This window comes from Equus caballus, chromosome 18, assembly GCF_041296265.1.
Source record: "Equus caballus isolate H_3958 breed thoroughbred chromosome 18, TB-T2T, whole genome shotgun sequence".
NCBI classification, from domain to species: Eukaryota; Metazoa; Chordata; class Mammalia; order Perissodactyla; family Equidae; genus Equus; species Equus caballus.
The window spans coordinates 7950538-8238895 of NC_091701.1; positions in this window are offsets into that span (position 1 = coordinate 7950538).

A 288358-nucleotide genomic window follows, 5' to 3' on the forward strand; every position below is an offset into this window, starting at 1 on the left:
AGTATTTGAAGCATATTTATAACAATATATTCATTAATTCATTACTTATTTATTTATTTTGTGAGGAAGATTGGCCCTGAGCTAACGTTCATTATCAATCCTCTTTTTTTTTTTGCTTGAGGAAGATTAGCCGTGAGCTACCATCTGTACCATTCTTCCTCTACTTTGTATGTGGGATGCCTCCATGGCATGGTTGATGAGCAGAGTCGATTGACTCATCTGGGTCTGAACACCCAAACCCAGGATGCCAAAGTGGAGTGCAAGGAAATTCAACCATTTGGCCATGGGGCCAGCCCCTAATTGGTTAGTTTTAGAGTTAATAAAATAAGAAGCAAAAAATTTTGAAATTATAGTGCTGAAATTTGGGAAAAGTTTTGACAGATGAAGTATTTTTAATGTTTTATTTTATATCATTTTTATATTATTGACTTTTATTTTTATTCACGTATTATTTCTATAATAATGAAAATAATTAAATATGTGTGTATATAATCTGTAAATATTTGTCTGCATAAATACTGATATGAAAATATACATATCAAATTGTTAACACTACATTCTTTTGATAAAAAAATTAACTGATCTTTATGAAGTTAGCAGTTTTATTTTATAAAATTCCATGGTATTATTTCTAAAGTAAAAATTGCATTTAGAATATTAATAATATGTTTATAATTAAATTTTGTGATATATAATCTTTTAAGTGGCAAATTCAATTAATTAAATCAACTGTACAGTAAGACAATGACCATGAAAATGCAAATTGAAAAATTAATTCATACTTTATGTTTCAGCGGTTATTTTTTTTTTTTTAAGATTTTATTTTTTCCTTTTTCTCCCCAAAGCCCCCCGGTACATAGTTGTGTATTCTTCGTTGTGGGTTCTTCTAGTTGTGGCATGTGGGATGCTGCCTCAGCGTGGTCTGATGAGCAGTGCCATGTCCGCGCCCAGGATTCGAACTAACGAAACACTGGGCCGCCTGCAGCGGAGCGCGCGAACTTAACCACTCGGCCACGGGGCCAGCCCCTCAGTGGCTATTTTTGAAAGTAACTTTCTCTAGGGAAAGGAAACATAAAATTCTGCTAATACTTCTATATGCTCATCATCATATTTTCCACTTAATTTTCAAAACAGTTGCAAGATTTGGCTATTATTATCTACATTTTATAAATTAAAGGGTGAGAAGAGAAAAGGTTTAATAATTTTCTAGCAATCACAAACAGAATTGCTGGTTGAATAAAATTTGAAAGCATGTAATTCTATTATGTAAACCCACAGTATCTGCAATATATCAGCCTATCCTAGTTTATTTATTTTTCATCTATTCATTTGTTGGAAAGAGGTTTGTTCTGTGTCTACAAAGACATACAATCAAGAGCAGAATTAAACAGCATTTGGATATTTAAAACAAATAAACCATTGTTTAAAATATTGTTTTCAGTAAAAATTTCCTATAGATTAAATGGGTAAGAAATTGTCCCTGTTTCTAAATCCTATATTGTTAAAAAAAAAATCTGATGTTCCCTATCATTATAGAACAAAGTCTAACATCCTCATCCTGATATTCAATGCCCTTCAACATTATGCCTTTCTTTCTCACTCTAATGTCATGAGCCTTTTGATCTCTACTCTTGCCTGAAAGACTCTTAGTTGCTTGGAATCATATCTGCATCTTGCCTTGGCTTGTTATTTACCAAATAGCAATTACCCAGTTTCTCCTTTTAACTGTGTCATATTCCTCCCATACTTAAAGCCCAAGTAACCAGAACAACACTTGTTATATTCAACACAGTTATGCTTAGTTTTACTTGTTTAAATTTTTTTCTTTTCAAATAAACCAAAAATTTTTGAGAGTAGAGTCATTGACTTTCTTAATCCATCCCAGTACCCAGCCAGTACCTAACATAACACATAGTTCCCAGTCTATAACTATATGTCTAATATAAAAATGGAATTCCCATCACTGCATGAAGTTTTGAAGCTCTGTTCATCTCTCTCTTCCTCATTATCTTATTTCTCTTAAGATCTGTATCACAGAGTTTAGTCCTTTGTGAAATAAACTTCAATCTAGCCTTCTGAAATCTTATCTACTTGAATCTTCTTGGTTAGATTAAGAGTTGTTTGGGGAGCAAATCAATTTGCATCACAAAACTAATTGAAATCTAAACCATATGTGGAAAAACAAAACTGAGCAAAAGCTAATTTTTATTGTTTGAAGAGTTCATACAAATTGATTTCAATAAATAATATATTAGAAAATATATTCACCAGTCCTCTGATTATAATCTGTGTTCCAAAGTAGAGACACTTATAGAAAGAGTATCTATAGTTTATGTTTTAGTTCTTTGATACATTATCTCATATAAATGATTGCCATTTGGGGTTTATTTGTCATTGTTTATGAACTAAATGAATATGAAAAGTCCCTGAAAAATATATTTTTCTGACAGGCTGACAAAAAAGGTTTTTGAGTTTACAAAGAAGTCCCTGTAATTTTGTAAATTCACCAATGTAAGTGCCCTTTAAGAAGACTCTAAAGCCAGCCAGTTATTACTTTGCAGAGCATCCTTCTTCATTCAAATTTCCCGATGTAATGTAACAAGATCATCAATTGCGTAGGCTCTGGAGATCCGCTCTGGGTTTGTACCTGGACACTTTACTTACCATAAGCAAGTTACTTAACTTCTTTTCAGCTCAGTTTTTTACTGTGTAAAATGGAGGCAATAATTTTGCCTAAATCACAGTGTTTTGGAAAGAATAAAAGTTAATATGTATAAGGTTCCTAGTACAAAAATTAATACACAAATGTAGAATAGACACAGGTTGTTTTTACTATCATTCTTATTTTATTCTCCCTATCTCAAATTACTTTTTTGTTCTTTTTGGTAATATTTGTGTATATTTCGGTTTCTTTCACTAGTGTTTACTGTTTTTCAGTGTAGAACTATGGCTTTTTTATTTCTTCATACTGATTTCTTGATCCCTTACTTACCACAATGATTTGCATATGCAAGGAACTTCATGAATATCTGTAACGTAATGTACAAGTATCCAATTTCATTGGCTAAATACTTAAATAATGCATATGACAAGCCCTTGATAAATAATTATTTAAAAATTAGACAGCAATGCATATTTCATTGAATATAGCTTTAACACTGAGTAGCTTGTATTAAAGTCTTTTCAATTCAATTGTTGTATGTTCATGAAGATCTAGTATTCCTAGCGTTATTATTTTTTTTGTTTGTGTAATTGGTGAACTATATTTTTCTCTTTTCATTAGGAAATTTTCAAAAGGGTGGTTATTTATGCATCTAATGATTATACAGTCAAGTTTGTGTAATTATAAAATCTCATGGATCAGAAATCAGCCAGATGAGAGGAACTTATAGTTAAGGAGAGTTACTTAAAATGAGAGCAGGTATTTTATTTAAGAGATATGGTGGGGAAAATGAAACTTTTGGAAGACTAACTTGTAGTCTGCCAAACAGAATTTTTATTCTTGAACACTACACCTGTGCAATGTAACCTTATGGCTTATTTGTACGAATAATTCTAAACCACTGAAAGGTGCCAAAATTTCTGGATCCCAAAAGAAATACCCAAAGTTGTTAAATAGATTGCTTTGATTCTTAGCAGTTCAGAGTCTAAGATAACTAGCAATCTTGAAAGGCATAGTACTAGATTAAATAAACTGTTTCATTAACCAAAAATTATTGATACATTAGTCATATTGGTAACAGAGAGTTGACTAAGTACAATCTAATGGCTGCGCAGACCAACTGTGATTACAGATTTACATTTTCAAATGCAGCAAAAGGGCAATCTACCACCAGCGAGCAACTCAACTACATAAAAAAGAAGAGAAAGGGAAATATAAATTACCCTGAACAATTTGAACCACCAGAAAATAGTATTACCATGCAAAACATTCTAATTATCTCACTCAAGGCAAATTTCTTTTCGAGTATGTGCTAAGCGTGAAATGCTAACAGTTGCTTTTTTTTTTTGTGCCGATTATATTAGACCATTTTCTAGCCAGTATAGTTCATTACTTTCAATTCTTAGCTTTTCTTTCTCCTTTAGATTGAGGATTACTACTTTTTCTTGAATATATTTCTGTCGTTTGCACTATAATCATGTTTTTCTGAAGTATCCTCATACTATATAAGACGTATTACTCAGCTTGATAGTTTTTAATTATTATGTAGCCATTAACTCCTTCCATGGTGACCTAGAAATAGCATTGAGAAGTAAGCTAATGCCATACTTTTCCAAAATTGTGTTTCATGGTACTATAATTCTGTACTATATTAATAGCCATTCTAAAGAATAAAATATCCCATAATTAAGTAATTTTGAAATATTGTAAGCTAAACAAAAAATACAAATTTCTTTACCAGGTGTTGGTTCAGATTATGGCATTTGGAATCCACTGGAAATATAGAGTGTACTTGTATACTACGCAATGTTTTCAGTCATTTTGGCCATGGGATGATATGTTTTGTAAGGATAGTTTACATCGAAAGATATTTGGGGAAATGCTGAACTAGAGGGATTTTGGTTTGAGGATGAAGAAATTTTGCTTTAGTCCTTCCTGGGATATAATACACTGTAGAACATTTTTGGATAAAGACTTGGAGTTGGGGGCTCTTGTTTTGGTTCTTCCTCCTCTTTCCTCCACCTGCCAAGACATTGTATATTCTTTCACCCTAACTTTTCTCCCTTTTGGTTTCAGCCTTGATACTAACACCTGTTTTTCCCACATTTTCCTCTCTGAAAAGAAACTTGAATTTATTTCACATGTCTAAATTGCCCTCACCAGGAACCTCCGATCTTGCAATTACTTTAGCAGAAAAAATGGAAAATGTGGAATTTAGAGTCAGGCAAATCTGAGTTTAAGTTCTTGTGCTGCCATGTCCTGGCTATGTCTTCCTCAGTTCAGGGCCCAGCTTTTGCCTCTTGGAGCCTGCCTACTTCCAGCGAGTTCTGTGTGTGGAGTGCCGTGAATTACTCCTACAACCACCAGCAAGTAAGGAGGTGTTTAGTTCATGAAAAAAGCAAGGTCACCAATAAATAAATACATCAATAATAGTTTGAAATTATTTATTTTACTATTAGCAAGAATGGCTATTTTAAAATAGTAATCATAGACAAATTAAAATTTTATTCAAGTTCCTTATTTATTTTAGAGATTCATGTAGTTATTCTATTTTTATTACATACGAGTAAGTGCTCCATCACTTTTAAGTTACCCAGAACACTACACATCTAAATCTGTTTTTTTCTGGCATCCTTTTTTCCAAATTGCACCACATCTCTCCTTTCTTCATGGCCTCTACATTTCTTCTCCTCTGCCTGATCCCTTGGTTTGGGAGAAAGCATCTGTTTTCAATCTTGATATATCTTAATCTTTTTCACAAAAGTTCTCCAAAACATTTATTACAAATTTGGAATCATCTAAATCCCCTTCGGCCACGGGGGTGAGAGTGAGTGCTGAGGGAAAAAAAAATAAAAGGAACTACTAGGATGAAAATAAGTTTACACACAGATTAATGAATATTTGAAATCTGTATTCTGTCCTTAGTTTTGTTTAACTGGGCTAATGATTCATTGTAAACCCCCTGCCTATATTTCTGCCTGAGAGTCTGTCTTCATGTATAACTGCCCTCAAGTCAGTTTCAGCAGGTGCAGTATATGCAGAATTAATTGTATGATTTCTAAAAGATCATGACACTCAAGAGAAGTTAATTAAGTTATGATGGAATGGGTATGATAAATACAGAATAATTAAGTTAAATGCATGTTTAGGTTTCAAATGTCTCTGATATTACGAGTAGATCTCAGCAGATGAAAAAAATTATATTTTAAGAATATCAAGAACTGTGTGAGTTTCTAGAAGGCACAGACAAGTAATTAGAAGTATTTATCATTAGTATAATGTTTAATAATGCCATAAAAGGCACTCTTGACAAAAGTTTTTAGAGTCAGAATGTTTGTTTGATTAATAGAATCTCAGAATTGGAGGGATGATTTTAGGTAGGATAGCCCAATTCCTTCAGTTTTTATAAAGATTTTTCTAACATTGCGTATTAAGTTAAGATGCATGATTGAAGCAAATTATATTAGTTAACATTGTGTTTCGCTGTAAGTATACAAACCCAACTACAGTGGCTTAATCAAATGAAGGGTTATTTTTTTTATTATGTAGCAAATAACCTAAAAGTAGTCAGTCTTATACCACTCATGAGTAGTTACTTGAGGATGTTATCCAGGATCTGGGCTATTTTTATCTTCCTCCCTGAGTGCCACTCTTAGCATGTGACTTTCATCCTTGTCAAACTTGTGGACATGTATGATCTTGTCTTGGGTCTTGCTATCTCATCTATAATTAAGTGATTTGTCCTAAGGAAGGGCAGTGGTAGGAACATTAGATAGGTGTCTCAGTCATACCACTGTCACGGTATTGCACACAGCATTTCTTCTGATGAAGCAACTCACTTCACAGCAAAAGAAGTGCAGCAATGGGCCCATGCTCATGGAATTCACTGGTCTTATGTTCCTCACCATCTTGAAGCAGCCAATTTGATAGAACAATGGAGTTGTCTTTTGAAGACTCGGTTACGGTGCCAGCTATGTGGCAATATTTTGCAGGGCTAGGGCAAAATTCTTCAGAAGGCTGTGCATGCTCTGAATCAGGGTGCAATAAATGATACTGTTTCTTTCATAGCCAAGATTCATAGGTCTAGGAATTAAGGGGAGGAAATGAGAATAACACCACTTACTATTTTGCCCAGTAATATACTAGCAAAATTTTTGCTTCCTGTGCCCACTACTTTCTGGTCTGCTAGGCTTGAAGTCTTAGTTCCAAAAAATGAAATGCTTCCAACAGGAAACACGGCAATGATTCTATTGAACTAGAATAAGACTACCATCTTGTCACTTTGGATTCCTCATTCCTTTGAATCAACAGGAAAAGGGGGGAATTGCTCTGTTGACTGGAGTGATTGATCTACTAAGTGGAGATTGGACTCCTACTTCACAATGCAGTTATGGAAGAATATATCTAAAATAGAAGAGATCTGTTGAGGCATATCTAGTATTAGTATGCCCTATGATGAAGCTCAATGGAAAACTATAAGAATCCAATCCAGGGACCACTTCTCATGGCTCAGACCCTTCAGAAATGTGTCATCCCCCCACCAGGTAAAGAACCATGACCAGCTGAGGTGCTTGTTGAAGGCAAAGGTAATACAGAATGGGTAGTAGAAGAAAGTAATCATAAATACCGACTATAACCATGTGACCAGTTACAAAAATGAAGTCTATAATTGTCCTGAGTATTCCTTCCTTATTTTGTTATAAATACCTTTCTACACATGTATAAAGACATATGTATTTTTTCCTTTCTTATTCCCTTATCATGTAAAATAAAATGTATTGGCTTTATATCTTAGTAACTAAGTATTGTTAAATTTACATTATAATATTTAAGGTATGGTATATCCAGGAGAAGAGTACATATCACTCATGCACTTTACCTCATCTTCTGGGGAAGGAGCCAGGTGGTTTCAGTTATACACAGGATAGTTGTATCATGTTAGGTGGAAATATTACCCTCTTATTGACTTTATCTGGAGATTAAATATGGTTTAAAGATACATGTGTGCCAAGTTGACAAGGAATAGACTGGTGATGGTTAATTTCACATGTCAACTTGACTGAATCACAGGGTACCCAGATATTTAGCTAAACGTCATTTCCGAGTGTGTCCAAGAGGGTGTTTCCACATGAGATTAGCATTTGAATTGGTGGACTCAGCAAAGCATATTGCCTTCCCCAATGTGGGTAGGCATTATTCAATCCTTTGAAGCCCTGATTAGATCAAAAGGCAAATAAAGAGAGAAATCACCCCTCCTGCATGATTGCCTGAGCTGGGACATTGGTCTCTTGCCCTCAGGCTGAGACTTACTTTATAGGCTCCTCTGGTTCTCAGTTCTGTGGACTTAGGTTGAACTAAACCACTGGCTTTCCTGGGTCTATAGTTTGCAAATGGCAGATGATGGGACTTTGCAGCCTCCATAATTGTGTAAGCCAACATCTCATAATAAATCCCTTATTTAATTATAAATATATATAATGATCATTATTATAAATTATAAATACATATATAGTCTTCTATTGGTTCTGTTTCTCTAGAGAACTCTGACTAATGCAAGAGGCAAATAGCATCATCTGTTCTCCAGATATATGGAGTTTTTGTCAAGGACCATTTTTTCAATCTCATTAATTAATAACTGCATTGAATAAATTGCCTTAGTAGACATAAAATATCAGCATGAATACCATAAAGGTACTCTAGGTCAGAATGCTTGTATACAGCCTAATACTAAGAGACCTGTCCATAAGGAACCAGACAGAGAGACCCACGGCATGATGACAGAATGAGGGAGACCAATGAAGTTCACAGTAGAAATAGATGAAAGTCAATCCAAAGTATTCTTGTATACAAAAATGTGATTTTATTGTTTATCTTGTTACTTTTGTTGATAGTTTTTATTGTTGGTGGTATTTTGTTTTGTTTTATTTTGTTCTTCCTATTATTGTAGTTTTTATAATGGAAGTATTTATCCCATTGACTACCCGGCCAAGTATAAAAATGCTTTGAAGTGCTTATCTATCAAGACTGTCAGAAGTATATTTGTAGACACAACTGTAGCAATATGCAATATTACTAAGAGATGTTCTTTCTACTTCCCTGGAATCAACATTTAATTTTTATCCTAAATTCTACCTACAAGCTGATGCTTAAGTGGAAGAAGAAAATGTTCCAGACTATGGGTCAGCTAACTACGTATTGCAGATCACCCACCATTGTCATTATTATTATTATTTTTTAAGATTTTATTTTTTCCTTTTTCTCCCCAAAACCCCCCGGTACATGGTTGTATATTCTTCATTGTGGGTCCTTCTAGTTGTGGCATGTGGGATGCTGCCTCAGCGTGGTTTGATGAGTAGTGCCATGTCTGCACCCAGCATTCAAACCAAGAAACACTGGGCCGCCTGCAGCAGAGCGCGCAAACTTAACCACTCGGCCACGGGGCCAGCCCCTCATTATTATTTTTTTTAGATAAAGTTTTGTTGTAACATAGCCACATCAATTCTTGATATGTAATAGCTATGAGTGATTTCCAGCTACCAGGGCAAACTTAAGTAATTGCGATAAGACAACATAGCTGGTAATACTGAAATATTTACTATCTGCTCTTTAAGAAAAAGTTTGCAAATCCATTCTCTAGACAGGTCTAGAAAATGAAGGTTTTAAAATCCTGAATTAAGTCAAGGAAATATAAAACATCATAGTTCGAGACATTTGATCAAAAGACTTTTAAAGAGAGAACTATCGTATCAATCACCTTCCTAAGTGGCGGAAAATATTTTACCCTATCACATATTGGGGTATGATAAGTGATTCACACATATAATGTGGAAATTTCCTTGAAAAAAGAGAAATAGGAAGGTTTCTTTCCAACTATACACTTACTACTGATGTGTGTGAGAAAATGTTAGGAATAAGACAGGGACCACTCTTCCCAACCTCAGGAGGCTATGGAGGAGGTACCAACTTGGCTCCATCTTCCACTTCACTGTGAATATCTTCTGGAAGCCAGCAAAGTCTAGGCTGTTAGAGAAGGAAGTCCTAAGATTAAGAAGATTTTCTTCACTAGTATAATTTTTAAACTGACAAAGAGTTGTTAGATATAGAATCAGGATGGGAGATCATGAAGATACTCGTTACCACAGGGAGAGTAGATAACCAAACAAATTGGCAGCATTATTCAAAAAATAAATAAAATATTTTATGTTTGGGATTCACTGTGTTGAGGATTCTCAATAAAACCCAATGTTTTGGTCAAAGAAAGCGATCTAAGTGGCAGTCCAATCAAATGGTTATGGGATTAGTATAGCCACTTGTAGTCTAGGGTATGGGAGTGAAAGAAAAGATTTCAGGAAGGAAATGTAATGAATCTAGATAATGATTAGGATTTGAAACAGGGCAGTAAATTCTTAAAAGGTCACTGGTAGAAGTAAATACTTTTTGGATTTCAAAGATGAGAAAGAGTTTCTATCAGGGATTTTATAGAATAAATATGTAATAATAATATTAATAATAAGTCATTTTAGGCATAGATTAATCACCTTATCCTTTATCTTTATAATCATCATCAATAACTTACAGAAAAAACACTTTTATTACTCCCATTTCACAGCTAATATAAGACTTTAAGAGACTAAATGACAGATATGATGTGCAGTGATATTGAAAAATTAACCCTTGTCAATCTGCATATCTCAGCCATTGACGAGTGGAAAAGCTGAGACTTTGTCTCTCTCATTCTCAGTTTTGTCCTATCCTGAGACTGATATTAAATTGTTAGTATGTTCACGCAAAAGTTTCTTTATGAGGTACGTTGACACCCATAAATTATTCATAGAAAATAAAGCTTTTAAACACCTTATGACTATCATATTCTCATTTAATTTCTAATAATGAATAACTCATAAATTTAGATCAAACACATAGATGAAATAATGATAAGGTATAGACAGTTCAATTATGTTACAAGATGATTTGTTATGTTGAATAAGCATTTGAAAATAAATATAGTCCAGACACACGCACTCTTAAAATCACAAGTTTTTTGCAAAAATGTAAGTAGTGTATTTTGTTTCCACTATTTAAAAAGATTAAGTGCAGTTTTTATTTTAAAATACCAGATTAATTGACAAAACATTATCTGTCATTTTCTTCATTTACTTCCCTTGAAACAGAAGATGGTATATGAGCAATGAGATTCTGGTCCACTGTGAAATTTGTTTATAATGAAAATAATTTCAAATATATTTGAAATTAGGACTGTTTAAAGCTGCCCATGAATATTTTTTTTCATACATTTTCAAAGAATACAAAAGTATAAGAAGAGTTTTTTTGCAGAGCAATTAAAAGTTAGTTTGGGGGTTATGATTTCCTTATTTTTATTTTTTTGGTGAGGAAGATTCTCCCTGAGATAACATCTATGCCAATCTTCCTCTATTTTTTATGCGTAACGCCTCCACAGCATGGCTGAAGAGTGGAGTAGGTCTGCACCCGGGAGCTAAGTCCGTGAACCCAGGCTGCCAAAGCGAGGCACTAGAACTTTAACCACTCTTCCACTGGGCTGGCCCCCAAGATTTCCTTATATTTTTAATTGTGAATTCACATTTACTCAACATTACAGCAAATGTATATTCAAGATCTAGGTTTAAAAAACATTAATATTTTACTACATTTAATTTAAACCCTTTAAATTTTAAACATGGAAGAAACAGATAAGGAAAGCATCTCTCCCAATCCCTTTCTAAACTTCTCTTCCCAGAATTAAATAGCAAAGTTAATTAGTTGTATTACTCCCACTTATATTTAAATATATTCATTAAAAATAGAAACGATTTATAGTATAATTTAAGATTAAACTATATCATCATTTTAACATTATAGTTACTAGAATCATATTGTACCAATTTTTAAATAAATTGCTTAATATTATCTTGTCAAGATTCACGTGGATGTGGTTTGTTCAATTCAACTGCTGAATATTATTTTATTGTTTTGGAATTTATTAATTTAAAATGCATTTAATTCTCTTTTAATGGACATTCCTGCTAATCCATGTTTTTGTTATTATTATTTTTTATTATTGAATAAGTCTGACATGTAACATTTTATAAGTTTAAGGTATGCAGTGTGTTATTTGATACATTTATATGTTGTCATCTGATTGCTGATATAGTGATATTTATCATGACATAATTATAGTACAATCTTATTGTTTATACTCATTATACTGTGCATTAGATCTTTATGGCTTATTTACTACTTGTTACAAGCTTGTACCTTTAAACCTTATTACTGTCATTTCTCCCCCATCCTCTAGTAACCACCATTTCACTCTGTTTTTTACAGGTTTAACTTTTTAAAATTTCACGTGTAAGCAATATCATACACTGTTTGTCGTTCTTTGTCTGACTTACTTTGCTTAGCATAATGTGCTCAAGATCCATCATTGTTGTCACTAATGGAAGCATATCCTCCTTTCTCATGTCTGAATAATATTCTGTTGTGTATACATACCAAATCTTTTTTATTCATTCATCTTCTGGTGGGCATTTGTGTCGTTTCCATATCCTGGCTATTGTGAATAACTCTATGATAAACACGGGAGTGTGTATATCCCATCGAAATCCTGTTTTCATTTCCTTTGCATATACCAAGAAGTTGAATTGCTGGATTGTATGGTAGGTCTATTTTTAATCTTTTGAGGAACCTCCATATTGTTCTCGATAGTGGTTGGATCAATTTATAATCCCACCAACAATGGCTAAGTGTTCCCTTTGCACCACATCCTCACCAGCATCTATTGTCTCCTGTCTTATTTATGATAGTCATTCTAACAGGTGTATAAGCAAGACTGGAGCATTATTACACACACCGCTATATGAATGCAAATGTAAGTGCTGGGTTCCAATTCTACACTTCTATTTGATTAAAATAGTAACACACAATTAGTCTTTAAAATGATTGTAATAGTTTACAATCTCATGATATATGAGTATTCTTGTGTTGTATCTTTAATAATGTTTGGCATTATCAGAGATATTTAATCTGTTGAATTTATGGCTGAGAAATGGCATTTCCCTGATTTGTACTGATATAAACTTTTTGAATATTTATTGGAAATTCAGGGGTATTTTTTAACTGAGTATTCATGATTTTACATGTACTTTTCTATTGGATTCTCCTCCTACTTTCTTTTTCTTCTTACAGCTTTTTATCACATATAAGTATATTCTTTATATATAATCTAGATACGCGTTTTTGAGTGTTGCAAATATTTACTCCTATTCTATGCCTTAAATTTAAGCTTGTTTGTCTTTAATACAGTCAAATGTATCTGTATTTTCCTTTTCATGTGCATAAAATGAAACTTTTTTACTTTTTCTCTTTGTTAAAAAGAACCTTCTCATCCCTTCTCACACATATATAGTGTAACACCTTGCCATTTACTATATGCATTTAACATTCTTAGAGTTATGAATACATCCATCAAAGTTTTACATATATTAAAAAGAACTAATATGTTTTCTTTTTGAATAGAGGCCTACATCTAATCATATTCTACAATTCTAATTATTAATAACATCTTAATAACACGACAAAAAGATATCCATACACTGGGGCAAATAGCAGTTGTCAACATTATTTATTATCATTTACCCTCTTATAGTAGTAGTAGAAAATAGGCTGTATGTTTTGTCAGATCCTCACATTATGACAACTGGAAATTTAAAACCCTTAAAATTAATTAAGTGAACAGAGGGAAACTTGTTGCTTCATTAACTTTTTTTATAGGCTACTGAAATCTCACGTTGTAATAAAGTCCTGGGCTAATTGCTGAATAGGTATTTCAAATTTGAAAGAATTTCACTTTTTCTTTTCACTTACCAGTCTGAGTTACTGAGTATTCTGTGTTTCAGTTGTTGAAAGCATTCTGTCTTCTGTAATTCCTAAGATGTTTAGAAACTCCCTTTGAAAACAATTTTTATTCTGTTATGACCTTCTAGAATTCTTTAAAGCCATATTTACCTCTGCAAGGAAATTATTAAATTCCAAATAAATTTAATATTCAGATGTCTTCCTAACTGGCAATTCTTTCTTCCCCATTTTTTTGGAAAACATTTAGAGAAAATAAAAAATAGAATTATTGGCTGTCTGTTGCTTGAATTTAATATTTTGCCAGATAAATATCTGATAACATTTAATTTACATATTTATATTTTATTTTCTGTCTCTCTTTCCATAGCTTAGATACAGCTACCAACACAGTCTCTCCCTTTTTAGTGCCTTTAGTGCCCATGACGGCCATTAATAATTTAAACTTAATAATGTTGTCTATTCATATGTATACAGAAACATATCTCTTAAAATAATAAAAACTGTATCACATGGTACTTTTTTTTGCAAAAGTTTATATTCCTTCAATATCATTGTTTTAGGATTTATTCATTTTGATATATTTATATCTTTCATTCATCTGAAGTGCTTTGTAATATTTTTGTCCCATGTGTAAAAGTCAGTACATGTTCCCAATGTCCTATTTTCAGCAAATTAAGTTATTTCTATTTTTCTGTGTTATAAAAATTAGTCATATACACTAGTTACTCTCAAGAGTAAACACCCTAAGTGAATTTCTGGTTATATATATCAACACGTGGCTATAGATATTTATTTTCCTACTAGAGAGGCTTGGTTTATATCATTTTCGTACATCTCCGCCAACAGTTTGTGTCATTAGAATTTGAGAAAAATATGACTGTCAGTCTTACAGGTTTGAAATTGTAACTTAGGGTTTTGTTTTTTAAATAGCATTTCCATAATTACTATTTAATTTGAGCATATTTTTCTATATTTTATTGATTCCTGGATGTTCATATCTCTGGCACACGTCTGGGGCACCTGGTGAAAGCAAATACAATCTAATGTTGAGGATTACACTTTTAACCCAGGATACACATCAATAAAGGTGCTGTTACTATGAATGAAACAGAAATTCAAAAAACATGTGAACAAATAATTTACTATGAGTGAAGATCATCAGAAAGAAAGGAAGGAAGGAAGAATTCAGCCACAAATTAAACAATATGAAATACTGAGCACAAAACGAGTAGATTTCAAGTATTAAGAACAGAATTTAGAGGAATAAGAAAAATTAACATAATTAAAAATTAAAAACAAATTGTTAAAGAACCAAATGGAAATTTTTAATACCATTATCGAAATATAGTTTATGTACCATATAATGAACCCATTGAATGTGTGTAATTTAACGGTTTTTAATATATTCATAGATGTGTACACCCATCCCCACAGTCAAATTTAGAACATTTTCATCACCTCAGGAAAAAACTCTGCACATTTTAGCTATCTCCTCTCTTACCCCATATCCCTGCAATGCTAGCAACCACACACTTCTTTCTGTCTGTATAGATTCCCCTATTCTGGACACTTTATATGAATGGAATTCAATAATATGAGGCCATAATGACTGACTTCTTTTACTGAGCACAATGTCTCAATGTTTATACATCTTGCAGCACGTATCAGTATTTCATTACTTTTTTATGGCTGGAAAACATTCTATTGTGTGAAAATGCCACATTAACTTTACTCATGTATTTGTTAGGAGGCATTTGAGTTATTTCCACCTTTTGACTATAATGAATAATGTTGGTATAATCATTTGAGTACAAGTTTTTGTATTGACATACATTTTAATTTGTTTTGGGAATATACCGAAGAATGAAATTGCTGAGTCATACGCTTACTCTATACTCCTTTTTATTTCTATAAAGTTAGTAATATTTCCTTTTGTAATTGATTCCAGTAAGTTGAGTCGATTTTCTTATCTTGATCAATTTATCAAACTTTTGTCAATTTGTTGATCTTTTCAAAGAACAAGTTTTGAGTTTCATTGATGTTCTCTATTGTTTCTTTATTCTCTATATCATTCTTTGCCACTCTAATGTTTATTATATCTTTCCTTCTGCTTGCTTTAGGTTTATTTTGCTCTTCTTTTTTCCAGTGTTATAATTGAGATCTTTCTTCTTTCTCATTATAGATATTGATAGCTATAAACTTTCTGCTAAGCACTCCTTTAGATGTGTCCCATAAGTTTTGGCATGCGTGTCTTCATTTTCACTCATCCCAAAATATTTTCTGGTTTTCCCTTTGAGCTCTTCTTTAGCCCATTGGTTACATAGAAGTGTGTGGTTTAATTTCCACATATTTGTGAGTTTCCCAATTTTTTTCCTGCCATTGATTTCTAATTTAATTCCATTGTGGTCAGAGAACATACTTTTAATTATTTCTTAAATTTATTGAAGTTTGTTTTATTATGTAGCACATGGTCTATCCTGGAGAATATTGCATGTTCACTTGAAAAGAGTGCATATTCTGTTGTTGTTGGGTAGAGAGTTTTATAGATGTCTGTTAGATCTAGGTGATTTATTGTATTGTTCAAGTCTCTTTCCTTATCGATCTTTCTAATTTTTCTATCCTCTACTGAAAGTGGGGTATTGAAGTCTCCAAGTATTACTATTAAATTGTCTATTTTCCCCTTATTTCTGTCATTTCTTGCTTAATGTATTTTGGAGCTCTGCTATTAGATGCATATGTGTTTATAATGGTTACAGCTACCTCACACATTAGCTATTTTATCATTATAAAATGCTCCTCTTTATCTCTAATAACATTTGTTTTAAATATTTGTATTGGTTTGCTAGGACTGTTCTAAAAATATACCACAGACTGGGTGACTTAAACGGGGAAATTTATTTTCTCATTGCTCAAGAGGCAAGTTCAAGGTGTCAGCAGATTTGGTTTCTTCTGGGACCTTTTTCATTGGCTTGCAGATGGCTTCCTTCTAGCTGCATCCTCACATAGTCTCTTCTCTGTTCATGCGCATCCCTCATGTCTCTCTGTGTGTCCAATTTTCTCTTCTTATAAGACCAGTCATGTTGGATTAGGGCCCACCCTAAAGGCCTCATTTTAACTTAATTATCTCTTTAGAGGCCTCATCTCCAAATACAGTCAGATTCGGAGGTACTGGGGTTAGATCCTCAACATATGAATTTTGGGGGGGATATAATTCTGCTCATAACAAGTCTATTTTGTCTGATATTAGTATAGACACACCAGCTCTCTTGTATTTGCTGTTTGCATGGTATATCTTTTTCTATCCAAGTATTTGTTACTTTGAATCTAAAGAGTGTCTCTCACAGATAGTATGTAGTTGGATCAAGTTTGTCTTTCCTTAATTCAGTCTGATGATTTCTGCCTTTTAATGAGATTGATTAATCCATTCATATTTGATATTATTGTTGATATAGTTGAATTTACATCTACCATTTGACTCTGTTTTTTTATATGACTTAATTCTTCTCTTCCTCCTTATTACTTTATTTCGCATTAAATAAATGTTTTCTAATGTAGATTTTCATTTTATTACTGACTTTTTTCACTATTATTTTTGTTTTAGTGGTGTTGTAAGGTTTACCACATATGTTGTATCTTATCAGAATAAGTGTCAGATTCACAATAGCTAAATCCAGTGATACATGGAAACATTACTCCAGTATAATTCCATTCTTTCTATCCTTTTTATTTTATGTATTATTATTATATATATTACATTTCTATATGTTACAGGCCCATCAATAAATTATGTAGATATTATTTTATACAATTTTTAATAAATAAGTGAAGAAAGGATAAAAATGCATTTAAACTTTTTAAATTATATGATAACATTTACTGATGGTCTTTTTTAAAATGTAGATTTGAATTATTGTCTGGGGTCTCTTGCTTTCAACCTGTAGAACTTTCTTTAGTAGTATTTCTTGTAAGGCAGGTGAGTTAGCCACAAATTTTCTCAGTTGTTTCTCATCTGAGAAAGTCTTTATTTTACTTTTATTTTTGAAACATGGCTTTCCTGGATATAAGATTCTTCATTGACAGCTCTTTCTTTGAGCTGTCTGAATATGTTATGCCAGGGCTTTTTGGGATCCATTGTTTCTGCTGAGATGAGTGTTTATCTTAGTGGAGCTCCCTTGCGAGAAAGGCGTTGTTTTTCTCTTGTTTCATTCAAGATTTTTTCCTGGTCTTTAACCTTCAACATTTTTACTATAGTGGGCCTGTTGTGAATCTCTGTGTTCTTATCCTACTTGCAATTCATTGAGCTTTCTGGCTATGTAGGTTATTGTTTTTCAGTAAATTTGGGAAGTGCTCAGTATTATTGATTGAAGATTTCTCTTCTGCTTTCCCTCTCCTCCTTTTCCTCTAATTATGCAGATATTGGTGCACATAATGGCATCCTACGTTTGTCTGAGACTTTCTTCCTTCGTCTTCACTCTTGTTTCTCTGTTCTTCAGCTTTTATAATCTCTACCAATATATCTTTAATTTTATTTATTCTTTCTTCTTCTGGCTGAAATTTATGATTGATTCCCAATAGTACTTTTCTTAAATTTCAATTATTGAAATTTTCAACTCATTGGATGCATTTAACAGCAGACTGAACACCGCAGAAGATGTGGTTAGTAAACTCAAGGAAATATCCAATACAAATCATACAGAGAGAGAAAAAAATTAAAACATATAAATATGGTATGTTGAATGGACACATTGATTGCAGTCTCAAAAACAGAGGAGAAAAAAAGGATGCAGAGTCAATATTTGCAAAGATAATGGTCAAGAATTTTTAAAAATTGATGGAACATATCTACCCACACATTCAAGAAGCCCAGGGAAAGAAAAGCAGGATAATTATCAAACAAAATAAAACAACACCACCAAATAAAAGGAAGAGAAACCTCAAATATACAATGAAAAAAAAAACACTATAGTAAAATTGCTGGAACCAAAACAAGAAAAAAAAATCTTTAAAACATCCAGTAAAAAATACCATAATAACAAGTGGTCAATTCAATAGAAAGACTTAATAATGCTTAGTAAGTGTTCACCTAAAAATACAGCTTAAAGTACATAAGACATAAGATGGTGAACTGAAAAGAGAAATAGACAAATCCACACTCATGAGTGAAGATTTTTCTGTATATCTCTTTGTAGGTGACGGAATAAATAAGTAAAAATTCAGTGGGTTTATATGAATTGATTGAGAATATTAATCAACATAGATTATTGACTAATCAATGACGACAGAAGTCATAATAGTGGATACCTCAGGGTTATAAATAGGGAAAAGACACACAACACATTATGAGATCTATAAATGTTCTATATGTTATCTGGGTGCTTGCCACATGGATGTAAACATATGATAACATCATTGAACTGCACCTTTAAGGATATTATACGTTATAGTTTGCTTTTCCTCATTTTAACAAAGAAGAATTATGTAACTAAGTAAGAAACAAAAATCGAATCCAGAATGAGTGAGATGGTAGAAAGAATGATAACCAAATCATTTGCTTTTATTTATAATTGTATCATAAATGTAAGGAATCATTGATTGGTAAAGATTTGGGGAGTGAAAATAACAATGTAGCAATAAAAGAGTAAACAACATGGAAAGGATTATTACATTTAAAGCATCCTAAATCCCTTCTTTTTGTGGTTGAGCTTGACTAAAATAGTAACTTCAAGCCTTCTAAAATCATATATGTCTGTTAAAATTTAAAGATACATCTACACTTTCAGGAATGATAGACATGGTAATTCAAGTCAACTCTACCAATGAGGACCCTAGAAAACTGACAACATCTACAGGATTTATTTAAAGGGAGCTTGAGCGACCAAAGCAAAAAAAAATTATGGGAACTTGATTCAGGAGAATCAGTTACTCAGGGGACTTATATTTAGGTCCCCTTTTAACCTAAAAGAACATGTAGATTTCCATAAGAGAGGCCGAGAAGACATTTGGCAACTCAGGATTGCAGGAGGAGCATGAGGGCGGCTGGAATCCAGTCCATCAAAAAGGATGGCAAATGTGCTTTGTCCTAAAACCTCCAAAAATAATACCCTTTGTATACTTGAGCATATGTAAGACAGCATTTTTAAAGCTTTTGTCTGCTAATTCTGTCATCTCTAAGTCTGTTCCTATTGATCGATCTCTTTTCTCGTCATATGTCAAATTGTTTAGCTTCCTTGTATGTCTAGTCATGTGTGACTGGATGATGGATATTATTAATAATGTGCTGCTTGACATTTTATTTTATTTTTTATTTTTTGAGAGACAGACTTTCTTCTGGTGGGCAGTTACATTACTTACAGAGCAGCTTGATGTTTTTCAGGTATTTTTAAACTTTGTTACAGCAGGTAGAGAGTAGTCTTTTCTGTAGGAATGATTTAACCCTGTAAACCCTGCTTCTTTACTCATCTGCAAACTGAGGGTAAGATAGCAGTAGTACCTACTTTATAGAGCTATTCTGATAACTAAATTATTTAATCCATGTAAATAGAATGGCCCTTGGTGTGTAGTATGATCCACTGTTGCTTATTATTGACACTACTGTTAATATTATCATATTAAGTCCGTCATGTGAAGAAAGGGGAAGGACTAAAGAAAACACCATCAATACAATCAAAGCAGCACAGAAGGAAAAAGGACTATTGGAAAAGTTGAATAAAAGTAAAAATAGACAATGTTTTATATAAATCCAAATATTTTCAATATTCATTGAACTAAATAGGACGTGGTAGGACATTAAAAGAAAAATATTTTTCTAATTGGATTAAATAATAAATTGCAAATATATGTTACTAATAGGTAGCACTCTTAAGAGCATAGAAACAAGAGTTGCCAAAGTTAATATAGATGAAATAGTCTTTAAGAAAATGCATTAAATGGGTAAAAAATGTTCCCTTCTACCTGCCATCTAGCTTAACACATACGGTACTCCAAAGTTTTAGTACCTTCTTCAGATATAATTTTCAAACATCACTGTTCACCTCTTGATCATTGTGGCCCAATGTTAGAGATCAATAAATGTCTACTTATTTGAAATACGGAAGAAACTTAGAGGTATAAGTGGTTTATGACTTTCAGTCTAAAATATTTAGAGAGTTTGGAGATTAAACTTTTAATGATAACAGTATTCTTGATAACAACTTAACTAATAATTTACTATTACTATTTACTACTACTATTTACCATTAGATGATTTGCAATATTATAGGGAAATAGATAATATCTGATTCAGTATTCAAACAGTATGATCATTTTCAATTCATAACTATGTCTGATTATATTTTTATATTATCATTTATATCTCATATGTAGATAATTTTATTGTTCAAATGTGGGTTAACCATTTAGTTTCTTCACATTAATCTTAAACTCAGGGATATATAAGTACTTAAAATGTAAACGGTCTATTCTAGAGAAGTGCTAATGAAATCTTTAATTAGTTGATTTTCAAATATCTGTTTGTAGCGATAGCTATTAACTGCCTACTATGCCTTATTCACAACATACAAAGTTTAAGTCAACCAAGTTTAATGCCTAATGAACTTCAATGATTAAGTTTCTCACACAATGAAAAAATTGCAAAAAATGAGAGAAAGTTAAAGGTGAATTGAGTAAACTGAGCATTTGAATCTATTAATGTATCAGTGCAGCAGAGTTAATTTCTTTGAATTTTGGGGAAAAATGAGAAAAAAACATGTAGGTATAGAATGTCTCTCATTTTAGTCTTTAATTTTTTTTTCTTTTGAGGAAGATTAGCCCTGAGCTAACTACTGCCAATCCTCCTCTTTTTGCTGAGGGATACTGGCCCTGACCTAACATCCATGCCCATCTTCCTCTACTTTATACTTGGGATGACTACCACAGTGTGGCATGCCAAGCGGTGCCATGTCCGCACCTGGGATCTGAACCGGTGAACCCTGGGCAGCTGAGAAGCAGAATGTGCACACTTAACCACCGCGGCACCGGGCTGGCTCCTGAAAATTTTTTTTAAATATATAACTCAGCTACTTTTAGACTCTAATTATAATTACCCTTTAGGCTTCATTTTGCAAAATACAGATTTAAAAGAAGAGTTTTTGATTACTTTTGGAGAGATTAAGGTTTTTGGAAAAGTCTGAAAAGTCAGAATAAGGCATGGCCTACGGATAGCGGTGTGACCAGACTATGCAAATCATGTGTTTAAACTTTTAATAGCCTGTTTTCCAATGGTTCAATCCCTGTCTAATCTCACTGTCTTTATAGGATTTGTATGGTACAGAAAGCCTGAAAGGTATACTATACTATCTAATAATTGGTTTAAAATTGAGATGTAGAATGTCCAAGTAGACATGTGTATTATGAGTTGAGTCATCATTTTATCTCACTGATGAAATTTGAGTGACTTTTCTGTATACAATCAGTCAGCTTCATGGGTTTACCCATTCCATAAGGGTAGAGCCAAGTCTTCCTGGGCCTGAACCCACAGCATTTTTAGGAGCTCTCTTTCAAAAAAAAAGATCTAATTAGTTATATAAGTGGATACTTATTCAGAAATAAAATAGAAATTACAAACAAATACAATATTTAAAAGGTGGTAAATAAAAATTGTGTTGCTTTTGCAGTGTACAGAAAGACAAGATAGTTATTTTTAAATTAACCCCCTTAAATATCTCTATGGCATGTTTTTCCTACAATTTCAGGTTTTCATTCTTTGATTGCCCTCTACATGACAAAGATTTGGTAGTATAATTTTCTCTAGCTGGAATAGAAGATTTTATCCTCTTTTTTTCTATCCTTTCTCTAGAATGATTGATTTTTTAATAAATATTCCTTTCAGTGTGACAACTTATTATTGGAAATTTCACAAACAATTCTCAGGTTAAATTAAAACATCTATATGAGGAAATTTGCAAAACTTTGAGGAATAAAACCAAAGAACTAAATAAATGGAGAGATGCTCTGTGTTCATGGATAGGATAACTTAATATAGTCAAGATGTCAGTTCTTCCCAAGTTGATCTATAGATTCAGTGCAATCCTAAACAAAATCCCAGCAAGTTATTTTGTGATCAAAATCCACAAAATAACATGCTGGGATTTCAAACTTTATATGGAGAGGCAAAAGACCTAAAATAGTCAACACAATGTTGAAGGAGAAGAACAAACTTTGAGGACTTTGAGCATTACTATAAAGCCACAGTAATCAAGATTATGTAGTACCAGAGAAAGAATAGACAAATAAATCAATGGAACAGAATAGAGAGCCTAGAAATAGATATACACAAATTTAGTCAACTAATCTTCGACAAAGGAGGAAAAGCAATATAATAGACAAATAATAAGTCTTTTCAACAAATCGTATTTGAGTGACTGGACATCCACATGCAAAAAAAAAAAAGTGAAGTTAGACACAGACCTTTCTCCTTTCACAAAAAATAACACAAAATGGATTACAGACTTAAATGTGGAACACAAAGTATAAAATTCTTAGAAGATAACATAGGAGCAAATCTAGATGACTTTGGATTTGGTGATGACTTTTTAGATGCAACACCAAAGACATGACCCATGAATGAAAGAAAGAATTGATAAACTGAACTTCACTAAAATTTTTTTAAAAATGCTTGGTGAGAGATAGTCAAGAGCATGAGAAGACAAGAGACAGACTAGAGGAAAATATTTGCAAAGGCTTATCTGATAAAGGACTGTTATCCAAAATATACAGAGAACTCTTGAAACTCAACAATAGGAAAACAAACAGCCTAATTAAAAACTGGGACAAAGGCCTAAACCAACACCTCTTCAAAGAAGATATATGGACGGCAAATAAGCTTATGAAAGATGCTCCACATCACCAGGGAAATGCAGATTAAAACAACAATGAGATACCACTACACATCTATTAGAATGGCCAAAATCCAGAACACTGAAACCAAATGCTGATGAGGATGTGAGGCAATAGGATTTCTCATCCATTGCTGTAGGAGTGCAAAATGGTACTGCCAATTTAGAGGTCAGTTTGGCAATTTCTTACAAAATTAAACATCCTCTTACAATAAGACCCAGCAATCACACTCTTTGATTTTACTAAAATGAGTTGAAAACTTGTGTCCACACAAAATCTGCCTATAGGTGTTTCTAGCAGCTTTATTCATTATTGCCAAAACTTGGAAACAACCAAGGTACCTTTCAGTGAGTGAACTTTGATACATCTAGACAACGGAATATTATTCAGTGCCAAAAATAAATGAGCTATCAAGTCATGAAAAGACATGGAGGAAACTTACATGTATATTACTAAGAGAAAGAAGTCAAATTGAAAACGCTACTTACTGTATGATTCCAAATATATGACATTCTGGAAAAAGGCAAAACTATGGAGACTAATAACGTCACTGGTTGCCAGGTTAAGGGGGGAGAGAGGGATAAATAGACAGACAACAGAGAATTTTTAGGTTAGTAAAACTACTCTGTATGATACTATAATGGTTGATGCATGTCATTATACATTTTTCCAATACCAAGAGTGATTCCTAATGTAAGCTATGGACTTTGAATGATGGTAATGTGTCAATAGAGGTTCATCAATTGTAACAAGTGTGCCGTTCTGATGGGGGATGTTGATAATGGAGAAGCTATGCATGTGTGGGGGCAGGAGGTGTATGCAAAATCTCTGTACCTTCCCCTCAGTTTTGCTGTGAACCTAAAACTCTTCTATAAAAAAAAGAAAGATAAAAATTCTCACAGTACTGTAAAATTTGAGAAGTCTATCAATTTTCTTTTATCATGAGCTGTAATATTTCAGGATGTTTTAATTACTTGTACAATAACTATTCTTACATACTCTAAATTAAGGCTACTCACTAAACACATTGCCAAACTCCAGGGGTTCTTGATCCACCTTGATTACTAATTGCCTCTGTCATTTCTTCCTCTTCTGCATTTCCACTGTAGAAGAGGCCTAACTTAGAACCTTCATTATTTCTCCTGCTGTTTTCTTAGATAAAAGCTAAAGCTATTACAATCCAACCTTCACAGCAAAATAAGAAGAATCTACCCAACTCTTCAAGGAAGCTCTTCAAGGCTTCCCCAGAACTTTTACGTGTAGGTTCGAAATCTCTGAATTTAGCTCACAAGTCTTTTCAGACATGGTCACAGTGTTCCACTACAGACCGATAATTCTCATCACTTGATGAATAGCAGAATTACTTTGAGAGCTTTTTAAAACAAAGCAATGGCTCACCCAAGTCTAAACAAATGCATACACCCATTCCTGAGCATAAGAAATATTTTAAAGCACCCTATGTGTTTGCAATTGTGCAGCCACAATTTTAAATTGCTATATGAACTCATCTTACACTCTCTTTTTCCCTGGGATCCTTCACTTTATCTATACCAAAGAGCTTGCAATTCCTGACCTAATATTGATATTTTGAGACTTGAAAAATGTTTTGCTGCTAGGAATGTGTGCCCCTTCTCTGACTGGCTTTTGTCTTAGAGATACCTCTGGTTAAGCCTGTCAAAAGGCATATGCTAATCTCCCTGGTACACCACCCCTTTAGTTCTGCAGAAGTCCCACTATTCCCTTAGGTATGGGGTTTCGATAAGTCTTGTGATGCCACATATTATTTATTTGTGGTTAATTTTCCTGTTCACCTTTTCATCCCCAAATGGTAATGGCTTGAGATCATATCATTTAACGGTTTACTAACAATTTACATTTATGTTTATATTGCTACAGTGATTTCTTATTTCTCCAGTACAACATCGTTAATAATAGCAAAAGTCTGCAGTGTCATACTGCAGCATATATGCTTCACTTCATTCCTAGAATGCATTTTCCATATTTAATCTTTCCTAGTCTTTGTTACCTTCAAAACTCACATAAGCATCATCTCCTCTAGGACACTTTTGAAATGGGGTTATACCTACAGGTTCGCAGAGATCTGTGGGAGCATCTCCTTCATTGGCAGGGAACAGAGATCCTCATATAAAACAACCCACAGTCTCACATCTTCTATTTGTATAGACTAGGAATCTAGGAAAGAGTAAAGTACTGAAGGTATCTCAAGACAATTTCTTCTGGTTTCTTCTCTGCTGCTGCGATATAACTTTTTTCTACACAATTTGCTTATTTATCATCCAAAATGATTCTGGAACCAGACTAAAACTGTACTATCTTTAGAGAACAGTGGGAAGTGCAGCTGGAGAGGACCACGCAGTACCAGGGAAAGATGGGGAAAGCTCCTAAGATAATGAATACCTTTTATCACGTGTACAAGAAAAGAAACATGCCTGGAATAGGGTCAGATACATTTGAGAATGATTTGATTTTTAAACATTAAATACATTTCTCACCAGAGTAGTTTTAAAATCTCTAATTTTACTGAGGACATTATGCATCTCTGAGAAGAGAATATGATAACAGTTCTTTCTAAATATATTTAACTTTGCTTTTCTCTTTGTATTACTGTTTCAATACTTTTGCCTTCACTCTCCTCCTACTACTTGCTCCTTTTATCTCCTGCCTTCCTTGTTTTTGACATATGTCAGACATGAGCCTGCCTCAGAATCTTCACATAAGCTATTCTCTCTGCTTGTAAGAGGATAATCCTCATAACTCTTCAAGCATTGACTCAAATATCACCTACTAAACAAGACTCACCCTGATTTGAGTATATAAAATTCAAATTCACTTTATTCTCTCAAAACTCCAGATATCCTTTACCCTGCTATGTATTTTTATTTTTTTCTTGTACATGTGACACTTGTCACATATTATAAAATCCAAAGTACCGTGTCTCTGTTTTGTTCTCTGGTATCTAGCACACTAGCCAGTATTTAGTAGAAACTCCATTGAGAATTCCTGAGTGAATTAGTTTATAGCCTATACACCTGGAAATATACACTGAGGTTATACTTTTTTAAAGGGATACAAAATAAGCATACAGAAATTAAGGATTAACTTTGAGATAAATGTGGAGACATGAAGACAATCTATCATTTTCTCAGGCTTAGCAAATTGCCTTTCACAGAAACAGGAGTTATCAATGATACAAATAAACCACTACATCTGGAAAAGAAGGGTCAATAGAGTACAGAAACTCCAATTTTGCTGATACTTGATGAGAATTAGCTGATTGGCAGACTTAGGTAATGACATGTAAACCGCAGCAAAATTCATCAGTTAAAAATCAAAGTTTGTCAACACATGAAGGTATTTTATTTGACATGAAGGGCATGATTTAGTGCAAATATTTTTCATTTTTCTTCTTGTTTGAAACCACCTCCTCCTTATACCATCTGTCACTTACTCAATAACTTATTTGAGTTTGCTTTGACTGACCTCTCAGCCTTTTGTATATCGTAAAGGTTAATTGTCTCTAAATGTCTGGAATAAGAATAACCTTTCGTATCATTGTACTCTATGTCCTGATTCTATGAAAATACTAAGAAGAAAAGGTATGTATTTATTTCTACATTTTCATTTAGAACTCTCACTGAACACTTTTTCCTTAGTTCATGTAACCGAGAAACTTTTTTATATAGTCTAACAGCATACTCTTCATAATAGATCTACTCCGCTATTTTAAAGAAAACTTAGATTCTTCAATTTGAAATGGCAATATTTCATACAAGTGAAAATAAAATTTAATGTACATGAACTTCTTAGTCCTCATGAACTCTTAAATATGGTGTGATTATTTATAAACAGACTGGCTCACTTACCAGATAATTATCAATTCATAAGGCAAACAAACCTCTAATGCCATGTTTCTCACCCTGAAGCACTATTCTCAAAGATAATCTTCGTTATAGAAAGGCTATGATAGCTATTCTCTTTGGTGCTAGCCCAATGTGGCAATAGCAGAGAGCAAAAACTGAGCCCTCATTAATTCACCATCCCCTTAGGAATCCAGCCAGAAATTTTGAGAGGTTATTACTTATTTTTTTATCAGAATTAATATCTACCCTTGATGTAGATTTGTCTGTCCTGTTTGTACTGTGTCTGCTGGTAAAAATATCTGAAGGCTTACAGGCTGTCCAATATAACAACATGGGATCTTGAAAGAAATAGTCCTAGCCCAAGAGACAATTTTATGGCAAAGTGCAACTATAGGTACAAGGCCACAGGGACCACTTGTCCTCTCAGCAACTATATCACTGAAAACAGCTAAACTAATAGAATGATGGAATATCCTATTAAAATTAGCCTAAAGCACTTACTTGGTGCACTCTCTGAAGTTTGGAGTGCTGTCCTCTTAGATGTAATATTTGCACTGCACCAACAAATTATATGTGGAGCTGTGTCCAAAATAGTAAAAACGTATCAGTCTAACAAACAAAGGGTGCAAACTTTACATCATCCTGCCCACAATTCTTGCAGAATTTATGCATCCTGTACTGATAATTTAGGCTATACAAAATTACAAGAACTTGTTTCAAGAGGAGAATCTCTTTCCTAGGGGAACACAATAAGAGCTCCACTGAATCTGAAGCTATGACTGTCATATAGCCATTTGAGCTGTATGATTTGCCAATAGACTAAAAAGCAAAGAAATAGGTTAAGATATGGATGGTGTAACTGATTATAAGTAACCTAAAAAGCAAAGGTTGCTACAAAATAGGAGCAGTAAACAGTACATATAGAAATCCAGGGATTAATCTTTTGATGTTCCTTGCGTAGTGATTACTGTAAACAGACAAGTGCAGGAACCACAGATTGAAAAGGGTAAAGGGACTAATGACTTCCAATCTCTTGGGGATAAGATCTGGGGCACTCCGTCAGGCAAGAAAACTAGATCTTTTGAAGTCCTGACTCAATGTGAGGGAAATCTAGACTGGGTGGTGGTGAAGGGAAATGATGAAAATCAATGACTGACCTGCACCTCTTTTATGAGAGGAAACTGTAATTTGTTCTACTCTCTCTCTTATGTTAAGTATTTTGTAGATTTTGTGGTTGACTGCCACCTTGACGAATCTATAATGGGTTGGGCTTTATGTAAGACAGAAGGGATCTGAATGGTGTAACATACACAGTGTAGAATAGGATGCCTATTGTATTCTATCTCATAAACTCTTCTCCACAGTGTTACTGTCATAATCAACTATGCATTAGTATAACCAGAAAATGCATCACTTCAGTAATACTGCATTTTTCTTTCAGCTCAGGACTTATCTGACACTGCCTAGTGGAAACCTGCTCATCCAATTGGACTCATGTCACTAAAAGAATAATGCATCATGTAAAAGAATAACGCATCGTGATCTGGGTTTGTCCCAGGATTACAAATTAGTTTAACATTCAAAAACAACAATGTATGAATTAATTAATTAATGTTTAATCTTTTATAAATTTAATTTTCTCCACCTCAATTAAAATAGGATTTCAGGAATGATTGGCATCAAGACTTCAGTGTTGACTTATACGTTGGTATTTTAATATTGATTTTAATAAGGTGATTTTAATGTCTGAATACAATCCCTGAATTTTGACCATATTCTAGTGATATTCTGGTAAAATAAAGTTTAAACCATAAGCCATGGCCACTCTGCTATGGATCCCTTGTGCAAGCCCCTCAGGTCACTGAGGGAACAGATTGACTGACATCACATAACGAGTCATTCTAGCCAATTTGTTGCTGAATGCCTCTCTGTAGTAGAAGCTAACATGAGACACAGAAATATGCATATTTTGTGCCCATTCACAATGTGAGGACTCTGTCAGCTGCTAAGTATATTGATTTCTATTATTCATTTAAGGACCAGGTAACAACATTGGACTAATTATGAGATGGACTCCATTACAGATGGCCAGGGCTCCACTACCACCTAGTATCCATTAGATCTCACTCTAATGGTGAGGTATTTGCATGCCCTTGATTCAGTGTCAGCTCAGTCTCTGTATTCAACAACCTTAAAACAATCTGGATATCCCATTTCCTCATATCCAGGTATTTTTGAAAACGGCAAGTCTCTTTGGAGAAGGATTAGGGGAGTATTTATAATATATGTATTATTTGACATTGAAATCTCCTTTCTGAACACTACTTGAGCTCCCCTTCAATCATTTCGTTCTGAGAACTAACTTAGATCTAGAAATTAAGTGAGGAATTATGATATTTCCATTGTGGCAGCTGAAGTCAGCTTTTGGCTCTCCAGATTTTACTTGTCCCAGTTACAACTCAGTAATTTCAAGTAACATAATACTCAAACTACTCAATTCATCTCATTCCTAAAACATTGCAATCTATTACCAAGAATCGCAGAACTCTTCAGGTCAGGATACTGTGATTGCTCCTTTAGCACTGCTGCCTGTAATGATACTTATTTCTATCTTATTTTTTGATTCAAAGGCACTACTTAACTTGGGTTATTCTGAAACTCCCTAATCCCCTTTCATATCAAGAACCCAAGTTGTACTGAAGCATATCTATTGTCAACCCTGACCTACAGAGGACAGTCACCATTGAGCTTCTTGAAGGTGCCAGAATTGCCTCATAATCAATTTCTTATTGCCTTAATGTAGTAAATATTCTCTGGTCACCTCCAGGAATAAATCAGGTAGTAGATTCTTTGGTTTATAAATCCATTCCAGAAGCTCTCACTCCTTATGTCTTCTAATTCCTTTCTGAATATTCTCTAAAGTCAGTTCTGGCATTTCCACTTAGTTTACTGAGGTCAAATATCAAGAGGTCATCCTAGAGCATGTTATAACCAGTTTCGATATCCTTGAATTATGTTAAACTCAGCCATGAAGGAGTGTTCCCAATCATTAAAACCTTCCCTATCTAACCTAATATTTTGTCCTCTCTGGTTTACCAACCTCAAGGCCCACTTACACACATTTGCTTAGTTCCTGCCATTGTACTTTCACCATGATTCAAAATTCCTTGGATGTATACACTTCTCCTAACAGGTTCCTGGACTGAGTCAAAGAGAAAGATAAGGTGGATATTGATGAATATAGGCATCATCTTTGGGGAACAATGGCTCAAGTTATACTCTGACATAATCAGTAGGTGAAGGGAGACTGCTTTCCTATATTAGCAAGTTCAGAAGGTTCCACAACTTCCAGGAAGTATAAGAATCTCAGAAGTACAAATTCAGATGATTCAAACCTCGGATATAAATTTCATTTCTTTCCCTTTTATGTTCCTATATTTAGCAAAGGAGGTCTATGGAAGTTGCACATTAGGAAATAGATTTTAAAAATATACAAAAATAATACATCAAGGCATTGGTTTACCTCAATATTAAATTATAGAACCAATATTCAAAAAATATCAAGCAATTAAATTTACAGCATTAATAAAATATAAAAAGTCATATGCTACCTTTATTACACACAGGAAAACAAATGACAAAATTCAACACCAAAGCATTATGAAACAAACAAAATAACATTCTCAGTAACTGCAAATGAGAATGGAACTCTCTCAATATAATAAATGGGATCTTCAACTAATATCATACTCATTGGTAAAAGCTTGAATGACTCTCGTCTAAGATCTACAGTAAGGCAATAATGTCTGTTTTCATAACTAGAGGATCTAGACAGTGCAATGTGGCAAGAAAAAGACATACAGATCAGAAAAGGAAAACGAAGTTAATTTTATTCTCACATGGGATGATATATTTAGAAATTTCTAAGAATTTTACAAAAATAGAGAATAAGTGAATTTAGTAAGTTTGCAGTGCATAAGGTCAATATAAAAATTAATTACATCTCTATAAAACAGAAACAAATATATTTAAAGAGAAAAATTTATTTATAAAAGAAACAATAACATTTAGCAATAAAATAAATGAAATATATGACATACCTCTACAAAACACTGTGGAGAATACTTAAGGAAGTTTTAAATAAATGGAGGGGGATATTCTGTTCATACATCGGAAGACTAGCTATTGCTAAGACATCATTGTCCTAAATTGCCATACATACTCAATGTCACACTGAACATATTCCAGCAGGATGTTTTTCTTGTAAAATATGACAAGCAAATTCAAAATGTATTTCAAAATTCAAATGACCTGGTAGAGTCCATCTTGAAAAAATACAAACAAAGTTGGCAGGCCTATCCTACTAATACTGAGAATAAACTGTAGTAATCAAGAAAGCATAGTAACGACAAAAAGATAGGCAAGTAGAACTATAGGACAGAATAAGAAGTCTAGAAATAGACTGATGCATATATTGTCAAATGATTTTTGAGTGAAGTGGTAGAATTATTAAAGGGAAAAAGGACAATAATTTTAAAAATGGGACTGGGCAAACTGGATATCACTATGTGGAAAAGCCAACCATGATTTCTACTTCATATTATATACAAAATATAATTTCATATGAGTATCAGACATAAACAAAAAAAGTCTTCTCTAGAGTATCAGAAAATACATTTTTTTTAATAAAGATTTTATTTTTTTCCTTTTTCTCCCCAAAGCCCCCCGGTACATAGTTGTATATTCTTCGTTGTGGGTCCTTCTAGTTGTGGCATGTGGGATGCTGCCTCAGCGTGGTTTGATGAGCAGTGCCATGTCCGCACCCAGGATTCGAACCAACGAAACACTGGGCCGCCTGCAGCGGAGCGCGCGAACTTAACCACTCGGCCACGGGGCCAACCCCCCGAAAATACATTTTTTAAAATTTTGGAGCACTTCTTAAACAGGACAAAAAAAGCACAAGCCAATTAAAAATAAATTATGTTGGTCTTTATAACAATTCAAAGCATTTGTTACCGAAAGGAGCTATAAAGCAACTAAAAAGGAAATCTATATATAAGAACACACACTTGAACTAAAATGTTTAGAGCAGCTTTACAAATCGCCCTTCAAAATTATAAATACCCATCAAGAAATGAATGGATAAATAACGTCTGGTAAATTTCTACAATACAATGTTAGTAATCACTAAAAGAGGATAAACTTCGGATATATGCAGCAACATGGATAAATCTCAAAAAACCTTTATAATGAGTAATAGAAGTCAGACAAAGAAGAGCATGAACTCTACATTTCTATTTTTATAAAGGTCAAATTCAGGTAGAACGAAACTATGGTGATAAAAATAAGAATAATGTTTTTCCTGAAGTAAGGGAAAGGATGAAACCAGCTGGAATGAAAAAATGTTCTGTGACTTGACTGGGGTTGTGATTATGCAAATATATTCTATCTATAAAAATTGTTAAAGTTGTTTTAAAATCTCTACATTTTACTGTATGTAAATTATACCTCAGTTGAAAAACATATAATTTAGGATTTTAAGGAAAGACTAATAATATGAAAGTGAAAAGAAGATTTTTAGACAAAATTTTATAATAAATAAGTAAATATAGAATGTTTACTTGATATAATAACAATAAAACATGTTTTCTATGTGCCAGAAACAAAATAATATAAATGAAAATTTAAAAAATGATACACAAGAGTAATGTCATGTAGGATGGCAGAGTACAAAACTTCAGGAATCAATCTCTCTTCTGAAATGCCTATTGAGCTAGCAAGAACTGTGAGAGTCAACTATTTAAAACTTTGGAGTCTTGCTGAACAATTGCAGCATTCAGGGTTGAGTCTGATGAAGAAACAGGCAGGTAAATTTTGATGCATTTTGGCATTTCACATGGAAACGATGTGACAGCCCACATTTTTGGTGCAGCTTCCTGACGACAGGAGAGTAACAAAACCTCGTCCTCCAAAAATGGAGGCTGTACGCTTTTATCTTCCTGGTGTTTCACTGAGGGATCTCCCCGGAGGCTGGCCATTATTTTAAGCTCATCAGACTGAGCTGTCTTCCTTGGCATGGGGTCTGTTGAAAGAATTTACAGGCAAAATGTCTTTCTTTATTTTTCTTTTCTTTTCTTATTGGAACTAGGCATTTCAAGAAATCTCTCTCAGGTCACTGACTGAGTATGAAGATAACAGAATAGAGACTTCAATGATCACAAGACAAAGATTATTGTCATGGCAAAAGTAGTTTGGGAAAGTCACTAAACAAATGGGTGACTGCATTCTTCAAAAATCAACAGTAATTCATGGGGAAATGGGAGAATCCAATTTCCAGAGTTACCACATTAAAATATTAAAAGGGTCCAGTTTCACAAATAATTATAAACCATACCAAAAAAAACAAGAAAATTATGGTTTATTCCTCCAAAAATGAAAGAAAGGAAAAAGAGAAATTGACAAAAACTATTCCTGAGGAAAGCCAGACGTTGGATTTACTAGAAAAAGACTTTATCTTTAATATGCTCAAAAAGCCAAAAAACATAATGGAGAGCAAATTAAAGACAATCAAGAGGGTAGTGTTCAAACAAGTAAGGGATATTATTAAGAGATAGAACTATAAAAAAGAATCAAATAGAAATTCTAAAGCCTAAAAGTGTAATTGTGAGTATGAAAACTTGATTACAGGTGTTCAATAAAGCTTTGTGCAGGCAGAAGAAAGAATTAATTACTTGAAGATAAGGCAAATTGAAATTATCCAATCTGAGGAACAGGAATAAAAGAGAATTAAGAAATATGAGCAGAACTAGTGAGACCTAATAAACTCCATAAAGCATACTAACATTTGCATTCTGGGAGTCTAGAAAAAAAAGAGAGACAGAGAGATAGAGGAGTAGAAATATCATTTGAAAAAATAATTGTCAAAAACTCCCAAAATTTGATGAAATGCTTGAATCTACACATCTAAGAAGCTCAATAAACTCCAACTTTGGAAAACCAAAGCTATCCACACCAAGACACATTATAAGCAAATTGTCCCAAGACAAAGTTAAATTCTTAAAAGTAGCAAGAGAGAAATGACTTGTCCTGTACAAAGTATCCTGAAAATGATTAACAGGTGATTTCTCCTCTACAACCATAGAGGCTAGAAAGAAATGGGATAACATATTTAATGTGCTGAAAGAAAAAAAATAAATAAACCAAGTTGAATATGCAGCAAATCTATCCTTCAAAAAATGAAAGGAAAATTAAGATATTCTCAGATAAGCAAAAGCTAAGGAAGTTCATTGCTATTAGATCTGCAATACAAGAAATGCTAAACTAAGTCCTTCAGGATGAAACATATACTATACACTAACTTGAAGCCATACAAAGAAATAAATATCTCTTAAAAGAGGCAACCACATAGAAAAATATAAATAGTAGTATTACTGTACCCTTGTTTGTAGCTCCTCTTTTTGTTATCCATATGATTTAAAATACAACTGCATAAAATAATAATTTTCATCTCTGTTAATGGGCATAAAATGTGTAAAGATGTTATGTATGATAATGAAAACTTGCTGAGTTGAACAAAAGCAGAGTTAATTTGTGCTACTGAGGCTAGGTTGGTATCAATTCAAACTAGATTGTATAAATTTAGAATGGTAACAGTATCCTCATGGTAATGACTAAAGAAGGTAACTAAAATATATACACAGTTAAATTAAAGAGGGAATAAAAATTGCACGCTAGAAAAAAAAAATTAGCAAACAATAAAGAAGGCAATTTGGAGGAATTGAGGAAAAAACACATGCAAGAAATATAGAAACCAAATTAAAATGGCAGAAATAAGCTACTCATTAACAGTAATTACTTTTAATGTAAGTGAATTAAACTCTTCAATTAAAAGAAATTGGCATAGTGCACTAAAAATACATGATCCAAAGACATGCTGCTTATAATTGACACACTTTAGTCTCAATAACACAAATTGATTAAAAATAAAAGGATGGAAAAAATATTCTATGAAAATAGTCAAAAGTTATAGGATGCAATGAAAGCAGTGTTCAGAGGAAAATTTAAATCTGTAAATACTGACATTAAAAAATAAGACCTAAAATCAGAAACCTAAAATTAGACCTTAAGGAACTAGAAAAGGGAAAACTAAACACAAAGCCGGCATAAGGAGGAAAATAATAAAGTTTAAAACAGAGATAAATAAAATGAAGACTATAAAAACAATAGATAGAAGCAACATAAACAAAATTTGTTTCTTTAGAAGGTTAACAAAATTGGCAAACCTTTCGCTAAACTACCAAAAATGACAGAAGATGTAAATAACTAATCAAAAGTAAAAATGAGGCATTATTACCAACCTTCCTATAATTAAAAGAATTATGAGAATACTATGAATAATCATATGCTAAAATAATTAGACAATCTAGATGAAACAGCCAAATTTCAAGAAAAACACAAATTGCTGAAATTAAATCAAAAGGAAACAGAAAAATCTCAATAATTCTATAAAAAGTAAATAGTTTGAATTAATAATCACAAACTAGTAACTAAGAAAAGTTCAGAGCAGATGTCTTCACTGATGAATTCTGCCAAAATCATTTAAAGAATTAATAACATTCTATTCAAACTTTTCCAGTAAATAGAAGAGAGCACTTCTTAACTTATTTTATGCGATCTCGATTACCCTAATAGGGAAAACTGACAAGAGTACCACAAGAAAAGAAAACTACAGACCAATATCTATATTAATATAGACACAAAACTCCTCAACCAAATACGAACTGAATCAACAGCACAGTGTGGCAATTTCACAAAAAGTTAAACACAGAATTATCAGGTGACCCAGCAATTGCACTCCTAGGTATATATTCAAGAGAAATGAAAAAATGTGTACACACATAAACTTGTGTATGATCATTTATAGTAGCATTATTCTTGAGACAAAAGTTGGAAACAATCCAAGTGTCCATTAATGGGTAGATAGGTAAAGTGTGGTATATACATACAATCAAATATCATTCAACCCTAGAGAGAATGAGATACTGATACATACTGCAACTCGGGTAAATCTTGAAAATATTATACTAATTGAAAACTACTAGACACAAAATGTTACATATGATAGGATTCCTTTTGTATGAAATATCCAAAATAGGCAAATTCAAAGACACAGATAGTAGGGTAGTGGTTGTCAGAGAATGGAGGGATGGAGCATTTAGGAGGATAAATATGAAGTTCTCTTGTAGGGTGACGAAAAAGATTTTAAACTAAGGAGAGTTAGTGGTTGTGCATCATTGTGAATGCACTAGGTGCCACTGAATGGCAAACTTTAAAATGGTTGACTGTGTGTTATATGAATTTCACCTGAATAAACAAGAATATACTCACAACAATATCATCAAAAAGGCAAATATCAAGGAATAAATCAAACAAATCTTATGTAAGATGAATTTCCAGGAAACACACACATACAAACACAGACACATAACGTTATCGAAATAAAATTAAGAGAATTGAGAGAACATATACCAAATTCATGAGTTGGGAGGTTGGTATTGTAAAAATGTCCATTTTCCCACAATTGATCTATAAATTGGATATGGTCACAATCAAAATCCCAGTACGTTATTGTGTTGCAAAATTGAAAGGCAAATATCAAATTTATATGCAAATACAAATGTGCAAGTATAATCAAGCTAATCCTGAATAAGGAAATAAAAACTGGAGGATTTAGTAAGACATCAAGACCTGTTTTGAAACAATAGTTAAAGCTATACAGATTAGCATAAGAATTACCAAATACAATGATGAAAAAGAATGGATTCCAGAAATGGACATATGCATGTAAGACTAATTGATAGATGAAAAAAATGACAAAGCTATGCAACAGATTATTTTTTCAATAAAGATTTAAATCAATCAGTTTCCATATGGGAAAAAAACCAAACACATTCTGAATGGATCACTGTGGTATGTAAGGCCCCAAATTAGAACCCAATATTATGTGCTGCTTTGACATCGGTGAAAACAAGAGGGCTTCAAACAGCCTAATCACAAGTTTCCTTCCATAATTTCCTCCATCAGGAAAGATCCCCCAGCCAAAAAATCCTTCCTTATCAAGGGGACCAGGCACAGTTGCGCCTTATTCCTGAATAGAGGGATTCAGTTGCCTGCCAGCCCACAGAATTTTTCACAAAAGCTAATGACATCTTACCATAGCAGTGAGAGGTCGCCCCACCTTTTGATACAAAGCCTGTCTCCTACAGTCCCTGGTTGTTCACTCTGTTCCTGAATAAAATCCCCACGTGGCACTCTGTGGTAAGTCCTCCTCTCTCATGCTATGAGTGTATGTGACTAATAAACTTCTGTCATCCTCATCAGTCCATTGTTAAGTGGCATGTGTCTTGCCATCTCCATAACCCTCAGGAATAATCCCTCTCTGAGCAACGGCATGGTTAGAGGGTGATGAAAACAGTAGTAGGTCTAAATGTGGATGATAATGTATAGTACCTAGTCATTTGAAATAACATAGATCTCCACTAACATCAGAAAGGATAAATAATGTTTGGCATATGCATGCAATGAAATAATATGAATCAAAAGAATAAATGAATTACATTATATGCAAGAATATAGACAGAACTCACAAACAAAATATTGAGGTAAAAAAGCCAGATACAGAAGTTTGCATAGAGTAATATGATTTCATTTACGCAAATTTCAAGAACAGATGAATTAATATACATCACTGTCATGGTCATTCTAGTATGCAGGGTCAGGCGTGTCTTGTTGGGAACATCTTCTGCATGCTCTAATTGCTGATTACATGGGTATTTTCATTATGAGAAATTTCATCTAGTTGTACACTTTTAGTGTACTTTTCTGTATATATGATATATCTAATAAAACTTTCCTCTTTATTCAGATTATTTGAATATTGAAACTTTTAGCAAAATTTTTCAGACAGCGGAATAAGGGCTGGCTTCAGGTAAATGGTATGGAATACATTAAATACTGGATATTTTTAAAGTCTTCATTGAAAACCTTGTTTAAATAAAATTATACCTGAAGATACTTATTAATTCTCTATAAAATGTAAACTCTTTCAGAAAGAGGAAGAGAGAGAGATATTTTCTTATCTTTTAAATGATAAAATTAAGGCTTAGGAAATTGTCCATTGTAAAATAGTTAAAGACACAGTTTTATCCCAGGTCTATTTCACTCTTTCCACTGTATTAATATGGTTCCATTTACAAGTTCACTTCAACTACTTTTCATGAGAGAAAGGAAAACAGAGCTTAAGTGTCAACACATTTAATAAATTCATTCTATTTCACACAGCTTTATATATCAGTTTGTGTTCCATGTTGTCATTAAATACAAAAATATTTGCCATGTCACAATTTGTCTTCTTTTGGAATATTTTTCTGTAAAAAAAAGCATGCATATATATTTTTCTAACTATAGAATCATTTCACAATTTAAATGATACAATTCAAGAGGAAATTACATCCACGCTGGAAATTAGTAATTTATTTTTAAGGATTTCTGGGTATAATTATTTCCAAGTTTCTATGAATAAAATAAAATATATTTAGTTACAAGTATTTAGACTTAGTTGGCAGGGCTCATTAATTTAAATAGCTGATTTGTGTGTATTGGTTGATTCGTTTTTAAAACAGAGAGAGCTTAGAATTAAATGGGCATGAAAAAGATTATTTTCTTCCCCAAGGGCTTTCTTTTCTGTTACCAACAGCAATCACTTTCACAAAACGTGAATTGAATTGAAGAATTGTGAAGGCAAATAGTCCATAAGCATGTTTAACTGCAAGTATTGAGTAATCATGATATATTTAACACTTGTAATATTTTCCTCTTTAGAAAGGGTTTGTGATTGCTGAGAAAGTCTGTAGTGATATTTCACCAAAATTCTCTCCTTTTACATTATCAATAGTAATAATAATAAAAGAAAAATTGTGAAAAAACAATGACTACTGTCTCTCCTCCAACTGCCAGACTATCACCTACTAAATTTTTTCTTCACTGCCTTTACTAACAAGCATTAAATCGTTCACTCACCCGTACTGAACTAACAATCCACTGATATCACTAATTTTCACTGTCTTTGACATCTTTAGGTGTCTCCTGTCTACTTACTCAGGTTAGATTCCATCACTCTCTAGCATACACCTTCCCTCGATCCCTCCGCTCTTCATAATATATAATAGTACACCAACCCTGGCTACGTTTATCTCTCTGTCCACTCTGCATGTGTATAGCAGAATTTGGATTACAAAAAAACATGCAACTATGATGACCAGTCTGACTTTAACTCCTGATCACTGACTTTAAAGTTCTGCCTGGCTTTCTGATTTCATTTCCTTTATCCTTTCATACTCCCACATTTTTAGATTGCTCTTTCAATCTTCTCACCCAAATCTCCAGCATCCTTGCTTTAAGTTTATTATATTGCTTCCTATCTTAAGTGAGAAAGAGAAGCAATCAGAAGTAGACATCCGCGTACACTCACCTTTGCATATACCCACCTACTTGCATCTGTCCCTATATGTTTCTGAGAATCTGTGGCTACTCTGTACTCACCTACTCTGAATTACCTCCGTTTACTAGGGATGAAGTGTGCATGCATTAAAATAAGCCAAATTCTCTATTTGTATATTAAATAGTAACCATTTTTGTCTACTGGATGACATTGATAGCACAATTGTTCCCTCTCTCCTGCATTATCAATATTTGTCTTTCTGCTAGATCATTTCCAACTGCTTCAAATGCATAATATCCTTCATGATAAAAATACTCTTTTCAGTTATATTTGATTTCAGATACTGCTTCCATTTGTATGGTAACATTTAGAGCAAAATTCTTCCTCCAAAGTGCTAAAACTTCCTATCTCCAATCACTCTTCTGCTCTCCCTGGAAACTACTTCAACTAGATTTTTTTTTTTTTTTGTCAAGAAACATAGAGTAAATTCCTCTCCTGTATCAAGCAGAGGAAAGATATTCTTTTTTTTTAAGCTATGCTTTTTTTTGGTGAGGAAGATTGGCCCTGAGCTCACATTTGTTGCCAATTTTCCTCTTTTTTTCCCCCAAAGCTTCAGTACATAGTTGTATATGCTAGTTGTAAGTCCTTCCAGTTCTTCTATGTGGGATGCCTCCACAGCATGGCTTAATGAACAGTGTGTAGAGTCATCATTGACTTCTTTCTCTCTCTTTCAAATCATAACCACAATTTGTTGAAAGTCTTCTGGCAAAGTTTCTTGGCTCTACTTTCAAAATACATCCAGAATCTGTCCATATCATCTCCTCCACTGTCACTACCCTGGTGTAAGCCATCATCATGTTTCACCTCTCTTCCTGCAAAACTCTCATCATTGCTCTTTCTCCTCCTGCCTTTACTTTATAATTTGTTCTTCACACTCAGTGTATTGATACTTTGAAATTTGTTCACCTTATTCCTCTGCTCAAACTCTCTAATATCTTTTCACATACTTCAGAGTGAAATCCTTTTACTCCGGCCAACAAAATCTATAACATAAAGATCCTTGCTACTTTTCTGATCTCATTTTTAATTACTTCCCACTTCCTCATTCTGCTCCAGTGCATTAGCTGCTTACTATAGCATGAATTCTGAGAGTATGTTTCCACCTAGGGACCTTTGCACTTGCTGGTCTCTCTATAGAGAATGTTGTTTCCTAGGATATCTGCATGGCTCTTTGGCTCCCATCCTTTAGGCAGTCTTTATTCAAATGCCACCTTTTCAATGAGACCTTCCCTGAAAACCTTATACAACATTCCTGTCTTGCCATTCTTTATCGCCCTTACCCTCATCTATAACATTACCATGTAGCATATATTTACTTGTGTGTGTATTTCTTACCTCCATTCTTTAATGTATAGGTTTCACAAGGCACAATTTGCCTTACTCACTAATATATCCCTAGCTCCTAAGGTGTTGTTTGTGTAGAGCAGATTCTCCAAACCGTAGTCTCAGACCCAACAAATGAGTGGAAAAATATCTGTATATTTATGCACCAAGGTATTTAAACTTCATATTCTAGATGCTGTGCTAGGCATAGGTGTGCAATAAAATGTAATACAGTATTTAATCTTGCTTTCAGGTGAGGAGAATGAGAGTGCAGAAGACAATTACAAAAACTCCAATAGTTCAACCTATAGCTATGAAAGAACAGAAGGTACATTTAATTCTGGGCAATAACATATAAGGATAAGTAATGTGGGACTCTTCCAGGAATCTATGATTCCTCCACACTTTCTCTTCTCCGCTACTAGCTGGATGCAGATAATAGTTGAATGGAAATTTGGTTCGTGAAGACCAGAGAGAGTAAAGTTGTATTTTATCCAGGGGTATCAGGGAAATGATTTTTTTCAGTTGGAGTCATTGTATATCTTCTGTATGTGTCATATTATAGCCTAGTCTCAAGAGGCGACATTTTCTTTCTTGGAATTAGAGTTATTAAGGGAGCTTAGAAGAAAGATCAAATTTGGGAAAGTAGGGTAGGGAATTACAAGCTCGTTTGTTTGACTTATGATTTTGAAAGCATGTGAGATACTCGAGAACATATATCTATAGAAGTGTCTGGAACTCAGAAGAAAGACCTTTGATAGATATTTTTGACCACCCTCAAATATATTTAAGTTAAAACTAATAGTGGGTAGTATAACATAAGGGAGTGAGTAAACAGTGAGGATGAGTTTAAGGACTAACTATAAGAAATACTAACATTTAAGGAACAAAGGAATTGTCCACATATCACATTTAATATTCCACTCAAGCCTGCAAGGACAGCATTGTCACCTCCATATTAGAGGTAATGGAGCAGACAGTATATCTTTCCAGACTACAAAGACTACTTTATATTGTGTAGAGAGTTGTTTGAATTTCCTAAGACACGAGTATCTGACAAGCAGTTTTATGTCTCAGAATCTCTCTAACGTGCACATAAAAAGTTTTATTTAGAGTGAAGCACATTTAATTAAATTCACTTTTGTAAACTGTTAAATATTCCAGTTAGACTTGGTATTTAATTTGAAAACCTCTGAAATATACTTGTCAGCTGACGGTGAGAAGTGGTCCTTTACTCTCTGTATTCCAAATATTACTTCATCTTCCTACAGGCTAGCTTAAGTCCTTGATGCACTGGTTAAGGTCCAATAATACACACTATACTTTTAAAATTTACTCATTGGAATCCAATACTATATTATAATTCCACTGGATATAGTGACTTTGTCTATATTCATTGTAGTACCCCAAGTTCACAGTCCTTAGAATGTATTTGGGTACATAAAATAAGTACTAAATAAACCAATGCATCAATAACAGCATTAATTAATTTTAATTCTATCTGCACTAACCAACATTTAACTACTATTTATAATAGAAAAATTTTTGCCCCATTGTAGTCTGTGATTTACTTATTTTGAATATTGACTGATGACTCTACCCTAAGTGTTCCTCACTCCTATATACGTGGAAAGTATTTGCTGTGTGTATGGACATTATACTTTTTGTAATGGATCTGTGTCAAAACTACTCTAGGTTCTGCTCTCTTCCTTTATTCTTTTACCTCATTTTAATTGGCGTTTTACAAGAGACACTTAAATATCCTGTAGCAATTTTAACTTCACAGACAAGACAATTACTTCTATATGAATCAAAGTACTTCTTTTAGAGATACAGACCATTAATGCTTCTATTTTTGTAAAATGATTCAACAATACAAAACAGGTTAAATAATGCTAAATTGAGTTATTCACAATCACACAACTCAAAAATAGAATGTTAATTTTCGCAGGTTGACACTGTATAGAGAAGACAATCATGTAACTATATTTTATCCATTAGTCATCTTTTATTGAAATTAGAAAGTATTCTATGCAGCTCATGTTGTTTCTCTCTCTCATTGAATTCAATCAACACATCACTTAATAAGTGAAAAACTAGTTATAATGGGAGCCAATATATTACATTTCTTAGTTTTGTTGTTTCCTTTAAATATAACATATATGTTCCCCCTAGATTAATTGTTGATATTGAAATGTTATATTGTGGCTTTCCAGTTTTGCTTTTAAAAACGTTATCACAGATAACGCAAAACTGGAAAGCCACAATATAACATTTCAATCTCAAGCTCAGTTCCTGTTTGAATTATATCTCTAGGATCAAAGTGTAAACTTTTGCAATTTTTGTTACTGCTCTAAGTTATCAAGGTTTAGTGGCAGAAGAAACTATATTAGTCAGTGTATGCTAATAACTCTATCAAGTAGGGTACCTGTCCCAGCATTGTTGCTAGCCAAAGATGCACATCTAGATTCTGTAGTAGAAATGCAGACAAGAAATATCAAGTGCAACTTTGACACCAGCCGCACCCAAGTGGTCTGTAGTAATTTGCCAGGCTGCCATAAGAGAGAAAAGGGTTGTGTTAATTTTTCATTATATCCTGCATGCCATATCCCTCACGAAGGAGTTGGCCTCATATAAAAGTGCATGTAAACCAGTTATGACCTAGTACTTAAATCAATAACACAGCTTAACTTAAAAGATAAGGCTGTATCCATGTTACTACCACATTATGCTGTCATTGCACCCCAGCCCCTGATCAAAGAATGGAAAGAGCAGGTGTTTCCACAATTGTACAGATTAGAAACTTCATAGCCAAATGGTTGTGGTTTCTCCCCTGCAGTCTGCCCTGAAATCTTTCTAGAACTCTGGGCACTTGGCGAGGGGACCAGCATACATGCCATTACTCTTTTATTTATTTATTATTTTATTTTCTCCAGTGTATGCTAATCCCTTAGTTCTCCCTTAGTTCTGGTAAGTATTTTCCTTGGTAATGGTCTCACCATTTGTCATGACAGATTCTTTAGCATTAATGTCAGGAATGCTAAAAAAATCTCTAAATTCCAGTTGATGATGTTTGGAAGGAGCAGAGACAAAGGGTAGGAATAGATAATTAACAAATACACAGAATATAATCATAGAAAAAAATGTAAATCAAACCAGAACTGAATCTTGTCCATCCAAATTTTTTAAAAAGATTCTCAAAAATTCATAATTCCCCAAAGTTTCTTAGGCATAATTAAACTGTTATGTATATCAGTAGGGGATAGAGGAAAAAATTTTTGGCGATTTTCAGAAGGCAATTAGACAAAATGTAGCAAACACTATACATATGCTTTTCCATTTTTACACAGTGTTCCATTTGAAGGAATATGTCAAACTGAAATTGTCATGAAAAGTAGAATATTCATATAAAAGTCTATTTTTCTATGTTGTTTAAGACAGGATTATTGGAAACAAACTAAAATTTTAGCAAGAGCATTATAAGAAAAGTTTGAAAATTTCATTTAATAGAACAGTATGCATATATTAGAAATGTTATTCACATGACTATATAATAATTGGCATTTCTTGAAACATAATGGCATATGAAAAATTAGAACACAACCAAAATATGCTGTAGGATATTAAATGTAGAAACAGAACAGAGGGAACTGTTCTAATGTGATTTGGGGTGACGCGGTGAATTTGGTGATATGGGTGAATTTGAAAACAATTTTTCTTCAATTTATTTTATATGTTAAACTTTGTTTAAAAGTCATATATTCATATTTATTATGTTTATTTTGAAAAGTATTTTTTTAAAAACAAAAGCCGGTGATTCCTTTTATCCAACTTAAATGCATTCATATTGAAGGGGATGAGAAATTTTACCTTCATCTTCTTAGACTTTTTTAACTGGGCCTGAAAATTAAACTGGCATAAGAGAAAGTAACAGAGAAAAGCACAGAAATTTATATAAATTTTTTAGCTGACACATGAGCCCTCATAAGGAATGAACACCCAAAGAAATGATGAAACCTACATGCTGTTACAGAGGTTGAACAAAGAGAGCTAACTGTGGAAAAGTAATGGAACTACATAGGAGGCTAAAGGAAGATTAGAATTATTTTAAAATGGTCTGTTTGTGTGGAATTCTCTTGGTGTCAATTTCTCATCCTTGATGATAAGAATGTTACTTTCCTTCTGGTATAGGAAGGAGAGCTTTCATATAGGAATTTTATCTCTTTCTTCCAGGAATAAAAGAAGGGTCAGACACATGATCCATGGTAAAATTAAAAAATCTTACAGTTTGTAAAAATCTTCTGATATGGTCATACATCACCAACCTCATTCTTCTATTTCAATAATATTCAGTCAAAGATGCATTTTATATTCTTCCTCCTTTAAAAAAATATATCCTCAGAGAGAGTATAGATTATACATCTAACATCTGCTGAATAATTAGTTCCCTTGGTTTTAAGTCTAGCTGTTCTAAAATTTGGGAGGAGGGATTCTTAAAAGTCCACTACCTAGAAATTATATTAAATATCTATGGCCTAACTATTTCAGGAGCAAAGTAGACACAGTAAAACCTGAAATCCCTAATGTCACTATAAGTGAGAAATTGTTTACACATCAGTATGGTTGGGATGTCCATTGTATGGTGGTTTCTTGATCCTCCACTGACCTTACTTGAGAACACTAATGGTACATCAAGTGGGTACATATTTGCTAGCTAACACAGAGGATAAGTAAAGCAGCAGAGGCATCTTAATCAAGATTCCCTTGGTCACTTACAGCAGAAGAACATGCAGCTAGCATAAGCCAAAAGGGAGTTATATTATAGAGAAAAGGTTACCTCATGGAAAGCAGAGTGTAGCAAGGCCTCAGTGGGAACTCACACCAGGAACCGGTTGCTGGTAGCAATCACAGTCACCATTTCCTCATCTCATCCTCTTTTCTTTCTCTATCTCTGTCCAAATATCTATCTTCTCTCTCTCATCTCTCACCTCTACTTCTGCCTGAGTGTCTGATACATCCTTCAATTTCTGCCTATTCAATTTCTATTCTTGTTTTTGTGTCTCCTCACTTGTATCTCCAAACTTGAAGACATTTGTATTACCATTATACTAGTCATTCATAAAAAATTGAGATAAGTAAATTTCCAATCAAGTTTCTAGGAAGTAGAATCTTATTGGCCCAGTGAGAAGCTAATCAACTATTGTCAAAAATCTTTCATGGTCCGTTTCAGAGATGAAGGAAAGCATTTCATATAGAGGAGATCAATATACTGTTATCAGTATCATGGTAGATATTCCAAAGAAGATCTGTTTCAAGTGAAAAGAGCTCAGAGATGACAAAAATATAAGTCTTATAGAGGCCTGCCAATAACTCACTGTAGAATGTAGGAAAGATCATCTCTCATCCATTAAGAACCAGTACTAATTAAACTAACTTGACAGCTAAGTGGAGGTTCTTTCTCTTTCTTTATTTTCTTTGTGTTTTTCTCTGACTTTGGGCATAACTTTCTGAAATTTGTGAACATCATTAAAGAAGGCAGCCTCTAAAGAGAAGAGAATGACTCTTTATTCAAGGACATACACGACACGGCTATTCACATTTGTTAGAAGCTCTAAAGAAGCTATCAAACTTCGCTAAATATTTGGGGATCTCTGGCAAGTAATTCTTATATAAAATTAAGGAACATATGAATCCCTTTACCTAGTTAGATCTGAAGGATAACTCTTTAATCTGATTCAATGATACTGTATTGAAAAGTATTACATTTTACTTAAGGTCATAAAAGATATTAAAATCTGTTAAAAAAATATGGACCAGTCACTCTGAAATGTATATATTTTGGGAAAGAAAGATGCCCCCAAAATTATTCAAAACAGTTGTAAAGTAGGATGCATAAGGAATAAAATTGGTGAAATAGGGAAGGATAAGAAAAGCCAGTATAGGATAAACATAATGTGGTCTGAATACTTTTTTGAAAAAAGAGTGCCAGTGTTTGAGAGTGACTTCAAAATTCCAGAGGCTGCGAGATTCTCCAAGGGACAGTCATATTTCAAGTGACAGAAATGGAAAGTAAAGTAAATAAGACTAGTTGATCCCTTGGATAAACTCGAATCTATTATTCAATACTTGTTAAGTCAACAAATGTCTGTGGTATATGATGGATGGAGGAGGGTGAGGCAGGGTAAAATATAAAAGACTAATATTAAAAAATAGAATTATGAGGACTTACAGATTTAGCTTCAACATATCAAGAGCTTGGCAGTCGTCGGTCCTGTGCTTATAACAAGAAAGAGCTGGACAAACTGAAAATCAGTATTTTTTCTTGAGTCCATAAGAGAACTGAGGTTGTAAGGAAACCATCAACTTAAACAGAAGACGATTATTCAAGAATCTGAAGATACAGGCACAACCAGATGGACACAACAGCTGAGTTCTGCTTACCTGAAACTGAAGCCACTGGAGGCATAATCTACTCAGAATATTTAATTTATAATTTTGATGATTTACTGGAAGCTGGGTGTTAGCGTGAGAATGAGACAGTCTTTGGGGGCTGCTGTCTTAGGGAGTTCACTAAACTTTCATGGCTTTACTTCCAGGAACCTCACCTGGTTCTCATTATGAAGATTGAAAAAGATTCTCTCGTGGCTAACAAAGGTTAGAGGGAAAGAAAGACTAATCATTATGAAACACACTCAGAGTCTTCTTCATAACTAAAGCAGAGACTCTAGGGCAAGGATTTTGCAAGCTTTATCTCAGCCAGGGGGAGAACATTCCTCCTACTCCATCCCCCTTTAGCCTTTAGTTTCACCTAAGGAGGGGGGAATGAAATAACAAGGGTCAGGGACTGATAATCAAAATATTATAGAATGTTCCTCCCAGACAGCATCACACCTACAGGGATCCAGTAAAATAAATAAGAGTGATATTCAACTGGAAAAAAAAAAGCTTTAAAACTCATGCTTTCTCTGAGAAGTACTTAGGAAAGTCCAAAGTCAAGAGGTGAGATGTAAACAAGGACACTGCAGAAATTCAAAGCATCTAACACTTATGGCTACCTAACAAACTAAACACAGACAATTCTAGCCAGTTAACGTAAATCATATCTATGTCAATTCCTAGAATGCTAAAAGTGTCTCCATCTTCAACAACAACAAAAAAACATAAGGCATGCAAAAAGACAATAATTATAGTCTGTAGAGAAAAAATAAAGCATCAGAACCAGAGTAAGATATGACTCAGCAGATGGAATTATAAGCTAGGGAATTTAAATTAATTATAATTAATATGTTAAGGGCTTTAATGGAAAACATTATCCAAAACAGATGGACAAAGTAAGTAGAGAAATAGAAAGTCTAAGAAAGAACAAACAATTTTAGATATAAAAAACATTGTAAGAGAAATTTAAAGAAATACTTTTAATAGACTCAATAGTAAATGATGCAGCTGAGGAAACAATCAGTGAGCTTAAAGATAATCAGTAGAGATTTCCTAAACTCAAATAAAAACAGAAAAAGAATAAAAATCAAACAATCAAATTTCAAAATGTATAACATATGGGTATTTGTAATACCAGAAGGAAAGCTGACAGATCTATTAGAAGAAATATTTTGCAGTTATCATGGATGAGAATTTTCCAAAATTAATGACAGACACCAACTACAGTTCCAGAAAGCATAGAGCACCAATCAACAAAGTATAGAAAAAAAAATAGAAAACCCTACATACATCTAGGCTTATTTTATTCAAACTAGAGAGAAGAAAGTCCTGAAAGGTAAAAAAAAAAAATTAAAACCTTACAAATAGATGAACAAGGGTAAGAATTATAGGATGCTTCTCAACAGAAACCATGCATGCAAAAAAAGAGTGAAGTGAACTATTTAAAGTTGAAAGAAAAAAAAATTCACCAACCCGGAGTTTGACATATATATATATATATATATATATATATATACACACACACACACACACCCATTATATATAAAAAGACATATACTTGCAAAGTGAAGAAGAAATATTTTATCAGACAATCAAAGCTGAGGGAATTTATCACTATCAGACAAGTTCTGAAAAAAATGTGAAAAGAATTTCTTCTGGCAGAAGGGAAATAACATAAATCAGAAACTTGGATCTACATATATAAAATAAAAGTGTTATAAAAGGAATACATGAAATCAAATTTAAGTATAAAGAATGAAATTAAAAGTAAAGAGATGGAGAATGATAAACCATGCTATCAATAATCAAAACAAAGCTGAAGTAGCTATATCAGTTTCAGACAAAGTAGAATTCAGAGCAAGAAAAATTATTAGTGATAAAAATGGGCATTGCATAATGATAAAAGTTCAATTCTCTGAAAAGGCACAGCAATTCTAAATTTGTATGCACGTAAAAAAAGAATATTAAATAAAGGAAGAATGTAAAATACACATTGTGAGCCATAAGACACACTTTAACCAGTCAAAAGAATAGAAATCATACAAAGTATTTTTTCAGACCAAAATAAGATTAATCTCTATATTACTAACAGAAAGAAAATTCCCAAATATCTGGAAAGGACACATATACTTCTAAATAATCCAGGAGTCAAACAAGAAGTTTAAAAATAAATTTTAAAAGTATTTTGAACGTAATGAAAGTAAAAATAAAACATCAAAATTTATGACATGCAGCAAAAGCAGTAACCTGAGGAAAGAGCATAGCAACAAATACATATGCTATGAAAGAAGCAATATAGAAAATTGAAAACATAAGATTCTCTCTAGGTACCTAGAGAAAGAAAAATAAGTTAAGTGTAAAGCAAGTAGAGGGAAATAAATAATAAAAATCAGAGCAGAACTCAATGAAATTGAAAACAGGAAAATATAGAAAAGTAATGAAAACAAAATCTGGTTCTTTGAAAAAGTCAATAAAACTGAAAAACCTTTACCATGTTTAATCAGGAAAAAAGGAAAAGAGATACAAATTACCAAAACTACAAAAAAAAGGAATCATCACTCCTCGGTCCATAAATATTAAAAGGATGATAAAAGAAAACTACCAACAACAGATATTAATCTAACTATATCAATAATAACATTAAATGTTAATGAATTAAACTATGCAGTTTATCAGTGAGATTAAAATAAATTGTGCAACTATATGCTTGAACAAGACTTGAACAAGACTATAAATCAACTAAATCTAACAGGCATGTATAGAGGACTTCACCCAACAACAACAGCATATATATATTCTTCTCAAGTGCACATGAGGCATTATCCAGGAAAGACTATATGCTAGGCCATAGATAAACCCCAATAAAGTTAAAGAACAAAAATAATACAAGTGTGTTCTCTGAATATGATGAAATAGAACTAGAATAAAAAGCAGAAAAAATGTGAGAAAGTCATAAATATGTGGAAATTAAATAACTCATTCTTAATAATAAGTGGACCAAGGAAAAAATGAAAAAGAAAATCATAAGATACTGTGAAATGAATAAAAATAATGACACGATATATTGAAACTTAAGAGAAGGAGCCAAAGCAGTGCTTACAGGGAAATTTATAGCTGCAAGTGCCAATATTAAACAGTATGATGATCTCAAATCAATAACCTAAACTTCTGCCTTAGGAAACTGGACAAAGAAGAGCAAATGAACCCTAAAGCAAGAAGAATAGAAGAAATAATAAATACATAAAGACAAATAATAAAATATGAATAAAAAATATAGAAAATCAGTGAAATTGAAAGATGATTCCAAAAAGATCAACAAATTTGACAAATATTTAGCTAGATTAACCAACAAAAAAGAGAGAAGTCTCAAATTCTTATGGTAGAAGTGAAAGAGAAGACATTACTACTGACTTTACAGAAATAAAAGGTTTATATAGGAATATTATGAATACTTGTATGACAATAAATTAGTTAACCTAGATTAAATGAACAATTTCCTTGGAAAACAAGAACTACTAAAACTGAATTTAAAAGTAATAGACAGTCTGAATTTACCTAAAAACAGAGATTAAATCAGTTATACAGAAACTACCCCCCACACAAAAAATCCAGCTCATATAACTTTAATGCTCAAAGTTACCAAACATTTAGAGAAGATTTGATAGCATTTATTTTCAAATTCTAGATAGAAGAGAAAACACTTCCCAACTGATTTTAAGAGCCCGGTATTATCCTGATACCAAAACTAAACAAAGATACAATAAGAAAACTACAGACCAATAATGTTTATGTTATAAATGCAAAAATCCCCAACAAAGTACTAGCAAACATAACACGTAGACATATAAAAAGAATCACATACAATGACCAAGTAGAATTTATCCTATTAATGCAAGGTTGGTTTGATTTCTGAAAATCAATTAATGTAACATATCAAGAAAATAAAAAACAAAAATCACATGATCATCTCAATTGATAGAGAAAAACTATTTGGCATAATAAAATACCCTTTCATGAAAGAATCAATAAACCAGAAATGGAAGAGAAGTTTCACAACCTGATAAAGGGAATCTTATAAAAACACCATAGTTAACTTAATATTTAATGGTGAAACTGAATGTTTCCCCTTAAAATCAGGAACAAGACAAAATATTTGCTCTAGCCTCTTGTATTAAATATTTTGTTGGAGATTATAGCCAGGGATATGAGGCAAGAAATATAAAGACATCCAAATCGGAAATAAATAAATAAAAGTTTTTGTTTACATATGATATAATCTTATACATAGAAAATCAGAATTAATCTGCTATAAAACTGTTTAAAGTGTAAATGAGTACAGTAAAATGGAAGATTACAAGATCAATATGCAAAAATAAATTTTAATTCTGTACATCGGCAATAAACAAACATGAAATTAAGAAAACAATTCCATTTACAATAGCATGAAAAAGAGTAAGATATATAGGAAAAAATTTAATTAAAGAAGTTCAAACTTGCATACTGAAAACTACAAAATATTGCTGAATACGTTAAAGAAGATCTAAATAAATGGAATAAATCTCCTGTGTTCATATATCATAAGACTTAACATTGTTAAAATGGCAATATCCCCTAAATTGATCTATATATTCAATGCAATTCCAATCAGAATTCCTTCCTTCCTTGTAGCTGACTTCCTTGTAGAGACGTAGAAGATGAATCTAAAATCCATATAGAATTTCAAGGCACCAAGAATAGGCAAAGCAATCTTTGAAAAAGAAACTCAAAGTAGGACTTACATTTCCCATTTTCAACACTTACTACAAAGCAATACTAATCAACACAATGTGGTACTGGCAGAAGGATACACATATAGATCAATGGGATACAGTTAAGAACCCAGAAACAGAGACATAGATCTGTAGTCAACTGATTTTGACAAGGGTGGCAAACCCATTTAATGGAGAAGAGTCTTTTCTACAAATAGTGCTAGGACAATTAATATCCACATGTTGGATCATATCTCATAACATATACAAAAATTAGCTCAAAATGGACCAAAGGCCTAAATATAAGAGGCAAAACTATAAATCTCTTTATATTTTTATTGTGGTAAAATACATAAAACATAAAATTTGCCATCTTACCATTTTAAGGTATATTGTTCAGTAGTGTTAAGTACATCCATTTTGTTGTGTAATTATTACAACCATCCATCTGCAGAACTATTTTCATCTTGCAAAACTAAATCTCTGTACCCATTAAACAATGATGCCCAATTCTTATATCCCTCATTCCATGGCAAGCATCATTCTACTTTCTGTCTGTATGAATTGGACTACTTTAAGTACCTCAAATAAGTGGACCCATCCAGTATTTGGTCATTTGTGACTAGATTTTTAATTTAGCATAATATCTTCAAGTTTCATCCATTTTGTAGTATGTGCCAGAATTTCATTCCTTTTTAAGCGTGAGTAATATTTATGCATGTGCATGCCACATTTTGTTCATCCACTCATTTGTTGAACACTACAGTTGCTTCCAACTTTTGGCTATTGTGAATAATGCTGCTATGAACACACAAACAACCCTTCAAGAGTCTGGTTTCAATTCCTCTGGGTATTAGACAGAAGTAGACTAACTGAATAAAATGGAAATTCTCTTTTTAATTTTTTGGAGAACTGTCATGTTGTTTTCCATGGCAGTTGAGCCATTTTACATTCACACCACAGTGGAAAGGGTTTCATTTTATCCACATCTTCACCTACACATGCTATTTTGTGGGACTTATTTATGTGTTTTTTAACCATACTAATAGGTGTGAGATGATACCCCATTGTGTTTTTGATTTGCATTTTCCTAAATACTAATGATGTTAAGCTTCTTTTCACATACTTATTGACTGTTTGTATATCTTCTTTGGAGAAATATCTATTCAAGTCCTTTGTTCATTGTATAATTGGGTTGCTTGTTTTTGTTGTTGCTATCATTGATGAATTGTAGATATTAATCCCTTACTAGATAAATAGTTCTCAAATATCTTCTCTCATTCCAGAGGTTGGTTTCATTCTGTTAATTATGTCCTTTGATGCACAGAGGTTTTACTTTTGATGTAGTTTAATTTATCTACATTTTGTAAATTGGCTTTGCTCTTAGTGTCTTATCCAAGAAATCATTGTCAAAGTAGATGTCATGAACCTTTTCTCCCATATTTTTTTCTAGGAGTTTCATAGTTTTTGCTCTTATGTTTTAGTCTTTGATCCATTTTGGTTAATTTTGCATGCGATGTAATTTAAGAGTACAACTTCAGTGTTTGCATGCGAATATCCAGTTTTACCAGTACCATTTGCTGAAAAGAAGGTTCTTTCCCCCATTGAATAGTCTTGGCACCCTTGTTGACAATTATTTGACCATATATGTAAGGGTTTATTTCTAGGCTCTCTATTCTGTCCCATGGGTTATGTATATTTCCTTATGTCAGAATTATGTTGTACTAATTCCTGTAGCTTTGTAATAAGTTTTGAAGTCACAAAGTGTGAGACTTCCAACTTTGGTTTTCTTTTCGAAAATTATTTTGGCTACTCAGGATCCCTTGAGATTTCATATGAAGTTTAGAGTGATTTTTTTCATTTTTGCAAAAATTGTTATTGGGAATTTGATAAGGATTGCACTGACTCTGTAGATTGTTTTGAGTAGTATTGGCATCTTAACAATATTAAATCTTCCAAATGAAACTGGTAAACATTTAGCCTTTGATGATTTGGTAGCTAGTAACTAAAGATTTTTTCGTTTTTTCAACTACTGATAATAACTTCTAGTTGTTCCCCTGCCCACTGTTAACTGTGCTGCTTAGGCAAGAGGTTGTCTGACTCTCAATTGGTTCCTACAGATAACATCTCCCTTGTGGCTGAGTCACCATGGTGATGGGTGTTTGAGCTCTTTTTCAGGAATTAGGACCACCATCTCCAGTTCAGGCTGGTTGAGACCACCAGCCCATCAACTGGGCCCATTCTGGTGGCTGGTCAGTGACCTTTTGATGTCAAGAGGCTAAAAATTCCACCATCAGATCATGTTAATACTACCATTTTGTGAACATGCATTCTATGAAGAGGCATGAAATTTGACCACGCTTATGCAGATCATCCATTACCTCACTTCTTCTCACCTCCAATCACCTATCTCCACACTTCAGGCCACCTTGAGCCCCTACCCTATAAATATCCCTGAGTCCCCATGTTTTTTGAAGTGCTTTTGAGACTCATTCTCTTGCTTCCTCATATGGCTGCCTTGTGATTAAAACCCTCTCTCTGCTGCAATCTCATCATCTCAGTGTTTGGCTTTCTGGGTGATAGGCAAAAACAAACCTGATTCGGTAACACAAATTACAAACACAGAATGTCTTTCTATTTATTTGTGTCTACTTAATTTCTTCAATCAGTCTGTTGTTGTTTACTTGGTATTTCTCTGGGGAATGAGGGCCTGGAACTTCGTCATCTGATATTTTGCTGATGTTACATCTCCAAAACTATACAACTACTGGAAGAAAACGTAGGAATAAACTTTCATGACATTGAACTTAGCACAGAGATGACATCAAAGCACAAGTGGCAATAAATAAATAAATTGAATCAAATTTTTCAAATTCATTCAAAGAACACTAAACAGAAAATGAAACAACAAATAACATTTGGCAAAAACACTTGCAAATCATATAGCTGATAAGAGACTTATATTCAAAATAGAAAACTAACTCATGACTCAATTAAGAAAAAGACAAATAACTCAATTAAAAATTGGCAAAGTTTCTGAATAGATATTTCCAAGGAAGGGTGCGAAAGGCCAATAAACACATTAAAAGTTAATTCAAATCATTAGTAATCAGGGAAGTGCAAATCAAAATGAAAATGAGATACCACTTCACACCCACCAGGATGCCTAGTATCACAAAGTAAGAAAATAACAAGTGTTGGTAAGGATATGAAGGAATTTGATCTCTCATACACAGCTACTGGAAATGTAAAATGGTGAAATTGCTTTGGAAAACATTTTGACATTTCCTTAAATGATTAAATCTATAGTAACCATATAATCCAGAAATTCCACTGCTTCACACATACCCAAGAGAATTGAAAACATTGGTCCACATAAATACTTGTAAATGAATATTTATAGCAACATTATCATAATAGCTAAAGGAGAAACAACCCAATGTCCATCAGCTGATAAATGTATAAATAAGAAATTGTTATAACCATGCAACTAAATATTATTCAAACATCAAAAGGGATGAAGTACTGAATTATGCTACAACATGAATGAAACTTGAAAACTTTATGCTAACTGAAAAAAGCTAGACACAAAAGGCCCAATATTATATGATTCTATTCATATTAATGTCCACAATTAAGAAAGTCCACAGAGACAAAAAATATATTATTTGTTGCTTATGGCTCAGTGGGAGATTATAGGGTGGTAATGGTTTCTAAGGGATATGAGGTTTCTTTTTGAGTTGATGAAAATCTTCTAAAATTGACTGTCATGATAGTTACACATATCCATGAATATACTAAAAACATTAAATTTTACATTTAAAATGAGTGAAACATATGGAATGGGAAATATATTTCAATAAAGCTGTTTTTAAAAGATAGATCTATCAAAATACAACATCCACTCATGATTTTAAAAACTCTCCAAAAGGAGGAATAAAGAGTAACTTTTTCATTTTGATAAAGCATCTACACAAAAAATCTACAGCTATGCTTCTCAATAAGTTAAACATAGAAGTACTACTTGACTCCAAATTTCCACTACAATTATATACCCAAATAATTGAAATTAGGTGTTAAAAATTAAAAAAAAAACTTACACATAAATATTCAAAGTAGCACTAGTCGCAGTAGGCAAAAGGTGCAAAGAACTCAAATGTCCATGGATGGACAAATAGATAATCAAGAAGTGGACTATCCCCACAATGTAACATTATTCAGCCATAAAAAGGAATTTAATAGTGTTACAGGGTACAACATAAAAAGACCTCGAAAATATTATGCTAAGTGAAACAAGCCAGACACAAAGGCCACACACTGTATGATTCTATTTATATGAAATGTCCATAATAGGCAAATCCATAGAGAGAAAAAGCAAATTTGTGGTTGTAAGGAATGGGACCAAGGAAAGGAAAGGAATAAGGATTGAATTCTTACTGGCTATAGGTTTTCCATTTAAGGTGATGAAAAAGTTTTGGAACCAGATAAAGGTGATAGTTGTGCTATATTATGAACAGAGTTAATGCCACTTTAAAATGGTGAATGTCATGCTATGTGTAGTTTACTTTAATTTTTATACTTCTAAAACAAACATCATACTTCCTGATGAGAAATTGGATGCTTTCCCCCTAATATCAGGATCAAGGCAAGGATGTCTTCTTTCACCATTCCTATTGAACAACGTACTGGATAGTCCTACCTAATGCAATAAGACAAGAAAATAAAAAAGACAGAGAAATTGAAAAGGAATAAATAAATTTCTATTTATATATGACATGATTGTCTGTGTAGAAAATCCCCAAATAGCTACAAAGAACTCCTTACACTAATAAATTCCTTACTAATAGTGTAAGCAACTTTTCACCCTAATAAGCAGTATACTTACACTAATAAGTATAGCAATGTTGAAAGATACAAGGTCAATATATAAGGCGCGATTGTTTCTCTACATGCTAGCAATTGGGGTTTAAAATTTAAAAAATAGATACCATTCACAGTCACACCAAGAAATCTGACATATTTAAGTACAAATCTAATAAATAATGCCAAAGATCTACATGTAGAAAATCAACAAAATACAGATTAAAAAATCAAAGAAGATATAAATTGAGAGATTTGCCCTATCCAATCTAATTTTTTTTTTGAGGAAGATTAGCCCTGAGCTAACTGCTGCCAATCCTCCTCTTTTTTGCTGAGGAAGACTGACCCTGAGCTAACATCCATGCCCATCTTCATCTACTTTATATGTGGGACGCCTACCACAGCATGGCTTACCAAGAGGTGCCATGTCCACACCTGGGATCTGAACTGGTGAACCCGACTGAAGCAGAACGTGAGCACTTAACCACTCCAACACCGGGCCAGCCCCTGCTCTATCCAATCTATTGATTCTCTTTATACTCTCTCTAAACCAGAAGTTTAGATAAAAATTTGACCATTTAAAGTTTCTCATTTCTATTAGTCTTCTATTCCTGTCTGATTAATGTTCTAAAGACGGAATATAGAATAACTGTAGTATTCAATACTCCTAATTCAATATAATAATCATCTTTATATCTCCTTTTCCTCTGTTTATTTCTGAATGAAAAGATTTTCTGGCTGAATTTTTATTTTATTATCCTATGTTAGATTAAATAATATGTGTGTTATGTTTCTTATTATACTACTATTAAAATGTAAACATGTAGCTATCAAATTGTTCTTGAAATTCAGCCCAAATATCTGAATTACTCCTTTTAAATGGAAAAAAGAAACAAAACAAGAAAACCAAAACAATGTCTTTTGACAACAGAAATACGTTACTTTTTTTTATCACCTCTAAAATGTCATGAAAGTGTAAGAGAAGTAGCTCCTTCAGTTTAGAAAATAGATCAAAATGAGTTCAGGTAATTGAAATGTGTGTGAGTTCAAGAAAAAAATGAGTAAACTGTGAATTTAAAACTAGTGATAACATTTTTCCAGGAAAATCAAATATCCAGTCATTCCTCACACAGGGAAAGACAACTATGATTATAAAATTATGCTATCTTCTGAGAGCAAGGTTAAAATACGTGTCAAGTGTTTGGGGGTAAAAAAAAATTTTTCTTAATTTTTTTTACTAAATACATGGAAAAAAATCTTAAATATACAAATGTCACAAGGACTTCCAGTCCAGTCAAGATGGCATAGACTCATCTCTTCCTGCTCCTTCCCAACTATAAATTCTGAATATAATACAAGAGATACCAAAGGGGAAGTCCAATAGGTGAGAAGAAGGAGGCATGCTGGTGAGGGACCTTCAGACTGAATGAAGAGCATAGTCTTACTTTGTGTTATAAGCTCCACATCCAACAGGAAAAGGTAACCAGGCCTGAGGTTTAGTCATTCCCAAGGATGTTGTATTGGAAACCACACTGACAATATCTGGAATAAGTGAGAAGTCTCTCCCTCACTGCCAGGCCTGAGATTCCCTTCCTTCACCCAGGGAAACCACATTGTTGGAAAGAATAAGCAATGAGGATGTCACTGGAACAAGCACCCAGGCCAGGCGGTCTCTGTCACTGCAGGCTTAACCTCTTCTACCCCACAAAGAAACACCAGGAAGCCAGGTGGCTCCAAGAATGGAGATTCCACTACAACAACAACAACAAAAACTGCTTACGAAGCTCTCCTTGGCAATTTGGGCCAGAGACTCCGTTCCACACTTAGAGGCCACCAGACAGCATCCCTTCAAGCAGCATCAGTAGGGATCAGTAGGAGCACCAGTAGCATGAAATAAACTAAGCATACCAAATTGCATGGAAAATGTTCTGAAAATTAAAATGCCATAGGAAACACAGCCTACAAAAATTGGCCATAACTTGTGTTCAAAACCTCAGCAGAGTGATTGCACAGTAAAATAAACAATTTAAATAAGACCTGAGGTTTCGTAAAATAAGAGCCAAAATACCCTGTATAGCATAAGCAATCACCTATCACACACACACACACACACACACAAATGAAAATCACAACATTAATGAGAAAATACAATCATCTAACATGAAAACCAAGATGAATTAAATGTTTGTGTCTTCTAACAAGAATTTGAAGTAACCATCCTGAAAAGTAATTCAACAGACAAATACAAATTCTATCAAGAAAAACAAAAAATATTTAAAATATCTCAGCAAAACATGCAAGTTATAAAAGAAAGAACCAAGTGGAAATTGTAGAACTCAAAAATTAAATATAGAAAATTAAAATAATGAAAGCTTACTGGATATGGTCAGTATTAGAGTGGAGATAACAGAGGATAGAATCAGTGAACCTAAAAATGGATCAATAGAATTTACCCAATTTGAAAACCAGAGGTAAAATAGACTGAAAATAAAAATAAACACTGTTCGGGAGCTGTGGTACAATTAGAAAATATCGAAAATTTTTATCATTTGAGTCTCATAAGAAGAAGAGAAATACAGTAGTATTGAAAAAGTGTTTGAAGAAATATGGATTAAAACTCACTAAATTTTGTGAAAAATACAAAAGTACAGATTCAAGAAGCTGAGCAATGCTTAATAGAATAACCCTCCCAAAAATCCATGCCAAGACATGTCAAAATTAAAATTATGAAAACTGTGTACAAAAAAGAAATCTTAAAAATAGAGATAAATGATGCATTACCTGCTGAGAAACATCAATTCAATGGATGATGTATTTCTCATCTGAAACCATGGAGGTCAGAATAAAGTGGCGTAATATTTTTAAGTGCTGAGAATAAAGAAATATAAACAGCATATATTACATGTAGCAAAACTTTCCTTTTGGAAAGAAGAGGAAATAAAGACAGCACCAGATGAAATATAACCAAAATAATCTGTCACTAACAGACAAGCCATTAGAAAATTACCAAAAGATGTTCTTTGGAATGAAGGAAAATATTTAAAAAAAGAAATATTGAAGTAACAGCAAAGAAAGAACAACAGAAAGCAGAAATTGAATAACTATTTTAGATGACCTTTCTCCTAGTGAGTTTTCTAAATCACATGTGACCATTAAAACAAAATTTATAACACAATCTGATATACAAGGCAATGATACTTAAAACCGTGAAGTGTAAACAGACCTAGAGAGAAGAAATGTTTCCACACTGCAGTCAAAGTGGACTGTGATGTCAGATGGGCATATGGTATCACTGAGAGCAAACTTTAAGAAACTATGTGACACACTCATAAACATAAATAGGGCAAGAGGAAATCCTAAAATAAATTCAAGTAACTCACAAAAAAAAGGAGAAAGAAACAGGAAATAAAATAAATTTAAAGTTATCAGATATAATATTAGAATATCAATAATTACCTTGTATTTAAGGGGTCTAAATATACCATTTAAAAGGAAGAGATTGGAAACGTGAATAAAAAATAACCTCAATACCTGCTGTTTACAAGAAAATTACTTCAAATTCAGCAAAATAATTAGAAGTAAAGGGATGAAGAAAGACAAATTATGCTAAAATTAATTTTTAAAACTGCAGGAGTGTTTATATTAATATCTTATAAAGTACCATTTGCAATAAGAAATTTCTAGACACAAAGACTGATAGTATAGAATAATAAAATATTACTCCATCTCAAACATAATGATCCTAAATATGTATTCTCCAAACAAAATAGCCTCTAACTATAGAAGTGATAAAATGATAAACGTGAAAAGAGAAATAGAAAAGTCCATAATTATAATTGGTGACATCAAACTCCTCTAAAAGAAATTATTAACAGATAGAAAGAATATAAAATATCTGAATAATAAAATCAACTAATAGTATCTAATTGACATATACAGAGCACTCCATCGAACTATAGTATAATATATAACTTCTAGTACATATGGAACATTTACAAAGGTAGAACATATACAGGGACATAAAATAAAACTCAACATAATTAAAATAATGAAAATAGTAAAGAGTAAGTACTTTGCCCATCATGAAATAAAACTGTAAATGAATAACAGAAAAAGAAAATCTCTAAATACATCAAAATTAAATAATATGCTCATAAATAATCCATAAATCAAAGACTAAATCTAGAAGTAAATAAAAAAATTAAGTAGAGATGAATGAAATAAAAATGCAATATATCAATATATGTGAGACAGTCAAAAGATTAATAATTTATGGGAAATTTATGGTCATATATGCTTACATTAAAAATAAAAGAAAGGTCTTAAGTCAATAATCTAAGTGCCTACCTAGAAAAATGAAAAAATAAAATAAAGCAAAATGAACTCAAAGAAAACATAAGAAAGAATGAAATAAAAAATAGAAAATGTCAATGAAGCAAACTCAGGTACTTGAAAATTTTAATAACTTAATAAATCTCTAGTAAGACTGACAAGAACAAAAAGAAGATGCAAATTACCAATATTAAGAATAAAATAGGAAATATCACTAGAGATTATGCAGCCATTTAAAAAAGATAATAAAGGAATATTACAAATAAATTTATTCTCATGAATTTGATCACCAAGAAAAAATATACAAGTTCTTCAAAAACCATAAATCACCAAAATTCACCCAAGATGAGACAATAAAGTTGAATTCATAATTTAAAACTTCCAAAAAACGAATCTCCAGGCTGAGGTAATTTTACCAGAGAATTTTACCAAACATTTAAAATAGAATTAATATCAAAATTACACCTTCTCTTTCAGAAAGTAGAAGAGAGAACTTAACATATTTTACGAGATCATGAGTATCCTGATAACAAACTCAGAAACAGACAGTGCAAAGAAAAAGAATAATACAGACAAAATTCTTGTGAATTTAGATGCAAAAATAACATAATATTTTAAATAATGAATCCAAAGATGAATAAAAATTGTAAGGTATACCTGAGTGGGATTTACTCTAGGTGTTGAACGTTGGTTCAATATTTGAAAGTAAGTCAATATAATGCACAACATCAACAAGTTAAAGAAGAAAAATGATATGACAATACCAATTGATGCATAAATGCATTTGTCAAAATTCAATGTTGAATCATGATAAAATAACTCATAAAAATAGGATTGGAGGGAAATTACAATTTAGTAAAATGCAAATATGCAAAGAAAGCTACAGATAATACTATACTTAAGATGAAAGACTGAATGCTAGCCTCCTAAGATTTAAAACAGGAGAGATGTTCATTCCCACCACTCCTATTCAACATAGTACTGTAATTTTTACCCATTGCAATAAGGTAAGAAAAATAAGTAAAAGTCATACAGACAGGAACAGAAAAAATAAAAGTATTTTTATTTACAGAAAATTTAATTGTCCAGATAGAAAATTCCAACGAATACATAAAAAAATTCTAGAGCTAATAAGTGAGTCCAATAAGGTCACGGGATACAAGATCAACATGTAAAATTTAATTACATTTCTATATACTAATGATGACCTTTTAGAAACCAAAATTAAAGGGACAATAACACCAAAGAAAATGAAATACTTTGATATACATTTAAGAAAACATGTACAGGATTTTGTAGTTTTAAAAATGAAAACTAGAAAAATGAAAATTAATTTTCTTCTTTGATGAAAAATTCAAATAAGACTTAAAAGAAATGGAGAGACATGGACTGAAAGATTTCAGTTCTCCTTAGACTGATGCATAGGTTTAATTCAATTCCTATCAAAATGTCAGATTTTTTTGTAGTCACAATTGGGTTTATTCTGAAATTGATATAGAAAGGCACAAGCCTTTGAAGAGTTAAAACCACCTTTAAAAAAAATAAAGTGTTAGGAATCACTATACCCCAATATTAACATTTACTATACAGCTACAGTAACCAAGATAGTATGTTATTTGTAGAGATAGAAATACTAAATAATGATAAACAAACCAGGGTATCCTGACACAGACCCACAGAAATATGCTCAAATGACCTTTTGCAAAGTTCTGAAAGCAACTCAATGGAGGAAAGATAGCTTTTTCAACAAATAGTGCTAGGGTAATTAGACATCCATAAGCAATAAATAAATAAATAAATAAACCTCAACCTAAACCTTATAGCTTATAATAAAAATTAATTCAAATTGATCACAGTTAAATGTACTACATAAAACTATAAAACCTTTAGAAAAAATAGAACATAATCTTTGATGTCTAGAGCTAGGCAAAGAAATGTTAGACTTGAAACAAAAAACATAATCTATACAAGGAAAATTTGATAAATTTCACCTCATAAGAACTAAAATATTTTTCTCTGCAAAAGATAATGTCAAGAGGTGACATCAGCAAAATGGCAGAGTGAGCAGTTTTCTTTGTCTCTGTCCCTTCAAATGTACAACTAATTGGACATTCCTCAGTCAACTAAGGCTATCCACATAGCATCTCAGGATGCCATAGAAACTTGTGCTGCTGCTATACATAGGAAGGCGGACGGATTTCCACCCAGGAGGAGGTGGAGATAGGTGAAAACTCTCTGACTCCCGACCCCCGGACAGCCTAGTACCTGCAAGTGACTTTCTTCCAGCAGACTGGCTCACAGCATCACCATGCACAAAGGGCAGGTGTGTGAGGGTGTCGGCGGAGCAATGGTGGAAACAGGTGTCTACTGCCCTACATAAAACCCCTGCAATTGCCCCTAAGCCCATGGGGAAAATCCATGGTCCCACACCCAGCGGCAGGGAAAGCCTCTACTCGCCATTAGCGGAGAGGCCCTGCTCAGCATTCAGAATGGAGGGAGGCTCCAGGAGAGGAGGATCCTGGGCAGGGCAGCAGTCCGCCAGCTGCCTCTGACTCATGGACTCTGGCTGTGTCCCAGAGGGGGCAAGGGACACCCAATGTGACTGTGTGTGAGGGTGGGGGCACTTTGGAGTCCCAGCCGCCCTCCTTTGTGGTCCAGGGGGAAAATCCACAGTTCCACAGCAGCCACAGTGAAAGCCTCTGGGCAGCATTAGTGGAGAGGCCTTGCCCAGTAATCACAAGGCTGGAATACACTGAGGCAGAAGTAGCTTAGCTGGGTGAGCTAACCACAGACCGCAGTAGATACCCATAGCTCTACTGTGGCCCATAGTGGACAAGCGAGACCTTGTGGGCCCTGATGGTGACAGAGCTGCAAATCCAGGTGATCCTGCTACTGGCCACTGGGAAAGCCTATAACACTGCTGCAGATCCTAAGGAGGGAGCATGTCTATGTGGTCTGCAACAGTAAGCACCAGTAAACTGAGACCCCCTTGCGATTGTCCCCACAGCTGACGAGGGACCCCACAAGACCACTGTGACTATGAGGTGGGCCCAGGTCCGGGCAGCAACAGCTGACAGGGATCCTGGTCAGTGCAGATTAATAAACAGATCCCCCCCCCCCAACTACAGTAAAAGCAAGTGGAAGCAGTAACTAAACTTTTTCTCTATGTGGAGGCACAAATCCACACCATCAAGCAGTATGAAAAAATATATTAAATCTCCAGAACAGAAGGAAAATAACAAGTACCCAGAAAACAGTCCCAAAGACAATGAAATCTATAACTTAAATGACAATGAACTCAAAACAGGCATTGCTTAAAAACTCAAGGAGTTAAAAGAGAATAAATATAGACAACCAACGAGTTCAGGAGCTATGTCACAAAAGAGCTTGATACCAAAAAGAAGTACCAATCAGAGATACTGGAGATGAAGAACACAATGGAGGAGATTAAGAAAAATCTGGACTCTCTGAACAGTAGGGTTGATAACATGGAGGACAGAATTAGCAATTTGGAGGATAGGAATATAGAAATGAAGTAGATAGAGGAGGAGAGAGAACTAAGATTAAAAATAAATGAAGAAAGTCTCTGAGAATTATCCAACTCAATTAGGAGATGCAACATAAGGATTATAGATATCTCAGAAGGAGAAGAGAAGGAGAAGGGGGCAGAATGCCTATTCAAAGAAATAATGGCTGAGAACTTTCCAAACCTGGGGAGAGAGATGAAACTCCATGTGACAGCAGGGAATAGATATCCAAACTTTATCAATGTTAAAAGACTGACCCCAAGGCATATAGTAGTGAAGCTTCCAAAAGTCAATGACAAAGAGAAAATACTAAGGGCAGAAAGGCAGAAGAAAATAACCTACAAAGGAACCCCCATAAGGCTGTCAGCAGATTTATCAGCAGATACCTTACAGGCTAGAAGAGAGTGGAATGATATATTCAAAACTCTGAAGGACAAAAACTTGCAGCCAAGAATACTCTGTCCAGTGAAAAAATCCTTGAAATATGATGGAGAAATAAAAACCTTCCCAGATAAACAAAAAATAAGCGAGTTCCTTGCCACAAGACCTCCTCTACAAGAAATGCTCAGGAAGACCTTCACACCTGAAAAATCAAAAAAAGGAAATGGGCTACAAAACCCATAGCATAGGAGATCATTAGAAAGACAAAATCAGAAAGTTGCAGCTCTCCATCAGAACAGGTTAGCAAAAGTTAAGTATAACATTAAAGACAAAAGGAACAGAAACACCAACAATAAATGTAATCTTGTCATTTTAACCACAAACTCACAATACAAGAAGGAAGGAAAAAAAATCTGACACTAACAACCTAGAAGGGGAAGAGGAAAAGGATGGAACGTCTTAATCTAAGGAAATAAGAGGCCATCTGAAAATGGACTATCTCATCTATGAGATGTTTTATACAAACCACTTGGTAACCACTAAACAAATAACAAGAATAAAAATATAAATTACACATAAGAAGAAAACCAATAAAGAAATCTACCTACCTGAATTAGTAGTCCAAAAATCATGGGACGGGAAACAAAGGAAATGCAAAAGAACCAGAAAACAAATGATAAAATGGCAAGGTTAGGCCCCCACATTTCAATAATCACTCTAAATGTAAATGGATTGAACTCTCTAATCAAAAGACGCAGAGTGGCAGGACGGACTGAAGAACAAGACCCAACAATATGCTGCCTCCAGGAAACACACCTCAGCACCAAAGACAAACACAGACTCAGAGTGAAGGGATGGAAGACGATACTCCAACCTAATAAAGAACATAAGAAAGCAGGTGTCACCGTACTTATATCAGACAAAGTAGACTTCAAAGCAAAACAGATAAGGAAAGACAAAGAGGGGCAGTTTATAATGATAAAAGAGACACAACCAAGATGACATAACACTCATAAATATATATGCACCCAACATAAGAGCATCAAAATTTGTAAAGCAACTATTAACAAAACTAAAGGGAGACATCAACAACAATACAATAATAGTAGGGGACCTCAACACCCCATTAACACCAATGGATAGATCATCCAGACAGAAAGTCAACAAGGAAATTATAAAATTAAATGAAAACCTAGACCAGATAGACCTAGTAGATAGATATAGAACACTCCATCCAAAAACAACAGGTGGCACATTCTCCTCAAGTGCTCATGGAACATTCTCAAGGATAGACCATATCTTGGGAAACAAAGCAAGCCTCAACAAATTCAAGAGGGTTGAAATAATATCAAGCATCTTTTCTGATCATAATTCTATGAAACTAGAAATCAACTACCATAATAAAGCTGGGAAAGGGGAAAAAATTTGGAGACTAAACACATGCTACTGAACAAACAATGGATCATTGAAGAAATTACAGAAGAAATCAAATATTATCTTGAGAGAAATGAAAATGAAAACATGCCATACAAACTCATTTGGGATGCAGCAAAAGCATTCCTAAGAGGGAAATTGATTGCAATACAGGCTCACCTCAAAAAACAAGAAAAATGTCGGATAAGCAATCTCAAATGACACCTAACAGAATTAGAAAAAGAAGAACAAACCAAGCCCAAAGTCAGTAGAAGGATAGAAATAATAAAAATTCAAGCAGAAATAAACAATATGGAAACAAAAAAGACAGTAGAAATGATCAATGAAACAAAGCATTGGTTCTTTGAAAAAATAAACAAAATCGACAAACCCTTAGCCAGACTCACCAAGAAAAACAGAGAGAAGACTCAAATAAATAAAATTAGAAATGAGACAGGAGAAATCCCAACAGATACCACAGAAATAACAAGGATGATAAGAGACTACTATGAAAAACCACATGCCAACAAATTTGACAACCTAGAAGAAATGGACACATTCTTAGACTCTTACAACCTCCCCAAACTGAAGCAGGAAGAAATAGAGAATCTGAATAAACCAATCACAAGTAAACAAATCGAAAAGGTAATCCAAAACCTCCCCAAAAATAAAAGTCCAGGATCAGATGGCTTCTCTGGAGAATTCTACCAAACATTCAAAGAAGATTTAATACCTATCCTTCTCAAACTAGTCCAGAAAATTGAGGAAGATGGAGCACTCCCTAACACATTCTATGAAGCCAACATCACCCTGATCCCAAAACCTGACAAGGACAACACAAAGAAGGAAAACTACAGGCCAATATTACTGATGAAGATAGATGCAAAAATCCTCAACAAAATTTTGTCAAACCTAATCCAGCAATACATCAGAAAGATTATACACCATGATCAAGTGGGATTTATACCAGGGACACAGGGATGGTTCAACATCCTCAAGACAATCAACGTGATGCACTATATTAACAAAATGAGAAACAAAACCACATGATTATCTCAATAGATGCAGACAAAGCATTCGACAGGATCAAAAATCCATTTATGATAAAAACTCTCAATAAAATGGGTATAGAAGGAAAGTACCTCAACATAATAAATGCCATATATGACAAACCCACAGCCAACATCACTCTCAACAGACAAAAACTTAAAGCCATCCCTCTGAGAACAGGAACAAGACAAGGGTGCCCACTTTCACCACTCTTATTCAACATAGTACTGGATGTATTGGCCAGAGCAATTCGGCAGGAAAAAGAAAAAAAGGGAATCCAAATAGGCAATGAAGAAGTAAAACTCTCGCTATTTGCAGACGACATGATCTTATATATAGAAAACTCCAAAGAATCCATAGGAAAACTATTAGAAACAATCAACAGCTACAGCAAAGTTGCAGGGTATAAAATCAGCATACATAAATCAGTAGCATTTCTATATGCTAACAATGAACTAACAGAAAAAGAACTCAAGAACCCAATCCCATTCACAATCACAAAAAATGGAATAAAATATCTTGGGATAAACTTAACCAAGGAAGTGAAAGATCTATACAACAAAAACTACAAGACTTTCCTGAAAGAAATTGATGACGACATAAAGAGATGGAAAGACATTCCATGCACATGGATTGAAAGAATAATCATAGTTAAAATGTTCATACTACCTAAAGCAATCTACAGATTCAATGCTATCCCAATCAGAATCCCAAGGACATTCTTTACAGAAATTGAACAAAGAATCCTAAAATTCATATGGGGCATCAAAAGACCGTGAGTTGCTAAAGCAATCCTGAGAAAGAAGAACAAAGCCGGAGGCATCACAATCCATGATTTCAAAGCATGCTAAAAAGCTCGAGTAATCAAAACAGCATGGTACTGGTGCAAAAACAGATGCACAGATCAATGGAACAGAATGGAAAGCCCAGAAATAAAACCACACATCTATGGACAGATAATCTTCGACAAAGGAGCTGAGGGCCTACAATGGAGAAAAGAAAGTCTCTTCAACAAATGGTGCTGGGAAAACTGGACAGCTACATGTAAAAGAATGAAAATTGACCATTCTTTTTCACCATTCACAAAAATAAACTCAAAATGGATCAAAGACCTAAAGATCAGGCCTGAAACAATAAGTCTTTTAGAAGAGAATATAGGCAGTACACTCTTTGACATCAGTTTCAAACGAATCTTTTCGGACACCGTAACTCCTCAGATGAGGGAAACAATAGAAAGAATAAACAAAGGGGACTTCATCAGAGTAAAGAGCTTCTTCAAGGCAAGGGATAACAGGATTGAAACAAAAAAACAACCCACTAATTGGGAAATAATATTTACAACTTATTTATCTGACAAAGGGTTAATCTCCATAATATATAAAGAACTCACACAGCTCAACAACAAAAAATCAAACAACCCGATCAAAAAATGGGCAGAGGACATGAACAGACATTTCTCCAAAGAAGATGTATGGATGGCCATTAGACACATGAAAAGATGCTCTCCATCATTAATCATCAGAGAAATGCAAATCAAACTCCACTAAGATATCACTTTACACCTGTTAGAATGGCAAAATAACCAAAACAAAAAGTGACAAATGTTGGAGAACTTGTGGAGAAAAAGGAACCCTCATACACTGTTGGTGGGAATGCAAACTGGTGCAGCCACTATGGAAAACCGTATGGAGATTTCTCAAAAAATTCAAAATAGAAATACCTTATGACCCAGCCATCCCACTACTGGGTATATATCCAAAGAACTTGAAATCAGCAATTCCAAAAGTCTCAGGCACCCCTATGTTCATTGCAGCATTATACACAATAGTCAAGTCATGGAACCAACCTAAGTGCCCAGCAACTGATGATTGGATAAAGAAGATATGGTATATATATACAATAGAATACTACTAAGCCATGAAAAAGACAAAATCCTCCCATTCATAACAACATGGATGGATCTTGAAGGAATTATGTTAAGTGAAATAAACCAGACAGAGAAAGACAAACTCTGTATGACTCCACTGATAGGTGGAATTTAAACATAGAGACAAAGAGAATTGATTGGTGGTTACCAGGGGAAAGGGGGGGTGGGGGGAGGGCACAAAGGGTGAAGTGGTGCACCTACAACATGACTAACAATAATGTACAACCGAAATTTCACAAGGTTGTAAACTATCATAATCTTAATTAAAAGTTAAAAAAAAAGTCATACTGTAAAGAGTTGGAAATATAAGCTATACACTGGAAGAAAATATTTACAAATCACATACCCAGCAATGGAATCTTCTGTAAAACATATAACATAGTCCCAAAATTCAGTAAAAATTCAAACAATCTAATTTAAAAATGGGCAAAAGGCATGAAGATACATTTCACTGAATAGGATGTACACATGGCAAATAATCTCATGAAAAGGTGTTCAACATATTAACCATTAGGGAAATGCAAATTAAAATCAAATTGAGGTATCATCACCTATTCTTCAGAATTGCTAAACCAAAAAGTAGTGATACCACCCAAAACTGGTGAAGGATGTTGAGAAACTGAATCATGTATACAGTGCAGGTGGAAATTTTAAATGGTGTAGTCACATGAGAAAATGATTTTCTAGTTTCTTAGAAAACTAAACATGCAACTATAACATGTCCAAGTAATTTTACCCTTGGTCATTTATCCCAGAGACATGAAAATGCATGTTCACACAAAATTTATACTTTAATATTTATATATGTAATAGCCAAAACCTGCTTACAATTCAGATGTTTTCCACTGAGGGAATGTTTAAACAAATTGTGGTACATCCTACTGAATAATTTTAAAAACATAATGAAGTATTAATGCATACCACAACTCGAATGACTACCCAGAGAGTCATGTTGAATTTTAAAAAGCCAATTTCAAAGGTTAGCTACTTTATCATTCCATTTACTTAATATTCTTAAATTGACAATTTTTTTTAAAAAAATGAAGAATGTATGAGTGTTTGCCTTGGTTTAGGAATGGATGTTAAGATTGGGCTTGGGAATAACTGGAGGGATCATGAGGATAATGTGGGTTATGGTTATAAATGGGCAACGCAAAGAATCCCGTTGATATTCTGGAGCTATTGGTATTTGGTATTATGGAATTATTCTGCATATTGAAATTATCATTATCAATGTTCTAGTTGTGAAATTGTACTATAGTTTTAAAAGATATTACCAGTAGAGGAAACTTAGTAATGGATTCCTGGAATCTATACTGTTTCTTAAAATTGTATGTGAATGTAAAAATTATTTAAAAAAATGTTTCCTTAAACACATATCTATGTTTGTAAGATAACAGTGAATACTATTAGTAAACTTATCTAGACTTGCGTAGGTGGGCTAATAATGTTGGAGGTCATAATACAATCGGGATGGTTTTTCAGGTTGATATTTAAAATCTTTTTTTAATCATTTGTCAAGGAACATTGAACCTGCAAAGGATTTAATTAGAATTGTAAACAAGCATATTCTGGTCTTCAGAAAGTTAGCTTATCCAGTGTAGATTAAAGACTAAATCTGCTTTACAAGAACTGCAGTAGTAATTTGGTCTGGTATAAATAAATCTTCCAAAACACCAAGAACATAAATGGATATCATGGGTTGTAAACTTAATCTTATTTTACAATGATAAAAAAATGATACTAATCCAGGAATTATTGAGAAAGTTACGTCCAGTGCAGCTTCTTGTCTTCCAGTGTAGTGTTCTTCATATTGTTGTATATTGCTGAAATTGGAGGAATTGATGAAATAACCTCTGAAACTTTCCAGCTGATATCAGTTCATAAACCCAAAGGAATCCATTCTACATCTTCACCTCCCACATCTCCTCCACTCCCTAAGTGTATGAAGCTCCTCTTGAGAATCTATTCATAAAACAGCTCATCACAACTTTTTGAAGGTGAGAATCTTGTCCTAGAGAAGTAAGGTGACAATAAAATTTACAATCCAATCTCTCTCATACTTGTAATTTGGGAAATATCTATTGAAAATATACATCAGTATACAGCCTTGAAGTAAAGTATAACATACTATAGAACAGTCATCATAGATTTGTGAAATGTATTTTATAAGCATTTTTATTTTCTTCTATGATAGAAGGCTAACAATTTAGCAAATGGAGGAATAGTAAAATAAATTTATTTACCTTCAGAAAGATTTTGATTCTATCCAACATAACAATTTCTCTTGATGAACTGGAATCATAAAATCCTTAGAGAGATGATATTATTATTTTCATTTACTTTACTTTTCTTATTCTCTTTTCTTCTTGATAGGAGGAATCTAGGCAAAGAGAGAAGAGAGCAACTGTGTCACTCTCCATGCTCCTCTTATAACTCATGCAGAGTCACAAATTATTTCCCCAAAACTAGGAAACTGGTAAAATTTAGTCAGTTTCTCTTAGGATCTCTAAAGCTGTCAAAACAAAAATCGATAGTAAAATATAAGATAAGAGGGGAAGAGAAAAAGAAAATGATGGAGTGAGACTGTTGGAGATCATTACATAATTTGTTACTATGAAATAAACTAAAATTAACTATGGCTAAAAAATGAATATTAAAAGGAATAGTGATATTATATAGATATGAATATGCATATGTAGACATTCAGATTTGAGAAATGCCAAACCAAATAAGTTTATGTGAGAGAGTAGTGATATATTAGGGCAGGAAATGTAATTAACGTCTAGTCAGTTGAGTTCTACCACAAGTCTCATAATTTTTCTTAATCTTTGTTTATGATAAATATGAGAAATCTATATCATTTCATAACAAATGCAACTGATATTTTTGAATCAAGATCTGTGAAGGAAATTTCTTCCCTTTGGTCTAGTTTCCAGCTCCCTTCTTTCCATAAACTTAGCGGGACTGTTTTATGTATCCTCTTCTGCATTTTGTAAAAAGTGATAGAATCTATGGATGGGGAGGAAAAAAAACAGTTTCTAGAATGAAGTAGATTATGGCTAGAGAGCATAACAGCATTGAAAACATTATATAAGGAGGACTTCTGGCTGCATGACCATGGCACATTAAGAGATATTGGATTTAACCTCCTGTTGTAAACAACTCTAATTTTGTACAAAACTTGTGGAACAACTGTTTACAGACATTGGTAAAAAGACAATGAAGGACAGTGTTCCTGAGACAAGAGGATAACACAAGTTAAGTGGCACATTCTTCCAGTGCATGTGTCTAGGGGCACTTTCCATAACATATGCTGGAGAAATAAAACATAAAGACCAATAAGCTTGCAGGGTAGAAGAAATAGAGGTTAGAGTTTAGGTCCACTAACTCAGCTATAATTTATTGGATAGGGACAAAAGTCTAGAAGTCTATACGGAGTCAACCGAATCTTTGCCCAAATGCAAAAATGTGCATTCCTAGGTTAAGTTTCATTGAGACCTGGTATAAAAGAGATAGTGAAAGACTCTTAGATGTGTAGATATTCTGGGGAACAAACAGTGCTGAAAGTCACTGGAGTTATATTCAGTCAGAGAAGACAGATCTCACCAAATATCTAAGACATTTAATGGAAGATCCCAGAAAAATCTCACTTTAACAGTAGCCAGTGCTGGGGCCGGCCCAGTGGCACAGCGGTTAAGTTGGCACATTCTGCTTCTCAGTGACCTGGGGTTCACTGGTTTGGATCCTAGCTGCAGACATGATACTGCTTGGCAAAAGCCATGCTGTGGTAGGCATCCCAAGTATAAAGTAGAGCAAGATGGGCATGGATGTTAGCTCAGGGCCAGACTTCCTCAGCAAAAAGAGGAGGATTGGCAGTAGTTAGCTCAGGGCAAGTCTTCCTCAAAGAAAAGAGAAAAAAGAAAAAGAGTAGCCAATGCTAATAATGCCTAAAAGCCAGACTTGACACATTAAAGTTTATTTTCCAATAATTTATTGCCAATCAGAATCAATCTTAACACTCATTAAAGGAAGAAAACAATTCAAAGTTTTAGCTATATGGTGTAAGGATGCCCAGCATAACATTAAAAAAAAAAAAAAAACTAGATATGAGAAGACATTAAAAAAATTACAATAACCAGGGTAAAAAGAAAAGTCAGAGGAGACAAACCAAGAAATGACACAATAGCTGGGATTAGCAGGCAAGAACTTTAAAACAGTTATTATAAATGTTTAAGGATATAAAAAAAAAGATGTACTCCATGAGTGAATAGATGGATAGGTTCTAGCAGACAAATGAAGATTATAAGAAGCAAGTAAAAACATGAATTTGAAAACAAAATGCCTATATTAAAAATGCACTACATGAGATAAATAACTGATGATATTGCAGAAGAAATGAGAAAACCAATACAAATGATCCACTTTTAAACACAGAAAAAAATGTTGAAAAAATGAACAGAGCATGAGTGTCTTCTGGGTCAATATGAAGCAGTTGGAAAATATGAGTTAGTGGACTTACAAAAGGAGAGGAGAGACAGATGTTGGGACAGAACATTCATGAAGAAATAATAGCTCATTTTTCCCCTAAATATAATAAAAATATCAAACCACAGATACAAGAATGTCAACCTTCCTCAAGGAAACACAATTAGGTACCTGATAATCACATTTCTAAAATCAAAGGTAAATACTAAACCCTAAAGTTAACCAGAAAACAAAACATATCTATATAGAATAACAACACTAAAAAAGTCCAGCGGTTTCTCAAAAAACGTTACACAAAACAGAAGACAATGGAATAACATCTTTAAATGCTGAAGAATAATTTTAATCCAATATTATGTAGCCAATTAATATCTTTCAAAATTAAAGATAAAATAAAGTCACCGTCAGATAAATAAAACTGAGAGAATGTGTTGCTAGCAGCCCTAAACTAGAAAATCTTATTTACAAAATTCCTAGCTTCACTGAAAATGATACAAGATAGAAGTCTAGACTCAAATAAAAGAACAAAGACATGTGGGATGGTAACTGTAAATGTAATTATGTATGCATTTTATGCAGTTTTATTGTGATATAATTGACACATGTCACTGTATAAGTCTAAGGTTACAACATAATTATTTGACTTACATATATTGTGTAATGATTATTGCAATAAGTTAACATTCATCATCTCATATAGATACAATAAAAACAAAAAGCAAAAGAAACCAAAAAATTGTCTTTTCATGTGAACTCTTAGGGTTCACTCTCTTAATAACTTTAAAATGTATCACACTGTTGTATTAACCATGGTCGTTATTTTGTACATTATATCCCTAGTACTTATTTATCTTATAACTGGAAGTTTGTAACTTTTGACAACTAAATTATACTCAATTAATACAAAAGATTGCTGGAAAGGAGGAAAATGGGAGCAAAGAACAGACGGGTAATTGAAAAACTAATCACAGATTAGTTAACTTATAATCCATCATAACTATAGTTATATTAAATAAATGAATTGAAGAATTCAATTAATAAACTGAGATTACCACTCTGAGGAAATAAGCCCTAATAATAATGCATTTATAACCTATTCATTTTAAATATAAAGACACAGATAGATCAAAAGTAAATGCATTAAAAAGATAGACTATGCAAACAGTAACCACAAAAAAAGTTGATATAACTATATTAAAATCAGACTTGTTCCAGTCCAAGATGGCAACAGAAGAGGTTCCTGAACTCACCTCCTCCCTTGGACACACTGAATCTGTAGCTACACATGGAACAATTTCCTCTGAAAAAAACCCAGACACCAGCTGAGCATCCTACACATTAGGCAAACAAGAGAAAAACATAATTAAAACAGGAAGCAATGAGACACACTCTTGCCACAAACCCCACTTCTGGCACAGCCACATACAATCAGGAAGAAAATCACAAGCCCCAGCTTCTCAGTTTCAACCCAATATCTAGGACCACAACTTTGAAGGTTTCCACCTAAGGAACAAACTCTCAAAACACATAGCTCTGAAAGCCAATGGGGCTTGCATCCGTGAGATTCAGAAGACTAACAGCAAACAAAGAAACAGTTCTCAACGGTCTCATGAGTAGTCATGATGGCTATTCCCTCAAGGTTCAGCATAGATGCAAGACAGAACTGCACCCTCTCATTTTTTCTCTGAAAGAGGGCTTTCTATTTACTTTGAAAGCTGCTGAGAGTTGGACTCCCAATTTAGCACACTTCTAGGATAAACTGTGATCCTCCCTGTAGACTAGAGAGGTCAGCAGGAGCCATCTCCGTGACCCCCCTCTGCCCTACACTAGGTCACTGATATCTCCCTGCATTGAGTTTGAGCACACATTTGCTTCCCATGGCCTTTGCATCTGTCACCCAGAGAACGCACCATTTGATAGCCTGGCTCTGGTGGCCAGGAGGCTTGTGTTTGTGGGTACAATGGAATGTAGCAAATAAATAGTTCTTAACTGGCTATGCCCCCAGGGTTCAGCACAAACTGAGAAAATAGAAACACTCATCTTCTAGTCTTTCCCTGAAAGAGACAAATATGCATACTTTAAAAGCTGCCACCTGAGGGTCCAGCTTCCAATCATCCTGCATTTAGGGGCTGACTGAAATGCTTCCCCATTAGACACTGACAGGTTTTGGCACACCCTCAACTACTGGAAGCCACTAAGATCAAAGAAGGTAGTTTGGCCAATCACAAAATTTTGAGAGGCAACCAAGAGCTATGGCCAGGCTGTATGGAAGAAAGAATGAGAAAGAGTGAAGATAGTTTACAGACCTATGGTACACCATCTAGAGGACCAATATATGCGTTATAGGAGTCCCAGAAGGAGAAGAGAGGGAGAAAATGTCAGAAAGCTTATTACATAATATAACGACAATAATGGCTGACAACAACCCTTACCTGGGGTAAGAAAGAGATATTCAGATTGAGGAAGCTTGTAAAATTCCAAATAAGATGAACCCAAAGAGACCCACATAGATATACACATAATTAAATTGTCAAAATTTAAAGACAAGAAGAGAATCTTAAAACCAGCAAGAGAAAAACAACTAGTTACATTAAGGGAACTCCCGTAAGACTATCACCAAATTTTTCAGCTGAAGCTTTACAGGACAGAAGGGAGTGGCATGATATATTCAAAGTGCCAAAAGATTAACAACTGCCAAACAAAAATACTCTACCCACAAAGTTGTCCTTCAGAGTTGAAGGAGAGATAGAGTTTTCCAGACAAGCAAAAGCTGAAGAAGTTCAACACCCCTAGACTAACCTTACAAAAAATGTTAAAGAGACATCTTTAAGCTGAAACAAAAAGGTACTAATTAGTAAGAGAAAAATATATGAGTGTAAATCTCACTGGTTCAGTTAAATATATAGTTAAATTTAGAAAAATCCAATGTTGTGATGTGTATTAATCACTTATAAATCTAGTATGAATGTTAAAAGACAATAGTAGTAAAAATAACTGTAATTTGTTAATGGATATACAAGCTAAAGATATATATACTTTGTAACATCAAAAATATTAAAGGGAGGGAGAGTAGAAGTATAGAATTTATGCATTTGAATGTAAGCTGTTACTAGTGTAAAATACACTGTTACAAATATAAGTTGTTTTATATAAGCTATATGGTAATCACCATTCAGAAATCTATAATAGATACAGAAAAGAGAAAGAGAAAGGAATATTGAATACCACTACAGAAAATCATCACATCACAAAGGAAAAGACATATAGAAGAAAAAAAATGAATAGTCAGAAAACAACCAACAAAATGGCAATGGTATTTCCATACCTATCAATAATTACTTTAAATGAAAATGGACTAAATTATTCTACTAAAAGTCATAGAGTAGCTGGATGGATTTAAAAAAACACAACAAGACCCATCTATAATCTGCCTAGAGGAAACTCACTTCAGCCTTAAGGACACACCCCTACTAAAAGTGAAGAGATGGAAAAAGATGTTCCATGCAAATGGAAGCCAAAAGAAAGCAAAAGTAGCCATACTTATATCAGACAAAGTAGGATTTAAGACAAAAACTCTAATAAGAGACAAAGAAGGTCACTATATAATGTTAAGGGGTAAATCCAACAGGAGGATAAAACATTTGCAAATATTTATGCACACAACATAAGAGTATCTAAATATATAAAGGGACTATTAACAGACTTAGGGAGAAATAAACAGTAATACAATAACAGGAGATTTTCATACCTCAATTTCAACAATGGATAGATCATCCAGACAGCACATCAATAAGGAAATATTGGATATAAACTATGTTTTAGACCAGATAATCCTGACAGATATTTACAGAACATTTCATCCAACAGCAGAAAACGTATTCTTCACAAGCACACATGGAACATTCTCCAGGATAGATTATGTATTAGGCTTGAAAACATGTCTCAATAAATTTGAGAAGATTGAAATTATATGAATCATATTTTCTGACCATAATGTTACAAAATAGAAAATAAGAAAAAACTGGAAAATTCACAGATATATGGAGATTAAATGACACTCTACAGAAAAACCATGGATAAAACAAAAAATCAAAAGAGAAATCAAAAAACATCTTGAGACAAATGAAAATCGAAATACAACATACCAAAATTTATGAAAAGACCAATTCGAAAAAAGACCAAAAACTATTATGTTTAGAGTTTTTATCATGAATGGATGTTGAATTTGTGAATGGATCTCAACATAATAAAGCCCACATATGACAAGTTCACAGTTAACATCATACTTAATGGTGAAAAGCTGAAAGGTTTTCCTCTAAGATCAAGAAGAAGCCCACTCTCACGCCTCTTATACAACATAGTACTGGAAATCTAGCCAGAGCAATTCAGCAACATAAACAAAAAAGGCATCCAAATCTGAAAGGAAGAAGTAAACTTTTCTCCATTTGCAGATGACATGATATCATACATAGAAAATCCTAAAGACTACACCAAAAAACTGTTAGAAAGAGAAGTTAAGAAAATAATTTTATTTACAGTTGCATCAAAAAGCATAAAATACCTAGGGATAAATTTACCCAAGGATGTGAAAGATCTGTATAATGAAAACTATAGGATATTGAGGAAAGAAATAGAAGAACACAAATTAATGGAAAGACACTGTGTGCTAACGGATTGGAAGAATTAATACTGTTAAAAAGTCCACACTACCCAAAAAATCTACAGATTCAAAGCAATCTTTATCAAAATTCCAGTGTCATTTTTCACAGAAATAGACCAAACTGTTCTAAAATTTGTACAGAATCACAAAAGACCCTGAACAGCCACAGCAATCTTGAGAAAGAACAAAGCTGGAGGCATCACACTTCCTGACTTCTTTAAATTATATCAGAAAGCTATAGTAATCAAAACAATATGGCTGTGGCATAAAAACAGATACATAGATCAATGGAATAGAAGAGAAAGCCCAGAAAAAAAGATCACACATACATGGTCAATTAATTTATGACAAAGGAACCAAGAATATACAATGGGGAAAAGACAGCCTCTTCCATAAACGGTGTTGGGGATACTGGACAGCAACGTGCAAAATAATGACACTGGACCCCTATCTTACACCATACTGAAAGTCAACTGAAAATGGATGAAAGACTTGAATGTTAGACCTGAAACCATAAAACTCCTAGAAGAAAACATAGGGGTAAACTCCTTGACATTGTTCTTGGCAATGATTTATTGGATTTGATACCAAAAACAAAGGGAAAAAAGCAAAAATAAAAAAAACTGGACTACATCAAACTCAAAAGCTTATGCACAGTTAAGGAAATTACAAATTCCTTGGAAATCCCAAATTATCAAGGAAATGCAAATCAAAATCACAATGACATATCATATCACATCTGTTAGACTGGCTATCAATAAAAGGTAAGAGAAGTTTCTGTGAAGATGTGGAGAAAATGGAACCCTTTTGTACCATTGGATGGAATGTAAATTGGAGCAGTCACTATGGAAAACAGTATGGAGTTTCCTTAAAAAATTAAAAATACAACTAACATGTGATCCAGCAATTTCATTGCTGAGTATATACGGAAGAAAATGAAATCATTTCACTATCTCAAAGAGATATATGCTCCCTTCTGTTCATTGCAGCATTATTTACTACAGCTAAGACATGGAAACACACTGTTTTTCAAAGAACGAATGAGTAAATAAAATGTGTATATATATATATACAATGGGATATAATTCAGCCATTAAGAAAATCCTGCAATTTACGGCAACATGGATGGACCCTGAGGGCATTATGTAAAGCGAAATAAGTCAGACAGAGAAAGACAAATACTGTATGATCTCACTTACATGTGGAACCTGAGAAAACCGAACTCATAGAGATGGAGAACAAATTAGTAGTTGCCAGAGGTGAGGGGCAGAGGTGGGGGAAATCAGTGGTCACTGAAATGTACAAAGTTCAAGTTATAAAGTCAATAATTTCTGGAGATGTAATATACAGCATGGTGACTATATTTAACAATACTGTATTGTATATTTGAAAGTTGCTAAGAGAGTAGATCTTAAAAGTTCTCATTAAAAGAAAAAGAATGTAAGTGTGAGATGGATGTTAACTAAACTGTGGTAATCATTTTACAATATATACATATATCAAATCAGTATGTTGTACACTTTAATACAATGTTATGTGTCAATTACATCTCAACAAAGCTGGAAAAAATCAGATAATGACATTAAGAAATAAAATAAAATCAGACAAAGATTATCACCAGAGACAATAAAGAAAGTTTCTCTTTGCATCTATTACTTTTCTTTGTTATTCTATCTATGCACGTTGAGAATATTTACATGCTCCTAATTAATTATCTGAATGACTGAAGTGCTGTTTTGCTTCTCAGCCTCTCAGTCACTGATTTGACAGTTGCCTCCAAGGGAAAAGCAGCAAAAAATGTCTTGTTTACCACTCTAAACTACACTCATTTCATCTGAATTCAGATCCACAAATCCTTGCTGTCTTGGAATTTCTCTGAGGGCTTCAATCATAAATGTTGTTTAAAAAAATTGTCCTACATTTCATCTACTTCTTGGTAATATGATTGCCTTTGAAACAGTGCAATCCATTGTTGCTAGCAGTGGCACTCTTGTATAATATTTTTATATGATACTTAAAACTCTGTAATCCTACTTACCAAGTTACCTTCCGGTCCATTGTGGAGCAACTTGTATAAGGAAGAGTTAACTACTTTGGCTCCTAATTTTTATCAAACCTGTCTCCTTTTTTATTATTCATATCTTTGCATCCCAGCAGTCAGCATATTGAGTTCATACAGTAGGTGCTCAATATATGCTTGTTGAATTAATGTACAAAGAAATGGCCATATTTTGCTCTTAAATACGTCTCTTCAGTTAATCTAGAAAAAGATTAACTTTTCTCTGCAACGGTCTTTCTAATTATTATTTGAAAGTAGGTGGTGTTTCCTCTAATTATTTTTCTAATTAATTTCTCTTCAGGTGAGATGTCTCTGGTGCTTTCCATTATGTTCCACAAAATATTCTTGCACTTCCTACTGAATGAGTTCCAATTTTTCGTTTTCTTCTTAATACATTTCGATGTCAATTGCCAATCTACATCTATCATATCCCATTACAATCTCAAGTATAGTCTGTGAATAAACCTGTTCATTCAAATATTAATAACTCTTTCTCAGTGTTATATTTTACTCTTGTTCTGATTATTCAACCATTCACTGGGAAATTTTTACACTAACTCTTTTCATAGCATGTATGACTTAGACACGATACCTGGAGAAGTGGAATTTTGTCCAAAGCTGAGCTATCAAATACAGTATCTAGTAGCCACAGGTGGCTATTGAGCATTTGAAATGCCTGAATCAAGATGTACTGCTAAGTGTAAAATACACTCTGAATTTCAAAGAATTTGTTAAAAATTATAAAATATCTAATAATTTTTATATTGATCACATATTAAAATGATATCGTAGATACCTTGAGTTAAATAAATACATTATTGAAATTAATTTTACCTATTACTACTACTTGCTTTTTAAATCTGTTGATTAGAAAATTTAAAATTATGTATGTGGCTTGTATTTGTGGCTCACAGTTTTTTTCTGTTTGACAACACTGGCCCAAAGCCACATAGCTCTCCAGTAACAGAGAACTAGAACTCAATTTCTCTGACTATAGATCCATGTTGACTAGATATGTACATTGCAGCTTAAGGAGAAACCAGATTTTAGGCAATCAAGTGATCACAAAGTCTATCTTTACTGCAGAGTTTCTATAGTACAATCACCATCTTCTGCTTTGAATTATTTCACAAATTGAGTTCTGATGAAGGACAGCAGCAGGCACCAATTGGAAATACTCTTCTCTTTGGGATTCTGGAGGTAGGATCTGCACATATGAAGATCACACTGATTTCTATTTAGAACCTGTACTAAGAAATCCCCTTAAGACAGACCAAATGAAAGAACCATGTCCTCAGTGACACTCTCCCTTTTAAACCTTAGTACAATGGCATGCGATACATTAAAGTATAATTTGTCACTCCATGGAAAGTCACCCTGCAGCAAAGTTCTGATTATAGTAGTCTCTCTTTAGATCATTTCCCAGGCACATTTTGCAACACACAAATGAAATGAAGGTACGATTTGTTCTCCCATTCTGCCGGATTCAGTCTTGTAGCTGACAGGAGTTTATTTTCATCTTAACATTGGAGGTTGTCGCTAGGGCTGCTGAATAATTAAGGAGCAAGTTCCTTGTAGTTCCTTAGTAACAAAATATCGGGGACTTTTTCTATCATTAGTTAATAACAGAACACAAAGTTAAGGTTGCTGCTTAGAAAAATAGTAACTTTTTACTGATTCTACTTGCACCTTCTTTTCCTTAAATTTGCAAATTATTTGATACCCCATCATCAATGAAGATAAGTGATGTTTACCTAACAGTTTACTAGAGCATCTAAGTGAAAATCATACTTGGTTTCATCTGTTCTTGTGGTAAATAACTTGCCAATTTACATTAATCTAAGCACAGACACTTCATGCAGGGATCTTAGTTAAAAACTTTATACACTGTACCCAGAGTTAAGGAAAAAACTTCCTTTGGTCTAATTGCTCCTATTCTACTCCATTTTTAATTCTTTGTGGCCCACCTGAACTTTTTAGTCTGCGATAACTTGTGGTCTTCAGTGTGGTGTCTCAACTGACACACCTGTCTGGAATCAGACACTTATCTGGAATCCTCTCAAAGAGTGACAGCTGGAAAAGAAGTCCTTGGTATACACACAGAGCAACTACACAAATCTGGTTAGATTAGTGTGTCATCCCTAGGTTATCAAAAGAGGCAAGGCAAAGGACACACAGGTTCAGGGTCAGATGGGTCAACTAAATATTATCAAAAGGGCATACTTTTCAATATACGTGCAATAACATTTCTTTTCTTTAATTCCTCACTATCTAGCTCTCTTTTCTTCATATTTCTCATTTTGTAGTTCACATCAGAAAACATTTTAATTACGTTGCTCCAACGTAGTGCTAATTACACACAATGTCTACCTCCAAGTAATCTCCTGTCATTCTGTTATAGAGTCGCATCCATTCTCTTCATAGCAACTATGATATTTTGAAAGCATAAATTTGTTTAGTTAACTAATTTCTATCTCCCATTCGACTGTAATCCAAAAAGTATGGATCTCATCTGTTTTTTCTCTGTTTTATCTTCAACGTCTAGCACAGGGTCTATACTAGAAAGGGTGCCCCATAACTGTCTGATAATATTATTGAATCCAGGGGACCCTGTTTCATCTAGAAACATGAGTGATGCCACAGCAGGCTGATCAGTAGGGACCTGGATAAGGTCTAGTCGGGCAATAGAAGGCATGCAGACTAGGAGGTAGAATTGCAAGGGAAGAGCCAAAGACTAGATAAACTGAGGAATTTCTATAGTTGGGTCACTCAGGAGCACTGCCAATAAATTATAATATATAAATCTGTAACACCTCCATCTATAATATATATATTCATACTTTCACTTAATTTTTTAACCCTTAAACATGCTCTATTTTCTGGACTAGTCCAGGTTCCTCTTCTTTTATTCTTTTCCATATTTTGCATATTGTATCCTTGAATTTACTGTGCTATTCTGTTGAGACTGTTTGCTTCTTTTAGTTAATCATTATTATCTGCTGATTTTTTTTAAAATCGCATATTCAAATGATTAAAGCTACATGTAAGTACTAAGTCTTTATCATAACATTAAAAGAGATTTGTTTCCTCCAATGATATCTACAATGTTCTAACTACTTGATTTAATTTTCTGAAATAATATTTGCATGTTGCTTTATCTTATGGATCTTTTTAGATCTGTGTCTTTGCCTACAGCGATGGCTCCGCTCCTTTTCAGGCTTTGGGAGGAGAAGAATAACACGGAGAAGCAATTTCAAATATCTCTTAATGGAAATAATATCTTACTCATTTCATGAATAAAGTCAAAGCTGAAAAGCAGCATCTATTGTCCTTCCCTAACTCATTGCCCTTCCCTAAGTAATCCCAATTAAACATTCACCAATACACACAATAGTAAACAGCACTGCTGTTAATTACTTGTAGCCTTCAGGATGCAGAACAGTTGGGAAACAAGCCTATGAACCAAGTTTTTTCTGGTCTTCAAATTCCAGGAACAGGCAATCTGAATTAAAATGGAATCTTTCCTAAAAGTTTTAGACAAAAATGTAATTCTTATGTATGGCCAAGTAGCTAATAAAGAAAGAGATATCTCTAAATGCCAGAAACAAAGTATATATAAGTATTCTATATAATTGCTTACATTTTTTTGAATGTATACATTGAGGGGAAACATATTAAAATGTTTAATTATGCAGCAATATACTCAGGCTTAGATGTTAATGTTTATACAGTGATTAGAGAAGAAATGTTTAACAGCATGCTTAGAAAAGACAATTAAAATCATGGTACATTATGGGCTGGCCCCGTGGTCGAGTGGTTAAGTTCGCACGCTCTGCTGCAGGCGGCCCAGTGTTTCGTTAGTTCGAATCCTGGGCGCGGACATGGCACTGCTCATCAGACCACGCTGAGGCAGCATCCCACATGCCACAACTAGAAGAACCCACAACGAAGAATACACAACTATGTACCGGGGGGCTTTGGGGACAATAAGGAAAAAAATAAAATCTTTAAAAAAAAAAATCATGGTACTTTAAGGGGTTATATACACCTAGTGAAACTAACTCACCAAAAAAGCACCAAGGAAACTGTCTTGGATACCTTCTCTTACCCCAAAAGATCCACCCCCTCATCCTTCTTTACCCCTCTGTGCTCCAGAACCCTGACCTGTGGGAACCATATCAACTGGCTCACTTGCTTTCTGGATTATGGTTGAGGTACACCCATGAGGAGTACAAGCAAGAAAATGAAGGGATGGAAGTGAGATGTGGGTATTTATTTCCCTAGTCTCTTATTTTGAGTTTTACCACATGCACGTACTTCCCCGACCTAGGGTCAGGAGGCCATCGAGCATGGTTTATCAGCCTCAAGGTTCTAATGAATGGCTCTGTATTCTCATTCCTTCAACTTGATGTCAGTCACTGAGACTTCTTGTTACCCTCCTGGAGGTGTTATATACATCTGATTTTCCTACAGCTTGTCTCTGTCTTCTAACATTCTTTATTAATTCTTTTCAAATGCTCCAATATGAATGTACCATATATTCTTTGCCAGGACATTGGCTGATATGAAGACTAAAAAAAATGTACCATTTATTTTGTGTTTAAATGTGGAACAATGCTTCTTGTTTTTCATGGTCAAGGAAACTATACAAGAAACTTCAAGTTGAAATTGACCTTACTTATATACGACAGAAATCATAAAATTTAAATATTAACATAAAAATTGTTCCAGGCCAGGTATAGCAATGGCTCATTTGAAAGAAACTAAATTTTAAAAATGCTGTGAAAGATGTGTCCATAACTCAAGGATATGATTTTAGCATCAGAAGTATAAGGGATTTAATCCTCACTGAATATAAGCTCACATTCAAAAGTGATAAAACATATGATGAAATGATTCATCCTGAAGCAGTCAAGAGCCATATCACAGAGGATGATTATTATGTTAAAAACAGAAGACAATACAGTAACCTGAAATAATCAAACTAACATGTTTACAATAAGTATACACAAGAAAAATACTATAAAAACTAGGCATATTTGAAAAATAATTTAATAAAATAAAATAATTTAATATATTTTACACTGACTATATATATAGAATATATTTATAGAGAGAGAAGTTCAAAGATATGGATGACAGCATGAGGTTTTCAACTTCAGTCTAAAGTAAATTCTAGAAGAAAGAATACAAAAGATAATATATCCTATTACTAAATATTAAAAGCAATATTTGATAAGATGACTAAAATTTTTCAGGATTCATTAAAGACCTAAATTTGAATACATTGTTAAAAACAATGTCAAAATGACATCACCAAGATGGCAGCGTGAGTAGTCCTCTTTGTCTCTCCCCCTTTGAATCTACAACTAATTGGACATTCATTGCTTAACAAAGGATATCCATATAGCATCTCAGGATGCCTGAGAGACCCGTGCTGCTATACATCAGAAGGTGGATGGACTTCCCCCCGTGAGGAGGTGGAGATAGGTGAAAACTCTCCGACCCTGACCCCCGAACAGCCTAGTACCTGCAAGCGGCTTTCTTTTAGCAGATGCCCCCAGAATATCGCCACACACCAAGGGCAGGAGGGTGCACACACCAGTGGAGTGATGGTGGAAACAGGTGACCACAGGCCTACCTAAGCCCCCCCACAATTACACCAAAGCCCGGGGGGAAACTCCAGAATCCCACACCGGAGGTGGCAGGGAAAACCTCTACCCGCCATTAGCAGAGAGGCTCTGCCCAGCATCCACAACACCGGGAGGCTTCCGAAGAGAATCCCCAACAGGGCAGCAGCCCTCCAGCTGCCACTGCCAATCTCACGGACTGTGGCTGTCACCCGGTCAGGGCATGGGGCTACCGGAGATCTCCTGGGAGAGGACTGGTGCTGGGTGGAGTTCCAGCAGCCAGCTCTGCAGCCCCTGGGGAAACTCCAGGGTCCTATTCTGGCAGCAGGGAAGCCTTTAGTCGCCATTAGTGGAGAGGCGCCGCACAGCATTCAGAAAGCCGGGAGGGTCCCGAAGAGGAGAATCCCAGGCAGGGCAGCAGCTGGCCAGCCACCACTGAACTCACGGTCTCTGGCTGTCCACGAGACAGGGCAGGGGCTCCCCGACATCCTGGGGGACAGGACTGGGGCTGGGTGGAGTTCCAGCAGCCTGGCTCTGTGGCCCAGGGGGAAAATCTACAGTCTCACAGCAGCCTCAGTGAAAGCCTCTGCACAGCACTAGTAGAGAGACCCTGCCCAGCAACCACAAGGCTGGAAGACCCTGGGACAAAAGTAGCATAGCTAGGTGAGCTAACCACAGACTGCAGAAGATGCCCATAGCTCTGGTGTGACCTACAGTGGACAAGTGAGATTTTGTGGCTGCCAACAGTGACAGAGCTGCAAATATAGGTGATCCTGCCCCTGGCCGCTGGGAAAGCCCATAACACCACTGCAGACCCTAAGGAGGGAGCACGTCTAGGTGGTCTGCAACAGTAGCCACCAGCAGCCTGAACCCCCTTGTGACTGCCCCCACAGCTGAAGAGGGAGCCCACAGGACCATTGTGACTATGAGGAGGGCCCCAGGCCCAGTTAGCAACAGCTGATAGGGTTCCTGGTAGGTGCAGTATAAACAGCTGTTCCCCCACCACACCAGTAGAAACAAGTGGAAGCAGTAACTAAACTCTATCTCTATGTGGAGACACAAATCTACACCATCAAGCAATATGAAAAAATATATTAAATCTCCAGAACAGAAGGAAAATGACAAATACCCAGAAAACAATCCCAAAGACAATGAAATATATAACCTAAATGACGATGAATTCAAAACAGCCATCATTAAAAAACTCAATGAGTTAAAAGAGAATTCAGATAGACAACTCAATGAGTTCGGGAGCTACGTAACAAGAGTTTGATACTATAAAGAAGAACCAAACAGAAATACTGGAAATGAAGAACACAATAGAGGAGATTAAGAAAAATCTAGATGCACTGAACTGTAGGGCCGATAATATGGAGGACAGAATTAGCAATTTGGAAGATAGGAATATAGAAATGCTGCAGGCAGAGGAGGAGAGAGAACTAAGACTAAAAAGAAATGAAGAAACTCTCCAAGAATTATCTGACTCAATTAGGAGATGCAACATAAGTACTATAGGTATACCAGAGGGAGAAGAGAAGAAGAAGGGGGCAGAAAGCCTGTTCAAAGAAATAATGGCTGAGAACTTCCAAAACCTGGGGAGAGAGATGGAACTTTATGTGACAGAAGCCAATAGATCTCCAAACTTTATCAATGTTAAAAGACTGACCCCAAGGCATATAGTAATGAAGCAAAAGTCGATGACAAGGAGAAAATACTAAGGGCAGCCAGGCAGAAGAAAATAACCTACAAAGGAACCCCCATAAGGCTATCAGCAGATTTCTCAGCAGAAAGTTTACAGGCTAGAAGAGAGTGGAATGATATATTCAAAACTCTGAAGGACAAAAACCTGCAGCCAAGAATACTCTACCCAGCGAAAATATCCTTCAAATACGATGGAGAAATAAAAACTTTCCCAGATAAACAAAAATTAAGGGAGTTCATTGCCACAAAACCTCCTCTTCAAGAAACGCTCAAGAAAACCCTCATACCTGAAAAATCAAAACAAGGAACGGGGCTACAAAACCAAAAGCAAAGGAGATAAGTAAAAGGACAATAACAGAAAGTAGCAGCTCTCCATCAGAACAGGTTAGCAAAAGTTAAATAAAACATTAAAGATAAAAGGAAGGGAAACACCAAGTATAAATATAACCCTGCCATTTTAACCACAAACTCACAACACAAGAAAGAAGGGGGGGGGAATCTGACAATAACAACATAGAAGGGGAAGAGAAAAGGGATAGAAGGTTTTAATTTAAGGAAATAAGAGGCTATCAGAAAATGGACTGTCTCATCTATGAGATGTTTTATACTAACCATATGGTAACCACTAAACAAATAACAAGAATAAAGACACAAATTACAAATAAGAAGACACCCAATACAGAAATTTAGATACCTGAATTAGTAATCCAAAAACCATGGGACGAGAAGCAAAGGAAATGCAAGAGAACTGGAAAACAAGAGATAAAATGGCAGTGGTAGACCCCCACATTTCACTAATCACTCTAAATGTAAATGAATTGAACTCTCTAATCAAAAGACACAGAGTGGTGGGATGGGTCAAAGAACAAGACCCAACAATATGCTGCCTCCAGGAAACACACCTCAGCCCAAAAGACAAACACAGACTCAGAGTAAGAGGATGGAAGACAATTCTCCAAGCTAATAATGAACAAAAGAAAGGAGGTGTTGCTATCCTAATATCAGACAAAGTAGACTTCAAAGCAAAACAGATAAAGAAAGACAAAGAGGGACAGTATATAATGATAGAAGGGACACTCCACCAAGATGACATAACACTTATAAATATTTATGCACCCAACACAGGAGTACCAAAATTTGTAAAGCAACTCTCAACAGAACTAAAAGGTGACATCAACAACTATACAATAATAGTAGTGGACCTCAACACACCATTAAGACCAATGGATAGATCATCCAGACAGAAAATCAACAAGGAAATTAGAGAATTAAATGAAAAATTAGACCAGATGGACTTAATAGATATATATAGAACACTTCATCCAAAAACAGAAGGTTACAAATTCTTCTCAAGTGTGCACGGAACATTCTCAAGGATAGACCATATCTTGGGAAACAAAGCAATCCTCAACAAATTCAAGAGAGTTGAAATAATATCAAGCATCTTTTCTGATCATAATGGTATGGAACTAGAAATCAACTACAAGAATAAAGCAGGGAAAGGCGCAAAAATGTGAAGACTAAACAACACACTACTAAACAAATAATGGATTATTGAAGAAATTAAAGAAGAAATCAAATACTACTGGAGACAAATGGAAATGAAAACACGCCATACCAACTCATTTGGGATGCAGCAAAAGTAGTCCTAAGAGGGAAATTCATTTCAATACAGGCTCACCTCACTAAACAAGAAAAAGCTCACATAAGCAAACTCAAATGACACCTAACAGAATTAGAAAAAGAAGAATGAACAGAGCCCAAAGTCAGCAGGAGGAGGGAAATAATAAAAATTAGAGCAGAAATAAATGATATTGAAACAAAAAAGACAGTAGAAAGGATCAATGAAACAAAGAGTTGATTCTTAGAAAAAATTAACAAAATCGACAAACCCTTAGCCAGAGTCACTAAGAAGAGAAGAGAGAAATCTCAAATAAATAAGATTAGGAATGAGAGAGGAGAAATCACAATGGATACCAAAGAAATACAAGGGATCATAAGAGAACACTATGAAAAACTATATGCCAACAAATTGGACAACCTAGAAGAAATGGACAAATTCCTAGACTCTTACAACCTCCCCAAACTGAATCAGGAAGAAATAGAGAATCTGAATAGACCAATCACAAGTAAAGAAATAAAAACAGTAATCAAACACCTCCCCAAAATAAGAGTCCAGGACCAGATGGTTTCTCTGGAGAATTCTACCAAAAATTCAAAGAAGATTTAACACCTATCCTTCTCAAACTATTCCAGGAAATTGAGGAAGATGGAGCACTCCCTAACACATTCTATGAAGCCAACATCACCCTGATCCCAAAACCTGACAAGGACAACACAAAGAAGAAAAACTACAGGCCGATATCACTGAGGAACATAGATGTAAAAATCCTCAACAAAATTCTGGCAAACTGAATACAGCAAAACATCAGAAAGATTATACACCATGATCAAGTGGGATTTATACCAGGGACACAGGGATGGTTCAACATCCGCAAGTCAATCAACGTGATACACTACATTAACAAAATGAGAAGGAAAAACCACATCATCATCTCAATAGATGCAGAGAAAGCATTCAACAAGATCCAACATCCATTTATGATAAAAACCCTCAATAAAATGGGTATAGAAGAAAAGTACCTCAACATAATAAATGCCATATATGACAAACCCACAGCCAACATCATACTCAATGGACAAAAACTTAAAGCCATCCCTCTGAGAACAGGAACAAGACAAGGGTGCCCACTTTCACCACTCTTATTCAACATAGTACTGGAGGTGTTGGCCAGAGCAATTCGGCAGGAAAAGGAAATAAAAGGAATTCAAACAGGCAATGAAGAAGTAAAACTCTCGCTATTTGCAGACGACATGATCTTATATATAGAAAACTCCAAAGAATCCATAGGAAAACTATTAGAAACAATCAACAGCTACAGCAAAGTTGCAGGGTATAAAATCAGCATACATAAATCAGTAGCATTTCTATATGCTAACAATGAACTAACAGAAAAAGAACTCAAGAACCCAATCCCATTCACAATCGCAACGAAAAGAATAAAATATCTTGGGATAAACTTAACCAAGGAAGTGAAAGATTTATACAATTAAAACTACAAGACTTGAAAGAAATTGATGACGACATAAAGAGATGGAAAGACATTCCATGCACATGGATTGGAAGAATAAACATAGTTAAAATGTCCATACTACCTAAAGCAATCTACAGATTCAATGCTATCCCAATCAGAATCCCAAGGACATTCTTTACAGAAATTGAACAAAGAATCCTAAAATTCATATGGGGCATCAAAAGACCGTGAATTGCTAAAGCAATCCTGAGTAAGAAAAACAAAGTCGGTGGAATCACAATCCCCGATTTCAAAACATACTACAAAGCTACAGTGATCAAAACAGCATGGTACTGGTACAAAAACAGGTGTACAGATCAATGGAACAGAATGGAAAGCCCAGAAATAAAACCACACATCTATGGACAGATAATCTTCGACAAAGGAGCTGAGGGCCTACAATGGAGAACAGAATGTCTCTTCAACAAATGGTGCTGGGAAAACTGGACAGCTACATGTAAAAGAATGAAAATTGACCATTCTTTTTCACCATTCACAAAAATAAACTCAAAATGGATCAAAGACCTAAAGATTAAGCCTGAAACAATAAGTCTTTTAGAAGAGAATGTAGGCAGTATACTCTTTGACATCAGTTTCAAAAGAATCTTTTTGGACACCATTAACTCCTCAGATGAGGGAAACAATAGAAAGAATAAACAAATGGGACTCCATCAGACTAAAGAGCTTCTTCAAGGCAAGGGAAAACAGGATTGAAACAAAAAAACAGCTCACTAAGTGGGAAAAAATATTTACAAGCTACTTATCTGACAAAGGGCTAATCTCCATAATATATAAAGAACTCACACAGCTCAACAACAAAGAAAACAAACAACCCGATCAAAAAATGGGCAGAGGACATGAACAGACATTTCTCCAAAGAAGATATAAGGATGGCCAATAGACACATGAAAAGATGCTCATCATCACTAATCATCAGGGAAATCCAAATCAAAACTACGCTAAGATATCACCTTACACCTGTTAGACTGGCAAAAATATCCAAAACCAAGAGTGACAAATGTTGGAGAAGTTGTGGAGAAAAAGGAACCCTCATACACTGTTGGTGGGAATGCAAACTGGTGCAGCCACTATGGAAAACAGTATGGAGATTTCTCAAAAAGTTAAAAATAGAAATACCTTATGACCCAGCCATCCTACTACTGGGTATCTAGCCTAAGAACCTGAAATCAGCAATTCCAAGAGTCCCATGCACCCCTATGTTAATCGCAGCATTATTTACAATAGCCAAGATGTGGAACCAACCTAAGTGCCCAGCCACTGATGACTGGATAAAGAAGATATGGTATATATACACAATGGAATACTACTCAGCCGTAAAAAGGGACAAAATTGTCCCATTCGCATCAACATGGATGGACCTTGAGGGTATTATGGTAAGCAAAATAAGCCAGACAGAGAAAGACGAACTCTATATGACTCCACTTATAGGTGGAAGCTAACATATAGACAAGGAGAACTGATCGATGGTTACCAGGGAAAAGGGGAGGGGGGTAGGGCACAAAGGGTTAAGTGGTGTGCCCACAACATGACTAACAATAATGTACAACTGAAATCTCACAAGGTTGTAAACTATCATAATCTTAATAAAAAAAAAAAAAAACAATGTCAAAGAATGTAAAAAAAGAAACTAACGAAAGAGGAAAGGTATATTTTCCTCAAAAGTACAATAAATAGGCTGCTCTTTCAACAGCTCCAATGTACTCAATGACAATGGGAAAATATCTTTAAACAGCTCGGAAAATTTACCCAGCTAAACTATCAGTAGAGGACGAGAATGATCCCTTGGAAAAAGAAAGCATGAGAGCTTGTTGCTCAAACATGTGCTGTAAGATTTGCTGAAAGACCTGTATGAGCTGGAAAAACATTAAATCTAAAAACATCATGACAAGTGCAAGAAATATTCTGACAAAGAAACTAGGTGAGTTACTTTGAATGAACTTTTGTATTCTTCCTCTGGTGTAGAACTTTTCATTTTCTCTGAAATATCTAGCTTATGAACATTCCTCGTAGTGGTTTTATGCAATGGCATTTGCTGCTGTTTCATGGTAAAAAAAAACATGAACTTATTTTATTTTGATGATGAGGCTCAATCTCCATTGGGAAGAAAAATAAATGTCATGCTATGTGACATATACGTCACATCATAGTGCAGGAGGGATAATCATTTAACCATTTTGCAATATGTATTATATTATAGTGCAAAAAAAAAAAAAAGATGAAGAAGAAATGGAGCTGAGAGTAGTAGTCCATCAAATGTTAATATGAGTGCAAATCGTCTTATGAAAATCTAGAATTGATTATTTCTAAGTGGAGCTTAGAACCTGAATCTCCTTCAGCCTCCAGGTAGCAATGCTTCTATGTTGCCCTGGCATGCTCAGTGTGGCAAGTGTATCCGTACTTTCGGAGAGAGTGATATTTATTTACAGGTTTTACAAATGACACAAAACAATTACTGTAAATTGCTTCTTCACTAAATTTTGATCAGTTTTGTATTCCTGTGTTGGATTATTACTTCCTTCTCAAATCTTACTTTATATTTACTTTCCATACTTAGTTCCTGAAAAGTTAGAGTGCCAGCCACCTCACCTGCTAATTCAGATGACCCATATGTCATTAACTCATGCTTTAGAATTCCAGGACTGTTTTTTAATCCACTATTTAAACTAAAATCAGATTTTTGTTTCTCTCTCATGTAACTAAACTGCTTGCTTGGCATTAAATGATCACACTAAAAGATCTCATAAAAAGGGGGGGATATTTCACTAAACATCCTCATCTTCTGTTTTTCTCTCTGTCTTGATGCCAACTAACTACTGCCGTTCTCCATTCTCTAATTAGGTAATTAAACACATGTTTTGGAATCATAATATGTAGAGTGCTTTTATCATTACAGGTAAAACCATAAGAATGAGGTTAATTGTATTTTTTCTGCCGTGGAAGAAAATAGAGCCATATGGGCCTGAGCCGTTTGCTCCTAAGACTGAGTCAGTGCATTGTGCCAGCTTTGTGATGAATGCCAAAGCCATCGGAGTCGACTGTCCTTAATGTAATATTTAATATTGGGGTAATTGCTCTATTGATACCATAGGGTGGGAATAGTAAGGTCTTTAAGGAGAAGTGTTCCAGATTTTTTGATTTGAGATTGCTTTGAAATAGCTAATAAAATTTTATTTCAATAATTTTGACTTACATTACTGTACCAGTGAGAGGGGAATGGAATAAGACAAAATATATTGAAGAGGAAGGCTAGGCTTGGGTTTCATTCCAAGAGAAATAAGATGGCAACATTCCTAATGTTTCCAAAGTTTGTAATTGTACTTTTTCTCTTCTTCCATTCCCTCACCCTGCCCCTGTCCCCATTCTCTCTTACGTATACTGATACCTGAAATTCTTTTGGGGGTGGGGGTTACCTGCTTTTCTTTACATGGTGGAAGACATTTGGAGTAATAATTTCACAAGAAAAAGAAGCTCAGCAATATTCACCTTAAGGAAAAAATGAGTGACATTTTTCCTAAGATTATTTTTGATGGATGGAAAATGTGCTAAGAGTATTTAACAGAGTTGGAAGACTGGAGAAGTGAAACTGGTTCAGTCAACAAGCTCAAACTTGGTTTGACTAGAACCAATAAACCCACAGTTTGACTAGATATGGTGAATGCCCTAAACTCCTAATACATTTTGTTATTTAGTAAAAGCAAATCCAAATTTTTCTTTTTTTTTTTAAAGATTGGCATCTGAGCTAATATCTGTTGCCAATCTTCTTTTCTTTTTTCCTTCTTCTCCCAAAGGCCCCAAGTACATAGTTGTATATTCCATATATTCTAGTTGTGAGTGCCTCTGGTTGTGCTATGCTGGATGCCACCTCAGGATGGCCTGTTGAGTGGTGTCATGTCTGCACTCAGGATCGGAACTGGTGAGACTCTGGGCTTCCGACGCGGAGCATGTGAACCTAACCACTTGGCCACCGGGCTGGCCCCAAGCAACTCCAAAATTTTGAGGCTTTTCTTGGATTTTTCTTGTTGTCAAAGCCCAAGATTTTGTCAATTCTAATCAATAAATTTCCTCAGTTGGAATAATTGGAAACATCTCCTTCTAGTTTTTGGCTTGTTGACTACTAGACAGAATACAATCTCTTTGAAGTCAACGACTGTTTATTTTAGTTTTCCACTTACTGTGTCTGGGATGAGGTCTTACATATGTGCAGTATTCTAGGCAGTTACTAAATGCATAGGTGGAATGAACATGAATCTTTTCTACTGTCACTTTAAGATGCATATTAGTGACTATTTGCCACAGAATAGTAATTTAAAATGACAAAATTTGGGACCAAAACAAATCTAGTTTAAAACCCTGGCTCTACCAAAGTTTAGATATAGTGGTCTTGGGATAAATAATTCCTTTGAGCCTCTGCTTCTTCATCTGTAAAATGGGGATAACTTCCATCAGAGATCTTTTTGAGTATTAAGAGTTGTCAAAGATAAATAAAGCCAGGAATTAGTTAAGGCATTAAAAAATAGACTTCATTTAGTAACTACTGACAATAGGGGAAAGGACTTAATTCCATTCTGATTTGTACAGAGGTGACAGCGTTTTAAGGAGACAAGGAAGGAGTAGGGAGTGGGGTGAGTGGGACTCATTGGAGTCAGGGAAGCAAAGAGTTACAAAGGGTCAGTCAGTGTAAATGCAGTTAAATCAGCTGTGCTTACTGGCTGGCAAATATGGAAGCTAGGATTCTATATTCCCACAGAGACTAGGAGACAGAAGACCTATCTCTCCTGATGATTACTTTTCAAAAGAAAGGCATTCAGGTCCTTGAGAAAGATACTCCTGAATTGTAGGACATACATATTCACAAATGTAAACCGTTTTTAGTAAATACTTTAAAGAAGGGAGGCCAGGGGTCTATCATCCTGTATTGACGAGAACAAACCTTAAATTCTCCTGGCAATGTTGAGCTTTCCAAGGCAGACATTTAAGCAGGGGGTTCTGAGGTCATCCCAAGAATATAGTCCCATTTCTAGAAGGCAAGCTAGAGTTTGGTCCTCCCTTATTGCAGAGGTTTAGGTGGAGTTGTTAAGTGCTGAGATTTCTGCAGCTCTGAGCCAAAATGAATGTAAAATCCTTAACATAATACCTGACATATTGTAGACAGTTAGCTCAATCTTTCAAAATCCATTAGGAAGAGCACCTTAATCATTTAAAGACCCTGTGCTGTTTTAAGTTAATCAAGATGGTATAGAAAAATAAAGTTCTTTGAAGGTGGAATGGATGGAAAATAGATTTAGGATTAAGTAAAATATAAATTATCATGATGAATACTTGGATAAGAATAGTAACAATTTTATACTTGCTTGCTTATAAATTGCTGTCAGGATGTAAACATAAGCTGTAACAGTTACAAATTATCCAGCAAAAATCAAGTCATAGAGTTTTTTTAGTCATGTTAACTTTCAAAGATGTCACATGAGAGAATACGAAGGCAGTAATCTCCATTCAAGGCACCGGGCGTGCAGAGTGATTCCACGCCTGAACTCACATCTCACGTGACAGCAGCGCACTGCTGAGGTCAGCCAAATAAGACCAAAGGAGCAGACGCCGTTTCCAACTCTGACATTCTCCCTCTGCCTTTGTCTTCTCCTCCACTCTCACGCTATGCTCAGTCATTCAGACTCCTCCTTCCCTAGAGTTTGACTTTTTACTGTCTTTCAGTGCTTCATTTCTCTCCACTGGCCTCAACCTGATCTGAACACATATATGACTTGGGCACTGGGAATCAGAATCAGTTCAGTTTTCCTGGTCAAAGCTGATGGGTCATTTCCAATCTTCATCCATGGCCAAGTGCAGTCCCAGATTTTATGAAATACACTTTAGGTAGACTTAAATCCTGAATTTTCTTCATTTAAGAAATATAAAGGTGGAATCTCTTTAAATATAGGGATTATAATCTGTAAACTGGCCCTAGATTATAGCCACTTCCAAAGTAGTCGCCATCATTAATCATCACCTAAAATTTATCATCATCATCAACACCACGAAATTTGGTTGAGCACTGACTTGAGTGTCAGACACTGCAAAGATCCCTGAAGGGTTATCTCACTTCATTTTAACCTCAACACCACATGATGAAGCTGAAGGGAAAACTGAAGCTTAAAGAACACTCACTAGGTAAAGGGCCTGGGTTTAAACTAAGGCCTGTAAAAAACCCAGGTCTGGGTTCTTAGAGCTTCTGCTTCATTATATCTCAACCTAATTTGCAGTACACATCAAAGGCTAAATCTAGAACTGAAATACACCAGACAAGTGGCCCAGTTAGCATTTTTGAGAAGATTAGTAAAATGGTAGTTTTCTTTTCCTTTTCCACTATCTTAACACTTTTTTGTGATTAGGTAAAAAATGCTGAGAAGCTGAAATTTTAGTAAGATCTGTTGTGAAACAATGAGAATTAGTGACTGCCATAAACCCTTATATTGACAAACTGTGTTACCTGGAATCATTGTCTTCTGGGGAATAATTGGAAACTCTGGTTGCATCTGTCCAGCTGCGTATTCTTTGAGTACTGCTTAAATTTTCTTTCTTTTTTTTGTTTTTGTTTTTGTTTTTGTTTTTTTGGAGGAAGATTAGCCCTCAGCTAACTACTGCCAGTCCTCCTCTTTTTGCTGAGGAAGCCTGGCTCTGAGCTATCATCCGTGCCCATCTTCCTCTAGTTTATACGTGGGACGCCTACCACAGCATGGCTGCCAAGCAGTGCCATGTCCGCACCCGGGATCCAAACCAACGAACCCCGGGCCGCCGAGAGGCGGAACGTGCGAACTTAACTGCTGCGCCACCGGGCCGGCCCCCTTCTTTCTCTTTTTTTAATGAAAAAGTAAAAACAGTAATTTTCTATGGCTCATAAACAGTGGAAGAGCTGCAAATAGAGACAGCTTGGATGCATAAACCTAAAATTTCATTTAAAGGAAACATTCAATAAAATTATTTCATAGGTATAATGTAGCTTATCATGCAGTGTCAAAGCATTTCAAGGCAAAAATCTTTTTGAGTTGTGAGATTACAAACAGCATCTGGAAATAATAAACTTCTGTGGCCTGCTCCCTTCTTTCTTATCTTTTAAAGCTTGGGAGGATACTCCCACGCCTGTGTTTTTTTAAATGCCTGTTCTTTTTCTTTCTCTCTTTTATAAGAACAGTGGTCGTACATATCAAGTATCAAAACTATGGAGAAATTTCCTTAAAAAAAAAGGGATTTTCAAATGCCAAGCCCGGGTTTTGTAACCAAATAGAACTGAGATGGAATCTACCCTCTTTATTCTGATCACTTGTTATGTAACATGGGACAAGTTATCTCCCTGTATACTCATTATGATGATACGTAGATGGATAGATGAGAGGCAAATAGATATTATGCTTAGAATATATAATTTATATTATATATCGACCTACATGGATATATAATTATATATGCATATATATAAAATATATATACTATATATAAATATGAGTTGCACATACATAAAAGCCAGGGCCCAAGGTACAAATCTCTCTCTTCTCTACACCAAAACCATCTGTTTCAAATAAACTTCCTTATTTTGAATAAATGAATTCATGTGAAGAAAAAAATAATTGCTATCAGTTTAATTCCTATTTCCTCCAGAAATATTGGCATTTTTAAAAATGACATAAATAAAAACATTCATATTTAGGAATACCATTGGGGCAGATATTATGGGCAATTCCTGGTGAGAAAATGTCTATTTTGCCAATGCCAAAATGAAACCTATCTCACAAGTCCAGTTGCAGAAGGTGAAAATGAGGCCAGAAGTAGTTGCAATAGCTATTGTTTTAGGCCCTTTAACAGTTGGGGGCAGATGGACTGTGGGTTTGTATGACAGGAGATTGAGTGGAGATAAGTAAAAATGAAATATGCAGATATTTACCAAACATACAATCATGATATATCCTAAACAATTATGCCCTAAAGCTGGAAATGTAATATTTGAGTTGATTTAAATCTTTTTTCTACCTGCACTGACTGTTTAATAATAGGGTAGCTTCACACTTCTCTATAATACAACCCTTATACTATGAAGCAGTATCTATACAAGCTTGGACTTTTTTGACTCTCATAGCAGTTTCATGAAGACAATAATTTCAAATCCATTTGAATCATAATGGGAAAAATTTAAAAGAAATGAAAGAAAAAAGAAAGGGACAGCAAAGGAAAATAATATCTGTTAGAGCCTATTCAGTGAGTATCCTAGCTTATTAGCTCATTTACTCTTCACAATAACTCCATGCTGTAGGATTATTTCCCCATTTACTTTTCACAAATAAAAAAAAAATGAGCCTCAGAGAGTTTAGGCATCTTGTCCAATGTCATATGTGAAAGAGTCTGTAGTTATGCTGGGATTTGAATCCATCTTTAGGTAGCTTCAAAATTAACTAATATGTACTATTAGACCCTGGCACATGTCTGACTTCAAGTTTGTACCCTTGCCATGTCATCAGATATGTTTGCTGCATGATAACCCCACATCACAAGTCACCAAGCAAATAACCGTCTCTAAAATGAATCTCCTCAGGAACCTTGAGACACTTTGTTTCAGAACAGGTTCTTTTCCACTTTCATCTTTTGGCGCAATGTGGCATTATAAAGCAAAGAAGAATTTGCTGGGATCTCTTTAAGTGTTGCATCATCATCATCATTTTACAATTTAGATGGCATCTTATTCATGCATTTCCGAAGAGGAACAAAATGATTGACTTGAGTTAAACTCTGGTCTCATCAATAAAGTCCCTAGATCATGAATTTTGAAGCTAGAGGCACATACTGCCTTCTGGGCACAGTCCTGTGAAGTCAATGCCTACTCTTTTGAAAAAAAAAAAAGGATATAATATATTTAAACATACTTATTGAATACTGTGATTTCAATAATTTGAATGTCCACATGGTAAAAATCTCTTTTTTGAAGCTAAGAGAAACAAACAAAGAAAAATGTTAAGTCACCTAGTTCAGGCAGCTTGGGAATTGATTTTTAATGAAATATGTAAGACAAAAAACAGTACACATGCTTTGTGGATTTGTTTTTTACTTCTCTACTCCAAATACACCTTTCAAGGCCTATTCATAAACAGCTGTCAGCATCTGTCTTTAAAGATGAAATAAGGAAAAGAAATGACAATAGAATGTGTCTATCATATCTCTGGAGAAGGACATTTTTAATTTCCTTTAACTTACTCTGCTTAATTTGACAGTTGGAAACTTTTGTCTCATTTGGTCCCCAGAACTCAGTGATATACATAGCTCAGTGAGCTTAATTTTATCACAGATATTATCCAAGTGCTTTTTAATCATCCAAGATCATGATGAGCACCAGAGAGGCAATGTTATTTAACAGAGACACTTAACAGTGAATTAAACAGAGATGGTACTGATTAATAAAGTTCTTTGAGCTTCCTGCTGCAATCTCTTTCTGTTTACATGCTTGCTATTTTTGAGATGAGACTGCCATGGCTCAACCCTTGAGATTCAAGCCTTCTTTGATTATGCACTAAAATTGCACCAATTGTAACTTATTATCACAATATGTGTGATAATTCCCATAGGGCCTGAGATTGAATTCAATTCAGTATTGGTATCACATGAAAGGAAATGGTAATAAACAATGCTGGTGTGGAAATTTCTTTTCAAATTACAGCGAATCTCTAATTTCGGGCAAGAAAGTTGGCTTGTTTTGGAAAGGAGAGGTCAAATTGAAAGGATTTTAATCAAATCATCAGTTTTTCAAACATTCGCATAGAAATCTGCCAACAAAGCCACCTTGAATGTGCCACATTCTTAGCTGACAATGGAAGATACTCATGTTTGGAACATATTTGAGCACATTCCAGTACTCACTACCACCAAATAAAGTATGACTGAGACAAATACATAAATATGTTAGAAAATAATTTAAAAGTGAAAAAATACAATCTTTACAGGGATAACTAAGTCCAAAAATAAGGAAAGCATAAGACTTCTGGACACTTTGTTTGGCTATTATGTAAAATTTGCCACCCTAGTGAATATAGAAATTAAACAAACTAAATATCAAAGAAAGGCAACCCAACCTTTTTTTTGTTAAAATCACATTTATTAAAACCATTGTATATGACAAAAATGCACTTATTCATACCTTCCTCTATCAGTAAAAGGGAAACTCAACTCATGATCTCATACATTTGTCATTTGATTAGAACTTGAATCAAAAGAGAAAAAAGAGCAGGCAAGCAGAGCTTATGAGTAAACGACCATGTAAATACAGGACTATGAACAAGACCTGCATTTCTGCAGCCATCAATTTAAGTCATAATGAATAAACATAGCTTTATGACTATGACAGAATGAACATAGTTCTGTCATAGTGTTTGGATTCTTCTTGGCAGTCTTGTCAGTCAATATTAAACTTGAGCTGATTGAGGAACCAATCAGTAGACAAGGTAGGGACAGGGACAGGCTCATTTCTTGGACATCCATAAAATAAACAGTTTCACCAAAATAACAACCACCAAAGTAATGGTTCTACTATTTTTGGCATGGATAAGATCAAATTATTTATTATTTTGTAAAAAAAAAAAAGTAAATTATTTATTTTATTACCAAAAGCTCTTTTATTTGAATAATCAGGCTGTTTATAGCCTCAAATGCAAACCTCAATTAGTATTTATCACCTTATATTAAGATTTTTTTTATATACTTCACTATTTCCTCTCCTAGTACATGACCACATGAAAGTAGGAACTAGGACTATCATTCTCGGACTTTCAAGTCAGAAAAAAGACAAAGATGGCTCTTGGTTTTTGTTATGTATTTTTTTCTTGCTATTGTTATTTTTATCATTTTTTCCCCTCAAACTGCAAATTAGCATATAATCAAAGATGAGCTGGGGAAAAGAGCTCAAAAAAAAAGAATCAGATAATCCCACAAACCAGAAATAATCTCTGCTAATATTTTTGGGTATTCCTTCTCATCTGTGATTTCACAGGTCTAATTTCACAAATAATTTTACCACCACTCACTTAAATTATCAATGATAGTCTTTCTCTTCCATATTATCAGATCTTTATGTCTCAACTACATCCTTTTCAACAAATGTAAATACCTAAATTATCTCCAATCTTTAAAATGTTGTCTATTTCAACACTTTCATCATTTGCTTTCCCACTAATCCATTAACCATTTAAAACTAGCCAACACCTACATTACTGAAATAATTCCAATATTACCAACAGCTACTATGCTACTAATCAAAGGGATGTGTACTTTAGTCCTCATCTGATTTGCCTCATCTGGAAACACTCTTCTTGGTGTTATCACCAAGTTCTATATTTCCTCTTAAAGCTCTTGATACTGTAGGACTTCTACTGGTTAATCTTCTACTTGACTATTAAGTGTTGACATTTATCCTGGTTCTTAATCCTATAGTTTCCCCCAAGGCAATCTCATCCATGTCATTAAGTTTAATTACCACCCTAATACAAGGGACATGCATACATATCATTAATCAAGATTTCTTCATAAAGTTCCAAATCTATGTATCTTACTAAGTCTCTACATTCTCATTTAAAAGTTTGAAAAGCCCCTGAACATTTCCAGTTTAAGTTCCAACATGTAAAGAGGGTTGGAAGTCTTCATTCCCATCCTTACAAGAAGATAAAGTTGAACAAACTAAAAATCAACAACTTTGTTTGGAACCATGAGAAAACTAAAGTTTCAGAGTAAACTGCGACCCCAAAATGTGGAATGCTAGGCAAATCCAGAGAGTCATATGGAGAACTACCTACCTGGAGTTGAAGCTGCTGCTGCCACAAACTAACAGGAATACTTTGATGGCAAACTTGGCAAATTGTTGGAGGTTGCATTCAGACTACCTTGAGAGCAAGAAGTTCCTGAAGACTGCAGTCTTGAGTGGCACCAAGACTTTCAAGGATTTTACTTCCAGAAATCCCATCAGGTTATGACATTCTGGAAAAGGCAAAACTTTAGAGATGGTAAAAATATCAGTGGTTTCTAGGGTTTTGGGTGGACGAGGGAGGATTGAATAGATGAAATACAGGGGATTCTATAGTGTGGTGAAAGTATTCTATGCAATATTGTAATGATGGATCCATGACACCAAGCATATTTCAAAATCCATAGAACTTTACAGTACAGAGAGTGAATCTTAATGTAAGCAAATTAAAAATACATGTATCTAGGAGGTCAGAGGATTCCAGGATGGAATGCAGAATGAGACAAAACAATCTAACAATATTACAGATGTGCAAAACCATCTCACTGAGGGGGTGGTGGAAAAAATGCTGACCTAAGTAACTTTGTAAATGAATGGAGTCTGTGAGCCTAAAGCCTACATAGCTACCTTAACCTAATCGATAAAAATGTTTGTCATGAAGGTGCTGGTTAATATTGTGATACCACTGTTTACGTATACTAGAATTGACCAATTGGGTAAATGGGTGCTGGATGGAGGGAGACAGTTTTCTCACTTTTGGAGGTGGAGCTTACAGATAAGCACAGGGAAGAGGCTAGAATGACACATATGGTAATGGATTAGTGTTAGAAATATCAGCATGAACTCATTTTTCATTAAATAAAGATGCATATGTGCAAAAATATTTATAGATATGGTTATATAGACGGATTAGGATGCACACACATATTTGTTCTGCCAGCCAGGAGAACCAAGAAGCAATGATACCTCAGTAGCAACATCCAGATCTTGGTTTCTCCTATCATTCTTCAATGAAAAGAAACAAGCCTCCTTTGGGAAATGGCTGATTCTAGGACTAAGCAGGAAATATATATCATGACCATGGAGCATCTTGAAGTGTCAGTAAGTAAAGAAGTGTGAAAGAAAAGAAAAGAAACCTATGTTGACGGGAATATGTCAAAAGACATAAAAAACAACCAACGCCAAAGCTGTAACAATTGGAGTAATATAATAAATGACATTTTATTATATTAGAATCCAAAATATAAAATAAATACCCATGAGTTCATACTAACATAAATAAATGATTGAATAAATAAATGGGATAGAAGAGATATGACCATCATTCTTTAAGTAAAGGATATCACATAGTGACTTCCTTCCAAAAAGTACAGCATGGAACAGAAGAAAACTTATATTCTTAACAGTACATAACAAACACTGCCTCAGTCAGGTGATGTTAGTCAGCATCAACAGTCATAAATCATGTAGCTAGTGTGTACCTTGATATGATGTGATGAAAATGGCACTTTACCTTCGTGATCTTCCCCAAAACTCACAACACCATTGAATCATGAGAAAAAAAAACATCAGACAAATCCCAATTCAGTCGCGTCCTACAAAATACCTGACAATTGGTCCTCAAAACTGTCAAGGTCATCAAAAACAAGACATCAGGAACGGTTACAGCCTAGAGGTGCCTACGGAGACATGAAAATCAAACATAAGGTGGTGCCCAGGATGGAATCCTGGAACAGAAAAAAAAGGTGTTAGGTAAAAACTAACAAAATCTTAATAAACTTTAGACCTGAGTAAATAATAATGTATAAATACTGGTTTATTAATCAGAACTAACGTATCTTACCTATTGTAAGTCATCAATAATAGGAGAAACTGGGTGTGGGGTACATTTGAACTCTCTGCTATCTTTACACTTTTCCTATAAATCTAAAACTATTTTAAAATAAAAGTGTATTTTAAAAAACCCATGAGGGGCTTGCCCCGTGGCCGAGTGGTTAAGTTGACGCGCTCCACTGTTTCGTTGGTTCGAATCCTGCGGGCGGACATGGCACTGCTTATCAAACCAGGCTGAGGCAGCATCCCACATGCCACAACTAGAAGGACCCACAACTGAAATATACAACTGTGTACTGGGGGGATTTGGGGAGAAAAAGGAAAAAATAAAATCTTAAAAAAAAAAGCAACATGAAATCCTTATTAAAATATTATGTTTTTCTTTGTCAAAGATAGAATTGATCTTTTCTATCCCGACTTCCCCAAGCTCCATTAAGTCTAGCACCTTAACGGGCCATACTGTATATGACATTTGTGACTGCCATTTTTTTTAATTAGCAATATATTGAAAACATTTCAACTTGCCAATAAATATCCCTTTGCACGCAAGTTTAACAATCTAGTAATGTGTATATACCACAATTTACATAACCAATCTTCTGCTGCTGGAAATGTGGGGATGTTTTTTCAAGTTGTCATTATCTTAAGTAAAAAAGTATATTTATAATTTTAAATATTTCTGTGCATATCTATGATTATTTCTTTAGAATAATTATCAAACATATAAACACTAAGTCAAGGGGCATGCAAAGTTTAGATTTCTGACTCATGTTTTCTAAATGCTACCAGTCATGTATGAAATTTAATTTCCAGGACTCTCAATGAAATTCTGATGTCATCCTTGCATTATGAGAGTATCTCACTTTATTTTTATTTATATAATTATCAGTGAGATTGAAAATAATGCAAATAAATTTAGTGGACATTTGCATTACTCTTTTATGAATGAATTGCTTATATCCTCTGCCCGGTTTTTAGAGGTCTTTTTCTGCTATTACTTCTGATGAGGTTTTTTTATGTTACATAACTCTTCTTTTTGTTATGAAAATACTTTTAAAAAAATGTTCTTGTGACACTAGTTTTACCTCCAGGCCAGCATGAATTGAGAAAAACAGGCTTTTTACATAATTAAGATGAATATACTAAGACTAATTTTCTATTTGATAGGTGGTCAAAGTAACTTAGGCAGTTTATTGCTCTTGTTATTTCATTGTTTTCATGAGTCATTTACCTCTCAGAGCCAATTTCAACTGTCTCATGTCAGCTGTTCCCATACTCAGCCCTCAGCCATAACAATCAGATCCTTTACTTAGAGAAAATGTAATATATGCTGAGCTGTCAGGATAAATTAAGAAATGCTAAACAAGTAGTATCATAAGGGTTGTTAAATGTACAGACATTATAAATATAAAATTTGTGTTTATTTTCATTATCAGAATAGTTTTTGTAAGAAAATAGTCAACATTATGACAACTTTCTTGGAATTATTTTTCTCAATTTGTAATTTTTATTTCTAAAACTGAATAAAAATAGGAAAATAGCAATATCTAAACAAATGCACCTGCCACTGAACTTTAAAAGGCAAGTCACTACTAACTGACATTTTTCCAAAGTACGTATCTTTTTTTTGGGTGGGGATGTTGGTGAATTTCAAAATTATTAACAGAGAAAATTCAAATATATTGACAAACTGTGATGGCAGTTTTCAAACATTTTCTTGTTTCCTCCAGGTCATATCTATTCATATCTACCATTTTGAAAATATGCTATTCTTATTTAAAGTGTATTTATTATGTTCCTTTAACAGATGAGAAACTTAAAATTTTATAAAGTAAGTAAATGAGTGGAGTGATTACTGGTCAGTAGCAAACCTATGAATGTTTCATTTTTCTATAATGTTCATTAAATAAATAAATCAAGATAACATCATATAGAGAATTTCATAGACATTTACATATCTTGGATTAGTAATAAGGAATAGTGCAAATTACTTTGCATTTACTATCCTTTACTTGATAACTTCACTATTTCCCAAGATGCTTGTAATTATGTTTTGCTTTGTTGAAGATAATATGCATGAGAACAAGCACATTTTCTTCTATCTTGTTCTTAATTTGAATTCTAAATTAATTATTGATTTGAAGAGTTTATGAAACCTTGATTATTAGATTTTGGTATAATAAAAAGTGATTTATTATTATTATATAACACTTGATTCCAGTTTTCAAAATATAGAAGCAAATTCAAATATATACAATGTTTCAAAGGATAGTGTAAGTGTTAGGAATATTATTAATGCTTTTTCTAAAACTTTACTTTAAAATAGCTGAATAAGAAAGATGATGTAATTCAGAATGAGAAAACAGTTCTACCAATTCTTGTTATTGGCTATTGACAATATTTTCATTTGTAAAAAGATAATAATTTGCATTCTCAAAATAATTATCTCAAAATTTCTATGTGCATAAGAAATTGTAGAGATAAAAACACTCTGAAAAGCAAAAAGTGATATACTAATTTGGGGTATATAACTAATAGATGAAAAATTCTCACTATTGCACAATTTCTGTAGAATTGCATATACTTTGAAGTTTCTCTAAAGGGAAAGTTGGGATAAAAATCGACAGGCTGCTATATTGGAAATCCAAACATTAATTATATCTAATATTTTTGAGAACCTATTGTCTAGCAACACTGTGACTCATTACTTTGTGAGATGTTGTAAGACAGCTCTTCTGGCCACACATGATCATAACCATCACATTGTTTAATACAGTAATATTCAAACTACTATTTCAAATTATCAATAAAAGATTACACAGAAAACTACTCATAGGTGATATATTGTCATTTAATATCTCCCAATTATGAATAGCTGGTTCTCCTTGGCTCCAAGTTGCATGGGGTCCACAGCCAGCCTAGTCTGTTTGAAGTGGTCTGACCAAGCCCAAGAAAAAAGAGTGAATTTTACCAAGACTGTTTATACATATCTTCACATGTGCCACTGAAGCCAATGATGTCCTACCACTTATAAGTTAAAACAGCCAATTCTTCTTACCCTGGTCTCTTTCCAACCTACGTTTCTCTCTCTGGAAGAGTTGTTTTTGTTTTCTTTCATTACAGCTGGTGTAATAACCTTTCTTCCAAATACAAATTTCTTCACTTTCCATGAAAAGGGACAAGCAAGAATTATCTGAGATCTCTCTGGTACACTTTGGGCTTTGGAGTTGAACCAGGTGATATAGAATCAAATATATTAGCCCTTGACTATTTGATATTCAAAAAAGTTATCTCAACGGCTCATACATGACCCCTGCCTGCCAGAGCCTGATAACATAAACAGGGAAGGAGAACAATGATATATACTAGTAGTTATACCCCAATGTAGATTTTTTTTAAAAAGATTTTATTTTTTCCTTTTTCTCCCCAAAGTCCCCCAGTACATAGTTGCATATTCTTCGTTGTGGGTCCTTCTAGTTGTGGCATATGGGACGCTGCCTCAGCATGGTTTGATGAGCAGTGCAATGTCTGCACCCAGGATTCGAACCAACGAAACACTGGGCCGCCTGCAGCGGAGCGCGCGAACTTAACCACTCGGCCAAGGGGCCAGCTCCCCCAGTGTAGATTTTAACAACTATTATAATCAAGATGCAAATAGAAATGACAGAATGGGTAGGCAAAGATAATTTAAAACTGAGAAAAAGTCTTTTGGAAGGTTTCTGATTTGAGCTAGACCTTGAATTCAAGTTCATACAAGACTTAGATCAGCAGAAGTATTAGGAAAAAATATATACTTTCAATTTCAGCAATGAGAATCTTTAAAAGTGTGATATGAACCCCTGAACTAATAAAAATTTCCTCTACGTTAGCTAATTAAATGCCAGGCAAAATGGAACTGATCTCTAAATTAACATTTGAGGATATTTTTTTCAGGCAGTGGAAACATGAGAGGCCTTTGGCATGAGACTGTCAGTTTGAAGACAGGGTTTAAAGAAGATGACTTTTGTTAACTTTATATAATATGGTCAGAAATTCTAAATGACTAGAGGCAGGGACATGTGCTAAACTAAAATGCAGCAGAAATAGAATTAAAATGTTCTCTGTGCCTTTCAAAGTCTAGAAAGAGGGAGTAGAGACCTATGTATTGTATGTATATCATGCCTTATTCTCCTGAATATACCCAGTCAAATAATAATGTACACAGAATAAGGTTATACTTTAAAAAAATCTTGCAACAAAAATCCAAATAATTAAACAAAAACAAATCTTATCCTCCCAAATTTCCTTTTAGAGAGTTTAAGAGTATAAAGTAAAAAACCCTCATTTGCTGATCAGATAAAAATTTATATTTTATAGTAGGAATGCATCACTTTTCAATTGTGTAGAAACAGATGAAATTTAGGATGCAGAAGAATAGATTCATAGGATTAAAGTTAATAGTATAGATTCAACTGTTCAAAATATGAATAAAAAGTTATGTTATAAAAAAGTTATAATAAGTAGCCAAGAATTAGAATATTGTAAAAGTTGCCTGAATTCACTAATGAGGAACTTCAAACCCTAGAATAGAGTTTAGTTCCTTACACACCTGCATTAACTAACACACACGTGCATACACACAGTATATGCATTTGGATTTGGTCTCTGGGACTGTTATGGCTTTCTCCTTGGGGTTGCATGCCATGTTTTTGTTATCTGATGTTGTTAGAATTATGTCTTTATTTTTATGGGGTGTTCATGTGTGTGTGTTCCCAGTGAAAAATTCTTCCTTGTTTTGTCAGCATTTCAGTTTGGTACTCATAGCAGGCATACTGAGCAGATTTCTCAAAATATAGATGCTATGTGTAATCATTCATATGTTAAAAGAAGAATTCTTCATAACCCAGTAGTCATAACCACGTATTCCTCAGTTTGGTGCTAATATGGCAACCAGCAATATATGTGAGTGAACACACAGCTATGCACCAATGTAAGTCTTGGATAAAATACCTGGATGCAATTGTTAACCAATCGCACTCACACACAGACACAGACACACACACATACATATAATTAATAATTCTATAGTGCTAATACTCCATGAGCAATCTTCAAATCTTCACAAACTTTCTGCCCTTTCACCGTAAATAGGAGCATGAAAGAAAACACTAGCTGTTACTTCCACCAACTTTATCCTCTGCATAACCAGGATAGCTGTTTCTCTGAGCTCTGTATTTCCATAAAACTGAATATGATAGCCAACATTAATTGATTCTGGATGGTACTTTTTTTGCATAATTATGTTTAAGAAGGGCCTGTCGATACAAGTTGCTTTCAATTGTTACAGTAATGTCAAATAAAATAGGTTCAGGTGCAAATATGATAATTGATTTCTTCAATTATTTAAAATGATCACCCAAAGACACATAGCTAATAAATGAATAAATAAGAAGATATAAGAAATATATACTGAAAAATTTTGAAGTTTATAACACATCACATTGTTTTAATGCTTTAATGATCTCTACACTTAAAAGTCATCTACATCAATAATTTTATCTTTTACTTCAATAATTATTTAATATTTAAGGTAATTTCACTTTTCATTATGAAGGGTTTTGTTGTGGTTCCAATTTGACATGTGAAATACATTAGAGTTTCAGAGTTAAAGTTCAGGCTTACACCGTTTCTCTCTTCTCCCTGCTGAGGGTTCTTGAAGATGCAATCTCATGGCAGCTGTCATACAAGAGCTCAATTTTTTAATTCATTTAGGTCTAGTGAGAAAAATGTGAAAAAATTGCTTTCTCTATGTTCTTGCCATAGTAAATGAAGATTTCATTTGGTGAAGATGTATTGATTAACTGCACTCAACTTGGGATAAATTTCAATATGTTTGCGTTCATTTGCATTTGAGAATATGGGGATATGATGATTCTTCTCTGTTTTCATAATGTGTTTCTCAGAATTCTTGTTTCTACCAATTATGTCACCCCCTCAGGCTCTGTTGGTGCAGAGATCATCTAAATTCATCAGCTATTTTGGTCTGTTTTGTTTTTTGTACTTTTTTTTATGGTTTTGGTATCAAGATAACAGCAGCATTATAAAATGAATTGGGAGTGTACTCTCCTCTTCTATTTTCTGGAAAATGTGCAGAATTGGTGTTAATTCTTTACATACTTCCTAGAATTCTATGGTGAAACCATCTGGATCAGTATATTGTTTTTTGGAGGAGTTTAATTTACTCATTCAACTTCCTCAGTAATAATATGGATACTCAAGTGATCTATTTTATATTGGATTACCTGTGGTATTTTGTGTATTTTAAGTCCATTTCATCTTAGGTATCAAATTAGGTGTGTAGAGTTAACGTTAGTCTCTTACTTTCTTATGTCTGCAGGGTCTGTAGTAATATCATCTGATTCATTTCTGATATTCTTAATGTGTGTCTTCTCTTTTTTCTTTGTCAGCTATGCCAGAGGTTCATCTGTTTTATTGATCTTTTCCAAGAACTATTTGTTTTGTTGATTTTACCTATTATTTTCTGTTTTAGTTTTTATTGATTTCTGCTCTTATTTTTTACTTACTTCATTTTTTGGTTTTAGGTATAGTCTGCTCTTCACTTTCTATGTCCTTGTGGTGCTTTATGAGACTATTGATTTTAGACTTTTCATCTTGTCTGGTTAGTGCTGTAAATTTCCCTTTTAACGCTGCTTTATATGTTTTCCACAAATGTAGATACATTATATTTTCTTTTTCATTCAGTTCAATGTATTTGTTTTATTTCTCTTGAGACTTCATCTTTGATCCATGGATTATTAAGAAATGTGTTGTTTAGATTGCGAGAGTCTGAAATTTTTTTTCGTTCTATCATTGATTTCCACTTCGATTCCATTGTGTTCACTAATGACACATTATACGATTTGATTTATTTTTTTATTTCTTGAGGTTGTTTTATGACCTAGCATTTGGTCTATTTTGGTGGATGTTCTGTGGGTACTTGAAAAGAATATGTGTTTTACAGTTCTTGTGTGGAATGCTTTATAAATACTGATGAGATCTTATTGGTGGATGGTGCTGTTGAGTTCTTATAATCTTTGGTGAATTTTTGTCTAGTTGTCTATCTTTTGTTGAGAGAGGGATATTGAAGGCTCCAATTATAATTATGGATTTTTCCATTTTCCTTCCTATTCCCTATTTGTTCTTTTACATTTCACAGTTTTTGTTTCACATATTTTGGAGTTCTGTTGGGTGGTGCATACACTATTAGGATTGTTATGTTTTCTTGGAGGATTGACCCTCATATCATTATATAGTGTCCCTCTCTGTCCCTCATAATTTTCTTTGCTCTGAAGTCTACTTTATTTGATACTAATATAGTCAATCTACTTTTCTTTGATTAGTAATTTCTTGATACTATTGGAATATTGGAAGGCTAAGATTATCTTTTTGCTCTACATCTTCCAATCTGTGTGAACTTGACTATGTAATTAGCTTTCTCAAGTTTTAGTTTCCTCAGGTATAAAATGAATATAAGATTACACACCTTTAAATGTTTCTTTTAATATTGAAATAATCTCATGTACAACACATGGCATATAGTACTATTTGCTCCTGAAATAGTAATTTTAATAATATTAAAATTTGTCATTAAAATTAATAGACATAACAAGTTGTTCTCTCCCAAATAGTACATACTTCACTTTTTTCACATTTTTAATATTCACTTTTTCTGTGTAACATTAATAGTTGTGGTGTGATATCTGTTGATTCTTTTCTTTCATCAAAATATATAAATGGATCTCATCCTCTATTTTTAAAAGTAGCGTGATTCAGTTAATTCTCTTAGTGATTCAAAGGAGAATTATAAAATGCAATTATCATTTTATATTAATTTTTAATTGCATTAAATAATATATGCCCAAATTGAATTTCTTTGAGAAGTTGTAAACTGTTGGTAATTTTTATTTACTTTGGGGTAGACTTTCTGTAGAATGTGTTCAACAAACAGAAATCTGTTACACCAACAAAATCCTAACTGGGAGTAGCAGATATCGAAGATCTGTGATAATATTTTATACTCCTTCAAAAAATTATTTTAGAAACCCCACTTAATCACCACCCTCTTGAATTCATTATTGAAAATAACATTTTGGTAAAGATGAAGCGATGTCGCAAAGACACATAATTTATAAAGTGATTTGAAAAGTATCATTCAGTCGTGAGTGCTTATCTTACACAGTAATATGTGAAGAAAAAAATGAAAAAACTAACATTTATTTAACATCTTCTACATAAATATGATATTATGTGCTTTCTATATATTATCTCATATTCCCAGCTAATAGAGTAAAAAATAACCATTTTAACTAGAGGATTTGGAAGCCTATAAATTACAAGTATGTTAAACATTAGAGTTACTTTGAAAAGTGCAGTTTGGAATTAGGAAATGTAATGTCTCCAGGTTTGTTCTTCTTTCTCAAGATTTCTTTGGCTATTTGGGGTCTTTTGTATACCATACAAATTTTAGGATTGTTTGTTCTATTTCTGTGAAAAAGCCATTGGAATTTTGATAGGAATTGTATTGCATCTGTAGATTGCTTTGGGTAGTATGGACGTTTTAACAATATTAATCCTTCCCATTCATGAGCATGGAATATCTTTTCATTTACTTGTATCTTCAATTTCTTTCATCAATGTCTTATAGTTTTCAGTGTACAAATCTTTCACCTCCTTGGTTAAATTTATTCCTATGTACTTTATTTTTTTTGATTCAATTGTAAGTGGGATTGTTTTCTTAATTCCTCTTCTGATAGTTTGTTATTAATGTATAGAAAAACGACAAATTTTGTGTGTTGATTTTGCATCCTGCATCTTTACTGAGTTCATTTATTAGTTCTAACTATTTTTTTGATAAAGTCTTTAGAGTTTATCATGTTATCTGCAAATGGTGATAGTTTTACTTCTTCCTTTCCAATTTGGATGACTTTTATTTCTTTTTCTTGCCTAATTGCTCCAATATTATGTTAAAAGTGGTGAGTGTGGGCATTCTTGTCTTGTTTCTGATCTTAGAGGGCAAACTTTCAGCTTTTCACCATTGAGTATGATGTTAGTTGTGAGCTTTTCATATATGGCCGTTATTATGTAGAGGTACATTCTCTTTATACCTATTTTGTTGAGAGTTTTTATCACAAATGGAATATCATTCAGCCATAAGAAGGAAAGACATTCTGCTGTTTGCAACAACTTGGATGGACCTTGAAGGCATTATGTTAAATGAAATAAGCCAGAAAAAGAAAGACAAATCACTTATATGTGGAATCTTAAACAGACACATTGTACCCACTAAGCAATTACTCTCTATTCTGTCCAACTCCTGGCACCTCTAATTTACTTTTTGTCTCTATGAGATTACTATTCTAGATATTTCATACAAGTAGGATCATACAATATTTGTTGTTTTATGTCTGGGTTATTTCAGTTAACATAATATTTTCAAGGTCAAGCATGTTGCAGCATGTATAAGAATTTCATGCTCTTTTGCAGCTGAAGAAATATAAATTATTTCCACCTTTGGCTATTGTGAATCAGGCTGCAATGAACATTGGTGTACAAATATCTATTTGAGTTCCCGTTTTAAGTTCTTTTGAGTATATACTTAGGAGTGGATTTACTGTGTCATATGGTAATTGTATGTGAAACAGCAAGTTAAAAGAAGCTTTTTTTAAATCTTAAATTTAAATACATTTGTAAACTCAAAAGGGTTCTTAAAAATTCACTACTTTGATCTCTTCGCAAGAATCCATCAAAAATGGCTCAATTAGTTTTTCTACAGGTCTTGATTATTATCACTCGGTCATCTGAGTGTCTAGATGAACTTCGCAATATCAACCTTTGTTGGTAACTATTGTTGATATTTCTTAATCAAGTCTCTAAATGCAGACAGAATAAGATTAATCACAACATCAATCTAAACACCATCACCTAGAGTCACATAGTATTTTCCAACCAACTTTTTAGTGAGAGCTCAACAACTAATAATTAGTCAGCCAATAATAACAAGCACTAGACAGAATCAGATAACCATATGAACCAGTGGTGACAGCCAAAAATCTCTCTAGATTCTCTTCCTGAAAATTCTCTCTATTTTATCCATATAATTAAAAGAAAGGCTCCATTCAGCAGACTCGTGTTCAGTTAGTAAAAATGTCTTCAGTTAATTTAAGGAAGGAGGGCAGACTGAGAACCAGATACTATTTTTTATATACTATGCCAAAAAGATGATAAACACATTTATTTGTCAGTGATATGCTGATAGTCTTGGACAGTTCCCTCTTTGAAACTATTTTCTTCATTTGTAAATGCTGCAGACCTGGTGAGGAGCTGACAAAATGTTCTAGCATATAATTTAAGACTCAGTGACAAGTAAAATGAGCAGAGAGGCAAGTGAGCAATTTCCATGAGATCATTCTGGCTCAAGTTAATTTACTTCATATATATGAAGTTAATTCACATACATCAGAAAACAAAGTTATAAGGCTATTTCAAGGACATGAATAACAAAATTAACTTAATTGGATTATTTATGGAACTATATAATCAACAATAGCAGAACGCATATTTCTTTTAAGTTACCATGAAATATTTACCAAAATTTTCCATATGCTGGCTCATAAAGCAAGTCTCAACAATTACAAATATGAAATAATTAATGGCATATTCTTTACCACTAAAGAAATAATCAAGTCATCAAGAAAAATAACCGGAAATTCTCAAATATTTTAAAATTAAAATTTATAACTAATTGGTCAAAGAATAAATCACAAACTAAAAAATATTTTGTTCTGAGTGATAATAATACATATGGCATAAAATTGATAAGATGCAACTGAGGCTTTGATGAAAGGAAAAGTTATAGCCTCAAATTTGTGTATGAACAGAGAAAACTGATGGAAATAACAAAGATCAATAATCTTATCTCAAGGAGTTAGGAAAAGAATAGCCAATTAAATCAAAATAAACAAGATGGCAATATTAAAATAGAGGATGAAAATTAAGACTAGAGAACAAAGATATAATCAAGATGTTAAAGAAAGCCAAGTTATTTATTTTATAAAATAATAAAATGAATATACCCCATCAAGACTGATCAATAGAGAAGGAAATAAAAGAAAGGAGAAGAAAAGGCACAAAGAACCAATACTACAAATGTAACAGTATACCCTTTTACACTTCCTACATACAATAAACAGAAAATTGGAATACATAATGTACAAATTTATGCCAAGAATTTAAAAGTTCATGTAAATATTCATCAAAAGACATGTACAACAGTGACAAGGAAAAAGCCAACTAAAAGAACAAAGAGGAAGTAGAAAATCTGAAATGGTGTTAACTTTATTAAAGGAATTAAAACTATGGGTAAAAACTTCTGGGTAAAGAAATCTCAAGTTATTCAACACTGTACTTACAAACATGTATAAAACCAAAGGAAATACATCCAGACAAATAAGGTTACTTGATTTGTGACAAGATTCCACTCCAGTTAAGTACACAAATATTTGATTCTTTAGAAAATAGTACTGGAACTAAGAGATATTTACCATGCAGAGAAAAAAAATCCCTATTTTACACCATACACAAAAATTCTTTCTAGATGTATTGAAGATCTAAATGTGACTGAAAGGTAGGAAAATAAAACTCTCAGATGTAAACAGGAGAATATCCTCACGGCCATAGATAGGTAAATAAATTTTTCTTAAAAGGACACTAACCAAGAGGAAAAAAAGAATGTATATGTTAAGTTTATTAAAATTAAGAACATATGATTATTACAAAAATGTCATTAAGATTGTAAAAAAACAAAGCCATAGACTGGCAAGCTACAGATTGTTGAACTACATATATTTTCATGTGTATGGAAAATAAATATATCTATGATAAATATGTTTCACTATTTTGTATATAGAAGACATAAAAACTCGTATAATAAAAGAAATCAGACAACCAAACAAAAAAAGATTAAAAGTTGCAAACAGCTACTTCAAAAAGAGAAAAACAAAATAAGAAAATGTATGAAAATGTGCTCAAAGACTTTAATCATCAGGGAGATGCAAAGGAAAACTTGAATGAGGCATTACTGATGCAACTGCCAAAATGGTCAGTATGAAAAGACAGAAAAATATCAAGTTGGAGCAAGCAGACCTCTCATGAGCCCCCGGTGGAAGGGCACGTTGGTCAAAGTCTTGTGGAAGAGTGTTTGGGAGGATCTTCTGTGACCCAGAAATTCCACTCTAAGTGTATCCCAGTAGAAATGGGTACACACGTTCATCAAAAGAAATGTACAAGAATAATAGCAGCACTATTCATAACACCCTAAAACTTGAAATGACCTAAATATCCATAAATAATAAACCACATAAAAAATTATTGTGTAACCATATAACTGTTACTATACAGCAAAGGAAATGAAATAAATTAATGCTACAAAACCGTCAATGAATCTTACAAACATGGTGTTGAGCAAAAGAACCTAGAAATAAAAGAATGTATACTGTACGACTCCAATTATATAAAACTCAAAACAGGCAAAATTAATCTTTGAGGATAGAAACCAAAATAGTCCGTAGTTCACTTTAGCGGGGGTAATGATGGGGGGAGGAACTCCTCACACTGGTGCTCTGCTTCCAGACCCATGAGCTCTTTGCTCACACATTTCTTTGAGTTTCTTGAAAATGTTTTTCTAGTGTTTTCTCACTTTATGATGCTCTTACAAAATCTGCTTCTAGCTTGTTTTCTAGCACTCATATGTAACTTCTTTTTGTGTGGGGTCAGAGAGATTTTTAAAAGATATCTTTGAAGTCTATTAGTGCTACTAAGATGTATTGCATAGTTGTCCAGTCCATAGTTGCATAGTTTTCTTAGGTAAATTGTGGACCCCTTTCATATGGAGAGCTTCGTCCTCCTCTTTTCAGAGTGTTTTCTCACTTTATGATGCTCTTACAAAATCTGCTTCTAGCTTGTTTTCTTGCACTCATATGTAACTTCTTTTTGTGTGGGGTCAGAGAGATTTTTAAAAGATATCTTTGAAGTCTATTAGTGCTACTAAGATGTATTGCATAGTTGTCCAGTCCATAGTTGCATAGTTTTCTTAGGTAAATTGTGGACCCCTTTCATATGGAGAACTTCGTCCTCCTCTTTTCAGAGAGTTTATTTTTATATCATAATTTTAGATAGTAGTTTACTTATATGTTATTTGTTGCCACATATTGCTATTCTTCTCTAGGTACTTTTTCTATGTTTGTGGACCTATTTTTGCTGTCTTTTACATTCCCTTGGATCCTTATTATTCCTTCTTTATTTTTGTTTTTAAATCTTTATCGTTCTCACTTATCCTCTCAATCTCAATTTATACTCTAAGTCAAATCTCTTCTTTCATTAGCACCTTGTAATTCAACCTTCATGTCTCAGATTTAGCCTTTTCCTTCAATTTTTCTTAGTTCCTTCAACTTTTATTTATATTTTCCTTCTATATGTTCATTTCTATTTTGAGGTTTTGAGTTTCTAAATTTAAATATTCTTAAATGTCCTCATTTTGCTATTTAATGACATTTAATTTCCATTTTATTATGTTTTTGTCTGTTTTGTAGTTGATATTTAGGGGTAGTATTTTCAGTGGTGAAAACTTTGGTACTTATTTTCTTTTTTTCTCCTTAGCATGGGCTATTTATGGATTTTGCCTGTCTTTTCTACTTGTTTTCTTAGGTGTTTGGGATTTTCTGGAGTTGGAACATTTGGTGTATTCATGAGACTTGGTAAAAATATGACTTGGTTTATCATTTTCTTAGCCAAAATCCAGTCTTTTGTGTTAGAACTGTGAAATTCAGTTTATTTATTGAATTACCTTTTTTTTTTTTTTTTGGAGGGATGAGAGGCTTTGTGATTTTTTCTTTTTCATAGATAAGGGGCTTATATTTGTTTTTTTGGCAGATCCTTTAATTTTTACCTCTCGTGTTCTTCTTTCCCTTTCCTGCCAAGACTGTAGACATAGCTGTCTCCTTTAGTTTCCATCTCTTTTCCCCAGAAGCTCTGCCTTCCAAGAGGACCTCCTCCACCTCCCACACTCTTTAAGCATCAGTACGTGGTGTTCTGATCCATTAGGTCTCAGAGATGTTTTCAATTATTCTTCCACTCTGAGTGGACCCTTTCTGTGTATGAGGTTATCAGAATCAGGGCCACCTCCCAGACCCCATGGCATGTTCCTTTTTCAGTGTAAACTTGTCTCGACTTTCCTGTGGAAATGTTCCAGAATTGGCTCTAGTAATTTCATATTTGTATTTTCCCATTTGCAAGTGAATTAAAGTTTGCAACATTCTTTGTCTCCCATTTACTCTAGGCATGGGTTATACACAGTTTTATTTTCTGTCTTTTCTGATATGTTTGGTTTGTACAGAATGTGTTTAAAGATTTGAATTTAGGTAGGTGCCTTGGACTGAGGTCTCTCTGTCATGAGGCCTCGTTACCTCAAAATGGTCTGCACTGTTCCTGTTGTGTTGACCATGTCAGTTTGGGTAAGCAGTGGAGAATTTGCTGAGGTATCAAAGAAACCATTTCATCTCGGCATGCGACGTATGTTCTGAGTGGCCATCTACTATCTCCTTCCTCTTACGGTACAGTTCATGTACTATATGTGACAGTCTGTGGTCTTGTTTTCCACACCACCATTCAAGTTGTTGATATTTTCCTTTCTTCAGGGAATTAGCTGTTTAATAGCACCATTTTTCTGAAAAGGTAGATCTGTGTTTTTTTATTGATTAGTCAGAAATAATTGCTTAGTAAATTTCTCTTGTATTTGTTGCACATATCTGCATAATAGTGCATATTATTAAATTTGATCTAAAGTTTTGATGAATCAGGTATTAAAAGTGAGGCAGTGATATATACTATTAATTATATGCACATTATTAAGACATTTTTAGATAGTATGACAAATCTTTAAATAAAAAGATATCATGTAATCTTTAAAAAAAATGCTGTAGGGTATTTTAGTGCATAACTGCCCATAGTATTCTGATGAGGAAACTAAAGATGAAGATTTAATAAGCATTTGCTCATGATGCCAATTTTAATAATAATGAGTGCTATTCATTCTTTTTTTTTTTTTTTTTTTTTTTTGCTGAGGAAGATTTGCCCTGAGCTAACATTCATGCCAATATTCCTCTATTTTGTATGTGGGTCACCACTACAGCCTGGCATAAATGAGTGGTGTAGATCTGTGCCCCAGAACTGAACCCAGGCTGCCAAAACAGCAAGCACTACTTCACCACTGGGCCACCGAGCCAGCCCCTATTCAGTCTTTCTTTATAATGTTCCATACATCTGTTAGATATTGTGTAAACAGGATGCTACTATTAACGAAAAGCAGTTAAGAACATATTATTTTGTATGTTTTATACTTTGAAACTCAATGAGATTAAAGACTTTACCAGAATTGCACAGCCAGTAAGTGGCAGTTAGAATTTGAGCACAAGTCTCCTAGTGTCAAAAGCTTTTGGTCTAAACAGGCATGTTATATTCTCCTGATTAATGGAAAAAGAAGCTTCAGAGTTTAAAAATGCTTTTAATGTGAAATGAGGCTTATCTTAATTTACTAGAAGCACAATGTATTTGTTTTTCTTTTATTGCTATCTTCTGTAAACCCATCCTTTTCACTTTCTAAGTGGACCTCTTGTTACCTGTGAACTGTTCTGCCAAAATCAACAATAAATTAAAACTCCCTTCAAATCTTAATTGCCTCAGAAGTTTAGTCTATACAATAAGGCCAATAACCCTGACACACTTCACAGGGCTGCAGAAAGAGAAAGCAAATAAAAACATACATACAAACACAATTCTAAAGCTCTTATAAATAAAATACAGCTATTTAAATGCAAAATAACAATAATAATTGCAATTGCTTTTGAACACTAGAATTTCAGAATGCAAGTATTGGTAAATACCTCTCCTCTTTATGAATTCACATTAGTAATAGAATAGATAATTGTGTTTTCCCTGGTCGGACGCCAACAGTCGATCAGAAGAGTGGGGAGCTAGCTCTTTATTACAGTACACATGTTGTTTGAAGAAAACCAACCAAAATGAGTTTCCAAACCCTGAGACCTTACTTACATGACTTCACATTTCTACTATTGCTTCTTTCTTCTCTTTGCTGCTATAACTCTAAGATAACATCCCAAATCATTCTCTTGAATAAACAAAGTTCACCAAGACCGAGAGTCACTCACTATACATTCACTCAGGCTCCAGACTAGAGGGTCCTTACTGTCCCCAAGCTATTTGTTGCTCTTTCCCTCCTCGAAGCTTGCATTTGCCCTTCTTCCTCCTAGACTCCTTTTTCCATAATTTCCTCTCTCATGAAATTTCTTATATACCACCATGAAGTCTTTGGTGATATATCCATTTATCAACAATATATTCTTTTTGCCAATGTAAAGCACTCTTTGTTTCTATCAGAACCTTCACCAAAGTGTATCTCCTATTATAGTTGATCATCTGAAACACTTCTTCTTCCTGAAAAACTGAGGGGATAATGCTGCCCCATTGTTCTTATCTTCATAGTATTGCTCAGTACAGTGATATGAACAGAGAGATGCCCAATATATGCTCAATAATAGAGAAGAACCCTAGACTCTATCTTGAGAAAATAGGAGAGGGAATTTGCCTTTGCTTTAAATGTGATTGACTAGAGATAGCATTTTCCCTAGGCCTTTAAACATGACAGAAAGAAAAATGAAGATTTCATTCTTGATTTTCAAAGAAAAATTTCAGGTATGTGCACATGCATGCACACTCACAGAGTTAAGTCAGTCTTAATGATGTAAGTACTTAGTATATAGTAAATATCTAATAATACTTGGCTGGAATTAAATTGAATAAGCTCTAGTGCCTTATACATTCTCACGATTAGACTAAGAAAGCTAACAAAATATATATAACTCTAGGAGAAAACATGGGAATGCTGGATAATATATTTTAAAAATTTACTTTATTGCTGAGTTTAAAAGAATGAAGAGATCTCCAGGTATCAGACAAAAAGAAAATTGAATACAGAACAATCAGATTCCACACTAATGTAAAGAAAGGCTGGGAGTGAACTGAAACTGTTTATTTGCCTAATGAATTAATGCTCATACAAGGAGAGAAAATTTGTCCTGAGATACATGCAAAGTAGGGATTTTAAACTGTAATCCCAGTAAAAAGCTGAAGGTAGAAAGAGTTGTCCTCTGAGGTAGAGAAAACCTAAAAGACACCATGAGGAAACTTTTCCCTGCCTCAGGTAATGGGTAGTGAAAGAAATCTCTGTAGACAAATGTAAACTCCAAGTGAATGAAATCAAACTTTGCATTACTCACATGCTTTGGAACCCCCAACCTGAGATATTATTCTAAAACTGGACCCAGACCTAATTCTTCAGGACACCCAGCAGAGACATAGCACATCCATGCTGTAGAAACACTTTTACATCCAAAGAGGAGGAGCGCTGAAGAAGAAACCACTGGTAAATATGACTTTATAACCATGTACAGAAATTACAGACTGGATGACCAGCTGGTTCATTAATCAATCAGTAATGAGAGTCATAAAACACACCAAACTTGAGGGTAGACACTATCAAAATTAAAAATAACACATTTAAAACACAAAGCACTATACAATAAACATAGCTTGACAAAAGGAAATAGAGAAATAAAGGAATATAAAACATAATGAAACACAGAATGTCATGGAAAATTAGGTGGATTTGCAAAGGAAAGCAATAGAAGGTGGGAAAAACCAATAATTGAACTTTTAAAAGTCAATGAGACTGAGAAATCTGGGTGAAAAGTACACCGTGTCTCTATACTATTTTTTTAAAGCTTCTTGTGAGTTTTAAATTTAAAATAGAAAGTTATAAAAAAATCAATGAGATTCATGATGTGATGTAACAACATAGTAATAGCAAAATTCGATGAAATTTCACACAAAACAAACAACAGAACAGTTTCACTTATTACTGCAGATGCAAATACCAAGAAAGTATGTTTAGCACCTAAAGCCACATAATAGTACGAAGCTATTAAGAGTTCTGAATCTTATTGGAAACCCGTAAGACAAGTAGCTATGATGGAAAGGCCGCCCAACAGGAATTACAGGAATTGAGAAATGTGGCCACAGATTCGCAGAGAAAGAGCTGGGTGAATAATGCCATCCTCTGATTTCCTATGGGTGTGGAAGCCAGAAGACAAGAAGCCCAGAATAGATAGTAGTTGGTTTCCCAGGGTACAAAACTGAGCAAAGAAGGAGTGTGGATCTGTAAGCACAAATGGAACATAAACACTACAGTCTACCTTTTTTGTCCTGCAGCATTGATCTTGTTCTTTAGATGTAAAAATACAACTTCAAAGCACATAAAGCAGATCCTATCAAACCCATCAATTAATGTGCCATATCAGGATGTTAATTCCATCATATTCCTTCCTTCTTATTGAAGTCTGCATGGCAATACTATCACCAGTGCTTTTCACATAAGGTAGCAGAAAAGTAAGGGAGAAGGAAATATTTAAGTAACACAAACATAATCACTAAACTCCTGCTTGTGTAACTGACCATGAAGCCCAGTTGATGATCACAGCTCCCTTGTCTCTCTCTGGCCAGTCCAAGGATCAAGTCCTTTAGGAGATTTTTTGAGGGAAGGCTAAGGAGGCAGCCACAATTGACCTTTATCGTTTGTTTAACATTATTACTGAATATGAGAGCGCTCAAACGTGCTCCAATAAATCCCTAAGGACATTCACGTATTCCTTTTTGTACCCATATGTAGCACCCATCCAATTGGGATGATCAATTGTCATGTTAGATTCTCCCTTATCTGCCTCTTAATTCAGTGGCATGAAGAACCCCAGTTGGTCAGATCTCATTCTCAAAGTTCAATTTACTGAAACTAAGACTGATTTCAATGGTGGCAGGAATCCCCCTTAGTCATCAGGACCTTTGAACTCATCAAGGCCATGGTGGAGGGGACAGGAAGCAAAAAAGTTTCTAACGTGTATCAGATATAATAGTGAGAGGTAGAGCTCCCACCTACACTCCCTGGTATTCTAGCTATGGGGAAACACTACCAGATACTGATTGCTGCTTTAAGATTTATGTTGTATCTTGGAAGGAAGCCTCTTACCATCTCAGGGTGTAATCTTGCAATTGGCTTCCTTTTCACTGATCTGTTCATGGCAAGGAAATATCAAAGAATTCCATAAGGTTGAGCCCATGGTTAAGCCTCCTTATCCATAAAATGAATATCTTAGTAAGAGTAACTAAGTGTGAAATTCCATGGCATTTCATGAGACAGAATGTTGAAGCTGGCAGAAGACCTGTGTATTGAAGACATAATCAGCTTCAAAATAAGTTCACATTTCCCTAAACAGAAATCAATGAATGCTCTATAAATAAAGGAACCAAAATAATCAACTTTCTACCAAGGGGCTTGTATGTCTCCTTGTAGAACCATACCAATCAGTGGCTCAGGGTTGGCCTTTGTTATTAAGAGTTGAACACTCAGCAGTGGTGTCTACCAAATCAGCTTCAGCTTAGGGAATTACAAGCTGTTGAGCTCATGCAAGACTACATTTTAGATGCCTTGGTCAATTTTCCCATGGACCTTGTCAGCAAGCACCAGGGTGTTTGATTACTGTGAATAAAACTGTATTATATGCTTGAAAGTTGCTAAAAGAGTAGATCCTAAATGTGTTGGAGTTGTCAGCTAATGCCATAATGTGAATCATTTCGCAATATACAAGTGTATCAAATCAACATGCTGTGCAGCTTAAACTTACACAATATTATATGTCAATTACATCTCAATAAAGCTTGAAAAAATAAAATATAAATAAAGAAAGAATGAACGAGCAATGACATTCACAAGATGGATCATCTTCTCCAACTGATTATTGAGACCCTCAGCTATAGGGGATGCCCTCTGATGGACATTTACAGAACATGCAAATTTTCATGAGCAATGAGCTATGTCCATTCTAAGTAGTCTGTCCACATATTAGTCCCTGAGATCTCCTTGTCAGCTATTTTACAATTTTGTCTTTTCTGAGTCACTAGACAAGTATGGATCAGAGTAGGTCCATTAAGCGAGACCATATTTCTTTCCATGGAAAGTAAAAAAACAAATGTATTTCCTGAAGTTCTGTTCACTTGGTGGATGTTCTTTCATTACTATCTTTGAGGGCCATCGATGAGTGGAGCTGTAGAAGGGCAGAGGATGTGCACTTCTAGCTGCTGATCTTTGGGCAGAATATCTACAAACCAAGCTCACAGATATTTTAAATTCTCTAACTAGTGTATTAGTCAGATTTTCTGTAGTAAAAGTACACAAAAGTGCACAAAATAAGAATGCCCTAAGCTTGGTTAAAAAATATGTTCCTTACTCAAGAAATCAGTGATCTGACTGAGGTGGTGGGGCTGGTTACATTGGTTTGTTCACTTAGAGAAAATTCATTGATATTTATAATTATGATGTGTACAAATTTCTGAATGAAAGTTAAATTTCAAAAAGAAAAGTTCTGCTCTAAATATCATGAAGAAGCATAATAAACAGAAGAAACATAACAAAACGTTGTTAGCTCCACAAAGAAGCTCATCCATGTAATTTGAATATTTGCATATGTTCATTGCATTACACTTATGAAAAAACATCAGAAATGACATTAATTGGAAATTGATTTTCCACAAATCTGACAATTGTTTCATTGTATTATACTCTAGCTAGATTAATGCAAAAACATCAAAGGAAGGGGGAATATAATCAAATAGGTGATTTCTTAGTGAAACAGTAAAACAAAACGAGATTCTTTCATAGTGCTTCCTCAAACGATTAGACACTCTGTGCTCTGCACCATGGTGCCAGATCGCGCACACAAAGGTGGTAAAATCTGCCTGGGGTCTGCTCACTAAGTCACATGCCTTGGTGTAGATCTGATTCTGTCCACTGTGGGGAAAGGTGTCCTTTTTCTAATTCATGCTATATCTTAAATTCTTGCAGAACCGATGATCTTGACTCACCATTCTGTGAGTCTAGTAGAAGACTCTGTATAATGAACTGTTCCATTTTCATCAGCAAGAACAGAAACTTTTGAATGATAAAATTATACAGTGGAGAGATTTTTACAGCTGATTCATCTGTGGTTTGGAAATGTCTTTGCCTTTTTGTAAACAGTGCTAAAGTGCTACGGAAGTAGTAGTAGCAAGGAGCAAGGGGAATTTAACAGAGTTACCCAGTCAGTTGCCCAAAGCATGGATTGATCAGGAACTTGAAAAACTGTAAACGATATAAAATTTATTCCTTTGTGGAATAATTAGTCTCTAGGAGGTTAAAGTTAAAAGTGGGACCATTTTCATAGTTCTGGGGAAATCCTACACACTTGTGCTATTCTTTTTCCTATAAATAACATATTTATTTCCAGGAAATGAAGTTGGAATGGACATGAAAACTGCTATAAAAAGCAACTGATTGGAGAATATATGTGGAAAAAATAAGGAAGGGGTTGCATTTATTTTGACCAGTCAACTTTTTGGAAAAGTAAGCATTTTGTAATAATGTTATGTTCTTATGAGCTGGATTTCCTTATTTTTTCATCTCCCCCTGAGAAGTCAGTGCTGATCAGGCACTGAGGAAAGGAAAAGGAATTGGATTTTTATTTGGGAAAAATTTAAGAGAGACTACGTGGCACATGAAAGACTGTAGGGATAAACTGAACCAGATTAAGTGAAGAATCAGGATGGTAGTACTGTAAAGATACCATATGTGTGACAAGACAGAAATTCACAGAGAAAGTTAAGCTTAAGTCAAAGAGCCAAGGGTATGCATAGGATAAGAATGACCTGAAAACATATTGGAACAAAGAAAATGATTTATAGATCAATGTGGTTGTCATACGGTGAGTAGATCTGCTGTAAAACATCCAAAACCAAGTCTACCCTGCCTTTTTGCATATACAAAACCATGGAATTTGCATGATGGGGCATACTCCAATGGGCCGTATTCCATTTAGATTCCCAACCCCTCTTGTAACACTCAGCTTACAAATTTTCCTTAAAACCAAAACTTATCCATCTGAGGTCATGGATTTTAGAAACTACAGCTGTTATAGAGAAGACTTAATGGTGGTGCTTCTGGAAACATTTCTGTTCTAGATAAGTCAAGTATGCCATCAACACAGAGAGACTCATTACTCCCTAATGAAATATTTCCTCGTTGAATGTGTCTCAAGGCAGAATTAGATGTTTTAGATAGTCAAACATCTTGGGAGACCTCTTTCAAGGAGCAAATCTTCAACAAAAGACTACAGTAAGCTCTATGCTAATTATCAGGGAACAATAATGTGGATTAATTAAGATTAATTACTAGGGAACACTAACATAGATTAACAAAAGGAAACTAACATCAACTAGCCATACACTACGTGTCAGGAACCACGATTTTGCATCCATTATCTCATTGAATCATGTCAACACTGCAGCTCTGGTTTAGTCCCAACAGCATCCCTGAAAGATTCTGTAGTATTATTCACATTTTACAGATGAGAAAACTGAGCCTGGATAGTTTAAAGAGTTCTCCAAGGTAGAATAGAGCATATAGGACAGCCCGATAGTATAAAATATAGTCTGTCTCCTTCAAAATCTCATTCACTTTTTAAAAAATGATCTCTTACAGCACTTTCTTGATTGGAGTATTTTCAATAATGTGTGCTCTCACTCCTACACATATATACAAGCTTGACCACAGCTTACCTTCCTAATAGCTCTTGTATCAATATTAGAGTAGGCATTTCTTGCACACACACCAGCTGGCAGTAAAAGGAGGAAGCTTAGGAGCATGCTGGGTGGTAAATGAAAACCATTTTAGGTTTAAAAATTCTCCAAGCATGGCAGTGACAGTCTGTATGAATGATGTTTGGTCTTTTCTTTTTCATTCTGCCTCTCTTCCTGGCCATAATCTTTTGTAGCCTGGGTCAAAAACTATTTATTTGAACTCTGCTCCACTTTGATTAGCACTGATCTTAAGAGTGTTCATCATCAGTTAATCACAGGCATGGCTACTGGCCCTGGGTCACTCATTCTTTACTTGCTTTGCAAAAAGGCAAAATGGAAAAAAGAGGGGCGGGATTCAATTAGCATTTCCAATTATTTTATTAATATTAACTCTGGGAGGTAATAAGACAAGTCAAATTCATTCAACTGCTAATTGGTCCAGGCAGAGAGTCCGCATTTCTTACTTGAGGACACTTGGTTATGCAGAAAAAGTTCGTATTTCAGCAGGACTATAATCAATATATCACCTATATTAGCCTCATGTCAACACACAAGAGTTCATTATTAAGCAGATTCTGAAGGGTTCACTGAATATTGCACTTTGAAATGTGTGTCTTGTGGCTGGGAGCAATTTCCAACCTGTCTTCTGGGAACTAGGACACACTTAAAAGGATTTAGGCGTAGAAATCTTTCACTTAAGAAAATCCACTTTAGCAATTCACACATTAGGGAAACAGGAAATGTTTCTTGATCAATTTCACTGTATTTGATGGCGGAATCCTCCAGTTAAATACAATCTTACTCTTGTTATTATAGTAATAGATGAATAAGTAGGTGCTTTCTCCTTTCCCAACCCCTTGCAATTAAGACTCTGTGCAATCCATCATGGTCATTGTTTATTATGTCAACATTCCAAGAACTGTAACAGTAGCCAAGGCCCATTGAGCACTTTGTGGGTGTCAGACTTTTGCCAAGAACTTTAAAATGCTTTATGTTATTTAGTCCTCACAACAAAGGAGGTAGTTGCTATCACTATATGTAGTATATAGCCATGAGATCTGTCCAAAATCCCATAATTAAGACTCAAACGATGGATTTTAATTCAACATATCTCACTCTAAAATCCAGACCCTTAATCCCTAAATTATATTACCAAGAGTATAATACTAATAGCTAACATTTTTGTGTGTCAAGCATTGTCATAGTGTTCTGCATATATTAACTCATAATTTTAAAATACTTAGAGGGGCTGGCCCCATGGCACTGTGGTTAAGTTAAACTCACTCTGCTTTGGGGGCCAGGGTTTGTGGGTTAGTATCCTGAGCGCAGTCCTATACTACTCATTAGCCATGCAGTGCTGGTGATCCACATATAAAGTGGAGGAAGATTGGCACAGATGTTAGCTCAGGGCTAATCTTCCTCATAAAAAAAAAAAAAAAGAAAACAAAAACTTAGAAACATGAGTTTCAACAATAGCAAAAAAATGCACAGATCAACGATTTATTCAAATTATCAGGGAAGGAGCCAGTAAGAATAATAAGTAAGAATGATAAGAGTAAGAATGATAGAGCTAGTTCCAAGAGCATTTGAGGAAGAACTGGGGAATTGCAGCATTAAAGAAAAAAAGAATGTTAGGACAATAAAATTAGTTAATCCTATATAAGGCAATGAAAATATAATCTTGAGTTAAACACAAATATAAGCTGAAAATAAATTTGTAAGTTAACATGCAACTTCACAATTTTGGGCTCTAATCAAATAGTAAATTATAAAATGAAACCCAAGTACACTCTCCTAGAGGAACAAATCTTTTATTGGGCTGCAAAACAATACTATGATCTGATATTAAAGGGAATATGTCTCTATCTACCACCACCTTATTTTCAAATTTGGGATAATTTTTCTTAGGAACTTTCAGAAGTCATAATAATGGGATGCATTTTTGTTACTTACAAAATTCTCCAAAAGGTATATTCTTCTGTAAAATTGAAAGACTGCAGAACTAGGATGGAACCTGTGCTCAACTGTTAAATAAATCAACATAATGTCTGACCATGTGATTTATTTTTCTCATATGAATTCACTAGTATAATGATTAAAATTCCACGTATTCTTTTTTTAATTTTAGTATATAAGTTTGTAGGAAACTTCTTTAATAAGCAAATATTCATTAATATATTAGAATAATCATTCATTCTTTTAAATTATGAATAATAGTGATGTAGAAGTTGGAGGCTACAAATGCACTTATTGGAATTCACTAATTATAATGTCTTAGGTAAAATTTTAGAACCAGCGAGAATAATAATTCATTTATACATTACTTTGCAATTTAGTTGTCTCTCATATCAATCAGATAAAATAATGAACACAGAAGTAATTGCTCCTGAAATATGAAAGAAACCAAGTATACAGTCTCTGAGGCAAACCTGCCACCAAGATAATTCACCACAAAATTTATGTGCTTCATTTACCAAGAATCATCTAGTCTTCACGAACAGGCACAAAGATTTGGTCATGTTAGTATAGCAAGATGAGATCAGTTTTTCAACGATAGACTCAAAGAACAGCACACATAACTAGGCTTATAAGGGGCCGTGACTTAAGTTCAGACTGCCAGGTTTGTATCTCTTCATTAAAAATGCAGTTGTTGGGGAATTTAAAAGTCTATCCTTTGGCTCATACTTTCTGTCTCCATGTGGAGAAAGAGAGCTGTGAAGTCACATTACCATTCAAAGGTGCTGGGTAACAGAGACTTCAGAACAAAAGCTAATGACTATATACTTAATAGCTATATACAAATGTTTAAAATACTTGCCTGCTTCAGGGTGTGAAGCCCTAATGCCTCCACTCGCACTGGGACCTCATTTCCCTGACTCTTCTCAGCGATGCGCTAGCCAACTTGGCTACTAAAGATCTACTTACCCTTTGCTTGCCTGTGACTTTTTGAAATGGTTTTCTTTTAGCTAAACAGCCAACTGTGATCCATAAGTTAAAGCCTCTTCTTGCTCTGCTGGAGCACGTTCTCTTTTGCACGTGTGTAGCCATTAAAGCTTAACTTTCAAGGGCAAATATGTGGGATTTTGAAGGATGTTCTCCATTTACTGTTCTTAAGTTCCACTTCATTGATAAAGAAACTGACATCCAGAAGAGATGAAATGATTCATCTAAAGTGATTAAGTGTGTAGTAGAATCCAGTTTTCCTAGAACAATGTTTTTTTAACAACTACCCCCACATTGTCACACAGCAACCCCTTGGCAGCATGTAATACTAATTTTCAACTCTTAAGGGCATAAAATGAATACATTTTTGAGCTCAATTTTTAAACTGCTCATCAGCTTATGGCAATAATGAAGATTATTACTGATAAAAATTTGTGGGAAGGTAGAAGGAGCCAAGCTAATAACATTGGCAATAACCTGAATGTCAGAGGTCAATTAGGGAATGGAAATAAGTACTGTTACCTCTCCGTTCTTCCTGGCCAATGGCAAATAGGTTTGTCATTGATAGAGTACAAGATATTTTGTGTGATTTAGAAGATCTTCATTATTATGCCCTCTGAGAATTTCTCTTGGCCTTCCTTTTCTTCATTCTCCATCTCACACTCAGAACCACATCCATTTCCCCAAACAGATAATACTGTTTATAATCCCACACCTGTCTACACTGCCGGGTCCAACTGGCATGCTTTTCTCCACCTCATCCACTTGGGAAACGTTTTCTAATCTTTCAAGATATAGAACTCAAGTGCCCCCTCCCGTGTGAACACTTTCCTAACACGTGCCCAGGAAGATTTATTCACCTTCTACTGTGTGTCACACTGAAACCTTACTGAATTCTGTTATGTTACCTCTATATCTCATTAGGTTTCTCTCTCTCTCTAATATAAATAAAATTAATAAGGACACATATTAAGAACTCAGATTGGTATCTATTTCCCAAACACAAAGTAGATATACAATAAATTGTTGATAAAACAACAGAAATCTGAAATACAGAATTCTATACATTACTTCAACTTTTCTTCCTTGTTCTCCCTGCATTATCTTCTGGGGCTTTATGTTAGATTTTATTTCCTTCTTTTTTTGTCTATTGTGCTTACATTTCTGTACATACGATAGAGCTCTTGGCTCTCAATGAGCACACCATCAAATCTGATGACTGATATAAGAAAACAATTGCACGTCGCATTTCTTTCTCTGTTTGTCCCAAGAATATGTGCTACTGAATATCTTTTGTGACTTTGATGATTCAGATAACAGCCCCTGAGGGAAACAGACAAAGCACTGATCATTAGTGGTTCTCGTTGTGCCATACTGTGCATCGGCATCTTAGATTAGGTCAATTTTGTTCCTACATTTTATCTTCATTATGAACTGAGCTGAAAATAATGCATTTCACAGTCTTAGGAAAAATCATTTATAACTTGGAAATTGGACTAAAGGTGATCAACATGGGCACAGGTGCACCTAAGAATTATCATTTACTGGAATGTACTTTGTTCAAATCACTTTTTATTTTTTGTTAGAGGTCCCAGACTAAGTGTAGGTGATGTTAATTTGTTATCTTTATTCTAGTGGAAATGCAAGTGCCAGGAACAGAAGAGAATCCTAAGAAATACGGTTTATTGCCCTCTAGGACATGTAACCAAGTTATCTTAAATCATCCTCTCACTCTTTATGAAATTGCCTACAAATACTCAGCTCCTTAATTGTTATTTGAACCATCTTTCCCTTTTTACTATTTATACCATTAATTAATGAGTTGAATAACATCTTTGACAAGCGTTTACTTTTTGTAGAAGAGTCTTTTGTTTTTTTTACTTTTGAAATTATGCTTCAAAATCTCTCACTTTGGGATCTATTAGTCAGAAGGACAAAGGGCAAAGTGTTCAGAATAGTGTCCTCATTCATTTATCTACTTTCAGTATATTGCAAAGTATTGCAGCTTTTATGTGCCTGGTTAAATTAATTTACAAATTATAGAGTATAATTTCAACTAAAATAGCTCTTACAAAATAGATATGTAACTTCAAAAGATACCTGCAGGGAAATTGTAAATTAAAGATCATTTTAATAACATAAGCTAAATCAACAATAAAAATTGGCAGAAATGACACTTCTAATTCTAATGTGAATTCTTCAGTTGAAACACAGAGGTTAAAAAAAATGAGGATCTGTGGCTGGCCCCGTGGCCTAGTGGTTAAGTTATTTGTGTTCTGCTTTGGCAGACTGAGTTCAGTTCCCAGGTGAGGCCCTACACCATTCGTCAGTGGCCATGCTGTGGTGGAAACCAACATACAAAATAGAGCAAGATTGGCACAGATGTTAGCTTGGGAGAATCTTCCATGGGAAAAAAATATGAGGATCAAATCTCATATAACAAAAAGTCAACAAAAGTACTTAAAATTCTAAAATCAACTTGAAATGTGGATACAAATCTATAGCAAGAACCTTGTCTAAGTGGATACTGTGTAAACTATTCTTTGGTGAGGAATATTTTTCATATATGCCAATCATTAAAAACAACATAAAAATAAACTGAACTTCCAATCAGTTCTTTGAAATGGTATATGGAAAATGTTAAACCAATATTTTCAAAAATAATTAAGCAAAAACAATCATACATATGTATATATGTATGTGTCACACATATGAAGTAATCAAATATATGAAATCAATATATATACAAACACACATTCAAGCTAAAAGAATTTTTTAACTAAAAGGCATTAATTGTTTTAAAACATCTTATTTTAGCTTTATTATATCGCTTTAAAACTTATCTTGTACATATTTTGTAAGATTTATTGCATATTAGTGCAACAGTCCATGCATATAATATATAAGTAATTATACTTCCATTGGGTTAGTCTAAAGCTGTGTCTGTTGGTTTGCTTGACTGACAGGGTGTGCTTCCAAGAGTTTGTAGACAATTTCTCTGGGGGATTAGTGTCTATTCTCAAAACAGGGCAAGACCATGGAGACTGAAAACCAATATAGACTGGGCCTTGGATGATGAGTTGTAAAAGACTCAGAAGACAACACCATGATCCTCACAGGGGAGGTTGATGGACAGAAAATGGTAGCACTGGAGGCAAAGAACCTTCCAACTGTTTCTGGGCTCCCTCATATTTGTCTTATTTCTATCTGTCACACACCTCACCTCATTGTCTACATAGCTACCAGAGCAGATTGTATTCGTCATCATCTTCCTAAAACTCTGCATTCACACACTGTATCTCATACAGGATAAAAAGAAAATCCAAACTCTTAAGGATGCTGTACACATTTTGCTTTAATTTTAATTTTGATTCTCCTTACCTTTATGACATTTTTTCCTACCATGTTGTTCTCCCCAAGAAGAATGTCATTTCATGCTTCCAGGCTTGACTCTATTTTCATACACTGTTTGTTTGTTAAATGTATTTCTCTATTACCATTCCATTAGCCAACTTCTCTTTTACCTTTCAAATCTTGGCTCCATCAAAAGTGTCTGTGTATATGTGCATGTTTTTCAAAACCTTTTCCAAAGTAAATCTGGAGATCAGTGGAGAGGCTTATGTCCAAGATACACTTTGGGAAGCACAGGGATAGTAGTTTAAGTTGAGAATGTGAGGACTGAGAAGGGTTAAGACCAAAGTGTTCTAACATTCAGGATGAGACAGAAAGAAAAATCATTAGGAGAAAACGAGAGGAATTTCTCAGAGACATAGAAAATTGAGGAGAAAGTAAAAGAAGGGAGTCTTTTAGGTAGGAGGGATGATCCAGCACTAGCAAAGCACCAGAGAGGTTCAGGAAATGAAGACAAATCTCAAAATGGTTGGAAAATGAAATTTATTGCTGACCTTAGGAAAAGCTACATCTCTACAGTGGGCTAAGAAATAAAGGAATGGTGCAGATGTAGAAACTAAGTATGCAGACTAATTTTCAACTTCTTGAATAAGACAGAATCAAATAGAGCAAAGGATGGAGTCAACAGTGGAAATAAGAAAGTGCTTTGCTATTGCTGTTGTTTTAAAGATATGAAAGAACTGAGAGTTTTCTGAATTAAGGGAAAAAAGAGCATCTGTAAAGAAAGAGGCAGATATAAAAGGAACTGTACAATTGAAGAAAGGCAGAGACACTAAAGAATATGGGGAGAACACAAAAAAATCCTTTTCTACTAGGACAGAAAGAAAAGAAGGATGGAAAGGCTGAGTAGAGTGTTCTCTCATAAAAACTTTGATTTTCTCAAAAAGGTTCTCTGATTTCCACACCTACCCATAAGTATTCCTATAAAGTTATTCACTTCCTCCTCTCTGTCATCTCTTCATGCATATAATTTTTTCTAGTGCACTCTAAATGCTAATTCTTAATTAATGCAACTTCACACACAGCCCCCTCCTTCAATTAGCTATGAATTACCTGGGGTATCCCACTGAGTCATGTTTGTTGCTACATGTTAAGCACCATCACAGTGCCTGCCATATTTTGGGTTCTCAATTTGAGCTTTCTTTTTGGAAGAATAAATTGTAGAGTATGTAATACATCTTACAATATATGATATATGTTATAAATGCCACTGAAATTCTGAAAAATCAGTTATTTGCAACTGGGCCTCTCAGCAAGTAAGTGGTTTAATTTTATCTATCTATCCATCTATCTATCTATCTGTCTATCTATCGATCTATGTAATCTATCTATCTCTACCTATCTATCTATCTACCTATCTATTCATCCATCCATCCACCCATCTCTTCATTCATTTGTAGATGAAGAAATCTAGACATCTAGGTTCCCGGGCTCCAGAGAGGTATTTCCAGGACAGCTCATCTGACTTATGGGTAAAGTCTACTTCCCTATCAGGTGTGGAACCATGTTGGGATTCAAAGCAGGCTACCCCAAAATATTTCACAATAACAAATTGATTATTTTGAATTAAAGTTACTTGAGAAGCAAAAAGGACATTCTGCCCCTCCCCTTGAAAGCAGGAAACAAATCTCCCATGTGAAAGATGTCTCTCTGCGTCCTTATCACCAGGGCTGGGGAATTCAGGGCCAAGAAGCTGGGTAAACAAGTCCTATTGTTTTTACTGATTTACTACCTCAAGCTTAAACTCTGTTTAAATTCCTCTCTTATTACTTACCCCAAACCTAAGCTTATTTGTCTTACGGTTCCTCAAAAATGTATTGTTTCTTTGTGTAAAAAGATAAAAAGCAGCCTGCTTTCGGACCTCAAAGAGAATGATTTTTATGATCTCCAATACATATGCATTAAATTGGATCTTTCTCCTGTTAATATGGTCTTATGTCAATTTTATTATTAGTCCAGCCATAAAAATACAAGAAGGACACAAGGGGGAATTTCTCCCTCCTCAACAACCTCAAAACTTGACTTCATTACTACACACTACAGTCAGCTAAGCTAACTGGACAGTCCTTAGATAGTCAAAACTCAATGCCCATTGACTTAAAAGAAAAAAAAAAATACTTTCCTAAATCAAAAGATAATGTAATGAGAAAGGGTGAATGAATAACATATTTGGTTGAAATTGGAGCTCTCTGGTCTGTGAGAATGAATATCATTATCTGCACATCAAAATCATTAAAATACAGTTAAAGATATTGGTGAGAAAATAAAAGGAATAATTTAAAATTAGCTTCCTAAATATAACCATTTTCCCTAAATGCATAGCTATTTAAAGGAAACTGTAAAACAGTGCTTGCTTCAAAGACTTTTGTGCACATCATGTCTGACAAACCAAGAATACAAAATAATGTGCATGAAAGTCAATGTTTTCACAAGTGGTCATAAAGGATTTCATGTTTTTATTTCTGTAAAATTAAGAAAACCAGCCCACATGCAACACTAATTATACCTAGATAGTCCTATTTTATCAGTATTATTGTTTGGGTGTAATTGTAGATTAGGAACCCTTTCCAGGTAGAGGAGACCTATATTAACTAAAATAACTCGATAGTAATTTTCTAGTAAAGACAATGGTGAATGTATATTTTTGTTCAGTAGGGCAACTATTGGAGTGAAATGTAAAAAGAGCTCATTGTTATGAATCTGCATAAAAATTGGTTTCAGATTTACTATTGGCTATCTATTGTAATTCACAGAGAAGCTGTAAACTGTTCTACTAGTCACTACAGAGCTCGTCATGGGAAACAAACCAGGCCACTCAGGATTGTCCATTCACAAGCTTTTAAAAACATCTAATTAGGACAAAATCTGTGCAATTTTTCTCTCAAATATAAAATTGTGAAATCAGAAGATCTGATTGCATTGTTTTTCATAAGTATCCAATTAATGAAGTAACATGCACAAATCCTAAGTGTACAGCATTTGAATTTTTACAAATATACACAGTATGGAGATCAATAAAGGGAGTATTTCTGGGAGTCCAGACATTGGGTCTTATCCCTTACCAGTTAATATTTTCAAAGCTTCCGAAAAACACTTTCTAACTTCTAATGCTATAGGTAAAGTTTGTCTGTTCTTTAACTTTATATAAATAAATCATGTATATGCCCTCTTTTGTGTTTGACTTGTTTGCACAGTATCATGTCTGTAAGATCCATCTTTATTTTTCTGTTCTGTTATTGGTCATTTGTTTTGTTTCAAAATCTTAGGATACGTTATAAATATTATTTCCATACACATTTTTTCACGTTTTTAGAGTATACGCACTTATTTTTGTAGAGATACATTCACATATTTTAGGAAGAAATGATGGATCATAAAATAACTTATGTTCAGCCTTACTAGGTAATGTATGTAATGTCCACTAGGACCTTGATTCACACAATCCCTTAGAACTCACAATTTAATATGTAATTTTTTTCTTTTATTACTTGCATTTCAATTTTATATACATATATTTATAAAACACAAAATATATACATTCAAAATGTTTCTAGGCATTCAACAAATATCTACTATAAAAACTTTTAAGAGGAAGGGGATTTTCTTAATTTGCAATCACATGGAAACCCAGAAAATCAGATCATATTTTGACAGTGCATTTCATCAGTGACCCCCATAAAATAGAGCCAAAATAATTTTATTTGAAGCCCTCATTTTTGACCTTTTCAAAGAATGATTTGGCTTTTAATCAGAAATCTGTGTTTCATTTTGAACAAGGAACACACCATCCCAATTCAGCTATTTCCATACAAATGAACTACTTTCCATATAATAAGATTAATAATGAACAGACTTGCATTCCTACAAACATATGGAGGAGTTCATGCAGAAGACCACTCTGATCTTGCTGAATAGGAAATGTGTCCAATGTGTTTTAAGTTCTAATCCATCCCTGCTTTTGAGGGATAAAGAAGTAAACACTTGTTGTCTGTGATTAACCTCCATTGGGTCAACCGCTCTTGAATTTAGCAAGAGATAGGTTGAAATAAACTCTAGAGGTCAATCTCTACCCGAATGTAAGTGGAAAAAATGGACAACAATTTAAGACAAGCCCAATGTAGATGGAGGATAAAAGAAAGATGATTTCCTCACTAAGTTTGTATATATATGAAATTGTGGGTTAGAAACAGTTCTCCCATTGATTAGCTATGTACGTTTAGATAAATAAGAATTTCTCTAAGCTTCAGTTTTCTGTCTTAAAAATGATATCCATATATTTTCTATGCAGGAATATAAGTTTCAAATGTGATGAACTAAGTAAGTATTCCATAAATGGAATATATTTTTGCCATAACGATGTCATTATGATGATGATTTAATTTATGATTTTCAAAGCATTTTCCTATTAATTATTTTATTTTAATATCAATGACACTTCAAGGATGACTAGAAATTTCATTATTATCCCAATGTGCAGAGAGGAAGCTCTGTCTTCACATTTTATATTTGCCTAAGAGAAACAAGACAAAGGTCAATCACTTCTTCCTCCTAGTTTGGTTCTTTTTCTCACCCCATCTTTCTTTCTTCTAACAAATTGATTCATAAGTGAATCATGCTTTCGTCTCATTGGATGTGCTTTTGTGTGTTCTTCAAAAATTCCCTTGTCTCCCATGTCAGTAAACACAAATCCCATATAAAAGGAGTTCTTTTCATCCAGACTCTACTTTGACTCCGTTGCTGCTCAGCCAATGGCTAACATTTTTTTTCCTCCCTCATAGGTTAGCATCATCTTTCTTCCATACCCTCTTGATTAAAAAACATACTTTGGACTGGATGAGCTCAAGGAGAATATTCACATTTCTTGCTATACCACTTACCTACCACTAAAAGGATGAACAGAAAGAAAGAGGCAAGAAAGAAGGAGAAAAAGACGGAAAGAAAAAATTTAGCTCATTTTCCCGTTAGCTCTATTTACCACAGCCATGTGTCAGACTCAGCATTTAGTGCAGTTCTTTTCTCAGTTTGGAGGTCCAGTGGTTCCCAGCGTAGTTAATTCATAAACCTGCAAGTATGGTCTCATATTTCCACACTGCCTACTTGACTTGCTGGCATGGTTTTCAGGTTTGTGTTCTTATTGTTGTACGATGGCTACTACTCTTCTAGGCGTCACAGCTTCATAAAACCAAGTCCAGGGGAGAGATAAGGAAAAGAAACTATCTCCCTCAACTGGCTTTTGAGAGGGATAGAAATGTTTCCAAGAGATTGTACTTTTTGTCTTATTGACCAGGACTTCACTTCAAGCCCATCCCAAATCCTTCCACTGTCGTGGAAGGTAGAATGACCATTGTTGTCTTAGACTAATCTAAATTTATTTCTGAGCTGTAGATGAGTAAGCCTCACCTGAAGCATAGGCCTTCTCCCCCTAAGACGTGAAAATAAGTAAGATTGTATTTCAAAGAAAGAAGGGGAAATACCTATTGCTCAGGGAGCCAACTGTGTCTGCCGTGGTCCTTTCAAGTCTGTAGTGGGATATGTCACAAAGTGATAAGTTGACCTCAAATTTCCCATTGATACAATTTCTATTCTTATTCTTTCTTCATCACAAATTGCTGAGAGCAATCATTATGAAGTAGCTTACCTTGGGCTTGCTGGGAAGAGTGTTTTCGATACTCTTTCTGTATCTATGTAGCAGAGGGATCTTGGACAATTTATTTACTTTCTATGATTTTCTTTGTCAGCCAATGCTGCATATCAGCTATGAACTCCTGTAATGTGTAGCAATATTTCTCTTCTCCTCCCCCTTCCTCCACCTCCACCCCAATATGAATGTTGCACATTTCCCGTTTTGGTGAGTGCCTTCTGGGGCACTAGCTCCAATTAGCAGCGTTTCCCAGGCTATTGCTTCAAGTATTTTTTTTTTTTTCTTGGTCTTATTATTAAATTATAAGTCTATTCCTATTGGTGTTTTTGAAATTCATCTGCCAGATCATCTATTATAATACTTTGCAAGTTTATGTTGTGTCCCAGCAGAGATGCTAAAGAGAAATGAGTTTTGATTGTCATAGAAATTCAGTTTCAACTGTAGTAAAAACTGACTAGAAAGGTCATTAGCCTCTGAATTCGCTACTGAGAAAGCTTTGAAGTCATCTTCCCCAGAGAGCTTTTATTAAAGGCTAAGTGTGTCTGTGACAATTTAGAAATGTGTCTGGAGAGGAGAGAGGAGATAACTCTTAAGTTGTATACCCAATTATATCCAAGTTGTTCCAAGCATCTAAATCTTCAATAAAACACACAAATAGACCAGCTTATGAGAGCAGCCAAAAATCTAGAGGCCTGTGAAGACACGAGGGGTAATATTAGGATATGCCCCACCAGCAGGACAATGCTTAAGCATATAAAGCTGTATAAAGGGGCCTGTGCTGCCCCATTGTCCTCTAGGAAAGAAACTCATTCAAGAGGCCTGCCTCACTGAGAGAATGTAAGAACTATATGCCCCCAAAATGCTGTCCATGACAATGTGCCAGTAAGAAGAGGAATTTTTATCTTTTCAATCATGGAAGTTCTGTTTGCAATGAAATATGTCAAGGAAGAGTGAGTTTTGGATTCAAATAATGGTACTTTGAGGAAATCCCTTTAACTCTCTGAGACTTATTTTCCTATCTATGAAAGGCAGTAACATCTTAGAGAACTACTGCAAATGTTAAATTCTGTAAATGAGTGAAACAACTTGTGATGCTGTCAATTATCTATTAAAGTTATTTCTGTTAGTTTCTCCATTTGATGTCCCAGTAATGCTGGTAATAGACTAGAAAGTCAAAGAGCAGGACCCTAGAAAATAGAGCTCGAGGCATGTCCTTCATGCTGAGGCTTTCAGGACACTGCAATCTCAGGGTGGCAAGAGGAGGGGAAATGAAGCAGGGAAGGAAAAAAAGCAAATACAATGTGGTTTACAATGTGGGTACACAGTCTCGAGAAAACACAGATCATTGCTTGATTCCATGACATATCCTCCAGACAGCCCCCATGAAGCCACTGTGACTAGACAGAGTCCTTTAAAGAAAGGAATAGAGATATATCTGCTGGCTCCTTCACATCTCCTGTGTTTCATCTCACAATATTCATTCCTAAGTGATTGATTCCCCACCCTTTCAGGTTGGGTTACCCAGTCCCTCCAGATAGCTTCCAGAATGTCAGATCCCAGTCAAAAATGAGCCTCCTGCCTTATCTGATTTCAGAAGTAGAAAGAAGTCAGATCCTTCCTATTTCTGCAATTCCTGAGGCTCCTGCCTCAATGGGGGTGATGGAGGCCATACTGGAGTGTAGCTTTGGGGAATTTCCTTGGGGAAAATTGGGAAGGTATGCTTGTGAGAGTTTGTCGAATATCTTCAGATTGCTTCCATTGGAAAATAAGAATGAGGACATCAGCTGAGGATGAGAATGGAGGAGTTTGGGCTGGATGTCTGAAGAAGAAGGGGACAGTGTGAAATCATCATCCAGCAAAAAGGAAGAGTGACCTGACTGATGTGTGGTAGAAGAGCAGAATCAGGAGAACACGGAATATCAACAGCGGATGAAGCTTTTTGTGGAACCTGCAGCTGAGGCCTAGGGAAATGAAGGAATCTGGGGCAGTGCATAGACTAGACTTCTATACAGAATTTTATTTTTTTTCTGTCATATGCATAAATTTTCTAAGTCATGTCAGGAAATATCATATGATCACTAAGGTGTATCAATAAATATTAGTAGAAGTGCAATATGAGAAATACAAAAATGATTCATTTTCTACTTAAATGCCTAAAAATCCAGCTTTGGGGATGAAAATAAAAAGATAGAAAATTCAAAGCATAATATTTAGAAATTTACTAGTGCAGATCACAAGTATTATAAAACCTCAGCACTGTCATCTAGAGAGATCTGTAAAAGTTTGGACCTTTCCCCAGCCTGGGAACAGTAACTAAGAATTAATAAGCAGCATTGAAGGAAACAGGGCAACAGAGGCAAGGACAATAACATAGCAAAAGTCAGGCTGTGAGGAAGGGTACTATGCATTTCTGGTTTCTTATAAACAAATATGGCTGATGAGATGAATTCTTGTAATTAAACTGTTAAAAATAATTTAGAAAAACGGGATGGAGTTAGATATTAGAATGTTTTGAATGACAGATTCAGCAAGTGGGCCGTTTTCTTACTGAGCATGGAGCACGGGATAATAATTCAAAGTTAATATTAAATTGCTAACATTTGTTGAGTACATATTTTATGCTCTTACTATTCTTAATGTTTCATACATTTTAATGTATTTAATTATTTCAACAACCCCTACTCCCAAACAAGGTGCAACAGTTTAGAAGATCTCAAGATCTACTGATAAACTTACCTGTGGGGATAAGTGAGGGATACAGAGAGTACATCTTTTCCAAAGACACAGAGGTAAAGCAAGAAAGCAAGGTATGAAAAAATAGACATCCTTCCTGACTGGACACGCTTCAAAATATAGCCAAAAAAATCAGTTCCCTTTAGATGGTTCCTGACCTGATGGCGCTCGCTGCAATGGTAACGCAGCCCTCTCATTTCCTTTGCTTTTCATTCTGATTCGCTAGCTTTGATTCGATATGGAAATCCATTCTCTCATCCCAGAAGATGTTCCCTTGGTAGTTCTGATCTCTGGTGCATTATACGTAGATGAGAACTTTTGATCTCTAAACATTGAAGTGCTTACTGGCGTAATGAGTTTCTAACTAGAGAGGGATTAATATGATTGCTACAGCTATTCTTTCTACTATTTCAACACAAAAAAGATCATTTGTTAATTGAGGTAAATTTTCTTCCTCTTTTAAGAAAATATGAAAAACTTCGTATTTCAAAATTTGGAATTATTTTCCCATTCACCCAGAAATTTTTGTTTAATTACTCAAAAACAAATATGATAATTGCATCAAATTGTCCTAAGTTTACCTGCTTCTGATTTATATCCACTTGTTGAGGTTGGGTGCATGGAATACCAAATATCCAGAAGAATAATATTATCCAAGAGTAGTGTGCTGGGTTAGAAGTCTAGAATCCTGTGCTCTTGACCACATCTACCATTGGAATTAGGAGAGGCCATCCCCATCTCTGAAGATCTCTTTTCTTAGCTGCAAATGAAGCTAGCAGTGAGTCCTGGCCCACTGCAAATGTTGGCTGTCAGAATAAAAAGAGATAAAAAGCCCTTGAAAGGAACCAAGTGAATCAAAATAGATATGTCCAAGTTTATTCCCCTAGACTAAATCTTTAAGTTGTCTAATATTCATCGATAATCAGCATGAATTCATATGTATAATTTCTTGAACTGAAGCAAACATAGATATTTCCCTCAATTTGTTATGTGATTTTAAGCTCTGTCAAATAATATGATTCATTTTTAAAAAGCTTTCACTAAAACACCTAGAATGATCATTTATCACATGCTACAAAGACAGCCAATGGCAGGCAGTGAATCTATGGTATATCAGAGTCTGACCTATTCAATCAAAAAGTAGACTTGGAATTTGATAGCTCTATATTTACAAGTGATATCTTTCTCTAGATATTGATTAAAGCTAAATATTTAATATCTTCTAGCATTCATATAAATATTTTTTTTAAAAAAACAGAAGAATGCTTTTAGATATGGCTCATTTGAAAAATAGAAAAAACAGTATGAAAACACAGGAAGACGAAGAAACAGAGTTGGTCAAGAGAAAACTCATACATGCATGAATAAGTCATCTACCCACCAGCTTTTGTTTGTGATTTGCTTATTCTCCTTTAACTCTTTATAATTCTATGTGAAACCAACCGCTTCACTTTTATTGAAGTGAAATTCATAAAACGCAAAAATAATTGTTTCAAAATAAACAATTCACTGATACTTACTACATTCATATCATTGTGCAAATACCACCTCTGTCTAGTTCAAACTCTTTTCATCACCCAAAATAAAACTTTGTCCCCATTAAGCAGTTACTCCTCATTTCTCCCTCCTCTCAGCTGTTGGCACCCACCAAACAGGCTTTTGTCTCTATACATTTACCTATTCTGGATATTTTATATAAATGGAATCATGTAACATAGGGCCTTTGTTATCTGGTTTCTTTCACTTAGCATCATGTTTTTGAGGCTCATCCACATTATAACATATCAGTAATTCATTCCTTTTTATGGTTCAATAGTAGATCATTGTTTGTCTATTACTATCTCAGGACTGCCATAAAAAAAAAATACCACAAACTGTGTGGCTTAAAACAGCGGAAATTTATTCTTTCACATTTCTGGAGGCTAGAAGTTCAAAATCAAGGTGTCAGCAGGGCCACACTTCCTCTGAAGACTCTAGGGAAGAATCCTTCCTTGCCTTTTTCTAGTTTTCGATGGTTGCTGGCAATCCTTGGCGTTCTTTGACTTTAGCTGCATCACTACAATCTCTGTCTCTGCCATCATACGGCCTGCATTGTACATCCTGTCTGTGTCTTTATATGGCCTTCTTATAAGGACACAGGTCATTGGATTTAGGGACGACCCTAATACAGTATGACCTCATCTTCACTTAACTAATTACATCTCCTAAGACTCTATTTCCAAATAAGGTCACATTCATAGGTATCTGGGGTTAGGACATCTTTTCTTAGATTTCTGAGCATTGGATTTTGTTAAATACTTTCCTGTGTCAATTGAGCCAATGACATGTTGGTTTTTTCACCCTTCATTCTGTTGAGGTGGTATGTTTCGTTGATTGATTTTCTTATATTGCACCTGCCCATTGCCATTCTCTGCAGCCTAATTTACCACACATACCTCTCTCCACGTCTTAGCCTAAATTCAATGGTTTTCTGTGTCTCTTTAACACACTTTGCATAACCTTATGACTTCATTTATCACATTGACTTATAATTGACTCTTGACTCTTTTGTCTCTGTCTCTGTGCTGTGAAGTAAGATTCCACAGAGATCACATTGGATCCATGCTATATTCCTAGTGCCTGGCGCAGTGTCTAGAATATAGTACGTGTTTATTAGTAAAGGTCGAATGTCTGAGCAGGGATGCTGAACACAAATTTGTGTAAGAGTAAGTCTCTGTTTTCAGAGACTTAGTGCAACTTCAAGTCTCAAATATAAGAGCCTCTACTTGCATCAAACCTTCCTTTATGGCCCTCACTCATCTCATCTTAATACCTCTAAGACATTTAGAGTCTAAAACACTTAGTTAACACTTACAAGTGTAAGTGGAGACTATCTTCTTCTCACTCATCTTCCCAAAACATAGGTTTTAACAATAAATTTGTCCTTGGAACTTTAAATGTTAAAATATACACTGATAGAAAAGTAGACAGAGGATGTGATTTCTTAAAGAGACTGAATAGTTTCCATTCTAATTTGATTGATTAAATGTGTAAAAATAGCTCAACAGTAGAGGATTGGTTAACCATAAAAACTGTGAAAAAAGAGTCACATATGTGAACACTGATAAAACCTATCCAACGAGCTCCTAGAATTATGGTCCCATTGGAAAAGTTAGCCTTATTAGGTAAATAGATTCCTTAGACTGTTTTATCTGGAAATCATTAAACATTCTGTCTCACTATAATTTATTTTATTCTAATTCTATGGTCAACATGAATCATCTGATTACTATTTGATTGTGTATCTTCAAGCTCATGTAAAATAATACTTTTATCATTGTAAATTAGAGTATTGGCAACATGATTTTATACATTAATCACAGAACATAAGATACTATTAGCATAACAGACAGAGATGGATCTGCTGTTGGTAAATAAGCAAAAACAGATTTGTTAGGCTACATAAATAAGGGAAGACACTGGACTGGAGTAAATTTACCAAGATAATGCCTCACTTGGAATGCTTCATGGAAGACAGACAGACATCACGCTCACCCAACACTATTTTGCCATGCACTGTGTGAAACGTATAAAATATTCAGATGGAACAACTATTAAATAATGTAGTGCTCAGAGGTTCTGTAATCAAAAAGAATGAGTCAAAATCCAGATCCACGACCGTCGATTTGAGCTTAACCATTTACTTAATTTTTTGGAGATTTAGTCTCTCCATATGGAAAATGAACACAATAATGTTCACATCCTAGGGCTATTACAAGGAATAAGTGAAATGCCTCCTGTAAGTTCTCAAAAAGGGGAGTGACACTTGGTTGGTCTTCATTAAACATCAGGTATCTTTCCTTTTTTTATTTCTAAGTGCAGCACAGGGCCCAGCTTGGCAGATGGAACTTACCATGATGATAATGCACAGCTTTAGTACAGATTTCAGAATGCTCATGTGTGTTAGCAAAGGGGTCCATCTTTATTCTACAAGACTGATGTCATCTTTTCTCTCCTAATATTTCTTTTCCTGCAGACCTGCTAGGATCATTCCTCTTCTTTATGGTGTTGCCAAAAGCAAATATCACTATCTCAATCACTACCCCATTAAGAAGAGGATATATGTTACCCCTCACAACAGGCAAAGTATCTGGCCAGTGGAAATGGATCCTGGGTTGTGGCTTTGGCAAATTCTTGGGGTCTCATCAAGTCAATGGTCATTCTTTTTTCATTTATTAATGTTTTAAATTAATTTATTTTTATTATGGTAACATTGGTTTATAACATTATGTAAATTTCAGGTCTACATCATTAAATTTCGATTTCTGTGTAGATTACATCATGTTCGCCCTCCAAAGACTAATTACCTATGCCTAATTACATATGTCTAATTACCTCTTTTGCCCACCTCCTTCCCCTTTTCCCCACTGGTAACCACCGATTCAATCTCTGTCTCTATGTGTTTGTTTGTTATTGTTTTTATCCTCTATTTATGAGTGAGATCATACAGTATATGACTTTCTCCCTCTCACTTATTCGTTTAGCCTAATACCCTCCCGGTCCATCCATGTTGTCACAAATGGCCAGATTTCAACCTTTTTCATGGCTGAGTAGCATTCCATTGTGTATATAGACCACATCTTCTTTATCCATTTGCCCCTCAATGGGAACCTAGATTGCTTCTAAGTCTTGGCTATTGTGAATAATGCTGAAATGAACATAGGGGTGCATGTATCTTTAAGCATTCATGTTTTTATATTCTTTGGAAAAATCACACTAGTGGAATAGCTGGTTCATATGGTAGAACTATTCTTAATTTTTTGAGGAATCTCCATACTCTTTTCCATAGTTGCTGCACCAGTTTGCTCTCCCACTGGTGTATGAGAGTTCCCTTTTTCCACATCCTCTCCAACACTTGTTATTTCCTGTCTTGTTAGTTACAGCCATTCTGACATTCATGAGGTGATATCTCATTGTAGTTTTGATTTGCATTTCCCTGATAATTAGTTAAGTTGAATATCTTTTCATGTTCTTGTTTGATTCTCTCTGCACTTCTTGTATTTGGATGTCTGTTTCCTTAGGTTAGGAAAGTTTTCAGCTATTATTTCTTCAAGTAGATTCTCTGCCCCTTTGCCTGTCTCTTCTCCTTCTGGGATGTCTATAATATGTATGTTGGTGTGCTTGATGCTGCCTCAGAGGTCCCTTACACTGTACTTGTTCTTTTTAATTCTTTTTTCTTTTATCTCTTCAGCTTGGGTGATTTTCTCTAATCTTTCATCCAGCTTGCTGACTCATTCATCTGTATCATCTACTCTACTATTGAGTCTCTCTAGTGGATTTGTCATTTCCAACATTGTCTTCTTCATTTCTGATTTTTTTTTTTTGTATTTTCCAATTCATTGTTGAAATTCTCACTGAATTCATCTATCCTTCTCCCATGACCAGTGAGCATCCTTATGAAGCTTAGTCTGTATTCTGTGTCAGGGTAGATTGTTTATCTTTTTTTTGTTTAGTTCTTTTTCTGTGGTTTTGTCCTGTTCCCTTACTTGGAACATATTCCTTTGTCTCCTCATTTTTCCTCTTCCTCCGTGCTTATATCTATGTATTAGGTAGGTCAGCTACATCTTCCAATCTTGGAGAGGTGGCCTTATATAAGAGATGTCTTATAAGGCCCAACAGTGTGCTCCCCTCTCATCACTCGTTCTAAATATTCCAGAAGTATCCCCTCTGTAGGATACATGTGTCCTTCTGTTGTGGCAGGGTTGTTCTTGCTGCAGGTGCAGAGGGAGGCTTGGCTGTCCCCCTAGCCAATTGGTTGTAATCGTCAGCTGTGTATTGCTGCTACAGACCCTTCACATACTTTATCAGGTGTGGGGAGCCCCAGCACAGTTGGCTGCAAGGTCTAATACCACATTCCTGTTGCAGTTTTTCTGTTAAGTGAATAGGCTCCCAATGTATCTGGTTTCCTGACTCAGGGGCTTACAATTGATGTAGGCCTATGGCCTGCAGGGCTATTGTCAGCTCTCTCAGGATTTCAGCTGAGTGGGGCCAGCCTCGGTCATGGAAGCACTCAACTGTTTCAGACTTTGAAATGTGCAGCCAATATCCTACTTGGCTGTTTGGGAAGCACAGGTCTGCTGCAGTTGACAAGCCCTACTACCCAAAGTGTCACACTCCTCGTCAACATGGTGTAGCCTCATGTATGCACCTTGATCCACCGAAGCAGACCCAATCCTCCTAGGGCAGAGGTCCCACGCATTCCACCAATGCAGGCTCACGCCTCACACATGCCCCTTCCCTGAAAAGGTGAACCCACTGGCCTGGCTACAGAGGTTCCAGCCACCCTGCCTACATGGACCCACAAGTTGCCTGAAGGATTGCTGTTGGGTGGGGCCAGTCCTTAGGGTGGGCTTCCAGCCCTGGCTGAGCTGAATTAAATTAGTGCTCTGGTGGGTGGGGCAGACCCCTTAGCTAACAGGTGAGAAGAAGAACTCCAATGGCCTCTGCCAGTATCTGTGTCAGCACACCTTTACTAGGTCACAGCAATGGCTGCTCTCAATGTCTCAGTCCCTGGGGATGGGGTTACAGCCTGGGGAGATCTCACCTCTCACTGAGATGCACCCAGAGCCTATTAAGTTAGTCTCTTTTCACCAAAGGACTGTGCACCTTTCTTTCTGGTGATTTTAGGCTGCTTTCCAAAATGATGAATTTGAATTTGTGCATGGGCCCTTTAAGATCAAGCTTGTTTTTTCTTAATCTGATAGCATTTCTAGGGTTATTCTTCATTGTTGTTAATGTCCAGGAAAGCCAGATCTTATGATGATTGTCTTGGTTGTGCTGAGTCCAAAAGCTGCTTATTGTGATAATGCTCCCAGACTCAGATCCCCCACTCTTCCAGGGAAGGCTTCATATCTAAAGATTGCTGCCAGCCAGCTGTGAAGCTCTATGGCTTGAAGGTAGCTTTTTTCTATGCAGAAAGGAACTTTTGCTTCTTCCACCTCAGTTAGCACTGTCCCTTGTTGTGGGAGATTTTTTATCCAGTTTTCAGTTCTCTCTCATGGGCAATTGTTCCAAGAATAATTGTAAATTTATTGTGTCCATGGGAAGAAGTTGGTTCAGAGTCTGCCAACACGGCCATCCTTAATCGTTATTCTTGCTACTACTGTAGTCAGAAGTGAAGTTTCTGGCCATGCAAGCATAGCCAAGATGGAAACTCGGAATTTGTTCTCTCCAGGTGTGAAAACAGAATTCATCAAGGCTCTCTTGCTTGTTTACATTTCCTGCACTTCTGATATACTACAACTCAAAATGACCTCTGACCACCTATTAATCAGCTAATTTAGATATTAGCTTTTCTAATAGTTGAAGGAAAAAAGAGAGTAATGTCACCTCTTGGCTGGACTTCAGGCACGTGGAAAACTTTGAAATCCATTGTTTTCATCGAATCTTTGGCATTATAAACAGATATAGTAGTAGGTAGAAAAGAATTACCTCTCTTTTATTTATTTGTTTGCTTATTTATTTATAAAGCCCTAATGACAAACCATAATTTGAAACATTTATATTTACTGGATCCTTATTAGAGTGCAAGTTGCAGATTACAGTTTCATAATGACAGATCTCAATCCTGTGTGTGCCCATGTGCATGGTATGTATCTCTGGGCACATGAATACTAAGCATTTGAAACAGGCCCTGTAGCTTGAAGCACTCACATCTTTCCCAGTAATTTTTTTTGCCTCTTAGTAAAGCTTAATTATTGTGACTACTTGATTTCTCCAAGTAGTAGAAAAGTATGTATCCTTGATATCATGGTCATCTTTTGTTTCATATGCTGTCCCTGTTTTCTTGTGTAAAATATCTACCTTCTTTTGAGAATTGCTTTTCCCACTTTTTCAATCATTAAGTCTGGGAAAAGCTGCCAAATTTGTATATCTTGAACCCCTGTCAAAGTTGGTTAATCAAGGAAGGTATAGGGGTCACCTCAAGCTAGGCTACTCAGTATTTTTCAGAATGGAGCTCAGCAATAGAGCCATTCACATTAGTTAAGGAAGATGTGGGACTTTGGGACCCCAGGGTTAACATTGGATTTTTTCTCACCTTCTGGAGGAAGCTAGACTTTAAGCTCTTTTCAGTGAGAAAGAATTAACCCTGAACTACATAGAAAAATATATACACCATAAAGAAATAACTCTTGGTAGGTTTTAGTCTCTGTCTCTAGTTATCACAAAGCACAACTATATTCTTGATCTTCCATAGATTGGGTTGTTGGTTCTTACTTGAAGATAATATCAATGAAGATCTAAACAGGTAAGACATACTTCCTTCAAGCTGGGTGTTTGAGGAAATTTTATTCAAGAGACTATTTACAGAGATGAGAGCAGGGGAAACAGAAGGCATAGGGCAGTAAGAATGGAGAGCCGTTGCCACTCCTGAGCCTGAAGGAGCAAGGGGAGGGAAAGATGACGAGAGGTTGAGAGAAAACTCTATAAAGAAAGTTTTATGACAGTAACTACAACCTCTGATAGAGAACTGTAGACAAAACCAGGTGATCCAAGAAGAAGTACCCTGACCTCACTCTCCTCACCTTTGTAATCTCCTACCAGTGCCAAAACAGGAGCCAAAGAAACAAGGGATACTATTGATATAATTCATATGGGTCGGCCTCCAGAAGACAGAGCAGGTAGAAAATGACAGGAATGGATCAAGAGGGGCAAATGTAAGATGACCAGCACAAAGCCAAAGAGCCGGTAAATTTCCTTTTTGCCTATGCTAGCTCAAGTTGGGTTTCTACTATTTGCAAACTAGAACAGTCCTGACTAATGCACTTGAAATTCCCCTTTCTAGTTTTCATCAAGTGCCTGCTTTGCCGTCTTCAATCATCCCTAACATAGGATTTATGCAAATAAAGGTGATGATGAAAGAGGTAGGATTAGCAGCTGATAAATTAGCCAATTAACCCATGAGATCCACTATACTTTTTCCAGAAAATAGGCAGTAAAGACAATATGACTTAAAACACTAAGCCAGTGAGACACTTGCTCATTTCTGTTCTTTCCCTTAAGCCTGACAGCAATTAAATCTCTCCAAACTAGTTTTCTCTCTTGACAGGTCTGCCTACCTAAATCACAAATGTTTTATTTGACTCCATCACAGCAAATCAACCCACTGCTCTACCATATCAATTTCTAGTGGAAGTCAATCATGCAGCTTTTCTACTCTGAGCTTGATTATACACTTGCATATGCTTGTCAGAGAGATTTGCTCTTGGCCCACTCCATTCCACATCAGTCTTGTAGCCTGGCATAGTGGGAAGGTGAAGTTATCCAGTACAACTTTTTTTAATGGACTAAATAAAAAATTTGGCTCAAGAACTTCTGGTTCTTGAACTCTGAAATTCAACCAAAGTAAAAATAGAATGAAAACAGGATCTATTGTCAGAGAAATCCCTGCCCATCTGTTCCTGCTATTTATTTCCTGGAGTATCCCCAGCCCCTGCTTTTTTTGTTGCTGAGGAAGACTGAGAATTAGCAAGTTTGTGAAGGAAAACTGTATCTCTTAAAAGCAGTTGGGTGCTGGCAGGTATTCAGAAAAATCCAGCCATGCTGTTTAGCATAGTCATTTCCTGAACTCTGCCTCATTTCTTAAATACACAGGATAGATATCAATATCTGCTATTGAACATGGTAAAAAACAAGTAATAGAAAAACAGGCCAGGACCAGCCCCCGTGGCCAGGTGGTTGAGTTCAGCATGCTCTGCTTCGGAGGCCCAGATTCAGTTCCTGGGTGTGGACCTACACCAATCATCTGTTAACACCCATGCTCTAATGGTGGCTCACATTTAAAAAAAAAAGAAAAATAGAGAGAAAGATTGGCAACAGATGTTAGCTCAGGGTAAACCTACCTTAGTGAAAAAAAGGAAAGAAAGAAAGAAAAAATCAGACCAACATTCAGTAGTGAAGCCATGCCAGGCTTATGGAAAAATATGGAAAGGAATAGTGACTTGAGGGAATAGGTTTTCTATTCTTTCCTTCCTTTTATTGGTATATTCCTTATCTGTAAAGCCCTGTTATCTGCAGCAAATAACATGCTTTCATTATATCTTGAGAACACACAGATAAAGCATATATTCTTTACTTTTGGTGAAGGTTGCTTGCACCTTGCCCAAACAAAATCAGAGCAGGGCCAAGCAAAGGCTGTAAGAATTGTAGATGTTTAAAATGCATCTGAGGATCATTCTGAAACATTTACGGTAAGAACACAATGAGGTGTCATTAGAAACTAATGAGCATTTGCTTATGTGTCAGACACTATTCTCATCATTCTATATTTACCTCTTACAACATCCTATGATTTAGCTGTTTGCTGTCATTACCTAAGTTTACAGAGAGGGAAAGTAAAGGAACAGAGACTGAATGACTTGCTTTGCATCACACAACTAATAGTAAACAGCAGTAATTCAAACTTGGCCAGACTGTATCCAGAACCTATTCAAAATTTTTTAGAACTTATAATCACTGTTGTTTTTCATGAAGGAGAAATTAACTCAGTACCAGATACTTTAACAATCATGTTCTACTAAAAATGCTTTCTAATAGTAATAAAAGTCATCAGTTATGGCCATTGTGTATTTCAAAGGTGTGTAAGGAACTGATATTGTGGTATTTCATGAAAACAAAATTATAGAAAGAGATTTGGTTCCTGGATAGTTATTCCATGACATATTCCACAGTATGGCTTAAATATAAGACTAATATAGTCTTCTAATTACATATTTTAGAGTTTCAAGGGATCTCACAGTTATTTCTATGAGTCTATCACAGAATTAAGAGTAAAGTAGCATGTCAGAGATTAGTACACAAGTTTATATTTTCTGTGAAGTCTTGGCCTGACTGAAATCCAAAGCTGAGGACACCCTTAGCCTAATTCAATTGATGAAGCATTATTTTCATTTTTATACATAAAAAGCAGAAGCTGTTTGGTTGCATCCTGTGCCTAAGATCACAAAGTCAAGATCAGAATCATAATTCACATCCAAGTCTGTCTTACTTTAAATTCTACATTCTAAGGACTATATCAGAAAAAGGGATTGGGAAGCTTAAATGTTCACTAATCAGGAAATTTCCCTGAAATCACAATGACATGCAATTATTCCTTTCAAAACTAGAGAAGGTTTTGAAAGTCTATTGGTTAAGATACAGGTTACTCTATGGAAACTAAACTAATAGTATCCCATTCAAGTATCTATTGACCTCATGAGTGTGAAAGTTTCTTCAACACAGTAGTAGTCAATCACACAAGATGGAACCAAATCTATCTCTCCCCTTGTCCCTGACATATGGTAAAAAAACTTGTGAGTCTCAAACTGCTGGAAATGTCTGAGGGTTGGTTTAGCACAGCGAGATTGAAAGATGGATTTTATTAGATGAAAAAATTTAGTGATGAAGTTCTGCTAAAAGCAGTGAAATTCCATGACAGGCTGATGCAAGAGCTGCTGTAGGCACAAAATGGTGAGGCATTTACCTAAAACCTGAATAATTAGAGAAGATTTCATTGTACAGTGAAGCTCCAGCAGTATATTGAAGTAATATTTGGCTCTTCAAGGTGCCCAGGAATCAAACAGCAGGCATAAAAATCCATCTCACATGGTGTCTGCTTTACCGTTGATACTCTCAGGCACTTATGAGAAGTGCCTATCTCAGAATTAGTTCTCAATAGGCTTTTCTGAGTGTAAGGTACTAAGTGCATACATTCTTAAATAGATCTTCCTTTCATCTGGAAGCGCTATATACATATATATATATATATATATATATATATATATATATATATATATATGTGTGTGTGTGTGTGTGTATATATATGTAGTACTTTTGCCTTGACTCTTTGTACAACCCCCCAAAAAATAGCTATACATAGCTGAATGTACTTACTCAAAAAAAGAGTTGAATTCAAGGATAAGCACCTTGTACTTGCAGAGTTAAGTGTAGAGACACCTAGCACACTATGAAGGGGTTGGGTAAAGTTCCAGGAAGTTCCTTCATTCACTTGTTCATTCTACAAGCATTTAGTGAAACTCTACTATATGCTAGGAACTAGGGCATATCAGGATGAATCCATTTTGATGTCTTAGCCCCGAAAGGTCTGATAGATGGCTGATCATTCTATGTGGAATGGCTTCCCCCAGTTTCTCAGGGGTTTTCAAAGGCATACCAGAAACACTCTGGATGGGACATTTCTTGGATGTATAGGACAGTCATTTAGTAACTCTGCCTCATTCTTACCAAATGGTAGTAGCATTTCCCACTCATTGGGTCAACCAATAATGTACCCTTGAAGTTTGAAATGCCTCATTAGAGAGGCTGAACTGCTTCCAGTTGAGAATCACATTGCCAAAAATAAAATCTATGTCTTAGCTTAATGTAAAGATTAGAGCAACAGTTATCCAATAGAAGCAGAGAGTGGAGAGGTATATGAAGAAACAATATTACTGCTTCAGCTTCTACGGCTGCTCCTACTAAAAGCCACTTCATGCCAAAGCCAGAATACATAGAACACTTTACACATTCAAAAACTACGTGATATTCAGCTCATCTGAAGCCTAGGTTTAGAGGTCAACAGGGGCCAGGGGAATAACAGTAGGTGTGGACGTGAAATTGGCAGTCAGAATTTGACAAGGGCAGATGATGCTACTCAGGGCTGATGCTACTCTCTCTCCTTTTCTCTCTTTTTCTCTCTTTGTGTGTGTGTGTATGTGTATATGCATATATATTTTTATATATTATTTTGCATGCTTGTGTAAAATACCATTTATATACTTGACAGATGTTATGTATGTGTAGTGAAGGACAGAGCAACAGAAGACACACATTTCCCTCTGAGTTCACAATTTCTCTATAAACGTAACATTCGCAGGGCCTGTGTTGTAAGCTTCCCCTGTCCCAAAACTTGCATGGTTCATCCCCATGGTAGATATTAACAACAGTGCATTGAAGTGAATATATTTGTGTGTTTTAAGAGCAATAGTTAGGATCTTCTAAATTAAGAAAGCTTTATTGACTATTCTGTCCAAGCTGGTGCTATAACAAGGCTCTATCAGCGATGGTGTCTGCACATGTTTTTATCATCCACTTTATCTGTGATCCAGGGACCATCAGATCATCTACTGAATAAATACCTGTTATTTATTAGGTAAATATAGGGTAAGCATCAAATTTAAAGGCAGTTGAGAATACTGTATCCATATACCTTACCTTTTGAAAAATTATTAGCTTCTGAAATAGAGAAATAAATTGTTCTCTGTTGAGTAATAATAATTTTCAAAATTAGATCTGTCAGTTAACTTAAGAGTGAAAAATGCAGGTATTTAGAGGATTCGTATGATCGGATGGAGAGGCCGCCTGAGAAGAGAGCCAGCCAGACACTGAATTGGGAAATGCGGGAGAAATTCAGTGGCACCAGGTCTATGAAATTTAATTTTTTTCATGAGTGCTCAAATTAGCATACAGAGAAGAGCGTCATGTATTTACATTCATTCAGGGTATTATTTGTAGAAAAAGGAGAGTGTATTCAGAGGAAAGCTATGGAACCGTGTTGCTTTTTTGCATTTCACAAATAAAATTTATCTGTACAAAACAGTGTGAATTTCCAGGAATCATTTTTAATTAAATAGTTATTTCCAAACATTCATATTTGTAAATCAGTAAATTTGAAATATATTTTTGTATCTTAGTTAATGGAATGTTCTCTGATTTCCCTTCGTTTCTTAATAGCCATTTCAAATATAACCTCAGGGTTGGAGGGTTCTAGCCCATCTCAGATTATGTCTCATCCTTGAGGCCTATATTTTACCCTCTGGCCAGGAATATACACTTGTTTCTGCTCTTCCAAGTCAATTCTTTTTTCCTTCCTCATTTGGCAATATTTTATACAGCTTGTGAAATGTGTCTCTTGACCACATAGCAGAAGTCTTGACAGTAAATATTGTCATATATATTAACATTTTAAAATATGCACTGATTGTCTACTAAGAAAGATTTAAGGAAAAACATATTAATGAAGCTGGATTTCTAAACTGTATATTTATTAATTACAATGCTTTATGATTCTCCAATAAAATTAAATTATTAAGATAATCCAGGCTCTGTTTATTTAAATTAATTTTCTTCAGCAAAAATATTGCTTTAATAATGACAATGTATAGGAAAAGTATTGCATTTGCTTCTATTTTTGTTTATCATATTCAATCTTAAAGATTTCATTAATATGATAAATTAATGAGGCATTGATTTGAATAAATAAAGAAGCACTCATAAAAAGTTAAAAATTTATTCAGATGAGCTTTTTGATCACTTTCTCCTGTTAATACAATATTTTCTGAAACTCACCTTTTAGATGAAGCCTGCTGTAATATGGGTCTTTTGGAGCGAAAATGGAGAGGGGTTAGAATTGGTCCTTAGTAACTCTGGGTTGTCTTAATGTCTTCATTGTCAAGACCTATAATAAAAGCATAAATAATAACTGGAATATACGTCCTGTTAGAATAAACAATGTAGTTTTGTAATCATCGCACCAAATTGACTTATTCATTTCAGCATTACTTTTTTTCAAATAGATCTTGGATGATAAAATCAGATTAAATTTTAACTAAGAACAGATGATTATTAGTCTTTGCTTGCTACAAATTGGTGTGGATACATGTTTTCAGTGTAGTGAATTATAATTTTAAAATCTCCCAATATAATGATTTTCAAAGTACTAAAGATCCACCTGTCAGATCTAGCACAGCTTGAAGTAGATCTGGTTGAGTCGCATTATATCACAATGGAGCTGTTGATGATCAAAATAAAACTTCTTTCTGTCTAAATCCTTCCTTCCATCCTGTGAAAGAAAAGTGACAATCACCAAACACACCACTTCTGTGTCAGCGTTGTGTAACAAGACCCCTGCCCATTCTCATCTGGGATAACATTTTCTCAAGTCATTCTAAAGAAATGTAAGTGGATACAAAGGAATGATATGGAATTAATACATATAATTTTATGATAATATTTGTCTTCTTATAAATTGACATTCTTAAGACTTTTTATTATATTTCTTTAATCTTTGCACTTTTTTCTGAGGACAGTTTTTAGATTTATCAACCCAGGAAAAAGATATGAATATTTTTAATGCCTGGAATTCATCATGATTCCTGTCTAGTTCAGTTTCTTTAGCTGCCTAATTCACTCAGAGTAGCAGTCCCAATAGCTAATGAATCATTCATCTATCTATCTATTTCTTGGGTGGCTGTCATCTAAGGACCTAAGAAATCAGACAGAAGGGTATGTCTAGAAAACAAAACTGTGAGATAAGTTCTTCAATTCTCTTTGGAAATATAACAATTCTTAAAGAGGAAGACCTTCTAAAATATTGAAATAGGCAATGGTCAAGACTGTTTCTGTGTGGGCATGGGGTGGGTAACTATGTGTTACAGATTGAAGGAAGCTGAAATGGCAATTTGCTGAAACATCTATGCACAGTTAATTTGTAACAATGCTTATCATTTCTTTAATTGAGCTTTTAAATTATTTTAATTCTGAGATTTTATCTGGATTTCTTTTTAAGTCAGGGAAAGTGAATTCTTTGCTGGAATTTTTGATCTGAGGCATTTTATTTCTACTCAGCATGATAAAACATCAAGCAGAGGCATGAGGGTTCATGATGATTGTAATTGTGGGGGGAGGTTAAATATGAATAAGAGGACCAGAATGTCCTCACTGTTTGATCTAAGAGAATTATCTTTTTATGGAAGAATAGAATACATTTAAAAGAAAAACGTACAATTGCTCGTTGTCTTTCTGATAAGTTATGACAGTGAGCTTTTCTGTTATTTGCCAATTATACCTCAATAAAGTCAGAAATTTAAAAAAACATGTAAGAGATGATTTAGGGAAAGACAATTGTTTTAGTTCAGTGTCCTCTTCAGCTTGATAGCTTGGAAACTTTTAAAATTCAGGAAACATCTCTGAACATCACTTTTTAATGAGGGAGTCAAATTTAATGATGTTTAGTGTCCTTTCAAGCATCACAATTTAAGCATTTTATAAACCCTACTCAAGAAAATTCTGAGTGAGAGTAGCGTGTAGGAAGGCTGATGTGGAAGGGAAGTGAACCCACATTAGACTTTTAACACATGTTAACATGTTTATTTGCATTTATTTGAAGATAAATTCTGATGATCTAAAGTGATTGGTCCTGTGTAATTGAGTAAGAGGCAAGGAAATTCTCATAGGAAGAGGAGCTCAGAATTTCCCTTAACCTCGTTTCAGCCTGTAGTGGACATCCCTCTGGTGGGATCCTTGAATTTTCCTGCCCTGTGACTCCAGAAAGTAGTGGGTTTTGGAAGGTGTTGAGAAGAATCAATAAGGCTAAGGAAGATTTCCCCAATTTACCAACAATTTAGGGGGAGGCCTAAGAAGAGGAATCTGATATTCTGATATATCTGAAGGGTTGAGATATTTAAGAGAGCCATGAAAGAGTAAGTCTCAAAAAATATTTGGAAAGCCAATCTCATAATTAAGTAGAGGATATAAATATAGGTACAAATTCTTATTTAAATATTTATGAATTTCCCTACACAACTAGACTCATGGCTGTGAACTTCTTTTTTTCTAGCACTCTTCAAAATATTTAAAATAAAAAGCAAGCATTCTTGACAAAAGGTTAGATTACAAAGTCTAGCAGAAAATATTAAGTATGTGTTGTCCATTAATGACGTATTTCCTGCTGAAAGGAAGTCTTGAGGCCTCAACAATTTCAAAATTACTGAACAATTGTCTTATATGCCTTATATTAGTCAGGGTTCTCCAGAGAAACAGAAATTCAAAATCTAGATGTCCAATACCTGCAGAGTAGGCTGACAAGCTAAGAGGCTGTAGACCCAGGGAAGAGTCAATGTTGTAGTCCAAGTTCAAAGACTGTCTGCTGACAGAATTCCTTCTTGCTCTAGGAAGGTCATTCTTTTGTCCTATTCATCCCTTTAACTGATCGAATGGGCCCCCCCGCCCACATTGTGGAAGGCAATCTGTTTTACTCAGAGTCCTCTAATTAAAATCTTAATCCCAATCTAAAGCATCCTCACAGAAACATCCAGAATAATGTTTAACCACATATTTGGGCACCAACCAAGTAGACACCTAAAATTAACCATCACAGGCCCTAAATGTTTTCAGTTCCACAGATGATTCTAGTGCCTCTAGCGCAGAGAGCACCCCAGATCCTGGAGGTCATTAGAAAATTCCCTGCATAGAACAGTAGAAGTTACAAGGAGAGAGACTGAGCAAAATTACCCTCTCTCTTAGGTAGACACATCCAGAAGCAGAACCTGAGAAGATGATCCTGTGCAAGTGATTTATGGAAGAAATTTTTGAAGGGGAAACACTTTTAAGGGAGTGGGAAAGCAGGACAGGGGAGGGAAAGAAGTCAAGCCAGGGTGAATGCCACAGAGGCAGCTTCAGCTGTGTCCTGTGTGACCTGACATGAGGCATGGTTGCTGGGCTTTCTTTCTTGCTACTGAGCTGTCAACAATTTGCTAAGGACTGCTCTCAGGGGAAATACACTCTTAGTCACTTTGTGATCTCTGCACACATTCAATGAGGTTTCCTGAGCCTGAAGTCTTCCTCTAAAGAAGAATTTCAAATGTGGGCCTTTGGAAGTGTTGAAATACATTTTTAGGCTCAAGATGGAACTGCTCCTGCAGTGGGTGCCACATCAGCAAAGTGAAATTTAGATAATTTCATGTCCCTGTAAATGCTCTACTTGACCAGAAATGCAGTACATGCTGTCAGCCGATCCTCAAACACCAAGCCAACTCTGGGCTCCATACTTATTTCCTTATTCCTTATTCATTTTCTATTTTCTTCTTCCTTATTTCTTTTTTTCCCCTCCATAAAAGCTTGCCACTTTCTCCCCTGCCTTGAAGTTCTCCTAGTGGAAGATGTCCACTTCATGAAGTGTTAAAGTCTGTTGGTATCACCTAAACTGTCTTCTTTAATCATTTTAACAGAAACAAAAACTTGCTTGAACCACAGGGAGCACAGATATGGTTTTGTGGGATTCTAGGGCCCTGACTATATCAGTGACAATGTCCTGTCCAGCTCTTTGACCTCCCTTACCCCACACATACAATCTCTATCTTTGAGATGTATCTTTTTTTTTTTTTGAGATGTAGATAGTTGATATTTTCTAAATCCTATGCAAAATTTGAAGGAAAAGCATTTTAACCTCTTATTCCCAAAGCCCTACTCCACAACTACATTTCCCCCAACCCAAACCTATACCCCCAGAAATTCTGCATCCACCACTGCTCACTGCTGGGGTCAGCTTTTTAAGTGTTTATACTACGATCTGCTACAGGTGCATTGTTTTCTAAAGCTTTCAAGGCCAAGAATAATTCAGGATAGGATGATTTTTCTGGCTTTTGAGTCATGACTTCTGATTTACAAGACTTTGCTCATTTTGGAGTGAGGGAGCCATGCAGTTCCTTACTCGATACTTTAGCTTTTATGTGTCTCTTTCCCTGTGACTTTTTTCTGCTTTTTACTGACTTATTTTCCAATTCTTCCTTTTCCCATTTGATTTGTCAAAGAAATTTGTACCTTTTCATGTTTCTAAACACTAACTCTCTACAAAGCAAATCAGGAGAAGAGTCAAGCAGGGAGGTAAGGGTGTGAATGTATGTGTACTTTCCTGTGTGTGTTTGTGTGTGAGCACTTGTGCAAGAGATTCGGAAACTTTCAATAAAAATCAGATAACAACAAATGATGGTTGGCACAGCCACTTAACCACTGGAAAACTTGAATACTTCCAAGACATATTAACTAACAGAATAATGATGATGATGATGATGACATTTATACGATACTTTGTACTTTCAAAGTGCTTCATTTTAATTACTAATGGGCCTCTCAATTCATGATATGGAATGGCTAAGGAAGCTATTATTATTCATTCATGACACATAAGAAGAATGATTTTAAATAAATTGTGAGGGGACGCTTACATAGTTAATACTGGAGCCAGAACTAATCTTGCCCCCAAAGAGCTACATTTGAACACCCCCTGCACTTTTTCTCGTCTTACTTTTTCCCACGTTTTTATTTCTGATATTTTTTCCCAGATCTTTAAAAGATAATTTATAGTTTTGCATTAAGTCTGAAGATAAATCTTGGTAATGTGTACTTACAATGCCCAAATTGGCTTAAAATACATTAGATTAAAAGCAAATCTCTAGCCCATGAGCATATGACAATTTTCAGGCCAGAGTTGATTTTGCAGTAACCCCTGGGAAATGGACATTTATAAGAGTACCTGTGACAGCATCATCCTTAGGGAAGTGCTAGAGGGGATTGGAAAACTATTTTATAACCTGCCATGCGTTTTCTGCCTCCTAGATGCCCTCATGGCTGCAGAGCAATTCATTTGCTGTGCTGTATAGTAATTAAAAAACTTTAAATGTGTGCTGCTCTACCCATATGCATGAACATCTGTGAAGAAGCCTCCTTATGGCTACCTTCTGTTTATTCTAGACATGTCTTTTGTTGTGCCAAAGAGAATGAGTCACCACGCTGCCCTTTTGACCCAAGTTGAGTATGTTATCTGCTATATCAGTAGGCCCAGATAATCAAGGCCTATTGCTAGTTTGTCACATTTAGCCAGTAATGATAGAAATTGCAGTCATGATATGACACTATCCATGAAAGAACCTGCATATTTGAGTGATATTTTTCCCTGTAACATATCATCCTGTTCTGGATTAAATCAAATGTAATGGATTCATCACAAGAAGAGACACTAGTAGTAGCAGTTATAAAACTTCTCAAATAAAATGCTCTGAGTGGTTTCTACTTTGCACAGAAGTTTAAAATAAACTTGGTAGTATCTAATGATGTAGGCAATTGAAACGTATTAGTCAAGTTTTTATATTCACATATCCAAAGACTAACAAATTCCAGAAATATGAAATTTGGGGTTGCTATTTATTTTAATGATGAAATACTGGTTTTATTACTCTGAAAAGACAAAAAATAATGACTCCTGTGACTGGCCTGGTGGCACAGCGGTTAAGTTTGCACGTTCACCTTTGGCAACCCAGGGTTTGCCGGTTTGGATCCTGGGTGGGGACATGGCACTGCTTGACAAACCCTGCTGTAGCAGGTGTCCCACATATAAAGTAGAGTAAGATGGGCACAGACGTTAGCTCAGGGCCAGTCTTCCTCAGCAAAAAGAGGAGAATTGACAGCAGATTTTAGTTCAGGGCTAATCTTCCTCCACAAAAAAAAAATAAAAAAAGACTCCTGCTATTATGTCGAGAAAACAAGTTTGAGACATTGAAGATTTCAATTTGGAGAGTTTCTAATATTTAGGTGCATTGCTCCTTGCATCTCACTCCTGCCTTCTGGATTCAATTTACTTCTGATTAAAATATATCCTTTAGTAATTCTTTCAGAAAGGGTATATGTTTGGTAAACCCACAGTCTTTTGCAGAATGGCTTGACCCTGCATGGCTTGACAAGCAGTGCATAGGTCTGCACCCAGGATCCGAACCGGTGACCCCAGGTCGCTGAAGCAGAATGTGAACTTAACTGTTGCACCACCCAGCTGGTCCCCCTGAACAACATCAAGTTGTCATTTCAGTCTATTATGGTTCCTACTGAGGCTGAAGAGCAGTCTGATGTCAGCCTAATTTTTATCTAAGTTATATTTTCTTTCTGAGGATTGATTTTGTTTTATTTTTAAAATTAATAGATTTTATTTTTTAGAGCAGGTGTATGTTTACAGAAAGATTGGGAAGAAAGTACACTTGGACCTATATTCTATTCCCCATCCCCACAATTTCCACTATTAATATCTTGCATTAGTGTTGTGCATTTGTTATAATTAGTCAATTAATATTGATACATTATTATTAACTGAAGTCCATAGTTTATTTAAGACTTTACTCATTGTGTGGTACAGTTCTATGGGTTTTGACAAATGCATAATTTTATGTATCCACCATTACAGTATCACACAAAATAGTTTCATTTCTCTAAAAATTCCCTGTGTGCCACTTATTCATCCCTTACTCCTTCCCACTTGAACACCAGGCAACCACTGATCTTTTCACTGTCTCTAGAGTTTTTCCTTTTCCAGAATGCCAAATAGTTGGAAAGATACAGTACATTGCCATTTTGACTGGTTTCTTTCCCATAGAAATATGCATTTAAATTTCCTCCATTGCACATGGAGCACTCTCAAAGATAGACCATATGTTGGGAAACAAGGCAAGCCTTAATAAATTTAAGAAGATTGAAATTATGTCAAGCATCTTTTCCAACCACAGTGTGGTGAAACTAGAAAAAAAACTACAAGAAAAAAGCTGGGGAAGTTGCAAATATATGGAGACTAAACAACATGCTACTGAACAACCTTGGGATCAATGAAGAAAGCAAAGGAGAGATCAAAAAATATCTGGAGACAAATGAAAATGAAAATGCAACATATCAACTCATGTGGGATGCAGCACAAGCAACTATAAGGGAGAAATTCATAGCAATAAAGGCCCATCTCACCAAAAAAGAAAAGTCTCAAGTAAGTAATCTTGAACTACACCTAAAAGAACTAGAAAGAGAAGCACAAATGAAGCCCAGAGTCAGTAAAAGGAGGGAAATAATAAAAATTAGAGCAAAAATAAATGAAACAGAGACTAAAAAACACAATAGAAAGGATCATTCTGCATATACACCACATCTCCTTTATCCATTCAATCCTTGGTGGGGACCTAGATTGCTTCCAAGTCCTGGCTGTCTTGAATAAAACTGCAGTGAACATAGGGGTGAATGCATCCTTACACATTCAAGTTTTCATGTTATTTGGATAAATACCCAGCAGTGGAATAGTTGGATCATATGGTAGTTCTATTTTTAATTTTTTGAGGAATCTCCATAGTGTTTTCCACAGTGGCTGCAACAGTTAGCACTCCCACCAGCAGTGTATGAGAGTTCCCTTCCCTCCAATCCTATCAAACACTTGTTTCCTGTCTTGTTAATTATAGCCATTCTGACCAGAGTGTGGTGATATCTCATTGTAGTTTTGATTTGCATTTCCCTGATAGTTAATGATGTTGAACATCTTTCATGAGCCTGTTGGCCATCTGCATATCTTCCTTGGAGAAACGTCTGTTCAGACCTTTTGCCCACTGTTTAACTGGATTCTTACCTCTTTTGTTGTTGAGATATATGAGGTCTTTATGTAATTTGGGTATTAACCCCTTATCAGATAGATGGTCTGCAAATATCTTCTCCAAGTTGTCAGATTGCCTTTTCATTTTGTTGATGGTTGCCTTTGGTGTGCAGAAGGGTTTTGGCTTGGTGTAGTCCCATTTGTTTATTTTTTCTGTTATTTCCTTTGCCTGGTCAGACATGGTACTTGATAATATGCTGCTAAGACTAATGTCAAAGAGTATACTGCCTATGTTTTCTTCTAGATTTTTCACGGTTTCAGGTCTTGATATTCAAGTATTTATCCATTTTAAGTTAAGTGTTGTGTATGGTGTAAGATAATGGTCTACTTTCATTCTTTTGCATGTGTCTCCAGTTTTCCCAAGAGCATTTATTGAAGAGACTTTCCTTTCTCCATTATATGTTCTTGGCTCCCTTATCAAAATTTATCTGTCCATAGATGAGTGGGTTTATTTCTGGGCTCTCAGTTCTGCTACATTGATCTGTATGCCTGTTTTTGTGCCAGTACCATGCTGCTTTGATTACTATAACTTTGTAGTACATTTTGAAATCAGGTAGTGTGATGTCTCCAGCTTTGTTCTTTTTCCTTAGGATTCCTTTGGCTATTTGGGGTTTTATACTGTACCATATAAATTTTAGGATTCTTTATTGTATTCTGTGAAAAGTGTTGTTGGAACATTGAAAGGGATTGATTGAATCTATAGATTGCTTTAGGAAGTATGGACATCTTAGCTATGTTGTTTTATTCAATCCAAGATCATGGGATATCTTTCCATTTCTTTATCTTTTTTTTTTTTGAGAAAGATTAGCCCTGAGCTGACATCTGCTGCCAATCCTTCACTTTTTGCTGAGGAAGACTGGCCCTGAGCTAACACGTGTGTCCATCTTCCTCTACTTTATATGTGGGATGCCTACCACAACATGGCTTTCCAAGCAGTGCCATGTCCGCACCTGGGATCCCAGCCAGCAAACCCCAGGCAGCCAAAGCAGAATGTACACACTGAACCACTGTGCCACCTGGCTGGCCCTATCTTTCCATTTCTTTGTGACTTCAATTTTTTTCAACAATATTTTATAGTTTTCAATGCACAGGTCTTTCACCTCTTTGGTCAAGTTTATTCCTGGCTATTTTATTGTTTTTATTGCAATTCTAGATAGGATTCTATTCTTACTTTCTCTTTCTGCTACTTCATTATTAGTGTATAGAAACACAAACAATTTTTGTATAATGATTTTGTATCCTGAAACTAGACTATATTCATTTATTATTTCTAAAAGGGTTTTTTTAGTGGATTCTTTAGGGTTTTCTATAGAAAAGATCATGTCATCTGCAAATAGTGACAGTTGCACTCCCTCCTTTCCAACTTGGATCCTTTGTATTTCTTTTTCTTGCCTGATTGCTCTGCAAGGACTTCAATAGTATGTTAAACAAGAATGGTGAAAATGGGCATCCTTGTCTGGTTCCTGTTCTTAGAAGGATAGCTTCCAATTTTCCTCCATTGAAAATAATATTAGCTGTGGGTTTGTCATATATGCCTTTTATTATGTTGAGGTAATTTCCTCTATATCCATGTTATTCATAATTTTTATCATAAATGGATGCTATATCTTGTCAAATGCTTTCTGTGAATCTATTGAGATGATCATATGATTTTTATTCCTCAATTTTTTAATGTCTATCATGTTGATTGATTTATGGATGTTGAACCATCCTTGCATGCCTGTAATAAATCACACTTGATCATGTTGTGTGATCTTTTAAATATATTGTTGTATTCCATTTGCTAGTATTTTGTTGATGAATTTTGCATCCATGTTCATCAGTGATGTTGCCTCTAATTTTCTTTTTTTGGGTTATCCTAGTGTGGTTTGGGTATCAGATTAATGCTAAGAATACTGCTCAGACATAAGAAGTGATGAAATCTGGCCATCTGTGATAGTATGGATGGACTTCAGGGTATTATGCTAAGTGAAATAAGTCAGAAGGAAAAAATCAAATACTGTATGATCTCATAAGTAGAAGATAAAAACAACAACAAACAATCACATAGAGACAGAGATTGGGTTGGTGGTTACCAGAGGGGAAGCAGGGAGGGAGGAGAGTAAAAAGGGTGATTACACACATGAAAGTGGTAATGGATTGTAATTAGTTTTGGTTAGTGATTATGACATAATCTACACAGAAAATAAATAAATAAATAAAATACAAACCACATCTTCCTTTCCTAAAGAAAATTAAATTAAAAATAAAAATAAACAATTATAACAGTTCCGTAGGCACAAATATTGTTGGATTGGATATTTTGTGATGCAAATATTTTCCAAATTTTGGGGGTATTTATGAGGTAATGTAGTATACTTGTTAAGCAATTAAATTTTGGAATTAAAGTTTGTTTATAAATCTAGGCTTCATCACTTTCTAATTGGATAACTCTAGTGAAATTATCTAACTATGCCCCCAAACATAAGTTTTCATGACTATGAGTTATATAAATTAACAATTATTCTCATAATGGGATGATTGTAACTATTAAATGTTGCACATAAAAATATAAACACCTAACCATTATCTGTGATTCAAAAATGCCTATTATTGTTACTGTAGTTACTTGTCTTATAGCTTTTTATATGATTTCTTAAGCAGTTGAGAAGTCTTAATTTTTATAGTAAATCAATCAATCTTATTCATGACCACTAGGTCTTATGTCACTTCATCATCTCTCCAAGATAATAGAATACTGCTCTTTGGTTAAAAAAAACAAAAAAAAAAGGAGAAATCATCAGGGAATCTAAGAGACGGTTCTTTGAGAGGATAAACAAAATTGACAAGCCATTAGCCACACTCACCAAGAAAAAGAGAGAGACGGCTCAAAAAATAAAATTAGAAATTAAAGAGGAGAAATTACAACAGATACGACAGAAATATAAAGGCTTGTAAAAGAATACTATGAAAAACTATATCCCAACAAATTGGATAACATAGAAGAAATAGATAAATTTTCAGGCTCTTACAGCCCCCCAAAACTAATCAAGAAGAAATAGATCATCTGAATAGACCAATCACAAATAAAGAGATTGAAACAGTAATCAAAAACCTCCTCAAAAACAAAAGTCCACCACCAGATGGCTTCTCTGGAGAATTTCTATGAAACAACCAAACAAAGTTTAATTCCTATCCTTCTCAAACTATTAGAAAAAATTGAAGAAGATTAAACACTTCCTAACTCATTCTATAAAGCCAAAATTATCCTGATACCACAACCAGGCAAGGACAGCAAAAACAAGGAAAATTACAGAGCAATATTGCTGATGAACATAGATGCAAAAATTCTCAACAAAATATTGGAAAACCAAATACAGAAATATGTTAAAAGGATCATACACCATGATCAAGTGATATTTATACCAGGGATGCAGGGATAGTTCAACATCTGCAAATCAATCAATGTGATACTCCACATTAAGAAAATGACAAATAAAAACCACCTGATTTTCTCAATAGCTGCAGAGAAAGCATTTGATAAGATCCAACATCCATTTATGATAAAAACTCTCAATACAATGGCTATAGAAGGAAAGTACAGCAACATAATAAAGGCCGTATATGACCAAGCCACAACCAACATCATACTTAACAGGGAAAAACTAAAAGTTATCTCTCTGAGAAAAGGAACAAGACACCACTCCTATTCAACATAGTACTGGAGACTTTGGCCAAAGCAATTCGGTAAAAAAATAAAAAATAAATGGAATCCAAATCGGAAAAGAAGAAATGAAACTCTCAGTGTTTTCTGGTGAAATGATTCTACATATAGAATACCCTAAACAATCCATCAGAAAATTATTAGAAATAATCAACAACTATAGCAAAGTTGCAGGGTACAAAATCAACTTGCAAAAATCAGTTGTATTTCTTTCTCTCTTTTGTTGGTGAGGAATATTAGCCCTGAGATAACATCTGTTGCCAATCTTCCCCTTTTTGCTTAAGGAAAATTGTTGCTGAGCTAACATCTATGGCAGTCTTCCTCTAGTTTGTATGTGGGATGCCCACCACAGCATGGCATGATGAGTGGTGCATAGGTACACACCCAGGAAATGAACCTGTGAACCCCAGGCCACAAAAGCAGAACACGGAATTAAGCACTATACCACTGGGCCAGTCTGGTCAGTTGCATATCTATACAGTAATAATGAACTAGCAATAGGGAAGCCAAGAATACAATCCAATTTACAACCACAACAAAAAGAATAAAATATCTGGGAATAAATTTAACCAAAGAGGTGAAAGACCTATGCACTGAAAACTGTAAGGCATTATTGAAGGCAATCAAAGAGGATATAAAGAAATGGAAAGACATTCCATGCTTATGGATTGGAAGAATAAATAGAGCTCGTGGCCATATTACATAAAGCAATCTACAGATTCAATGCAATCCCTATGAGAATCCCAATGGTGTGCTTCACAGAAATAAAACAAAGAACCCTAAAATGTATATGGAACAAGAGAAGACCTTGAATGGCCAAAGAAATCCTCAGAAAAAAAGAACAAAGCTGAAGGCATCACAATCCCTACTTCAAAATATACTACAAAGCCATACTAATCAAAAAGCATGGTACTAGCACAACAACACACACACAGATCAATGGAATAGAATTGAAAGCCCAGAAATAAAACCACACATCTATAACCAGTTAGTCTTCAACAAGGGAGTCAAGAAGATACAATCAAGAAAGGAAATTCTCTTCAACAAAATATATTGGGAAAACTGGATGGCCACATGCAAAAGAATGAAAGTAGACCATTATATTGAACCATACACAAAAATTAACTCAAAATGGATTAAAGGCTTGAAGGTGAGACCCAAAAGTATAACACTCCCGGTAGAAAACATAGGCAGTACACTCTTTAACATTAGTCTTAGCAGGATCTGTTGGAATACCATGGCTACTCAGGGAAGGAAATCAAAATAAAAAATAAACAAATGGGACTACATCAGACTAAAAAGCTTTTGCAAGGCAAAGGAAACCATTCACAAAATAAAAATACAATCCACTAATTAGGAGAAGATATTTGCAAATTATATATCTGACAAGGGGTTAATTTCCCGAATATATGAAGAACTCATACATCTCAAAAACAACAACAAAAAACATGCTCAAAAAACAGGCCAAGGATATGAACAGATACTTCTCTAAAGAATATATGCAGACAGCCAACAGACATATGAAAAGATTTTTAATATCATTAAGTATTAGGGAAATGCAAATCAAAACTAAAACGAGATATCACCTTATACCTGTCACAATGGCTATAATTTCCATGACAGAAAATAACAAGATTGGAAAGGATGTGGAGAAAAGGGAACCCTCATATAGTGCTGGTGGGAATGTAAACTTGTGCAACCACTATGGAAAACAGTATGGAGATTTCTAAAAATATTAAAAGCAGAAATATCATACAAATCATCTATCTCACTCTTGAGTATTTATCTAAAGAACTTGAGATCAACAATTCAAAGAGGTTTATGCATCCCTATGTTCATTGTAGCATTATTTATAATAGCCAAAGAGTGGAAGCAACCCCAGTGCACTGTAGCAGATGAATGGATAAAGAAGATGTGGTATATACATATAAATATATATATGCACACACATATACATATATGTTTATATGTATGCATATATGTATATGTGTGTGTGTGTATATATATATATACATATGGTCACCATGGAATACTACTCAGCCATGTAAAAGACAAAACTGTCCCGTTTGCAACAACATGGATGGACCTTGAGGCTATGATGTTTTGTGAAATAAGTCATACAGAGAAAGATAAATACTGTATGTTTTCACTCATATGTGGAAGATAAACACAGCGATAAAGAGAATAGATTAGTGGTTACCAGAGGGGAAGAGGTTTATGGGGTGGGCAAAAGTGGTAAAGGGGTATATACGTATGTTGACAGATAAAAAATAGACTAATGGTGGTGAGTACAATGTAATCTATACAGAAACTGATAAATAATGATGTTCACCTGAAATTATACAATATTGTCAACAATTATGACCTCAACAAAATAATTGAAAAAAAATTTCCTTCATGTCTTTTCATGGCTTGATAGCTCATTTCTTTTTATCACTGAATAGTATTCCATTGTATGGAATAGTTTATTTATCCATTCACCTATTGAAAAGTATTGATACCTTCCAACTTTTGACAATCACAAATAAACCAGCTGTAAATATTCATGTGGAGGTTTTGTGTGAACATATATTTTCAACTCATTTTGAGAACTGCTGAAGAGTGTGATTGTTTGAACTTATGGTGTGTTACTTTGCTAGGGCTGCTATAACAAAGTACAACAAACTGGCTGATTTAGAACAATAGACATTTATTGTCACACAATTCTGGGGGCTTCAAGTCTGAAGTCATGGTGTTAGCAGGGACATGCTCTCTCTGAAACCTGTAGGGGGCGGATCCTTTGTTGCCTCTTGAGAATTTCTGGTAGTTTACTGGCAATCTTTGGTGTTCCTTGTGGCCTGCAAATTTGTCACTCCAATTCTCCATGACCATCTTCCATATATATGTGCTGCCTCTGTGTCCAAATTCCTCTTTTTATAAAGACACTACTTATATTGGATTAGGTCCCAATTTGATGATGTCATTTTAACTTTATTACCTCTGTAAAGATCCATTTCATAACAAGGCCACATTTTCAGGTACCAAGTGTTGGGATTTCAACATATCTTTGCGGATAGAGCACAATTTAACACATAACATATACTGAGACTATGTGTAGCTTTACATAAAACTACCAAACCCTCTTCCAAAGTGACTATACCTTTTTGCAGTTCCACCAGCAATGATGAGTGTTCCTGTGGCTCCATATCTTCTCAGAAGTTTGATGTTGTCAGTGTTTTGGATTTAGCCATACTAATGGTGGTGTAGTGGTATCACATTTTGTTACAATTTGCACTTCTCTATTGGCATATGAAATCTGGCCACTTTTTATATGTTTACTTACAGTCTATCTGTCTTCTTTGGTGAGATGTCTGTTTCAATATTTTGTCCACTTTTCAATTGGGTTGTTTCTTTCTTATTGTTGAACTTTAATAGTGTTTACCTATTTGGGATATAAATCCTTTATCAGATGTGTACTTTGCATATATTTTTACTATGTCTGCGGTTTGTCATTTCATTTCATTCGCAGTGACATTTGCAGAGTAGAAAATTTTAGTTATAGTGAAATCCAATTTATTGCTTTTTCCTGTCATATGTAATGTTTTTGTTGTTATATCTAAAAATCAATGCCGAACCCAAGTTCACCCAGATCTTCCCATATATTAACTTCAAGAATTTTCATAGTTTTGCATTTTCCATTTAGGTCTATGAGCCATTTCCAATTAACTTTTGTGAAAGTTATAAGGTTAGTGCTTAGATTAATTTTTTGTTTCTTGATGTCCAGTTGTTCTAGCATTGTTTGTTACAAGACTGTCACTTCTCCATTGAAATGTTTTTGTTCCTTTGTCAAACATCCATTGAGTGTTTTTGTGTGAGTCTACTTTTGAGATCTTCATTCTGTTCTATTGATCTATTTGCTGATTGTTTTACTAGTGACATAGTGTCTTGATTACTGTCGCTTTATGGAAAGGCTTTAAATTACGTCCTCCAGTGTTGTTTTTCTCCAGTATTGTGCTGGCTATTCAGAGTTTTTGCATTTCTATGTTAAGTTTAGAATCAGTTTGTCAATATTCACAAAATAACTTTCTGGAATTTTGATTGGGATTGTGTTGAATCTATAGTTCAATTTGGGAAGAACTGACAACTAAACAATTTTGGGTCTCCTCATCCTTGAACAGGGACTCTCTCTCCACTTATTTAGTTCCTCTTTGATTTCTTTCATCAGAGTTTTATAGTTTTCCTTATACAGATCTTGTGCATACTTTGTTAGATTTATACTAAGTATTTCATATTTGGTGCTAATGAAAATGCTGTTCTGTTTTTAATTTCAAATTCTAGTTGTACATTACTAGTATATAGGAGAGCAATTGACTTTTGTGTATTAATCTTTTATCCTTTAACCTTACTGTAATTGGTATTAGTTCTAGGAGTTTTTGCTGTTGACAATTCTTTGAGATTTTCTACATAGAAAATCATGACATCTGTGAACAAAGGCCATTTTATTTCTTCCTTCTAAATTTGGCTAACTTGTATTCTCTTTCTTTGTCTTATTCCACTAGGGCAGAATGTAATCAACCTTGGCGAGCATGAGAAGAATGTGTACTCCCTGTTGTTGGATGAAATATTCCATGAATATCAATTAGATCCAATTGACTAAGGATGCGGCTCAGTTCAACTATATCCTTACTGATTTTCTCCCTCCTGCCTATTAGCGATAGAAGAGTGTTGAAGTCTCTAACCATAATAGCAGATTTGTCCATTTCATCTTGAAATTCTCTCAGTTTTTGCTTCATATATTTTGACATTATTATTTGGCACACACACATTAAGGATGCATGTCTTCATGGAGAATTAATCTCATCATTAAGTAATGCTGCTCTTTATCTCTGATAATTTTGTTTTTGCTCAGAAGTCTGCTTTGCCTAAAATAAATATAGCGATTCCAACTTTCTTTTAGTTAGTGTTAGGATTTTATATCTTTCTCTATCCCTTTATTTTTAATTTTTCTGTGTGTTTAACTTTAAAGTGGATTTCTTGTAGAAAACATATAGTTGATTCTCTTTTTTGTATCTACTCTCACCACTTCTGTCATTTAATTTATATGTTTAGACGAGCCATATTAAAGTGATTATTGATATAGTTGAATTAATGTCTATCAGGTTTGTAACTATTTTTTGTTTGTTTTCCTTGTTGTTTATTTCTTTTCATTTCTTTACTCTCTTTTTCTGCCATGTATAGTTTTAACTTGTTAGTTTATATAATTCAATATTTTACCCTTTCCTGCCATATAAATTACTGTTCTTTTAAAAGATTTATTTAGGGATTGGCCTAATTTTTACAAGATACATTTACAAATAATGTAAAGTCAGTTTCAAATAACAATATACTACTTCGTAGGAAGTAGTATATACCTTATAACGTGGTATTTCCAACTCCTCCCTCTCATCCTTTGTAACATTGGTATCAATCACTACATTTACCCACAAGCTATAATCACCAAATATATTGTTGCTATTACTATTTGAGCAAGCTTCATCTTTAGATTATAAAAAAGAAATAAGAAAAATGAAAGGTTTTGTTTTACCTCTGTGTGTTCCTTCTCTAATGTTCTCCCTTTCTTTACATAAATACAATGTTTTAACATATCATATTCCTTTTCTGAAAAGAATTTCTTTTAATATTTCTTTCAAGAAAGGTCTACTGGCAACAAATTCTTTCAATTTTTGTTGCTTTTGAGGATAGCTTTATTTTTCTTTCACAGTTGAGGACAACTTGCCAGATACAAAATTCTAGACTGGTTTTTTGTTTTGTTGTGTTTCAACATTTTAAATATTTCCCTCCACTCTATTTCAGCTTGCACTTTTTTTATTGAATAAATTTTATGCATAACATTGTGTAACTTTAAGATGTACAACATGTTACTTTGATACATTTATATATTGTAATATGATTGCTGAAGCAATATTTATCACATTACATACTATAGTACAAAGTATTGTCCATATTTATTATATGTTCATTCAATCTCTGTGGCTTATTCACTACTTGTTACAAGTTCGTACCCTTAAACACAATCAATTTTATCTATCCCAGCCAATCCACTGGTATCCATCATTTTACTCTGTTTTTTACAAGTTTAACTTTTTTAGATTCCAAATGTACAGGGTAACATATAATACTTGTCTTTTTCTGTCTGACTTATCTCACCTAGCATAACATGATCAAGGTCCATCGATGTTGTCACAAGTGACAGGATAAACTCTTCTCTCATGGCTGCATAATATTTCATTGTGTTTATGTAGCACATCTTTTTTATCCTTCCATCTATTAATGAGCATTCAGGTTGTTTCCATATCTTGGCTATTGTGAGTAATGCTTCAATAAACACAGGAATGCATATATCTCATCAAACTCCTGTTTTTACTTCCTTTGGATATATACCCAGAAGTGGAATTGCTGGATCATATGATAGATCTATTTTTAATTTTTGAGGAAACTGCACATTGGTTTCTACAGCAGTTGGACCAATTTCCACTCCTACAAACAATGTATAAGTGTTCCCTTTTCACCACATCCTCATCAGCATCTGTCATCTCTTGTCTTCTTGACGATAGCCATTCTAATAGGTGTGGGGTGATATCTCCTTGTGATTTTGAATTGCATTTTCTTGATGATTAGTGATTTTAAGCACCTTTTCATGTGCCTATTGGCTGTTTAGATTTCCTCTTTGGAAAAATGTCTATTTAGTTATTTTTCTCATTTTTTAATCAGACTACTTGTTTTTTGTTATTAAGTTAACTGAGCTCTCTACATTTTTTGAATATTAACCTCTTGTCTGATATACAGTTTGCAAAATTTTCTCCCATTTTGTAGGTCGTCTTTTCATTTTGTTAATTGTTTGTTTTGCTGTGCAGAAGTTTTTGAGCTTGATGCTCCATTTTTGTTTTGAGTCCCATTTGAGTTTTGATTTTTGCTTTTGTTATTTGTGCTTGTGATGTCATATTCAAAAACATCATCGCCAAGACCAGTAACGATGAGCTTCTTCCCCATGTTTTTTTGAAGGAATTTTTTTGTATCAGCTTTTATGTTTAAGTTTTTGATCCATTTCAAGTTAATATTTGTGAGTGGTATGAAACAGGGGTCCAATTTCATTATTCTGCATGTGTTTCTCCAGTTGTCCCACACTGTCTGTTGAAGAGACTATCTTTTCCCCATTGAACATTCTTGACTCTGTTGTCAAATATTAGTTGATTGGACATGCTGAGATTTAATTCTGAGCTCTCTATTCTGTTCTGTTGGTCAATGTTTCTATTTTTGTGCCAGTACTGCACTGTTTTTATTGCTATAGCTTTGTAATATAGTTTGAAATCTGGAAGAGTGATATCTCTGACTTCATTCTTTCTTTTCAGGATTGTTTTGGATATTCAGGGTCTTTTGTGGTTCCACAGAAATTTTAGGTTTGTTTCTTTTATTTCTATAAAGAATCCCTTTGATATTTTTATGGGGATTGCATTAATTATATAGATGTAGATAGCTAGAAAGTTCATTTTAACAATATTAATTCTTCTGACCCATGAACATGAGATGTCTTTTCATTTGTTTGTGTCGTCTTTGGTTTTTTTCAGCAAAGTCTTATAGTTTTCATTGTGCAGATCTTTCACTTTCTTGGTTAGATTTATTTCTAAATATTTTATTTTATTGTAAAAAAAAGTTACAGTTTTCTGATTCTATTTATCACCTTAATCAGAGGTTTGTGTACTTTTATCTTTTTGTTTTATCTTGAAGACTTCCTTTCAACTCTTCTTGTAAGGCAGATCTATTGGACATCAACTCCCTCAGATTTTGTTTTACTGAGAAAGACCTTATTTCTCCTTTAAATCTGAAGGATAACTTTGCCAGATAGAGTATTCTTGGCTGGTAGGTCTTATCTTTCAACATTTTGAATATATCTTTCCACTCCCTCCTGGCCTGTGGAGTTTCTGCTGAGAAAACAGCTGATAAACTATGGAGAGGTCCCTTTTAAGTTATTGTCTTTTTTTCCCTGACTGCCTTTAAAATCCTTTCCTTATTATTGATTTTTGACATTTTTAATATAATATGTCTTGGAGAAGGTCTTTCGTGTCAAGATAATAACGCAGTCTCTTAGCTTTGTAGACTTGTGTATTAAGTTTCTTCCCCATGTTTGAGAAGTTCTCAGGTATTATTTCTTAAAACATACTCTCTGCTCCCTTCTCTCTTTTCCTTCTGGTATACCCATTAGTCTTATGTTGCCTGTCATAACGGAGTCCAGTAGAGCTCTAGAGTTTCTTCACTTTTTGAAAATGTTAGTTTTCTCTTCTTTTCCACATGAATCATTTCTGTGTTCCTATTCTTAAGCTCGCTTATTGTCTCTTCTATATGATCTGCTCTATTTCCACTGCTTTCTAATACATTCTCTCATTTATTGCATTCTTCAGCTCCAAAATTTATGTTTGGTTCTATTTATTTGTTATATTTTTTAATTAATTAAATTATTTGTTGAGGAAGATTAGCCCTGAGCTAACATCTGTGGCCAATCCTCCTCTTTTGGCTGTGGAAGACAGGCCCTGAGCTAACACCTGAGCCGATCTTCCTCTACTTTATGTGTAGGATGTCTGCCACAGCATTGCTTGACAAGCGGTGTGTAGATATGCACCCAGGATCCAGATTGGCAAACCCCATGCTGCCAAAGCGGAATGTGCAGACTTAACTGCCGCACTACTAGGCTAGCCCTAAGTTTGGTTCTTTTTTAGAATTTTAATCTCTTTGGTAAAATACTCTTATTGTTAATTTTATTCCTGAGATTGTATTGTTTTTCTAAGTTTTCTTGTAGCTCATTGAATTTCTTCATAAGAGCTATTTTTAATTCTTTATCAGATCACACTACTTTGTGTCTTTGGGTTTGGTTGCTAGAAAATTATCATTTTCTTTTTGTGATATCATATTATTGTGATTTTTCATAATGTTGAATGAAAAGACCCTCTGCTGTTGCATTTGAGGGGGTTTGACTTGCCATTAAAGTTGGGAGTACTCACATAAAAAAGATGATAGTGGAGGAAAAATAAAAAGGGTCGTGGCAGAGTCCAGGGATGTTTGTACTTAGCACGTGGGTCTTTGGTTATGCCCACAGCCCAGTAGGGGGATCTTCAAGTAGGGGGAGTTCCCAGAGGTCTGTGGGTAGTCCTTTTTCCAGAATCCAGAAGCAGACAGCAGGAAACACTTTCCTTCAGTTATCTTTGTCGGCATTCTTCCCTTCCCTTTTCCACCCTCCAGTCACTGTAGTCTTTCCACAGAGAGAGCAGTGGGTCCCAACAGTTGTAGCACACGTGGCTAGACAGATCACCAGTCACTGCCGTCACCTTCCACCTCCTCTGCGGGAAAATTTGTGCTGGTCTATAGCCACCTCTACCAGCACCACCTCTGCCACCACCGCCATCTCTACTGACACTCCTCCACCACCACTGCCCTCGCTCAGCAGCCTCCTCCGTGCACAAGTGGAGGGATCTCTTGAGTGTCCAGGCGTGTTGTGCAGAGGCACTACTTTTTTGTTATGAATGTCCTATTTGTCCTCATCCAACATACTGATAAGCCCATCAAAGACATTCTTTACTTCTGTTAAAATGTTTTTTTATTTCCAGAATTCTTTTTCAGAGTTTTCATTACCCATGTGCTTACATTACTCATCTGTTTTTGCACATTTTTCTACTTTTTCTATTAAAGCTTATAGCATATTAATCAAAATTATTTTAAATTCTTCATCTGACAATTCCAAAATCCCTGGCATATCTGAGTCTGATGCTTGCTCTGTTTCTTCAAACATTTTTTTATTTTCTTGCAAAAAGCAAGATATTTTTCACATTGTGTATGCCTAGGAATTTTTTTAATTGGAGATAATATATCAAGTAAAAGAAACTGAAGTAAGTCAATTTTCAGCGTGAGATTTATGTTTATCTGACTAGGAACCTGGCAATGTTTACTGTTTGCTGTAGCTGTTGCGTCAGAGGCTAAAATTTCCTCTAATGTCCTTTTTTGTCTCTTTTATTGTCTTTAGGCATCCCTAGAGACTCTCTTAAATAAGGTCTAAGGCTGGCAATTCTTTTAGCTGCCATCTCGCATTATTGTACAGGAGCCCTATCAATGTAGTGGTAAGATGAGAGGGAAGGAGAAGTATTTTCTAGTCCTATGATTAGGTATAAATCTTTGTGAACCGGGTCCATGGGCTGTGGCTTTCAAAAGTGCTTCTTAGAATTCTGCTCATCCCCTCTTCACGTGAGACAGGAAAGCTAGAAGGGGCTAGAGTAGGGTACATCTGTTCTCTCAGGTCAGTCAGGCTCTAGTAAAATAATTTCATTTGAAGGCAAAACTTGGTTAAGAAAAACAGTGTTCTGAGTGTATTTCAATTTTTTTTCCTCCTGCTGCTGGAAGCAGGAAATGATCTTTCTCTGATTTTTGCCCTGAGAACCTAGTAGTGCTGCTGGAGGTAAAACTCACTATAGTGTGGGGGTTCTCTTAAGGCTGGGTCTCAGGAGTTTCTCTCTCTCAAACTAGTCCATGCTCAATCTCTAGCAGTTAGTCAGCTACCCTTTAAGTGTCCCCACTGTGCTCCAGCACCAGATTCTGCTCCCAGTAAGCTGGGATTCTCTATTTTACCTGTCTCTCTCTCCAGATTTTGGAGTAGTGATTTGCCTTGCGACTCCAATTCTCTGATAAATCTAAAAGTTGTTGATCTTAATTTTTTTCAGCTTGTTTCTTGTTTTGAGTATGGGAGTGATGCCTTCTAAGCTCTTTGCAAGTCTCACTGGAAAACAGAATCTGACAATATTATTTTAATATTTTATCTTTGTCTATGATGCTCTGAAGTTTCAGTGAGACGTATTTAAGTTTGTATTTGATTTTATTTATTCTGCCTCAGATATGGTGTACATCTTTAATCTAAATATTCATCTCTTTCTTAAATTCTGGATTATCCTTATCTTTTAACTCTTTACATATTGCACTTGTTTTATTTTATTCTCCTTATCCCCTCCTCTGTAACTCTGATTGAATTGGCCCTGTTACTTCCATCCATCATGTCTCTTAACCCTTTTTCTCATAATTGACATTTGTTTAACTATCTGCAAAAATTCTTTTGAATCAATTAGTCAATTCTTGAATTCTTTCTTCAGCTGAATGTAATAAACTGTTACTTCATTTAAAGTAAATTTTATATATTCAATTGTTAGATTTTCATTTTGCCATTGTTGTAGTTGATTTATTTTCAATTCCACTTTTCTTCATCATAATATCCTATACCTTCTTTATGGATGCTTTGTTTTTTTACCTATTTAATTATTTAAGCCATGAATTTGTAACCTCCTGCAGATAATTTCATTACTTCTCATTCTTGGTGCATTAATTCTGATGTTTATTATGCCCACTGACTCTTCCAAATTGAATTTCATTTCCCTTTATGATTTTCTTTTTATTGTGAACTTACTTCACTAGAGTTTGATCATTCATTGAAGTCTTGCAAAGCCTAGAGAATGAGCAATTTATTTTAAAGCAGTTTCAAGTTTATTCCAACCCAAGCCTCCAGAGATTGTAATGATCCAGGATCAATTTTCATTTAACTTGGATCCAGGATCAATTTTCATTTAACTTGGAGGCTTGGAGATTCATGTATGATAAAATTATTCCAAATTAGGATTACAAAGCTTAATGAAGAAATTCTTGGGGTTTAAGATTCTCATTGGTGACATGTTAGTTTTCTATGCAAAGTCCTAGATAAGTGTCAAGGTTTGTGGCTATTTCCCTCTGTTTAGTTGACAATTTTCTATTCTATGAGAACTAAATACCTTTTGAGGCTCTGAATTCTGAGAAGCCACCTAATGTACAGCTTCCTCATTCAGGCAGTCCAGTCTCCCATCCCAGCATTTGGACCCTGGTCTCCTTCCCTGGTCTCGATATGTAGTCTGACAACATCTTGAGCCTGGGCAGCATCAGACGGCACTTACTTCTATAGCTCTTAGTTCTTTCTTATTGTCTAGCAGAGGAAGACTTTTCCTGCCTATCTTTCAGGCTCAACAATGTAATAATTTTTGTCATTTTAATTTATTCAGCGTTTCAGTGTGGTAGGGTTGGGATACCATCTGTGTGTACTCTATCATATGACCAAAGTCATGGTTCCTTGTTATGTGTTATTTTGATTTGCCTATGTTTCCAAAGAGTCGCTTTCTTAATTCTACAAGGTTTTATTCTTAGGACAGCATTATGGTAAAGTGGAAAGTGCAAGGCCTATAGAATAAAGCAGTGTGGCTTGAATTTCACTTATGATTTTGTGATCATTGGGAAACTATTTTAACTTTTTGGATTTGACTTAAAAAGGCATAGTAGAATACTGCTGTTCCTTTTACCTCTATAATCATCCAAAGGAAACAAGAAAAGGGAAAAACATATTCCTAGCACTGATGAACAGAGATAAGAGTACCCGTGAGACACAATATGCAGGGCCAGTTCGTAATTTGTGGGGCCCAGTGCAAAATGAAAATGTGAGAGTTCTTACTGAAAATTATTATGTTTCAAGGCAGCTGTGTCATAGCATTAAACCGAGCACCAGGTCCCTTAGGCTTGGGCCCCTGTCCTCTTGTATAGGCACCATGCCCATAAAACCAGTACTGAAAAGATGTGTGGAAGAGCTTCTACATGTAGTGTCCCGACAGGGCACAGGAAAGCTCTGCAGGAGGACCCTGCAGCTACAGATCACAGGTAAAGTCTACAACACAGGTTCCAAAGTAAGCGGCATATCTGTGTGAGAAAAAAGCATTAGCAAATTCACAGGGAGATTCTTCCAGTGAGTAGCCTGTGGTATAAAGCACGTGGACTCCAAGCTTAGACTGCCTTCATTTTCATCCCAACATCATCCCTATTGGTTGTATGAACTTGGACACATTACATAACCACTCTGTGCCTTAGTTTCCTCATTTGTAAAACAGGGAAAGTAACAGAGCTTATGATTCTGGGCAATTAGACGACAGGTCTTGGAAGAGTGTATGGCACATAGCAAGTGATATATAAGGGTTGGCTATTGCTTTTTTTTTTCTGAACAGATCATTATAACACTGTTTAAATTATTGGACAATATTGAAAGAGTGGGAAATCTTCCAAAACTTTTTGTGAAAATCTGGAAAAATGTAAATAAGATATCACACCTTTCACTAAAATACATTCCAAATAGGTAAAATGTTTATAGGTAAAAAATAAATCATAAAAATCCTGGATAGAAACACTTGAATTATTTTTTCTAAGTAAACTTGGCACGTAGAAGGTCTTTCCATTATACCATAAAATCTTGCATAAAGATGACAGAACTTACTATACAATAGAAAATTTTTTTGTATGACAAAGTCACCACACAAAAAAGTAAAAGAGATATATTTAATACTGGCAATATTTTGCAAAGGGCAAAATTTATGTAATAAATATAATGCTTCCTCAAACAAACATTTCTATTTTTATGAAGAATGTTCACTATGCTTTTATGGTATGAGCTCCATGTCAATTTCCTTTATTGTAAACTATTCATATTTTTTTGCGCATTTTATGTTGGATTAAAATTACAGTTACAGCAAAATACCATTTTTCACCTATTACTTAGGCAAAGATAAAAACATTGGATAATACAACATGGCTAGAGTGAAGAGAAATAGGGATGACCACGTTGCTTGAATAATGTCAACATATATTGAGAAAAATTTGGCAACATCTATCAAAATTTAAAATACTCTACTTGATCTGGCATTTTGCTTTAGCTTCTACATACAGATTCACAAACTTTGCAATGGTTTGTGAACAAATATATCCTTTCAGCATTTTCTGTTATAGCTAAAAACTCCTTAATTTTCCATCAGTATATGACTAAGTAAATTATATAATATCTGCATATCATGGAATGCTAAGTAGTCATTAAAAAGATTGTGGCATTTATCTTAGCTAATGTAGATTTCCAAAAGTCATTCCCACTAAAGTCAAGAAACTGATAAGGATGCACCCATCTTCATTACTATTTAATATTTTCCTGGAAGTATTAGACAATGCAATTAAACCAGAGAAAACAACTAGTGACATTAAAATGTGGAAGGGAAAAATAAAATGATTTCCATTTGCAAATGATATCAATGATGAAACAAATTCAGTTCAATAGCAGAACATAAAATTAACTAACAAAATCAATAGCATTCATATATACAGTCAGTTAAAGGACATAATAAAACATTAAATCCAATTTAAAATGGCTATATAAAAAAATATAGTACTCCGGAATCAGTTACTGAGAAGTTTTCTAAACTTATAAGGAAAACTTTAAAATATTCCCTACTGAAAGACACAAAATGAGACCTGAACAAATCAAAAGACATCATTTTATTCTTGGATATAAGGTACAAAAATGATAGAGATGTTATTTATCCCTAAATGAAAATATGGTTTTAATGAGGGCTTTTTTGTTTGTTTCTGGAGAAAAGTTGACTCTACTGTCATTTGGAAGAATAAGCTTTTAAAAATAGCTGGAAACCCCTTGAAAGTAGAACAAACCTGCGTTACCAGTAAATAAACATATTAAAGAGTTTCTCCCATTAAAACAGTGTGGTACTGGCCCACAGAGAGAAAAACTGTTGAAACAGAACAGAAAATCTAGAATTGGAAGAAAAACACGTGAAAAATTTCTGATGTGACAAATTTTACATTTTAAAGCACTGGAGTAAAGATAGATTTTTAATAAATGATGTTAGTACATTTGGATATCCACTTAGAAAAAGGTAAAATGGGATCCATAACTCATATCATACATCATAATAAAGTCCAAATATATGAGATATAAATGTGAAAAAAGGAAATGATACAACAAAAATAATAGAAGAAAAGATAAGCAAATTCCGTTATTATTTCACTATAGAAAAGTATCTCTATTTCTGACTCAAAATTCAAATGCAAGAAAAAGTAAACATTGATAAATTTAAGTATGTTTTTTTTTGAGCCCCCTTCTTTTTTTTTTTTTCTTGACAAAGATTAGCCCTGAGTTAATATTCCTATTCTTTTTTCCTCACCACAACTCCAGTATGTAGTTGTATATCCTAGATGTACTCATTCTAATTCTTGTATGTGAGATGCCTCCATACCATGGCTTGATGACAGGTGCTAGGTCCACGCCCAGAAGCCAAACAGGCAAACCACGGGCCTCCAAAATGGAGGATACAAACTTAACCACTCGGCCATGGGGCCAACCCCTAAGTAGATATTTTTTTTTTTTGGTTGGCACCTGAGCTAAAATCTGTTGCCAATCTTCTTGTTTTTCTTGTTCTCCCAAAAACTCCCCAGTTCATAGCTGTATACTTTAGTTGTAGATCCTCCTGATTGTGCTATGTGGGATGCCACCTCAATATGGCTTGATGAATGGTGCCATGTCCACTCCCAGGATCTCAACTGTCAACCATGGGCTGCCAAAGTGGAGCACACAAATCCGACCACTTGGCCATGGGGCCTATCTCTCAAGTAGATTGTTAATGCATTACATAAAGAAAACACATAAGCAAAATCAAAACCCAAAGAAAAGTCGGAAATGAGTATTTGCTACAGTTATATTACAAATAAAAGACTAAAATTTTAATATATAATAAATTTTTAACCACCAGAGAAAAAGCCCAAGCACTCAGTAGAAAACTGGACAAAATACATGAAGAGATGTTCCTTAAAAAAAATTGCACTTTAAAAGAATTGAACTTTAAACATATGAAAAATTGCTTAACTTTATTGATAATAAGAGAACTGTAAACTACAATTAGATACCGTTTCTTGCCTCTCAAAATCCTGACCACAAACTCTTGGCAAGTCTGTGCAGAGACAAAGAGCCTTACACATTGCTGGTGGGAGCACAAAGTGATACAATATACTTGAGAGGAATTTGGCAACATCTAACAATGCTTCACCTACAAAGGACATTTTGGCCCAGCATGTCCACTTCTTTGAATTTCCCATGGGTATATACCCATAAAAATACAGAAAAAAATTCCAAAATACTGGAAACAACCTAAATAGCTTCATGGAGGAGACTGATTGAATAAACTATGGTGCAGTTATATAATGAGTACTATGCTGATGTAAAATAAAAAAATGGGAAGATCTTTAACATAGAAATGGAGTAATTTTCAGGGTATTTTACATGAAAAAAATAAGCGTAAAGAAAATATTATCCATAGTTGGCATACTTTTGTCTAATAAAGAATGGAAATAGTTTTTTATCTTTTCCTACTAATACTAAAAGAAGGAACTAAAAGAAAGTAGAATATACAAACATATATATTTTTAGTAAAATATTTATGTACAGTCGTATTTCACTTAATGACAGGGATACATTCTGAAAAACACATCATTAGGTGATTTCATTGTCATGTGAACATCATGGAGTGTACTCACACAAATCTTGATGGTATAGCCCACTGCACACCTAGGCTATATGATACTAATGTTATGGGACTCCTGTTGTTTATGCAGTCTGTTGTTAAGAGAAATGTCTTTGTGCCGTGCATGACTGTATATTTATTATTATATATAAAATTTTTACACATATATCTTTATTAAAAGATATTAAAGGTGTATATGTATATATTGTATATGTGTGTGTGTATATATATATATATATCCCCAAAAGAAAAAGAACACAAGAAGGATAAACCAGAAATGAACGAAATATAAAACTGGTTACCTACAATGGAGAATATGATAGAAGATATAAGACGTATCTCTGGGAATCCTTTTTGGATAATTTTTACTTTTTTAAGCCATAGTAATGTTTTACATATTCAAAAGATTATATTAAATCAAGAAAGATTGATTAATATAGATTGGACACAAATACGATTAATGATTCTAACTGTATCAAACTAATACAATAACCACTTACAAAAAATAATTAACCCAAGTAATTTGAAAATCGTTCTCTGACTCTTCGAAGTGAATATAGAGTTCCCACTTCAAGCCACTTAAAGAAATCATGAACTGTATTTAATAATTTTCTTGTAGATTGTGGTATTAGAGTAAATGTTCTTATAATTTTTATATTTGTTGTAGGATAGATCAAATAGGTAAACACATTGCTATTGTTGAGAATATTATTTTTATTGTGGAAGATGAGAGATACAAATATCTAATTTGGGAAGGTGAATCCAGTAATGTTGCATTGAGAGAAGAGGTGTACGTATAAACTCCTTGCTTTTTTTAAGTTATATACATTTGGTATAGAAACTTTTCTTTTCTAAAAATGAAATTTTTGATTAAGTTTTGGTGCAGTGAACATATGAGTTGAAGTACGAGTGCAAGAAAGAAAGAAATACTCCCCAAATGATGAGAACATGTCAAAAGGACACAAGCTAGCTGAGGACAATTTGAACATCAACAATAATATTGATAATAATTGATTATTGTTATTATTGTGATTGGTAGATTGAATAAAAAAGATAATCTATAAACTCTCAATGATATTGGAAGAAAGGAAGGAAAAGAGAGAGAGAGAAACAGAAAATGGAAAAAACATCAAAGTTTTCTTTAATGAACAACGCTATCTACATGTAGTAGAGATCCTAAAATTAGAAAATCATCTTTTGACAACTATCTAATAATTATAATTGTGAACAAAAAATCTAAAATCCCAGGAACCTAAATAGTTATTAGAGAATATTCACACAATCTAAACATAGTGACTCACAGCTCTACTTATTAAACATGTCATTAAACATAGAGGAAAAGTTTCTTTCCAAGGGAGGAACCTGGCTACAGCACCTCAACCACGTGGTCAAGTTTAACAGCATCACTAATGAGGGACACTAACTCCATATGAAGCATTAAGAGGAGGACAGAACTGTGTAGGAAATAGTGCTGCCAAAAAGATTTAACCTAAATCTAACACAAAACCACCAAACAAGTCCAAACTGTGATGCATTCTGCAAAACAATTGGCCTTCACTCCTCAAAACTCAATGTCAATGAAATACATTCCTCCCCACCATAAAAGCAGAGAAACCCTTCCGGATTAAAGGCGACTCAAAAGATATGATGACAGAAAACAATGTGGGAAGCTCGATTGGATTTTGGATCTACAATAAATTAGCTGTAAAGGACAGTACTGGGAAATTAGGTATTTTTAATATAGATGTTATGCATAAATCATATTTTATTTAAATATAGGTAAATTAATTTTAGTATCATGATGGTACTATTGGAGATATTATGTAGGAGAATATTCCTATCTTTAGTAGATATATAAAGGCGTGTTTCATTTGTAAGCATTCTGATGTCTGCAAGTTACTTCTAAGTGTTCAGCAAAAGGGAATGAATGAATGATGATAGTGTATGTGTATACTTGTGTGTGTGTGAGAGAGAGAGACAGATAGACAAACAGAAAGAGAGAATATGAGCAAATGTTAACAACTGATGTCTAATTTTTTAGAATATTTTATATTTTTCAAATAGCAAAAGTTTGGAGAACAATTGATTTAAAATATGTTTCATATAGTAAAATTTAAAAATGTGTTGGTTTACTCTGCTTTTCAAAGAATCAGATTTTGATTTCACTGATTTTCTCTATTGTCTCTTTCAATTTCATTACTATCTATTCTTACTTTAATACTTTTCTTTCCTATGTTCTTTGTATTTTGGTTTTTTTCTCTTTTCCTAGTTTCTTAAAGTGGGAGCTTATATCATTGATTTAACACTCTTCTTTTCTAAGTTAAGCATTTAACACCATAAGTTTCCTTTTAACGACTGCTTTTGCTGTATTCCATATTTTTGAAATACAGAGTTTTCATTTTCATTCAATTTAAAACATTTTATAATTTCCCTTGTGACTTCCTTTTTAACCCTCACTGGTTTAGAAGTGAGTAGTTTAATTTCCAAATGTTTTGGGATTTCGTAGATATCATTTTTATATCATTTATTTTTATATGTAATATATATTAATATAATATTATATATTATTTATTTTATATTATTTACTTTTATGATTTTTATATTAATATAATATGGTCTTATAAAAGAATTTGTGTAGTTTCTAGTCTTTGAAATTCATTACTGTTGTTTTATGGCCCAGAATATGATTTGCCTTGGTGGATGTCCCATGCGCATTTGAAAAGAATTTTTATGTTGTTGTCATTGTCATGTTACACCAATGTCAATGTCAGTTTAGTTCAGGTGGTTGATAGTGTTGATTAGATCTTCTGTACCTTCACGTGTTTTCTGTCTCCTTGTTCTCTTGATTATGGAAAGAGGAGTCAAAGTTTCCAGTTATGATTGTGGAATTCTTTATTTCTCATTTTAGTTCTATCACTTTTTCCTTCATTTATTTTGAAGCTCTGTATTAGGTATTTATATATTTAGCAATGATAAGACTTAGTGGACAATTGATTCTTTCATCATTGTGTAGTGTCTTTTGTTATCCCTGGTAATAGTCATTGTTCTAAAGTTTACTGTGTCTCATATTAATTTAACCATTCCAGCTTTCTTTTGATTATTGTTTGCATCATATATACTTTTACAGTGTTTTTACTTTTAGCCTATCTATGTCTTTATATTATAACTGAGTTTCTTTTATATAGTATATGGTTGAATCATTTTTATTCTTTGCCACTCAGATAAAATCTGTCTTTAGATTGCTGTTTAGATCATTTACATTTAATACAATTATTTGTAATTGTATTTAGACCTACCGTTTATCATTCATTCATTTTCTATTTGTGCTGTCTTCTTTTTGTTCCTCTGGTCCCTCTTTCTTTTAGACTATATAAATTAGTGTTCCATTTTAATTTATATACTGGCTTTTGGGCTATATTTCTTTATATTATTGTTTTAGTGGTTGTGCTAGGGATTACAACATGTATATACCTAACATTTACAGCCTGTCTGGTTTAATATTTTAGTACTTCACATTGAATTTAGATGTCTTAAAAACATTTAAGACTCTTTACCAGCACCACTCTCTTTTATTTCACAGCTGTCATATATTTTACATCTATATACAATAAAAACCATACTAACAATGTGGTCATTTTTGTATATATATATATATATATTTAAAGAACCTAAGAAGCCAATAGCTTTTTATATTTACCCAAATTTTTACCACCAAAATCATGGAGCTCCTTGGTTGAGTCTTACCACTGGAAACGCCACAAGAGGAAAGATACCCATCGCCTTCTTTGAACAGGCATCCCCTTTCCTGATCCTGTAGCTAGGAAAATGGGATTTCAATATGAGTTTTAGCTGACAGCCTATCTGCAGCTACATAGACTCACGACCTGAGTTTTTTCTCAAGGTAAAGCTGCAAGAGAAACAAAAAATGAGAACCTCACCCACATACAGATTAGTTCTCTCAGTTTTGACTCATCTACAATTTAATTTTAAGGGTCCTCAGGTATTTGATTTTTTGCATCTTGTCCGGAGTTTCAGCAGAAGAGATAGGCTAAAGAGGGCATACTTGACTTACAGAAACGTAATTCTGTACTTTCCCTGTGGTGATAAGGAGAACTGTGAGAAAATGAAAAACTGAAATTGGGTGCATGGCATAAGCGATTCCATACAAGACTTTGGATTTATGCAGTGAACTACATACACAAGCTTTACGTAAATTTAACGTAAAACATCAGATTGAAATTGAAATCTTTCATGTGAGAAAATGGGCATCTTTTGTGAATTGATAGTATTAGGAACCAGACAAACTGGATATTATGTAAGTGTATTTAAAAAATTCTATTTAAACTTTCTGAGTAAATTTCACTACTAAAATATTTAGCACATATTTAGGTTTTTAAAAAATAATCTTTACTACAAAATACATATGAGAAATGAAAACACATGTTTCAAATGGAGTTTTCATGATTTGATAGCAGCTGATTCTGGCCCTTCACCAGTTTATTAATTTGTTTTTTAAATGATGCAGGAAATACATACAGTGTAATTACAGAGAAATAAGAATTTAGGATTAAACTTTTGAAGGAAAGAGATGCAACATATATAAATGCTCATCACTTATACAAAGAGTTATCTGACCTCTGTAAACTTTGTTTTCATTATCTCTAAAAATAAGATAATAACTTTGCCTCTCTGCCTGATATATTCAGCAGGTTATATAAGATATTCACAAAGCATATAGCCATGTTTCTAGTGCGTGACGCTCAATAAATGGCAATTGCTGTCATTATTATATTCTGGGTATTATGTCAGATGTGAGGGAAATGAACCACAGAAAAAGTACAGTACCAAATCTCAAGGAACTGAGCAAGAAAATAGTCTAGTGGGAAAATGGTGTGTAAACAGATTATAACCAGTTTGTTGAATTATAATGCAACAACTGTAAAAACATTAATATGATAATACATGCAACTAACAGTGGAGATAGAAAAGAAAGGCAATTTCCCTATATATGTTGTCTTAAACTATCTACATAAAGTTTTTTCTAAATATGTAAAAAAACCCAAGACCTCACCATTGTTGTAGTAAGGAACAATCTCCAAGATATATTGTTTATGAAGTTATAGAGATACAAATGATCACAGGCTGATTATGCTGCCATTTGAGTACATACATACTTATGCACACATATATGATTATTTCTGGAATGTTATGTAAAAATATATAAATAATGATTAACTTTGAGGAAAGATACTGGGTTACCAGGATACAGGAATGAAAGGAAGATTTACTTTTCAGTTCAAATCTTTTCAAATATTTTCCATCATTTATATGTATTTAGTAAATATTTAGAATTTATTATTTTATTTAGAATTTTAGATAACATACTTAGAGATTGAAAGTACACTATGGGAAAATGTTATTTAGATAGAATTTTGATGTACAATATGATATAGAGTAGTTAATCAATAAAGACTAAATTGTTTTTTTAAAGTGACATAATCAATTGTTAGTATCATTTAGTTAAGGAGCTTGTTTAAAGATCAGTCAATCAATCTTTCTGTTTATTACCACCACCCTTTCAAAATTCTTGGTGGATTTCCAGAACTTCCTTAAGTATTTCAGAAATATTCATTGACCTACATAACAAGCCAAATATATTTATCAAATGTCCTCCACCTTTCCAACATTTTTAACATTCTTTGAATTTTCCCCACAGTTTGCCAAGTTCAGAATGGCATTCTATGCTTCCTTTATGATTGTTCTCCACCTGAGTGAAGTGAGGATGTCTGAGGCTCATGAGACCAAGGCCTTTGCCACAGTTAACCTTGCACAGAGCACATGCGTGTCTCCATCTGGGTCATCTGGACTCTGAAACTGGCACATCCCTCTCACTCCTGCTGCTGTAATAAATATGTATCTGGTCTTTTGCACTTTTCCAGTGTTTTAGTTTGGTTTCTTCTACATTACAACATGGCATTAACCTGTTTTATATATGTATATTTTCTCACAAATATGCACGTTTTTTAAACTTCAACTGAGAGCTCGTTGGGTCTTCCTATATCACTTGCTATTTAAAAATAAGTTGTTAAACAATAAGGATGTGTAGCAGACACAGCAGGTTGCCTATTGAATACCCATTTTCTCTTTGTACTTACTAAGAGATCTCCAGTTCTAGTGGGGGTGATATGCTTTGCTAAAAATACATTTTCTTCCAGCCCATCTGGCTCCTAGGTATGGCGATGTTACAGTTCTGAACAGGACCATCCCTCACTTTGTTCGTGGCTGCAGGCAAATATTTTTCTGGGATCTCTAACTAAATAAATAGTTTGATTAAAAGCATATTACAGAGAATTCTGTTCCTGGTGAGATACATTAGACATACTTTTTCTTATTCCTCCTTGGAAGTGCAAAGTGCAACTGAAAATCCTGGATATTATATATAACACAAACATATAAAAACTCTAAATGGTGAAGAAAAGTAGACAGCCTGGCTAGGGACATTGGTAACTGAACACTAGCACAGTAGTTAAGTTCCCGGGTTTTCTTTTTGTCTCATATATCTCAGACTAAATATGAAGAAGCCAGCAACCCGGAGATACCAATGTGCACAGATTTAAAAAAAACCAAAAGAGAAGGGGGTGATTAGGCTCACATGTGAGGGCATGCACTATAATTAGTGTTCGAGTGGTGAACATGGTGTAATGTATACAGAATTCAAAATATGATGTACATCCAAAATAAAAATAAAAATAAATAAAAGAGAAAAGCCTGCTTTCTCAACCATGGACCAAGCAGCAGTGTTTCAGGACAGAATATTTTGGAAATAACCACTCTACTCCAGGTAAACACCAAAAAAAAAAAAAAGAAAAACAAAATCCTGAGGCCCTACTCTCACCCCATCAACAAAGACTTAGAGGAAAACCAGAACTGCACTCTTACCAGAGTGCAACAAGGTACCCCAAACTCATAGTCAGGGTGATGTCAGAGAAGGCATAGTTGGGAGCCAGCACTTTCATCCCGAAGAGTAGTAGTGAGACCACCCCTCTGTTCAGATTAGGTGATTACCGCAAAGAAACCCTGCACTTTACTCCCACCCGTAGGTAACAAGAAGTCTCTTTTCCTGTGTGTTTGGAGAGAGTAACAGGAGATATAGTGCAGAGTCACAACTCTCATTAGTGCTTAGTGGGCACAAGGCTAATTTCTCCAATGTCTCAGTGGAGACCACTTGAGGAGAAGAGATGATGAGCCATCTCTGCCCTTCCTAGCCAGGTTGGTATAAGTGGCTGCCTAAATGGGAACCTGGTCTACATAAGAATCTCTAAGGAATCTATTTTTTTAAAAAGACTTCAAGTATTAATAAAGTCCAGGAACGCCCCAGGATATAAGGTCAACATACAAAAATTAATTGTGTTTCTATATACTAACAGTAAACTTATGGAATCCAAAATTTAAAATGCAATACCATTTACAGCCATTCGGGAAAAAAAAGAAAGAGAAGTTTAAATCTAACAAAACATGTACAGTGCCTGTATGCTAAAAATTATAAAATGTTGATGAAGGAAAGAAAAGAGAATTTAAATGATGAGACAGCTGTCTCAAAATGGATCTAAATAAATAGTGAGACATACCATGGATTAAAGAACTCAATATAGTAAAAATGTCAATTCTCTGCAAATTGATATACAAGATTAATACATTCCTATCAAAATCTGAGCAAGGTTTTGTGTGTTTGTGTGTGTAGATATATACTTTAGTTTATTCTAAAATATCTATGGAAAGTCAAAGGAACTAGAATGGCCAGCATTCTAAAAGAGAAGCTTAACAAGGGATAAGTCTAGACAACTTAGAGACATTACATAGCTGCAATAGTTATGACAGAGTAGTATTTGCAGTGAGATAAAGAGACAGATCAATTGAGCAGAAGAAAATTCAGAGATAGCTCCATGCAAATATGGCTGACTGATTTTGACAAAGGTGAAAAGCCTTTTCAACAAATAGTGCTGGAGCAATGGCTCTCCATAAGCAAAAATTAAACCTTGACCTAAACGCCGAAACTGATACAAAAAATTAACTAAAAATGGATTATAGATTTAAATTTAAAGTAGATATCTTTAGAAGATAACAGAGGAGAAAATTTTCTGAACCTAGGGTTTGGTGAAGAGGTCCTAGACATGACATCAAAAACACAGTCAATTAAAATAGACAGCTGACTTTATGAAAATTACAAACTTAATTTGTAATGGAAAATGGAAAAAACATGAAGCAACTTTAAGAGTATTTGTAGATGGTAAATAAGCATAGGAAAACATGTTCTATGTCACTAGCCATTGAGAGTTGCAAAGTTATACTCCAATGAGATAATATTACACACCTAAAATTGAAAACAGTGACTATACGAAATGCTGGCAAATATACAAAGAAACTGGACTTCTCATATTTTGCTAGTAGGAATGTGAAATAGTATAACCATTCTGGAAAATAGTTTCAGTTTCTTCCAAAAATTAAGCATACGCATAACATATGCACTAACAATTATACTACTGGGCAATTATCCCACAGAAATGAAATCTCATGTCCATAGATAAACTTCTGTGTGGTTGTTCATAGAATGTTTATTTGGAATAGCTGAAGCGGGAAACAACAAATAAGTGAATGGTTAAACCATGTGGTACAGCCATACCATGGAATTCTATTTAGAAATAAAATGGACTGAACTATTGACGTACCCACCAACTTGGAAACATCTCACAGGCATTGTGCTGAGTGAAAAAAGCCAGTCTCGAAATTGTCACACACTGTATAATTCCATTTACGTAACATTCTCAAAACAACAAAAGTATAGAGATTGAAAATAGATCACTGGTTGCCAGGAGCTATGGGATGGTTTTGGGAGGGGTATGAGTATGACAGTAAAGAGATATCATGGGGAAGACATTTGTGGTGATAGAATAGCTCTGTATGTTAACATAGTGTGGTAGTGGCTACATAAATATACACACATAATAAAAAGATGGAATTAACCATATACAATGTACTGAAGTCAAATTCCTGGATTTGGTATTGCACTATAATTATGTAGGATGTAACCCTTGGAGGAAATTGGGTGAAGCATACATGAGACCTCTCTGCACTGTCTTTGCAACTTTCTATTAATCTGTTATTTCATAATAAAAAATTATATGAATGTATATACATAATATATATGTTAGATTTAATGGGCCTGTATAAAGTATAACTTACCAATTAAGATGCAATACAGTATGTAAAGAGAGGCAGTCCAATCAGTGCATGAGAAGATTTTTCTTGGTGTCCACATGCCTGCTTGAGGTATGGTAACACATGGTATCTACTTTCCATACACATGCTCTTACTGCAGTGCCCCAGTTCTTTCCTTCTGAGTTCTCTTATTTGCTGCATTTTTTTTTTTGTAGAGGAGTATGCATGGGAACTTAACTTATAGTCCTACCTCTAAAATGCTCTGCTTTCAATGCTAACTTCACCTTGTTCCATTGTTGAGCTGTGTTGCTTGTCTACATGATGGGAAGGTTTGTGTGTGTGGGTGTGGGTGTGAGGAAGAATGGGCCTGAGCTAACATCTGTTGCCAATCCTCCTCTTTTTGCTTGAGGAAGATTGTCCCTGAGCTAACAGCTGTGTCAATCTTGCTCTGTTTTTCGTATGTGGGATGCCACCACAGCATGGCTCGATGAGCAGCATGTAAATCTGTGCCCAGGATCCAAACCTGCGAACGCTTGGGTCACTGAAGCAGAGCCCAGGAACCCAACCATTATGCCACAGGCCACCCCAAGAAGGTTTTTCTTTTCTTTTTTTTTTTCACTGCCATAACCCCTGGATCTAGAACATATTAAGAGATCAAAACAAAATTTTCATTGACTGGATGAATAAATATGCATCAACTAATTAAGGGATTAAACAGACATTTTTGATAGATACCAGCAAAGCGTAAGATGGTCTCTATTGGGTCTCTGTGTAGAATACCCACATGTTAAAAGAAAAACCAAGGTGAATGATTTCACCATCACCTTGGTTTTTTATTAAGTAATTCAGAATGATTAACTGAGTCATTGTACATTTGCTTGATTCCTATAGTAAATACTTATAGGACAACTAATATTGTTTAGTCAAACACCGTCATATGTTCAGCATTACATTTCACAAAAGCCGATGGTGAGATAAATTTCTAATCCTGGTGTTTGGGAGGAAAAAGTGAGAATGATACAAAAGGAATGTGGCAAAATGAGGACAAAGAAGGAAAAATGAAAAACAAAGATAAGAGGCAGAATAGAGGTCACATGGTACCATGCTTAACCTCATCTTGGCATAATGTGATCCTCTTATATAACAACATAAGACATCCATCCTGTAGTACGTGATTCAATGTAACAAAAATGAAATACAGGCAATTAATTCAATGATTTTCAAGGAGATTGCTCTGCATTGTGCCACATTGTGATATGCCTGTTGGCGGGACAATGTATTAGAAACGAGGAAGAAAAAATGAATAAGAAATGAAGTTAATTAAAAATACACATCATATTCAGACAAACTGATTGAAATAATACAGATTGCAGAAAAACAATTTTAAACATGCAAAAAGTTATGGAATATTATACTTAACCCACTCTGAGAAATCTAACAGAAGATAGCCTTTCCAATCAAGACAACGCCAGGGGAAACTTTAGTTTGAAAAAAGGTTTTAGCATAAAATTAAAGATGTATATAAAAGTAAATTTTCTAAATACCAGAAAAAAAATTAAATTAAATTATAAAGATGAAAAAACTGAACCTTCAATTGGAAAATGAGACAAATGACCTCTTGTGTATGTAGAACTGATGATATGACTACAAAATGGAAAAAAAAATTCAACAAAATTTTTTCCTAGTTTTATAAAAATGTGATTTTAAAATCATTTTATATTTACAGAAGAGATGGAAAGATAGTACTAATTGTCTCCCATTTTCCCAAATGTTATTTCACATAATGATGGCATATTTATGAAAACTGTGAAATTAACATTGGCACAGTATTATTAACAGGTTTATTCAAATTTCATGGGTTTTTCTGCAAATATTCTTTTTCTGTCAGGATCTAATTCATAACACCCACTGCATTTAGTCTTTATGACTCCATAGCCAACATTAATGTGTGACAGTTTCTTGGTTTTTCCCCCTGTCTTTCATAACCTTGTCAGTTTTGAAAGGTACCAGTCAAGCTATTTTTCACAATATCGCTCAATTTGGGTTTGTCTGAGGTTTTGTCATGATTTAACGGAGGATATGGATTTGGAGGAAGAACCCCACAAATGGGAAGTTCCCTTCTCATTGTATCAAAAGGGATATATGATAGCAGTGCGAGTTGCTGCTGGTGATGTTAACATGAATCACTTGGTTAAGGGGGTGTGTGCTAGTATCTCTCCTGAAAAATTACTATATTCCTCTTGCAAGAAGTGACTTCTTAGAAGTGAGATCCTAAGTCCATTCCACACTCAAGAAGAAGGAATTAAACTCCACTCCCCCAAGGGAAAGTTATCAAACGATGTGTGGACATATGTTAAAACCAACACATTAATTAATACATAATTTGAGGGGGAATTTTGATTCTATTAAAACGGAATTTTGTTCACAAGATTTCCAACACACTGGTTATAGCATTCATCAACGTGTTTGCCTGCGGCTGTTATTACACTGATGTTTTAATGGTGACTTTCTGGGACTAGAAAGGAATCTCTCATTCCTTCAATGTTTATAATTGGATATTTTCTGTAAGCAGCAGGTGGCTCTTCTCCCCATTCATTCATCTATCTATTTATGCTACCATTTATTTATATCAGTAGGAACTCACTGGTACTTATTTTATTATTTTGGTTGTAATTCATTATAGTTTTATCATTGTTTATATTGTTACTCAGATTGTTCCCATTTTGGCTATTAAGAGTTCTTCAGCTTGGTTCCTGTGTCCTTTCCACATGCTCTTATTTTTGTTTTCCTTACTTTGTGGAAATACAAGATGCATCAGATTCATATTTTCCTTTCTCTATTGCTAGGATCAGCCATTTCTTCAATAAGCCTGTTTTTTTCATTGGTGAATGGTGTTTAGAAACCAAATCTGTGTCCTAGGTTTTGCTCATTGTTACTGTGGTACCCTGTTTCTAGATCATCTGAGCAGAGAAATCTAAGAAATATATGTATGTATAATAACCCAGGTAGACATTCATCTGTATTTATTTTCTTATCTGTATGTATGATAAAATCAACTGGAGTGCATAATGATGTCCAACAAATTGAATATCACAGTCATTATTCTAGCCTCTTCCCCCCATGCTTATTTATAATTTCCTTCTGTGTAGCAAGAAACCTGGTTTCTATTTTCCATGATTTATTTGATTATTTGTTCAAATCTAGTCTACATGCAAAAGATTTTCAAAATTTCTAACTTGTATCTCCGTGAGAAACAAAGTTATAAACTAAGCAGAAAGTTCAAGTACAGTTATTTTTATTGTTAGCCTTATAGAATACAGTCAAATCACGCTTTTCCAAAGTTATTAGGGCATCTCCTTTTACTTACCTCTTTTGGTGCAGATATCAAATACATTTGCAAAAGAGTTTATCCGTTTGTCACAAGTTCACATTTCGTCTTGGTAATCCACAACATCCTGGTTGATCTTTTAAAATTTGCATACGGTAAAGTTCGCCCTTTGTGATATACATTTGTATCAGTTTGAAAAGTGCGCAGACACATGTATCCACCACCACGGTATCATAAACATGGTTCAATCACAATAAAAATCTCCTTATGTGGCCTCTTTGTTGTTAATCTTTTCCCATTCCCCCTACTCTTGGTAAAAACTAGTCTTTGTTTCTATTGCTTATGGCTGTACCTTTCAAGAAAACCAGATAAAAGAAACGACACAATAAATAGCCTTTGGGTCTTGCTCTTTCACTTATCAAAATGTGTTTACAATCCATCCATGCTGATAATAAAAATTGATAATGTATTCCTTTTTATTGCTGAGTAGTGTGCCATTGCATGGGTGTGCCACAGATTGTTGATACGTTCAGCTGTAAAAGACATCTAGGTTGTTTCCAGTTTTTGGTCACTATGAATAAAGTGCTATAAATATTTCCGTATATGTTTTGGTGTGCATATAGTTTTAAGTTTACTTGCATAAAAATCTAGAGGTGGTATTACTGGGTCCTATGGTAAGAATATATATAACATTATAGGTAACTGTCAAATGGTTTTCTAAAAAGACGGTGACATTTTCCCCTGGAACCAGTAATGAATGAAAAATTATGTTGCTCTGCATCCTTATCAGCTTTTGATATTGTCAGTGGTTTTTATGTTGGTTTTCTTTTCCTTCGGTTTGCCATTTTAGCGGGTGACTATGGTCATCTTATTGTGGTTTAAATTTTTGCTTCCCTAGTGACAAAAGTGTTGCTGAGAATCATCTAACATACTTATTTTCCACACAAATACCATTGTTGGTGAAGTGTTTGTTCAGGTATTCTGCCCTTTCTTATTGGGTTGTGTATTTTCTTATTGTTGGGAATTAAGGGACTTTTTAGATTTAATATCCTGCATAAGTCTTTGATAAGATATGCAATTTGCAAATATTTTCTTACAGTCTGTGGCTTGTCTTTTCAATTGTAACAATTTCTTTTAAAGAGTAAAACCTCCTAAGTTTGATAAATTCAGCTTATCATTTTTTTCTCTTATGGATAATGCTTTTGGTGTAATAACATTATCAAATTCAAGATTATCAGACTATCATAGTTGGTTGGAGAACTTTTATAGCTATATCTTTTGCATTTATGTCTATAATCAATTAGGAGTTAAGTTTTGCAAAAAGTGTGAGATAGAAGCTAACGGTGTTTGTTTTATTTATATTTACTCACTTATTGAACAAAGAAGTCCAATTATTCTAGTACCAGTTGTTGAAAATAGTATCTCTTCTCTGTTAAATTGTCTTTACATTTTCATCATAAATCACTTCTCTATATTGTGTAGGTCAATTTCTGGCCTTTTTGTTCTGTTCTATTTGATGTATAGATATATCCTTTCACCAAAACCATAATCTTGATTATGGTAGTTTATATTAAGTCTTGTGGAAGGATATCATGGGATTTGAATATTTGTTTTTCTCTAAAGAAATATTTGTCTATTCTAGTTTCTCTGCCTTGCCATGTATATTTTAGAATTAGTTGTTGAAATTAACTAAAATTTTGTAGAAATTTGATTAGAAGTTTATTAATCCTCCAGATCAAATTAGGGATAATTGATATCTTAATAATATTGTATCTTCCATTCATAAAAATGATACGTTTCTCCATTTGTAAAACTTTTCTTTGAGATTTTTTCAATTATGGCATGAATTGTTATTGTTTTCTTACAAATTCAGTAGAATTGATAAATGGAAACATATAGGCTTGGGCATGTTTTAAACTACAAATTTGGATTTTTTTTTTAATAACTACAGAACAGTTCAGGTTACCTATTTCTTCCTGAGTAAGTTTTATTGGGTATTTTAAAGATTTGTCCATTTCATTGAATTCATGGGCATAAAGTTGTTTGTAGTATTCACTTATCCTTTGAAGTCTGAATATCTCTTCTTTTCTTCCTGATATTTGATATTTGTGTCTTTATTTATTTATTTATTTTTTGGTCATCCTTGGTAGAAGTTCATATACTGTATTGGTGCTTTCAGAAAACAAACTCTTTTTTCATTAATTTTGTCTATTGTTTTGTTTTGAATTTTACTTATTTCCGCTCTTGTCTTTATTTTTATTCGCTTGCCCTGAGTTTAATTTGCTCCTCTTTCTCTTGTTTCTTAAGGTAAAAGCTTAGATTATTTATTTTAAATTATCTTTATTTCTAATATAATAACTTAGTGCCATTATTTTTCCTCCAAGCACTATTTATCTAAAGGGCAAGAAGTTTCATATGTTGTATTTTCGTTTTCATTTAGTTAAAACTACTTTTTCCCCTTGAGACATTCTCTTTGACCTATGAGTTATTTCGAGGTGTGTAACTTAATTTCCAACTCTTTGGGGATCTCCAGATATGTTTCTCTTATGATTTCTATTTTAATTTTGTTATGGACTGAAAATTAATTCATACGATTTAGTTTGTTTAAAATTTTATAAGATTTGTTTTATGGATCACCATATAGAGTATTTAGGTCAACGTTCCTGTACACTTAAGAAGATTATGTATATTTCTGCTCTTTGTGGAGTATTCTATAAATGCCACCTTTGTCCACATTGTTAATGATTTTCTTTAGGTCTCTATAACCTATCGTATTTCTCTCTACTTGTTCTATCAATTACAGAGAGAAGAGTATAGAAATCTCCAACTAAAACTGTATGTATGTCTATATCACCTTTCAGATCGATTATATACCTCATATACAAAGCTCTGTTGGTAGGTGTATAGATCAATTTAGTATCGTCATATAAATGGAAAATTGAAACCTTTATCAATATGTCCATTTCATTCCATTGTATGGATCCAAATTTCTGATCTAGATCATTTTCCTTCTCACAGTAGAACTTCCTTTCGCGTTCTTTGTAGAGTAGTCTGTTGGACAATTTTTTCAGGCTTTTTTCCTTTTTTTTCTTTTTCCTTTTTCGTCTTAGAAAATCATTATTTTCCCTTCAATCTGAAGGCTATTTTCTTTGGATATATAATTATGGATTGACACTAATTTTTTTCTTTTAGCGTTTAATTTTTTAAAAAAATTTTCTTCCTGCTTGTGTGGATTATGACTATAAGTCACTTGTAGTTCTTACTCCTTTCTGCTGTAGATAGTGGTTCCACTCTCATTCCTTTCAAGATTTTTTCATTGTTTTCTAGTAGTTTGAATGTGATAATATGCCATTGCAAATTATTTTTATGTTTGTGCTACTTGGTGTTCTATTAGTTTTTCGAATTTGTGGTTTGGAATCTGTCATTAATTTTGGAAAAAGTTTGGCCATAATTTATTTAAATATTTCTTCTGCTCCATTTTATTTTCTCCTTTCTTTATTTCTTCCTTTTGGATTTCTGACTACATGTATTTTAGAATGGTTTACATTGTCCCATAGCTCTTCTATGTTGTTTTCTGCCTAATCTATCTTTATTTTTGGATTGGGTAATTTCTACAGACCTATCTTTTAAGTTCAATGATTCTTTTCTTGCCTGTATTGAGTCCACTGATGATCTTGCCAAAAGACCATCACATTACAGGTTTTTAAGTTCTTTTGAATATTCTTTATTTGACTTTCTATCCCTCTTATAAATTTATGCTTTAGTTGGATTCCGATGATTGTGCTATTCATTCTTTCATACTCTCTTTTATCTTGTTGGTTTTTTCCTATGTTTCTGTATTTTTTCCTCATTGGAAACTGGACAGGTTGTATAAGACATTAGATACTGTTATGACTGAAGACGACCAAGCCTTTCTTTCTCCTAGGGCTTTAATGGGAATTTTTGTTAACGTAATCAGTAGTTGAGCTGAGTATGAAGTTTGGTTTTGATAACCTTATCCTGAGTACACCGCAAGCTTTATATTCTACTTGTTTACTTTGTGTTACCTATAATACCTTGCATTTAGTGTGTGCACTAATTTGTCATAAAATTTTTGTCAAAGTTTTCTTCCTTCTTGCCTTTGAGCATCTCTGCTTTGCTTTGGATTTTTGTTTTGTATTGCTTCTCAATTAGACTCTACCTCTTGTTACTTTTTAAGCTGCATTCACTGTAAATTTTTCTTGTAATTCCCCTTGTTCTTTGTCAGCATAGTGATGTAGCACAGGGAAATGTTCTTTGATATTTTGATCAAGTCTTGTAATGACTCAGACACTGTGAAACTTTGGGGTTGTGGTCTTCAAGTGTCTTCTGTCCCTCCTTCAGTTTGGACAACTGATCATAGCATATATTCCTGCCTCTCCATATAGGTAGAGCTTTTAATTTTTCTCTTCCAATTCACCTCCACTTAGCTGCATTGTATTTCCACCAGATCCCACAGTTATGGTTATTTTTACTTTCCCTTTCTTCTGCAGAGTCAGGCTTTTGGTTCACAGATAAAAGAGATAGAAGAGAGAAGATGGATCTGGACTGATATCCACTCCTAGCCATCATTGTGGGAGAAACTTTCTCAAAATTTTCACCAAACTAACCTATGAGGGAAAGCCTACAAGAAGGTCAAATCCCTCTGTGTCCAAGATTTCCATGCTAGCCAACAATTGACCTCTAGCAATTCATTAAAAAATTCTAGATTAATCTTCTTACTAGCTTACGTGGTTCTGGCAGCATCTGCCCAAGCAAGCAAATCTTCAGCCCTTTATCTCTCTGAAGGTTCTTGTCTCTCCCCAGATTTCCTGTTACTTATTTACCCTTCATCTTAGTTTTCTGATGGATTTCAGAAAGATTTGCATTTTGTCCAGCTTTTTTCTTATTGTAAGAGTGAAGCAATGCTTTTCCTTATTCTCTCTACATTTCAAGTGAAAACCTCCTCTCAAGTGAATTTTTTAAATAGTAAAAGGATTTCATATCCTTAGTGGGATATACTCTAATGGCAAACATAACTAACAGGAAATCTTAAACTTTAATTAGTCAGTTTATACTTAGCAGTACTACTGGTATTGTAATTATGAAATTATTTCATGAACATTGTAATGTGAAATAAATAAGCAAACATAATAATGTTAATAAGAACCAAGATTTCCTCTCTAAGAGAAAATTAGTACAAATACATTTAAAAAGTAAGAAAGGAAAAACTTTTCATTCTTAAATATGAGTTGGAAATGTCAACATGAACTCAAATATTTATAAGTATATATATAAACATAAATTTTTTTCTAATTTTATCCAATGAAACTTCCTAGAACAATCATCTAATACAGATATTTTTTCTAAATGCCATTATCTTTTAAAAGTTAGAGTCACATTATAAACTTTGCTGATTTTGAGTCTGGGGCAGGAAAAATATAATATCAAGTTGAAGTACCTTGTTTCTGCCAGAAGGCAAGGGGGCACTCAAAGACTATTGAGGCCACGTCTCAAAGGAAAATATGCTGTAACTAGGAAACCATCATTTTGTGACCACCAAAGTAATACGTAGGCAAGAATCTTCATGTAATCAAAATCATTTGGTGAAAATAGGGAATAAAACAATTATATTGTCTCAAAATATCACCTCACGTGTAGCTTACAAATTGTACTTATAAAGGGACAATATATCTTTAAAATGGAGCTATCTGGTGCTTACCACCTTAACCAATTTATCAAATGTTAGCATCTCCAATGTTTTGACAATCTGAAATTATATGCCTCCTGACAATGCAAAAATAGTGCTCTATATCATCTATATAGTATTCTCGCCAAAAAATGTTTAGTGTGAAACTGATCATGAGTAAATAAACTGGCAAATTCAGAATATGGTTGATTATACAAAAGAGTGGTCTTTGATACCTCGAAAAGGTCAATATTATGGAAAGAAGCTTGAAGAACTTTCTAGATTTAAAGAGATTAAAGAGACACTAATCAAATACAATATGTAAGCTTATTTATTCATATTTTTTGAGGAAGATTAGCCCTGTGCTAACATCTGCTGCCAATCCTCCTCTTTTTGCTGACGAAGACTGGCCCTGAGCTAACATCCGTGCCCATCTTCCTCTACTTTATATGTGGGACGCCTACCACAGCATGGCTTGCCAAGCAGTGCCATGTCTGCACTGGGGATCTGAACTGGCGGATCCCTGGCTGCCAAAGCAGAATGTGTCCTCTTAACTGCTGAGCTACCCGGCTGGCCCCTGATATGTAAACTTTTATTGGATCCTGAATTTAAAAAAAAAAGACAATAAAAGCCACTTTCAGAGTAATTGAGGAAATTTGAATGTGGATTTCATATTTAGTGACAACAGAATTTAATTGAAATGTTAGAGGTGTGATGACATTACTGTGGTTGTGCAGGAAGTTATTCTCAGAAGGCACATGCTGAAGTGTGAAAAGTGGAATGTAATGTCTATAACTTACAAAATAACACTACAGACACACATGCACATATGCTTGTGTGCATGTAAATTATATACATATAGAGTAGGGAGAAAATTAAATGTGGTAAAAGTTTACAGTTGGTAAATCTAGGTTAAAGATAAATGGATACTCATTGTATTCTTTAGATTTGCTGTATTAATAAAAATTTCCAAAACACTTCGGGAGACAAAAATCTTAAAAATGTACGTTAGGGGGAATAAATGAAAAGATAATTGTGATTAAATGATAAATAGGTGATAAAGAACATATCAATTTTTCCACAAAGAAAGTGACTATGGAACCCCAAAATTAGATGAAAATTAGCATAATTATTTACATGTGTTCTATGTGTTTGGCTATATCTATTTTTGTATTTTTATCATCAAAATAATAAATGCACATCTTTACAAAACAAACATTTAGAATGTCTTCTGATGAATACTCATATGCTCTACCCCCATTTCTCCTCACTTTGTCCTCACTCTCCAAAAAGAATTATTTTTTCCTATTTCTGTTTTAATATTTCTTCCTGCTATTTCTACAGTGATCCCCAAGCACATGTATTGTTATATTTCTGTTTAATGCTCAGCTAATGTATAAATCCGAGGCCATTTAAAAATACCCTTAGTTTCTTCTACACTACAACTCCCATGTGTCAGCCAAATTTTAAAATATGATTATTTTTGTTTGCAGTGGTATATAACCAGAAAACTCAATGTTTAAGATGCCAGCAGTTAACATGCAAGAAAAACAATACAAAAGCTGTCTAATACAAAATTAGCCCATAACCTTTAATGAGTGCACTACTAGTGACTTAGAGCAGGTGATCAATAAATATATTTACTGATCCATTGGTAAAAATGCAGCACAGGGGCTGGTATGGTGGCATGATAGTTAATTGTAGGATTTCTGCTCAGTGGCCAGGGCTTCACAGGTTTGGATCCTGGGTTTGGACAAAGACACTACTCATTAAGCCATGCTGTGGCAGCATCCCACATACAAAATAGAGGAAGACTGTCACAGATGTTAGCTCAGAGCCAATCTTCCACACCAAAAAAAAAAAAAGAAAGAAAGAAAAAGTGAAGCCCAAACTTAAGGTATTTGTAGAATTAATAATCATATTATTAACTTTTAAAATATTTTTATCAATGACTGCTTCAATCTTTAGCCAATTTCCTCTCCCTCTCCCCATTCTATTCAAGCTCCATCAGCTAAATGTTCGTAAGCTCTCTACTTAATAACTCAAGTTGAGCTTGGTTTTTGAGCCTAGCTCCAAAGAAAGCGTTATCAAGAATGCCATTTCTCTGTGCATTCATTAAGAATTTAATCTCTGCCTTACTAATTGCCAAGCATTGTGCTAGGGCAGTATTTCTCAATGTGGTTGCTGAGATGATCCAGGAAATTTTCAGAAAAGTAAATTCCACAGCCCCATCCCAGACACACTGGATTAGAAACTCTGGAGGTGTGACACAGCAGCGTATGCTTTCACAAGCCAATCATGTGACTTTTTTGTACAATAAAATTGTGTCAACAGAAAGCTATGTATATATCCTTCTATGTGTGCATGTGCATGTTTGTGTGTGTAAAGTAGCTTTGGTTTTTTGTGGCTCCTAGTAAAGTGTAAGAAAACAAATGCAAAATAAAAATAAAATATTCCGAGATCCAGAACCATGAGACATGTGATAGGGTACATAACAATGTTATAACATACACAATTACACTTTATAATATCCGTGTATATGGATTTCAAGATAAATATATATATCTTAACTAAAAATTAAATTAATTGAAATGTTTTTTAATGTTCTTAAATAAATGTAAAAGGACAGAAGTAGTCAATTCTAGCCAGAAGAAAAGAATTCTTCATGAAAAAGATGATACTTATGAACCAAATTATGACCTAGAATTCACCACCTCAGGAATCCAGTGACCCAAGCAATTTTTGAATATATTCCCAATTAGTCGAGCATTTACACCAAGTGTCAGGAATGGTCTTCTTCCTAGGATGCAAAATAAAGTTATGAAAACCTTTCTAGTTTTCTTGGTTTCCTCAGAAATCAAAGCTTTATTCTGACCTCAGTGGGTGATGGTGAGACCCTGGACTCTTGTTTCTTTTGTGCCTTCCTTCTTCCTTTTGTAGGCTCCCATCTGGGTCTTACTACCTAGGGAAAATGGTGACTAATGTGGACTCCCCAAGATTTTCTCACTACTCATTTTCTCAATGCTGGCACTACTCAACCACTTGAATTCCTCTAAATGTCCTAAACTTTGATATAGAACTGAAAGGGATGGCTGCACACCCTTCCCACCCTCTCTAAACATACCTGAGATTGGATTACTAGTAAATTTTAAACTAAGAGAGGAAACTAGAGCTTTGACTTTACAAAGTACATACTCCTTTTCTACTTTTTTTGGTAACTTCTGATGACTTTCTAGTCATCACCTTACCTCTTCCTGTGTTCATTGCTCTGTCCTCTCTATATAATATATAATGTGATTTCAAATATTTATTACAGTACACATAATACATTGCATATACAAATGTGTGTAAATAAATATCAGAATGCATTTAAACACATATATTTCAAGTGAGTCCACACATGTATTAGTCAGGGCTCTCAAGAGAAACACAACCAATTACATATATAAAGTGATTTATTATAAGGAATTGATTCACGCAATTACGGAGGCTGAGAAGTCTCAAGATTTGCAGTCACCAAGTTGGAGAATCAGGAAGCTGATAGTGTAAGTTCTAGTCTGAAAGTCTGCAGGCTGGAGATCCAACAAGAAAAGGACCAATGTTTCAATTCTAGTCCAAAGGCAGGAGAGGACTGATTTCCCAGTTCAAGGCAGTCAGGCAGGGGTTTGTTCTTACTTGCAACTTTTTTGTCCTACTCAGGCCTTAAGTTGATTGGATTCACTCACTTTAGAAGGGCAAACCTGCTTTCCTCAGTCTACTGATTCAAATATAAATCTCATACAGAAACACCCTCACAAACACATTCAGAATGATTTTTGACCAAATGTCTGGGCACTCTGTGGCCCAATCAAGTTGACATATAAAATTAAGCATCACAACACATAATCTAACACAATTCATCTTTGTATCAAGAATATCATACCTTTATTTAAAGAAAATCTTTATAAGCAACTATTACCATTTGAACTATAAACCTGCATCCATCGTAGAGAAGAAAATCCTCTAATTCCTGTTTGTGTTCCAGGCTGTCTGAGATGCTTATTTTACATTATTGGAACTTGAAAAAAATATTTTGGAAGTAGGTCAGTGGAAAATCAGAAAGCATCTTAAAAGTAACCTCATTAAAAGAGTGGGCTCATGATTGTCTGATGGGTCCTCCATCCGCTCCAAATAACAAGGTTTACAACTGTAATGAGTTTGCACATTTTCCTCATCTTCATTTTTTTGTCAAGAAGAAAAATATTTTATCTTCAGGTGTTTTCTCAGTGTTGATTTATTTCATGCTCTATTTTAATTATCCACAAGTACACAAAAGTATATTTTATATTAAAATAAAAACAAAATGAAGTCCCTTTTAAATCAATACGTGGAACAACTCCAGAAAAGATTTACATTCATTCTGGGACTACTTTGCCACATATGGATCTGCCCAATGGGAATTTTTTCCCTAAAACTATCAACTTTATTAGTAAACTACTGAGGCTACAGTATTTCTTTGAGCTCAAAGTTTGTATCTTTTTTTCTTTTTTGCAGAACTCTCACTGGCTTCAAAGAGGAGATGCAAGGAAGAAACATTTTCTTTAGTTCTTCGGAAACGGGGGCAGAGGTGCTTTTTCAGCATTTAACAATATGAATAAGGAGAAAAAATGATGATCGTCACTAACTTCAAGTAGCAACTGATTGCAAGGGGAAAATTGCTCCATCAAATAGGGGCTGGGTGCTTTCAGGCATTGCCTTGTACTGTTCCCCTTTCTCCAGCACAGATAAGAGAAAAGAGATATATTATTGTCATTTTATTCTCTGCCATTATTTAATAGAGACATTCATCCAAGACAAGTGGTACTTTATTAGGTAAAAATAAGTACAAATATGAATCATCTACTCTGTTCTTATGGAAAGCTTCCTTTTATACTTACACTGAATTAATGCAACAATCATTTTCTTCTGAGTACTGTCAAAATACCATTAGAGTCACAAATTTACTTATGGATCTTATCTTCTGAGAAGCTCTAAGTAATGAACCCAATCACTAGTGAGGAGAATATGAAAAGGAAGTGATTTTCTGTCTTCTTGCACATGGGAAATTTTCAAGGAATATTCGCTGTTATCATTGTTATTACTAATATTTTTTACTGTTTTCCCTCTCATACCCCTTTGAGATCTGTGGACCACACCACTGCCACCACCAAAACACACTGGCAAAACTATAACAACAATATAAAACCATCCTCACACTTACACCCAGAGAAATTCAACTTGAAATATTCCATATTGACCCATTCACAAGAATATTAACGCATCCTACCATTCCTGAAGAGAAGTAGAATGCCATTCTCATCTACCCTCTGCTAAGAGTGGAAGACTAAGAAAACAAAAAAGGTAAGCTTTCTATTTTGTTTCATACTCCGAAGAGGTATCTGTATGTTATAATGGAATACGCAAAGATTTTAAAATCAAAGGGAGCTGGGTTTGAATCTCACTTTTCTGCTTTGCTAGATCTGTGATCTGAGTTTAATATACTTACCTGTAAAACTGAGCCAGTGAGAGCCTACAACTTAAAAATGTCTCCTGTCCCAATTCATGTCTCAGGGAATTAAAGTCACTAACTGTGGATTTGAGTCCAGGCTCTGCTAAAAATTTTCATCAATTTCCTTGAAATTTAAGGTCAGAGGATTTGGCTAGAAAATCCTTCTCCATCGTATCTTATGGCACTATGAAATTATGTTATACAGAGATTCCTGAAGTTTCTAGTAATATGAGAGTACTTAGTTGGCCCTTGGGAATTTCCACCAACCTGTCACAAATCTTGTTTTTTCTTAACTTCCCCAGTCATGTGATTTTGCTTTTAATATATTTCTAGGCTGCCAGAGCTCTGTAGGCTTGAACTTGGCACTTATGAATTTAAGTACGCTCACCCCATGAGTTAAAATGCCAACGTAAGGAGTCTGCTGGATGCTGACTACATTTATTCCAACTATATGCTTAAGAATTGGGAAATAAACAGAATGGGTTTGTAGACCCATTCTGCACTATCTCAATTCAAAACTCTATTGATCTTGAGCAGTGAGCCATGGTGCCCTTATGGTTTCTTGAGGTTAATGTTAGCTTTGAAAGAGAAGATGGGCATACTTTGAAAAGTAAAACTAGTATCAGCCTTTCTCTTATAGTACTAAGCATGTAGATATGACTATCTTAAACCAAACACCCTGATAATATCTCCTTAAATTTCTGAAATTAGGTATTTTTATATTCATTAAATTGTATCTGAGTTTAAAGAAACAAGAAAGCAACTGAAGACAGGAAGAAACAGACTGTGCATTTTAACTCCCAGGTAGAAAATAAATTGTACTCCATCAGGATATTTAGTCAAGGATTTCACAATTTACCACATGAGAAAAGCAAGATACTTCCTTCAAAAACACAATGCTGTGCTGTGCCCACCTCATTTTACTTCCCGATTCATGATAGCTGCTGTTGCAACATAAGTAGGCAGCATGGAACATAATGTATGCAGCATCTCCAGCCTCCATTTCCCACTCCCTAGTCTTCTCAAAGGCCGCATCGAAGGTCTCTACCAGTGGATATTCAGGATAGTTCAATCTAGCACTTTCCCTATGTTCAATAATGTAGCCTTTGGTTGTGTTAGAAACACAAACCAGGAAGGCAGTTCTAGGATTACCTGCCTTACATAGCATACAAGAGTGGATTGTCTTTCTCAGCTGGTAGGACAAGAAAGTGTGGTGAGCTAAAGTCTATGGTGTTTAAGTTAATATAAGTGTGTTTAAGAGGAGAAGGAACTAGGAAGTGGTGGTGTATCAACCACCAGTCATAAAGTTCTGGCAGCTTCCAGAAGCTGGAAAAAGCAAGGAATAGATACTCTTCTAGCACCTCCAGAAGGACCAAGCCCTGCTGACAGTTTCACTGTAGCTGATGAGACTTATTTTGGACTTCTGACCTCTGGAACTGTAAGGTAATAAAACTGTGCTATTTTAAAACATTAAGGTAAAGAACAATAAAATATATAAGATACCGAACAAAAAACCACATTTAAATAGAGCCACAAAAACTATAGATAAAGTGTGTAATCTGTTTAACAAAAACTTACTTTAGATGAACTGAAAATAGAGAAAAATGTCTCCTGAGAGTTTCACTGGAGTACACCAAATATTTAACTGCGTGTGTGTGTGTCTAGATCTTGGAAAAGTAGTGTGAAATTAACAAGAACTGAAGAAAAAATGGAATTGATAGAGAAGAAAAAATATATATAATTGAAAAGGCAGCAATTTCTTTCAACTAAAGAGAGACATGGGTCTGTGGTTATAAGAAAATCATGAATTTCAAGGTAGGCTTGATGACAAAAGACATATACTTAGAAATTCCCATATATTAATCCTGAACTCTGAGGAAAAAGAAAATTTTACTATTTTCCAGGCAGAAAGGACTAATTTTTTATAAATGAAAAAAGCATTGAACTGACAAGAATTCTCATGTTAACACTGGAAGGTAGACATTGTTGGGATAATTTCTATGGACTACAAAGGGAATTAGGGGACAATACTATAATCCTCTTTCTAGTCAAGACATTATTTATTTGTCAACATAAAAGAAAATATTTTTAACTACCAATATTTCAGAGACATTAACACCTAAATAACTCTACTGAGGAAAATACTCAAGGAAAGACTCAAATACAAATTACATATGAGTGATAGAGGTATACAGAAGTTATGATGGAGATTGAAGAGCAAAACCAAAGTCCTCTACTTCTCTCATGTTTGGTGCATCTGTAGAAGGAATGGGGAGCTTGAAACCTTCTCATGGTCTCATGTATTTGGAAAGAAGTCTTAGGGAGGAAAGAGCAGAGTATAGTAGGGAAAATAGTTGATCTCTTAATTCCATTATTCAGTATATAAATTTGGTTAGATGCATGAGGAAGAGAAGGTAGTTAATTTCAGAAACATATAGAAAAACTCCCAATTTAACAAGAGCAAAAAGGCAACAAAGCTTACAAAATCAAACCAATGACAACAAGAATACCTACAAAAAAGAAACAATGAAATAATTAGAGTGGTAAAGAAAAAATAAAGAATAAAATCACACGTTATCAGGCAGTTTCACTAAATACGAAGGGCCTATATTCTCCAAATAGAACACAAATATTTTCAAATTTTGTCAATGAACAAGATTGATCTATATGTTGTTTATCAAAAAATATGTGTAAGAAAAAATGTTAAATAAAGATTAAAAATAAAGGGACATTTAAAGAGATACTAGACATATATATGTATACAAGAGAAAAACAGGAATGACACAATAAACAACAGACAAAATAAAATTTAAGATTAAAAGAACTGAACAAGAAGGATATAATATGCTATAACATAAACACTGATATAGTCAGAAAAGTTTATACGGACAACAAAGCATGCAAATTTCTTTGATCAGAGTTCTTGGATTCAGAGAGCATCCACTTCACACAGAATGAGCAAATGAGGATTTGTTAAAGGTTATTTGGTGATTTTAATAATCTCTGAGAGCCAGGGAGTTCAAGTTAGATGCCACATAGGAACAAGCAGTCAGTAGAAACACTCAACCACAAGACCAGATTTATCTAGCAGAAGCTATTCAGCTGTTGCTACCAACAGTTTCACCTTTGTTGATGAAAACCAAACTCTAGGATCTAAGTTACAGTTGCTGTGGAAGAGATAAATGCGTGCGTCAGTGAGTATACCAGAAAATCTCAGCGTTCAAAGTGTGAATATCAGCTTATCTTTCTTGATATATATGGCAAATATTGCATAGAGGGTAACTTCTAAAACAGTAAAGGAACAAAAAATAATGAGAACCATAAACATGCAGAAAGAGCAAGAAAAGAGAAAAAAATGAAAAATTGTGATAAATAGCACACAAGCACACAACTGACATATAAACAAATCCAAATAATTCAAATCTAGTATTTATGATAAATTTGTGACCTAAATGATCCAACTAAAAGAAAAACGTCTAAGAGAAGATAAAATAGCTGCCCATATGCTGTTTATAAGAGACAGATCTAAATTCTAATGATACTGAAAGGTTGGAAGTAGGAGACAGAAAACTATGTCAGTAAAGTTCTAGCCAAAGGAGAGAGTGGCCACAATGAACAACTCTGAGGTTCCACTTCACATCACCGCAGCCTCACTTTTCTTGGGTGCCACCGCCATGTGTTCTTCTCTAACCACTGCCCATAATGTCTACCTCTGCTAGTCTCACAAAATATACGTCTTACAAAGGCTCAAATGACAATTCCTCACCTCACACCTGTACGATGGACCTCTTAATTTTCTGCCCCAAGCCTTCCCTGTTAAAGTGTGAGACACCACACAACTCGCTCAGTGAGGGTCTAGAGTGTGAAAAAGGATATTCTCCATAGTATGAAACTTCAAACAATAAAAGAAAGGAATTGGGTCTTCCCACAGACAGACTTTAAGTTATGGGTGTTTATATGGTTTTTGGAAACAGGATTCTGTGTCTTTGAGAACCAATCTTGTTGATAGTAAGTGATGACCACATTGGCTGTCACTCTTCTCCTATCACAATCCACTCTTCCTTCAGGTTTTTGTTTCCTCCTCTAGAATGGCCCTCCATAATAAAATACCAGCAGATAAATTTTTGTCTCACACCCTCAAGAACCTTGGGAACCCAGGCTAAGACAGTAACATATCCTGATTCAACAGGATCATATATATATTTTATATGTTATATATTCTGATATAGCAATTGAACTGCTAGCTATGGAGACAAAAAAAGTTCACCAAACCCTTTCCATAAAAACAATATAAAATTTGGCACAATTGCCAAAATCAACTATTTAAGAACTCTGAAAACTGACCAAAGGTAGAGAACCAATAAATATGCTAAAATAACTAAATTAAACTACATTTAAAAACTTAAATAAAAATAAAATGGTAATTAAGCACAAATATGGGACCTCTCAAGAAAGAACCTGTAAAAAGACCCAAATGGAATTTCTAGTTGAAGTGCACAATACAAAAAAATGAAAAAAATAGCTAACTGCTTTCCTCTAAGATCAGCATTAGGGCAAGGATGTGTGCTTTCACCACTGCTATTCAACATTATACTGGAGGCTGAAACCAGTGCAATTGGCGGGGAAAAGAAGCAGAGGACATCCAGATTGGAAAGAAGGAAGTAAAGTTGTCTATTCAGAGGCAACGTGTTCTTGAATGAAGGTTCCAAGGAATGTATTTTTTAAAGAGTAAAAATCATAATAAAACACTACTAGAACTAGTGAGTTTACCAAAGACACAGGATACAAAATTAATATGTAAATATCAACTGTATTTCTATAAACTAGCAATGAACCATTCAGAAATAAAATAAGGAAAATAATTCCATTAAAATGCCATCAAAAATAATAGAATAGTTAGAAAAAATTAACAAAAGATGTGCTAACCTGTACACCACAAACTACAAAACTTTGTTGAAAGAAATCAAAGAGCTAACTAAATAGAGACATAGATAATGTTAATGAATTGGAAGACTCTGTATTGTGAATATTCTTCCAAAATTTATTTATAAACAGTGTAAATCTTGTAAAAATTATGGCAGGCTTTTCCATATAAATTGATAAACAGATTCTAAATTTTAAACAGAAATGCAAAGGAACTAGATTCTCCAAAACAGTTTTGAAAATGAAGACAGTAGTTTCAGGACATAGAATGCTTGATATAAAAACTAAGAATAATGTTACAGTAAACATGAGAGTTTGGTGTTTGTGTAAGAATAAACTAAGTCAATAGAAGAGAATAGAATAGAAGGCCCAAAGTTAATTCTTCCCATTCATGTTCGGGTGATTTTCAAGAAAGTTTCGAAGGTAACGAAATATGAGAATTGATAGCATTTTTAACACACTGCGCTAGAACAATGAGATATTGATATTTAAAAGAATAAATAACTAAAGTTATATCTTGACCTAATACCATATATAAATAATAACTAAAAATATACAGTAGAGCCACTAGTAAGAACTGAAATTCTAAAACAACTTCAAGGAAGACATATGAGAAATTAATTTTGGCCTTGACTTCAGTAAATATTCTTAGCTATGACTCTAAAGCATGACATATAACAAAAGGAGAAAATTTGATAAACTAGACTTCATCAAAATTAGAATAGTTTTCTATTCAAAAAATAGAAATAAAATGTAAAAAGAAGCCACAGATTTCAAGGAAATATTTGTAACACATATAGCAGAAAGAGAGCTTTTTCACGGAAAATATACAGAACTCCTACAACTCAATATTAAGTGGCATAATAACCCAACAAAAAATGGACAAATATTTGAATATACAGGTCACCAAAGAAGACACAAATGTTTAATAAACATATAAAAAGATGCTTAATATCATTAATCAATAGAAAAATGCAAATTAACATCAAAATGAAATATGACTACCTTTCCATGGTAATGGCTATATCAAAAAGAATGACAATACGAAATGTTGGTATGCATTGTGACCTTGAGGTAGGCAAAGATTTCTTAAAGGGAATGCGAAAGCACAAGCCGTGTTATACAAGAAAAAAAAATAGTGAGTTGAGTTTACCAAAATTAATAACTTTAGCTCATTAGAATATACTGGTAAGAAAATAAATAGCAGGTCTCATCCTGGGAAAACTTTTGTTGGCAACTCCTATGACTGAAAAATGAAAAGACGACTCAATAAAAATCGAGAATAGTTTGAATAGATATTTTAGCCCAGCAAATTTCCTAAAATAACAAGAAACATTAGTGTACATTCCATTAGTTGCTATAGATTAACACCACACCTACTAAAATGTCTAAAATCAAAGAGAGTGAAAATGTTTGAAAGGATGTGGACCAACGGGACTTCACAGGAATTGCAGGTGGTATCACAAAGTGGTGAAATTATTTTGGAAAATTTCTTGTTTATTTTTAAAATGGTGAACTTATATATATACTCTGGATCTAATGATTTCACTGTTAGGTATTTATTCCAGACAAATAAAATCTATGCCCACAAAATATCCTATGTACATAGCTTCATTACTAACCACTACAACAACAACAATCATCTCTCTGGAAATAGCCCACATGTCTATCAATAAAAGAATGAAGAAATACATTTTAGTACATTCACACAATATTGTGAATTTTAAAATAATTTTCTGAGTGAAAAAAGCCAGACAAAATGTATATGTTATGGTTACATTTAGATGAAATACTAGAATAGGAAAATCTAACCTATGATAATAGAGACCAAATGAGTAGTCTCTTCCAGGTAGAGTGAGGTTAAATGGGAACCTGAACAAGGAAACTTTCTGGAGTAATAGAAATTTTCTGTGTCTTGAGATGGGTATCGTTTGACTGTATGCATTTATCAAAATGTATTGACCAGTATAATTAACATGTGAGCATTTTACTCTACAAGTTATATCTAATGGATAACATGAAAGGAATAGCAAGGAAAATATAATAATAAAATGCACCTTGTTATAATCTCTCATGAATATAGATTAAAAAATCCCATAGAGCAAAAAAAAAAAAAAAAAAGAATTAGCAATGTATTAAAAAAAGAATACAATATACTCGTATTGAATTTATTTCAGCAATGCAGAACACAAACTTTACTTAAATTAGAAAACTAATTCAAAAACATTTACCTTGGGGTTGGCCCCGTGGCTGAGTGGTTAAGTTGCGTGCTCTGTTGCAGGCGGCCCAGTGTTTTGTCGGTTCGAATCCTGGGTGCGGACATGGCACTGCTCATCAAACCATGCCGAGGCAGCGTCCCACATGTCACAACTAGAAGGACACACAAGGAAGAATATACAACTATGTACCAGGGGGCTTTGGGGAGAAAAAGGAAAAAAAAAAACAACTATGATCTTTACAAAAACATTCACCTTAATGGTAGATTAATAGAAAACCATCTTAATTATCTCAACAAAAACCAAAACTACTATGTGATATAAGTAAACATTCATTCTCGATTAAAAAAAAAAAACATTTAGCAAACAGGAATGGAAAGACACTTCTTCAACATTAAAAAGAGCAGTTTAAAAATATTAGAAGAAAGCGAAAGCATTTTCTTTGATACAAGGAATAAGAGCCTAATGTCCATTATTACTGTAGTATGTAGAATGACCCTCCAAAAACCTCAGTTTCTTAATTTTCTGACCCTTTGAATATTTTACCATAAGGGGAAAATGAACTTTGCAAGGTTGATTTAATGTAAGGACTTTGAGATGGGGAGATTATTCTGGATTATATGCATAAACCCAAACTCATCACGAGTCCTTAAAACTAGAAGAGGAAGGCAAAAGAAAGAGCCAGGAGATGCAACATGAGGACTAGATGCATCCTTGCTGGCTATAAAGATGGAGGAAATGAGTCCTTAGTCAAGGAATGCAAAAGTCTCTAGAAGCTGGGAATAACTCTCATTTTACAGCCTAAAATGAAGTGGGAACTTCGTTCTACAACCACAAGAAACTGAATTTTCTCAATAGCCCAAATGAACAAAGATATTGGTTCTTCCCTAGAAATCTCAGAAAGAAACAAAGTCTGTACTAGACCTTTGACCTACAGAAGTGTAAGATAATAAATTTGTGCTGTTTTAAGCAACTAAATTTGTGATAATTTGTTACAGTAGCAATAGAAAACTAATGTAATCATCAATTTTATTCACCATCATTTGCAAGTTATAAGACCATACATAAAGAAACTTCAAATGAGTTTAAAGATAAATTATTTTAGTATGACAACTAAACATTTTGCAAGATTCAAATCAATATCAGCAATTACTAATCCCTGACATGTCAAGAGCCTGCAAGATATCTCTTACAACCTCAACAAAAAAAAAGAGCAAACTGAGGATTAACAACTTTTATTAGCTCTACCAGAGAACTGGGTTACAGGGAATGTCATCATCCCAAGATCTGAAAAGAAAGACAAATACAGAGAATCTTAGCTGAGATTAACGAACCTGAAAGCAGAGACCACTGGAGCCATAAACTGGTAGGAAGACTTAAGCATTAATTTTGATGAATTGCTGGAGCCTGAGTGTAGGCTACCTTGAGAGTAAAACATTCCAGGGGTCTAGTCTTAGCAGGGTCCTCACTCTTCCAGGAGCCACACCAGGTAAAATTCTGAGAAAATTCATTAGCACAGAATATTAATACAGTAATTAATTATAGTAAAATAACTAAAAAAATAATTATAGTTAAATACTGAGAAAAATCTCCTTTTATTTCATGCAGGCAAAAGGAAAAAATAACCCATGTAAATTATGCCCAAAGTGCTTTCCATAATAATAGTCTGTTCTGCAAAGGAAACTACTTTACCAGAGCCTTTTATATCTGGGAAAGGGCAATTAGCCAACTCTACCCCCTCGCACCAGCCATTTTCTCTCACATAAAGGAGAAATGAAGGCTAAGGACCACATCTGAAGGACATATTTGAAGGACTCAGGCTCACTAACAACTTGCTACCACGTCAGTGGGGCACCAGTATAACAGTGAATTATAACTAGAAGAATAACAAAACACAGACACCATTTAAGAAAGTTAGGAAAACACAAAAATAATAGAAGAGAGAGAAAAGAAAGGATGCTACAAGAAATTGATGTCTCTTCTACTTATAACTGCAGAAAACATTAAACACAGTCCAGTTCCTAGCCAGATTAATGTAAAACCTCCTGCTAAAGGTCTGTTAATGTCAGATCCAGTTACCCAGTTCATCATGTCCCTCTCTCTCAACAAAAGTTACAAGACATGCCATAAAGGCAAGAAAACATAGTCTGAAGAGCCAAAGTGGAGATCAAAACCATACTCAGATACAACACAGACATTGGAATTATCAGACAGGAAATTTAAAAAACTACAATTAATGTTAAGTACTGTAATGGAAAAAGTAAACAAGGGGCAAGAACAGATGCATAGCGTAAGTACAGAAATGTATATGCTAGAAATCAAACTAATCAAAATAAAGACCATTCATAGACTCATCAGTAAACTGCACACATGCAAGGAAAAAATCAGTAAGCTTAAAGATATGTAAATAGAAAATATGCAAACTGAAATTCAAAGAGAAAAAGGAATGAAAACCAAAGCAGAACAAAACACCCAAGAACTGTGGGATAATTATAAAAGAGTCGTACGTATATATTGGGAATACCAGACGGAGAAGAGAGAAAGGACATATTTGAAGTAACAATGGCCAAGAATTTCTAAAATTAATGACAGACACAACCACAGATGCAGGAAGTTCAGTGAAAACTAAGCAGAATAAATTCTAAAAAGTTACCACTAGGTATATCTTCTTCAAATTGCAGAAAACGAAAGACAAACAAAAAATTGTAAAAAAATCCAGAGGGAGGGGGGATGGGGAAAACATTATACACACAGAGGAATAAGATAAGAGCTAAATAAGACTTCTTATCAGTAACCATGCAAGCAAGGATGGTGAGTAAAATATTACAGTGTTGAGAGAAAAAAAACCCTCAGAATTCTATATCCAGGAAAATTATCTTTCAAAATTCAAAGAGAAATAAAGACTTTCATAGCAAATCAGAAGAGAATTTGTCCCCAGACCAAAGAAACACCATCAAAAATCTTGTAACTAATAAGCTATTATAATAAATTTGCAGATACAAGATTAATATACAGAAGTCAACTACTTTACAGGTAACCACCATTGACAATTTGGAATTTAAAATTAAAAATACAATATCATACCAGAAAAGAAAGAAACACTTAGCTAAAAATCAAGCTACAAATACACAGGTTCTGTATGCAAACTCAGAACAGCCAACACAATATTGGCCAAGAAAGACAAAGTGGGAGGACTAAGAACACTTGATTCAAGACTTATTATAAAGCTACAGTCATCAAAAAGCATTGTATTGGTAAAAAATACTATATAGAAAGTTCAGAAATAGACTCAGACATATATTATTAACTGATCTTTGACAAGGGAGCAAAGGTAATTCAATGGAGAAATGATAGACTTTTTTACAAATGGTGCTGGAAAAAATGGGCATCCATATACAAAAGAATAAATTTACACATAGAACTTACACTTTTCACAAAAATTAACTAAAAATGGATTGTAGACCTAAATGCAAAACTTAAAACTTCTAGAAAATAAAATAAAGAAAATTTAATTGACCTTCAGTTTGACAATGAGTTTTTAGATGCAATACCAAAGCAAGATCCATGAATGAAGAAATCGATGTTGGACTTTATTACAATAAAAACTTCTTCTTTGAAAACACAAGGCGAAGAGAACTGAAGAAAATTCCCAGAATGGGAGAATATCTTTGCAAAATGCATGTCTGATAAAACATTGGTATCCAAAGTTTTCAAAGGAATCTTTAACTTAATGATAAGGAAGCAACCAACAAACAAAAAATGAGAAAATATCTGAATAGATACGTAAGCAAAGAAGACACACAAGTGACAAGTAAGTGTATGAAAAGAAATTCAAAGTTATTTCATGTTAGGGAATTGCAAATTCAAGCAATAATGAGATACCACTTGCATAACTTTTAGAATGGCTAAAATCCTCAAAACTAATGATACAATATGTTGGTGAGAATGAGGAGCAATAGAAACTGTAATTCATTGTGGGTAGTAATACAAAATGGTACAGCCTCTTTGAAAGATAGTTTGTCACTTTCTTACAAAGCTATGTGTAGTGGTACCACACAATATAGCAATCATTTTCCCAGGTGTCTACCCAATTGTGTTAAAAATATATGTCTCCATAACAGCCTACACAAAAATATTTACAGCAGGTTTATTCATGATCACTAAAACATGGAAACAAACAAGATAGCCTTCAATGGGGGAATCTAATAAACTATGTTACATCCATACAATGGAATATTATTCAACAATAAAAGACATGGAAGAAACTTAAATGCATAGTTTTTCATGAAAGAATTCAGTTGCAAAAGATTACAAATTGGATAAGCCCCAAAGGCAAAACTATAGAGATATTTAAAAATCACTGGTTGCTAAACATTTTTAAGTAAGGTCTAAGATGCATGAATAGGATATCCTAAACTCAGCTCCTTCCATGGACACACTGAACCTACACCTACATATAGATCAATTCCTCCTGAAGAAGAACTGAAGGCAGATTTAACAGCTTTCACACAACAAACAATAGACAGACCACATAGAGATGAGTAGGAGAAATGAAGGCACAGTAGAGACAAGCACCTCTCCCTGATTTGGCAACCTGAAGCAGGGAGGGATCTCACTGCGGGGAAAATGGGCAACCTTGTTTGCTCTGGGGCACAGCCAAAAAACTGTAGTATAAAGGGCACCTAGACTATATAGTAAGGAAATCCATTTGCTAATCTTAGAACATCTGCCAAACAGGTGGGGAACTGCTGGAACTCAATCTGGGGTCGGAGGTGATGATGAGAGCCATTTTGCGTGTTCCTCCTCCACTGTGATGGTGCAAGTGGGAGCACAGTCCAGCCTGCTAAGGCTTCCCCAGTACACCTGTTACCCTTGGCTCACACCAGCTCCAGCCATTCCCCTAAAGTGGCACCAGCATGTTGTGCTCTAGGCCCCCTTGCCTGTTCCTGACTCAGATACAGCCATCCCTGATGCAGAGCACCCTTGGAACCCCAGAGTTCATGCTCACTTCAGCTCTGGTTGACTTCCCAAAGTGCACCTGAAAGGGCATGTCCCAGGAGTCCCTCCCAGCCAGCCAAAGCTGCCCAGCACATGCAGTGTACACAGGGGACACTCTATGCAAAGCCAGTCGTTCAAGACTGGGAGAGGTAGCTGTTTTGCCTAATTCACAGAAGCAAACACAGAGAGTCAAACAAAATGAGAAAATATAGGAATATATTTGAAACAAAAGAATAAGCTAAAACTCCAGAAAATAAACTCTAATGAAATGGAAATAAGTAATTTCCTTGATAAAAACTTCAAAGCAATAGTCATAAAGGTGCTTATCAAACTCAGAGCAAGAATGGAGGAACACAATGAAAACTTCAATGAAGAGTTAGAAAATATTTAAAAAAAAATCAGAGCCAAAGAATACAATAACTGAAATGAAAAATACACTAGAGGGAATGAACAGCAGGAAAAAATGCTCAACAATATATTAGAAAATAGCATTCAACAATATATCTAAAGGATTATATACCATGATCAAGTGAGATTTATTTCAGGAATGCAAGGATGGTTCAATATCTGCAAATCAATCAATCAATATGATAAACCACAGTAGCAAAACAAAGTATAAAATCAACTCATCATCTCAATAATTCAGAGAAAGCATATAATAAAATTCAACATTTATTTATGATAAAGACTCTCAATAAAATGGGTTTATAAGGAATGTATGTCAAAATAAAAAAGACCATACATGACTAACACACAGTTAACATCATACTCAATGATGAAAAGCTGAAAGTTTTTCCTCTAAGGTCAAGAAAAACTACAGGGATACTCACTCTTCTCTCTTTTATTCAACATAATATTGGATGTCCTACCCACAGCAATTAGGCTAGAAAAAGAAATAAAAGGCATCCAAATTAGATAAGAAGTAGTAAAACTGTCACTGTTTGCAGATGACATTATACTTAGTATAGAAAACCCTAAAGACTGCACCAAAAAATTATTAGAACTAATAAATGAATCCAGCAATGTTGCAGGATACAAAATTTACATACAGAAATCATTTACATTTCTATACACTAATGATGAGCTACCAGAAAGAGAAATTAAGAAAACAATCGCATTTATAATTGTATTAAAAAGAATAAAATGCTTAGAAATAAATTTAACTAAGCAAGTGAAAGGCCTGTACTCTGATAACTGTAAGAAATTGAGGAAAAAATTTGAAAATGACACAAATAAATGGAAAGATATACTATGATCATGAATAGGAAGAATTAATATTCTTAAAATTGCCATGCTATGAAGCAATCTACAGTTTCAATGCAATCCTCATCAAAATACCAGCAGTAATCTTCACAAAACTAGGGCAAAGAATCCTGAAATTTATATGGAATCACAAAAGGCCCTGAATAGCCAAAGGAATCTTGAGAAAGAAAAACAAAGCTGGAGGTATCACGCTCTCTTATGTCAAAATGTAAAACAAAGCTATAAAAACCAAAACATTTTGGTTGGCATGAAAATAGACACATAGATCCATGGAATAGACAGAGAGACTATAAATAAAACTACGTTTATATGGTCAATTAATCTATGACAATGGAGGCAACAATACACAATGAGGAAAAGATAGTCTCTTCAATGAACAATGTTGAAAAAACTGAACAGCTACATGCAAAAGAATGAAAATAGACCACTATCTTACACTATACACAAAAATAAATTTAAAATAGATTAAAGACTTCTACGTAAGACCTCAAACCAGAAAACTCCCAGAGGAAAACTCCTAGAAGATAGCTCTTCAACATCATTCTTAGAAATAACTTTTTGCACCAGTTTCCTCAGGCACAAGCAAGAAAAAGAAAAATAAACAAATGGGATTACATCAAACTAAAATGATTTTACATAGCAAAGGAAACCATCAACAAAATGAAAAGGCAACCTTCTGAAGATATTTGCAAATTATGCATTGGGATAAAGGGTTACTATCAAAAATATATAATGAACGTACACAAGTTAATGTCAAAAAACCAAACTATCTGATTTAAAAATGGACAGAGAACTTGAATAGATATTTTTACAATGAAGTGATACAGATGGCCAACAGGCACATGAAAAGATGCTCAAAATGACTATGCAAATCAAAACAACAATGAGATACCACCTCACACGTGTCAAAATGCCTATTATCAAAAAGACTAAAAATAACAAGTGTTGACAAGGATGTAGTTAACAGGAATCCCTCATATACGATTGACGGGAATGTAAATTGTTGCAGCCAAGATGGAAAAGAGTATGGAGGTTCCTCAAAAAATTAAAAATAGAATGACTATACAATCAGCAATTCCACTTCTGGGTATTTATCTGAAGAAAAAGAAAAAAACTAATTGGAAGAGATAAGAGCACCTTTAAGTTCACTGGAGAAATAACTTAGAATAGCCAAGATATGGAAACAACTTAAGTGTCCATCAATGGGTGAATGGATAAAGAAATGTGGTATATGCATACAATAGAATTTTACTTACCATAAAAAATAAAGAAGGGTGTTGTCAGCAACATGGCAGAGTGGGCTCTCCCCTTTACGTTTCCACTCTAAGATACAATGAAAAGGACATTCACATTCCAACAGAGGACATACAGAGAACACAAAAGACATCTGAGAGACCCATGGAGCCTGATATCTGAAGGTGGTGGTGCTGGAGCCCCCCTGAGGAACTGGAACAAGGTAAGCTTCTCTTCCTCCTGAAAGGCAGTGACCCAGGGACTGCTCACAGTTCTGAGAGGTAAAGGCGGAGGTAATGGCAGCACTCCATGGGAACACTATTGATCTCTGAGGCAAGGCACTGCCTGGTGGAAAACCCCACACATAGGTGACTAGTTATCACTAGGATGTCTTCATCAAGATAACACACCAGAAGAGTGGATAGTGAAGGCACAGCAAGAAGCCCCCAAGATCCACAGGAGAAAGAAAGTGCTCCTCCTGCCCCACCACCAGCACCCCAGTTGAAAGAAGGGGCTGAGAGCTGAGCCACAGATCATGGCAGGCTCACAATACACAGACACAGACCCTGACCTCCACCCAGTGACAACAGATAGAAGCAGTGATCAAATACTACAACTATGCAAAAGCACAAATCTGCACCATCTAGGAGTATGAAAAAATATATTAAATCTCAAGACCAGGAGGAAAATGACAGGTACTAAGAGATCAATCCTGAAGGCCCAAAAGTCTCTTACCTAAATGACAGAGAATTCAAAATAGCTATCATAAAAAACTCAACATGTTACAACAAAATGAAGATAGACAGTTCAATGAATTCAGGAACTTCTTCACAAAAGAAATTGAAACTATAAAGAAGAACCAATAAGAAATATTGGAGATGAAAAACACAATGAAGGAGATAAAGCAGAATATGGATTCCCTGAAAAATAGAGCTGATATCATGGAGTCATGAATCAGCAACATTGAGGACAGAAATATAGAAATGCTTCAGATGGAGGAGGAAAGACAACTAAGACTAAAAAGTAATGAAGAAAGTCTTTGAGAAATATCTGACTCAATTAGGAAATACAACGTAAGGATTATAGATATTCTAGAGGGAAAAGAGACAGAAAGCTTGTTCAAAGAAATAATAGCTGAAAACATCCCAAACCTGGGGAATAGGCTAGAAATCCAAGTGAAAGAAGCCAATAGCTCTCATAACTAGATCAATGTAAAAAGACCTACTGCAAGACATATAGGAGTGAAGCTGGCAAAGGTAAATTACAAAGAAAAATACTAAGGGCAACAAAGCAGAAGAAAATAAATTACAAGGGAACCCCTATCAGGCTTTCAGTGGATTTCTCAGCAGAAACTTTAAAGGCTAGGAGAGAGTGGAATGATATATACACCACTATGAAAGACAACAACTTTCACCCAAGAACACTCTATCCAGCAGAAATATCCTCTTGATATGATGGAGAAATAAAAACTTTCCAAGATAGACAAAGCAAAGTGAGTTCATTGCCACAAGACCCCTCCTACAAGAAATCTTCAAGAAGGTCCTCATACCTGAAAAAAAAAAAAAAAAGAAAGAAAGAAAGGGGTTACAAAGCTCTGAGTAAGGAGATAAATAGGTAGAGAAAATCAAAATTTTGGCTATCCATCAGATAGCCAAATATATATACCTGGCTATAAATATATAATTATAATATTAAAGATAAAAGGAAGGAAAACACTAAAATAAAGTATAATCTTTCATTTTAACCACAAACGCACCGGACAAAATGGTATGACAAAAACAACTTAGGAGGGGAGGAAGAAAGGGACTGAATCAGCTTAGTCTAAGGCAATAAGTATTATCAGAATACAGACTATCTCATCTACCAGATTTTTCATACAAACTTCACAGTAATGACGAAACAAATAAATCCAGCAGAGACATAAATAATAAATAAGGAGAAAACTAAGAAAATCAGTATGGAAAATTACCTAACCAAATTGGTAGTCTAAAATATACAGGACAAAAAACAAAGGAAATGCAGAGGAACTGAAAGCAAGTGTAAAATGGCAACATTAAGCCTTCATATATAAATAATCACTCTAAATGAAATTGGATTGAATTTTCAATCAAAAGACACAGAGTGGCTGCATGGATGAAAAAATCATACCCAACAATATGCTGCCTCTGGGAAACACATCTCAGCTCCAATGACAAACACAGGCTCAGAATGAAGGGATGGAAACAATACTTCAAGTTAATGGCAAATAAGAGAGAGCAAATGTTGCCATATTCATATCAGACAAAGCAGACTTTAAGATAAAATAGGTAAAGAGAAACAAAGAAGGGCAGTGTATAATGACAAAAAGGATCCTCCACCAAGAAGACATAATACATTTAAATATCTATGCAGCCAACACAAAGGAACCAAGGTACATAAAGCAACTCTTGACAAACCTAAAAGGACATATTAACAACAAGACAATAATAGTACAGTACCTCAACATTCCTCTTAAATCAATGGATAGATCATCCAGACAGAAAGTTAACAAGGAAACAGTGAAATTAAATGAAAATTAGACCAGATGGACTTAATATATATATATAACACTCCATCCATAAACAGAAGAATAGACATTCTTCTCATGTGCCCATGGAGCATTATCAAGGACAGACCATATGTTGAGAAACAAGGCAGGCTTCATTAAATTTAAGATGAGTGAAATACTATCAAGCATCTTTTCCAAGCATAATACTATGAAACTAGGAATTAACTACAAGAAAATAACTGAGAAAGGGACAAAGATGTGGAGACTAAGCAACTTGGTACTGAACAACCAATGGAGCATTGAAGAAATTATAAGAGAAATAAAAAAATATCTTAAGACAAGTGAAAGTGAAAACGTATCATACCAACTCATATGAGATGCAGCAAAAGTGGTCCTAAGAGGGAAATTCATTGCAATACAGGCTCACGTTAACAAAAAGAAAATTCTCAAATAAGCAATCTCAAACCACACCTAAGTGAATTACAAAAAGAAGAACAAAGAAAGCCTAAAGTCAGCAGAAGGAGAGTAATAATAAACATCAGAGAAGAAGTAAATGAAATTAAAACAAAAAAGACAGTGGAAAGGATCAGTGAAACAAAGAGCTGGTTCTTTGAGAAGATAAACAGGATTGACAAACCCTTAGGCAACTCATTAAGAAAAAAATAGAGAAGGCTCAAATAAACAAAATTAGAAGTGAAAGAGGAGAAATTGCAATGAATACCACAGAAATACAAAAGATTATAAGAGAATACTATGAAAAACTATATGCCAGTAAATTGGCCAGTCTAGAGCAAATGGATAAATTCTCAGACTTTTACAACTTTCCAAAGATGGAGGAAGAAGAAATAATCAGAATTGACCAACCAGAAGTAAAAAGATTGAAACAGCAATCAAAAAGTAAATGTTCCAGAGTAGATGGCTTCACTGGAGAATTCTGGCAAACATTCGAAGAAGATCTAATACCTATCCTCTCAAACTATTCCAAAGAATTGGAGAAGACAGCAGAACACATCCTAAAACATTCTTTGAGGCCAACATCACCCTGGTACCAAAGGCAAACAAGGGCAACACAAATAAAAGGAAGATTACAGGACAATAATTGCTGATGAATATAGATACAAAAATCATCCACAAAATATTGGCAACTCAAATACAGCAATACATCAGAAAGATCATATCAATTGGGATTTAAACCAGGGACACAGGGATGGTTCAATATCTGCAAACAAATCAATGCAATATACCACATTAAAAACATGAGGAATAAAAGCCACTTGATCATCTCAATAGATGCAAAGGAAGAATTTGACAAGATCAAACATCCATTTATGATAAAAACTCTTAATAAATCATGATAGAAGGAAAGTACTTCAACATAATAAAGTCCATATATGACAAACCCTCAGCCAATATCACATTCAATGGTGAATAACTGAAAGCCATCCCTCTGAGAATAGGAACAAGATAAGGGAGCCCACGCTCACCAGTTTTAATCAACATAGGACTGAAGCTTTTGGACAGAGAAATTAGGCAAGAAAAAGAAATATAAGGAATCCAAATAGGAAATGAAGCAGTGAAATTCTCACTGTTTGTAGATGACATGATTTTATATATAGACAACCCTAATGAATCCATTATAAAACTATTAGAAATAATCAACAACTACAGCAGAGTTACGGGGTACAAAACCACCTTACAAAAATCAGTTGCATTTCTATACTCTGAAAACGAACTAACAGAAAGAGAACTGAAGAATACAGTCCCATTTATAATCGCAACAAAAGAATGAAATATCTGGGAATAAATTTAACTAAGGAGGTGAAAGACCTATACAGCGAAAACTATAAGACATTACTGAAAGAAATCTATGATGTCATAAAGAAGTGGAAAACTATTCCACACATATGGATTGGAAGAATAAACATAATTAAAATGTCCATACTACCCAAAGCAATCTACAGATTCAGTGCAATCCCAATGACATTCTTAACAGAAATAGAACAAAGAATACCAAAATTCATATGGGGCAACAAAAGACCCTGAATAGCTAAAGCAATCCTGAGAAAAAACAACAAAGCTGGAGGCGTCCCAATCCCTGACTTCAAAATATCCTGCAGAGCTATAGTAATCCAAACAGCATGCCCTGATACAAAAACAGACACACAGATCAATGGAACAGAATTGAAACCCAAGAAATAAAACCACATATCTATGGATGGATAATCTTCAACAAAGGAGCTAAGAACATAGTATGGTGAAAAGATAATCTCTTCAATAAATAGTGTTGGGAAATCTGGACAGCCACATGGAAAAGAATGAAAGTAGAACATTGTTTTTCGCCATACACAAAAATAAACTCAAAATATATATAATATTTGAAGGTAAGGCCTGAAATCATAAAACGTCTTGGAGAAAATATAGGTAGTCTATTATTTGACATCACTCTTAAAGGATCTTTCCAAATACTATGTCTACTCAGACAATGGAAACAAAAGAGAAAAATAATAGGGTGGGACATCATCAGACTAAAGAGCTTCTGCAAGGAAAGGAAACTGGGATCAAAAAAAGAGACACTCACCAACTGGGAGAAAGTATTTGCAAATCACATATCTGACAAGGGTTAATCTCCATAGTATATAAAGAACTGACACAACTGAACAACAGAAAAACCAACAACTCATCAAAAAATGGGGATAGGATACAAATGTACATTTCTCTAAAGAAGATATACAAATGGCCAATAGGCACATGAAAAGATATTCAACCTCACTAATAATCAGGAAAATGCAAATCAAAACTACACTAGGATATCACCTGACACCTGTTAGAATGGCTATAATCACCAAAACAAAAAATAACAAATGTTGGAGAGGTTATGGAGGAAAGGGAACCCTCATACACTGCTGGTGGAAATGCAAACTGGTGCAGTCACTATGGAAAACAATGGAGATTTCTCAAAAAATTAAAAATAAAAATATCATATGACCCAGTTATCCTACTACTGGGTGTTTATCCAAAGAACTTGAAATCAACAATTTAAAGAAACTTATGTACCCCTATGTTCATTGCAGCATTAGTCACAATAGCCAGAAGATAGAAGCAGCTCAAGTGCCCATCAACTAATGAATGGATAAAGAAGATGTGGTACATATGTATACCATGGAATACTATTCAACTGTAAAAATAGACAAAATTTTTCTATTTGTAACAACATGAGTGAACATTGAGGGTAATATGTTAAGTGAATAAGCCAGACAGAGAAAGACAAATGCCATATGATTTCACTCATTTGTGGAAGATAAATACATGGACAAAGAGAACAATTCTGTGGTTATCAGGGGGAGAGGATTGGAGGGTGGGCAAAAAGGGTAAAGGGGCTCACCCATATGTGGTGACCGATAAATAATAATGTACAACTGAAATTTCACAATGTTATAAACTATTATGAACTCAATTAAAATAAATGAAATCTTGCCATTTGGAACAACATGGATGGACCTCAAGGATGTTGTGCTAAATGAAGTAAGTCCAACAGAGAAAGACTAATACCAAAGGATTTCACTTACATGTGAAATATAAAAACAAAGAAAATGAACAAACAAAACAAAAGAGAGACAGACACGTAGCTACAGGAAAAAAAATCAATGGTTACCAGATCAGGGAGGGGTTGGGGCAGTAGACAAAATAGGTGAAGAAGATTAAGAGTTGCAAACTTTCAGTTATAAAATAAATAATTAATGAAGATGTAATGTACAGCACTGGAAATATAGTCAATAATATTGTGATAACTTTGTATGGTGACAGACGATAACTAGGTTTATCACAGTGATCATATGAAATGTATATAAATATTGAATCCCTATAATTTACACCTCATACTAATAGGATATTGTATGTAAATTATACTTTAATTTAAAAACAATCAGTGGTTTCCTAGGTTTGAGGAGAATATTTTGCTAGAATAGGAGGAGTACCTGGGATATGTAGAGTGGAGAAAATATTCTATTTATTACTATAATGGTAAATACAAGACATTTATTTCTCAAATCCCACAGAACTGTGCAACACAAAGAATGAACCTTAATGTATGCAAATTTTAAAAAATCATCTAGGATGTTAGGGGATCCCAGGATTGAAAGGAGAATATGACAGAAAGAGCTAATGATATCACAAATGTCTAAAACAACCTTATTGAAGGGAATGGTAGAAAAGGCAGCTGACCCAAGAACTTTGAAAATGAATGGAGTCTGTAAGACTAAAGCCAAAGGGAAATGCTAAACACTGTAGTCTAGTTGATCAAGTTGTTTTCACTTAGGCTGTGGATTAACAATTTGGTACTGCTACACATGTTTAGTGGAATTGAATGATAAATGTATGGTGGATGGTGAGAGCCAGATATCTTACTCTTGAAGAGGGAGGTTAGAGATTAGCATGGAAGTGAGGGTGGAATTATCCATGTGGTAATGGGCTAAAGGTGGAAAAATTCATATAAAGTCATGTTTAGCTTAATTTACATACAGCTACATCTATGTGAAAATATTTATAAATAGGTATATGTACACAGGTACTACACAGACATACATTTCCTTGACCTCTCGGGTGACAGACCCTCAACTTAATGACATCCCAGTAACAACAAGTACACCTATTTCCTAGTTCTTGGTTCCTAATAACATTCTAAAAAGTAACCAGGACACCTTAGAGAAATGGCTGATTCCACAACTGAGGAAGGAAACATACAAGATGAGGCTGTAGCGTCTTCTAGTGCCATAACAGACGGAAATATTATTTAAAAAAATGTCTGCAGAGCCTAGTGGTTAAAGTTTGGCACTCGTACCATTTCAGCAGCCCGGGTTTCCTGTCGTGGAACCACACCATCTGTCAGTCACCATGCTGTGGCAGTGGCTCACATAGAAGAACTAGAATGACTTACAACTAGGATATACAACCATGCACTAGGGCTTTGGGGAGGGAAAAAACCAGGAAGATTGGCAACAGATGTTAGCTTAGGGCAAGTCTTTCCCTGAAAAAAACAAGTAACAGAGTAAAAAAAAAGCTCACATGTCTACATAATGAGGGTATGTCAACAGGACACAGGAACCAAGTAAAAGAGCTCCCAAAGGCCAAACCTTGAAAAACTTGCCAAATAAAATAAACAGAGTAGTATTGGATGACAATCCAAAGTATAAAATAAATGCCCATGAATTGATAGTTGTATAAATAAATAAATAGGAGAGAAGAGGCAAATCTTTCATGCCAAAGAGTTCCAAACAACTAATGTAGATACTTTGGTCTTGAGTAGGTGGAGCATAACTCCCCACTTCTTAAGTGTAGGCTATGCTTGATGATTTCCTTCCAAAAGTTACAGTATGAAAGGAAGAAGGGGGCAGAGTAACTTTACAGTGAATAAATGTAATAAACAGTCCTTTGATTAGGTTATTGAGGTTCATGTCAACAGTCATAAATCATATATATCGTATATACCTTTGATACGATGTGATGAAAATGCCACCTAATCTCTGGAATCTTCCTTCCGATAACCAATAACTCCTATCTAATAATGAGAAAAACACAGACATACTGCAAAAGAGGAGCATCCTAAAGCATACCTGACAAATTATTCTTCACCAATGTCAAAGTCATCAAAAACAAGGAGTCTGAAAAAATGTCACAGCCAAGACGATCCTAAGGATACACGACAACAACTAAGTGTAACTAACTGTAACAACTAAGTGTAATAGGATCCTAGAACAGAGTAAGTGCATTAGGTCAAAACTAAGGAAATCTGAGTAAAATCAATTTCAGTTAATAACAATGTATTAATATTGGTCCTTTAAATGGCTACCATATTTATCCAAGGAGTCATACTAGGAGAAACTGTGTGGGCTCAGCAAATATATAGGACCTCTCTATACAACTTGTTCAAATTATCTGTAAACTTGAAACTGTTCTAAAACATAAAGTATATTCAGAAATAAATCAATATCTTTAAATTAAATATATCTCTATTCAATAGCAAAAAGATTGATAAAATAAAATAAAATAATGCCATTGACATTAGCTTCTCTTGCAAAAAGTGTCTAACAACAAGTCTATCAAAAGGTATGAAATAGTTACACGTAGAAAATTGCGATTTTTTTAAAGAAAATGGATATAAGGCATTACATCTATATAGTATGTAGATTGGATGACTTAATATAAGAAAAATGTCAAATTTCCCTAAATCAACTTATAAGTTTAGTGAAACTCTAGGGCCAGCCTGGTGGCATAAGGTTAAGTTTGCGCACTCCACTTCAGTAGCCTGGGGTTCACCAGTTCAGATCCCAGGTCAGGACCTACACATTGCTTCTCAAGCTATGCTGTGGCAGGTGGCCCACATGTAAAATGGGAGAAGATGCGCACAGATGTCAGCTCACGGCCAATCTTCCTTAGTAAAAAGAGGAGGATTGAGGGTGGATAGCATCAGGGCTAACCTTCCTCAGAAAAAGAAAATTTAGTGAAATTCTGATAAAAAGAAAATAAGCAACAGAGCATGATGTTTGTGTGCGTGTCTGTGTGCACACATGTATGTGCATGGGTCTATGGTTTAACTTCACCAAATGATTCTTTGGTGGATGTTCAAAGGCCTAAGAATGGACAAGACAAACTGTGAAGACACACCTTAGCATGGATGGAAAGGATAATTATTAAGCCATGGTACTTAAGACACTGACATAAGAATAGACACATAAACCTGTGAAACATAACAGGGAGTCCAGAAACAAAGAGCAGGATCTTAACATTGCAGATCTGGGTGAAAAGATGGACATTTCAATGAATCATGCTGGAAAACTGATATCTATATTTAAAAATAAAATGAAATTCGACTGCTGCCTCACATACAAATCCTTACACACAAGTTTTTGAATCAATCTAACAGGGTTACAGACATACACGTTAAAGTCAAATTTGAACAAGTATAGAAGAAAAAGTCCATGCAGAAAAGAGGTAAGCAGCACAGTGATGGAAAATATTTGCAACATAATAACCAACAAAGGAATGACACTGAGGATCCCTAACAGAAGCCCTATGAAGTGTTTAGAATTGCTATACACAATGCCTTAGAAAAATAAGCACATAAAACAAAATGGAAAAAAATCACAGAAGAGGAAAGACTCAACAGTCCCTAAATATAAGGGAAGATGTTCAACTAAAGTAACACAGATGAATTCCCCAAATTATCATGTTGAGCTAAAGATTTAAGTTACTTGAGCATACATACAGTACGATTCCATTTGCATAAAATCAATAAATAAGTAAATTGTAAATTCTTAAGTAAATTGTAAATTCTTTAAGGATACATGTATGTATGATTTGTTAAAGAAAAAAGAATTATTTATGAGTGAACTGGGGAGTGAATGTCAACTGGAAGAAACCAACTGGGGACTTAATTTTCTTCGCCAGTTTTATTTGATTGTTTTTCTTGAATGTAAAATCTATGTTATGAATATAGAAAAAATACTAGCATATGGATTTTGAATTCGTCATCAACAAAATAAAATTAAATAAAAGAAAACATCTGTCCATACTGATGCATACTGGAGAGGTAATTGCTAAAACTCAGGAGATCTTACTAAGAAAAACTTGCCATAAGATAAAAATATAAGAAAAATACATCAAAGAGATAAGTTTTGCTCATATTAGTTAAAATGATTTTGTTTTATGTTAGTTAAAACAAATTATTTCAATTATAAATTAGAAATAAGAACATATAACTAATTAAACAAAAAAATTAAAAGGAATCTAAAGTAGGTGTAAGAGAAGATCTTAATTAAAATAGACTGGGAAAGAAATGGCATGTAAATATTTATAAAAAATAAAACTCTTCATAGCAAAATTTCTAGCAAAAGAGGAAACGTAAATTTTTTAAGATTTTATTTTTTTCCTTTTTCTCCCCAAAGTCCCCCAGTACATAGTTGTATATTCTTAGTTGTGGGTCGTTCCAGTTGTGGCGTGTGGGATGCTGCCTCAGCGTGGCTTGATGAGCAGTGCCATGTCTGCACCCAGGATTCGAACCAACGAAACACTGGGCCGCCGAAGCGGAGCATGCCAACCTAACCACTCAGCCACGGGGCCGGCCCCAAAAAGGTAATATTTTTGATGACACAATTCTTGAAAATTGTTTAATCAAATTGTTTTAATCAGTCCAATTACAAAATTAATTTTAAAAACATAGAAAATTTACAGAAAACAAATTTAAATGTTAAAAAAATATGAAAATGTATGAACACTGAGTGGTAAATATTTATTTGTATTAGTTTTTACAACCTCTCATGCTCAATATAAATCCTGTGGTTTTATTGTTACCTTATTTTTTTTGTTTCATATTTAAAATCTTAGAAGAGTCAAAAAAGTCTTAAGATTTCATATCAAATAGCATAAAGTAGAAAGACTTGGAAAATTATGTTTTGCTTTTATAGGATTAACTATTTGACCTTTTAACTCTGTGATACACTTTTAAAATAACTCAAATATGGTCAAGATGAGTAGATTTAGCATTATTCTATTTCTCCTATGACTTACCTCTTGTTGTAAGTGCAGGTAGAAGCAAATTCGCTTTCCAAACAGTGTTTTAAGAGTCTAGAAAAACGATTGTTATTGATAAAGTAAGGTGGCATAGAAAATAATTTCAGTTTTTTGGTGTGTATTGTGTGTGTGTGAGAGAGAGAGAGAGATTACATGAGATGGGTTTGGGGTATTGTCTATGATTCTGGGTTCTGCATTTTTAGTTTACAGAAGTTTTTAAGTCAAATGTAAACTGTCATTCTGAAAGGGCACAGTTTCTTTTAACGAGACGTGAGAGCTGAAAGCTCTATTTCCAAAATTGCAGAAAATAGATAAAGAAAAGAAAAAACATTTAGGGAAAGTATATATCCAAAGAGAAATATAGATATCAGACCAGGCTGAATAGATTACATAGTAACGTGGGACTTAGAAATCACAGTAGCACATCTGTAAGTTGTGGGAATCAGGTTGCGATATGGGTGGCAGGGGTGGCTGGAGATGGGGAGAGAGAGGCATATGGAATAAATGCAATAGAGATGAGATTTAATTCTTTTCCTGTCTTCATTTAGTTAAATATATGCAGTTGCTTTTATTCTGCTCAGAAAACAATACTGATATATTTTTTAATATATTTAAAAATAAGATATCCTGATTACATCCTGGCCTGATAGTAGCTTCAGGTATAGTAAAAAAAAAAAAAAAAAAAAAGCCATGCATATAGATCAGGCCAACACAAATGTGAAGCAGTATTTAGTAAAGTGACTAAACTACAGGACACGAAAATGCAAGATGAGCATTTCATGAACTAGATGGGTTGAAAAGAGTAGCTGGAAGGACAAGGGGCCTGAGATAGAAATGAATAGAAACAATATGCACAGATATTAAGTATCTTTGTAGCAAAAGGATGGTGTTGACCTTTTTTTTTCCCCTAGGTCAAAGTGTAGCATGTACAGTTATTAGGTAGATCTTTTGATAATTGCAAAATTTTAGCAGTTTCTATTAACATATCTCTTTCCGTATTGATTTCAAGTCCCTGAGGAAGACATTCATTTCTAATGAATGGTAGTTGGGAACTAAACCATCTCAGGAACTTGAAAGAAGGAGCAGCAGGGCCTCAGTAGAGGCTCTGAGCATGTTAAAAAAGAGTGCTGTATTATTTTTTCTAAGTTTATTGAAACAGACTTTACATTCAGAAAAAGTCACCAGGTTTTAGTTGGATGGTTCAACAAGATTTGACAAATGTGTAAGTCGTGTAAACACCCTCACAATTTAAATGTGGAACATTCTCATTATTTCAGCACATTCCCTTTGTTCTCTTTTATAGTCAAATTCTCTCCCTCAACAGTAGACTCACTGACCAGTCTTCTATCCTTATAATTTTGCCTTTTCCAGAAAGTCATATAAGTGAAATCATACATTATGCAGAATTTTGCATCTTGCAGTTTGTATACTATGTTTGAAATTTATCCTTTTTGTTAGGGCTATCAACATTTCATGTTTTTAAATTGCTAAGTGGTATTCAGTTGTACATGTACACCACAATTTTTAATCTATTTACCAAGTCAATGACATACAGGATGTTTCTCACTTTAAGCTATTAAAATAAAGGTGCCATACATGTTTGTGTATAGGTCATTATAGGGATATCTGCTTATTTTCTCTTAGGGAAAAGACCTAAAGTTGGTATCATTAAGTCAGAAAGTAAGCAAATGTGAACTTCCTAAGAGACAGATAAATTGTTCTCCAAAGGACCTGAATGGTTTGCATTCCAACCAGCAATGTGTGAGAGTTCTAATTGCTCCAAATCTTTTCCAGCAGTTGGTGCTGTCTCTGTCTCTTTTTAATTTTAGCCATAGTTGGTATATTGCAGTATCTCATTGTGATTTTAATTTGCATTTCCTTTATCAAAAATGATGTTGAGTATCCTCTCTCGTACTTACTTGCAATATATCTCTTTTCTGTGGTAAAATGTCTCTTAAAATCTTTGCTTTGTTGTTTTTGTTTTTGAGTTGGTCTTCCATTTACTGAAGTGTATGGGTTCTTTATGTATTTTGGATAATAGTCCTTGATCCAGTATGTGTTTTGCAAATATTTCTTTTCTAGTCTATGATTAGTCTTCTAATTTTATTTCCAGTATCTTTCAAAGAGAAGATATTCATAATTTGGATGATATCTAATTTATCTGTGGTTATTCTATGGTATTGTGGTACTTAATGTCTATCTAGGAATTCTTTGCCTAGCCAAAGATCACAAGTTTTGTTTCTATATTTTATTTTAGACTTTTTATAGTTTAAATTTTTACAATGGTGCCTATTTCATTTTGAATTCACTGCTACCTATAGTATAAAGGTATGAGATTTTTTCCCTCTTTTCTTTCCTCCTTCCTTCCTTCTCTGCTTCCTTCCTCCCTTCTTTCTTTCTTTCTTGATATAGCTATGAAATTAATGCAGTAAAATTTGTTGGGAAAACTATTATTCTTTATTGAATTTGCTTAACACCTCTATCAAAAATCAACTGATCATATATGTGTGGCTCTTATTTTTGCACTCTCTTGTTGGTTGTTTAATCAACACGTCCATCCTGATGCCAATACTACACGTCTTGATTAATATACTTTTGTTTTATGCCTTAAAATATGGTAATGTGTATCCTCCAAGTTTGTTTATTTTCAAACATTTTGCCTATCCTAGGTCTTTCACTTTTTCATATAAATATTAGAATCAGTTTGTAAATTTCTCTGAAGATACCTGATTGGATTTTGACTGGGATTGAGTTGAATTTTTAAATTTGTGGATATGGTAAATTTCTACAATAATTTCAGTATCCATCTGTCCACAAAGATAAATAATTAGACAGCTACCTATGAATGAAAATAGCTTTTGGGGAGATCAGGGGTTCATTTAAAAAAATTCAGCAACACAGTTGAACAAAGAAACCTAAGAATAACCACACAAAAAGAATAGGAAGTACAGTTTCATTTTGCCTGCATCATTCCCTTCCACAAGTTGCTTCAGCCCTTACCCACTCCCTCCTCCCAATGCTGGCCAGAACCTTGAATCCACACCAACAGCCAGCCCCAGCCTGCCTCTGCAGCTGCAAGTGTACAGGATGCCAGCCTAAATCTCTGTGGCTGAACGTCACTGTGTGCACATCTGTGGCTAGCTCCTGCACCTCTACACCTGTAAACCACTGGCCTAACTCCCATCACTGGCCTCTGCTGCTGTGTGGGCACCTGGGGCAATCTCCTGCAGCCACAAGAATATATGATGATAAGGTAAGGTCCCCATAGCTACTCTGGATCTGGACCTGTCTCTGGTCACTGACCTGCACTGCTGGGCTCACATACAAGCGGTCCCTGTAGCTATGCAACTTCATACTGCTAACAAAAATCCCATCACCAGCATCCACTGACATGTATGTACCAGTGTCAAGCCCCTGAAGCCACTGAGTGCACACCAAGATCCAGGAACTCCACAGCTGCTAGTGTACATACAGTTGGTCATTGTTCCTGCTGCTGTCCCAGTCCTAGCACTACGTGTATGTCTACAGCAAGGTCCTGTCATTACATAAGCATCTAAAGCCAGTTGCTACAGCTGACCATGTGCATACCACCATCTCTGGCTACCACTACTGCCTTCCCTGGTCTGTAGTCTCTGGATCTGGAGGTGCTGCTGAGGTCCCCAGCGATGTTTGCTGCCACTATAGGTGCCCCACAGCCCTGACCAAGGATCACATAGCTGTTGATGTCATGGACTCTAGCAGCCTGAGCTAATGAGACATCAAGCCCCCATAGACCTGCAGCCACTACATGCCCCTGAACATCGTGCCGAACACCACTAGAACTGTGATCACAGCATGCTCCAGCTTGCCGCACCCACAGGTAAAGGTCTTTTCTTACTGACTTCAGTTCATAAAGTGAAAGAGGTGACTACAGCTTCAAATGAGCAGAAGCTAGGCTGCAGAGATCACAAAGAACCAGGGAAAGATGACATCACCAAAGGAAACTTCCAGTAACTGACCCCAATGAATTGGATACATATAAATAATCTGACAAAGAATTCAGAACAATTGTTTTGAAGATAATCAGAGCTATAGGAAAACACAGATAAAAAATATAATGAATTCAGGAAAACAACACTAGAACAAAATGAGAAGTCAACAAAGCAATAGAAAACAAAAAAGAACCAAGTAGAAATTTTGGAGCTTAGGAATACAGCAAGTGAACTGAAGAATTCTATAGAAATATTCAACTGCAGATTGAATCAAGCAGAAGAAAAAAAAAATCAGTGAACTTGAAGACTGACCATTTGAAATTATCCAGATAGAGAAGAAAAAAAAAAGAAATGTAATTAAAAAAAACCTATGTGATTTATCCACTATTTATTCAGAGAAAGAATCTACACATTATTTGAGTCTTAGGAGGAGAGGGAGAAGGAACCAGAACACTTATCTGAAAAATAATGGCTGAGAACTTCCCAAATATGGATAGATATTTGGTTATCCAGGTTCATAAGTCTCATAGGTTCCCAAAAAATTCAACTCAAAGATCTTCTCCAAAAAAACAATATAATAAAAATGTTAAAGATCAAAGACAAAGAGAGGATGTTGAAAACAGTAAGAGGAAAGAAGCTTGTCTCTTACAAGAGTTACCAGTGGATTTCTCAACAGAAGCCTTATACTCGAGGAGAGAGTGAGACAATATATTCAATGTGCTGAAAGATAAAATCACCAACTAGGAATACTTTATCTGGCAAAATTGTTCTTCAGAAATAAAGGGTACACAAAGACTTTCCCACACAAACAAAAGCTGAGAGAGTTCAACACCACTAAACCTGCCTTACAAGAAATGCTGCAAGGAATTTTTCAAGATGAAGTGAGAGGATGCTAATTACATGAACATATAAAATGTACTGGTAAAGGTAAGTATACAGTCAAATTCAGAATACTCCAACACTGTAATATGGTGTGGTGTTAATCACTTAACTTTAGCATAACAGTTAAGTGGCAGAAATATTAAAAATAGTTATAGCTACAATAATTTGTTAGTGAATGCACAATATAAAAATATGTAAATTGTAGTATCAAAATCATAAAATGTGGGGGGAAAATGGTAGAGGTTATATATGCAATTGAAGTTAAGTTGTTATTAACTTACAGTAGACTATTATATTTATAAGGTGTTTTATGTAAGGATAACCATAAAGCAAAAACCTACAGTAGATACACATCAGATCAACAGAACTGAATCAAAGCATACCAATATGAAAAATCAGCAATTCACAAAGAAAGACAGCAAAAGAGAAAGACAACAAAGGAGCTACAAGACAGGTAGACAACAACTTATAAGATGAAATTAATGTCTTTACCTATAGATAATTACTTTAAATGAAATGAATTAAGTTATCCAATAAAAAGGCATAGAGTAGTTGAATGGAGTAGAAAAATAAGACTCAACTATGGCTGCCTACAAGAGACTGCCTACAGCTTTAAGAACAAACATAGTTTCAAAGTGAAAGGAAGCAAAAGGATATCCCACGCAAATAGAAAACAAAAGAGCAGAGGTAGTTATGCTTAAATAAGAAAAGAAAAATTTAACTCCAAAACTTTACCTGGAAGAGTCAAAGAAGGTCATTATATAATGATAAAGAGGATACAACAATTGTAAATATATATGTACCCAATATCAGAGCATGTAAATTAAGCAAATACTAACATTTCAAGGGAGAAATATACAAAAATATAATAATAGTAGGAGATTTCAGGACTACGCTTTCCATAATAGATAAACTATCCAGAAAAAAATAAATAAGGGGAAACATTGGATTTCAACTATACTTTAGACCAAATACATGTAACAGATATATACAGAACATCCAACAGCAGCAGAATACACATCCTTTTCAAGCACATATGGAATATTCTCCATGATAGATCATATGTTAGGTCACAAAACAAGTGTTAGAACATTTACAAAGACTGAAACCATACTGATTATCTTTTTGGACCAAAACTATATGAAACTAGAAATCAATGACAGGAGGAAAACTGGAAAATTCACAAATATGTGGAAATTAAACACACACCTGAACAACCAATGAGTCAAGAAGAAAGCAAAAGAGAAATAAAAATAAACTTTAAACAAATAAAAATGAAAACACATCATACCCAAACAAATGGGTTGCAGCAAAAGGAGTTCTAAGTGTAAAGTATATAGTGATAGATGCCTATGTTAACAAAACAGAAAGATGTTAAATAAACAACATAAAATTAAACCTCAAGGAACTAGAAAAAGCAGAATGAACTAAGCCCAAAGTTAGCAGAAGGAAAAGGGTAACAGAGATCAGAGCAAAAATATATGAAATAGAGAATAGGAAATCAACATAAATGATCTGTAAAACTAAGAGTTGGTATTTTTAAAAGACAAATAAAATAGACAAATCTTAGCTAGACTTACCAAGAAAAAAAGAGAGAGACTCAAAAAATTAGAAATGAAAGAGAATACCACAAGTATACAAAGAATCATAAGAGACTACTATGAACCATTAGATGACACCAATTCGGACAATCTGGAAGAAATGGAAACATTACTAAAACACACAATCTACCAAGACTGAATCATAAAGAAACAGAAAATCTTAACAGACCAATAACAAGTAAGAAGACTGACTCAGCAGTTAAAAACACCCCAACAAAGAAAAGCACAAGATGGCTTCATGGACAAATTCTACCAAACATTTAAAGAATAAAATTAATGCCAATTCTCCTCCAACTCTTCCAAAGAATTGAAGGGGGAGGAACATTCCCAACTTCCTTTTACAAGGTCAGCATTACCCTGATACAAAAACCAGATAAGTACACTACAAGAAAAGAAAACCAAGGATAATAACTCTATTGAATATATAATGTGAAAATTTTCAACAAAATCTAGCAATCTGTTTTCAACAGTACAATAAAAGGATCATAGACCATCACTGAGTGGGATTTATACCTGAGATGCAAAGATGATTTAACATATACAAAATCAATAAACATGATGCACCACATTGATAGAATGAACGATAGTAATCATATGATCTTGTCAAGAGATGCAGAAAAATTGTTTGGCAAAACTCAACACCCCTTCATGCTAAAAACTCTCCACAAATTTGGTATAGAAAAAACATGCTTCAACATAATAAAGGCTAGGACAAACCCAAGACTATCATCATATTCAACAGAGAAACACTGAAACTTTTTCCTCTAAAATCAGGAATAAGATAAGAATGCCCCCTCTCACCACTCCTATTTTACATAACAGTGAAAGTCCGTCCTAGTCAGAGCAATTAGGCAAGAAGAAAAAATAAAAAGCATCTAAATCAGAAAGGAGGAAATAAAATTGTCGGTTTGTAAATGACATGATCTTATATGTAGAAAACCCTAAAAACTCCAGCAAAAACCTGTTAGAAGAAATAAACAATTCAGTACAGTTTCAGGATACAAAATCAACATAAAAATATCAGTTGTTTCTATACACTAACAACGAACTATCTTAAGAAGAAAAAGAAAAAATAAAATTTACAATGGCATCAAAAAACAATAACATACTTAGGGGTAAATTTAACCAAAGAAGTTAAAGATCTATACACTGAAAACTATAATACATTGATGAAAGAAATTGAAAAATACACGAATTAAAAGGTGTCCCATGTTCATAGATCAGAATAGTTAATATAGTTAAAATGTCAGTACTACCCAAACTTGCAGGATATTTGGTCCTGTCCAAAACATCCATAAGACATTTGGTGCATGCCAGAAGGTCCTTGACATTTGGTCCTGTCTGAAATGTTCATTGCATATTTGGTCCATGCCAAATGGTTTCAGAAAGTACCACATATCAAGGACCTTTTTACAAGGATCCAAAGTCTCCATGGCCATTTTGGACAGGACCAAATATAGCCAAATATTAAGAACCATTTGATGTGGGACGAATGTCTTAGGAATCACACATCTTATGAACCAAATATCTTCTGGACGTTTTGAACAAGACGAAATGTCTGCTAATCTACTTAAAATAACATACAGATTCAATGAATCTTTATCAAAATTCCAGTGAGAATTTTCACAGAAATAGAAAAACAATCCATATATTCTTATGGACCACACAATATCTTGAGCAGTCAAAGCAATCTTGCAAAAGAAGAAAGTTGGAGGCATCACATGTTCTGATTTCAGCTATATTGCAAAGCTATGGTAATCAAAACAGCATGGTACTGGCATAGAAACAGACAGATAAACCAGCGGAATAGAATTGAGAGCCCAGAAATAAACCCATGCATATAGGATCAACTAATATTTGACAAGAGATGCAAAAATACTCAATGGAGATAGGATAGTCTTTTTAATTACTTGTGTTGGGAAAACTGTATATTTGCTTGCAAAAGAATGAAATTGGACCCCTATCTTACACTATTCACAAAAATTAACTCAAAATAGAGTAAGGACTTAAAGGTAAGACCTGTAACTATAAAACTCCTAGAAGAAAACACAGGGAAAATGCTCCTTGGCATTGTTTCTGGCAATGATTATTTTGGATACGATACCAAAAGCTCCATCAACAAAAGCAAAAAATAAACAAGTGGTACTACATCAAACTGAAATCTTCTGCATAGTAAAAGAAATAATCAACAGAGTGAAAAGACAATCTCCAGAATGGGAGAAAACATTTGCAAATCATAGATCTAATAAGGGTAATATCCAAAATATATAAGGAGCTCATACAACTTGATAGCAAAACAAAACAAAACAAAATAAAACAAAAAACAAATAATCCAATTAAAAAATGGGCAGTGGAAGTAAACATTTTTCTAAAGAAGATATACAAATGAGTCAACAGGTACATGAAAAGGTGCTCAACATCACTAATCAGCAAGGAAATGCAAATCAAAACCACAATGAAATATCACTTCACTCCTGTTTGAATGTCAATCATGAAAAAGACAAGAGATAACAAATGCTAGTGAGAGTGTAAAGAAAAGGGAACCCTTGTGCACTTTTGGTGAGATTGTAAATTGATATAGCCACTATGCATGGAGTTCCTCAAGAAATCAAAAACAGAACTATCATATGATCCAGTATTCTTACTTCTTCTGGGAATATGTCCGAAGGAAGTGAAAGCACTGTGTCAAAGACATAGCTGCACCCGCATGTTCACAGCAGCATTATTTACAATTACCAAAGCATGCAAACAACTTAAAGGTCCATAGATGGATAAAGAAGTTGTGGTATGTATATACCATGGAATATTATTCAGCCATAAAAAAGAAGGAAATCCTGTCATTTGTGAGAACTCACATGAACCTTAGGGACATTATGCTAAGCGAAATGTCAGATAGAGAAAGACAAATACTGTACAATCTTAGACGAGGACTCTAAAAAAGCTCAGCCAAACTCATAGAATTGCGAGCAGATTGGCAGTTGACAGGGGCCAGAGTGTGGGAGAAATGAGGAAATGTTGGTTAAAAGTTACACTCTTACAGTCTTAAGAAGAATAAGTTCTGGTGATCTAATGTACAGCATGTTGACTCTAATAAATAATACTGTATTGTATAATTGAAAGTATTAAGATAGTAGATTTTAAGTGTTCTCACCATCACAAGAAGAAGAAGGAAATGGTAATTATATGAGGTGAATGATGCATTAACTAAACTTATGATGGTAACCATTTTGCAATATAAATGGCTAGCAAATCATGATACTGTATACCTTAAACTTACATAATGTTATATGTCAATTATATCTCAATTTAAAAAATGTAAAAACTAAACATATTGCTTATTTTGTAAGTATTTTAATATTTTATAGATATCCTTTCATTTTTGATTTCTAGTTCCTACTGTTTTGGTCCAAAACATAATCTGTATGATATCAAACCTCTTAAGTTTATTCAAGATTATTTTATGAGTTGGTGTGGTCTATGATGGTGAATATACCAGGTGCACTTGAAAAGAATATGCATTCCACTGTTGTTTTGTGAAATGTTTTATAAAAGTCAATTAGGTCATCTGCTTAGTAAAATTTTTCAGGTGTTCTTATAAGCTTAGTGATTATCAATCTACTTGTTTTATCAATTGTTTAATAGAGATTGTTAAAGTCTTCAGCTACATTTGTGAATTTGTCTGTTTCTTGTTTCAATGTTATCAGTTTCTGCTTCAATTATTTTCAATCTCTGCTTAAGGAGTATACATATTTACATGCCTTCTGGGAGATTGGGTTGGTTTATCAGTATATAACATTTCTGTTTATTTCTTGTAATATTTCTTGTTCTAAATTCTTCTTTTTCTCATATTACCATAGTCATTCCACCCTTCTTTGGATGGTTAGCATGGTATATTCATTTGCATCTCTGTATTTTATCTGTCTATAGCTTTTTATGTAAAGTGGGATTCTTGTAGAGAATGTATTACTGGGTTTTCATCGTTTTTTAGTTCAGTCTGAAACTATTTATTTTAATTAGGATATATAAATTATAGTTAAGTAAATTATTGGTCTGTTTGTATTTAAATCTATGATCTTGCTGAATGTTTCCTATTGACCCATCTGTTCTTTGTTTCTTTTTTGCTATTGTCCTGCCTTTTTTTTTTTTTTTTGGTAAATTATATATATGTGTTTGGTTTATCCCCACTTTGCGGTTACTGACTATATTTGCTTTTTTTGTTTATATATTTTGTCTTTCATTAATCTTGGAATATTCTTAGCCATTATTACTTCAAATTTTTATTTTTCCTTAATTTTTTTCTCTTCTACTTCCAGGAATTCAATCAAAGGTATGGTAGACCATTTGATATTATCCCACAGGACTTGGATGCTTTCTTTTCACTTCTTTTGATGTGTGTGCTTAAAGTGGAATAATAGGTATGACCTATCTCCATGTTTGCTGATTCTTTCCACACCTGTCCTCTCTGTTCACTGACAAAATTACCCATCTTTTTATGTATTTTGCAATCTTTTCCATTAGTTCTTTAATGTACTTATCATAGATATTTTAAAGCTCCTATCTGATACTTCCAAAATTTAGATGACATCTGGGTCTGGTTTGTTTATTCTTCATTTTTTCTTGCCATTTTTAATGAATTCTGGACTTTGTGTTTAGAAGAATAGTAAAGATTGAAGTAAATAGTTTTACACCCGGAAATAGGCATGCATCTTGATCTCTCTGGGGAATTGAATCTCTCTAATCAGTATTTTAGTTAGTTTTGAGATTTGTTGTTGCTACAGTTATATTCAGGGCACCACAAACTTCAAACGTCTCCAGAGGTGGGCTGCTGGTATATAATGCTTAGAGGGGACCAGGCCTTCTATAATATTGGGTTTTTTATTTATTAATGTTTTGGGGGGAATATTAGCCCTGAGCTAACATCTGCTGCCAATCCTCCATTTTTGCTGAGGAAGACTGGCCCTGAACTAACATCCATGCCCATATTCCTCTACTTTATATGTGGGATGCCTGCCACAGCATGGCTTGACAAGTGCTGCGTAGGCCTGCACCCAGGATTCGAACCAGTGAACCCTGGGCTGCTGAAGCAGAACACGCACACTTAACTGCTGTGCTACTGGGCCAGCCCCTATAATATTGGTTTTTGAGAATTCTAGTGCCATTCTCAGTTTTCATCAGCACTTGCATGCCTGCATCATGGGCACTGCCTTCACACTATTGCCTCTGTGCCAGCACTAGTCTGATTTTGCTTATTACTTTCTATCAAGTTGCACATGGGGAGTATTCTTGCTTGGTCCAACAGGTCCAGTCTCAGTGTTAGGCCTTATGAGCCTACACATAAGGAGTGAGACTTTCCCAGTGTTTCCTTCTCTTTGTTCCATCAAAGTTGGCCGTGTGTTTGGAAAGTGAGTTTGGAAGGGAAAGAATTTCCTGTCCTCGCCCAGCAGTAGTTGGTAATTGACTTTTTCTTTGTGTCACGCAGAATTATGTGCTCTATAGGGTTTCTCATCCCTCTTTCCAGTGGCAGAGAGATTGTTCTCCTTCTTTCCTCCTTCATTAGTATATCTTTACCTGGGTCTTGGGGGCAGGGAGTTTTCCTGTCGCTTCCCCACCAGCTTAAGTCTTTTGCTTAATATAAGAGAAGGGCATAGAGAATGGGTGGGATCTTGGTTCTGTGACTCACCAAAGAGGAGTCAATAGTCCTCTGCCCTGCCTCCAAACTTTCTCTTGAATACCCAGTGGTGGTCTATGGCAAATAGCTCATGTGTGAGTACAGGTACTACTTGGGTTTGGAGTTCTCAGTTATTCTAAACTGTCCTGCTAGCCCATACTCAACCTATAAGAAATCATTAAAATTGTAGCGGTTTTATTCCTACCTACTTTTACAGTGGCCAACTCTTCTTGTTCTGTGCCACCAGGGAAACAATTTGCCATCTCATCTCTGCTTGTAGAGATTCAGTTCAACTCGTTACCATGCCAACTCAACACTCTAATGGGCTTATGAAAAATTATGATTTTTCTCATGGATAGGGTAGGAGCAGTATTCTCCTATGGTTTTCTACATTGTAAGCAGAAGTAGAACTCTATATTGAAGTATTTTAATTTACATTTTGGAAAATAAAACAGGTAAAGTTTTAATTTCTAAAACATTTATGCTGTTTATTCATTTTTGGATTTGTGTTTCAGCTAAGTTGCTACCTTTTGCAGTCAGCAACATTAGAGGACAAGCACGACTGGTGTTTTTCTAAGTTAAAGGAACTGAGCATCACAAATCCTGCTCATCTCCTTGAAACTGCTTTTAAATACTCATCAGGTCCACAACTTGCAAAGATAGTAAGAAATGGTTTAAAGATAACTCTGACTATCCTCATTGTCATATAAGTTGTTTAAGTCAAATAAGGTAAACCTTTTCTGATATGAATTTCTGGTTTCTTATTGTAAAAATACATACCACTGGATCTATTCTCATAGCAATTTTTTAAGTGTAGAGTAGAGTATTGTTAAGTATAAGTATAATGTTGTAAAGCAGATCTCCAGAACATTTTATCTTGCATGACTGAAACTCTATACCCATTGAACAGCAAATCTCTACTTTGCTTCACCCCTAGAAATCCTGGGAAACCCATCAACCCTGGAAAATCACATTTCTACTTTCTGTTTTTATGAGTTTCACTACTTTAGATATCTCATAATATTGATTCATACAATATTTGTCCTTCTGTGACTGTGACTGGCTTATTACATTCAGCATAATGTCCTCAACATGGATGAGTTTTGCGGACATTATTTTTAACTTTTGATCCCAATCCCTAATTCTGTCAATACTAAAATATCTATCTTACATTTTAAAAATTGACTTGCTGAGACTAAATAGTGCTTACAGCATTAGAAGTTAAATAAAATGCCAAAAGAAAACACAATCTTGTGTCTTCAATCAAGCCTTTGTTTGTCAATTTTTATTTATTTATTTATTTATTAGGAACTAGCTAATATTTGCCACTAATCCTCCTCTTTTTTCTGGGGAAGATCGGCCCTGAGCGAAGATCTGTGCCCATCTTCCGCTACTTTATATGTGGGACACCTGACATATTATGGCTTGATAAGTGGTGCTAGGTCCATGCCAGGAGATCCAGTCTGGCAAACCCCAGCCTGCCAAAGCCGAACAATTGCACTTAACTGTTACACCACTGGCTGGCCTCAAGCTTTTTTTTATTTAAGTAAATCTTTGTATTTTATCATGTATCAAATAATCTTACAATATAATGAACATGCCACAATAGGGAAATGAACACAGCCAGAAATAGTTCTTAAATATCTCAACAGGGTTAAAAGCAAAGTAGTACTTGTAGGCAATTGCAATAATAGTTAAATTGGTGGCTGAAGAGAAAATTTAGTCAATCATTTAAGGACAGTATACAGAAAGAGAAAAATCCAAACTTTTAATTATTGAAATTGATAGCATGAAAATGCATTATGACTGGAAATAATTATGGTTAAAATTCATTGGTCTGACATGATCACCAGTTTGACATTATTATTCCCTCCACATAAGCAAATATACCAGATGTTAGCATGATGCAATACAACACGAACAAGAGTTGGAGTCATCAACCATGATTTAAATCCTGTATTCTCGTTATATGACTTTGGATCAATTATTTACTCCCGGAATCTCGGTTCCTCTCATTTTTAAGATAGATTCTAACACCTAAATCCCAGGGTATGAAGATTAAAGAAATCAGTGTATATAGAACACGCAGTACAGTTCCAATCACATAGAAGATATCAACTTTGTCTACTTTAATATTATAAAAGCTTCCAAAGGGCCTTTGCTGTACTTTGTCTGCCTGTCTCCCTTTTTAACTAAGAGGCACCTGACAGAGGTTCAACTTTGGATGACTCAGAGTCATCAGATAACCTCTTCCTTCCTCAAAATCCTCTATCAATTACTGTCAATGTAATTCAAGTGGCAATTAATCACTTACTACCTATGACATCTCTTCTCTTGTTCTTTTTCACTTTTAATCAGTAGCTTGATTTTCAAATTAACTTTTGATGACTTTCTCTACCTGTTAATTCAGAAGCATCTTGAAAGCTGAGATTGTAATGATTTTTGTCTTTCCAACAAAGTTTTAGCAAATATACTAGATTGAAAAGCATTTGTTGCTATAGAGATTAAGTATGTTTTTACAAATCTGTATCCAATAAGACACTTGAGGGCTTGAAATTTATACAAAATGGTTTCTCCCTGCACTGAATAGCCCCATTCAACTGTACTTTCATAATTTTTAAAATTTCTGTCCTTGTGCACTCTTTAATGTGAGTGCCTAAAATAATTCTTCTTTACCCAGATTAAGGATTTCTAAATTATTCTCTATTATAACAAATCAGCTTACACATCACTAAATTTATTTTATTACAAGTTGAAGCTGATAAATTCTGTCTGATGGTCTGAAGGGTCTACTGACCAGATAAGAGCATTTGCTTTGTGAAAATAATTTTTCTCAGGAGCACATGGGCCTTATATTGTAGATCTCTTTTCTGGATGAGATATACAGCATTGTTTTTCAAAATGTAGTACTTTGGTGAATTGTATTGAATTATTTGGAAGGATTATTAAAAATACAGATTGCATAGCCATACTTAAATATTCTGATTAATGGTATAATGTAGTAATAATGTAGTTGAAACTGCCAACTAAAAAACCATAGCCAACTCAAAGTTTGAAAATTTTTATGGACGTAGTGTTTACGGCATAACAGTAGGTTATGCCAACCTACATTCCTCTATCTACTCCTCATATATTTCATGCCTCTTCTTGATTGCAATTTTTAGTGAGACCTTTCTTGCATGAAGGATACTATGTTGATTGGAGTTTTGATTAGTGAGATTAAATAATTTTTTTTTAAAAAAGAGGACATGTAGATTACAATAGATCAAGTTCCTGCTACTTCTCTTTATGGGACCAAATTCATTTATTTATTCATTTTTAAAATTTAGTATACTTTATTTGTAGATTTATGCTTTTTCATTCATTCTACATGCATTTATTGATTCCTTGTTCAGGCCCTATATCATGGTCTTCTCTATAGTTTGTCCTCACTTTGTATCTTCTAAGTATCTTCTAGGAGAGAGAAGTTTCTCACTTCACTATGCCAAATATACTATTGTTAGCAAACATGTATGTGTGCACACACACACACACAGAGGCCACAGGCTTTGAAGTATTTACCATGTACAGGTTTTAAGCTAATGGTTTTATACATCTCTGTAATTCTATCAAAATTTCACAAAAATTCTCATTTCAGTTTGGAATTCAACATGGAACCTGAGATAAGTAAAATGAAGTAAGTTACCTAACGTCACAGTGCTGGATTTATCAGAACAAAAATTTAAACTCAGGATTATCTTTGTTCATAGCCATGTTATTAACTTTTAACTCTTCAGAGAAACATTAAGGGCTTCTAAAATTTCTCCTCCACATATTATGAACATCTCCTGTATAATAATTTATGTTATCTATAGAATCAATTGCTAAAAGAAATTGATGTGTGCCAGCAAAGGACTATAACGCTATCTGATTTCAGAAAACTACATTCCTGTATTTTGGAAGGAATAGGAACTAAATTCTTAAAAACTAAATCAGTTGCTAAAATATTTTTATATATAAAAATAAGATGTCACATTAAAGAAATGGATAGTTATATTTAACATATACTCCAATCATTGATCTTGTACTGTCTTGCCACTTGCATGAAAATACTTTATGTGTACTAATGGTGATGATAGCATTAACCTAGCACCTCCAGTCTGAATGATGGATCTAGTTTTGATTCTTGTCAAGTCTAGACAAGTGGTGACTTCTCAAGTCACATCTTTTTCTTAGAGAAATAATTCCCTTTAAGTTGGTGTATAGGAGATACAGCTTAAGTAGATAGAGCAGGAAAGAAATATACTTAGAGGGATTCTGAGACTCATACGCTTTGACAGTAAATTCTCAGAGGATGGGGCTTTCTGATTTTACAAAGAATAGTGTACAAAATGGGTATTCCTAACCATTTTTCAAAATAGACAAATATAAAGATCTTAACATGTTTGTAGACTTGAATTGTAAAATATTTCCTGTGCATATCTCATGTGCTGTGGTGGTTGACTACACACCTCATGTTCATCTCCCTGTATAAATTTAAACTATTTCCAAACTGGTCTTAATCAAAATAGAAAGTTGACTTAATAAGCCCAGAAAGAAATTAGGGTTTCTACTTATTATTGCTACTCCTTATTAAGTTTTATTTTGTTTTGTTTTAAGACAAAATTTTTATTTGTTCACATAAAATCCCCCAAAGGTTGAGAGAAAAATTCTTTATATATTTGTGTGAAAGATAGAAATCAAGTCAGCAAGGGCAAACAGCATATCCCAAACCACAGTCAGCCAATGGAAGGGATAAAAATATCGCTAAACACACTTCTTCACCAAGTCATCACCTGGTAAAACGCCTGCCAACTCTATACATTGGTATCCATATGTGGTGTTTGCTCTCTTGGTTAAATGAAACTCAGTCAGAAATAAAAGTCAAAAATTTTTTCTTTTTTCTTTGTTTTGTTTTGTTTGTGGTAAAAGTGTCCCTCTTTTAAATCGTTATGAGACTAGATGATAGTTTGGTGGAAAATTAACTCTCCTAAGACGATGGAGGACTGAAACTTTGGATTATTGTCCTCTAGTAACACATAGCATCTCTATTTTTCTACGTGTGTGTTTATTTGTCTGTGCAAGTGATTGTTTTTATTATCAATTCCTTGGACCTGAAGTGTGAGGGCCCTTAGTAGATATGTATGCTGTGTTTGCCCCAAAACTAGAGTTAGACTCCCCTATGGCATGCCAGTTATTCCTTTTCCTCACGGGAAATTCTCAAGTCTTTCTTCTGGTTAAATACAGTACTTACAAACTTAACGTCTGTATATTGAAAATAAAGGACAGGAAGCTATTCATACAAACAGAATGCCTGACACCTGGAATCTAACATTCTAGAAGGAAACAGAGAATGCAATATCTGAGTGATTAATTTTTCCCCACTACTTTACTTGGAGCTGAGGAGTTCAGAGAATCCATGAATCACGAAGTTTTCTGGCGTAAATGGGCTTTTGAAATCATTTAAATCTAGTTTTCCCTAATAATTTTAGTTCCAATATCCTTCTCACTGTCATGTATCCTATTTATAAACATCTTATGGATTTAACAATATGATTATTATTGCATGATACAGAAGTGATTGAAGAAGTTTTCTAAACTCTACTCTTTTTATTAAATCTGTAAAATGAGTATAAATTAGTATCTATCTCACAATATCATTAAGTGGATTCAAAATATATCATCAGAAAACAACCCCGATGGCACCTAGATGTTGAACTTCCAGCCTCCAGACCTGTGAGAAGTAAATTTGTGTTGTTTAATCCACAGAGTGGAATTCTGTGGGATTCTAACAGCCTGAGCTGACCAATGCAGTCTCCAAGAAGAGAGGTTAGATGCGATTCCAGGCACAGCACTTTAGAATGGCTAAATGACAGCCCAGGCAGAGAGATTGGATGTGAAACTTGTCTCTTCTTGCAAATATGGAGAAAAATTTTGCCTCTGGCAGATTTGACCTTCTATATCATGTTGTGAATAGATCCAGCAGCAGATTGTAAAGTCTCTCCAGGATATTAACAAATCTAAAATAGATGTCCTAGTCTGCTGATCTTGTGAGCTCAGTTGGGGGGTAGGCTAGCGGTTTGCTGACAAAGTCTCAATGTTACCAGAAGCCCTGTTAACATCAGGATTAAGTTTGAGAGGTCGGCTTCTGACTAGGGTACCTACAAATTTAAACTTCTTTTTCAGTACACCCATTTCTGTAACTGGAAAATAAATTCACTTGTTGGTAGGAAACTATCTTGGTTCAGTCCTGTGTTCACACCATCTTTTTGTTTTAGAAGACTATAGAGTTGCTATGAAATATGTTTTACACTGAATCTGCCAAGTGATCAAGAAATAAATGAGGCCTTCTACAGGAAATGCAGATGATATAAAATTGGAAAGACTGAACCAGAATTTTTCCAGGGAAGGTTTGAGCAAGGCAGTTACATTGCATTCTGGCATGAAGAAAACATGGCACCATGTTGGAATCCAGGCAAGAAAAAGGGCAGGAAATAGAAAGCAAAGTAGTTATTAAAGATGGTTATCAGAAAACCAGTTTAATGTAGAGTAATATAGTTTATATAGCAAAGATAACCAATCTAGACTTGACCTCATTGTCTGAGGTATGAGAAAAATTCATCCAGATACCTAAATGAATTTTAATATGGCATATCAGAATGTGTACTTCAGGTTAACCTAATCCTAAAGCTTTCTGCTCATCAAATAAGGACTTATGGGGACCTAAAGCCTTATCTTTCACCTGTGTCTTATACTGTGGAAAGAAGTGTTTTCTCTGATTGTCATGAATCGAGATAGAAATGTTCTTTGAGAGGTTATAGTTGCTCAACTCTCACCTTACAGTTTTAATAAATTCAGACAAGTTATAGCTAGAACACGATAAAGAATTCTACTGAATGATGAAGAATTCTACTGAGAGCAGGCAAAGAAACTACAAAAAGAATGCATTTATTTATCCAATTTTCACTGTGTTCAAAGGTAGCTACAAGAGAGAAGACTTTTGTTGTTAGAATAGTGGCAAGTGGAGGCAGTAAAGTAGTCAATAGGAGTTAGTCAAGAGGCAGAGTTTGTGATGAAGAATCAAGTATTGATTTCAATCCATAGAAGTAGGTATTTCAGAGTCAATAACTGTGACTGCTTAAGGGAGTAGAGCTTGAGGAAGTACAGCAGGAACTCTGAAAATGCCATGATTTAGCCAGAAGTAAGCCAAATCCAATGAACTGGATAATCGTTACCTGAAAAATTTTCTAGTTTCAGCTGTCACAAAGGTGGCAGTGTCAATGGCTGGGCTACCAGACAAATGAAGGAGAAATCAGGACAGTGGGAAAGAATTTTTTTTTTCTTGTATTAAAGCAGTGGTAATAATTACAGCATTCTTTGGAAGAGAGTATATCAAACGGACAAAAAAGATTATGATGCCAAACAACAAACTCAAACTACAAAATATAGTGAAAATACATGTGTCTCTGAAATGATAGATGATTACACCCTAAGATGTAACAATGTGCTAAACCCAGGTCCAGCATAATGGCATAGATGTTCTGCCCAGGGGGTGAGGCAAACTGTAACATCTTTGTAGAGGGCTTTTGTGCCTTCTACATAGTGCACAAGTTCTCAAGGCTGTGGTCAGACATGGACATATATTTTTGTTTAAATCATCCATTCTTTTTTTTTTTATTATTAATGTTATGATAGATTACAACCTTGTGAGATTTCAGTCGTACATTTTTGTTAGTCATGTTGTGGGTACACCACTTCCCCCTTTGTGCCCTCCCCCCACCCCCCCTTTTCCCTGGTAACCACCGATCAGATCTCCTTATCAATATACTAACTCAGATTCAATGCTATCCCAATCAGAATCCCAAGAACATTCTTCACAGAAGTTGAACAAACAATCCTAAAATTCATATGGGGCAACAAAAGACCGCGAATTGCTAAAGCAATCCTGAGCAAGAAAAACAAAGCCGGCGGAATCACAATCCCCGATTTCAAAACATACTACAAAGCTACAGTGATCAAAACAGCATGGTACTGGTACAAAAACAGGTCCACAGATCAATGGAACAGAATTGAAAGCCCAGAGATAAAACCACACATCTATGGACAGCTAATCTTCGACAAAGGAGCAGAGGGCCTACAATGGAGAAAAGAAAGTCTCTTCAACAAATAGTCCTGGGAAAACTGGACAGCCACATGCAAAAGATTGAAAATTGACCATTCTTTTTCACCACACGCCAAAATAAACTCAAAATGGATCAAAGACCTAAAGATTAGGCCTGAGACAATAAGTCTTTTGGAAGAGAATATAGGCAGTATACTCTTTGACATCAGTTTCAAAAGAATCTTTTCGGACACTATAACTCCTCAGTTGAGGGAAACAATAGAAAGAATAAACAAATGGGACTTCATCAGACTAAAGAGCTTCTTCAAGGCAAGGGAAAACAGGATTGAAACAAATCATCCATTCTTAATCACCAATGTGAATGAAATACATACTCTATGCATGCCTTATTGTGTAAATATGACATGTCCTTTTTGCTTGTACCCTAGAAAAATAATTATAGCTAATTTCTTCCTGAAATTTCTAGGGATATTATAAGTATCACTTCTAGATATATTACAGGTATTTCATATAAACTAAATAATAAATGGTTTCCAGTAAGGCAAATATTTAGGAGTTCAGATATTAAGTGCTTTAATGACTATTAAGACGTATTGATGTCACAGGAGTCTTCTATCATAATCTCACTCATAGTTCAAAACCCTACTCCAGTCCTGAGCCCTTTATAAAGCATTTTGTTGCTGTTAAAGCCTGCAAAAATCTTTATTTTTTTTTCCAAAATCTCACTGCCCTTAGAACAAATTTTATGTAGTCAAAAACTTGCTTTCTTAATGCCAGAATGGCCATGTGATGAGTTCAGTAGACCCTCTCCCCAGTGAAACAACCATGTAATGAGTAAAACTTATATTAAAAAATTCAAAGTTTCTGAAATTTTTCCTAAGAGCACATAGAAAATGAAGAAATCTTAATTCAGGAAAATCTACTAAATATTGCTAAGAATAACAAGAATCGCGTGTGTGTGTGTGTGTATGTGTGTGCCATTAGAGCCATTATCTGCTCCTATATCCACTCCCATACCCAATTTAATATGAAGGAAACTCTACTCTGGATATCTTTGGCCAAGAAAATGGGAACCTTCTTCTCCCAGCACCCAGTCTAAAACTATGGTTTTACTCCAGGAAGCATAGGCAGCCAGAATCTCTCCTCCTCCTCCTCAGCAATATGTTGTAGAAGTTCTATTCCAGGCAAGGGTGGCCAAGAGGATTCAAGTTTCCTCCCCCACCAAACTCCAATTCCTAAGGCAGAAGCTGTACTCCAGACACAATAGGTTGAGAACACTGGGCATTTGTTGCCTTTGCCCCAGCTTGCTTGAAACCAAGAAGACCAAGGGTTACCATCTCCATGCAACATCCACCCATGGAGTAGACGGGTCCATCGAGGAAAAGTAGGCCACTGTCCCTATCTCCAGGTACAATGCAATGGCATAAATGTTCTTCCCAGGAGGTAAGGCCAACTGTAAGAACAGAGATTTCTACAGCTCTCCCTAAGGGCACTGACTTTATTTGAAACACAGCATATGAAGTTTATGCCTAAGGAACATTTTGGTGGTAAACAAATAAGAGGAGGATAGTAGTCCCATAATAGTAGTAGCAACAAACAAAACAGTAGACTGGCTTGAGGTTTAGCAGAGAGAATTAGGGAAGAGACAACAAAGAAGTCTCATCTTGAAACTAGAGCAACCTTCAGGGATGGGCAATACCCTGCTCAGGCAAAGTAGCCCAATTTAATTGGATCAGATTGTGGAGAAAATTTATGTCGCCAGGGTGTTAAACACAGTAGAACAATTAGCTAGCAATTAGTGAAGGGGAAGAGCAGGGTGTGATACCAAACAAGGCAGATCAGCTAAAAGCTTAAATTTAACAAGAATTTCAGGAAGAGACAATCAGAGAGGTTTCCTAAGACCACAATCATTCCTGATGGTCAGAGAGACTGTACATATGCCAGAGTAGTGCCCTCTGGCAAGTAGCATCAGAAGGTACACACTGTGCGGAAAATAAACTTCACTGAAGTAGTCCAATCAAGTTGTTAAGCAAATAAACAACAACAACAGGACCCTGGAGGTGGGAGTTGGGGTAGGGATTGGAATGCGGTATCTAGAGTAGCTACTATCTGCTATCTGAAATGTCCAATTTTCAACAAAAAGTAAAGAGTGCAAAGAACAGGGAAGTGTGACCCATACACAGGAAAAAAAATGCAAGCAATAGAAACTTCCCTGGAGGGTGTTCAAATGTAGGAAAGATGACATCTTAGCAAAAATGTCAAGGAAGCTTTTATAACTGTATTCAAAGAATTAAAGGAAGTCATATTTAAGGAATTAAATGAAGGTGATAACAATGTATCATAAAAAGAATAATGACTCCCAAAAAAGAAATTACCAAAGGAACCAAATAGAAAGTCTGGAGTTGGAAAGTACAATAACCAAAATGGAAAATTCACTAGGGGGCTGAATAGTAGATTTGAGCTGGAAAAAGAGAGAATCAATGAATTTGAAGATAGATAGAGTTTATGCAATCTGAAGAACAGAAAATAAAATGAAGAAAAATGAACAGAACCTCAGAGCAATGTGTAAAATCACTAAATGCACAACCATGGGCACACAGAAAGGAGAGAAAAGGAAGTCAAAAATATATTTGAAGAGGGGCTGGCCCTGTGGCTGAGTGGTTAAGTTCAGGTGGTCTGCTTTGATGTCCCGGGGTTTGCTGATTCAGATCCTGGGCTCCGACCTACACATCACTCATCAAGCCATGCTGTGGCAGCATCCCACATACACATGGAAGAACTAGAGGGACTTACATCTAGGATATACAGCTATGAACTGGGGCTTTGGGGAGAAAAGTGAAAAAGGAATATGGGCAACAGATGTTAGCTCAGGGTCAACCTTCCTCAACCACAGCGACAACAAAATATATATACATATATACATGTGAAGAATATAATCTCAATATATAAGCTATAGTTCTTGATTTATAAGAGGTTTTATTCTTGAATTCATGTAGAAAATAAAAGATAGTACCAAAAATATTTATAATGCATACATTAAGTGCTAAATACTATATGTATTGATGTAAACAATATTACTTCACTTAACTTGTGGTAGACCTGATGGGCGAGACTGAGTTTCATGGCTACCAAGATCCTACTGAAATAACAGAAAAATAATTAAAAATTCCTAAATCCATGGTTGTGAAATTTAATGAGAAAGTAGTCCTTCATTAGATGAGAGATTTCAACAAAGCTTTGAAGCAAAAGCATCAGCTTCATTATGTGTTGGACTATATCTGAAGAGGTAGCTGATCCATCCTACCAAGATTGAAATAGGTGCTGTGGGTTTTGGAATTCCAAATTAAATACATCCATCTTCTGGCACTTCCAGGCTCTCTGCACACTTATCCACTAATGCAACACTAATCAGTCTATAAATTCTACAAATTCTGTCATATCCACAACTCCTGGCCACAAGACTCCTATGATTTCTTTCTGAAATATAAGTGAACATACAAGGTTCAACATATATTTGAAGGGAATCATTAAAAAGAAAATACTATGAGAAAAGAGCACAAAACTTGTACCAGAGTTTAGAGACAAAATTGAGGGAACATAAAAGTTTAAAATATATGACTAAGCAGGGGATGTGCAGGGAGGTGAAACTATTCTGTATGATACCGTAGTTGTGGACCTCTGACATTATGCATTTGTCAGTATCCATTGACCTATATAGCACAAAGAGTGAATGTCTATGTCAAAACATTAGCGGAACACATGCTAAAGGAACAGAAACTTTAGTGAACACACACAATAAGGAATAGTCTTTGCAAAAATAGAAAAAAAATAAATGAAAGAGAATGGTACAGAATGTGAGAGAAAAGGAAAGAGACTCAAGGACCAGGAATGAATACAGAATGGGAATTTAAAAAGGACTAGATAACAGAAAAGACACAGTGGGAATAATTAATATGTGGTAATAATAACTCTTATGTGGTTAAAACAACTTGTATGTAAAAATAATAATTTGTACATGGCTGTAAGTAAGTCTTTCTCAACTGGAAAGAGATATGATCCTTCAGAATGAAAGGGCCAAATACCAAGAAAGGTAATTTGTTTTTTCTTTTTGGTGAGGAAGATTTGCCCTGAGCTAACAATTGTGCCAATCTGCCTCTATTTTGTATCTCAGTTGCCACCACAGCATGGCTGATAAGTGATATAGGTCTGCGCTCAGAGGATCCAAACCCATGAACCTGGGCTGCCAAAGCAGAGTGCGCTGAACTTAACAACTATGCCACAGAGCCAGCCCCGGAAATTTTTTTTTTTTTTTAACAATCCAGAGTTAGACATGTTTTTATGAAATTTAACACAGTAAGATAATGTCCTAAAAGCTTCTAGGATGAGAGAAGAATATAAATTATTTTGTTATGTCTTATCAGTAACATTGGAAGCTGAAGTTTATAAGAAAATCCATAAATAATAGCTAAAGTTCATGAGTAAAAAATAAAGATATAAAGATAGTATTTAGAGTCAGTTAAAAGTTTTTTTTGTCTCCGTTGCCTATGAACCACCAGCAGAAAATGGCCTACACATTTCTGAGGAAAAATAATTTTGAATGTGTACTTCATCTTCAGCATTACTAAAATATGTGTTCACAATGTCACCATTGTGAAGAATCTGTCCATCTCTGTGTCATACACACTTTCTGAGGATGGTACTTGAAGACGTGCTTCAGCTAACCGAGTAGCTATCACAAAAATAAAACACGTGGTTATAATAACAAAGTTTAGTGGAGAAATATCACCATTGTCACTGTCAATAATCCTGGAAGTATTTTCTTATCTGAATTAGAACACAAATTCAGAGGCCTCCATTAAAATTGTTTTTCAGGGGGCCAGCCCCGTGGTGTGGTGGTAAAGTTGGCGTGCTCTACTTTGGTGGTCCGTGTTTGTGGGTTCTGATCCTGAACACAGACCTACTATACTCATCAGCCATGCTGTGGCAGCATCCCACATACACAATAGAGGACGACTGGCACAGATGCTAGCTCAGGAAAATCTTCCTCAACAACAAAAAAAGTGTTTTTCAGGATAAAAGTGGAAATAATTCAAAAATAATTCAATAAAGTAGATAACTTAAGCAATGTTTTAAGATATCTATGATAAGGTGAATAAAAGAAAAAATAATAAAAGAGAAAGTTAAAGAAAAATCTCATTGGGAAATTAGCAAATTAAAGAAAATCAGGTGAAAGGTGTTGCCCAAATAAAGTAAACCAAACTATCATATTTTGAGTCCTTGATACAGTGAAAGGACAGTCCAAAACACTTGCAGTGTCTCCACTGTATCACAAGGTTGTGCACTGGAATTATTAGAAAGGAAATGCATTCCTAGGAAGCTACCTGGCTTTATTGCGAACATTATTTATGTAAAACCAACAACAAATCATCACTTGGAAATTTTCATGTTACAAGCAAAATATTTAAAAAGTAGCAAATTTAATTATGATTACAGAGTGTAGTATAAATAGTGCCAGAAGACAAAAGTCAACAGGTAGAAGCAGAGAATGAGAGGGCTTTAGATAGGTCAGGATGTTAATATGTCTATTTATAAAGGAAGAAGTTAGATTTTATAAAAGTGATAAACAGGAAATATCAGCATAAGCATATATGTATGCAATATGCGTGTGTGTGTGTGTGTTATTGAAAGTAGCCAAAAGAAGACGAAAAGGTGGAAATATAGCAATAAATTTGGAAACTAAGGAAAAAGAAAGGAAGACATTTTTGACATTATATTTTCAACTTTTATAAGAAAATATATACGTAATTGCTAAAATTCGTGAAAAAAATAAAAGGATAAAGGAAGTTGTTTGCAGTTAATAAAAGTGTCTGCTCCATTGCCCACCCCCTGGAAGGATGCCAGGCTCTGCAAGGAGACCTTGCTGCGCCCCAGTTGAACCCCTCCCATTTTAAGACATCCTCCCTATAATGACCAAGGGCAATCACAAGCAAGCTCACTCCCTAAAAGGACGTGGGAGCACAGCACCCTGAGAGGTGGTAGAAGAAATATCCTTGGCCCTAATAGATAAGAGGAAATAGCGGAAAATCAGCCCCTACTGTGTTTGTGTCCTATAACTAACACAAATGTTTCTCAAATAAAATCCTCTTACTTTGCCAGTACAGAAAATTCTAGTTACCTGTCTTTGATGAGAAAATGGAGAATAAGGGTTTAGAATCTTGGATAGCATTTTGACAGTAATTTTATGATTATTGAATGTAATAAGTAAATGTTTGTTGTTATTTTTATCTCCTTAATTTTCTTTTTCTGGTGCTATATTATATGAAAATATCAGTCTATACTAGATTGAGGGGAAAAGGTCTTGCCCTTCACCATAGGCAGCTTGAAAATCACTGCTCTGCAGCGTTTAACCACCATCTGTCTTTGGTTAATTTTAAGTTCAAGCCACTACTGCCTACCACAGTGGTTGCCGTATAATTGTGACTCAACTAGTATTTTTTTTTCTTTCTGCCTTTTCTCCCCAAATCCCCCCAATATACAGTTGTATATTTTAGTTGTGGGTCCTTCTAGTTGTAGTACGTGGGACGCTGCCTCAAAGCGGCCTGATGAATAGTGCCATGTCTGTGCCCAGGATATGAACCAGAGAAACCCTGGGCAGACTGTGCAAACTTAACCACTCGGCCACTGGGCCGGCCCCTCAAGTAGTATTTGTAGTGAATGAATGAAAGAAGAAATGCCTCAAGCATGTTAAAGTTAATAAATATTTATTGAGTGTTCAAAAATAAAACTGGATGCCTCTGAGGAGAGCAGATAGATGAAAAAGAAGACTGCTTTTCATTATAGTCCTTTATAGTGCTTAATTTTTACCACTAAAATATTAGTAATAATAAGTATTTTAAATGGAGACTAGAACCCTGCAGAGATGAAAAGAAGTTTGAGCTGGGACTGCAGGAGTAAGGAGACATGGATCAGAGGGGAAGCAGTGATTTTTGACTGTGATGTTCTTTTTTAGGAAAGGTTATAGTGAATGCATATGAAGGAATAGTAATTGTAATACAATTTAAACATTACCATAAAAAATTAACTGAAAAAACTGAAAATCATACTTTGTATTTTATACATGTTTTGTTCTCTTTCCATACAATAGAAAGTAGTACTCAGTAAGTTGGCAGGGTTGCATGTGTGTGTATTCTATGTACATATATGCATTCATGTCTTTTGACCTAGGGCACAGTATCACACAATAGTATAACTATGGGATAACCAAGAGGATTTTGTAGCATCTCTGAGCATCTCAAGGGCAGGCCCTGTGCCTTTTTCCTTTCATTAGACTCTATGAGGAATTATATTTCAGAAATGGGAAATTTCTTCAAAGATCAGTTGTGGACCAATCCAGAAAAGAAGATAATAGGAGTCTCCCCTCCTCTCTGTGTTAACATGAGGCACTCCAACATCAGCTGCAATGATTTTGTATTTTTAAAGAACAGATTGCTCCTTCTCTAAACACTATAATATAAAGGGAGACTACTTAATGGGAAACTTATTTGATCAGAATCCTTCACACACACACAGAAAAGAATGAAATAATATAGAGTATTTATTTGCTGTCTACTGTTGTTAGCATTGTGGTTTTGGCCTATATGTATCATGTACCTACTATGTGTAGAACTCCATGGAACTCAATCAAATGGAGAAAAACAAACAATAAAAACATCTGGTTTTGAACCTATTTTTAACCATGAATAACAAGATGAGAATCACTAGAAGAAGCAGTAAACACCATAAGAGCAAAAAAAAGCCGATTATCTTGCGATGAGCGGTTACAAACCATGGTAAATAGACCTTGGAACATATAAATGAGAGGATGTTGAACACGCGACTCTTCAGGCTCATTCCAATTGATAAAATGGTAATTTTACCCTCTTCCCCTTTTTATGACACTCAGGAAAAAATTGTTTCCACTTTAAGAGTTATTGTATTATACATATATGTAACATGAAAAAATGTTAATTCTTCTGGGAGATTTTCCCTTAGGCTTTCAATTTGATTTTGTAATAGATGAAGTGAATGACAGTATTTCATTATCAGAACCCCCCAGGAAGGTATTTTGGCTTGTCTAGTAAATTGTGAATGTCATGTTGATTTTCTTTTTATTGCTCCACTAAAGGATTATATTGATTCCTTGTGAAAATTGGGAATGAGGAGAAATAAACTACAAAATGTCTTTCCTTAATCTTCTCTTTTTTTAGCGTTAAGAAGCAAGGAAGAGCTAATATATTCACGCTATGGTTTTAGCTATGGTTACTTACCCTAACTCCTGACATTTCAAAATACCTACATAATACCAATCAGCTAAATAATAAGATAAAATTTTAGTAATTCCTACTGAACTTTAGAAACTATCTTCATGCCTTTTACTATGTTTGATCAGTCCTATAATCCATAAGTTATATTCTATAAAGAGTTTTCATTTTTCATTGAAAGACTTGAGAGATCAAGCAACTTGCTTAAAACCACCCAATCGATAAAGAGTGGAAATGTGGACTTTGGAAGCTGCCTTCTGTCCCCAAGGTCTAGCTTCTTCACAACAGAAATCAGGATACACCCTGGAAAGTTCAACCTTCCTGTAAACATCATTCACAGAAAAGTTATGCTTTCATGTTGCAGAGTTATTTGCTGTAGTCATTTTTGCTTGCTGTAGTGAGTTTTCATGTTTATGTGTTGGCAATGATTCTGTCATTTATATTTTTAAAGGATTATGTGTCACGCTCGCCCCCATTCTGAAGGAGCATAATATTTCAAGTCCCTGGGCTTGCTTCAAACTCTTCTTCCCTCCCCAAGATCTCCAGCTGGACTTTATGTCAATGCCTCTCACCCCACTACTCACAGATTCAGTCCAGTCGTAGCTCCATACTTGGTACTTGACTGAGACAGGGTTTTATCAGCAATCTGAACTCCACCTTCCGGATGGCTAAGATTAGCGCTTACGTTACATTTTGGATACCATATCAAAATCAAAGGCACTAGCACCTTGACATTTTAGAATCTCAAACATGATCAAGAGTATACATCGTTTTCTCTAACATCATTGTCAATTGTTCTCAGAGGGTAGTACCTAGACCTGCAGTATCAACTTTAACTGGTAACTTGTTAGAAATACAATTTCTTGGCTCTGTCACCAGACTTCTGAAACTCTAGTTTCAGCTTGGCCATCCATGTTTTAACAGGGCTCAAGGTGATTCTGATGCACAATAAAGTTTGAAAAACAATCTCCTCTTTTATTCTGTGTTGGCTCAATCTGTAGGACTGGATTTAAACTTTTATCCCTACTCATAGTTTTTCTTGAACCAACTAAGGAGCCTGTGGTAAATATAAAAACAAAGACTTTGAATTTAGATGAACATAATTTCAAAGTCCCTTGAATATTGCTCTATTATCTGTTTCTCAGTATTAACTCTGAATGGTTAGATTCAAAATACATCAGTACTTATGCACAAACATACCCAAATAGTAAGCATTAGATTTGCAAATATTTTATATTGATGGCCAGTTTACAGTTCTACTCTAAAGGATAGTCATTTAAAAAACAGGCAAAAAAATGTATCATTATGAAAACTGTTTATATGGGAACGCAAATGTCTGTTTCTAAATGAGTATGACTGAATGTGTTTGTTTGTATGTAATTTCTGACCTTTACTATCTCTCTTCTTGGTTACGAGTATTACTGCTGGTAGTTTTACAGCAGAAGGAGAGAAAACAATCTGGGCACGTGGCATTAAGAATGTTCACCAAAGGTGAATTAAATTCTACAGTTTTTTCTGATATTCATGGACTTCTATTTCCTCAGTAGAACTATGAATTGTAAAAATTGCCTTGATCCTGGATAAGCAAATATCTAAAATATTTACAATTTAAGATGTGTTTGCTGCTGCTTCTTTGAAATGAAGTAACACAAGCACAAATGAAGATAGATGAGCTAGAAAGAACCTAACATCTGGCCATTTGATTGGATATAAGACAAAGGATGGGATCCACTCATTTGATAAATTAGAAAAAATAAGACTGTAATTGAAATTGTAGTATTATTCAGGTTACATATGAGGAGGAACTAAAATCATGTCATCACCATTTTGTTGGTAAATTATAGAATATGCTAGAACAGATCAGATATTATCTAGCTATGCCCCTCATTTTACAAATGAGGAAACTGAGACCAAGAAAGGGGGATAAATTTTTCTCTTGATTGCACAGCAAGAGTAGAGGAGTCTTCTGCTTTTTAGTCTTGGCCTTTCCAGGCTGACTCATTTTGGGGATTATACCCTGTACTAATATCCTAGGACTGTCATAAAATAATTGCCACAAAATTGGTGGCTTAAAATAACAGAAATGTATTCTCTCGTAGGTGTGAAGGCCAGAATTCTGAAATCAACCTATTAGTAGCCCTCGGAGCCCTAGGGAAGAATCCTTCCTTGCCTCTTCCAGCTTCTGGTGGCTCCTTGGCCTGTGACAACATAACTTCAGTCTCTCTCTCTGTCTTCACACGGCATTCCCCTTTGTGTCTTGTCTTCTCCATTTCTGCCTTTTATATGACTCTTGTCATTGGATTTAGGGCCTGTGCAGATAGTCCAGGATGATTTCACTTCAAGATTCATAACTTAATTGCATCTGTAAAGATTCTTTTCCAAAACAGGTTTACATTTAGACTTGCACACATCTTTTGGGGAGCCATGATTCAATCTACTACCTACCCTTTTATGTTGGGAGAAATATAAGTTGGACATGTAAAGTAATGGGGAAGTTACAGATGTATGACCTTAACCTTTGGTTTTTGTATTGTGCACTTCCCTTTCACAGTCAAGAGGACTTCAAGAGGACTAAAGAATGCATTCTTCAAGTCAAAGTATGCAATTAAACACAACTACGTCAATTTGATTCTATTTTCAATATAGCACCAATTTTTCTAGCTCTTTTGAGATATATTTTATTAACTTGTAATTGCATTAGATGTCAGTTTGATTTTTCCCAGAGGATGCAGAGAAACTACTAACAATAGGAGCAATGCTGAAAATGGGTTCATATATTTGGTTATTCATTCATTCATTCACATTCATGCAGCATACATTTAACAATTACTTAATTTTTAGGCAAAGTATTAGCCATTTGGTGTTCAAAGATGAAAGGACATGGTCTCCAACTTTGTAGAATACAAGTCGGAAGACTATTTTGTGTGCAGTAATTATGATAAAATAGGACCTTGTAGTACGGAGGAAGCTACAAGTTGCAGCGGTAAAATAGATTAAAGAAGCCCTTAAATCTGTGTGGGAGGTCTAGGAAAAGATCACGGGAAACGTAGTATTTAGCTCGTCAAAGCTTTATGAAGAAATAGATATTTATCAGAAAGCAAAGAAAGGATAGTGGTCCAGGCACAGGAAAGAGAACACACAAAGGCTGACGGGCATGAAAGCCATGCCCGGGACCTCCAGATACTGCAGTGTTTTTCAAGAAGAAGATATGAGAAGGCTTATGGTGGCAAACTAAAGAAGAGTAAGCAGGAGCCAGACTAAATTTAAATTTCATTTTCATAGAATAATTTTGATAACACTCATTTCTGAAATGGTTAATTGCAATTTGATCCTAAACTGGAAGCAACAGATGCATATTTTTTTTTATGGCATGACAAGTATTTTTTATTAAAGATTATTTTGTTGAGGAATGCACTGCCTAGTTTCGCTGCAGTTTAACCACATCCTGTTATCTTTCTATCCAGAAAATTTATAGCTTTTCCTTATCTACCTGGTCTTTAAAGGAATTTGAGTTTGCAAACTTGGAAAGGCAAATACATAAAGATGAATTAATGGCATTCTCTTAATATACCTGGTAGTTAACAGTACTATATTAATTTAAAAATCACATCATTGTGACTTCTCTGATGGAGTTGAGTGAAATCACTCTGTCATTATCAGAACTAGAAAACTGGATAGTATTATATGAAACAATGATTTTCAGACATTGGTTTACAGGCAGTGCAGGACAATGTACATTAAGAAAAAAGAGTCAAATGAGGCAAGCCCTAGAATTACTCCAGTCTACTGACTGGAAAGAGTTTCCAAGCAATAGCACAGGGGCTGAAACCAACATCAATGATGTGGGTTTGGACTTCTGGGACCATTCCAGCTAGAATTTGCAGGACAAAACAGCAAAGAAGAGAGGGCTTCATAAAGAAAGCCGCAGATGTTGGCAGAGGGATCTGCTCTTGTCTACGGCTGAGTGATGGCCTGTGTACCTGTGAGAAGAAACTGCCCAAGTTGGAGAAAGAACAACTGTAATGCATTAGGTGAGACAGTCACCAGGGAACATTGGACTGGGAAAAATTTGTGTTCCGACAAGCCAGAGTTGAAAGATTATAATTCATTTTTTAGACTATTAGCATATTGACTCCAAAAATATACAAAAAGGATAATGCATCATGATTAAGTGGGATTTATTTTAAGAACTTAAGATTAGTTGAACATTCAAAAGTCAGTTAATCATGTGATCATCTCAAGAGATGCAGGAAAAGCATTTGTTGAAACGCAAAACCAATTCACCATTAAAAATATTCTCAAACTAGAAATAGATGTAAACATTCTTGATCTGAAAAGAACATCTAAGGAAACTCTATAGATAACATACTTTAAGTTAAAAGACTGAATGCTTTTCCCTTAAGATTGAGAACAAAGGAAATAAGTTTGTTCTCACCATTGTACAAAAGGTTCACCCAAATGCAGTAAGAGAAGAAAGACCTGAAAGACACATAGACGGGAAAGCAAAAGGTAAACTGCGTTTATTCACATGACATGATCAAGTAAGTAGAAAATGTTATAGAATCTACAAAAAGGTATTAAAATATTTAGTGAATTTAGTAATGTTGCAGTATGCAATGTTATTATAAAAATTATTGCAACTCTATATACCAGCAATAAACAATTGAAAAATAAAATTTAAATCAATAGCACTTACAAGGACATCAACTTCATAAAGGAAAATTTAGAGACTTAGTTAACAAAATGTGTGAGATTTCTACATGAAAATTTACAAATCATTACTAAAAGAAATTAAAGAAGAACTGAATAAATGAAGAGAGATATCACATTCATGGATTAGAAACTTCAATATTAATAAGATCTTCACTATCATCGATAAAATATCAATCAAAATCCCAGCAGAAATATTTGTAGAAAATTACAAATTAATTTTTAAATTTCCATGGAAATGCAAAGGACCTTGTTTTACCAAAATAATCTTGGGAGGAAAAGAAAGAACAAATTTGGAAGAATTATACAAACTGACTTCTGTGCTTACTATAAAACTACAGTATTCAGTACAATATGGTATTTCTTTAAAGACAGATAAATAAATAGATCATTGGAACACAATGGAAGATCTGGAAATGACCTCACACCTGTATGGTAAACTGTTTTTCACCCAGGTATGTGATGGTTACATTTTAAGGGAATGGCATTCAACTCCTTGAGAAAGACACTTGAGCTGTAGGAGATACATGTACATCTCAAAGGCACAGAAGAAGGATTTATAAGTGTAATTTTAGTAAATGCTCTAAGAAAGGGAGGTTAGGGGGCTATCATCATGTGTCGGCTTGAACAACAATAAATTCCTCTGGCAGCTTTGAACTTTCTCAGGCAGGTATTTTAGTGGGAGAGTGAGTTCATGCTAGTGACACCACCTTATGCTGTGGAAACCTCATTGGAGTTTGTCTTCTCTTAGTGCAGAGGCTGGGACAGAGTCATCATGTGCCAAGAGTTCTGCAATTCTCAGCCCCAAAGTAGAAACAAACTAAATACCCACAACAGAAGAATGGAGACATAAACTCCTCAGCAAGAAAGAGAAATTGAGTGTTAATACACATGACAACATGAATATATCTCAAAACCATAATGCTTTGCAAAATAAGCTAGACATGAGAGTCCAGCCTGTATATTTCTATCGTAAAACTAATCTGTAATCAAAAAAAATAAGAAAAGTAGTTTCTCTGTGGAAGAGAAAGAGGTGCTTTTCTGTGGTGTCTCTCCAGATCTTCCACTTATAATACTTCTCACACTCACCTATGATTGTTGATGAGCTTTTCCTGTTTTACAGGGAATTTTCCTGTCTTACTTACCTTCGAATCTCTGGGAACTTTCTCAAGCCCTAGAGCAGGGCTGTTGATAAATTAGATTTTATGTGTCCAAACTGAAACCCTGGTCTCATTGAGTTTGATGGCAGCATTTCTAGGGAATAATCCCCACTTCAGCTGTCTTTCATCACTTAGCAAATAGGGAAGAGGGCTTGAGCAGTCATTGTACTTGGAATTATTTTTGAGGAAGATTAACCCTGAGATACCATCCACTGCCAATCCCCTTCTTTTTGCTTGGGAAGATTGGCCTGGAGCTAACGTCTGTGCCCATATTCCTCTATTTTATATGTGGGACACCTGCCACAGCATGGCTTGATGAATGGTGTGCAGGTCTGCACCTGGGACCTGAACTGTAGAATCCTGGCCTCCAAAGCGAAGTGCACAAACCCAACCACCACACCACTGGGCCAACCCCTTGGAATATATTTTTGTTTCACCACTAATGTCCTTTATCCATTTGGAATCATCTCAGAGGGCATATCCATGTCACAAGATAAACTTTCTAGTTAGATATAAAGGATACAAAATACCCCTTATTTAATTACTACAATAAATCGAAAAAAGCATAGAACTCGGGGCCGGAAATTCTGAAACCTTTAATGACTCCTTAGCAATTCTCTTGCTACATAGCCTCTCAAAGAAGAGTTAAATTTTTAAAATAAAAGATATGCTTGTATAAAAGATTAGAAAAGAGAGGTAGAAATGCCAGTCTATTTTAGTAATGGACTAATGTATATAACAATGTCTTTAATGGTCATAGAAAATTTTAATTAAAAATAGAATAATGCCTCTTAAAAAATGACTCTTGAATCGTTTCCACAGGACGATATCTGTTAGGTGCTATCACAATGAAGAAATGAAAAAGAAAAACAAAGATACTCCTTTACATTCTCGGTTACAATTTCTTTAGAGAAAACTGTTGATTTGTCACCTTCTTTCAAGTGATGCAAAAAGATGAATTCTCATTAGGTAAGAAGTTATATAGAAAGGCCAGTAACAGCTATTTAAAGAACCTATGATGAGAAAATACGACAGGACACTGCACATATGAATAGAAATATAAAACACACCATTTGTTTCATAATTTTAACAGTCTGGCCAAGGCGCAGGTTTCCAGTCCATTGGTTAGGCAAACGTTATCATTTTACTCCTTTCCTTCTTTATACCTGTCTGAAGATTTAGATCAAGAACACACAACTATTAAATATCAGGATGCAGCTAAAATGATATGAACAATAGACAGTGTGACTAATGACAGATCATAAATGTACACCTGCTGTGAAGAATGCATCAAAACCCATTCAATTTACTATTACCTTTTGGCGTTATTTCCTTTCAGTTTTGTTTCTTTCTTTCTAGATGCTATTCCTATTTAGTGTAAGTAAGTGAACAAATATCAAAATGCATAATACGTTGCTCTAATCTGTGCCTTTCCTTGTAATCACTCTGAATTCAAACTGAGTTCATCATCTTCCCCAACTGGTATTATATAGGTAAATGGAATTGTTTGCGTTCTGAACTCTAAATTCAAAATCATTAATATCAGCTCTCGGCTTTTCTCTGAGCAGGTCTCACTTGCTGGGTTGGATCACAGCTTCTGCTGGTTGATGGGCAGACACACAACACAGCTGTAGCACCCTCCATTCTCTCTTGCTTTTGTGTTAGCTTTGGGCTGGATCTTCTGAAATGGATAAGGGAGCTCCTGATCTCATATATCTCTCAATGTTTTGCCTTTGTTGGAAGTTAAGAAGCCTATAGAGCTTCTTGGAGGAGAATATATGTGTCCCTGGAGTACTTCAAAACATCAACTCAAAGGGCCTAAATAAGCAACAACAATAACAACAACAAAAGTGTCTCACTTTCTACTGAAATAAGAAGGCCAGATAAAAGGCATGTTACCCCAGATGGTCCACTGACTCCTTACATAGGTAGGAACCCCTTAAAAATAAGAACTGAGAAGGGAACCCTAACTGCCAGTAGAATCTAAGAAACAGGGGCCGGCCCGGTGGTGCAGCCCTTAAGTTCACATGTTCCACTTCTCAGCAGCCCGGGGTTTGCCGGTTCGGATCCCAGGTGCGGACATGGCACCACTTGGCACGCCATGCTGTGGTGGCTGTCCCACATATAAAGTAGAGGAAGATGGGCACGACGTTAGCTCAGTACCAGGCTTCCTCAGCAAAAAGAGGAGGACTGGCAGTAGTTAGCTCAGTTCCTCAAAAAAAAAAAAAAAAAAAAGAATCTAAGAAACAGCCATAAGGGGAGGGATGTCAGAGTTCAGTTATGAACTAGATAGTTTCATCTGTGCTTTATCTCTAACAGATAAATATATCAGATAATTAATGCAATGTAATCTAATATAAAATATAATGTAATTTGTGTAGTCAACAGTATTTTAGTATTATAACTATTGCAATATGTTACAAATTTTTATTGATTAAAGTCATTAGCAACTGTCATTAATAGAAGAGCTAGTTGGACAGGTCCGCATTTAATAGCAGACAAAAAGTCATGAAATAATGTAGATGATATTACTGAAAACATAGTCTAAAATGGGTATCCCTAGGTCTATCAGAGTATGTGTATCTACATGTAAGAAGAAGAGCTACCAAGTATAACAGTGACCCACAATCTAAGCAGAGGGCTGGCACTTCCTTAAGCGCATTCCCCTTCACTTCCTGTGTTCTGTACTATACTCCTACCTAGTTCTTTTGACTGTTCATACAGGTCGTTTGTACTTTGCATAGCACCGATGTACATGAATTTCAGTTACCACAGTTTAGTAAAATAGCATCAGTCCCAACCATGCGGTTCAAATGTCAGTTACCACGGCATATTAACAGCGAGCACCTGCATGAAGTATAAACTTTGCTTCTACTGCTTCAGTCAACAAATCACTGTGTAAATACCTGATGCACATCACAATCAATGACCGATCATGTCACATGTTTCAGAGTCTGTGGTGATCGGTTACTGCACATCCAACATTCAGTTCATGCACAGACAATGAAGAATGTCATTGCATTCCCTCCTTGTCTGTCAGTGATAACTTCATATGACATTTTATAAATATAGATAATTGAAAGAGGAAATTGATCAATAAAGACCCAAGTGCAGCTAAGGAAAAAAAACAAAATATTATAATACTAGAAGTGAAATTCAAATCAAACATATATTCCATCACAAAAGAAATAGCTGACCATGAAATGTTGACACTGCAGCCATTTGAGAGACTCTAGAGATTCAGCTAGAGGAGTTTAGTGGAGGTGTATTTATCAACATTAATGAGGAAAGTGGTTGTGATGAAAGAAGGAAGATGTCACAAAGAAAGTGACAGTGTCAAAAAACTTCACACTGAAGGAACTCTCAGAAGAATTTCCCAAAATTAAAGGACAAAAGATAAATGCTAAACTCTGATCCAAATGTAGAAAGAATATAACAATTTACACAGCATAGAAAACATGTTTTCTCCACATCCTACATTATACTACTAGAAGAAGGGAAGAACTATTTATAAAAATTATATAAAGAAATTCAACACTTTAATTCTGAATGTTTCTAATATTTTAAATTAACATATTAAATAAATATTGGTTTTACTATTAAAATCCCCCTATACATTTATAAGCAAGAATAAAAGAGACTACGGGTTTATAAGGTTTTGACAAAGCATTTTTAAAGGTTACAGAACAATTATAAATTTTCCCATCAAGTTAAGATCACTTTGCATGGTGTCAGCTTGCCCGGTAACTTGTCAGGTCCCACGCTACCATGAAGCAAGGGCTCCCTTTAAGTATAGTTCATGCCAATGGATGTGAGCTTGCTTTCTTTCCTGGCTACCCAACAAATGCCTTCTCTTCCTGCAAGACTCACCTGCAAAATCATCTGAAAGAAGCTTTCTCTAACTCTCAGACAGTGCTAAATTATTCCTGAATTATAGTCTTTTGACATATTTTCCAAGTCTCTATTAGAGTACCTGATTTTCTATTTTTATAGGTATTTCTTCTCAAGGCTATGAATTCCAGAAATGTTCATCTGTGTATCATTAATAAATAGTAACTTATCTGGAATATTGGTCTCTTATGTAATGTTTATAAAGATGAATGAATTTGTCATTTTCTTTTTATTGACGACACCAAAAATCACAGATCTGATGTTAGCAATTTTGTATATACATAATTAACTCCGATGGACACGATGTGTTCTTAAGGCCCAAAGTTGCATTAAATATCTAGCAAACTTGGAATTTAGAAATGAGTCTAGCACTTTACTGTTTCTGAAGGACATTGTATTAACTCTTGGTTTTGGCAAGGTGAAGGTCGCTGGCAACCTTGAGGGGAACAATTTTGATGGAGTTGTGGCCATGAAAGCCTTCTTGGAGTAAATGAGTGAAAAAATAGAAGAATGTTTCTTGTTTAGAGATTGTAAATAGAAAATATGTATCTACAATCACAGTACCCAAAATGTCAGTAATATCAGTAAAGGAATTTTTTAAAAGACATAACCATATGAAGAAAAGAAGAATTGAAGGGGAAGCAACAGTTCTGAAACAACAGTTTATCTGAAAAGCAAATGAACATGAGGTAAAAGATTTAACAGATGCATAAGAAACAGAATCCTAAACCCTAAGTGATAGCTGAGAAATAACGTGAGTTCTGTGTCCTACTCTTTTGAAAAGGTAGCAGTGGTGTGTGTCACTTATTGTCAGAAGCAGGGTAAAGAGGTGGGCAAAAAAAGGGGAATTAATTGAAAGTTTCTTTAATACAGCCAGATTCATCCAGACAGAAGGTCCATTCTTTAGGAGGCTATCCAGGCGCATAACTTCATATGTGGTCAAAGGCAGCACAGTCATCTGAACATAGGAGGATTAAATACGCATATAGGGAATACATGCTAAAACCTCCAATGCTCTCCTTTACCTAGCTTCAAATTTGTGATGATCATGACTTCGCTTTCCAACAGAAAAATTCAAAAATTTCCTCTTATGATTCTGACAAGCCCAGATCTACATGCTAACACTAAACTTCTACCAATTTTATTTATCTCATTTTTGCACATAAATAACTTGGTAGATACAGATCTTCCTTGACTTACAATGGGTTTACATCCTGATAAATCGATTATAAATTGAGAATATTGTAAGTCAAAAATGTATTTAAATACACCTAAGGTACTGAACATGATGGTTTAGCCTACCCTACCTTAAACCTGCTCAGAACACTTACATTAGCTTACAATTGGGCAAAATCTTCTAACATAAAACCTATTGTATCATAAAGTATTGCATATCTCATGCAATTTATTGAACACTGCACTGAAAGTGAAAAGCAGAATGGTCATAGGAGTGTAGAATGGTTGTAAGTGTGTTAGTTGTTTGCCCTTGTGCTTCTGTGGCTGACTGGGAGCTGTGATTCAGTGCTGCTGCCCAGCATCGTGAGAGAGCATCGTACCACATATCATTTGCCAAGGAAAAGATAAAAATTAAAAGTTCAAAGTATGATTTCTACTAAATGTACATTTCTTTTGCACCATTGTAAAGTAAAAAAATCTTAAGTTAAACCATTTTAAGTTGGGGACTGTCTGTACGCAATGAATGCCCCTAATGTGAAAAACGAAAAATAATTGCAACTTTCACTATCTCAGGGAAGAAGATCTTAAAAAAAAAACCACCATTAATATTTTCAAATACACAATAAAAGATATGATAACTATAAAAAATGAACTGCTTAATAAGAAATTTACATGTCTAACAAAGAGAAAAATAGTTTTTAGAAATTAAAAATATGGTAGAATAAATTAAAAACATTTTTGGGAGAATATGAAGATAAAGTTAGAGTTCCCTGAAAATGAGAGAAAAATTTGTTTTTAAAAAATGGAAAATAAGAGAGATGAGATGAAATAAAAATATATATATGCAAACAAGCAAGTAAATAAACACACATTTAAAGAAGCTACCAAACTAACTACCCAGGAAATCAAAATCCCATATAATAGGAGTTCTAGAAAGAAAGTTCAGAAATAAAGAGCAGAGTTAATTATCAACAAAATATTCAAGATTATTCAGAATTAAAAGATATGTTTGTGGACTAAAAAATGTACAAAGTATTCAGCATGATTGATTAGCAGATCCACACCAATGGATATCACTCTGAAAGTTCATAATACTAGATAACAAAGAAAAAGTTTGTTAACATTTTGAGGGAAAAACAAGACCAAATGCTAAAAAACAATTATATCAGGAATCTTAACAGGAATTAAATTGTTCTCAATCATGTCAAAACACTGGAATGTAGAAAATCAAGTCAGCAAGATGGTGGACTAGGAAGCTCCAGGCTTTCATTTCCCCGTGGGAACATTAAATAAACAACTAAAAATTGATTAGAATAACTTTATAGGAGCTCTGGAAACCAGTCAAAGATATACAACAACCAAGTAAATGCCCAATCAAGGAAAAGCCTCATTCAAACAGTAGCACATTTTTGACATTTTCACTTGCCCTTGCCCCACAGCTTCCATATTGTGGCATGGCATAGTCAGAAGAGAGTGATGTAATTCTCAGTTCCCTCCCTCAAGACTGATGGAGCTCACTGCCACTTGTTTGAAACCTTCGGCCCTTCTCTGGGCTGCCCAAGGGACGTGTTTCTGTATTGCCTATTTTGGAGCTCAGCTGAGGAATGGAGGTAAGATTTGATCTCAGTCTGGAAGCCTCACAAGGTAGTGGTGGGTGCTGCAATGTGTGAAAACTACACAGGGCCTACAAAACCACAGATCTAAGGACCCGAGGATAGGTGAGACTCTTTGGGAAATTAAAACATTTAAAAACAGTTGAGGGAAATAAACACACACACAGAGACACACATAGGCCCAGACAGAGACCTGTCTAGAGAAGACATGAGAAGAGCTTAAAATTTCCCCCTGGGGTGATCTCAAGGCTCCAGGGCTCACTAATTACTGAAGGTCTTCCCCACCAGTCTGCGAACACTGGAGGAGGTAGCTGTTTTTCCAAAGCCAAATTTTCAACAAAAGAACACAAAACATACCAAGAAATAAGGATACGTGGCTCATTCAAAGGACAAAATATCTCTCTAGAAACTGTCTCTGAAGAAACATAGGCATTGAGCTTGTTAGAAAAAGAACTTAAAATAACGGTCTCAAAGAGCTAAAAGAAAACATGAACAAATAACTAAAGGAAATCAGGAAAACCATACACACAAAAAATGACAATATCAACAAAGGGATAGGAATTATTTTTTAAAAAGTGGAAATTCAGGAACTGAAAGGTACAATAACTGAATTGAAAAATACACTAGACAGGCTCGACAGCAGACATTAACAAGCAGAAGGAAGAATAAGCAAACTTGAAGACAGAGTCAATGCAATCCCTATAAAACCCAATGATTTTCTTTTTTATGGAAATAGAAAAAGCTATCCTAAATTTCATTTAGGATTTCAAGCGACCTTGGATAGCCAAAACAACCTACAAAAAGAACAAACTTGGATGTCTTACACTTTCTGAGTTCAAACATCATTAAGAAGCTAAAGCAATCAAAACAATGTGATACTGGCATAAATACAGATATACAGACCGGTAGAATAAAATAGAGAGATCAGAAATAAACCTTCACACGTATTATGATTTTCTACAAGGTTGCCAAGCCCATTCAATGGAGAAAGGATAGTCTTTTCAACAAATGCTGCTGGTAATACTCAATATTCACATGCCAAAAAAAAAAAAAAAAACATGAAACCGTACTCTTATTTTAAACAGTTTATAAAAACTAGCTGAAAATGAATCATGATCTAAAGAAATAAAACTTTTCAAAGAAAACATAACAGAAAATCTTCATAACATTGGATTTGGGAATAATTTATTGGAAATGACACCCAAAGCACAGGTAACAAAAGAAGAATAAACCAGTTTGACTTCATCAAAATTAAAAACTTTTGTACATAGAAGAATACTATCAACACAGCGAAGTGGCAACCCAAGAAATGGAGGAGAACATTTGCAAATCATATGTCTGATAACGGATTGATATCTAGAATATATAAGTAATTCCTACAACTCATCAAGAAGAAAAGGAACAATTCAATTAAAAAGTAGGCAAAGGACTTCAATGGACATTTCTCCAAAGATGTACAAATAGACAATAAGTACACGAGAAGATGTTCAAAGTCACTAACCATTAGGAGAATGTGTATCAAAAGCACAAATGAGATGCCACTTTACACCCATTGGCATGACTATTATAAAACAAAAAACAAACAAACAAAAACAGAAATACGTTTTAGGGAGGATAAAGAGAAATTGGAACCCTTGTGCTTTGCTGGTGGGAATGTCAAATGGTAGAAATGGAATGTCAAATGGAAGCCACTGTGGAAAATGGCATGGTAATTTCTCAAAAAAAGTAAACATAGAATTACTATAGGACCCATTAACTCTACTTCTGGGTATAGATCCAACAGATCTGAAAGAAGGGACTTGACAGATATGTGCACATTCATGTTCATAACAGCATTATTCACAGTAGCCAAAATGCAGAAGCAACCTAAGTGTCCATCGATATTTGAATGGATGAACAAAAATCTGACACATGCTACAACATGGATGAACCTTGAAGACATTCTCCTAAGTGAAATAAGCCAGTCAGAAAAAGATATATATTGCTTGATTCCACTTATAAGAGGCACCTAGAGTAGTGAAGTTCATGGAGACAGAGTAGAATGGTGGTTAAGGGGGTCTGAGGAATGAGGAGTTAGTATTTAATGGGTACAGAGGTAATCAAGTCTGGGGTTCCAATAAATGTAAGTTTAACATGCAAGACCTACAAATAAACAAACAAAAAAAGAACTACTGCAATGAATCTTTTTCTATAAAGTTACTGGAAAATTACTATTCAAAAATTTTGAAAAAGGAGTAAACCAATAAAATGGGAGACACAAGATGCTGGAAGCTAGAGGTACAACACGGGCAACGGGGATAAGAAATTTGGAGGATGACAGTGAAGGCACATTTCAGCAAGACTGCTGTGGACAAGGAGCAAAAGACACCGTAGAGTTGAAGGTCGGAAGTTGTGGGACTCGCTTCTTCAGGAAGGTAACGTGAATAGAATACCCGCAGCATCTGAAGGCTTTGGAGGAGATTCTGATATTTGGCAAGAAAATCCTGCTGAATTTATGAACGTAGAAAACTAAATGAAAAAATAACTTAAAAAAAATCGTGCTATCATACAAGTGAAGTAAAGCAAAGGTAATCACAGTTTAACATAGAGCTCAGTGGTAGATAGAATATAATAGACATGAAATATTAAAATTGGAGTATTTACTTTTCTACCCAAAATAGCAATATAACCTTTAGGGAGTATGGGGATGAATATGAACTATGTATAATGAGGCAGAAGGAAAAATATAGCTTTCCAGATTGGGAAGAAAACTAATCAATAAAACTTCCAAATCAACAACAGCAGCAGCAGTGTTATTTAGAGACACAGAGATAAATATGACAGTAACTAGAGGGAAGACAGAGAATATTGGCCTAAGACATGCAGGTGGATGGATGTGGTGGTGGAAGCTTGTGCAATTTCTCCTGTCAGGATTCCGCTTTCTCCGAGAAATAGCAGCTGATTCTTCAGTTGAGAGGGAGGATTGAGGAGGAAGGTGTTGGTGAATTAGAGAGGAGAGAGTTTGAAATAATTATTTAGGAAATTGGTGGGGGGGGGGGTGCCTTGTGTAGCACTAATAAAACATTTGTATGTTTACTTTTTGTTTTTAAAATCCTCTTTTCACAGTATGACTGGGTTTGTCAGTTAACTGGTATAAAGCGAAATAATTTACATTTAACTTTCTCTTTACTGCTCAAATTACCAAAAATGGCTCTATCCCCTCCTGCTCATACTGTTTGGTTGAAATTCACTTTTACAAGTAAAATATTTAACCAAAAGAAACTGTATACAAATGGTTGTATAATTGCGTTTCATATTTAAAGATGTGAATTTGAAATTGATAATTCCGTTAAGTCTAAGGAGCCTACCCAGTTCCAAAGCACAGACAAACCGGGGGCATCCTCCACGGCTGCCATGGTTGGGGGTTTTCTCATAGGCTTGGTGGTGTTTCCAAATGGGTTTCTGACTATTTGACTCTTCTACCTGATGTTAATCTAGTCTGCTTCTAATTTCCACAATTCCAGATTCTTTCACAAAATTCAGCTTATAAATATGTCATCTACTTTTGTCCCCTACTTTTGTTTGTTAATTTGTGAAATCTATAAAGGCCAAGGTAAGTCTTTATAAGACATTTCTCTTTTAGTCTTCAAATTACTAAGGACGTGTTTCTCAATAAACCAGTAACTGACTAATAAAGAGAGTCATATTGACCTTTCTTCTCCTTATAAAAGTGTTGTCGCTAAGGGCAGAAAAAAATCAGTTATGGGGGAAAAAACTTAGTTACATGGGAAAAAAATCCCCTTTTAAAATCACACACCACAAAACTCCTATTTAGCTATTCACAGCAAGAAACTCAGTAAAAATTATTTAAAGCACATTAATTCAAATCAGCACAGCCTACCTCCATGAGAAAGTTGTTGCATAAAGGGAACAGTTCCTCTAATTAAATCTAAAAACTCTACAGCTGTGAAACTATAAATTTTTATCTATGCTAGCAGTAGCTGTAAAAGTGATTCTAAATTAAAATATTAACTTTTTCCCCTACACACAATAAAAGACTTAAAACTTCCATAAAATGAATCAGATTGTTTTGGCCTTTCTAAGTGGATGCCCTAACTTTGCCAGACTTTTCCTACTTCAGAATAAAGTGTTTACTCTTTGCCATAATGGCTCATGCTTACTTTTTTTTCACAACTGTTTCGTAGCATGACTCAACTACAAAGGAACTCACCATTTTTCTTTTTTTCTTTCTTTCTTCCTCTTTTTTTAATCAGTTGTTCTGGATCTGCCAGTTGCAACAAACAACATCTGTTCTGTTGCTGGGTGAATAGTTAAATCTCCTCTCTCCAGGATAGGAAAATCTGTTTTTAGATCCTAAAGTATGGCATTCACACATGTTCAAATATCCATGTCCAAAACTTGGCTGCTAAATCTCTACTAAAAAGAGAGAAAAATGCCCCCCAACAGGAATGGTTTCCAGAGAGTCATCAACGAGAATGGTAAATTGCTGGTTTTGAACCCTTGAAAGCTAGCAGATAATTAGAAGTTACCATTTGCTCAGCTGATTCTGTTCTTATATATTTCCGCTTGCTTGACACATTTTATCATTTTTGTAAAGCTTCCTCTTATACTCACAATCAGGGCATATTTGGAGGGTATCTGTAGATATTTGCAGGCTTTAGTGTGCCTTGTCAAAATAACCCGACCGGTGTAACATGTAGCATTTTGACCTTCCCTGGTTCTAGGACTTCAATTATCTGTAGAGCAAATTAGAAATTTTCCTGGCAGTGTCCTGAGATGGCGCGTGTGTCAGGGTGGGGGTGGGGGCGCGTATGTGTGCACTCAAGCTCCACTGACTCCTGGAAACGATTCCCAATAGCAGCCCCCTCACCTTCAGTTGACCAACTTGTGAGGATCAGGGAGACGTTCTGTAGATTACTTTTGAATTCATGGTAGTTTGAAAACAGGTGCATGGCAATCTAAAAATGTTTTCTAGAGCATCTTTGACTTTGCCCTTCCTTTGACACAAGGATTAGGAGACAAATGATGCATATGGAAGTTTGCTTGTTTGCTTTTCTGATTAATAATAACAGCATTAACTATTTCATCTTTATAATAATTTATTATCACACCTTTATCAAGTTCTGGACCTAAAGAAACTTAACTCCAGTTTGGTAACTCTATTAAGCTCATCTCTAGGCAGTCATTACTCCTTTATTCCTCTTCTCTAGAGTCATAGAAAACATATGCTTCACTCTAAGTATGGCATATTTTTTACCAATGGTCATATGTCATTGATGTTTCCATAATGTGAAATTTTCCATTCTAGGATCTATTTTTCACATTTATGTATTTTTAAATCTGTGGTACCTCTTACTGTCAATGAATACATTTATTGAATCATTTATCTTCCACTAAAATGTTGCTAAATTATTGATTAGCTTTATAGCTGATAACACTTTAGAATCAAGACTATTCAGTATATCTTTTCTTTCTGTTTGATATGTCCTACTCCATCATATTGATGGCAGGAATGATAGTGAATTAATAAGGGCACAGATTTTGAAATCAGAGATGGCTTTGGTTGAATCTAGGTTCTGTATCCTTGGAGGCTTTCCTTAAATCCATATGTAAACTGTGAATACTAGTTAACTAATTGAGAGCCTTGTTTTGAGCCTTGAACAATGTGACGTGCAGGCATGATGATTCCCCTTTTCTTTTCTCAGAGGACAAGTTTATCAATCCTTTAAAGGTCTGGAACTTGTTTAATATTTGTCTTATGTTCAGTATTGTAGGTGCCTAACATTGATATTATTAACTACAACATAAGCCAAATTATTCAATGGTTACTTAAGCCTCAAACACATCTGCAAATACTGAAGCGAATAATGGAGGCAATGTGAATGTCCTCTGAGAAATTAAATAAGGTCTAATCAATTCATATGCTAGCCCTAACCCACTTTGCCAGTAGAAGAGGTTCTAATTCTTACTCTTAATTAAGGCACAATACTAGCAACATCACTGCCTTTGTATTATGTATTTATAGTCCACTGTGTGGTCAGTACTTGAGGCCTGTGCAGGATAGGATATAGCTGAGACAGGTAAAGGTGATAGCTACCACTCAAAAGGAAAGGCAAACATTTTGTTCTATATTTCTATCCAGTTTTAGAATATATAATAAACTTGTATCTGGAGCCCTTAAACATTGGGATAAGCAATCTTAAATAGCTTACTTACTCCTAAAGTTACCCCAGCATGACACTCCAGAGCAAGCGTAGAAATGGCAGTGATCTCTGTCATATCAAGAAAAGGTTACGTGGGGTTTCATATACTCATTCAAGAAGCAGGAAGGTGTGAAGTACGTCTGATAGCACTTCTATCTGAAGAGGTTAAAATAAATTTTCTGCACATCAAGTTTCAGCCATCTGGAAAATTCTTTCATGTGGAACATCTCAGTCTTTGGTAAGGCCATATGAACAAGGTACTATTTTGCTTACCAGATGAAGAAAGATGAGTTTATTACTTTAGAAAGTTACTCTGACCATACAGCATGAACAACGGATGAGAAAAGTATTTGGATTTATAATAGAATGTTTCTGGCTTTTGAAATCCTGGGCTTTGACCTTCAACTATCTAACATTGGCTAAGTTTCTTAATATTTCAAAGCTTCATCTGTATAATGGGAGTATAATACTTAAATTCTAAGATATATTTTATATGAGAATAAATGAGTGAAACATATAAATCACTTATAAAGTTTGGACATTTTAAACTCTTGTTAAATGGTGATTATGGTAGTAGTATCAATGACTATTCATTATCATCATTATTTTTATTACAACCATCCTCATCATAATGCAATTTCCAATAAGCATAAAGACATCTTTATAATAACCAGTAAAAGTCTAAAGAGATCTAATTTATTTGCCTCAAATTTCCCTGGTTTCAATTCTATCATATTGTCCTGTCACCATAAGAAAATTAAAGAAAGCAGAACAGAAATGTGAGATGTGATGGTGTTGGAGTGGAGAAGCAAACTATATCAAGCTTCATAAAGGGGGTTACTTTCCTAATGCTAAATTTCCCTATAGGTCTAATATGTGTAAAATGCCTACAGGACTTTAACTACCTGACTCAATAAGCAAACTTTTTTTTAATTACATTTCCGGGTAAGATCTTGGAGGTGATAAAGAAACTCAAGTTTGTTTTACTATTGTTTTATCACATGTTAATGTCAGGAATGATGCATGTTGAACTAAAATAACTAACTAGCCCTGAAATTTAGTTACATCCCTGCCAACTTTCTTGGGATCCAGAATGTTGTAAAGCGTGGAAAACTGCCTAATGTCTAAACTTTTTGATATAGAAAGGTATGAAGGAATGGGCATGGGCATTTGAATCAGGGTTTTTTTCTTTTTTTTTAATTGTTTCTTGAACTTAGTGTTCCATGGTAACCAGCCTCTGTAATATTCTCTAACGGTCCTTGGCTCCTTGTATGAATCAATGGATGTGATGGTGTGTGATTTTCAAGGCTAGATCATAACAGGCATTGCAGCTTCCACAGTGCACTCTTGGATCGCTCATTCTGGGGGAAGCTGGGGTCATGAACACACTCAAGCAACCCATGTGGTAAGAAATTGAGACCGCCTGCCACCCAGACAGCATCACTTGCCAGGCACATGAGTTAGCTATGGTATAAGCAGCTCCTCCAGCCCCAGTCAGGTCTAAGATGACTGACACCCCAGGGGTCATCTGTCTGCAGTTTCATGAGACAGCCCATTCCAGAACTGTCTAGCCAAGCCGCTCCTGAATTTTTGAAACAAAGAAACTGTAAGAGATAAATTAATTACTGTTGTTTAAAGTCACTACTTTTCTAAGTTATTTGTTACACATTATATAACTAATATAACTTCTGAGAACTTTGGCAAGTCGTTTTTGTTTTTTGAGCTCAGTGTTCTTATTTGCCAAATCAGCAAGGTAACACCTGGCTCACAAGTTTTAGTTTATTTTTTGTTGTTTCATTTCTGATCAAGATTAAATATCTCAGACCTTAGAGTTTTAACAAAGTTATCCTTTTGTCTATAATATACAGTAATATTTGCTGACATATTCCTATTCCCTTATCCACTAATAGCTTTTAATATAAAAGCGAAGTATCTCTAACAAAATGGAGACAGCTTTCAAGGCACTTACACATAACTTGGAAGTAGACATAGATAACAATAATAAAAGTAAGCTGGACCTTAGGGAGGAATTGCAACAAAAAGGTTTTAATCAATGTTATGGACTCAATTGTTTCTCCCTGGCCAAAATTTTTATGTTGAAATACTAATACCCAATTTGACTGTTTTAGGAGATAGAGCCTTCAAAGAGATAATTAAGGTTAAACGAGGTCATAAGAGTGGGACCCTAATCCAATGTGACTTTTCATAAGAAGAGGAAGAAACACCAGGGATGCGTACTCACCAGGGAAAGGCCTTGTGAGGACACAGTGAAGGCAGCCATCTTGAAGCCAAAGAGAGAGGCCTCCAAAGAAACCAGACCTGCTAACATCTTGATCTTGGACTTCTAGCTTTTAGAACAGTCAGAAATTAATTTTTTGTTATTTAAGCCACCAATCTATGGTATTTTGTTATGGCAGCCCTAGCAGACTAATACAATTATATATATGGCTTCTGTTTCTGATGGTACAGATAAGCAGAGATACAACTCTTGTTACAAAATACTTAAACTTATAGGATAATATGTAACCAAAACATTTTTAAGGTACACTTGAGATGGGGTAAAGCAATGGAAGCAGTAGGAAACCAGAAACTACAAGAAGAAACATTATGACTGTCTGGACCTTGGTTTTTTATGGAGAGTTAAACCATACAACTCTTCCCTGAGATTATTTTTATTTGGAGCTGACATTTACAGATGTGTAGATGAATAGGAGCAATTACACTATGTATGTGACCCAAAGCATCTTTTGGACCTGGTTTTGTTAAGCCCTGGCATGTGAGAGAAATAAACTTAAATCTTGTCTGAAGGAATTCTTTTTAAACACAGACTTGATTCCAAGAAACAAAAGCAAACAAAAAATCACTTAACAGTGGAGCATAAAAATCATTATAAGTGTGGTTTAACAAAAATAATCAACTAGAAATTCACATCCACAAAGATTACAGGTTGAAATTATATGGTACATAACATTAAATAAAATGATTAAGTATATAATAGATGGTGGTTTGATTACGACAAAAGAATAAGAAAGCAAAACTTATATTCTGACTTAAAAAAAGAAAACAAGAAAACTTCTAGAAACAAAAAAAGAAAAATACATAAGAAACATCTAAAACTGATAAAATACACTGATTTTCAAGGTTAAAAGTCCAATTAATCCAAATTTCTGCAGAACACATTAAAAACAAAAAATACATTGAAAGCAACAAGAAAAACAAGAACATGGGGCTTATTATTGGCTTGGTAAAAGATGGAATGCAGAAGAGAGTGGAATAATCTCTTAATTCAATATAGAGAAACATGGTAACTTAGAATTCTATAGGCAGTGAAAATATATTTCAATATTGAATGTGAAAAAAACACATTTTCAGACAAATCAAAATCTGAGTTAGACACTACCTTAGATACAATAAGCATAGTCTAAAGGATTGATCTCATGTCAAAAAAATATGTCTTTATTGGAATATCTTTAGTGCCAGAAGGAATGAAAGCTGAAGAGAGTTCCAAACGTAATTTTAAACATAATGAAAAAAGCATAAATAAAAATACTAACTAACTTCAGTAGAAAAGAAATGATAGATTCAATATACATAATAATATATAATATAGGAAAAGAATAACTGGATTTAACATATTTTAAGAATCTTCTGTTGTTTGGGAAAAAAATAAAAGTAGTGATTAACTTTAAAATTTGATGAATAATATATAATTGCTAAAATGAAATAGAGTTCATAGTTTACAAGTTAGCAGGATAAAAAATGGAATCCTGAAAATATGCAATAAAAGGACTAAAGAATGGAAAAGTATATAGTAAATGTAGACAGAAGATTCCTATTCCAACATATCAGTAAGAATATTAAGTGTTCTAAGTAAAATAGAGGTTTGTGTGACTCAATTAAAAAGGCAAATCAAGCCAAATGCTGATTACACTGACATATATAAAAGAACCACGAAAATTAAGAATAAAATATGAGAATTTATATACTATAAAGGTATTAGCCACTTAAACATAGTATAGCTATTGAAGTTTATCAAGAAAGAACAAAAAATTAAGAAAATCAAACATCACTAAAAGATAAAGAGGATTATCACTTTATAATGATAAAAGGAAGTTATTAAATTCTTGTGCACTTAGTAATATAGCCTCAAATATAAAACAAAAGTAGACAGAAGCAAATGCATCTATAATCAGAATTAAAGTCTAACAAACTTGTTAGTAAATAATAAAATATTTAAACAAGACAATTAGCATATTTGATCTAACAAATAAATATTATATCTTGCACTGTCACCACAAATGAAGAACATACGTCATTTTCAAGAAAATTTGTAAAATTGAAAATTGACATCTTTCCAATTCATGTGGAAATTCTGTACAAATTTAAAGCATTTTTGTCAAAGAGAGTGTAATCTCAGATATCGATGCATTCAAATAAACAATCGATAAAAAGGATAACTAAACGTAAGTTAAATTTTCTCCACATGTTTGGAAAGTTCAAGACACACTTGAATATAACCTATTATAAATATCTGAAAATTCTTCAAACTGAGTAATATTGAAAATATACTTTTTAACCTTAAAGGATTTTGTCATGTCAGAATTTATATTGGGATAAAATAAAGACTGAAAATTAATGTAATGAAAACTGAATTTTTTTTAAGTGGTAAAAAAGACACATAGGAACAAGAAAGTAAAAAAAAAAAAAACAGAAAATAAAGAAATAGATAACAAGCATTAAATACATTCAGGAAAATCAAATCTGGTTCTTGAAGAAGACTAACAAAACTATGGCTAAATTGTTAAAGAAAAAAAGAGAAACAGATAAATAATATTAGAAATTTAAAAACAACAAAGTTAAGAATGAGCGAGTAGAGATATTACAATAATTTTATGCAAAAAATTAAAAGCTAAAGAGAAATGAACACATTTATAGGAAAATATCAAGAACCAAAATCACTCAAGAAGATATCAAAATTTTAAATTATTCTAATGATAAATAAAATTATTTTCCTAACAGCAGAAACAGATATTTTTACAGGAAAGTTCTACAGAATATTCAAGGGAGAGAGATCCATTTTTTTTCCTTGAGGAAGATTAGCCCTGAGCTAATCTACTGCCAATCCTCCTCTGTTTCCTGAGAAAGACTGGCCCTGAGCTAACATCCATGCCCATCTTCCTCTACTTTATATGTGGGACACCTACCACAGCATGGTTTGCCAAGTGGTGCCATGTCCGCACCTGGGATCTAAACTGGCGAACCCTGGGCTGCCAAAGTGGAAGGTGCACACTTAACCACTGCACCTCCAGGCCGGCCCCAAGAGAGATATCAATTTTAACCAAACTTTTTAAATATTTTTAATTGTAGTAAATTATGCATAAGATAACATTTACCATCTTACCCACATTTAAGTATACAGTTTAGTAATGTTGATTACATTCACATTGTTGTGCAATGAATCTCCAGAACTCTTTTCCTCTTGTAAAAATGTAACTCTATCAATTAAACAACTCCTCATTCTCCCCTTTCCAAGGGCCCTGGAAACCATCATTCTACTTTCTGTCTCTGAATTTGACTATTCTAGGTACTTCATGAAATTGGAATCACACAGTATTCATCTTTTTGCATCTGACTTATTTCACTTAGCATACTGTCCTCAAGTTTCAGCCATGCTGTAGCATGTGTCAGAAGTTCCTTCCTTTTTAAGACTGAATAATATTCTACTGTGTATATATATATATATATATATATATACAGTACCGCATTTTGTTTATCCATTTATACAACCATTGACAACTGAGTTGCTTCCATCTTTTGTCTATTATAAATAATGCTGCCTTAAACATGAGTGTAAATATATCTCTTTGAGACCCTTTTAAAATTTTTTTGGTACATACCCATAAGTGGAATTACTGGATGATATAGTAATTCTATTAATTTATTTGTGGAATCATCATTCTGTTTTCCATAGTGGCTGCACCATTGCAGATTCCTACCAGCAATGCATAAAGGTCCAACTTCACATTCTTACAAACACTTGTTATTTTCTGGTTTGTTTGTTTGATGATGTTCATCCTAACTGATGTGAGGTAATATCCCACTGTAGCTTTCATTTGCAATACATCATATATATCATTTGCAGATATTTTCTCTCAAGCCATAGGTTGCCTTTTCATTCTGTTAATTGTGTCCTTTGATATATTCTAACTATTTTTAAAGAATGAAGAAAAGGAGAAATGCTTTCCAACTCATGAAATGAGGATAGTATGAGGAGAATATTACTTAGTTTCAAAAATTAGACAAGAACTATATAAGAAAAAAACTGTATAAGAAAAAAGTATAAGCACTATATGTATGTATGTGATACATATATATATATATATACACATGCAAGTTGAATTCAGCAGTGTATTAAAATATAAGAAATTGTGATCAATACACTTTATTATAGGAAGTCATACTTCTGTGGATATTAAAATAAATTATCACTTATC